This window comes from Calonectris borealis, chromosome 1 (genome assembly GCF_964195595.1).
Source record: "Calonectris borealis chromosome 1, bCalBor7.hap1.2, whole genome shotgun sequence".
NCBI classification, from domain to species: domain Eukaryota; kingdom Metazoa; phylum Chordata; class Aves; order Procellariiformes; family Procellariidae; genus Calonectris; species Calonectris borealis.
The window spans coordinates 160510648-160764387 of NC_134312.1; the positions used below are offsets into that span (position 1 = coordinate 160510648).

The following is a 253740-nucleotide window of genomic DNA, read 5'->3' on the forward strand; positions in this document are numbered from 1 at the left end:
TCCTCATTACTCCTCCCTCCGCGGCCGCGCATCTCCCGCCAGCTTCTCACACGTTGTCATTAAGACTTCAGTAAAACAATGAAGACGTTATTTTTTGAAACCCTCTTCTCCCCTTCTCCCCTCCCCCCCTCCCCCTCGGCGCGGTATTAAGGGAATAAAACAATCTACGCCACACGGGTCCTATTGAGATTAATGAAAAAATTATGCAAAAAAGCCAAAAAAAAAAAAAAAAAGCCCTATATCTCATAAATCTCATTTTCCGTTCCCTACGCCAGGCCTCTCCGCCGCCTTGCCTTGCACCTGATGATTTATTAAGGTAATCTGCGGGGATAACTACACATGTGCCCAGCTCCGGCTTGTCCCCGCTCATCTTCTAAGTAATTGTTTCTCATTAGGTCTGATAATGTTTTAATAGTGTTACCCATAATTTAGTCATCCAAGAATTAATAACGGAGGGTGCCCTGAATCGCGTGTGTGTGTGTGGGGGGGTGGGGGGTGGGGTGGGGTGGCTGCAATATAAACAGGTAGTCTTTAATTAATCAGATTAGCCCGGAGGTCCCCGCGCTGTAAGGCATCACCCGGCGCAGCGCCCTCGGACGGGACACGGGTGGACGGCGTGGGGGGAGTGTCGGCCCGCGCTGCTCATCCCCAAACTCCGCGGAGGGGCCGCGGGGGGGCTCGGCCGCCGGTCCGTGCCCGCGGTGCCGCCCCGGAGCGCTGCCGGGGGGGCCGGCCCCCGTCCCGCCCCCCGTCCCGCTCCTCCGCCGCTCCCCGGGCCGAGCCCCCCCGTGTCGCCGCCGTTCCCGGGGAGGGGCCGCCCCCCGTCCCGCTCCTCCCCGGGCCGAGCCCCGCCGTGTCCCCGCCGTTCCCGGGGGGGCCGCGGCGAGGCGCTCCCGCCGCCCCCGCGCTCCCTTTCCCCGCTGCTTCCACGCGGGTTTGTCGGTGGTGGTTCCCCCTCTCGCCTTCCTCTCGCCTTAATTAAACCAAAAATAACCCAAAATGTTTAAAATCGCTGCTCGGAGACGGAGGGGAAGCATACTAAGCGAGCAGATGGGAGGAATAAGCCGCTGTGACTCCATACGTAAAATGGCCATGGAGGCGGTGAAAAATGAAACTAAAAAACAACTGTTTTCTATTTACAAATTTAAATAAACAGAACAGCCTTCCCCGCGGTGTTTGTCTAAGTGCAGCAGCATTGCTGCTGTGTAGGTCATGAAAAGGTTGGTGCATAGTTTAAAACTTCCCATTCTGTTAATTTCTTAAAGAACAGTCGTTCATAGTCTGAGCACAAAAGCTCATGATTTAATGAGGAACAGAAACAAAATCTCTGATTGTTGGTGTTTCAAACTTCATTGGAGTCCTCTGGCAACCACAAGTTGATCCTCTGCAGCTTCAATACCCTTTAGCCCTCCATATAAGAGTACATGCTGAATAGAGGACAATGCCTGGTTGTTATGTTTATTTACCCTTACTACAAGCTGGGTTAACCTCTTCAAAACAGCTTTACTAAGCCCGTTAACCACACGGCCCACATGACCTGTAGCCGTATCCCTAATGTGATGTAAATCTGACTCGAGACCATATGCACAAGTTCTGCTGCATTGTGTCTCTGAAAACTACAAGTTTATTGCCGTCCAACCCTTCCGGGGCTGGACGCTTCCAGGAGGAAACGCTCTGAATAGCCACCGCTTCAAAAAAGAGAAGAAAGTCAAGAGTTCCGCATTGTCAGAGCAATATTTTTAATGGCTGTTGCACATTTACAGAAGGACGGGGCGGGGGGGGATACGAAGCCTGCGCAGGGTAATGATTTTCATCGCAATTACTTCAACTGGTGTGTAATTATTTGAGGCTTTGCCCTTTCTGACGGGCGTTCTGCACCGGCGCAGGAAGACGCATAGATACAAATAGAAGCGATTGACCCGGTTTTCATCTGCTCTTTTAACAGAGCTCACAGTTTACGTTTTGCCTTTCACCTTTAGTGAAGTCATAATCCTGCATTCGTAGTAATTATCGTGATGTCACACAGTTGGTGATGTAACTTAGTTGCAGGCTATGAGTAGTACACGGGCCGTGCAGGAGCAAGCAGTGGTTTGAGTTGGGAATAGTTTTAGTAATTAGCAATGCTGGCAAGCAAATTATGACAGATCTGCAAAATGGAAATGAATTTCTGCTTAAGCTTGACGTCTTTAATTTCCCCCCCTCCCCAAGTATTATAGTCATCTTTTAAAACAGCTACTGGGGCCCCATGGGGAGAGCTTCATTTACCAGCTCATTTTTTCTTGATGGCTGTGGCAAGCGTAACAATGTTCTGTGCCTGCTTCAGTAATGGCATGTCGATCATGCTCCCGTGGAAAGTAAACGCTCCCTGGAAAAGAGAGAATACAAACTTCCTGAGAGGACCTCTGGAAATCATAGTTGGCTTGTCTTTTTCTTCAAAAACACATCCGTTCGGCAAGAAACATTAGCTCCCACAGGAATCCTGGACGAGTTTTAGGAGACAAACTAACCGAGACGGGGCAAATGCAGTTAAAGAAATGCGGTGGGTGCCGAGCGCTCCAAAGAGGAGGCAGAAAGAGAGAGAAAAGAGAAGCCCAGTGTGTGGCCTGCCTGTTTCAGCCTCTCTATCTGGCAAACATCGAGGGCCAAGAGCGGCGAGGCCGTGCGTGCCAGCCGGGGGGGCTGGCGGACACCACGCCTGGGGGACAGCTCTGCTCCCCACCTCCAGCATCACCCGCCAGCGCCGGGGCTGTGCCACGGGGCCGGCGCGAAACCGCCTGCGGACGGAGGGCAAAGCCAGAAGCGTTCTCTTTGTCAGGAAACAGCAATAGGCATTGGGGGGGGTGGAGGGAAGTTCTCCTGACTTGGGGGTGCGTGGAGGTTGTGCTGCTGCACCTCTCCATCAGGTCTCTGGTGCTAAAGATAGGCTGGGCCTGTGCTTGGAGCCAGCGCTGGGATGAAAGCTGAAAAAACAAGTGGCTGGCGCGATAACGTTGCCCAAATCTGCTCTGGAGCCCAGGTGAAGCCCACCTGGGCACTGCATATGGGGAACATCCCTGAGCGGCTGCAGAACTAGCCAGTGTGCCTCAGCGGTGGCGATCTGAGAGCCAGGGCAGGTTTCAGAAGTCTCTTTGTATTTCTAGGAATTTTGTGTTGGTACCATGGTGACAAGTTTAAAATAATTAACTATGAATCGTAGTTAAATCTTAAACAGAAGACACATATTTTAAATAGGGCCAAACCTGACTTGTTCCTTTGGATGCTTTAATCCACACATGTGTTGCCGAGGTAGGATTTTGAAGATAAAACACTGTGCATCAAGACATGCCAAAGTTCAGTAGAAAAAAAAAAAAATCTTATTTGCAATTCTGACAGTACTTTGAACATGTTCTTGAAAAAAACAAATACAAAGATGCGATCCCTTCCCTGAAGAATTCAGAATGGAAGGCCTGGCCCCAGCGCTGGGTAGGGCGTCTCTGTAAGCCCTGCGCACCCTTTTAATGCCCTGCTGCAATCGATACGGGATCACAGGCGGGTCTCGGATTTGACAGCGAGCGAGGCTAACCAAGAACAGGGTAGGAAGGATAGCGGCATGTGTGGCTGTGCATGCATAGGGAGAGCAGTGCAGAGGAGAGCAAGCCGTTTATTGTTTTCTGGTTTCGTTTAAGGCTTGATAATCATTAAATAGAGGACTCTAATAACTAAAGGGAAAATATAGCCCATTTAGAAAAATGTTTAGGAAATGTGTTGCTCCAGTGACATATCTAGCGTGACTGAAGCAGTATTAATTAAATACTAAATCACATTCTAGAACAATTAAGACAAAAATCCACCTTAAACAGTGATCTAATACAAACCAATATTGTGTGAGAACAGGCTGTATTAAAGCCATTAAAAACCTGATAATTAAAACTATTATTTTCTTCTAAGTAGGATTTCCTACTATAGCTTGCAGTATTTTAGGTGGATTTGGAGAATAATGGGACTGACAGATACTCAATGGTAGACGCTTCAAATCGAATTTCTTGTTTACAGAGCAACCTACATTACTCCAACAACAAAAACAACATTAATATTATTATTATTACTATTATTATTATTAATAATAATCCACCACTTTTAATCTTAGCTACCTCTCAGCCATTTTCACTTATACTTTTAAACCTTTACAGAAAATGCAGCCTCAAACTATTCCATTTATTAACTGTTGTGAAAATAAATCGGGAACAAAGTAAACATTTTATGACACAGGACTTCTTCAGAATAATTCAGGCTTACACAATCATCTCAAACTGCAAGATACATTTTTTTCACTGTCAGAAAAACATGTTTTAATTGTGCCTATTTTTCTATAGGCATTCAGTCAAATAATAGCTATTGCTTAAAAGAGAATTTTGCATGTGGGATGACAGTGATAAGCAGAGATTTGTTAAGGTCTGGAATCATCCTTCCTAGTTCTGTGAAATGGCTGACTTAGGAGCACAGTTATCCTAAGGACCTGCAATAGTTTGCAGAAAGAGATGGGCGCCTAGCAATGGCAGTTCTGATCTCTGGTGGTCCGAATCATGATCGGGAAGGTCTTATCCCCTCCACTGGCAGTACACAGGATGCTCTGAAATCAGGTACCTCTGCGGGTGCCCAAGTTGGAGCGTGATGAATCTGGGTCAGAATGTCTTTTTTGAAAGCAGGAGTTAATTAAACGGCACGCCTGTCCTCTCTTCATTAAAATAACCTGTTTAGAAAGGAAACCAGGATAATAGCGTGTGTGTGGACACATGCACACTGAACCACTTGAGATCTGCCGTACGTTCTCTTCTTGTCAGCGTGCAGCTGTAGCTTGGGTTGCTAGGAATTTGAATTCTTGAGGGAAAAAAATGCTTTTTTTTTTCTAACAGCAAAGAGCAACACGAAGAAGTTGGCTTCTTTGCCTGTTCACTCTGAGGCTTATTTTGTCCCCGCTAATTTGCAGCGTTGAGCTAAAGTCCAGAAAAAGAAACCGATTTTAATGCCATTGAATATACTCTATTCACTGCCTCTCTTTCCACCCACAGGTTTCAACAGATAGGAAATACCAGTAATTATAGCTTTGTCCCCATGCTCTCTTTTCCAATTCTGCTAGATGAAATTTGCCTTTAGTATTCTTTTGATTTTCTCTCGCATGAATATAAAGAAAACAAGACTTTCTATAAACACCATTTGCTTTGATAGCGTTAATCTGAGGATTAATTTAGTCATAGATCTAAATTTTCTTGTTGGCTAATTTTCTCAATAATCTCACTCTTCCAGCCTGTACTTAGACTTCCAGTAGTTCAACTGTGGGACCAAGGGTCTGTTCTTAAGGAAGCTTGCAGCGTGAATGGGAGCCTCGGCAGGTGCGTGGTGCGAGGCTGGGGTTTGCATCCATCATGTTCGGTGGCTGTGGTTCTCGCTCGCCACGTGGCCATATACATCATTCAGTGGGAGCCTTTTCAGAAAGCTGCAAAAGGGTCCTGCCATCAGGCGAGTCAGACGTGTCAGACCTGCCCTGGGAAGAGACAGGTCCTCCAGGTAGAGGCTGACGGAGGAGCTGGGAGAAGGAGCAGCGGAGAGGCAGAGCCGCAGCCGGTGGGTGCAGCCTTTGGGTGACGATGCACGGGTGCAAGTAACTCGGTCGGGATGAGAAGTGGGGGAACGGAGGACAACCGCGGCACCCACCGTACCGCTGGCCCTTCCGAGGAGCGAGTGGCTCTGTGGGCCAAAGACACTGCCCCTGTTTTCAGCAATGCAGCGCATATTCTGCTGTCCTTATCCAGAGCCATCCTTCATGCAGCCACACAGTGCACGTGCTAAGGGCGAAGCCCTGTGAGAAACAGGGTGACTTTGGCACTCACCAGCCTGTAGCGTATGGGAGCCGTAAGAGTGCTTGGCTGGCCTAGGCTGTGCGGCTGTGAAGGCAGCACAACACAGCAGGGGGTTGTGCAACAGTATTTGCACAGCCTTTGGCTTCCCTCAGCCTGATCGCTGTGTGCCTCTGTCCGGGCAGACTACCAGGGAGAAAGCAAGGAAGAAAGGTGAACAGGCAACGTTTCCCGTTTGGATCATCATGCAGACTACCTAAGAGTCCTTCCCAGTCCTGACAAGCGAGGAAGGACTCGAATTCCTTCTGGACAGCTCTGTGAGAGCCGAGCAACAAGAAGGCAGCGGACCCATCTAGCTCCTCTTTTCTCTGCCTGGTCATTGGAGCTGCTGACAGAGCCCACCAAGTCGTCATTTCCCCATCTCCATCTCTTGTATCAGGCCACCTTCTCCAGGCTGAATGATGCAGGACCAGTACTGCGCAATTTGCTGCATTCCCCGGGAACCATGTAGTATCTGAACGCAATAAATTCACAATGACATTTAATGCTCTGTTAAAACAGTAGTAACATCTTTAAAAACATAACAGCTATTTATGCAAGATGCAGGCCATGCTGAGTAAGGCCTTAACAGCTCTACTTTGAATTTCAATATGTCCTAAACTGCTTTGAGAATGAAACGGAGAAGGCTTTTGGCAAATACAGAGAACAGCTGGCAGGGAATTAAAATTATAGAAAGCCGCTAGGTTTTTTTTCAGAAGGAAACAGCGAAAAATGATAGGCTTGGAAAAAAGAGAATTGAGCATAGTCAGCCCCAAGTGATACAAAGATCCAGCCTACAGACAAGGGAAGCGATAAGGCAGAGTTGACAAAGAACACTCATTTTCACAGGTCAGGAGCTGAAGATACAGGCTTATGAAAAAAGGGGACAAATCAAGTTATGCATTGGGAATATGTAATGCAATAAGTTTCCAGGTGACCGTGGAGAGACCGAAGAGATTCAGAACCAAACTTTGTAAGACATCAGTTTGGCAAAGCTTATGCTTGTATCTTATGAACCTCCTTTTGGTTAAACGTAGCCACTACCAAACCCAACTCACATCTAACGAAGTTCAACATATAATTGAGGGCTCTTCTTTGACTTAGAAGAAAACTCTGGCCATGTGTTGCCATGGATCTTGGACATGGCTGTTGTCAAATCTGTATGTCATCCTTAAAGATTTTCTTTACCTATAAGAAATGACATGTATCAAGCAGCAGAAAGAGTTTCAGCATTGGTCTGTTATTTGCCACGGCCAGAAGATGAACACGTTAATCCAGTGGTTCCTGGAACATGAAGACCTCCTCTTTTTGTGTATGTCTATATGTGGCAGCATCTAGAAACATCTGATCTGTGAAACTTTTGGGAGTAGTTAAGAGCTTGGTAAATTTATACGGCCATCTCATAAACAGAGCGTATTTTTTTTACGGCAAGAAGCATTTTACCTTTCTAGAAGGTAAATGGAGGAGATTCAGAGTCAATGATTTCTGTGTTGGCTGGGGATCAATATGTTCTGGGGGAACCAGGAAAGGGGAAGAAATGATACAGCCAGCTCTCTTGCCAGCATTTATCATGGGTGGTAGAATTGCACTGACTGGCTACAACAGGGGATGGGCAGGATCACAAGTGAGGCACCTTTCACATTTTTCCAGAAGATCAGGGAAAGTAAAGTTTCATACTTCTTCATCTCTCCTGAAACCTTTTTATATAATATGCACTGTTACACGGGGTTTTACTCCCACCATCTTTTGTTTCCTTATGTACCACTGGGTTAACAAGAGAAACAAGCTGGCTAAAACTATTATGATACAGAATGCTTAAGGCACCTCGTAGTTATGTGACACACTTCTCTCTGAGCTGTGGCTTGGATTAAAGTACATGAGTTAATTAAAGTAAAGTAATAATTGTTCTGGGACATGTGGGACAGTGATCAGACGAGCTAGTCCCCTTTGGTTGACAAGATGGAAGAATTAGAGGTACCCTGGCACCTGGGAATGCTTGTGGCTTTTTCCTCAGCATTTGCTCTGTCTGTGGTTATCTGTGCCTCTATCCACGTCCGTCCTGACGACTGCAATGAACTCACTAAGAGGGCTACTGCAGACCCTTGGTTCTTAGACCACTGGAAACTATTAATAACCTGCATCAGTACTGAATGTGAGGATCGGCTTTCCTAATGCATAGCAAGTATATAAATTTCAAAGTACCAAATAAGTCCTATAAGTTGCAAAAAGTCAACCATCTTCCTGATCGATTGCAGATGGGACTCCAAACATGAACACTGGTTGTGAGAACTCCGCGCTCTGTTTTGGGAACCACTGCTGTTGTTATTAATTACCTTGACTATTGGTAAACCTTTGCTAATAAGGCTTTGATTTGATGCCCCGTTCTACCAGATCTCATCATACATGTAGCCAACAACTTTAACTCCCACGTGACAGTGGCCAGGCCTTTCTTAAAGACATTTATAAAGACTACATTAAGCCTGTAGAAAAAAACCCTCAATTGTCTTGCATCACATGAAAGAATATAGCCAATAGTGCTATATTCATTTATTCTGTGTGTCAAGGTATGGGTTGCCCTGGGCCACTATGTAGAGACAGCCAACTTTTTCAAAAGCAGTTTACTTTGCGGATTTAGTCAGGTGATTTAGATGGCAGGGTTGGAGGTGCTAGGGGATCCTGCTGAGTAGGTAGGCTTTGGCATGGGGTGGACTCTGGGTACCCGGCCAGTGGAAGAAAAGGAAAAGCAAGCCAAGGTCACATTCCATGAAATTGCAATACGGACAAGAAAGCACCTGCTGCTGAATTTTGAATTAAGTATAGGTCTAAGATATATCTAATGCTTGTGGAATTGCCCAAAAAATCTCTGCCACTAGTTAGGTGACTGTTGCTCAGAAGACAAGCAACTCATGACTGAGGGGAAGTCCTTTGATGGCACTCTGCTGTCACAGGGTTGGAAATACTGTCCTACTGATGAAGATTTTTTTTTCTTCAATCACTTTTCTTAACGGTTTAGCTAGCAATACTCTCCTTTGCAGACCAAATCCCTGCAGTGAATGTGTGGCAGTCGAGTTATCTCCTTGCCCTACTTGGCTGCCTTCTGAGAGGACGTGCAAGTAGAACCTAGGGGAAATGGGCGTAGGGGGACCAGTGAGCCAGCCACCCTCCTCTCCTCCACCCCCTTCATCATTAGGAGATGTCGTGAATCAAGCAGAGCTCCCACACCACTCTGGTAGCGCGGGCCGGAGGCTGTGTGTGAATACAGCCATTGTCTAAATAAGTAATTATGTAAGTCCCCTCCCAACCCCTGCGACCTGTAGCAGCGCTTGCGGGCAGATGCCAGGGTAAATGGAAACGAGCAGAACGGGCGATGCCAGCTGGCCAGTGCAAACCTTGCGTACCTCCCACAAGGGGAAATGGAGAACGTGTATAGATAAGCATCCTCAAGTCCATAAATGCAAGAAATCTTTGATCCACTGTTACCTGAGAAACATTACTTCTTTCCATGGTAATTCAGTGGCTCGCCCACTTCTAAATCCCAAAGGTCTAGTTATGACTTTTTGGAGACCACAAAAATACATGGAATAAACCCACTAAAATCTGCTTGGGTCTGAGAACGTTATCTCTAATCCTGCACGATGTTAAACTGCTACAAGGAAATAAGAGTGTTGTGCTCTGGAAGAAGGGCAGATTTGCTTTTCTGAGGTGGATGGCAAAGGGTTCCCCTAAAAAGCACGGCATTCAGGAAGATAATTCCCCTGGGATTAAATGAAAGCAGACATTCTTTAGGCAACCCCCTGCAGAGGAAATTTGGAAATCTTTGCTTTGGGGCTTAAAAAGAACGCTTGGATTTGCTTACAGGTAATGAACAAAAGAGAAGAGAGTCCTGGTCGCAGCAAATGGAGTTGGGTCTGTGCCTGGGGGAGGAGTGATTATGCTGACTACAAAGGAATGACTTTCCCTTGAAACAGAAGGTTGAAACCATATTTTCGGGGAAGTCAAGAGTAGGAAAAAAGCTAACAGCTGTGATGGTACTGAATGCAGGTTTAATTAATTTTTTCTTCTGCAAGCTGTAGCCAAAGAGCCATCATAAAGAGCTGGGTCACGATTCCACCCTTTAGTGATGAACTTCCAAAGGTTAGTGAGCTGCTAGGAGGTGTTCAAAGGTATCTGGGTCAACTGCACTATACATTCAGGCTATAACAAGATAATGTCTCGCACTCCTCTCTGCTCAGGCCTGTCCTGCCTCCAGATCCGGCTGACACACAACTCTTGGCCTTCTTTTAGCATCTTTGCAGGAGGTAGGAAATGCCCAAATAACTGGTGTGGTCACATATGACAAACTGAAAACTCCACGCACAGCAAGTTATACAAACTTGTTTCTGTATCCTCTCCTTTGAACCCTTTGATGTTTGTCCCTTTTCTGTAGCAAGATTATGGGAGGAAAGACACTTATACACAAAATCTTTGGGGAAAATAAATGATCCCTGAAAAGGTTTTGCAAAAATGTCTTTTTGGCAAGAGGAGATGCTCAGTGGGTCTCTGTGATCTGTTGAAGGAAGGGATGGATGGGGAGGGAATTCTGCAAAGTATCAACATCAGCAAGTTTCTGTGGCCATTTTATTGATATGAAGAAAACACTAAATATCACTGCCTTTTGTTTCTTTTCACCGGTGTAAACTTCCACCAGGGCAGAAGCAGTTAGTGAGTTCGGAGGATAAATCAGTTTTTAATGCCAGAAGTAGGCCTGTTTGTATGAGATAGGCTTCTACCTCTAGGAGCAGATGGAAGGACACAAAAGGTCGAGAAAGAAAGAGCAACAACAACATGAAATAGAGATGAATTTTTACCTCAAGTAACTCCCTAGCAGCAGTACAAGAACTCCTACAGAAAAAGCCCTTTCTAAAGCTCAAAGGTAGGGAGGACTTTGTGATCCTTCAAGTCCAGAGTGGGGCAGGAAAGATGAAGAACAAGGACCTACAAGGTCCTTTACTTCTCCTCCACCTGACGTTATCATTCCTAGCCCATGGATAAGGGTCTTGCCCTGCTGTGTGAGCCAGACAAGCTGTTTTTCCCTCTTGCAGCCTCCCAAGCTGCCTGAACCACTGGGGACAGGCATTTAGGCTGGGATCGGCCAGGGGATCCTGCTTGGTCCACCTCCAGAAAACTCCTTCAAGCCACCGAAGTCTCTACCTCTCAATGAGCAAACAGCCTGTTTAAGATCCCTGAATGAAAGGCAAACATGAGGGTTTTTCTTGCTGTCTTTACGTTTTCTTTCATTTCCTTTTCATCATGGTTGTTGCCTTTTTGTGTGCTCCTCTAGAGTAGGAAAGCATAAAATTAAAGAAACAGAAGAAAGTCCTAGAAATCAGGAATATTCTCCACTGGTTTCCATCCTCGGTCTTGCAATGTATCTGGAACGGAAGAATCCTAGAGAGCACACTTGCTGCTGCCAAACAAATCTTTATTTTATAGCACAAAAGCAGCTTCCTGGACAAACATCCTATCCAACATGCATTTTTTTCCCCTAGTGAGCATCACGGTTATTATATGGAAAAACAAAAAGTAACTAATATTAAGACTTCAGTATCCTCAGATGCCCTTAATTAAGTCATTTAGAATTAACTTGAGGTTTATAGACATGGAAGCAATTTATTAAATATAGACCAGAAAATTTCATCTGGAAGTAAAGGACACAAAAAAGGCATTTGATACTGAAGGGGAAAGTAGCTATAAAATACAATGCAGGCAAGAGAAGTAAAAACAGTGAAGCTCGTTCTGTGAACAAGAATGGAATCACCATTATTTTTGTAGTCTATATTTTTTCTAATTTCAGATTCGTTTTCTGAATAGGATTGAACAGCCATTTTTTACTGCCATTCTCTATTTCAGCTGATGGAGCTTTTGCAGAGAGCTTCTCTGACTCCCTGAAAATGCCAGCTAGCACAGAGAGGAGTGAAGAGGCAGCAAGACTGCTGCTACTTAAATTAACTGAAACAATATTTTGGCTGGATAGGCTTCTGAATTCCCTCAGTAAGCCTTAAAAAGAGCCATCTGGTCAGAACATTACATCTCTGGTTAGATCCTGCTTTGGAAATTGAAACGAGGCTCGAGAGCGCTTGTTAATGCTTTTTAAAGAGGGATTTGGGAGGTGGGTAGTTGCCTCGGTGGGTTGTTTGGTGCACAGCAGGTTTTGGTACAGCAGCGGGCAGGTGTCTGCAGTGATGGGTGTCTCCCCAGACCATGCCTGCAAAAAAGCATCGCCTGCATTGGGAGCGTGCCGGCACGGCCAGGGCACTCACCCTGTCTCACCGAGACCCCGCGTGCACCTCCTTGAGGCGACAAGGACAGAGGGGTCGTGCCTTGCTGAGGAGGAACCCGGAGGGGTGCCATCCCGTGCCCTCTGCAGGGCCCGCGTCCCCCGGGACAGCAGCCGCCTCCTCCAGGAGCTACCTCCGGGTGGAAAGGCTACGGAGGGGCACAGCATCCGTCCTTCTGCTCCCGGCTTGTGGAGAAACTTCTCCCTGCGGGAAATGTCAAAGCGCCATCCGAGTCCCTCTCCCCCCACGTTTTGGACATAGGTCTTTAATGAGTGGAGGAAAACAGATTAAGAGCCACCAAATGCCTGCTGGGGAGTGTGAGGGGGGAGTTGGCAAGAAAATGTTTTGTATTAGTTTCTGCCCTGCTTAGGAGCTTTTGCAGCCCCGCGTAGTAAAATCTGTCTCCTTCTCTCCCCACCTGGCATAACTCCCTCAGGACTGATTGCGCCAGTGTAGGAACCAGTATAGCACAAGCAATTAGCTAATATAGCCCCTTCTGCTCTATTGTAAAGGTTCGAAATTTGCCCCCAGATGGATCTTTCTAAGAGAAAAGCCCTCAACTGTGACACAAAACACATTTCTAAAATCTTTTTCCATAATAAAACTGTATAGAGAAACTTTAAGTACTAATATGAGCTCTCTCTCGATCTCTATTTATTCTCAGTTTTCACATGAAAATTTCACTTGGCCACTTTTTAAAAAGATAAACAACGTAACAGTGGCCCATGCTAAATCCCACCATCTTTGCACAGAGATGCACCTGAGCCTCTACTTCTTAAGGCCGAAGCTCATAAAAGGTGGCAATTTATCACAAATCCCTGAATCCCTCACTCTGCAGCGTGAGGAATATACATTGCCTAATTAACATAAACGACAGCAAATGCCCGGCATCCTCAGAGCGAGGGCTGACAGCGCTGCAGCCCAGCGTGCACTCCGTGCTGCCGGCGTCGCCCCGGGATGGGATCCAGCTTAGTTGGTGGCACCTCAAAGCTCTGCCTGCCGTCTGTCCTGGGCGAGGGGAGCGGGGAGCCGGGCTCCTTCCTCACCCACAGCTTCGCGTAAAGCCCCAAGATATAATGCCCCATAAAGTGCGATATAATCCCCGTGGGTTGATGGGGTCCCACGCCACCCCATGCCAGAGGGATGCTCCAGCGCGTCCCTCCCAGGAGGCAGCCTGGAGGAGCCTGCCACCCCCGGGGCACGATCCAGCTCTCCCAGCACCCACGGGCTGGATTGGGACAGGATGGATCCCTCGTGGCTGGGGCCGTACACGGAGAGCCCTCCCGGGGGCCGCGGCACTGCCGGGAGAGGGAGGGCAGCGGGGAGAGACCTCCCCGGGCGGCGGTGGGAGCTGGATCTGGCCCAAGCACGAGGGCGCATCGTCTCCAAGATACAGTAGCTTGGGGTAGCTTTTCCTAAACAAAGAGCATTATAAGGGAGCCACTGCTGGAAATTTCCATTCCTTTGTTGGGTAGATGCTGTGTAAATAAATGCATTCCTAAGATTTTTCATAATCCTGGAAGGGTCCATAAAAGAAACTGTATAGTTTGTCAAATTGCTGGAGTTCATATAGATTATTCCTCAGTTGCCGGGAACATGATATACAATGGCACAGAATATAATGCAAGAAACATATGTTAAAGGTCTTCTTAGAAGCACTCTGTGCATTCGTATGTGGCACGTACAGATATTTCTTCTGTTTTGCCCCATGGGATCTAAAATATTCAACCCATATTACAGTTTGGGTTTGTGAATTTTGTGAATTTACCTCAACTCTAAATAATCCTTACCTGACAGGTGACTTCGGCAGCAGCATTTAGCTATTCCCTGGTTTAATGTGCAGGTGCTTTGAAAGCATTTGTAAATGAGTACATGAGAGAAATGTGTAAGCAACCTCTTACTTTACTTTTCTGCTTTTCTTTCTGTCTGAATTTTATTTAAAAACCAGATGATTTGGGAAGATCCTGTTACGATAATGATATTACGCCTGACGTATTTACAAGTCAAATGGCTCAAAAACACATTTTCAATGTCTTTCTTGTCATATATAAAACACTAACTACATATAGAAGAGACTGTATCCAGTGTATTGGTAATGTAAACGCAGGAGGGAGTTACATAGTAAAGACTATTGTAGCTTCATTCATAGAATTCAGATCTTTTTCTTGAAATAAATTAGTAACTTCTCCCACTAATTCTACCCTCTTGGACTCAGTTAACCTGGATTTATAAGATCACTTCCCTGTACAAATACTTCAGAAATTTAGAACAGAGACTGTCCTTTCTGTTCTGGTAGTCTGGTTGTACCAGTACCAGAACAATGTTTATTACCCTTCTTTTTTCATTTTTGAACACACTCTGACATTTATCTTATATTTAGACTTTCCCAACAGCTACGCCTGCTTTCTTTAGGATGGATTTTTTAATTTTGAAAATCATATCCCCTAGTAATGAAATTCTACTGGAAAAATATTGAAATGATATGGAAATAATACTTTTCTTTTTAAGCACTTTTCATTTTTAGATCTCGAAGATCTAGACAAAAGAGAGCACTTAATAAATAGTTGTATAAAATACAAAATATACTTTTTCAACATTTGTCTTCTAATTGTCCAAAATACAACGTTACCATTTATTTCCTAGTTATGCTATTTTTCAGTTAGATTAGAAATGTAAAAAAAAAACAACCCACAACCAAACCAACCTAGAAGCCAAACCAAAACAACCCCTCAAACAGGACTATCTCCGTAAGGTAAGCCCAAATACTTTTGGCTAGCTGGTTAGCTCTCTAATTTCCTTCTGTTTGGACACTGCCACAGCATCTTCAATTCTGCAGTGCTCATCCGAGATCCTAATTTTTCCTGACCTCAGTACTGACATTTGGGGGCTACTATCTCAAAGTATTTCAGCCTCCAGGATGAACCAGCCTGGTTCAGCCTTCTCTCAAAGAAAGATTATTAAGGCAATTGTAGCTCTCAAACTGGAATAGATTATAAAAGCTTATTACTGTATTTTAATATAAAATAATGTTGACCAAGGGCATCAAACTTTAAACCCAATTAATAACAAACTATGATCCCAGAGACTGCAGACCAGCAACTTATCTAACACACAAACAGCTGCACAAATCCCTCACATTTATTTTTTCCAGGCTTTCAACTTTGATTAATAACATGGCAAAACCATGCAAGTCTCAACCGTATTAACCACAGCTATATTTTTAGTCTTACTGACATGAACACTTTAATATAATAAAAGGAAAAGGAAAACAGAAGAGGTGTTTCATTAGGACACAAGGATTACTAAAACCACTGTGTGGAGTATTTGTCAGGAGGTGGTAGGGGAAGAGTTATTACTTACATTTTAGCATGTCACTAGGACGCGGAGCAAGAGGCTCCCTCAGTGAGATATGTTTGCTTTGGAAAAAAATTAAGAAGTCAGACCGTCCAAGCTCTTCTTACTGACACATTTTATAATACTAAATTGCAAACTTGATTAAGAAGTTTGCAGCACTACATGGAAAACTATTCTTCCAATTTTGTTATGAAGCCTGGCAATACAGCAGTGATACAAGATCCAGAAGTTCGCATATTAACCTGCCAGTCCTTTTTTATTGATAGATGGCTACATGCAAAAATATATGAAGCACACAACCTGGTTGGTTAAAAAAATAGCCCAAACCACAAACCCTCAGCAAATCTGTTCTTGCAGCTGATTATAGAAACTTATAACCTATTTTAAAAGCATTTATTAAAAAAAAAAAAAAAAAAGCCCCAAACCCAAACAGTCCCCCCCGAATGGCTGATATAAGAAAGAAACCAGCATTATGTCAGTAAAATAACAGCTTCAAAACAAATCCAAAGACTGATGCTTGCCTAATACCGAATTCTTCAATATTAAACATGTTTGGCTTCATGATTGTGTGATACTGGGACTAGAGTTAAATTTAGTCTAGTCTCCTCATCGATTGATGACGGTAGACGGGGGTATTCCTTAGATAAGTTTCTGAAACTAAATTCAGCTGAATGAATAGTATTATACACATCATAAACATAAACAATATTTGGCTGAGTATGTCGTTTGACTTTTTTCTTTCTGCATCTACCTGCCTACTCATTTTCACCAGCAGTATGTTTATAACGATGCCTTTTGTAAGAGAGCCAAGCTTTGTAAATCGGAAAATTGGGCAAAACCAGTCATACATTTTCTATTTCTAAATCGTTTGGCTGAAGACAGCTACATTTCAAAATCAAGGGAACAGAACAAAGAGATACAGGCATACAGCATTCTAATAGTGACCCTGAAATAACTGCTCAGCACAGCACCCAAATATCGTAGTCACGGACGTATTGGAAACCCCAGATACCACAGAGGGGATGCGATAGCCTAGCAAAGAAAGGGGCAGAGCAATAGCAAATACCTTGTCACACTTTTACCCTGAGATGAAAGCATCATTTCTGCTTTGACCTTTTTAGCATTTCTCATGCACAACGTCTGCAGTATCAGAAATGCAGGGGAACGGGGAAGGCACGCACCCCAGTCTATTTCTACCCACCAGAAAGCGAAGAAATGTACAGAAAACCTTTATACGGCACCGGAGAAAGTGAGACCCTATGCACAGTGTTATATATGAACTTCACTACCGAAGAGATTGGTCTCCCACTTGAATGCCACACAAGCACACGCGAACCGTTCCCGCTCATCTGCACTCCCCGTTCTGACATCGGGACTTTGCTTTTTAACTAGTCCGGGCTTGGCTGCAGCTAAGATAAACATATTTAGCTGCAACTTTTTTTTCTTTCAAAAAGAGGCAAACTGGATTATAGCAAATAACCTTTAAGATAATTAACTGACAATGCCGCAACTAGCATAAAATCTTCCTTCAGGCGACCCCTAATTTAAGTATTACTGGCACAAAGTGGAGACAGATTGTGCATCACCACCGCAATATTTACATAGCAGAAACCCACAGAGCAGGAAACGTGAGACTCAATGATGCACTAAATTAGGAACAATCATATTCTAGTGTTAATTTGCTTTCTCCTCTATCCAAATTTCAGGTCCAGCAATTGGTACAAATGCACATAAAACATTCCCATTTTTAATGATTAAGAACCACAATCAGCAAACAGTTCTGCTCAAAAGTAAATTCACTCACTACCAGGGATGTTTGCAGGATCAAACCCCCAAAAGTGAAACAGGTTTACCAACATAGAGATTTTTTAGAAAACCAAGACTTCCTAATCTGTTTATTTCTTTCCATAAATGATGTCTGCACAAGCAGTCTGAGTCGTCTGCCAGGCTACCTGCCTTTTCATTGCAAATATTTTCCTATGACAGTAGCACCGTGATTCTGCGGCATAATGGAGAAGCGGTTTTAATTCACCGATGCTGTAGATATATGCAGGTACTCCAAAGGCTGTGTAATCAAAGAATCAAAGTTAAATCAGCGGGGGCAGAAAAAGATAGCCGGTCGATTTGTAAATATATTGGGAAGTGACTCATTTATAATAAATATACACTCTAGTCTATCCAGACACAGATTTCACAAGCACTACTCTCAGTTACAGCACACTTCATAAGATAAATGCAAAGAGCCATCACCAATCTTTATAAATCTTAAATATTATTCAAATTTGGTTTCCACTATGGCATATTAACAAAATATTTACCTTGCCTAATCGCTGATGTTCTTCAAAAGCAGAAATCAGTTCTTGTGCCCACTTTATTTTTTCAGGGCTCGGAGAGAACTGTTCCTGGACAACAGCAATTTGGTTGGGGTGAATCACCTGCTTACCTACAAAGAAGATTAATAACACCAGAATCATGCATCGACAAACAGATGTTCAAGCAAAATGTTCCAACCACTTGAGGCTCTCATATGCCTCGCAGACTTTCTTGCTCTTTAACTAATTATTTTACTTGGTTTCTTTTATTTTTTAAACTGGACAACAGGCAGAGAGCCTTTTGCCAGATTTTTTTAAGAATAAAAATATCTGGAGCTGTGCTTGCATTCAGTACAGTTTGAAAGAACCCACGATTCTTTCTCCTCCCTCCCCATTTCAATCCATACATCTTCTCTCAGTCGTTTCAGGTGCAATTGTTTGTCCGGGGCAGTCAACAACACTGAAGTATAACGCATCGCTGAATTTAACTATATAAATAACAGCTCCAGCCACTCCTTAATAAGTTTTATTAAAATGCCTTCAGAAAATGAGATCTGAAGAAGATGGCCAGAGATTTGTAGGACTGAAAAGTTACCAGTCACCTAAGGATCATGCCCTAAATTCTCAGTGTTGGCTTAGCATCGTAAAATCCTCAATGTTTTTTAAATTGTTGCTGTTGCAATAGTTAGCAGTTGCAGGTAGGTTGCAATATTTATTTGGTCACCGGTATATTAAACAACTACCAGTGGTGCCCTGAGCTTTTATGAAGCACTTTTTTTTTTAATCCTTTCTTGTATAAACGTACGTTAAGAAAATAAAAATAGTTGGTGCCTTTTTTTACTAGAGATTTTCAACATGAATAGACAGCCACATAATCCGTTCTAATCTGTTATTGTATTTAGCTACCTTAAAACAAAGACATATCTAATTTGTTTGACAGTTTTAAAAGTGTAACGTTTGACTTTATTAGTTCATTTCTGAGGGAATTTCACAGACCGGTGTGATGTCTGCACTTCGGTTTCGGTGTGTTTTAATAAAGAGCGGCTACCGTAATTCCCAGCTTCCCGCGGAATAAATGGCTCTCCTCCGCGCCAGATAACAAACCTAGTCAGAGGGATGGGCCTGATCCTGCAAACCTGCCCCCAAGTGAGCAGCAGTCTCCCGCGCACGGAGGGTCCCACGGCCGCGCCGTCCCGCCGCACGCTGCAGCCTCTCGCGGGAGCGGGATTTTTGCACGCGAGGAAAATTTGAAGCGTCAGGACCTGAGGAGGTTTCCTGAGCACAAGGGGGTCTGCTCCCATGTTCTCACTGACGTCCAGCCAGCCGTACGTTAGAAATCAGCCCATCACTCGGTTTAAGAAGTCTCATGCGTGACGGCAGAGATACACCTATTTTAAATGAAATTACCACTGCAAAAAAACCCTGGGATTACTTTTATCAGACTGCAGTGGGTCTGAGTGATAACCTGGAGTACAAACAAAATCTGGGGACGCAGCAGCACAATCTACCTAATTTAATGAGCAAAGAAATAGCAATTTTTTAGTGTTGCTACCTTTTTTTGCTAAAAAGCCATAAGTAGCTCAATTTTATTTTATTTCCTATTAAACAACCTTTAGTTTAAGGGCATCCAAACAGTCAGTTTGAAATTTGAATGTTGTAACTATTTAAAAAAAGAGCTTAAAAATAGGTGAAAGCTTAAAACTCAGTAAGAACTACATTTTTTGAAAGAAATTACGTGGAGACAAATTTTCTTAACTAATGTGTTTTACATTAGGTGTAATCAAAGTCTTTTTAGTCAATTTAATCAAATGTCACCATTAATAAGATTATGATGTTCCTTATTTGTAATACAACAAATTCTCCCTAGCTAGACTACTAATTCTAAAATTGAAGGGTGTACAAGTAATTCCTGCAAAATCCTAAGGAGCTTAACTTTCTGAGAAAAATGTAGAATATATTTTAAATTATATTTAAAGTCAGTCTATAATTATAACACAAATAAAAATAGTTATACATGATTTTTTAAAGTGTAAAACATTCCTGCAAAAAGATTTGCTTTTGATAAAGATATCTGTAGCAGTAAGCTATACATTTTATCATTAAAACGCTACTGAACAATTTACAGAGAATATAATCTAACTTTTGATTTACAGCACTCAGCTGATTTTTGTCACAGATTATGTACCCAAATAACTGTATAATAGACGTAATGCCATGCAGGAATGAAGCAAATATTTTAAACAGAATTGTTGTTATTGACAAGTTACTGAGAGAGTGCAAAATTGGAAGACATTAAAATTTATGACCATGAAATCCTTTTTACAGTACCACTTGATATATCGTGCTTTAAATCAATACCTGTCAAGTCTTTTAGGTAACTGTATGATGGTGTCATTTTAGTCTTCTACAAAAGACTGCAAAAAGAGAGGAAACCTATAGTGTTTCGTATTTATATCTGGCTTCTCAGCATGTAGCACAGGACTTTCTATAATGACTAAGTCAGCTGTTAAAGCTTATGGCAAGGTTTACTTAATTTTTCACATAAACATTCCAAAAACTGATGACCATTTATATAGGCAACACACTGACTTTAAGTCCACGGGTTCTGGTATTGTAAAACATCTTGCCGTGTGTGTGTGTGTGTGTGTGTGTGTATCTCCCCACCCCCATTTATATACATTAAAAAAAACCCCAAACATATAAAAGATCTATTAATTTGGCTAAATGACATTTGAAAACATTTGATTTTATGTAAACACACTCACTGAAGGAAAAACAGGCTGCTTTTAAGATAACTGGAAAAGAAAACTTGGCTACAATAAGCAATGAAGGTTACAATAGTAACTAAAGAGCTGGTAAATTCTTCGTTATATTATTTCGCTTGTTTAATCTTGAGTGAACATATTTGATTACATTAAGGCCAATTCTGCCGGTCTAACTGTGAATATGGGAAAATCTAAGGACATGTAACTTTGCTGAGTACTTTGGATTTGCATTAGTTTTGAGGGTGCTGAATTTGGCCCTATGCGTGCAAATAGGTGTGTGTTCTCCAGCTAAGAGAGCAATTTGGAAGCCTCAGCTCATTTTAGTCCCGTTGATTTCAATGATTTTGATTCTTTGTGAAAAAGTAACAAGAAGGGATCTTAAATGTTTAAAAAGAACTTGTTTTGAACTTGTTATTAAGGTGACATTTCAGTATTTTACTCTCACGTTATCAGAGGACTGTCAGTGGCAAATATGATCTGCAGACTTCTGCTTTATACAAGGTCATGGATTAGGCTAAGACCTGTTTGTAATTTTCTGTGATGAATATTAAATTGGAAATGTTAAAATGTTTCATTGATATAGTTTTGGAACAAAATGTTTTTGCTTTCAGTTTTGAAATGACATTTTATTTTAATCAAAACAAGCGAGAAATATTATAAAAACATTAGATAAACTGAAAGCAAAAGAAACAAAAGAACAAGTGAAACATTTTGCATTGACCTCAAATACTTTTTTTCTTTTTTACCAAAAATATGAAAAACACTGGTTTGTTTTGACTTAAACAGATTTTTAATTTTTTTTGCTTTTTTGGCCACCAAATCAGAAAAGTCAGTATTGCCCCGTCTCTAATTATGATTGGACTGGTTCTCAGGCTGTTTGCTGGATTTTGGAAATGTGTTGATGATAGTTGCGGAAAGGCAGGAGGCAAAGAGCAGGAGCTGCGAGTTCACCTTAATGAAGTCTGTCCCTTTTACAGATCTTTACTCCTTGTACGGAAAGGCAGGACACCTCTATGGCTGAGTTAGAAATTCACTTTACGCCCTAAATTGCCACATGTGACCTTTTTATTTGTCTCCTATCTGGACCCTATCCTGATGTCAGACAACTGCCACCTAAAGTCAGTGGAGTCCAAACCATCATTAACGTTGTTTATGCTGAGCATTTCTAAATTTCCTAAATTGGCAGCCCGAGTTACGTATTTAAATACACATTAAGTGTTCAAAAAGAGTGCTCTCAAAGGTGCTAGGCATCTGCAACTCCATCTTCTGTCAACAGGAGGTTCAGACGCTTAAGTTTTTTCAAAAATCAAGCCTTTCCTTAAGCTAGGAAATATTGGTCCAGATCAGGTAGCCATCAGCAGGTGCTACCATTCAGGAGCTCTTTTATTTTCCCAACTGCGATCGCAGACGAATGAAGGGTGGAAGCCCACGTGGAGGTGGATAATGTAGCCGTGAGGAGCTAACCGTTTTGCCTCTGAAACAGGATCTGGTTTTGCAAACGTTGAAGCTCAGCAGACAGTAAGGCAGAGTGTGCGCTGAAGAGCATCGATTGCGGTTCTTTCACTGGCACGTTGAGATCACTTAAAAGAACTTGGTGCTTTAAGATATCATATACCGCTAACTGTAAAAATATAGTTTGCTAGATGGCATCACCAGGACCCGTGCCTTTGGTAACAAAAACCGAAGAGATGTACTATTACCATATGTATATCCTGAATGATGGTCGGAGACAAATAAATGTTCGTCCTATATGCTAGAATTCTCTAATGCGTGTGTCAAATGGCTGATTCCTACTGCAAAACCCCAATCTTCGGTGGCTGCACTGTCCCACCAGGGTGTCCGAGTGATCTGGTACACCAATCACAAGGTGACAGGCTGCCTTACAGGACTCTGGGGCAAGGAGCCTGCTGCTCTTGCTGTCTGCCAATACCCGTAGGTGTCACCAGCACTTACGGGGAGGGGAGCCAGGAGATGAAAAACAAATCAAAGAAAATAATAAGAAAATAATTTTCTCCTAGCAATTAGCATACGAGATTTGCTTCTCAACTCCTTCACCTAAAAAGTATTTATTAATAACTGCCGTTTGAAAAAAAAATAGGAGAAAGGGAACCATGTATTTTAAGAAGCAATTGTAGAGTGGTCATCACAGAGTGCAATATCGCCTTTCCCGTGCTCCGTGATGGGAGTAATCACTGCACAGCCTCTACCCCATCTCCTCTTCAAAAACAGTCATGCGCTTCATGGGATGTGGTTTTAAAAAGCAGCCTGTGACTTTTCAGGCAAAATTTCCAGCCCCAATTTTAAAGGTGCTAATAAACATAGAAGACCTTGGTATTACTGAGTTTTTTGATAAATGACCTGAAATAAAAACCAAGTTATTTGTCTAAGTGACAGTAAATGTAGCAATATATTTAAATTGAAGAAGCTATGCATTACTTGGAGACATCAGCAGAAAGCCATACCAGTGAATCCCATTGAGGCACCTTCTCTTGATTGCCTGCGGAGCCCATCTTCATCTCGGAAATCGATGTAAACAAGGTCTATTGCTTGAAGGCCAAATGCCTTTGCTGTGACTATTATTTTTTGCCTGGCATATAGAATGTCGTGAGTTTCCTTACTGCTTGTTGCACCTACGAAAATAATGAAAACAAAGAAAAGCTGACAGGAGTCTTTTAAACCTTTCTATTTTAAATATTTCCTATGTAAAAAAAAGAAAGTTCGAGATTTCATTTAACCAATATAGAAAACAAAAGAGGGGTGCAAGGCTATATTGTCAAAATAATACTCTTATGAGGAAAAAAAAAAAGCTTCTTTAGCAAAAAATAAATAAATCTCTCTTTAAACACTAGCTTATAAAATTCAGATTTTGATTCAGTTCAAATCAGAAATTGTAAGCCTGAAGTCAGTGGAAGTTTTGGCTGGTAAGGACTGTGGAGTTGGGACTTACATGAAGTAATTATTTGATTATATTATTTACTGTATGTACAGTGAGAAGCATTACAGCAAGAGAAGCTTTACATAAATTGATGTACTGGGTAGAACTAAATGGTTAAAAAATTCACACTGAGAATAGAATTGCACTTTCCTTGGTTGTGATTCTTGTCACAACTGATGTCCTAAGCTGAATATTCAAGCTTTAGTATTTGGATGAAAAAATGATGGTAGATGACTTCTGAGAAGAAGCAAAAGCATTCATGAGAATTCATGTGCTCAGAGGGCACCAGCTAAGTAACGTGCTCACGTGAAGGCTGGTGTGAAAAAATAATAATAATATGTTCCCTTTCCTTAGGGTCACTACTGAGAGACAGATTTCCAGTTTGTAAGGATAGTTTAGTAAAACAGTGCTAGTTTTTCATTAACATACTTATTTTTAATTTAAGTATTGATAGCTCTGAGCTATTATCTTTAAACTGAATCAGATTAATAAGAAGCTAAGCGGCCTCTCATAGAAGAAATTTTGAAATTCTTTTTATTTTTGAGGAAGACTAATAGTGCTTTCATATGAATACATGGCTGCATCGACATGGGAAACATTTAAAGTAAATTTATGAAAGCAAAATGTAACAGGAGAGTGTGCATGATGTCAAAAGCTTGAATGATAATTGTCTGTAAAACAGTGATGAAGCAGACACCAGAATTTTAGGACTTTAAATGTAGTTCTTAGAAGCATGTGCATGTTTCTTATGGATATCACATTTTTAAATAATTTCAGTGTCTCAACAGGTTTTTTTTTTTTACTAATTTTTGGTACTGCATGGCAAGAAGCACAAGAATGTGTCAGTGCCCTGTAACACACAGGGACCACGCTTTAATGTCCCAGTGATGCATTCTGCATTGAAAAAAATAAAGGGGAAAAGTGGAAATGTAAAATGCAGAATCAAGTGTTGTCATTACTTTAATTATTGCTGTCGGAAAAGCAACGGTCATAAATCACATTGGGCTTCTCCAGTGCGAATGCCATACATTAACATTTATAGAAAACAGAGAAGCAACAACCTATGCTGGCACGGAAATCCTCTCCTCCAAAGACAACTGCGTCCAAATGAAAGCCAGCCTGGGATCCTGTTCTCAGTGCTTCTTCACAGACAGCCTTCAAATGAGAACAGAGTATTAATTTCTACAGAAATGCAGGATGCAGAGAGACTAAGAGGATATTACAGCAACTCAGCATTACCAAAATCCTTCAGCTAAAATTGCTCCTATTACGCAAAGCCATTGTAGGTGCTCGACTATGCACAGTGCCTTAAAATGACTCAGCAAAAGAGAAAACATTATCTTTCCCTAAGCACCTATATGCCTAGGCTGTGTAAATACAGGACGCCGTAGCAGATTCCCTACCTTTCGGTTGACATAATGCCCTGGGTATTACTGTGATCGGTGCCTCAGATATTTGTGTAACAATATGAAACAAAACATTTGTCAGATATTGCTTAAAAGCAAACTAAAAGTATTAAATTTGATTAGTTTGACAGGTAGTATATCTGCGTGAGAAACAGAAATAAAGATCAGAATCTCTTTTATTAAATAAATAATATGAACGGTTTAAAACGCTTGTGGATTCCTTAGGTATAAGGATTCCTTACAGGATCGTCAATTTAAGGTCTTCTGCTACATATAACTAAAAAGTAGCTAAGGAAGTTAAAAATGCAACAAGTGCTGCAGAAAAGTATTAAAACAAAAGCAGGAAAAATTTTGCTGCTGTAGCTATTCTATGAAGAAGTGCATTTCCAAAATATTACTATTTTCTTTCGATGTTTGGGTAATATTAATATTTTTTAAGGCTAAGGTACGCCGAGAGAGACAGATGTAATCACAAGCTCTACTAGTGGGTGTTCTTCTATGGCAGCTTATTCGTAACCAGAGTGCTTTAAAAGGCAACTCTCCTGCCAACATCAGGCACTGCAATATTAAAAATTCCACTATAAAATACCGTATGTGAAGAAAAACCTCATCCGGTTTAAAATATGATTTAATTCTGTGTATGCACACCGGACAGGAGCGCGTCAATTTGGTTACTGCTTTATTATGTTCCCAGATACGTTAGCGTGTGTAAGATAAATGGCTGTATCAAACGAGCAGGCTGCCTGTGAGGCCTGCCGGTACTTCTGGAGGTACTTCTGATGTGCATGTCCTCAGCTGGTCTGAAACTTTTCCCTTAGAGCTTGGGAGGGGAACGCTGAATTCCTGATGCACGCACAAGATCTTCCGTTTCATTACCACTCTGCCTTGCCTTTCTGAAAAACCTGGACTTGATAGTAAAGGCTGGGGAGTGATTTATATTAAAATGCACTATTAAAAATAAGATTTGATCGAAAATTACCCTAAAAAGGAGCAAGTTCTTCAGATATTTCTTATTTTCAAAGTTAATTTTACTTCTAACCTTAGCATTAAACACCCCATCATACACACAAAAAAATTATAACGTGAAATTTGGTTGTAATGTTATCGGTAGAAACCATTATAAAGATACCAGTTTAGCAATAGCGAAATGATGGTAATTCTTTCTTCTAATTAAACGTTATACAAAAGTCCAGTTCGATAGCTACTAAGTAGCCAAGTGTATTGCAACACTGTGAGTATTTCAAACCTTTGGAGAAGCCCGTTTCCACTCCAAGCGTGTTAAAAACGATAACAGTAATGCAGAGAGGTTTTCTTATTTGGCATGGGCTATCTGGAACTGTTCTGTCACTGAAATATTTTGAATTTATGAAGGACTTTACAATACAAACATGAGAGTTAAACATACAAATGTTTTGGGGGATTGAAGAATACGTTTAGTATTTTTTAACCTCTCTTCCTTGATGAAATTAGGGGAAGAGTGGGGAGTATTCTGCTCATCCTAGTTTGCTGAGATGGCAACAAAATATGAACACTTCAAGACCTGCTTACCTTAAAATTGAGCAAGCCCACTGCAGTTTCCACAAAAGGGATAAAATTCATTGGTTCTACAAGTGTTCGGCCTTTTAGGTGATGTAAGAATTTGTCTGAAAACTAAAACTAGACAGTATGAGCTATCAGAGAGAAAAGAAAAAAGAGCACTCTGCATGTATATCTAACACGTTAAATTTCCACCTGGCTGTAACAACACCCCTCCCCACCCCAAAACCTTATCATTAAAAAAATTAAACCAGCTTTTAACGAGGCCTGCGATTCGAAACCGCAGCATTCCCATGCATTTCTAAGTTTCCAGGCTGGTTTGCAAAAAAAAAATCTAGGCTTAGCACCTCTCACCCTGGCTTAGTGAAATGCAAATCCGCGGGCCCTGGAAAACAATGAAGTGCTGCTGTACCTGAGGTCCGGTTTTGTTTCAGGTCCAGCACTGCCATCACTGGAAGTGCTCCCCAGCCTTCTAAGTGGCATCCGTATTATTCATTACGGCACCGTTACCCTTTTGTTCGATAGGCTTTTCTTCATAATTTTTTAGCTTACCTAGGAAGGCCTTAAAAAGGAAGTTTAATTCTTTGAAGACCAAAGCTTGCCAATTTTTTCCATGAGACCAGTTCACAGCTAGCTCTGAGCTGCCAGTGGGGTAGCCCAAATTCCAAAATCTATCATCTGGAAACATACAAAAGCTCTTGCACAGATTTTTCCCCTTTCAAAAGGGGGGAAAAAAAAAAAAAGAGGGGAAAAAACCCTCAGCTCTATATTGTAAATCTATTATGTCTGTCCAGATCGAGTAATTTGCGCAGAGATAAACATATCGCAGGTATGGCGAAAATATGTTAGTAAATAAAGACAAAAATAACATATGCATATATTTTAAATTTAAGGAATATTCGACTATTAATGCATATCAAAGGAAAGGGAATTTTAATCATCTCTCCATTCAGTCTCAGTTGGGTAAATCATATCTAAGAGATTTGCATAAATATAAACCATCAAAGACTTTTCATCTTCAAAGGGGGTTTCAAGACCCTATAAGCTTTGTACTGTAATCATCGCAGGTCACAACCCTGCAGGAATAAGGCTGCTATGGCAACATAAAAAACTAATGCTTAAGGCTTAGCATAATATTCTGACTAATAGAAAGGAAACTCATTTTAAAAGCTGGCAGCCTATTTACCAGAAGCTGGATTAGAGGTGTTATTTCCCCTTTTAGCTTCCCCCCACCGCCCCTCCCCAAAAGAAGGAAAATCTAATCAACCAGATCTTGAAAAAAAGCTTTCCAGCAATTTGCAGTAACTTTACAATTAGGCCAAAATAAATCACAGCTTTCTTCGATGAAGAATTCTGCCCTTCCCATCCCTTTGCATCGTCACCGTGGCCCTCGCGGTAACTTTTCTTTGGAGAAGAGAATTCCACCCAAAAATGTGGAAGGAGAAAAAAAATAATAATCAATGCAATTCACACGTGCGAGTGTACAGTATGGCAGGTACTAAAGTGACAGAAACCAGTAAACTTCATCCAGGCAAATGCAGAAAATGAGGTAATATAATGGCATCAGCATATATTCTTAAGACTCCTATCTGATTTTTATTTTTTAAACGAAAAAAAAAAGTAAAAAGAGCTACTGTGTTTACATTTTAGGTGCAAATTAAAGCAGCAGAGCTCTTCTTTTATTTTAAAATGTTTTAAAAGTCACCCTCCCGGGATTTTTGCTATCTTTTGTTTTGAAGGTAAACAAACAAAAAAAAGCACTTTTAATTAAATATTGTCCCCCTTCCTCACCCTTTTAAAAAATTTGCAATAAGCACCAATACAAAAGGTAACGAGTGGAGAAGTTTCAATTAATTTTTTTTTTTTCCCCAAAAGGAGACGATTAAATGTTTCCGGCCCGGTAAAGTGTTCATTTCAGGGAGAAAGGGGGAAAAAAAAAAAAGAAGGCGGAGGGAAAAAAAAACCCACAAAGCTTGGGGAGGGGATGGAGTAGCAAGGCCTCAGCAATTCTTTCAATTCCAGTGCACACCCAATAGTGTGTCGGGAAGAATGCACACTGGTTGGGATTTGTGGGAGAATTGTCCCGCCACAAAGGAGGGAGAGTTACGCTTGTTATAGTCCAATAAGCCATGCCAGTCAAACAAGTACCCACACTAGGGACAAAAGGAAAGCAAGAGATTCTCACACAAAAGAAAACAAGTAAGCCCATCTTTTAGTTGTGCATCAGCCTCCAGGTTTTCTGCTGCACATAAATAAAAATGAAGGGGGGGGGGGGTATGGGTAGGGGGAAATAAACAGCTTCTGGGAGGCAGAAAAATCACGCCGGAGTGAGTTTTGGGAGGATTGGGAAAAGAAGGCAGCGGCGTTGAGCAGAGCGCGCTCTTTGTGTGCAAAGGTTGGGCAAAGTGAGAGGGAAGCAAAAGGCGGACAATGAGGCAGAAGGTGTTGGGGCTGGCTTGTTTTCCATGACGGAAATCAAAGTTAGCGAGAGGGAAGGTGGAAGGGGATGAGGGGACAAAGAGCCCCTGCGTCCCACCTCCCCGCAAAACCTACTTGGTGGCAGCAAGGGCCCTGCCATTTTGGAGGCATGAATATTCATTACTGCCAAGTTACGTCTAACACTTACATGGCTGTAAACCCTGAGAGGTATACTCTGGTTAATTTAATTAAATGTTGGTGGAAGGGGACGGTGTACTTTCCATCATGAGTGGCGGAGGCCGAAGGGGCAGTGCCACGGAACTGAGGGGGCTCATCACATACCCAACTTATTTGCTCCGCTGTACGCTCACGCCTGATCTTAACGTGAAGGTTAGATGCTGAGATTAAAATAGATCCTAATACGTCTGCCTGCCTTTCATCACAGCTTGCATGCGTGCTAGTTGCTCGGCCAGCCGTTCGCAAAAATACAGAAGTGAATAATTAAGCATTATTCCTTTACTGGCACATTACAGAAATAATGGTATATCTAAACAAATGTCCCCCTTTTCTTGACAATTAAAACAATTATAGCATAATTAGGCCTATTTCAAAGTTTTCTTAAGTAATTTGACATGCCAACCATTTACATTTCAGGTTTTTATTGGCTGAAAAGTCAGTCGTGAAACACAAACACACCTGTCAGCAATTAAAAAGGAAGAAATAGAGAACTGTTCAGGAAATAATATCTGTGCTAATTAAAAACACTAGTTAAAAGCTTCCTGTTTGTTCCTCCAGTTGCCCCAAGGAGTGACCTTCCCCCCAACCCATTTCTTCATATGTCGCTAACATGGTTTCCCCATCTCCTGCTTACAATGCATGTAACTAAGGCACACGGACGCAGTCATTTTGCATGTTAGGGAATTTAGAAAAGAGGCAGATATTTACGCCTCTGTTTTTGATAAGATGATACTCTGACATCAATATTGGTTCTTTGTTGACGGCAGGAGAAATAAATCTGACTTTCTTTATAAATGCAAGGTGTTTCACGTATGCTTTTTGTATAGCACGTCTTACACACATTTAAACGGCTGCATTTCCCGATTACCTTAGCCAAGCCATGCCATCATATGGTATCTGCAGCCTTCCTCATAACTTAGAGCCATTCATCTCCACGCCTGTGTGAACTTGGCCCAACGGCTTCGTCAAAAGCTACTGTGTTGTTGGTAAACAGGTAGCTACTCACCCATCTTATTTCTTCAACATTTTCAACCTTTGGCAGCATCATGCTTGAAGGAAGGGTCTTGGACTGCAAAAGCACCTCTAGATCTTCTTCTGCAAGACCGCTGGACACGGAATTTATCCTAACACACTTTTCAGCATGGCCAAAGTCAAACTCTTCAAGGGTTTTCACAACTGTCAGTCTTGCTTCTCTCTACAATATATATGTATTTAAAGGCACACAAAAAGAAAAAGAAAGCTTATTTTCTATTGACAGAAAAGTGCACTGAGTGGAGAACTTGTTGAAACAATATGGGGAAAAAGCTAGACAGCCAGTATATTGGTGTCCCCAAAATGTCCGTCACTCCTGGACTTTTATTGAAGTGGTCATCACCAGCACCTTGCAATTTTACCTTCCTCGTTTCTTTATAACTGGTAAACAAAATGCTTGGGTTTTCTGTCTAAGTATTTCTACACCATCACTTGTAGAAAACATGGCTTTTGTGTCCACTATTGCTGAACATGTCCAACAAACACAAATCTTTATACTAACCATAATGTGTTGCACTAACCGTCTGCACTCACAAAACCAGCATGTTAATAAATTTGCATAAAACAATTCATTTTTGTAATTAACCTCTATATTGCCTGTGCTAAAATAGCATGGACGTCAGAAAGCACTGATGTACATATACTTCTTTGGTTTTGCCATATAAATCTTCCTTTTCTCCATGTATCCAAAGCGTATTAAAGGCCGTAGTAGAGTTCGTAACTCGCATGTGAAAACACCACCAAAATAACTTGTAGATTTTTCTTGAACCATGTAAAAAGCTATTCTCCGGCACAAAATGAAATCTCGAAGACACGCGCTTCCCGTGGCCGTTCGCTATTTTTGTGAATGTAGATTTACAAACCTGTTTAATATTTGATTTGCATGAAGAATACTTGCATGCTTTTCTGAAACAAAACGCGTTTCTTGGCCTGGAGAAGAAGAGGGGAGGGAGACGGAGGGTGCTGGGCTCCCTGCTTCCTGCCAACTGCAGTTTCAACCCCAAATTCCTTCCAGTCGCCAACAGCCCCTAACAAATTCGCATTGTCAAAATGCACACTTATCAAAAGTAATTTCATTTGTGAAGAGTTTTTATGGGGCTAATAAAACTTTAAAGCTCCTGACTCACGGAGGTTCAGGAACAACTTTAACAATATGCAGTCGCTGAATAGAGATGCTTTTCAAGAAAACAGGCAAACTCAAGGGGAAAAAATAAAAAAAAGTCATCAAAGTTAATATCCAGGCTAATACCAATCAGCAAGACAGCACATGACAGTAGATTTAAACCAGACGGATGCAAATCTCTGCCGGCGAGAGGGGCAGAGGCGGTTTCCCAATGTGGTCTGAGTTAAACCGTGTGAGGGAACAGTAGCTTACAGTTGTCAGGTCCGATCAGAACAGGGTCTCCCAGGCCAGTTTAAGACAGCTCTGCAGTGTACTGATTTACAGGGCTGGGACCCCCGATAATTAGGGTAAGTTTAGAGAAAAGCAAGTGATGGCTCTAACTGGTTAAAAGGAAGGAATAATGAAGCAGAAAGTTAATGAAATCTGAAGCAAGCAGCCTTCAGCTTGGGGCTACTAGTTGTGCTTCTCCAAAGGCTGCGAGCATATGCCCCTTAATCGGACAGACGGGAACGAGGCGCACATGTACGCATCCCTGTGCTGCGATCAAGGGGCACGTTCAGAGGTAATCTCTGGAAAATACAACCCGAAACGTTCGAACTGCTGTGAATGGACTCTGACTGGGGCCATTAGGAAAGCCACACAAAGATGCATGCAGTTTACTACAAACACTCCAGCTGGAAGACAGCTCCGGCGTACAGCCGTCTGAAATGGTTCTTCTGAATTAGGTAAACCAAACCATATGATGCCATTACCGAGTAATACAAATCCCCTACGTTTTCCTTCTCCGACCAGGGGTAACAGGTTTCTAGGGCTGGGCCGAAAGTTTCTGGATATGATGCAGAAGGGTAGCTTAAAAACACGCTCCAAACCAATTTATGCTTTTAATTAAAGTCAGATTATTACCGTTTCAGCACACACTGATCCAATTTGCAAAAGAAAGATCTCCCCAAATTACCCACTAAGGCAGCATCCAATTCCAACTGAAGGCACATCTCGAGCAAACTTACAGCCTAATTCATTATGATTTTTTTCAGATTATAATAATGAGCAGTAGACTGTCTCATTAGCTATTTCCCTCCTCGGGCTGCAAACTCCCTTCCCAAAAAAGACAGATCGTGTCTTTCTAGGTATATTTCCATACAAAACACTTATTAACAGGCTGTTGCTGTTATCAATTTACATAAACTAAATGTGCAGCCCTCTGGTACGTATCCCAAAAATAACCAACAACTTCACTGAATTTATACCAACCAACAAACATGGGGAGGGGGTTGTTGTTTTTTCCCATATTTTAATAGAAAATATGTTGCTATGTTAGTTAACACACCCATGCCATCTGTTGGGTTGAGAACTGATGCATTTTCTTAGAGCCACTACGTTTTAGATCTGTCTGCCTAGATACCCCAGGAATGGAAATGTTTCCCTTCCACGACAAAATACTTCTAGCCACTACAGTTTCCACATCAGGATTTAATTTATGTTTTTAATTGTGGGACAAACTGAGAGGACCTCGTTGCCAAAGTCAGAGCTCGTGAGGGGTTTGACTCCGTGCCTATCCTTCCTACAACGGAGAAAATCTGTGGGGCATATCAGGTCCCCACCCAGGCTTCCAATAAAACATTTCATGGGTAAATAAAAAAATGTACTAAAACGTCTGACTAAATGTACTAAAAACATGGAGGAAAGGGAAAGCCCTTTCTGCCTCATTACGCAGTGAAATGCAGATGTTATTCTTCTTGTAGGATCCATGTGAAAAGCTAAAATTTTAAGCTAGGTAAAGTACTTCAACATTGTAATAGTAGAGAAAAAAGTAGTCCTTGACAGAATAAGGTTTTTATAGCAGTAGACGCAAGAATAAACACATTTTCCAAACTGTATGTAAAGTGCCTGCCAAGAACGGTCAAACTGGAATTTTTAAGGAAAGGTGAAAAAAATTATTTACCCTGTTCTTCACACGAGAACTACAACGTCAGATACTCTGTCATGACTGAATAGCTGATAAAGAAATAAACCTGCTTGTTAAGTAAACGATTCCATCCCCAGGTAGCTTGGGACGGTGGTATTCCCATTGGGTCCCACGTGGGCTGGGATCTTTATCAAACCGAACAGGAAAGACAACAGAGAGCTTCCATGGTAAACAGTGATATTATTAAAATATGCTAAATTTGCAACTCGTGCTGGAAAACCCACTGGAAAAGAAAATGTTGGTCAGGGTGGCTACTTTAGCATCCCTTCTGTTTGACTTGGAGGAGGACACGGGAAGATGTTCATTACCAGGCGCTGCTACGCCAACTGGAGAAGATAAAGGTTTCAGTGATGCGGCATCGCCGACAAATCCACCGCCACCCAGACACTGAAATTAAAGACGGGAATACGGGTGTTGCCGGCTCAATTGGCACCCATTAAACCTAATAACTAACCATCCTCACGAGTTCCTAGCTCTGAATTATCAAATCTGCAAAGAAAACAACATCCGTCCACTTTTACACTCCAGTGGAAGAGGTGGTCCCTCGCGGCGGGGCTGCGCAGTCTCGCCATCTGGAGAATAAATCGAGTGTGAAGTACAGTATAGTTTGGGACCAAGCTCCGTGGCGGCAGCCCAGCAGTTAGTTCATTAGTCCCAAACTTGCGGGGATTAGTGCGGTATCAGCTCTACTGTCGGATGGGATCAGGCAGGCAGAGCGCAAGACTCGGGGAAGGGGGTGGCGGAGAAGAAGGAGCCCCTCGGGCTTATTTATAAAACTGCAGAGTATAAGCACACCTAAATAGGTGCCTTTGGTAACAGTATTATCATAGTCCTCTACCAGCTGAATCAGTACTTCTCCTTCTTTCCTTCTTTTCTTTTTTTTTTTTTTTTTCCTTTTTTTCTTTAAGTTACATGTCAAGACATAGAAATTTCCACTTTGAAACAGAAGGAATGCCACAGAGCTGGAAGCTCAGCCACCCACTCATCCTGGACACAGTGTTAATACAGCAATAACGAAACAAAGATGGTCAGACTAACAGAATTTTGGGGACTGCAAGAGGAGACAGAAAAATGACATTTTCTTCTTTCTTTTCAAACTGGTACGATACCCCACAAACCAGTTTTCCAGCACTGTGATTTCCAGACTTGCCTGATTTTGGGGACAAAATCTCTGGTTTGCTTTATCTTTCTTGCCTAGTCTTACACCCTTGTTTTTCTCAGGTCTTCATGTAAAGATAGTGGGTACACTTAAAGATATGTTTATGTGTAGATCTCATCCTGTTAACATCTTTTGGTAATAATTCTTCACATGGAAATGTAAATATACGATGCGCTAAAATGGCAGGCCAGGATCTATCATCCTCATTGCCATAATAAGTTTGCATGTTTCAAATGGCAGAGGAAAAATTAATTACTATAATCACAATCCAAGTTATTTTTTGTGACAGGTCTGACATGGTAAAAACATACAATTATGTGTTAATGTTACTTCCCTGGAGTGGTTTGTTTACAGGACTTGACATTGCGGAATCTTTTGTCACTTATATTTGTGCATACTCTACAAATGCATCTCTCAAATAAGATTTTGCAGAAGCGCACATATATATTATATACCCACAGCGTTTTTGGGCAAAATTGAGTTTCTGCAGAGGGAAAGCCTGACATTTTTTAAATGCTTAATTCTCCACCAGTGAAGTGATGCCATACAGAATGATACTTCATTTAGTTTCGAATTCACAGATGAGATTGGCAAGAGAAAAGACAAATTAGGTTTGTTTTCAAGGGAACAAAGAGAACCGTAACCGTGGAGCAGAGTGTTCCTGAGAACAGGAGGCGCTTGGTTCACGAGACCTGCCTTCTACCTTACATGCATCAGGTACTTGTGAGAATAAATCTTTGAAACGGCAAACACTTATTTCTAGTTAGTCTTGTCAGATGGAAAAACTGCTGTAAAATATGCATACACTGCAAAGCCTTCAGGAAGCTGTTATTAAATAATTTCTTTTAGTTACCTTTGAGGAAATAATCAGCTGAGGAATTTTTAAAGACCTATGAAGTTTTAAAACACATTTTCTTTTGGTCCAACAGGGAACACGCCAAACCCACCATCTAATCCTAAGGGAAAGAAGGGGCAGGAGTGGGGAGGAGGAGGGAGAGTAAGGCCTCCGTCGTGTATGTCGGTGTTTCTCCTCTGCAGTTCAGGCAAACGCACGTTTTGGAGCACTGCAAGATTCCGATTTTTCTGCTACTCTTTCCTGAAATCTTCGAATTCTTTCTCTAATAATTATTTGGTCCATTCGAGCCTTTTCTTTTTTTACACCAACCTTTTCACTTTTCTGAAAGAGAGATTCTTCATGACATAATGAGTCATCTAACTCTGTGCATCTCTAGCATCTGCTGCTTTTCTCTCTGCTCTGCTAATTGTCTTTACATGCAGTACATCGTCTAGCAACACTAAAATGAAGCAAACTTCGGTGGCTAGCATTATGAACTAAGCTGCAATTTAATTATGCTCTGCTGAGGAATCTTGCTTTCTTTGCCCATTTTCCAAGAAGTTTCATTTAAGGCCTAGGAATGCATCAGTGCGCCTATCAACAATATTTATCCTGTATTTTTAAAGGACAAGATCTCTTAAAGCTGTTTATGAATAGCTGGGAGCTGCTTGCTGCCATGTAAGCTTAGCAAGCCTCTCCCTCCCTCTAACAGCGTGGACAATGTGGATCCTGAAGATATTAGGTGGGGTCTGTCCAACATCATCAGAGTTGGACAATTTCCGTATATGATGATCGGGTGATGGCCTGGCTTGAGATGCTGTGAACGTGGGGAACCAGAGGAGAAGAACCCGAGGCCCACCCAGCCGGCAGTCCAGGACTCAGGGCCCGTGCATCCCCATAAAGCTTTACGGGTGCTCAGCTATGTGAACACCATGCTTCTGCTGAGCCGGGGTATCCAAGGATGTGTATATTGGTGTAAGAGCAGAACATTTTCACAAGTTGTGTTTAAGATATTTTTCTGACTTGCATGTATCTCATAGAAATTCAAACAGAGGCCAGTAGGCTGCTAGAATGAATTGGCATATGGAAATAGTCATGTAGTATGAGGACTTAGCATAAATATCTCTGTAGCAAAAACAATACATACACAGGTGTGTGTGTATACATAAACACAGAAACAGGCTTATACCTTAAGACTATGTGTACAGAAATATTTCAAAAGGTTTTCTAATGACAGTACTATATGCAACAGCTTCAATAAAAGAAAATTTTGTTCATGTACGTAGGCAGCTATTCTTCTGTCTGCCAACTTTTATAAACACTTACAAAAGAGATGTAAACAACCTTTCAATTAAGACAAATCAAGCTAACGCTAATTTAAGCTGGCTGCAAGATGTAGTCTCTACTTTTTTCCCTGGCTTTCTGAGGATGCTTTTGGTTTTGTGACAAATTAGCATCACAAATGAAAATTCTTTAGAAGCATTAGTGTTAATTAGTCTTCCTGGACAGTCCGAATGAGCTGCTGCACGATGAAACGAGACCACAAAATACTCAATCTGATGTATCAATTAAAAAAAAAGGCTATACATTTCTTTCATCAGACACATGAATTTAACTGTATGTTACGGTTATTTTTTATTTAAAAATATTCTAGTTTAAGATGTATTTTCTTGGCATGATGTAAAAAATTATGGAAAATGTGTACATTTAGGCATCAATTTTTTATTTTTATAAACGTAACTTTTTGTTAATGCTGATAATGAAATACATTGCTGTCTGTCAAAAGTACATCGGCTTTAACAAATCATCAATCCCTGTTCAGCAGGTGTGGTGATTCTAAGTGAGATATGGATCAAACGTTTTGAAGATCGGCAAATGGGTACCATCAGAAGCGCTGTTTAATTACTGCCTCAATTTTTTAATAAATTATTTGAAAAAAAAATTAAAGCCAAACGAGGTAAACATTAAACAGTGTGGAAAGTTAAAGGCAAGCTAAAGGCAAATAAAAGTTTATCAGAAAGAAAACAACTGGCCAGAGGCTTACGCCTGCTTGTACCGAAGGAGCCAGCATCTGCCAAGCTGCTCCGAAGCCCCTAGGAACGAAGAAGGCATTAAGAAAAATCAGGTCAGCTGTGCCATGGCTTCCTTCATCCTTCCTCTTTTCTGGAAGAAACTTTTCCCAGTCTACCCACAGTCTCAATAAAACCAGGTGTTTCAAAGAGAAAACTTGGAACAACTGTGCATGTTTTTTTAGTATTGTGCAAATACTGATTAACAGCTCTTATCTCAGTTTTCATAAAGTGCTTTATCTGCATTGGTAAATAAGCAAATTAATATTCTGTAATGTGATCAAAATCCCACAGAATTCCCCGAGTCCAAGTGTTTACAGGTCACGCCCGCAGTAAAATCGTACTTGTGCAAAAAAGCTCTCATCTTGTCCTTTTCAATTTACATTTTAAAGTTAAGCGGTGTCACCTTGTAGATGCATGTGTTTCCACGCAATGGGTTTAGCACGGGATTCATGACACCAGCTGGTCACTCGGGTGTCATACGCTGAGCGAGGCACCCCCAGGAAGTCCTCCCACCAGGTGGGTTCTTGCGCCGTCTAGAGAGGACTTAAACCTTCTCATCTCATGGGCAGCTTTTTAAAGCAGAGGTTATCTCATGCAGTCCTGCGCTCCCTTGTGAGATCATGTCATTTGTCTCAGTTTCTATTTATGGACCTTCTGAGAAAATCTATACCATCAGATACCTTAGCTCCCGACTTCACCTGAAGATCTGTGGCCCCAACTGCTCACAAGGCACAACTGCTACTTTACATCCAGCCTCTCCTTTGGGGTAGTGAATCATCTATTTTCCTCCAAACCAAACCAAAGGTGTGGTTTTAGAGATGGGTCTCTGCAGGCATCATGCCCAAAGAGCAGTATGGGCAGGACTGCACCAAGTTCAGCTGCCTCCACCCTGCTCAGTCCTGTGACGCTGCTCCAGCAAGGCCTGTGTACCTTCAAACACTCACACGTGCCATCTTGCCATGCCCAGGGCATGCAACGCATATCCTCAGCTAAAGGTTAAAAACCCCCATGTTGATATGGCACACCGCTCATATTATTTCAGCTGCTGGAACTGAAGAAAAACCACCCAGAAAAACAATTGCACTGTAGGTCCATCAAAGCCCCACTCTGTGTCATGGGGAGATCCAGACCCACGTGCTATGTATCCGTCAGCGCAGTCAGTCTGCTCTAGAGGTTCGCCCCTATGCAATATGGACATGAGCCCCTCTGCCCCACTGGGCGAGGGCACCATCCTTGGATCAGATGCATTTAGCATTGTAGAAGTAGCCTATAATTGCAGTAATTACTTCCATGGGAGAATAATGTTAGGAGAGCATGAACGTAATTTTAGATGTTTTTAAGTTTAGAAGCTTGAAAGAAGTAGATGCCAGGAGCACTGAATAGATAGCTCTCCATGGGGATGTTCTACACAGGAAACTTTGATCTAACAAGCTTCGTACTAAATTGACACAACTCTTGCCCTCCTGCACAGCAAACTTGTTTTATACATGTATTTCTCAGCCAGTGCTTACCTTAACAAAGACCCACCTTACTACGCTGGATTCTGCCAGAAATCCTTCTTCTTTCTCTACCAGAAGGGCTTCCTTCAGAGAGAGATCCCACTTGGATGGGTGCCTGGGGTGAGGCAAGGAACTCAAACATCCCACTCCACCCCAAATGCAGGTTTTAGCACCTCCTGTAGGCAACATTGTCTCAGATGCTGCTAATGATGTGATGAAGCCCGTTGCAGCTAGCTGTTCCCTCTTGGCAGAGTCCCTGAAGGATGGGCAGCAGTACAAAAGCAACTGCACCCCCTTCTTTCCACCCCCACAGCCCTGAAGTGGGAGGGGGGAACAGCACCAGAATGCCATGTCCTGCTTGTCCCCGCATCGGCAGTGACTAGCTGAGGCAGAGACTGAGCCCTCATATAAAATAAGATTAACTCCGTGACTCATGTATTCATGGCAAGGAGTAAAAGGACCTTTTAGAAATGACTTCACTCGTTTTCTGTGGTCTAAACCAAAACTGACAATGTGAATTTTTCCCTGCCTAGACCTATGATTGGTGTTAAAGAAACTGAGATTTTTCTCCAGTGTGAAAGTGGGACCTGAGGAGGTGGTTATCTTCTAGGTCAAATCTCCCCTGCATCAATCCGATGGTTGTAGTATGGTATTTGTACATCATCGATAGATGTATTGTACTGGTACAATACAATACACATCTTTATAGACACGTAGAGAAGAAATCTTAACTGTTTATTGGTGTTCTTCAAAACCTTTTTAAGTTCCTCATTTAGATATTCCTGATTGCAGTGGAACAAATTACTGGAACTTGTGACATTTCTTTCCCTAAGCTTTTCTTCAACTGTATATTTTTTCTGAAGAAGTCAATATGCCCCATTTTTTCCCCATGCAAGCATTTCCAATGCAACTGTTTCTTGAGCCAAGATGCAAACTGGATCACTGAAGCAATCACATTAGAAAAACTCAGGTTTATTTTATTTCTGGATGGGAGAGTAGGATTTTTTTTTTCCCCTAGACCACTGCATCACTGCAAGCAAGGGGGTTGCAAAGGATGACAATAAGCAGCTAGGAAGGGCAACATGGAAGGAGGAACTTCTTGAGCTGTTTTTGTTTCTTCCACCAGAACCAACCAGCTAAGCACCCATCATTTTACTTGTTTTGTGCTAATGAGGAGAGTAGCAGGTAGGGTTCAAGCAAATGACTGCACCCCATAACAACCATCACTACAAGCCTCCATTCTTAAATCCGTATGTATTTACCCATAACGTTACCTCAGCCGGGGGCATAACCTGCCTCAGCAGGGCACCTTGTTAAATCATCGATTACTTGACTAACTCAACTTTTGCCCTCACTTAGGTTGCTCCCTTCATAACATTTTTCCAGGCCTGAGCATGCGGACTTCTTCACCTGTATTTCCATTACCTACTCTTAGATCTGTCCAAGTCCAAATTCGACATAGATTTCATCTGCTTCAAGCAGTTTGTCAGGCTTCAAGCTCAAATTCTTTATGTCTGGCTTATCAGGTAGTTTCTCTCACTGTTTGGACAATGACTCTGCCAAATGCAATGTCAATAAAAGACTAATAAGATGGGTGAAGCTTTGGACCACTTCTTAACACATATAGTAAATGCTGGGGCCAGCTTGAACCCTCCCTTTGTGCCGATTTAACTACTTTGAATTTAGTTGACACCGGTAACATTAAGTTGATGCAAAGCTTTGGCATGCATCTGTTTGCCAAAATGCTGCTAGCAGTATAATTTATTTTCCTGTGTGAATGAACTTCATGGACAATCAGGATTTTACAGCAGTATAATTGCATTCATACAGTACTGCTGCTTTGTTTTTATTATATCAAGTTTAAAACAACAGCGATAAAATGGAATTCAGTATTTACAAGTTTGACACCCATTAAATTGCCATTTTTGCTCACATTTTTTTTTCTCACATTTTTGCCCAACTTGCTTTATTGTTGTGTAACTGTCTGGACTAAATATGTATATAGCAATTTTTTTGTCCCTTTGACTTGATACGAATCTCCTTCTTGATCTGAATGAAAGACTGCCAAAAGAGATTCATGAAAACTTGTCCTACTTACCTAACGAACACTTTTTAAGGGAAACTGTTCTGCTTTACTTACTCGCTAAACCTATTTACACCTTTTGATTGCCCCAGTAATAACATGTTTTGTATTGAGACCAGAAGGTAGTTTTTCCCCCAAAGTGCTCAGAGACATCTTCTCCAGCCAGAATCCCCACTCCCATCACCTGCATCAGGTGCAGGTTGACCCTGGTGGGACTCGGGTGATGCTCCCTTCCCTTTCCTTGGCAGCGGCTGCTCCCTCCGCTGCCAGCCTGCCACCGAGCATTGTGACAGTCTGGCAGCTGCCCCTCCGGAAGCTCCCTGGCTCCATTTTCTCATTCCAGCTGGGCACCGAGGCACCGTCCCCACCAGCATGTTTGCGGCGCTTGCGCTGGTGCGTGGTTATGCTGCTGGATACAGCAGGTCCTTCAGGTCCTTTCCTAGTTAAGGTGTCTTTGCTTTCACTTGGGATGGGGCCGTGGCCAGTGCAGTCCAAGGTGGTCCTCACACCACTTGTCAAGGGTTTGCTCTACATCTACAGAACTTAACTTATTTTCTGAGGGCAAAATATACAGTGACATCAGTGCTGTTCGGCTTTATCTGTCGGCAAGTTCCCTGCCCATTTCTCTCCCCACCCTTTCATTTGGCATGCAATCGTCAAACTTCCTAGGAAGTCTCCGCTTTAGAGGCAGTCGGATTCCGCAGCACAGGTGCAGAAACAAGTCTGTTGTCCCTCTTGAGCCCACTGGACTACTCCAATATCTGAGGGTGCTGTACCAGACACAACAGTACCAGAAAACTGTTGTAAAGTGTGTATCTTACCAAAGTCTCTTTCTTTTCTGGTTCCTCATTCGATCTATCACCTTCCCCAGTGGGCTTCAGAGTCACAGAATCACAGAATGGCTGCGGTTGGAAGGGACCTCTGGAGGTCAGCTGGTCCAACCCCTGCTGCTCAAGCAGGGCCACCTAGAGCTGGTTGCCCAGGACCATGTCCAGACAACTTTCGAATATCTCCAAGGATGGAGACCCCACAACCTCTCTGGGCAACCTGTGCCAGTGCTCGGTCACCCTCACAGTGACAAAGTGTTTCTTGGTGTTCAGAGGGCACCTCCCGTGTTTCCGTTTGTGCCCATTGCCCCTGGTACTGTCACTGGGCACCACTGAGCAGAGCCTGGCTCCGTCCTCTTTGCGCCCTCCCTTCAGGTATTTAGATACATTGATGAGATCCCCCCCCGAGCCTTCTCTTCTCCAGGCTGAACAGTGCCAGCTCTCTCAGCCTTTCCTCATACGAGTCCCTTCATCATCTTTGCAGCCCCTCGCTGGAGTCTCTCCAATATGTCCACGGCTCTCGTTTACTGAGACCTCTGGCATTCTCTTCCAAATGATTCGCAAGGTTTAGAAGTCCTTTCTACTATTCGTCAGAAGTCAGAAGATTAAAATTATCTACTTCTTTTTTTATTTTTGCAAAATATTAAGGTCCGTTTTTAAAAAAATACTGGTATTCAGCACTCCAGTTTATGTATTAATATTATTTAAAAAAAAATTCCGATGTCCCTTCATGCTCTCAGCATCACCTTTCCCAATACAATTCTCATTTCCAACTGAGTGATTTGATCTTTGCTTTAAGATGATTTTTCATCTGTTGCTTATTTGGCTTTATTTCTTCTTGACCAGGTTTCACAGCTTCAGATTCTGTGTTGGCAGTTTCTTGGCCAGTTTTCCTTTCCTGTTGACCAGATATAATCTCTGCCAGTATGGAAGCTAAGTCCTCTATTGCTGGCCAAGCAAGAATCAATCATGCTGGATCTTACTAATGTAAATCTACACTTAACACAAATGTAATCCTCTTGGGAATTACCATCCGCCCTAACATAAACTTTGTCACACTTTATGAATGCTTATGATTATTAGTTAATTATTCTAGCCCACTTACATGCATGTTTGTAAATAGACAGCTATCAGGATAACTAAAATAGCAAGGCAAGAGTAGCAAAATGGCTTCAGTCTAACAGCTATATAAAGATATATATTTAAGAACACTGCTTCTGCCCGTTTCTCAGGACAGGTCGCTCCATACGCATGTGGACCTACTTTCTGGCTATTCTAGTTTCACATCTATATTGCAGAAGCGCTGTAGAGCCACAGGCAGGTTGAACCCCATTGTCCTCTAGACCATTCAGGCTTAGCACAAATGCACGATCTAGCGACGAGAGCTTTCACTCAGCCAATTCTGTGTGCCCAGAAGTTCAGCTCAGCTTTTTCATCCTGAACAATGGGGAAGCAAGGGGGACAGCCTAATATTTTATCCTCTGTTTTGCCTACGTAGTCTTTGTCCACCAGCGGTTTGCGGCATGAAAGGCAAACCTCTTGTATGTAACAGCTTTCAAAAAGCCTTCCTCCTGTAGACAAGGCGATGATGAGTTACAGTCACTGTTTGCTCTTATCCTAATCTGTTTTTCAAATGATGCCTTTTCTATCGTCTATATATATTGTTCTGCTCCTTCTCTCTGTGTCTTCCCACACTACGGAACGCTCTCCCGGCTGAATACAGGACAAAATGCAGAAAATTTGTTCTTCTGCTGTCCTATCTCCCAAGGATCACCTCCTCCCTTCGAGCTTTGCTTGTACTTTTTTCACTGCTCCTAGTCAAACAAGTTATTGAAATGTTTTTGTTTGTTTTTTGCTGTTTCCCTCCCTCGCCTTCAGTCGATGTTTGTAAAGCATTTAACACTACACCAGGCGGGTTAATTTACTGCACTGGTAAAACAGGCTATTTGGAGTGTCTTGCAACACTGACATGTTTTCAGCTTGAAAATCAGATGTCTCCATCCCAAAGGAAAGAATTCTTGCCAAAGCTTTGTTTATGTCGATGCCAGGTGCAATCTGGCCCAACAGTGGTAATGACATATGAACACTAAACAGTTTGTAAAAAGCATGCTTCAAAATGAAATCTGAATCCTATCTATAAAGACCCAGGTAAGAGTCTTACTAGGCATTTGCCTGGTGTAGGAAAGTATTTCTTTGTAGAAACATTAATTTGGCTTCTGGGCTCCCTTTAGTGTTATTAGTGGCTTCTGATTTCAATTTTTTCATTACAGATTGTTTTTCTTTTGCTTCTGGTAGAGTTTTCAAAGCCACAGGTTTATTGTGTAGAAATATTTTAACAAAAATTACTGTAATTACTGTATTTAATACTTTATTTTGTACATGGCTCTTGCACGTACGATTAACAAAAGAAACCTTCCCTCTTTTTGTCTCGCAGAGAGCAACCCTGATTTGGTGAAAATTAGAAATACTGCGATGCAATGCATACTGCAGCACCTCTTGAAAGGGAATTGCCAGAATTGAATTGCATCGTCGTCTTCTTGGACATGTTAAAAATAGGCTCTCATCCCTAAAGGAGATTTTTTGGTTATTGCTGGCTACACAAAAGGAAAAAAAATGTTAAACCTGTATGAGAGTCCTGACCCTTAGATTAAGCAACTCCCTGCCCATAATGTGAAAGCATCAGAAACCCTGGTAGGCTGCAACTTGCATATGTTTGTCTGAGCTCTGTGAGGGTCACATCCTCAGCATCACTTTGCAAACTTACGGTCAGATAAAACCGTGGGAAACAACAGTGGGTTGACACACTGAGGGGTTTTTAAAATGTGCCCAGATTTTGTTTGCAAATCTGTATTAAATTGACACTCCTACTGAATCAGCGGCCGTTTACAAGAAGATCTGGCCCTTAAAAATCAATGACATTTATGTAGTGATCAGATTCTTATCTCTTCGGAGGGGCAATGTTAAAACCAAACACCCACTGCTGCTGTTGAGTATGTGTTCCGCAGTAAGGAAGGTGCTCAGTGTGATCTACGTATCATACAGGCATAGAGCAAATCATTTGCCCATAGAGTAAACCAAACAAAAGCCGGGAGAACAATAGCAATGAGAGACTATTTGACAAAAAGCTATTCATGTGTGCAACCCATTACCTCACCACATACCTAAGTGTGAGCCAGTGGCTTTGGGTTTTGTCTTAAGGAGAAATCCGAAGAAATTTTCAGGATGCCTTTCCCATGTGTTTGAAGTAAAACCATGAGATCAGTATGCCTTTAAAATGAGAGATAAACCACTTAACACTTTAACTCAAACTTCAGAAATCATGATTCTTGAATCAGTGCCTCAGCAGAAAAGGAAAGACTCAGATTTGCAGATGGCAAGTTGCTTGCTGCAATCTGAAGGGGTCTATACTATAATGGCAAAAAATATGACTATATACACTTTCTTCCTCTGTCCATCTGCCACTGTTATAGTCTAGCGTGGGGGTGATTTTATTTAAATTTGGACTGTTTGCAGGCTGATTTCTCATTTCTGCAATCATTAGGTTTGTCACAAAAAGAGTAAATAGATTTTTAAAAAAAAAAACAACTGCTGCCTTGGTGCTGTGTGACTTAAATAGTGAAATCATTGCAACAGACTCCCACTGAAGAAATCTACATGCATCTGCTGCTGATCTGCATGGTATCTCATCCAGTGACTGTCTATCTATGTCTATACATGGAGGGTCTGGGAATCTTTACAATGGTTGTAAGTATTTTCTGAAATGGAAGATGAAGAATAGTGGTAATGACCAGACAGACCAAGAATAAAAGAAGAGAAATACATTAATAATAGAAAATGAGTCATGCAAATGGATATTTTATTTATTAATATATAAAGGTCATAGGAAGAGTCATCTTGTTTTACTCACTTATTATTCACCTTCATCCAGGAAAATTATACACTAGCTTGCCACGGTTTCCCCCGCACTCATTTTGTAAGGAAAAATGTCAGCGGACAGAGGTATGTATTTATCAAGACACAGAGACATTGAAAAGCTGTCAGGAACCATGACTGCAAACATTGTATCATTCACCTTTCCCCTCGCTCAAGACTTGCCAAGAATAGGACATATAGATGGATTTTTTTTTTTTTCCAGAGGGACTGGATTTGCCTAGAAGAAGCTTTTGTGCCTTCTGCCATCAGACCCTCACCCTTGCAGGGATCGCTTGGTGAACCTGCCTCCTGGAGCGGTGGTCCTCATGGACAAATCCCCCCGGCCCCTGCGTATCCTCATGCCTTTGGGCTCCCAGCAGCACTGATGCACCAAGGAGTTGTTCCCACTGCTCTGCAGAGTCACCCCCCAGTACGCTCCGCTCCCCAGAAGGCAAGCTGACGGCTGCAGGGAATGGGAGCAGCTGGCCAAAGCTGCCAGCTCGCCCAGGCTGACGGCAAAGGAATTGCAGCAAATAATGGAAATCGGCTCCTTAACATGTTACGTTTTTGAAATGGCCTATGATGTTACAGGATGCATACAGTGGTTTTAGGGCTTGTAGATCATTAGCTCAGGGGCTCTGAAAAATTAATATCTCAAGGCAGACTTTGAAAGGGTTCACTTTAAATAGCTTATTCTGTGAAAATGAGAAAACATCAAACTAAAATTATTCGAGAACATTGATTCCCCTCTCTTTTGCGCTGCGGAAGGCGTGTCAGTGCACAAGCCGGAAACTCAAGCCCATCAAGAGAGTAAAGATTTTGGATCTGTGTTTCGTGCAAGCTGGAAGAAAATGAGGCAGCTGTCAATAAGGTTTCATCCTGCTTTGAGTCCCATGGCAACTCCACTAGTGAAGGGGGAAGGCGAGTTTGGCCCATTGCTTGGCAGCACCTTGCAAGGTATACATCTGCGTATAAGTCATCTTCCCGGTCCAAATACTGACCCACCTTAAATATTTTTGGCTTTTTTTCTTCTTTTTCCTTTAAAATTTCAAAGGAACTTTGATTTTGTTATATCTTGCCTTCAATATTTACCCTCCATCAAAATGTTATTGATATAATACAGCATACATGTTATTCTAAGGTCAAGGAAAACAGCGTTAAAGAGCATCGAAGAGCATTATTTGCTGTGGATCTGAGAATGTATAAACACTAATGTATTTCTTTAACTGAAGAAAATGAATAGGCAGGAGATATTTTGTTACACGGTTCTGAAATGAGGATCTTTGTCTAAAGCTGATGTAAAAAATAAATGGGTTTTAAGCTATGTAATATTTAAACTATCTAGCATCTTTGTCCCTTATTCCGTGTCAAGTGGGTACAGACTGCAGCGATTCTGATAAGGAGGCTTTTCACATTCACTTCAACCAGGAGTAACCCAAGATGCAGAGGGGGGTGAAGAACAAAGGTCATATTTATAATCTGAAATGCTGCAAAATGTATCTCTTCAAGTTTTCAGCTGAACTGAGATATTTATCTTAACAAGATCTAATTAGACCTAATTTCCATAGCATATCAATTATTTTCCTCATTAGAGTAGCTAATGCCATGTTCAGATATCATGGCAATCAAGCTTGCGATTTCTGGAAAAACTGGTTAGAGGGCTTAGTATTAAGTGTGTTTCCAACTGTGAAATTTATCCTTCTGAGCAATGCCTCCCAGTTTACTCACTTTGTTCCAGGATTCTCCGCAGCATATGGCCACTGGAACCCATTAAATAACAAGAAGTAAGACAAAGTCAGCGATGAGTCAAAAATAGCTGCACTAGTGAATCGCCTTTCAAAATTCTGTCTCTAACAAGAAAAATAATGAAGAATAAGACATGCAATTAGAAGAAATTAAGGTCAATTTTCAAGCCGGGTTGCCTACGTGGTGGTTTCGAAATCCACGTTAGGCACCTCAAATAAAAGCAGTCTGATTGAACACCTGCAGCTCTTGGCAATGCACTCGCGCATATAAGGCAGCCAGGCAATTCTTGTACACAAAGTCTCTACCTCTCGGTTTTATTTTCCCCATTACCTAAAACTCTTAAAACTCCAGGTCCTAATCGCTAGGTTTGACACGTTCCTTTCTCCTCCTAAGGAAGATACCCAGTGTTTCCAGTGCGTGGCCATATGTGTGCCATATACTTGTTGGACAAGTCCCATTTGCTCAGCAGGAAAGTGAAGGCACTTTTTTTAGTACAGGAGTTTGTCACAATGTATTTTGCCAAATATATTGTCACAACGTATTTGGATTCCTAGCATCCAGCCTGAGTCATCTAAAAGTTAGGTGTCTGCTTTTTTTCCTAGGATCTTTTTACAGTCAATAGTGAGAGGTTGGTATATCTGGAAGGAGATTTATCTTCTCCTAGACGAGCTGCCTCAGGCACAGAGATGATTTGTTCTTTGGAGGCACCCAGCTCCCTCGGCTGAATACGCAGGGAGCCTCGGCAGCTGGTTGAGACGAAGCACCTTCTTCCTAGGGAGCTACAGCAGGCAAGATCAGTCTCACCTCAGTGTTTTTGGGGCTGGTGGCTCCTATCCCAGATGAGACACGCAACGTTTTGCTAATATGAAAGGTCTAACTACAGACCTTTGCTGCTACAAGGATATCCCACTAACAGTGGATCTTCAGGATGAGCTCAATGTATGGTTACGCCGACACGTTGCATGGCTGAAAGCAGGGAGGTGTTTTCATTCACAGCTATACTTTAACAAATGCTAGCCAACTACGTTCATCCCCTCTCATTTAAAATACACTCAGTGCTGTGGATGGGTGCGTGTCAAACGAGGCATAGGAAACATGCAAGTTTCGGAATAAACTGAATTCTTTATTTACTGCATTTCGAAGCTTTGTGGTTATTATTATTTGGTTAGTTTTGTATCCAACTCCCTTCATTTGCAAGTAAAAAGATGCTTCATCTGGCCGTCCAAATAGTATATTCAAACAAAATATCCTAGGAAATAAACAACTCTGCTCTTCTGGCCTGTGTTATGAACAATAAAAAGTTATCTGGAGTCCACAGACTGTATCTACTGTGTCTGTCCCCTTACACCTAAGCATATCTATGGATTTAATGGGCGTATTCAGGTATAACGCAGATCGGAATCTGGCCACGTAACTCCTAATTGATTTAAAATTATATGGATGGTAACAGTGCCAGAAGACAATTTAGTTTGCTCTCTTTCATATTGAACTGAAGTTGTTTGGTTTTCTTAAGAGAAATAAAACTGATAATTGTCACCACAGTAAGTAAATATGTCTGAATACACGCAGAAAGCAGATCTATTGGGTAAGAAGGTTACAGAATCTCATTTTGTGGTCCATCTGCTCCCTCTTTGCTTCCCAAGCCAACAGACACTAATCTGGGATGAAGAAACTGACAGGACATGGGGGAGGAGTAGACGGTCACGATTCCAACTCGTTTCAGCTTTTTGATATATGTGCTCATGCCATTGTGATATAATCGAAGGAAAATAATGCAGTGGAGTCAGGAGGACAATTCAAATAATTATGTATTACAGCAGCATTTTACTGTTTGAGACTCTCTCATAATTTCAGTGCAATTTATGTATTTTACCTCTAAGACCCGAGCGCTCAAAATTAATGTTCAAGGGGAAAAAGGTGCATTGCTGGAAAAGATTGTTAAGCAGATCATAAGCTGAAATAAACAGTAAAATAATCAGATCGAGCTAAGAAAAGTGTCCAGGGTACTCCTGTTGGAATTTTTTTTTTGTTCTAATTTGCGTCTATGCTGATGGTCTTGAAGAAAATGTGAACATCACCCCAATAAAAATTTTCTAGCGACCCTAACATGAAAAAAATCAAAAGCAGTGCAAGAGAATGAGAACTAAATACAAAAGAGCTAAGGATAAAAACAAAATTCAAAGCCACGGACTGTCACTGAGAAAGACAAAGCCGAAGCGGCAGTGTGGCTAACCAGGGATGGCAAATGGGAAAGGGATGTGCTGTGTGACAGCGCAGTAGTAAAAAACCAGCCAATGGAGCTGTACCGTGTCACCTCCATCTCCGTGCAGCTCTGCAACAACAGTACTGCCAGTCTTTAGCTATTTTTAATTCTGGGCACTTTGTCATCAGAAAGACCGTAATAAATAGAAATATGTTTGTATGGAAGCAAGAAGGAGCAAGGTAAAAAAGAGAGATGAAAAGAGATAAATACGTATTGTTTGGCTTAACTGTGATTAAGACGCAAGGCATGTACAAATAATTTAAGCGTGTTAACACTCTGCTGACAGTGGTAAGTTCTTGAACGCAGTAAAAGAGAAGTATCACTAGCATTTGGGGTATGTACCATGAAGAAGTTACCAAAATAAAGCCATTGTCAGTGGGAGAGTGTGTCTCATGGTTAAAGCACCTAATCCAAGACTTTAAAATCATTTTGACCACACGATGTGAAGCGCTGACGCGGTGTAAGGTCCCTCTGCCAGGTGAAGGCTGTTTACACTTTCTGGAAGGATAACTTCAGCCCAGATCAGAGGCTGTGGACCTGCATAAAAATGGCTGGACTTCCCTCAGCTAACCATGGACTTTTCACGGGTCCCTGCTTATCCCCTTTCCACTCCCAGTCCTCCAAAGCTACCTGGTTGTCCCTTGGATGCGGTTGCCCTCCCCTACGTGCAGAGCCATGATGATTCGTGAGGAAGCTGGCGTAACTTTGACCTTTTTTTGCCCACTGCGAAACACCTGAAGTGACTCAATTGCTCCCAAGACACCACGGCCCAAGTCAACCACACCAAACAGCAGCACAGTGCTACCGATCACCAGTGTCGGGGCTGAGCTGGTGGCCCCAGCCAAACACGATGGAGGCTATGTGCTGATAGTGTTATTCCCGGGGAACACCAGCATTTGGTCAGGGCACCGAACGCGCTTGGGTTGTGAAGGCAGCAGCCACGCAGGGGCAACCAGGGGGGAGCTCAGGACATTGCCACGCACGTGCCATGTGGATACTTTAGGACACTGGAGCAGTAGACAGTCAAGGGAAAGCTCTGAGCTAAGCCTATGAAATGGTCAAGGGCAACAACAGAAATTCAAGGTCAGCACTACGAGGAGCTTGCCTGCATCCAAAGAAGGACACAGACACAACTACAAATGCAACAAGAGGTTCCCTGGAGAAGCAGTCATCCTTTGACTGAGGACAACTTAGTTCTTTCCAGAAGAGGTTAATGACCACACCATAGATGGAGAAGAGATGACTGTCGGGAACCTCTTTGAAGCATCGGTTTCCCAAGATATCCAGCAATTGGCTTGACTTCCATGTCCCTCAATGTGAAAGCAATGTTTGGAGGCCTTTTGTTTCATGTTTTTTCTGGGCATGCTGAAAAGTACCGGGCAAAATGGTAACTTTTTGCAGCTCCGTTCTCTCACACAGACATATACACACACCTACATAGCTGTCTCAGCCTTGCATACTCCCAAACAGCCCTGGCCCTGGCACAGGGTCTAAACTTTCCAGGGTCTAAGGCCTTTCTCCTTATGGGCTTGCCCTCCCTAGGATTAGTGGTCATGAATCACATGGTATTGATTTTGTGAGAGCCAAGAATTTCATACAGCAAAGCCCATACCATAATTACAGATCATCCTCTGAACTTCATCTAACGCATCAGGATTTATAAAAATCAAACCTGAACTTGAGATAAAAAAGGGATTCCCAGCACAGCAAGCTTTTCCAGAGAAACATGCACAGATCTCTGCTTTTATGGTTTAATGCACTACAGGCACAGTACGCAATCACAGAGTAAGGGTATGCTTGGCGTGAGCAAAGATGCTCATTCATCAGCCTAGAAGAGCATGGATCCAAGCCACATCCTCCGACCTATGTGGTGCCTTCAAATGGTCAGAGTGATCACCAAAAAGTCTGTCTAAGCTCTCTCTCCTCACTGTCTTGTATTTTGGAAGCTGGTCTTGATCCATTCATCTTCCACCGAAGCTGTAAAAAATTCTTTGTTCCCAGGAGTATGAAGAAAGAAACTTTCCCCTTCTACCTACACTGGATCAGGGATCCCTGGAAAGAGAGGCAGTGTCTTTGTGTTTAATAGTCCTTGATTGGATTCTTTCACGAATATGCTCTGTTGCTTTTTGGACTGATGTTCATTTCCACACTATTGAGAGGGAAAAAAGCCTAACTATGCATTGTGTGAAACAGAGCTGCTTTTCGATTTGCTTGGAACGTGCCACTTGATAATTTTTCTTGTTTGAAGCATCTTGGCATCTGCAGCCAAAGCCAGACAACTCAAGGACACAGCTGGTCCTACAGGCTCTAGAGAAAGCCTGGGAACAAAACCAGGGCTGCAGTGGTGAGAGAAGACTCAACAGAATGAATGTGCAAAATCAGACTTGGCAGAGAAAGCCACCATAAGCGTGGAGCACAGCCAGGCTTCAGTGGGTGCCTCAGTGGAAAACGTAAGGGCCTTTGTCCAGGACATGATTAGCAGAGGTCAGCTAATGAATAATACAGGAACAACACTTTCTCCTCCTTGAAATCCCATGTCCAGCCTCTACGTCCCATCTCTTGATGCAGCTGGAAAGCCCAATGCAAGCAAAGGCTGCTTTGACAACCCATGTGTCCATCACCTGCAGGAAGTGAGGGCTGAGAGCTTTGCTGGCTTTTACTTTACAGCCCTGAATGTTTGGTAGCGTAGCAGAAGAAAGCTGAGCAATCACCAGCTTCCAGGTGGCCATGGCAGTGTTTTTGTCCCCCCTTTGCAAGGGGGTTCATCAGCCATGAACATAGTCCTTCTCATCCTGCAGCTCTCGCTCTGTTGCTGAGCCCTCACTGCGCTGCTGCTGGACCTCCTGTCCTTGTCCCCTCCTGCAGGACAGACACCGGCGTGCTCTGTAAACCCAGCTCCACCTGCAGCCTCTCCCTGTGCATGGTCTGGACGGCACAGGAGACGGGCTGGTACTTGAGGCTGGGGATTCCGAGCAGAGCCCTGCTCCCGCTCGTAGGGTCTTTGATGTCCCCTGGCACGTGCTTCTGCGGCTTGTGAGCTGCTGGAAAGCAAACGGCATCCTGAAAATGGCACAGAGTTTCTCTGGCAGGCTATCCGACGTGGTGGCCAGTGCCCCACACTGCAGTGGGTGGGCAAGCCAACGCAACGGGGCAGGGGATGCCGTGCACCAGACCCATGTCCCAGGCTGGCAAAAACACTGTCCCACGTGCCCTGCCCTGCTCAGCGGAGGTGCCTGATCTGGAGCCGCCTCCACCGACTCAGCAGTGCATTAGATCCTGCAGCGCCGGCCTGGGACTGATTGGTTTGGGAAGGAGTTGGCTAGAGGAATGGTGAAACCTGACAGGTGGCACGCAGATGGAAAGGAATTAAACCTCTATCGTTTGCTGCTCTTTGATTCACTGCAAATTCCTTTCTGGGGAAGGAAAAAAAAATCATGTCTTGTTCTAGACCAAAGATTTGGGTTTGGAAGATCATGAAATACTTCAGTGCTCATAGGGACTTAAAGACTAAACAAAACCAAAAGCTCTGGAAAAATTCAAGTTCTACTTCTCTGCGTGGGTCCATCATGGGACCCACCTTTTGATACAGCCAAGCATTAGAACTATTAGGTGATTTCTCTTAACTTGTGGCTCTTCCTTTTCTTTTACCTTCACACAGCCACTTACTACTGCATATCTTGGTTCAAGTCCAAGTATCTATCCTGAAAACAGGATGCGTGACTTTTAAAATCCAGGCAAGTCAAAGCATTGGAAGGATTTGCTGCTCATGGAAAATTACCAGATGCAGTAACTTCTCAAGAAAGAAGCAACGCCAGCCAAAATAACATAGGTGGGTAGGTTGAGCTAAGTAATCCATACTGACTGGGCAGACCGAGAAGTAATTGCTGCGAACCACACATGTAAGAGAAACTACTTGTTGTAAAACGCACCCTGACCGCAGTTATAAACAGAACTAAAATGAAAATGTGGATGTTCAGATTAATGAATTAAAAGCAATGACAATTTCGATTGGTTCCTAAAAATACAATTAAATTTTTTTTTTCCTGCAGATACAGGAAAAACAATTTGTAAAGGAGAACCCAAATAACCCTATTTGCTTTAGGTCCAATATATTTAGCAACAGCCTAATTTAAGAGATTTAAATGGAGCTTTACACAAGTGCTGGAGAAGAACCCAGCCCCCTTGGTTCCAGGCCCCACGGGGGTTAGTGCCGACCTCTGCCCAGCACCGGACTCCCACCCTTCCCACCAAAATAACGTTTGCTTACTAATGGCTCTTTCTCCAAAAGGTGTAAATGGGCCCTCCTTTGAGCTCGTCACAGATTCAGCTTTATTCTTTTATCTTCAGTAATTTGGAGGGTTTTTTTCCCCTGCAGATAGTTTCTATGTTCCACTCGCTGCTATTCGCTAGAGAAAGTCTCTTGGGCTTTTTGCCCTTTGTATTTCCTCTCTTCTTTCATGTGGAGAAGACTGCCAACGTGGGATTTGCAAACTGCTGCCAATATGGGATTTGTGCTGCTGCGGCTGCCAATCTTTAATTTAGCATATGTATAAAGCTAATTTTTGGACACGATGCTAGTGCCTGGCATCTCTGCAGGAGTCAGCCAGGTTGTAATGTTTGTATTGTACTGCACTATAAAAAACAATAAAAAGAAAATATAAAGGAAAAAGCCTTTTATCTCTAGCTTTATAGCTACAGATATGGTCTAAATACTTGTATTCTCCCTCTGCATCTAAAATTCGCTTCCTCCTTTCTGTGCCGTAGCCCTTTCTTTTAGATTTGCAGTTTGTGTTGCCTGCAGTAGGAGCCAATGATAGGCTCCTGCTCCCTACTGAGCATATCTTCATATTAAAATGTATAAATGCAACTCTTTAGCAGAAGAAAAAAAGACTAGTTTCCCTTTAATTATATTTAAACTACACAGCCCCATGCGCGAAGTAATACTTTCTACTTTTTTCAAAATATTTTAATACAGAGAGTTGGAGAAAAAAATCTAATCATTCAGGAAACATCTTTCTTACAGAAAACATAAGCTTGACTACCCTTCTTTGGCAAGGACATCTGCAGTTCAGGAGGGGGTTCCTGCAGCGAACCCTCTAAAATACGACAGTGCTGTTCTGGCCTCCGCTCGGGAGCGGGAGCAAGCCGAACTCTGGCTCCGGGAGGACCCCGTACGGAGGACCCCGCGCAGCCCCAGGGAGCTCCTCCTTGCCTGGGAGCGGGCAAAGGGGAAAGCCGCTGGGGAAGCCGGGGCCGCAGGGCGGGCAGAGGGGAGCAGCTTTACACTGCCCCGTGATGGTGGCTATAGCAGGACAAAGGCTGTAATAGGGTGGTACGGCTCCCAGTGGTCCTAGACGGATTTATAGATGGATTTATAGGAAGAGATGGATTTATAGGAAGAGCCTCCAACGACAGTTCGCAGCTCTTCCTTACGGAGGGGATTTACTAAACCTTTACCTATACCTGTTCCAGCCCTTATACTTGAAGGGTGGATGTTCACCAGAAGAAGCGCAGGCATGAAGGAAACTCCAGAGAACAGGCTGTGGTTTGGAAGAGCATGGCAGACCACGACAGTGGCAAACCGAGCTAGTGACTTAAAGTAGGGCCCACTGAATGTATCCAATTTGAGCATCTTTCCCCAAATGCAGGGGAAAAAATCATCGGACAAATGCAGAGAAATATGAGGGTTTTGCACATTTGCTTTTCACAAATATTTAATCTTGCCCCAGGCTGCAGAATCTGTTTTGATTTTATTTTCTTTATCAACAGAGATTTTTGTAATTTCTTTTCTCACGATGGATACTAGATGAAGGAAAACGGTATTGCACTGTCCTGGCATCACTTTTTCATTTTAATTACTGTGTTTTAAATTACCCCATCTACAGAAGTCCACAATATAACGTTGGCTACCCAGTAATAGAAGGTAGTTTTTCCGCACGGCTAGACTGGTATTTTCTAAGAAGGAGAACTGCTAGCTTGCCTACTTTCACAGCGGCAGTGCCATGTGCCGTAATGAGACAGGATTATTGTTGCAACTGCTCTTGAAGGCCTCTCTCCCCAGGCAGCCGAAGAATGACTGAGTCATGCAGGTGATGCATTTGCTGTAATGAGACGGACAAAACCCCCAAACCCACATCCAGGCCTCCGCTCCGCGCAGAACAATCCCCCGCGTACCCACGCCTCTGCCGGGGGGGGGATGACGGGGACGAGGGGGCGAGAACAAAACCACCGATGCTGGGAAAAACCAAATAGAAAATATTTATTAAAAAAAAAAAAGGGGGGGGGGGTTTAATGCTAATACGCCCTGCACAGTCATGCAGAAAACCCGGAGTTTGATTTCTAATCCCAGCCTCTTGTTTCCCCCGGCTGGCGGGGAGCGAGCGCGGGGTGGAAGGAGGTGCCGTGCATCACTCAGCGGCAGCCCCTCCGGCTGCCTAATGAAAGGGGCTGACAGGGTCTTACGGGAGACCTATCCAGCCCGCCTTGGCTGGAAGGATGATGGCCTTGGCACGGAGCATCGCGCCACAGGAGGGGACTTTTTCCCGGCTTTATAAACTCCATCCTTGAGGCCCTGTGTGGCTGCCAACTTCTTCTGCCCAGCACAGGACTGTCTAGGACTCCCTCCGGGGCTCATCCGCCGGTTGGAGTGGCTGTTATTGAGAAACACAGGATACACTCTCGCAGAGCGTGCCGAGCCTGGACCACCCTCGCTGAGCTTCCCGCACCTGCTGGCCGGGAGACCGAGCACCGGGGCCGGGAATGGTCACAAGAATAGTACCATTGATAGGAAGCAGAAGTGCAAAACAATTATTTATCTTGTGCTAGGAGTCGTAAGGGGGGTATTGTGGGGAGCCCTCTGTAAGTTAGGAATCGGCTCTATTCCCAGAGCATTGGTCCATCAGAAAACCCTACTGACAGGCACCTCAGAAATACGGAAAGGATTAGCACTCTGAATGCCAAGATGCTGTTGCCAATGTTGTGCTCCCGTTAGCATTCGTGCTCCAAGCCCCCCACCCTCTCCCATCGTGGGGGCGGCAGGAGGAAGTGCTGTTATCTTTTCGGTGTCAAGTGTAACCAGACAAACATGGGACAGACTCCATTTCATAGACAACTTTAGGATTACAACACAAACATTAATTTCCAATCTGTAACGGAGAAAAGGGAAGGATTTCTGCACCGTTGCTTTGCTTTGCAAACTCCTCTCCTGGGCCCCAGTGCATGAGCACTGGTGACTGCACCGGGGAGCCGTCCCGGCAACTAAGGTCTCATTTCCCCTGTGAGTGCCTGCTGTGGTTTGGATCAGTCGTTTGATTTCATAGCACACAGGACTGCCCTCTGCTATGAGCCAGTGGCATCTGAAGCTACTGGAGAAGCAAATCAAGCAGTTAAGGACATTTCAGGCCTGTCTACCAGGATAAAACCTACCACAGGTTTTGTTTCACCTGTGTCTGGCCCTACCCTTCTGATTAAATCCCATGATTTATTAGGTTTGCCTGATGCAGGCAGAGCCCAGGCGCCCTGTTTTCCCTAACAAGGTATCACACAAGCTCATGCAAGCACTGTTCAGACCCAAGACAAAGATATTCTCTCCGGGCTGAAAGCACAGGCCAGTGTCCGTGTCCGATCAACCACTGGCAACTCTGCTAAACCTGCCAGAAAAGGGTCTGCCACCGAGTATCGTTGCTGTCAGAGAGTTAAAATCTTTGACAGCGCCAACCAGGAATAAATCTGAACCGAGGGACACGTCCTGAAACTGCATGCTGCGTCACGAAACCTATTGAGAAGCCTACACAAAACGCAAGCCAACCACAACAACAACAAAGAGCTTTTCGGGAGGTCTTGGTATGACCTCATCATTGACCTGCTGATTCACCATTCAGTTGGGCAAAGGATTCATATGACACTAGTCTTTCCCAATCATGTGAGGAGGGTACCAAATAAAATGGAGTCACTGGTGTGAAACATGAAATTATCCTCTCACATTTCATCTGTCAATTATTTCACATCAGCAGTCAAGGAAAACAGATGTAATGAACAGCTCATCATTCAAAACAATCACCCACTAAACCCAATTCCCTTGCTAAATATATTCAAGGGAAGAGCAGCAATGGTTGAATCTACACACGATGTGAATCGAGTTCAGTGGCCTGTCTTCTACGCTGGGCCACGCCACCCAGCTGTACGCCACACCTCCGAGGGTCCAGGCAGCTGCCCGCTCCCACCCCGTGCCCCTCACAGCCACGTCCAAAGGCAACCCCGGTTAGAAGCGCAGTGCCTTAACGTCACTTAATCGATATCCTGGGCATCTATACCTCTCCCGGTATACCAGTGCTCAAGAAAAACTATCTGTGCAGGACAATAAAATAGCCAGGGCAAGAGATAATCACAGTACCGTGATTACGTCCAAGGTAGATCACGATCAACAGTGAAAGCAAGAGCACATCAAACAGGAGTGATACAGCTTCATTTCAAAAACGACTGACGTTCCTAAAAACAATCCATATTTAAGAGGCAGACAGACACCCCAAATTTTTTCCATCTATTTTCTTCAAGTCTTAGCTCTTTACAACCTTTAGCATCCTACCCACGTCTGACTTTAGGACTACTAAAGCCTTAATGCTGCTGACTGTATCTCAGAGTAAGAAATACCTTAGAAATCGCACAGATGAGATAATTATCACTGCAGACTGCTATTTAAAAATGTGTTACTATGACTAATGGGGGAAGAAAAAAGGGTATTTTTTATTTCTCAAAATATGGCACACAACTCTATGACACAACAATTAAATGCAGAGTTTTTATATATAGTCCTTTGCTGATGTGAATATTAGAAATGGATGCTATATTGTCAGTGGAGCACTGCTTGAGCACGGGCAGCCACACAAGAGTGACGTTTCCCATCTAATCGCACAAACACGCCAACAAACAGCAGCACCTCGGTGGTCTGGTTCCTCACTGATATTTCAGTTGTTCGGCTGCCGCAGCCACAGATGCAGCGAATTTTGAATTAAACACTAGCACTCGGCGACGCTGACGCTCGCAGTCAAGCATATCTTGATGAAATTAGAGATGCAGAAAATATTTTTTGACAGAGTGCACAAGCAAAACAGCCAGAAGTGCAGCCAGTTCGGTGTGAACGGCTCGTGCAGAGAGAGAGACCAGGGAGATGTCGAAAATTGGACTCTCTGATTTTGGCAGGAAGAGGCGAATTTTATTAGCAATCTATGCCACAAACGTAACTTTCCAACTCTTAACAGTTTTTAGTTGCCAAAAGAAAATCACCATTTCTAATTGCTTCTCAGCTCTTACATTATATAAGGGCAAAAAAAGAGGAAGGCAAGCAAACTTACATCTCCATTATGTAAAATTTTAGATAAGCGGAGAATACAGTAGCATTCCAGTTTAACAAAATCTTCACAAATGTAAACACTTTACAACCTTCTGCCCAAACCCAGCACCCGTAATTCCACAACAGTTTTGCACACACATATTAGAAATGTGCAAGAAAATTTTGCAAAGCGTCGTAATTTAAATAGGAATTGGTAAAAATAAGACTGGTTATTCTTACTGGAGATATTTATTACCTAGTGTGCGGGGTCTTAAAAATCTAAGGATGTTTCATTTCCTTGAAGAAACATGTTATGTTCTGATTTTCCTTTGAAGTCAACAGAATGCAAATTTTAAATTAGTAGTGCAAAAGACAGCAGGATTAGTTCCAACCTGTAAAGCACCAAACCCCACCTGTTCTACTGTATTTCTTCCTATCCCAGAAGGAAAATACAGCCTTTCCGGCTCTGCGAGTACCACTGTGATCGCTGAGCAGAGGAAATTGCTACGAAACAATACTTTAAGTGTCTCTGACTTAGAGGTTTGGATGGGCTAAATAGGACTCTTAAAGCAGTGCGTCTAAACTCCATTGAAAACATTCTCAGCTTTTTAGAAGGTCCCCAAAGGTTCGCTAAGACACAGCATGTAAAAGTAGCTAGCTGCTTTGCAGGGAAAGGCTGGCAAGCTCAATGGGGAAATACCCTTTAGTCGTAGCAGGGAGACTGGCCCTTGGGGAAGGGCCCAGATGGACTTGGCTCCCACGGTCAGCCACATCGCCCAGCCAGAAATACGCTGCTTGCCACTAAAACCAAACCAGCTGTTCTCAACCACACGGTTATATATCTATCAGTTGCAAAAGTGTCTTTATCCAGTGCTCTGGTTATGCTAGCTAAGACCACACATGTAAGCTTTCCAGTTGCGTTAAAAAAGCAGATTAGTTGCTCCATGAGGTGAGTGGGGACATTTCCCACCCCGGCTTGCCAGAACATGGCTAGCATATGTACCAGCTTGCAGAGGACGGGGTCTTGAAAATGAAATACCAGTTCTTCTACATGTCCTATTGGAGCCATGGATGTTGGAGAGAAGATAATGGAGAGCTGAGCAGTGGCAGATGCGCAATAGTTTGAAACTCGTGCTGCTGATAAAGCTAAAGGAGCAACACGGTGTATGGGCACAAGACAGGACGGAAGGGCTCGACTACGAGCTCCCTGGGCTACAAAGTTCCAGTTAGAGCACACAGCTGCAGATGGTTGTCTCTGTGGCTGGGCACAGCCACGCATGTGTGTCAACGGAGGCTCCCCCTGACCTTTCGAGGCCCTGGAGCCTGCCTGCAGCATTGCTATGCAGCAGCCTTGAGTCACGGTGCTCTCTTTCCCCTCCTCAAAATACACCCAAACCAGAAGGGAAACGCAGTTCAGGCGAAACAGATGAGCGGGAACTGCCCCGTCCTCATACGGAGAAGCACCAGGCTCCAGCCCCGGGTAGGACCCAGCCACAAGGGCAGACCTGACGTTCCTCTGACTGGGAACGCTCAGGTCCAGCTCAGCTCCCGCATGAAACCAGGGTCCCCGGAGAACGTGCAGAAGAGCAGGGGAGCAATGAACCCCAACCTTTCTTTCTTCCTTCTGCGAGGCGGCGGAGCGAACCCTGCACGTGCGTGAGTGCATTTTGAAGCCAGCCCCCGGGAGATGCAGCAACCATGACAGCCTTTGCATGATGTGCCCCGTCGGGCGCCCGCTGGGCCGGCGTGGCTCTGCACCCACCCCTACTGCTAGCCCCCTCGCAGTGCAACAATTTACCCTTGAATAAATTAGCAATAATTGGAAATCCACTTCACTGGACCTTACGCAGCATGACTAATGTGACTCACTTTTTAGCTCTGTTCCTTTTGTGTGACTACTCAGCAAAGAGGGTGACTTAGAAAAGAGAAGAACCAGTAAACTTTATGCTGTGGAAAAAGAAATGACAGTCTCTGAAGAGTGATATAAAGGTTTAATGGGTGCTTTGGATGCACAAGAAGCAAGTGTTTTAAGAGTACTGTGGGGCACAATGCTTCTACTGATGGCTTTTTTGCCTTTGTATCCTTGTCTTTACCTTTTAGATGGTGCATGTTAATTTTGGTGGCACAGGGACAAGGCTCAGAAAAGTACATCGCTGCAACAAAGGGAATACAAATCTGCAGAGCACAAATAATTTTGAAAAAAACAACAGACGTGCTATTTACTAGAAACATTGCAGGGGTTGGGTGGGCTGAGAGTCATCTGAATCTCAGCCTTTGTCTTTACCTAGATCTCTTACGAGAATGCAGTTAAGCCATTTAAACCCCTCCTTCGTGGAAAAAAATTAATATGAAAGGATATTTAGAACGGTAAATACTTACAGTGAAATACAGCATAAAAAGCTAACACACCAGAAATGCAATTTCTAAAAAGTGAGAGTGTAAACATTGTTAATTCTGAAGCGTCACATACATCAGTTCTCTTTCATGACCCTATTCAAGATCATTGTATCGAGCTAATTGCCAGGCCATTTTTTTTCCAAAAAATAAAAAGACGAATATTCAGCATATAAATGCCTGTGTAAGCCCTGTAATATGGCACAGCTACAATATTCAAACAATTTGGCAAACTCTGTGCACTCATGGTAACTTTCAACCCGGTATATGAAGTAAGGACCATGAATTACAATACAGAATTTGTGACATAATCAGTGTGGGTTTATTAATGTCATATGCAAGTGCCATGTTTAAATATTTATCTTTTGGTACCTGCCAACAGGTATTTTCCATTCCAGGGGGAGTACTTTTCTCTTGATTTATGCACCTAATTCCTACAACATGAAGCCCAGATATGCCTGCAGAAGGAGAGAAAAATACATCCCTGTAGCTATGATTTTTTCTAAGACATTAGTAAGACAAGTGTTTCACAATTTCTGTGCAGGATCCTTAAGCAGAAATTGTGGTGCACGAAACAATCCCTATTTCCAAGGAAAAAATTATAGCCTTTCATTCTCATAGCAGCATGTAACTAAGGTTTAGATGAGTGAACAGATGCATGCAAAAATCAGCCATGAGAATGGAAAACATTCATTTTCACAATCTGCTAAATCTGCTAGGTATGCATGAAACAGAGCCAAAGAGATCTCCAGCAGAACACAATGTCACAGTCTTGGCACAACGGGGAACTTTCTCAGATGCTCCTCGTGCCAGCACTGGCACTTGTACTGTACAGCTGTGTTTAGAGATCACTGAAATATACTGGAATCTCAAAGAGTTAATAATATGACTGCTATTAAAATATATTCTCTCCACTTTCCACTTTTCCAGGAAATTAGATGTGATTTTTTTCTTATTATTGCAGCTACCACTTCACATGAAGTAACAAGTTCAATAGAGAGATTTTCCGAGTGCGTTTCCCTCTGCAACAATGTAAGTCCCTTATCAAGCCCTTTCAATGAAAACTCCATGCTGTTGCCTTCACAGCACTTACATGACCCAAGCTTAGTGACCTCATGCAATGCTGAAAAAGATCCCAAATTTTGTATGGTTTTTTATATTACTGTTCTTCTAAACTAGAGTAGAAATGAGCATATAATTAGACTGGGTAGATTAGATTGAATTAAAGAGTATAGTCAAATCTTCTCTTAAGTAGTAGTTTCTCAGAAATAAGGCTTCTGAATTTTCAAGGGTGAATTATATGTCTTATTCTGTTGAAATGTAGATCTTATCAATTTAATTTCACAGCTGGTGCCCGGCCTCCAAAAGCCTGACTCTCTAAAGCCCAAAGAAAGCAACTGGATTGCGCACCACCCTGTCTCATTTTAGCACGTTGAAAACAAGGGCATTGGGCAAGAAAGGATATATGGAAAAGCAGGAAGGGAGGAAACGGTTCCCTTGAGCGGCAGGCTTCGTCTGACAGCTCCTTTGTGCCTGCTCTTGGCGTGGGAGGCTCGGGCCCTCCCGCTCCTAAAGAAGGCACCTTTCATCTCTTTCCCCCTAAACACGATTGCTCGGAAGCGCTTGGTTTTAGCAGCACCTTCAGGATGAAGACCTTTTTCCGAAGTGATAGGAGAGGTTTTCTGCAGAGGTAGCATTGTTTTCTGGTCTCCTGAGCAGAGTCTTTCCCTTTGGAAATTCGGCAGCTTCACACATAAGGGGAATTTCATAGCTTATCTTTTGGGATCTTGGATCAATTTTAATGGGAAAAAGCATTAAAGGAACTTGTCACATGGCTCCTGGAAACACATGGAGAGTCAAGGATGTCTCTGTGCTCCAAGGCTGCCGCTCAAGCACTTGCATTTATGTTTCTTGGCAAAAACCGCATTTATGTACTCACTCGATTTCCAGAACAGGGTGAAAACCAGATGCCCTTCTTTGTACCACGCAGCTTACTCCCTGGGATGTCTACATGAAAGATACTGTGATGATGGGGTTTATTTTAAGGAGGTGGTTGATTGGTAGCCTACAGTGTTGCCCTTTTCATGCCACACTCTGGAAGGAAAAAAAAAAAACCTATGAAAGGAGGTGTGCTAGCGCCAAGGCGCTCTATGAAGTATACCTTCCCTCTGATCTATGACCTGGAATCGGTCCCCAGAGGCAGGGAGGTAGATGCTGCCAGGACGGCCCTCGGACTGCTTACAAAACTCTGCTGGAGTCCTGACATGAGGAGGAGGAAAATGAAAGGAGTAGTTTAGAAAAAAATACTTTTGTTTAGGCCAGATCTATGACCTGTAAAGCTGTCTCAAAAAGGGTACACAGCCTCTATCCTTCCTTCAGAGGCTCCATCAAAAGGAATGCCTGGAATCTGCAGCTCCATGCAGTGTAATGTTTCACTGCGTACTCTTTCCTCTTTGTTAAGCTCCAGAAGTGTGCATTACAATTTTGTATCTTCTTCAATGATTTATTTGTCCTTTACTGGGGTATCTCTCTTTCTTCCCATTTAAGAAATTTCCAGGGTAACTACTCGGCGCTAGAAGAACAGCCAATTTATTTGTGTAAGTCAGATGCAACACCAGCATCCACTTCTCTAGCTTGTCCTATAATTGGCAATAATGATTTTTAACAGTGCTTTGGGGAACGAGTACTCTGCATTTAGGGAATCCCAGCAAAGTTTGCAAGTTTTTCAATATTGTAATGAAAGGATAGTGCCTTATCTGGTTTTTCTTCTGTGGTGAATGGGATGCAAACCCTGCTTTGGGGGTTTTGGGATGCTATGTCATGGGTTACGGAGATGCCTCACATAAGTGAAAAACATGTCATTCCCATTCTGTGACAGCTTACTGCAGCCACATGAAAAAAAAGCAACAAAAAAATCGAACTAGTTCACTGCGGTTACTGCAAAGCAAGCTCTTTACTGTACGTGCTGTGAGGCTACCTTGGCATGCCTATAGGTTGCTTCCACGAGACTGACAAATGCTGGGGAACCCATTTGCATGGTTCGGTGAGTCCATAGGAGACAATATGGTGAGCAACCTCGGCAAGCGTTGAGAGCGTGAGTCAAGGAAACGTGTAAAGTGCCAAAAGGGAACCGGCAGAACATTACACTTGTATGAAATGGGAGTAATCTCATTACCAGAGGTGATAACCATTGCACCCCTGATGGAAATGCATAATTACTGAAAACAGCTAATCAACTGCAAGAGCAGCAGGGTAGCCAGAAGCTCCTATCTATACCATCTACTGTGCTTAACCCAGTTGAGCTGCTCCTCCTCCTCCACCTTCTACAAAAGGATCAGTAAAACATGCTGCACGTACAGACCCTCACATGTGGGTCAGCGCAGCTAAGTGACACAGTGCTTTGCATTTTTAATCGCAAATAAAACATATATCAGTTCTGTGAAGTCTCCTTCCTAATTCTATAGGATGCTCAAGCACGCCACGCTTACAGCTCTTGATTTCATAGCTACATCTGTAGATAAACAGGGTTTGGACAACAGTTTAACACCCAGCTCCTATTGAAAAAAACAGTGACAGCAAATTTCTTATCATTAATCTCCGACTTTGAGAAACCTCGCCTTTAATTTACTAACAATATATACAGCTATGGGCAATAAGAAGCAGTAATTCTCAGGCTAATGGTAAGGTAAGTTGAACTGTTAATGGGATCAGGGGCCAGCTACGGGATGGATTGTGTAAGGCCAGCTGCTGGAGTGCTCCAGCGTGTGCGTGTGCGCGCATGTGCCTGTGCACGTGTGCGTGCGCCTGTGCACGTGTGCGTGCGTGTGTTTAACGAAAAGAAGTCTGACTAACAGCAGCTGCAGTGGGGCCATGAACCTCCATGCTTCATAAGTCCAGGTGACACAAACTGAGGAGATCAGGGGATCTGGGGCCAACTACAGGACATACTGACTGTCTAAGGCCAGATATAGGAGGTCTGTGTTATGTGTGTATAGAGGGATATAGATATGCGTACTACTATATAGAGGGAGCGTATGCAGGACTGGGAACAGGATTTGCCCATCATGCTGTCCACGTGTGTATGAGCGCTGTGTTTACGTGAGTGCTGGTAAAGTCACTGCTTTCTGATTGTGCTGAACTGAGTGGCTGTCTGCTCAGTTTATTTAGCGCAGTCAGAAAATATATACACACATACATATATATGTAAATATGTGGACACGTGCCTATTGGGAACACTTGCTCAGCCTCATTGATGGTGGAACTGGCTCTAACGGGCTGCTGGATTCAGCAGCCTCTAACACATTGGTTTTTTCTTGGCCTGACCTTTGCAGTCTCTATCCAGGCACTTCCAACAAAAGGAGGAACTGTCTTGATTTGGTTTTCAAACTGCAACAGGTAAGGAAAGAGTACAGAGGGAGGGGGAAAAATAGCTGTCAGCAGTTGTAAGTAAAATACATAATTTTCCACTTACAACTAGAAAAGCAGTAAAAACTAAAAGTGAATTGTTTCAAGGTTTTTAAACAGAAAGAGCTGGTCATGGAGGTGGCAGGCTGCTAAAAAAAAGCATAAATGAAAATTTCCCTGGTAGTATAGCAGTACTTTCAGTTTCATGCCTGTCGAGGATCTGATTTCTTGATTAGATTAGTAAACTAGGACTAGAACCACACAGGGACACACACACATTGTGATGTTTGAAAAAAAAGCCATAGGCTAAAATGTATAAGCTCTCCCTGGAGCACAGAAAGAAATCCAGGTCTCTCTTCTCTTAGGTTCATGCCCTAATCACTGAGCTAGAAAGTCAGCTTCAGGCCTAGATTTGCTCTCTGGCCCAGTTAATATCTACTTATTTAAACCAAGGTGGAGGATGTTTCTACCACAGAGGTGCGCGCAGACAGATGGCATATCAGAGTTTTGTTTAGCAAGCAGGGTGCTGTCGTCACTCCAGCTAAGGACAAATAAGACCTCTGCTCCCTGCTTCCTGGACAAGTTTTCTTACTACTAGGAAAATCATGCAATCACACAGCCTAATTCAGGTTGGAAGGGACCTCAGAAGACCACCTCATCCAACCGCCTCCTCAAAGCAGGGCTAGCTACTGCTCTACACCAGATTGCTCACAGCTTCATCTAGCCAAGGCTTGAATACCCCCACGGAGGGAGGATGCACCACTGCTCTGGACAACCTCTGCCAGTGTCCGACCACCTGCATGGGGAAGATTTTTTTCCATTGTCTCCAGTCAGCATTTCCCCTCAGGCAGCTTGCGTCCATTGCTCTTGTCCTGTTGCTGAGCTCCTCTGAGAAGAGCCTGGCTCTGCCACCCATCCAGCTCTCCTCAGGCAGAAAAGCCTTCACCGAGGCCCAGCTCAGCCGTCTCTTCTCCAGGATGAACAAACCCAGCTCCTCAGCCTCTTCTCCTGCACCAGGACCACCTTGGTGGCCCTTCCTGGGCTCCCTTCTATTGGTCAGTCTCTCCCCCGTCCCGGGGCCCACAGCTTTTGAGAGACCCTCAAAAGCCAAGTGGAAGGGAGGGACCGCTTCCCTGGACCCTCTGGCTGCACCCGTGCCAGCACAGCCCTGGAGGCGGTTGGCCACCTTTGCTGCCAGGGCGCACTGCTGACCCCATTCACCTCCTTGTAAAACAGCACCCAGGGCCTTTTGGCAGAGCTGCCCCCAGGCAGTCGCTCCCCAGCCTGTACTGGTGCATGGGGTTATCCCAGCTTGGTGCTAGGACTTTGCTTTTGTTCTTACCTGCCCCTTCCTCCAGATTGCAGAAGTCCCTCTAAGGGGCAGTCCTGCTGTCCAGTCATGCCCCTGCAAAATGTTATCACCTGCAAACCTGCTGAGCGTGCGCTCCATGCAGTCACCAGGTTGCTGATTAAAATGTTACACAGTATCTGTAAAATGCCACTTTCAACCAAGCACCAGGCTCTGATCTGCTGAGCACTATTCTTTGAGCTCTACAGTCCAGGCAATCTGCCTACAGGGTCCATTTCTCCTCCAGCTGGCTACCGGGATATCATGGGACACTATGTCAAAAGCCTTACTAATTTAAAGGTAAAAGATGTCCACTGCTCTCCCCTCATCCAAACTGCCAGTCATCTCAAAACAGAAGGCCAATCAGGTATGTCAGGTGTGCTTTGCTCCTGATCAGTCCATTCTGGCTAGGTGCCTTGAAATACCTTCCATGAGAACGAGCACCATCACTTTCTTGGAGACTAGCGTGAGGTTGATGGGCCTGCAGTTCCTCACTCTTACCCTCTCTGATGACGGCTGTAACATTTGCCTTTCTCCAGGCATCAGGAACCGCCTCCAGCCGCCACAACCTTTCAATGGTGATAGACAGCAGCTTCAGGATGACACTAGTCAGCTCGCTCAGCGGCCTCCGGCATGTCCTGTCTGGTCCCACGGACTAGCTTATTTAAATAGACCCTAACTCCATCCTCTACTGTGTGTAACACCTCTCTCCCCCAGGTTTTGCTTCTAGACACAAGGAGATGACCAGGAGGCCTGAAAGCAGACTCTGACTGTAAAGACTGAGGCAAAGAAAGTATTGAACATCTCAGCCTTATCCATGTCCTGCAAGCCAAGGCCACCACTCAGTAGTAGACCCGCATTTTCCCTGGTCTTTCTTATGTTGCTGATGTAAGTGTTGAAACCTTTCTGGTTGCTCTCCAGATCCCTCACCACCTTTGACTTTCCTCATTCTGTCCTTACATGCCCAGGTAATACTTCTCTATTCCTCCTCGGTAGCCCATTCCTGTTTCCATTTCTTGTATGCTTCCTTTTTGCATTTGAGTTAAATCAAGAGTTTCCTGTTCAGCAAGCTGGCTTCCTGCCATGCCTGCCTGTTCTTCTGCCTTTCAGATTATTTTCTTGCATTTTGAGCAGGTTGTAACTGAAGTCTGACCACACCTTAAGAGCTCCCTTACCTTCAGGGGCAGCCTAACATGGGATCAGTCCTGCCTACCAGCTGAAGTCTTGTGTCCTTGCCTTCCTCACTGCCTTCAGGATCGTAAACTCCAGCATCTGACAGCTCCTGCAGTCAAGACTGCGATTGACTGACAGTTCATTCTCATTCAGGAGTCCAGCAAAGCATCTCCCCTAGTCAGCTTGTTCAGCACTTGCATCAAAAAATTGTCTTCCATGCACTCCAGAAACCTGGATTGCTTGTGTCCCATCACAGTGTCCTCTCAGTAGATACTGGCATGGTTAAAGTCCTCCATGAGAGTCAGAAAGAATTTGAGATACTTTCAGTTGTTTAAAGAAATGTTTGAGTCCCTCCTTGATCAGGCACCACCATGACATTCCCCCGTTCTGGCTTCCCCTCTGACCCTGATCCATCAGATCACAGGAAGCCTGTTACCCATGCCACCATGGACATGACCATTATTTCTTCTTTCCTATCCTAGTCATTTTTAAATAAAAAGGCCATGGCTTCTGTGCTTTGCATGTGTCCAAGTTTTGGTCCCATCTGCTCAAGGGCCTTAGAAGATATCTTTCTGATAGCCTTGGCATGAGAGAGACAACAAGCTGCCAGAAGAGGACAGAAGCATTTCTGAGAATGCACAAAAGCAGACTTTCAAGCACGTAAAAGCACATGCAGGGATTAGCAGTGTGGCTGGGAATCACGTTCTCAGATGCAGGTGTCTAAAGTTAATTCAAGGCAACTAAAATTTTAACGCTCAGAAAGTATAATATGCTCCAGTGTTAAGGACACTTCAAATTACCTGACACTGTGAAGCTGTATGATGAAGTAAGAATAAAGTCTCTTGTTCATTAAGTCTATTGATTCTATCCAGGTAAAGAAGAAAAGAGGACAGAACAGGTTGCAATCATGGTATCACGGTAACCACAGACAACCAAATGAGTGAAGAAAATGGATAAGTCTGTGTGGGTTGGAGACAGGAGGAGGACATCTCTGCCTGACCAATCTGATGGCCTTTTATTGCAAAATGACTGGCTACATGGACAAAGAGAGAGCAGCAGATGTAATACACCCTGACTTTAGAGGACATGGCATTTTCATCTGGAAGCTGGAAAAATATGGGCTAGAAGAACTGACTATTGGATGGGTTGAAAACTGGCTGGACAGCTGAGTTTGCAGGATAGTTATCCATGGCTCAATGCCTAGTTGGCAGCTGATAATAAGTGGACAACCCCAGGCTTTGATGCTGGGGCCAATTTTATCCAGTGTCTTCCGCATGAACCTCCGTGACGACACAGAATGAACCCTCAGCATATTTTCCAGATACACCAAACCAGAGGGACATGAGCTTCAGTCCAGAGGCACCATGAGAAACTCGAGGACTGGACCAACAGGAGCCCCATAAAGTTCAGCAAGAAGTTGTACAGCGGGGGCAGGATAACCCTACATGTCTGCCTGGCCAGAGGTGACAGGCTACAGAGTGCAACTGCTGAAAGGGGCCTGGGGCTTTGGTGGATGGCAACCTGAATGAGGGCCAGCAAAGGAACGGTGTGCTCTCAAACAAGGCAAACTGGACTACATTAGGACTGGACTACATTAGGAGGAGCATGGCCAGAAGACTAAGGAGGTTATTATCCCTTTTTACTCAGCACTGGTGAAGCTGCACCTGGAGTACAATGTCCAGCTTTGGCCACCTACTTCGAGAGAGGTGTTGAGAAACTGTGGAGGGTGGTCAAGATGTGAGAAAGCTTTTGACACTGCTGCACATAACAACCTCAAAGGAAACGTACTAATGTGGAACACTACATTCAAAAAGTAGCAACCAGTATTCAACTGAGCACCTCTCCTGGAGGGTGAAGGGGCATAATTTCAATATTTTCATTAACAACGTGAGTAGTGCAAGAGAGGTTAGATTTTCAGTATCTTCAGAGATGTGTAGTTTGGATGGAGATGCAAAGACATTCTCAGACTGGATAGACAGTAAAAAGTGAAAAAGATACAACAATACCACATACGAGACAGAGACATAGAGGCAGAAACAAAGATGAAAATGCACTAAGAGCAGTAGGTTGAAGTGAATGAGTGCCACCAATGCAGTGTTATTACAAAAAAGACAAAGCCAATTCTGGAAATATATTCAGGAACATCATATATAATAAAATAGGAAGTAATTGCACTGTTTTATGTTGCATTTATAAGAGCTCAGTTGAAACATCCAGTTTTGGGGACCAGAAATGAAAAAACATTGGAGAGAGTCCACAAGCTTACAAGAAGATTGATAAGGTGTTCAGGTACCTCCTGTTAGAAAAATCTGAAGGATATGCAGTCACTTTCACTAAAAAGAGAAAACCTATAGGAGACATTAATAACAATTCCATACACAGAATAATGTTTTATTGGAGACGGTTACAGGTTTCTGCTTTTCTTTCTGTAAGTGCACATGGACAACAAAATCCATCTCATTATTTGCTGAAAATAACATTTAAGTTAAATTATTAGAAAATCCTGAGTAGACGTTAGGGGGACCAGAGACATCTGTGGCCACTCTCTACAACTGGTTACAGAAACATCCATTGGGATGCTTTGGAAAGGCTTCATCCTGCTTCAGATCAGAGGACTGAACTAGATGACGACAGCTCCTCCAGCTCAATACTTCTGTCACCCCAGAAAACCCTCCAACAAATGATCCTAAATGGAGGTCCTAGTTTCCCCTGCCAGATACGCTTCTATCGGTAGAACAAAAAAAGACACAATTCAGTAAATGCTCTGCTTCACTCAAGGCATCAGGCTTGATAGTCACGGCAGATTTACTATACATACCAACTTTACTAAGCACTTGCAGAGTTCTGGGTGTGAAAAAGTGCTACCTTTTAAATGGGCAAGTTACACGCAGGAAGCTCCCGACTTGTCAGCGTGTAACTTGCCTGTTTAAAAGGTAGCACAAGTCCTCTTCTCTTGAACAGCAAGAGTCAGCCCTGTGTGAAACCCACGACCCGCCATCACATTTCTGGGCGTTTCTTTTTCTTCTCGGCACTTCCATTGTACCTCACCCATGATAAGCAAATTTGACAACATAAAGCCAAATTCTGAGATCAGGTGCCCTGGCTGGCAATGCTCAGGCACTGCTGCTGCTGTTATCCACATGCTGGCCCTGAATGAGCTTCTACAAAGTACCTACTCTGGAAAAACACATACACAGATGCAAGAGCCCTGGGTGGCAGAGCCAAGCATCCCTCATCCCTCCCTCCCCATTCAGCGAGCTCTTTCACAGTCAAGCAGCAGTCGGCCATAGCAGGCGCAGGGTGACCTGGAGGATGAAAGGTGCTCTGCTCAGCACATCGCCTCCTCCATCTCTCTCTTCCAGAGACGGGAGGCAGATGATGAGTGTCCAGCCAGGAGATGTGGATGCAACTCTCTGGTCATATAATGCTTTCTTCCCACATAACCTTTCTTTAATTCTCAGTTGAGAGCCGCTTCATCTGCTGTCACCATATGAAAAATGAAGAGCTAAACCTATTTACACAAACTGAGGAGCTAGCCAAATGTTTTAAAAACAACCCAAGTCTTATTGGCCAAATCTTACATTTTCCAACCCAGATAGGAAAACTGGAAACAAACTTTAAAATGCTATAGGATTGCTCATTACTTAAAGGGGAAGGAAAGATAGGTCCTTTATCTAAGGACCATGCACTTCTGGGAGACATCAAATTCATGTCCTTCCTGATGTGAGAAATCACAAGCACATTCTACTCCCATTTCTCCAAAGGAGCCCAGCACTTCAGAGGGCTGTGGCAATGGTAAAAGATACCTCTGTGCTTTAAAGCACCAGCCTTATGGGCTGTTGCATACTTCTACATACAGAAAAATAATTTTAAAAAAGCATTTGGGGGACAGATTTTTGAAAAAGAGCCACAACAGAGGGCAAGCAACTATTTCCAATTCCCACTAGGATTCATTATCGTTGGTGCAACAGGGAATAAATCTTGGTCCTGTTGATGCCAAATGGCGTGAGTTCTCACACTGACAAGGTGCCAAGGTTCTTCCTCACGGCACTAACTTCAGAAGAGGAGAGTTTGGCAGTTTAGAAATTTCACACTATTTCCACAGCTTAGATGTTGTTATATGCTTTGCAAGGTAAAGCCTATGCTACACAACCATGACTTAAGAAAGCCCTTAAGGCAGTCACAGCCACACCTCTGGTAATGGATTTAACCACAGCAATCATTGATATACACATGCTCTGGCAGAAAAGATGCTCGGTAAAAATGTAACCCAGTAAGTAATAGTGGTTAAAGTAGCAACCCACAAGGAGCAAAAATGCAGCATTTCAAAAGCACCAAACCAAAAAGAATCAACCTGTGAAGCCAGGTATTAGGTTTGCAAAGCCACAGTTAAATCTCTGATAATAAAACCCTAGTCTGACAGTGACTCAGATCTAGTTCTGCTTTACTTGAACCAAGAAATTGGGAGGTTGGAAGGCAAAGTTAGAACAAATTGTTTCAGTTTAGCTCTCATTAGTACTTAATGAAATTCTCTATTTGATAAGAAGGAAGAAATTTGTGAGACAAGATGGCAGCTAACAGATTTTTACTGTTACGGGGTCAAAACACTGAATATGGTGTTGCAAAGTCTGGAAGAAATTTTCGGCATGTTTTTGTGACTGGTAAGTTTATCAAGTGAATTCCTCTTAAACCTCCACACAACAAAATACTACTGTCATCATTTCAATGCTGCAGCTGTGAATAAGGGCTCAGATTATAAACACGGAGCTTTTAAAATAATTTACAGGAGATGTATACTTCACAATTTTAAGTAATAAAAGGTTTGCTCTGCAACGTGATGGGGACAAAGATTTTTTAATTGAAATATGATATGGCATATACCCTTATACCTATTCAGTCTATCAATGCCTAGAATAAGATATTGAAAGACAAGCAACTTCAGTGACCCACTCATCCCCTGTACCACTGCCTACAGCAGTTGTCCCATAACTGTCCCTCAAAGTACATAAGGAGAACTTCATCAGGGTCTTTGTGGAACAGCTTTATGGGCCTGTTCAGTAAAGGGATGAATGTTTCTTCTACAGTGCTGCCAGTCCTTGGCTCCTATAGCATCTAGCTGGAATGCAAAGACCTCAGCCCTCAGGGCAGGAGGCGGCCGTTGTGGCTATCCCACGCTCATGTTGGATAACTCTGAATTAGTCACAAGGCACATATAAATCAGTACATGGGCTAATATACGAACTACCAATTGTGGAGCCTTTTCCTACCCAGTGTATTTCTTTTGTATTTGAGGCAGAACATGGCCACTCCCAGATTTCATTTCTCATGCATATTTCACTCCATTTTTCCTTCCTGCAGTATTTGTGCCATTTATCTTGTCCTATATTCACTTTCCTTTTTTTCCTACTTTTGGGAAAAGCATCTAATATCCCTGTAGCATTAGTTTTTCTTTGTTAATGTCAAAAAATGTTAATCCGTGAAGACTTGCTTCCTAGAGAATGTTAATTCAGCTGCCAGTTTTATAATAGGATTATGCTTTCCAGGATTTAAAAATCCCACTTGTTAGCTACAAAACAGACTTCTACTAACAGCTATAAAATCTAATTTAATCCCTATTGGCATTAACTAAATAGCTGAGGTATAATTTCTGTCTAGCTACACTTAACACCCTGCTATTGCCATAAATATATAAAATTCCCTTTGAAGTTATAAAAGAAACTGTTCAGTAGGATAAACAGGGTCTCATGAGTCCAATCATATGCTATCTCCAAGGCATAACAAATGTTGTTTACATATTGTAAGGATTTTGTGGACAGTTTATTTAAATAGATTCACCCATGTTTACATGTATTAATTTGCCCTTTTTCTCAAGAAAATGCATACTAAATTATGATCTATAATTATTCTATTTAAAAATAATTGGTTAACGAGTGGAAGATTGGGTCTGTGTGGAATCAAAGTTTAAAATGTAACCAAATAGCCTGACTAAGCTGGAAGAAAATACCAATTTGTTCAACATATCCCCTTTTAACACACAATTGTATTGTGAAACCTCAGAAGATGAAGTTATCTCAAGCCTGGCATAGGAGAAGCTATTTTGAGGCAATCTGGTAAGAGACTATAACACGTAAGGAGGAAAGAATGAGCAAGCCATGGTTTATAATGATCCTAAAATGAACCGCCAGGATCTTTACAACCATTTGCTCCCAAATGAGGAACAACACAAGGACTTATGGTCTTCTGGAGCCCAATGATCAGAAATGAAGAAAAATATTTACAATTCTTTTCTCCCAATCTTGAAATAACTGGCAAGTACATTGTTCTGGAGAGGGTAGCCCTAACGCTCTGCAGTGAAAGAAGGCTAGCAAAAAGAGCTATTACAGTGATCCACAGTAGACAGCACTATGTTATGCAGCCATTCAGGAGTCGAAGCAGCAATCTCAGAGCGACCAAGCTGCTTTAAAGATAGAAATTGTAGTCAAACTCAGAAAACACTAAGATTTTATTTATCCTTTCAGAAAAGATGCAAAGTGCTGATCTGACTCCACAGTCAGCTTATCACTTTCCTTATTGATAAACAAGAAGACAGATCATAATCTTCCTCGTGATATTTGCTGCTTTAAAGATAGAAATTGTAGTCAAACTCAGAAAACACTAAGATTTTATTTATCCTTTCAGAAAAGATGCAAAGTGCTGATCAGACCCCACAGTCAGCTTATCACTTTCCTTATTGATAAACAAGAAGACAGATCATAATCTTCCTCGTGATATTTGTAGCTAAAAGGAAAGATGGGCAATCTCAGCAGAGCAGCTTACATTAACATCCAAATCTGTAGTATGCTGGATTTGCAGATGTGTGCATTTGTCTTGGGAGACAGATATACAATATAGTTTGGTCAATGCATTTAGATGTGCTAACAACTGCACATGCTCCATGCATACATAAAAAACACTGCCAAAACAGCAACTTTCAAATGCAGCTAGGTGTTTTGACTTACCCGAAACGAAGAAAAAAAGTTGGCATGTTTTTCGCTTCTTTGCAAAAGAATTCCTTGGTTGGAAACCCAAACTCTGGCAATGTGTAACCTGGGCACATTAAGACACATTAAGAGCTTTTGTGCCCCTGGAGCCCGCTGCGTACTAGATAGCCAGCAGAGCTATGCAGGGTTAGATGTGAGTAAACAAATGCATGTACCGCCTAATGCTCTGTCCCCATTTATTATGGTTTGTATAACAGGGACTAGAAAAATCACAAGAGTTGCGTATTGTGTTCTGTTCTGGTATGTGAGTGCACAATGAATTCATGGCTCTGGATGCTCTCCATTTTCAGTAATGGAGATGTGTTTTTGTAGCTATTTTAGGTACCAGTCTGTTCCATGAAAGTGTATTCTTTTGGTATATAAAGCACTGTTTAACATACAGTCTTTTCATAATTCAGAGCAGAAAGTCATTCACGGAATATGTAAAAACCAGGGCTTTAGGCAATCATAATCTATGTGTTTTGTCTTCTGTTGAACAGAGATAAATTACTCCACTCTAAGTTGAAGGGATGTCATGGCATGGGCTTAGTTCCTGGTGGAAATAAAAGGCTGGTTTTAGATGGTTCTATGCTTATTTTGGGAATGGTGTGTCCTGCAACTAGCACAGCACACATGCCTTCAATTCAATATACGGTGGTGTATAGGAGGAAGAAGCTCAAACTCGTAAAGGGTTTAATCCTGAATTACTCATTTAGATACAAATGTCCTTAATTAATTGTGAAACGTTATCTGAATAAGGACTGCAGAATCTGCAGCTTCATAAGTATTGTGGACTCCTGCTAACTGGACATATAGTGGAAGGAAATGAGGCTTCCGCATGGGTACTGAGTGCTAGGATCCTTTTCTCTGGTCTCCAGAAGAATAATAGATGAAACCAAATACAGAGGTTAAATATCATTCTTTCAGCTGACACCTGCCAAGGTTCCCAAGCCTAGCCATGACCACACACATCCTCACCCTCATCTGCAACTTCCATGTGTACGGCTCTGCTGCTCCTCCATCTGACATTAAAAATTCTTTTCTCTTACCCAGCATCCTGCCACACTTCCCTGATTTGCTTCCTAATAATACTACTAAACCCCAGGTAAACAGGTAATGTTTAAACAGTTTGGTAAAATAAACCAATTGGCTTGATTTGTATTGGCTTGATTTTCTGTAGCACACTTGACACTCAATGGCTCCCTTCAAACTAAGATGCTCAATGGCTGTGCAGCCAGGTCCTTCCTGCTACGAAAACAGACAAAATATGGAAAACTGGTCCGGAAATGAGTAGTAATACATGACTTCTAGTCCTGCAATTAGCCTTCAGTACCCAGGTGTGCTGATGTGCCTGCAGACAGTGGACTACACAAGAAGAGTTGAAGTACTGTGAATTCCAAGTCCATACAAACATTAACTCATAGAATCATAGAATCATTAAGGTTGGAAAAGACCTCCAAGATCATCGAGTCCAACCATCAACCCAACACCACCATGCCCACTAAACCATGTCCCTAAGCGCCACATCTACACGTCTTTTAAATACTTCCAGGGATGGTGACTCAACCACTTCCCTGGGCAGCCTGTTCCAAGGCCTGACCACTCTTTCAGTAAAGAAATTTCTCCTAATGTCCAGTCTAAACCTCCCTTGGTGCAACTTGAGGCCATTTCCTCTCGTCCTATCGCTAGTTCCTTGGGAGAAGAGACCAACACCCACCTCGCTACAACCTCCTTTCAGGTAGTTGTAGAGCGCGATGAGGTCTCCCCTCAGCCTCCTCTTCTCCAGGCTAAACAACCCCAGTTCCCTCAGCCGTTCCTCATGGGACTTGTTCTCCAGACCCTTCACCAGCTTCGTTGCCCTTCTCTGGACATGCTCCAGCACCTCAATGTCCTTCTTGTAGTGAGGGGCCCAAAACTGAACACAGTATTCGAGGTGCGGCCTAACTGTATGTTTTAAAATATTTTCCCAGGTCTATTCATGTATTTCTGCCTGAAATCCCTATTAATACTGAGCCAAGACGTTCTCCCTAAGTTTCTAGACACCATTCTGTCAGCAGTAATAGTTATATCAGAACATGTCCAAGTCAAACTTAATTGGATACATCAGTGGAAAAGAAATAACTGGCAATTCAAAGGCTCTGCTCGAAGAGACACAGGCATTACTGAGCTCATTAAGAAGAAAATTGCTGAATATTGCGATCATCCTTATGAATCCTTAAATCTTTCTGTAAGGAAGATGATTGGCTTGTAGAGTAAAACAATGGGAACAAAAACTTTTATTGTCAGAGTTACCACTCAGGAGTGGCAGTTCTTCCAGGACCATGGTGGGATTAATAAGGAAATGAAAACACTTTACAACTTTCATAAAAATGTATATTCATCAGAACTCTTCAAGGATCAAAAAGGCCTTGCAGAGTTTCACTGTACAGTTCAGCTTCCCTACAATAAACCAGAGAGACTTTTGGACTCCCCAATTCCTACAGAAGAAATTTCCCATGCTACTGAGACTTTTAATAACGGCAAGCCACCGGGGAAAGCAGCATTCCCATTTTAATTTTGTGCATCTTTTGAAGAGAAATCACCCTACTATGCGCCTGTGTACATTTAATCATTCTCTACACACTTTATCAGCAAGCCTTCTCCCTGTAGGAGGAATACAATTAGGTACAGTACTAATTTATTATAAATAAAGCAAAGACCTGGTAAAATAACCTAGTTATCAATGTTTCATGCAACTGTGCCTATGAAGTACTAGCTAACATTCTCACTATGAGCCTAGAGAAATACCCGCGGCATTGATAAATCCTAACCAACTTGGCTTTATTTAAAAAAAAAGATTATCATCACATAATACAGGAAAACTGTTGATTTTAATTGAAGTAGCTAGAGATTTATGGAAACCAACTGCAGCTTTTTTCCACTGATACTGTAAAAGCCTTCAATAAGATCAATAAAGAAATGCATTTCAATAAGGAAAGCCTAGGATTTTTTTTTGTATACCATGCTGACCCATTTTATGTATTTATCTCCACCCCCAAATTTAGTTGAAGTGTTATTTTATACGCAAGGGCCTCTTCTCATTGGTGATAAGGAATAAAAAGGTCAGAAGGCCTCAGGTTAGGGGAAAAATGGTAGGCAAGGGCGCTCTGTCGCTGGCGTGCTGTTTGTTCTGACCCCAGGATCAGATCACTAGAGAGATGGAGGAGGCATTCTCATGGGGAGAAATCTCCATAAAATCAGCATGTATGCGGATGATCTGCTCTTAACTGTAATGAACCCAGAGTCATCTCTTACGTATGCGTTATTCATAATGGAACAGTTTGAAAAGTGGTCAGGCTTTAATCCTATTTTTAAAAACAGACGATCCAAAAGAATTAATTGAATTTTTTTTCGTCTGTGGCACAGCACAGCGATGATCTTTTAAGTGACTGCTACAAGATATTAAGTAGGAACAAATTTATGCTATGACCCTAAGAGGCTGTGCTGCGGATAAGCAAAATAGGTTCTTGCCTATCCATCCTCTTAGCCAAACCGAACTTCCCCTCGCTGCTGAGGGGAGCAGGGAGAACAGAAGAGGCTCAGGGGCTGCCCTTTCCCCTCTTGAGGAAGAGATGTGAGGGAAGGACAGAGCTGAGGTTTCCTCTTCCCCAGCTTCTGTTGCCCAAGTGCTGGAGGAGAGAGCAACTTCTTTCTAAGAGACACAAAGCGATACAATCACGATTCACAGCAAAAAGGGCTTAGGAACTTAAACACTGTTTTACAGTGCTGCCCTGAATATTAATAAATTTTATTGGATGAATGAGACCTATTTAGTTCTAGAGGAACAAGAATAAAATTTCATATTTTCAAGTGTTTCATGTCAGAGGACCCCACAGATGTTTCCCAGCCACTCCAAGGGATTGCTTTTAGACCTCTGATACAAAAAATGTTGGGGGCAGGGAGGGAAGATAGGGTTTTGTTTTGATTTCTAATTATAACATTGGCATTCCCCGTGGAAAGAAAAGACCGAACCCTAGCCCCTTCAAAATTTGCCTGAGATAACTTTCAAAGCTTATCTTTGGCAGAAGGGACTGTGCCCTGGCTAGCCTGATGGCACACTACAGAGAGCTACAGAGTAAGGCGCTGTATATCGTAATTATTCAAAACCATCCTACTAACCTCAGTGAAAATAAAGCCACTAATAGCACCGGACTGGAGTCATCAAAATGCTCTGAAACTCTTGTCATGGATGCAGAAAGAGGCAGAATGCTACAGTAGCAGCTCCAACTGGTCTCTTGCTAGGCTGACCTGGCAGCTAACATCTCCTGGATGCTCTGAAGAATAGCAGCACTGAAGACAGGATCCTGCTGAAAAAAAATGCTGTTCTAGAAAACTCTCTTGTAAGGGTGGTAACCTTACAAGACCCATGAGAACTAACAACGAAATCTCAGCCCACCCTGCCCTTGGAAAATGAAAGCACTGGCATGGAAATCTTCTTTTCTCCAACAGGAGGAAACTTTTCCACTGATAATAGGTTCGTCTGGCATGGAAGACAGTGAGTAATACAGCTCTACAGAGAAAGCTACACCAGGGAGTGCTGGCTCGGCTGAGAGCCCTCGAGATATCTTCAGACAGCTCAGCTCCTACACAGAGACCTCTCAATGGCATAACGTGCAATTCAGTTTACTGGTTTATATGACTTGGTCAAGCATGTTGATGCACCCATCTTTTTTATCTTTTTCTTTTTTACAATTAAAATGAAAGAATATTCAGGTCTTCTCCTGCAAAGAGCTAAAATAGATATAGGCTATTTTTGTACCGTTTCACAAAAAGTCTCTACGGTGTGATGCATTTGCAACATACCAACACTGCAATCTGTATTATTTCTAATTTTATAGTTTTATAATTTCTATTTGAACTGTTCACTTAATAATATCACCAAGCGAGCCATTCTCAGTCATTTCTTTAAAATGTATAGCAACACTGGAGAAACTTTACAAGTACATCAGTGGGGAAGAGCTCCTATCTTCACCTGTGAATAGTAGCTCAGAGAAGTTATTTCCCTTCAGCAGTATTCAATTTTCCCCCCAACCAAAACCTAAATTTCTGTTCTAGAAACTCCCAATGTCTTACAGAGTCAGACACCTGGAGAGGCAGCTGACAGTCTACACTGTGTGACATTATGCATTTGAACCTCTAAAAACAGCGTGTGGAGCCCCAACCAGGATTTGAGGTCAGCATGACTAGTAGGCTATGTTCAGCAAGACTAAAGCTAACTTTGTAAAAGGCGGCTGAAATTTTTAGCAACACTGGGATATCTTCCTATCATCTTCCCTGTTTTGATTTTTTGAAGACCTCCTACAGCTCTGTCCAGTCCCAAAGTGGTTGCAAAAGCCCCACGTGTCCTACCCACACCAGGATCAGCTCTCACTCTACTTGCAGGCTTAGTATTCAGCATACTATAACTTTACTTTTTAGCCATTTCTTCCCACAGGTTCCCCTCAGAAAATTCGCTGAGAAATTTTTTCCTTGTGAACTTCTTGCTGCAAGTTTTTTTTTTTTGTGATTTAGTCAAAATACCAACTAGAAAAAAAGATTGAAAAGGAGGAGAAGTCAACAGATGATACCTGAAGTCATGGTCAGTGTTGTAGCTCTTGAAGGTAAGAAATGCAGGCACCAAAATGGTATGCAGATTAGGGTATAGGTATGGGCTCTCCTTTCTGGTGCTCTCTGTGAGCCATTGCAAAACAATTGTGGGGAGAGCGTGCAGGGGAGGAAATCTTCCAAAATTCCTTTGAGAGAAAATATTGTATGGAAAATAGTTAAAGATTTTTAATTTACAACTGCTGCTTCAAAAGCAGCTACTGCAACCAGATGCAGTTTTGCAAGTGTTACCAGCTTTGGTTATAGGAAGCTCATCTTCCTCGTTTCCCTCTAAATGAGCATCCAAACGGAGCTGCTGACATTCCAGATTCTTGATCTCTCCAAATCTAACTTAATCCTAATACAAACCACACAGCATCTTGTTAAAATAGACTTGTTAAGGTGTGGTTCAAACTTGCTGCTCGGACTTGATGCAAATGAAGGCCTTCTGTAGACAGGTAAGTTTGGCCCAAGGCACTGTGAACCTTCAACCAGGTCCTGATTTTCCCCAAACCCAACACTTTGGCAGCAGCTTCAAGAAAATCCATAAGCAGCATTTTTACTGATACAAAACATGGCAATAAATAGTCAAGTTCATCAGCACTATTTGTTTTAAGAATAATGATTAAAGGACAGACTCAATGTTGCTGTGTTTCCCAGTGGTCTTTTTTCTCAGTTTCAGATGACCTGTTTGCGATGGGCCACTGAATACTGTACTTCAGTGCATGTTCTTGACATGTATTTCACACAAAGTCTCCAAAAACCTCAGAAACAATAAGAAATTAAGCTGCAAGAGCAATAATAATTTCAGTTTCACATTCACAGACTCTAAGTCTCAAAGTCTTCCTGAGTATCTGTGGCAGATTTAAAAATGAAATTCAATCTTCCAATCACTTTGAATTACGCTTTGCTACTAGATCATGCAATCACACAGTCAGGTTGGAAGGGACCTCAGGAGACCACCTCATCCAACCGCCTCCTCAAAGCAGGGCTAGCTACTGCTCTACACCAGGTTGCTCACGGCTTCATCTAGCCAAGGCTTGAATACCCCCACGGAGGGAGGATGCACCACTGCTCTGGACAACCTCTGCCAGTGTCCGACCACCTGCATGGGGAAGATTTTTTTCCATTGTCTCCAGTCAGCATTTCCCCTCAGGCAGCTTGCGTCCATTGCTCTTGTCCTGTTGCTGAGCTCCTCTGAGAAGAGCCTGGCTCTGCCACCCATCCAGCTCTCCTCAGGCAGCAAAGCCTTCACCGAGGCCCAGCTCAGCCGTCTCTTCTCCAGGATGAACAAACCCAGCTCCTCAGCCTCTTCTGTGCCATGACCACCTTGGTGGCCCTTCCCGGGCTCCCACCTGTTGGTCAGTCTCTCTCTCGTCCCGGGGCCCACAGCTGGGCACAGGCATACCCTCAGAGAGACCCTCAAAAGCCAAGTGGAAGGGAGGGACCGCTTCCCTGGACCCTCTGGCTGCACCCGTGCCAGCACCTTTGCTGCCAGGGCGCACTGCTGACCCCATTCACCTCCTTGTAAAACAGCACCCAGGGCCTTTTGGCAGAGCTGCCCCCAGGCAGTCGCTCCCCAGCCTGTTACTCCAGCAGGCTGGTTATCCCAGCCCAGTGTCGGGAGTTTGCTTTTACTTTTGTTGGACTTCATTACCTTTCTGACAGGTTGTTCCTCCAACTGTAAAGCACCACCAGAAGAGCAGCAGTGCCCTCCAGCATAACACCCCAGTTTGGTTTCATCATGAACCTGGTGAGAGTGCACTTCATCCCATTAACCAGGTTACTAGTGAAGAAGTTAAACAGTATTGGCCCCAGCAGAGGTAAGTGCAAAATAGCACAGAGCATAAACCACCCGATTCCTGCTAAACTGTCTCCTGCCCTATAGTCTATCCATCCAGTCCATTTTTTCTCAGGCTGATGACCAGGATACTATGAGAGACCATGTCAAAAGCCTTGCTAAAGTCAAGGTAGACAACATCTATTCAGCTCTCATACTCAAGGACAGTAATTTGTTCAGAGAAGGCGATCAGGTATGTCAGGTGTGATTTGCTCCTGATCAGTCCATTCTGGCTAGGTCCTTAGGTGCCTTGAAATACCTTCCATGAGAACGAGCACCATCACTTTCCTGGAGACTAGCGTGAGGTTGATGGGCCTGCAGTTTCTCACTCTGATGACGGCTATGACATTTACCTTTCTCCAGGCATCAGGAATGTCTCCCAGCCACCATTGATCTTTCAGTCACGACCGACAGAAGCTTCAGGATGACATTAGTCAGCTCCCTCAGTGGCCTCCAGTGTGTCCTGTCCGGTCCCATGGACCAGCTTATTTAAACAGACCCTAAGTCCATCCTCCCCTACTGTGGCTACTACCTCCCTTCTCCAAGTTTTGCTTCTAGCAGATGACCTAGCAGGCCTGAGAGCAGACTCTGACAGTAAAGCCTGAGGCTTCATGGAGCAGTGGTCCACACTTGCCCTGGTCTTCCTTCTCATTTTTGCTGCTGATGCAGTCATAGTAGCCATTCTTGTCCTGCTCATCCCTCACCAGTTTTGATTCTGTCCCTACGTGCCTGGACAACACTTCTGTGTTGCTCCTTGGTCGCCTGTCCCCACTTCTACCTCCTGTCTGCTTCCTTTTTGCATTTAAGCTCAGTCAGGGGCTCATCTGTCATCTCCAGTTCCTATTACAGATTTTCCCCCTAATTTCTTTGAAATCTTATACCCAGTGGCATAACTCCCCTTCACTTCAACAGAGCTAGAATTTTACCACCCTTTAGAAATTACTACTATCAACTTTGTCACCTTGATCATAAAATTTTGTTTTGCTGTCGTCCTCTATTACAAATAGATGCTTCCGCTATAAATAATTTGTTTGATGTAATTAAGCTGCACCTAAAAATACTACAGTTTAATACAAAATTGCATCTTGTGTCATCTTACAGCAGCAGCCTCCCAAATATGACCTAAACAATACTAATTCATGGTGACAACAGATATAATCTTAGTCTTCCACACAGAATTTTAGCAACTGGAAAATGTTTTCCAACTGCCTTCAGCAGTACACATGAACATTCAGCAATGCTGTTTTCTCTTTTCAGAACTAAAATAGTGTAACTAAATAGCGAACTAAAACTCTGTAAACTTTTTTCTTTCCAACATAGCTGTAGAGACCTGAAGATTAAAGAGAGCACTATCAGAGAGAGTCCTTCTGGAAAGCATTAACTCCCGAGAAACAGAAAAGAATAACATTGCATCCACATTTTTGAGATGACATGGGAAAATTTTCAAGCCTATTTTCATAACTTCCTGGACAACACATTCATACTCAAAACCTAAACAGTGTTTGCTGTAGTTTGACGCACTGTAAAATGGACAGAAGAACTGACAAATATGGAAATGATGTGATGGCAAACTTATGTTCCTGTTCAGAAATACCTTTCACTAGAAAACACTTATACCAGTTTCTCATACGCTTCTCATGCTTAAGATGTGAAACATTTTAAAATGCTTATTTTCAGATATTTAAAAAATTTGTGTGCAAGCAAAACTGAATGTATGTTAGATCATTCTCTTCTTTCACAATTCAATGTCAACAAAAACTTGGCACTGTTACTTAACACATCTACATCTCTTTCCCACGCTGCTCTCCGTGCCTGCTTTCTTGCAGCTCCTCCAATCTAAACCGCCCTCCAAACCTTGGTGCTCTCATGTTCTAACTTCTCCTTCCTTCAGAAACACCCCTAACAGCACTTCTTCCAAAAAGCTCAGTAAGTAAATCTTTCTAAACACCCCAAACCCATGCTGTTTTGCTCCAATCTGAAGATGCTTTCATTTGAAAAACAAACCCCCCACCTGGTGATTCTGAACTAACTCTTCCTTTCCTGTTTCTCTTCTCAGAGTCCATTTCCTCCTCTTCTATGAGAAATATGAAGCAATAATAACAGTATCTCCCACTCTTCTGTGATGAGAGCTTACGCCCGGCTCTGTATTCCTTCAAAACTCCCTCCCCACTTACTCACACAGGAGCTCTTTCAGTTCTGGGTAAGCAGATTTTCCCCAACGCCTTCACAAAGCCTATCACTGTTACATTACTTTGTATATCTTAAGATTTATCTTTGTCTCTCTGGTTGTCACTTCCCCAAGGCAAAGGCAACGTTTTTCCACACGTTCTCTTTAGCACTGATTGTATCACATAGATAATTTTTAATTACCTTTCTGTTCAGAGCCACGCCATCTTCACAGTCCAGCACCGCACAATCTACATTTAGTGACGGGATTTTTCGTATCTTCTTTTCATCATCCGCAGGTACATATAGCACAGCTCGCCTGGGAATGTACTTGTGAGATGATGCAAAGCGATAACTAAGCTTAGGAACACCAGCTGGCAGAGGAGAATCCACCCTGTAAAGGATATTGTTGAAATTAGACTCTTGGCTACAATGCTGTAAAGAATACTTGACTACATTTTAAAAGGGAAACATTCCTACCTAGATAGTGGCTGGTTTTGGGTTATTTATAATTTTTTTTTTTCCGTAGGAAGAGCCAAGGTAGGGAGATATCAGTATTACAGGTAATTACAATATAAAACTTCAAAACTACAATGTTGAACAGAAGTTGCAAATTTAAACACTCAGAACTGAAGAACTGCCAGGGCTGAGGTTATCCATGCAGCCTGAATTACGCTGCCCGTTCTGTGCGCTATGGCAAGTATTAAATACAGAAGGGTGGTGGCTGGTTTTTCCCTCCCTGACTGTAGGCTCTGCTGGGAACGGATTGGGACTGCTTTAGGGAGGAGGCTGCTAACTGCCACGTTTGTTCCAGGAGCTGGACGGCATGCTGTGAATGAAGGAGGGGTGTTGGTTAAAACAAACATGGGTTTGCAACGTTGATTTTGCAACCTTAGCATTATATCAACAAACGTATTTGCATGCAAATTTTAAATAAGCAAAATGGATGGAGAGGAAAATGAGGAAAACAGGAACAAAAACCCCATGTAATATGGAACCTCACTAATCCCAACATGTCCTTTCAGAAGCCTGCAGACCTTCAGATCCACAGCGCAGACTTCCATTCACAGAGCTCATAAACCCACCAGCATCATCAGCAGGTTGTTGGCTGTGGTGCCTTTTAAAACTTATAAGTGCTTTGTGCACCGCACTTCAGTGCAGGTGTGAGCCTGGGGTGCCACATGGCTTGAGTGGGTGGCATCCGTATGGCCTCTAGGCATCAGGTTTGTGGCGGTCTCCACCCCGTGCCAGTATTCCCGGTGAGGGACCCGCTAACCCACCCCAGGCACGAGCCGGGTTGGTGCACTTGGAGGCAGTGGAGCTGCTGGGGGAGGCTGCCCTCGAGTGCGGTAGGGAGCTTGCTTTGCTCCATAATTACAAGCACAGAGAAATAAATTGCAGAGGGTGCCACTGTGTTTCTTGTCCTTCCAAAAAAAACCCCTTGCCTGCTCCTGTTCCTCCCCATTTCACACTGTACCCCCCAGGCCTATTCTGCTACATCAAAAATGAGGACAAAATAATACAATTTGCCTTCATACTCAGAGCACAAGTTACTTATGCCACAAAATAATCCTACCATATAACACCATTATGCATTATCATGTATATTATTCAGCACTTTGAATAATGCAAAGCTTTTCTAGCACCATGCTGAACATGTCATTATCACATCATGTCAGGGACCCATGCATTTTCCTATGCCCCTCTTAATAATGCTTCCCAAGTTGCTACACTTGGATGACACATGGCTACACGCGCACGTGGGTTTTCTTCAAAGTGAACATGACTAACCCCCTCAAACGCTTGGAAATGAGTTCAGTCAACCTAAATCAGAGCCAACGTGATGTGTCACTGACAGACCACTACAATACTTGCCTTTCTAAGCTAACCCCATTGAAGAACCCTCTCTTCCCCTAGAGTGAGCACCCTAGAAGCTGAACATAGGTCTTGGGTTAAAAATATGAAGAAAGCTTTTATCACATTTTATCTCAGTAAACTAAGTTGAAAAGGACAACTATTCCACCACCTCCTTTGCTGGGTCTCTACGTGTCCTGGGTGGACCCACTTTACGAGCCCACAAAAACCCGCCACCAATCTCTTCTCTGTAATATGCCTGGTAATGCTTAATTCAGCCTACGCAATGGGGCAGCTTTGCTGTTAAACATAAACAATGCATTATTTTAATATAAGTGCCAGTGCTACCCTTGTTAATAAATCTTCTTCATCTCTAACTGTAACAGCTTCAAGACTTAGGTGGTGGAGGTCCTGACAATACCTGGAGACGTGCAACTGAGATCCACTGAGTCTCTCCTAAGTATCCTTTGCCCCTCTCCCACAAACCACTTCATGTCCCCTGCCTTGTGTTGAAGTGGGGATGGTAACACAACTTGTGGCAACTCAAGTGGCTGCTAGTTAAATCCACTTAATCCCATTTTCTTGCAGTAGTACACTTCAGGAGAGTAAGGAGGAGGTGGGAGAGTGGTTTATCTCAAACGGAAAGAGAAGGGTCTTTTTTCAGTGTGACACAGAGGTCAGTAAGGAATTCTGCAGTCCTCCACTAAACATACATGAAGGGACAAAGGTGATTAGTTTCTGTTCTTTTTCTCTGATGGCTTCAACCCTATAGTTCCCAAAGGCACAAAGGAGTCAAAGAGCTCAGCCCATTAATAGTTAACCCCAGCCTAGAGCCAAGCAGCCCCTGAAGCACCCTTAATGACTGCCTCCCACCAACACTCCAACCCACCTGAAACTCGATAGGTGTGGCTAACACCATAATCTCAGAGCACGCCCAGATGAGATGTATCTCCTATCACACGTTTCCCGAGATTTCTTCTGGGCTGTCATCGAAACAAGGGCTGTTTGACCAGCTGTTTTCCCTCTCACTGCTGCAAGCCCCACGAAGGCAGCTCTGCTCTGCATACCGCGCACAAAGGCACGTAGTATCATGTAGGTAAAACCGTCGCTAACCTGCAGACCAGATTTAGTCAGGTGTCACCATTGAGGTTTATGAACTGCTGCTCAGATGGAGGAGCAGTATGGCTTCCCCAGCAGACCAGCTGACTCTGAAGAAGCAGTAGATTGAATCCATTAAAATACCATCACCTAATAGGCTTAGTGTTAGAAATACTATCACCTGGTGACTGTTGGTGTCTCCTCTTCAGCTAACCAACTTTGTAGCCACATGGGCCCAAACCACAGGTTTCTCAGGACACAGATTATGATAAAAATATTGTCAAAATTGTCAAATTATTAGTCTTATGGAACATCTTAGCAAGTTGAAGAAGTAATAATTTTTTCAAGAGGTATGGCCAGAAAAAAAAAATGTACAGGAGGAACTGGTGTCAGCAGACCAACACAGCACCCTTCTCTTTTCAAAACACAGAGCTCTAGAAATGTATGTGTAAAATAAGAGTTTTTAACAAGTATGCTTAGGTGTGACTGCAATAAATGTTTTCATATGCTATTATTTTGACATATATTCTGAAAAAATTGTCTTCTGTTCTCTTCTGTGCATTTTCCTTGCATCGTCATATTTTATGTTCTACAACAAAATGAAATGTAGAGGAAGAAGAGGATTTATTAAGAAATCCATTTGCCTATAGACCTTTTTAAAACAGTGGCAAGGCCTAGGGTGCTATGCATATGAGCAGTTAGCTACTGTGGTAGGAAACACTGTCCTGATTATCTCAACTTCTGTTATTTTGATAGAATAAAAACATTCCCAGCAGTTACTTTTTTAGGACAAAAAAACCCACACAGCACTGCAATCTCAATTATATTGTTAACCCCATGCCATAAAGAGGAAGAAAATGTTACATATGTTTCCTGACTGCAAGTATTTTAATGATTCAAACTAAGCTTGACTATGCCTTAAACTAAACACATGGACATAAGCCAAGTGAATTTGCTAAGACAATGTTTCTTCCTTTAAGCACTGTAAGTTAAAACAAGGACTAGGCTATTGGGTAATGCTCATTAAATTGTTCTACAGCAGCATATTTTCATTCAGAGCACCTAGCAGCACGATGAATGTTCCTGGGTCTTGGAAATGAAGCTAAATTTCTTCAGCAAACATAACACTCTACAAAGCCTTTATCAAACATGTAAAAATAGCTGGCAAGTTAAAGTTACTCGTGATCCTCTGAGAACCGTTTCACCTAAGAGCAAATAGTTCATCTTCAGGAAGGAGAAAACAAAACCTTTTTGATTACTAAGAGATATTGCACTTTGCAATGGCAGCCATACAGTGTGACTGCAAACCCGTGAAACTACCTCAAATGATACATATTTCCCTGCTGTAAACTGGATTTTCACATTCCAGCACTGCTCATAACTCACACGTATGCTTAACTGCACACACCTGTGCAGTCTCATCAGCACCAACAACGTATAGCTCACAAAGTAAAGTACTCCCACACGTGATTTTCAGGATTAGCACTGTAACCTGCACCTCTGTTCCCTGTTTATTTGCTAGATCAAATCATCCCTGGAAGAGACACTACACCGTGATCTGCCTAACGCATGGAAAAACACCCATTGCCCGATAGGCCAAATCTCTCCTTCTACAATCTTTGGCACAGTGTTGGCAAAGCCTTTCCAAAGAACAGGTTTAGGCATTTGACTAAAACCGTTAAAAAAGCTGGATAACTTCCACAATGTTTATTTCTGACCTGTATGCACGTAACTGCATACCAACCACAATCCTGGATATCTTGTGGTGCTGTGGCCGAAGGACAGAAGTGACCCAAGACCTAAGACCCCACTGAACACGACCCAGCTAATGCAGCAAAATCTCCTACAAATTATTTCTCCGATATGTGCAAAAAAAACCCCAAAGTAAATATAATGGTTTTCCTATGTTGAATTTACTAGGGAGTAGCTCACAACCGCACACAAATAATCCGCCAAAGACAAAGGAAACTTCTACAAAATTACAAAGCCCCGCAATTTGCATAGTAATTCTTTCTAATTAAGAAAAGAAGATATAAGTTGTTTGTTATAAACATCAGCAGGCCCTGTGCAAATACGAAGGGCTCGCAGCCGAGCTGAGTATTTGTCGAATCAAAGCGACTCACCGGAGAGTTTTATTGGTACAGCTGCGGTGCATGCATTTTATCACACATGCTAATAATCCTGGTTATGGCACTAACATTTTAATCATTTGTTCTGTGGGCTTGTTTCTCAAACAATTAGCACTAATGAATGGCCAAAATACCTCGGATCATATATGTCTAATTGCAGTCAAGAGCGGTTATTGTCCGCATGTACATTTCAATTCACCTCTGGGGATAATGTTTGTTAATTGTATTTCTTTATATAGCAAGTGAAAAAAGGCTGTTCACTCAAAAAGGGACTAAGTGTTCTCTTCTTTCCCTTTGTTCCCACAAGAAGCTAAAGTCACTTCAAGAGGCACTTAATCCCATCATCCATGGTTACAATTGCCTTACAGCATCAATCAAAAAGAATCTGAAGTAAAATGATGCAGCTATATTGTGTAATTAAAAGCAATTCAGGTAGTTATTGCTTGGGGCATTTTCCAGGTCCAAATACTTAAAATGGCACTGCGGGGATGCTAAATACTGTAGTGTTTTAAATTTGGTCAACTACAATATCTCACAGAGAAAGGGGAGGAATATGCAAAAAAAAAATCTCCTAGTGTGTATTGTAAAGCGAAAGAAAAGAGGAGGAACAGCTAACGTTTGAAGTGACAAAATCTACAAGTCTCCATATAAAAGGGAAATAAAAATATCAAGAAGAGAGAAAAGGGGAGGAAAAAGAAAAGGAGGCAGTTTTCAAGGAAAAGAATTTCCCCACGATTGTTAAAAAGTTAACATGTGAAAAAATGCTAACGTTTCCTCGCATGGAAAACAAAAGCTTATGTCACAAGCTTTACCATCAGAATACAGGTCCCCGAAATCTTAGCGCTTTCCTAGTGGAAATAAATCCGAGGTAAACTGAGCAGTTCTTCTTTGGGGAAAAGAAAAGAAAAAGGCTTAGGTTAAAAGAGAAGAGCGATGATGTTTACTTTTGAATAAAGCCAGAACTTTGGGAAGGTACTTTACCTAACAACTGCCACTAACCCTGATCCAATTATGCTAAAATTAAAACTGGGGGGTTATCAACATATCAAACGCTCAGCTTTACATTTTGATTTCTTCCTTTGTTCCAGACCCACTACGGTCATTTCCCTGACCCTCCAAACACTAATTAAGAAACCCCCCAAACCTAACCCCTCGCCAGGGCAGGCAGAAGCCACCAGCTCTCGTGGTTTGAGATCTCTTGACAAGCAGCTTCCCTTCCCAGTCAAAGCACCCTGGAAGAGGCTTTCTCTGATTCTGAACTCCCCCAATAAGGCTGATACGATCTCGCACCGATGTAACGCGGAGATTAATTCCCCCGAAGCTGATGGGACATATACAGATCTAAAATCAGTCCCTGTCCCTCAAGGTTGAAGAAGGTGAAAGAATAAACTCTAACATTTTCACAGCATCCTTAGGGAGACAGGCGGGCTGCGCTGCACCCAGCCGCGGGGACCGAGCGCGGTGGGCTGAAGAAGCGCTCACAAAAACCCAGCGAATTAAGAAATTTAACCCCCGTAACAACCAGCTTTGGATATCAAAAGGGACAGATTGGAGGGGGTCGCTCCCCAGAGAGCGGTTGCCTGCTGGAAAAACTGCAGTGGGGAGAAATGAAAAGGGGGCTTCCAAGTGACCTTTAGCAAGTGCCTGCTCCAACTGATAGGACACATCACATTATAGCCAAAAAATAGAGCGGGGAAGCAAATGGGGAAGGAGAGCCCTGCTGATAAAAAAACATCACAATGCAGAGAAGCGTGAGTGGAAGAAAGTAGTTTAGGGTTTAAATGGAAACTGAGTACCAAATCCAAAGTTGCTGGCAAGTCATTTTAGGAAAAATATGTATCTTTGGCTGCTATTTATAATTTTTTCCTATCATCTCCAGTAAATCGATGTAAGTCATACAACTGGACACCAGAGCCTTTCTGTGGAAAAGATCGAATACAAACCAGGAACTTACTGGCAAAAGCTTAAAATCACGGAGCCCTAAGCCATAAAATGATAAAAGGCTATCATAGGTTAAATAGTTAACCAAACTTTCTCCTCCCACCAGCAATAAATGTAAAAAAAAAAAGACCTTTTATTTACCCCACCATGTTCTTTCAACTACATTTGACCCGCTGTTTTGATTCACGCCGAGCTCCACCATGCCTTGAATTGCTTTGACTGAAGATCAGGTTTTTTTTCTTCTCAGTTCAAAATGGCCAAATTAGACAGCGAGGATAAAAATAAAACGACCACTGGCTTCTCATATCACTGATGTCTCCGATTTTCACGGCAGCAAAAATAGTCCATTGGTGAGGAAGAGGAGAGTGCTATAGTTCTTTGACTTAATAAGGGAATTTTTAAAGAGATTTAAATAATGGCTCAGGGTGACAAGGGCTGCTGCTTCCTACTAATGGCAACAGGCTGCTTCTCTCGGGCAACCTGTGTGTATGTGTTTGCTATCATCCAAGGTTAATTGGTGTCCTGTCTTGGGGAGCTTTAACATACGTCACATACAGTCGAGGGTTCACTCTCTTCCTTGCGGCGTAGATAACTCTGAATAACTCGTCATGCCCGTAAAGTATTCCCAAGCTGAGCTGCGCCTTGCTTTGCTTTTCCCATTAGCAAAGTTTCTAGCTCCTTGGGATGCTTACTGCTGCTCAATCAAACCCACACCACTGCAGGGCAATGGAAAAGCACTGTTTGTTTGTGACACATTCACTTTGCGACACTAACCAAAGGAAGGCGTAGTTAAGATAACAATTAATTTCCCTGTTTTCCTAAATATAAAGATATATAAATAAACATAAACACAATATAAACAGATTTGAAGTTTTAATTTCTATAAGTAAATTTTAAGCGCTTTTGTGTATTTAACTAAAGTTGTTTTTACGTTGCATTTTTAAAATCTATAATACTGTAAAATTTTGTTTAGCTATACCCTTCCTGAACAGAAGCTTTTGCGTTACATATTTTTTACAGAATTGCAACTAGCAGCTGCGACAGAAAATTACAACACATTTTAAATAACAAAAACATCCCACAATAAACATGAAGATTCAATACCATATCGAGAGGTTTAGAAAGGACTACACATAAAATTAAGACGTGCATTGAGAAGTAACAAGAGATTACTTTGGATGTATGACATCGATGTGTGATTCGTTTTTTGTTTATCACTGTTGTGTACAAACCAATATGCACCAAATGTGCTCAGGGCTGTGCAACACAAAGGAAAAAACATGGCTTCCGGGGTGAAGCACCTTCCAGTTCAGGAGGAGGATCAGGCACATATCACCAACAAGCTGCCCTGGAGCTCCCATGCCAAATTCTGCCTTAGGAAGTGAATATATAAAACCCTCAGATACATAATGGTTGCACTTTTGTAGAGTCAGACCCACGTTGGCGGCCTTTGCAGAGAAGAGGAACTTTGAGGAGATCCTTTATGTCACTGCAAACCCACTCTTGCCTCTTCCAGCTCCCCCCTCTGGCTCACCATCAGGCACCTCCCTTCCTACGAATTCTGCCCCAACGTTTTCACACACACCGACTCGGCACCCGCCCACGTCTCTATGTACACATACACAAAAATTGATAACAATGTTTGGACAGAACTTCTTTTCTCACTGAACATGCTTTCCCCCTCTTTTCTTCCCCGCTCCCCTCTCTTCCCTCCGCGCCGGTGCCCACACCAGGATAGAGGGAGCATCCCCACCACTGAGCTCTTGCAGCTCCTGCCACCAGTCCAGCTGTGTGCGCGTTGGCTAAATGCTGCAAGGTCAAGATCGAGACCAGGATTTGAAAATTCAGCGCTAATTACTGTGATTACAGCCTGAGTCCCAAACAGCCAAAGCCTCCCGAGCAGTTTAGAAGTGGGCTGCTAACGAGTTATATGTAAAGTAAGAAACTGGCACTTGATAAAGTCAGAATCAATAAAGTGCCATTCCTGCCTGTTAAATGACCTTGCTGTAACACAGAGCCATTACGTTCACCAGAGCTTACGCAGGCTAGATAGCCATATCTGCACAGCATGAGAGAAAAGGAAAACAGTACAGTCCTTAAAATTAGTTCTGATTTACATCTGAGTTAAAATAAAATTACACTAAAGATGTGCCTGAGAATATTTAGCAGAAGGAAATGAATCGAGTGTCAATATACTGGTGCTGCAGAAGTCATAAGAAAGAAGAAATTTGCCACCCACTTTGGGTCTTTCAGAATTTCTGATTTTTTATGACAAATTGTCTTCTTTGTAATTTTGGTTGTGGTGGGGGTATTTTACAAACTGAGGTTCCCTTCACACTTCTGAGAACTTTTCACTAAATAGGCCATATTTTATCTTGATTTGCAATTTACGGCAGCCTACACTTAGCCAAAGCACAAACAGCTTGACGATTCCTGTACTTAGAAATGTATGTAAATTATGCTACTAAATAAAGCACAGACATTTTTACTACTTAGGAAAAACAAAACAATATTGCAGTCTTCTCTGCACTTTGAGATTGCTCCTGTAAACCCACTCAAGCATGTGCTTAGCCCAAAGAAATCAAAAGGACTAGTCAAACACTTAAAATTAACCATGTGCTTAAGTGCCTGCAGGACTGGGGATTAATTTTGGATTATGAAACTGTTCCATTTCCATGTGTTCTTAGGCTATACGCAGGCCAACCTGCTATTTTCAGGTTTTGGCACAGAGGCTTGTGCAAAATTGAGACTTAGATGCATGCAGATGCAATCCAGCTGGTGAATATCTTTTGAACAATATAAAGATGCTCGATCTCAGCTGGGAAAAACAAAACCTGCATGATATTTTCAGAATACGATTAAAAGCAAAAATATGATTTGTGTTTAGCCAAGCATTGTTTTGTAGAAGAATTATTACGTAGAATTATTTTGTATTAAACTGAACTTACTCAGAATGGTTTCTGTGCCAAATAACTGAGCAGTGAAGAACAAGTTAGCAAGCAATTAGTAAATACGAAACGGCTGGAGTACGGAACTATAAAACTAAAATGCACTGCAATTGCATAAAAAAAATAAAATGTTGTAATTACATCAAAGCTGATGCAATACGACAGAAAAAAGAACGAATGCACAATGCTGTTAGTTCAACAGCAAGTGTAGCTACACTAATTGAAAACCAACCACTCTCTGCTTTTGTATACCAGCCTGGTGGAAATTTTAAAATATTTCCTAAACGGACGATAAAGAAGAACGCTTGCAAATCCCGCAGTGCTCCAGGCAACACTTAACTTTAGAAATGTCTACAGGCAGAAATACTACCCTGCAGTATGGCTCAGGATGGCACAAACAAGCATCTGTGTTTATTTTTTAACTAGTCAGATTTATAAGAGCAATGAAATCCCTACATAAGCATTTTATATTGACCTGATATGGACTTACTGTTTTAACCAGCTTTTTAACTAACTCCACAAGTTAATAAAGGCAACTACATGAATCCTTACTGCCTATACATTAAGATAAGAAAAACATTCATTAAGCAATATCCAGACTGTTTTAATTACAGGAATATCACTCTTATTTGTAGTATAATGTTCGTTAAGTACAGTATAACATTTTCTTAAAATGCCCCAGAGGCAGTTAAACTCTTGATTAGCTATAAAAAAAAAAATCTCCCTTAACTTCAATCACAGGAGTTAATGCCTACTGCAATGAAATTCCAGTACTTTTAATCATACAAAAATGTCATATGTAAATCTTATTAACCATGAAAACATTATATAAGATCAAATGAATTTTCTATGCCGCTATCACTACTCAATGTTAGCAAAATGTAGGAATCTTTCTATGACAGTTGTGGTAGTAACAATAATAAGCCCAGCCCTATTTCCTTTGAGAATGAAATCAGCTGAAAACCATATCTTATTTATTTTATTAATTTCAAAAGATAGCAGGGAATGCCCCAAAAATCTGACTTCTATATTTTCATTTCTTTAACTATGTCCCTGTTCAATTATCCAAAGTGAAAACATACAAAACCAGTAGCAGTGGTGGGATTAAAAAACCTTACGGAGACTGCAGAACTTTCTCGATCTCCAGTAAATAAACACCTGGCAAAGCTTTATTATCCAATAATAAAATTTCCTTTTTCTTCTGCCTTTTTCAGTATGTTACAAGAATTAACATTATCACTGCTTTTGGACAGATGACCATCAAACATCTACATTTTCTTCAGAATTTATCCTGCATCTGCCCATTATTCCATACATCTCTTGAAAAAAACTATTCATTTTTTGTTTGCTAACAACACCAAGAATTCAAAAAATCATGAACAATGTGATGCATTAAAAATTGCAACATTTTTAAAGTGCACAATGAAATATTATTTTCTGGTTCTTGTGTCCCTGGCTTCCTATTTTCAAGCTTTTCCTTGCAACAGTCAAAGTCAAAAATTTTCTTTAAAAATAAAAAAAAAAATAAAGGTGAGATTTTAGGAAGCCGGGCTTAAAGGAGATACCAAATATTGTGAAACTAATAATAAAAAGGTGACAGTTGTCAACTCATTTTGATCTTCCAGAGAGGCAGCTGAAGGATATTTTTATTGCATGGAAACAGGCACGCCAATCCCTAACTCAGCAGCAGCCCTAAAAATCATCTCCTTGCTAAGGTCAGTAAACTAAAAATGGCAATTTTAGTGCCCACCAGCCTTTTCAGGCTCAGCACCCTCTAGCCACCGAGTTCCCCTTAGCGAGGGATAAGCCTTTGCACGGTGCTACCCTGAAAGGGACAAACCCCTCACCCTACTGAGCCGGTGGGTCAGGTCCTGCTGCCCCCAAGGGTGCATATTCGGGGGGTGTGGTCAAAGTCCCAGGTGCACCCTCCAAGGGGGGGATTCAGCCATAACCCTCCTCCCGACTCAGGCAGTTCGTTAAGCGCCTTGGAGGAGAGCACGCTTGGAGGAGATGAACCCCACCCTGGGGTGTCCACAGTGGGGAACTAATTTGGAGGGACACATGGGTCATATCATCACAGCCCCTCTTACTGAGGATGAACTTCACTGTGTAGGCGAGCTCAAAGACCATAAAGCTGCTGGACCTGCCAGGACAGATAATATGAACGTGTGATGGAGGAAAAACGTTGGCCAAGGGACATATTTTAATACTAAATGCAGAAGCCTGCTATAGAAAAACCCATTTCTAAGCTACTTTTATCATTCAATTATCTCTAAACATTTTCACAGAACTCTTCAGATCGGCTTTGCCACATCCCAGGAGACTCAGAAACCGGTCATAAAACCATGACTCCCACATCCCCATTGCAGACCCCCCAGGTCGTAAGTCCCATCCCACTTGATGGTCAGTCAGTCACCGATGTGGGCACCTTACACAGACCGGAGTTTAGAAAATCATCATCATCAAGAGTGGCAGAGAGACGGGGTGAAAATCAACTTCTCTGCAAAAGAATACGATTTTATTTTCACAAAAAAAGTCGAATTATCAGCTAGCAGCCCCTCTTGGGGCACTGAGAGCACCTGACAGGCCTTGCTCTGTGCAAGTGCGAGTGCAAGCGCTCTTATTACACGCTCTGTGGGAGGTTCTTATCTGTATTTCCCAGGTGAGATTACTTGTGCGGTTACGGTTGCTACAGCATAGATTTGCCGTGGCCGGTGAATGCACGAAAAAGCCAACTGAAACTTAGCTAAAGCTCAAGAGTCAAAGTTGCTCTCCTCCCCGATGGCCTTGTTTCACAGGATGTCCCTTTCCCCCCAAACACCTCAATTTCGTTAAACGTGGATTTCCTACCTCCCTGCATCGCAACACACATCAACATCTTCGGTTCCACTCCCTTAAAACAAATTTTAGAAAACAGTCCTGTCCCCGATGGCTGCCTAGTGGGGAGGGAAGAGTTGGACGTGGCTGAGAGGGAAGGGAAGAGAAAGGCAGGAGAAGGGGTCGCCGAGCACACAGCTCGCTCGGGAGCGCTGCGAAGAAGAAATTCTTCCAGACTGCCCCAGTTTAAGAGTGAGGATTATTTTTCTCTAAATCCTTGACACAGGCTGTTCAACATTTATTTAAAAATAAGTGAAGACGAAACATACACTGCCTCCCTTGCAATCTGCACAAATAAAGAAAATGGCTTTTAGTTCATAACGATGATATATAATAGATAAGCAAAAGTCCTGGATTACATGAAAATAAAAACTATAAGGAGAAATAGGATTAGGTCTACTTCCATACAACAGTTTTTATGACATTTAAATGAGCAGCTGTGTTTCTCTAAGTGTTACAGCACTCCACATCTGTACAAAAACTGAACAACATACAGACTCTTTGAACTCACTGATATATAACCTTGTGGAAGAAAAACTTCCTGTGAAAATACGTAAAGGCATCACTTGGTTTTCCTTTAAAAGTCTTCTTTAACAACCTCTGTCATGAATACAGGTTCAGACTTAAGGAAATGAGATAATTAGATGACATATCTCTTTTATACTGTACTGGATAAAGAGAAAAAATATTCCATTACTGTATCTGCCTACATTTTTGTTTGCATATCATTTTAGATATACTTTAGTACAAAGGTGAAATAATATCATTGAGATACATTTTAATTCTGCAGAGCATGTCAGTAATCTGTGCTAATATTAAGAAACAAAGTACCTCTCAAAGTTGAGATTATATAAATGGAATTTGGCTGGTTCAAAGCATCAGTTTTAGTCTCACATCTTGTTCATCATCATGCGTTTTCCTGCTGATAGGAAGAATGTCATGGATGTTTCAATTTTTATGTTCCTGAATAACAATTTAGTTGAGCTAGTGTCTCAGTAATGGCAAGATTTGCTGTCAGAGACTAGCATCAGATGCGCTGGGAAAAAAATGTGGCGTATCCACTCTCTTCTCCAGAACACATCCAGTAAGCAAAGTCTTTCTTCCTTTTTTGGGTCATTTGACTTTAAAGGAGAAAATGCAAAATAATGACCTCACTAGCTCTGGGTGCAAGTAAGAACAAAATGTGAGACACTAGACAGACAGTACAATATCCCCACTCTTAAGGTAAGGTTTTCTTTCGGCTTGCAACCACGATAGTCAGAGGTGAACATTTATTTATGTGTGCATGCTTATATTTATTTATATGTGTGCACGCTTACATTTATATATTTATGTGCCTGTATATATATCTACATATACAATTTATTTATTTATTTATTTATTTATGCACATATAAATGTGCATATAAAAAGACCCAGTGTGGCAGAGCACAACAGTAGCATGTAACGATGGAAAGCGGCAAAAAGAATTATCTTCCATAAATCCAAGAAATAATAAACTCTTTTTTTCTCAGAACTTTTAGTCTCAAATATTCCTCATACTTTCCTGGAATAAACTGCCTTTTCCTGCATCTTTTGTGGTCTTTGCATCCCGCTTTTCATCCACACACTGTGGGCATCCTGCGTATCTGGCAAGTACAGCTGAAGACATGTCTCAGTGAGCCAAAGCAGCTCTGCCCCTAACATTACTGCTTCCTATCTTTGCCAAATCCCTGCCAGAACAAAGCAAGCAACCAGGTATTTCACACACTCCTTCCATTTCATCTCTTGGAGCTCAACATTTTTAGCCGTAAAAAAGTAAGAGAACAATCTCATATCCTCTTTTCCTTGTCCCTGCTCAGATTATTTCGGAGGGCAAGGAGGGAATGTAGGGGCTGTTTCACCAATACTTTACCACTGTACGTTAACAGGTGGGAAGAAAGACGACTTCTTGGCTAAAACAGCCATTTACAGTGGTAGCCAGAGACACTAAACTACACTGCAAAAGGGGGGGAAATAACAACTCGTTTCTTTCTTCCCTTTTGAGGAGCAGCAGGACAAGGGTGGGCACTCCCTTGCCGTGATGGTCTTAAGGATCCCGAGGCTGCATGGTTCCTGTGCCCAGGCTGGGCTGTGAAAATCACAGCTTTGCAAAACAGCTCAAGTCCCCTGTGGAAACAGTGGAGAGAGGCACGTCTCTGTCCCTGGGAAGACTTTCACGCCCATCTTAGATACCTGAACCTGAATGGATATGTATTTAGGCTGTTTTGTATAGCTTTGGAATTACTGAAAGGTAATTATCACCATTGCCAATGCTAGAGTTGTGTTTAAATAATTTCTTTCACTATATATTACAGCAACTACTTCTTCAGAGGAAATGTTGTTCCATTGCTGGACATTCCTGATGCTCTACAAGATAAGGCCTGGCATTCAGCATGCTCAAAGAAAAAAAAAATGGTGTAATCTGGCCTGAAATATTGCTTTTCCTTTCAACAAATACAGTTATGTTTTGGGGTCTTTTAAAGATATGTTGCCTCTGTTCCTGTTCTAAGCAGATATAATGTAAATTGTTTCCCACCATGATAACAGTCGTGCCTGCTAACTTGAGCATTTCAAGGATGTTGCTAGATTTTGATCCACAAAAAGGATATTATAAATATTAGTAGGTACATCTATTCATGCCTCAGGAGCTTATATTAGTTTGAAAAATAAGTAACCAGTAGTTAAGTTTTATGTGATTTTAGATATACTAGTCTTAAAATATTCTGTTTTATTATTTTCTGACCCCTGTGAAAATGCTGCCTTTTATAAAGAAAGCGAACAAAAGACAGGTTCTAGACAGGATGGATTGAATGATGGAGAAGTGAAGATACAAGAGCCTGGAGAGACAAATAAGGCTTCAGGCAGCTGCAGTATGTTGATTACTCTGTTACCCAACTAGACGTGTGTGTCTTGATTAAAAATACACTTTTACTACTCTATATACCCTTTCTATTGCTTGGAAACCAGCAACTAAGGAACCAATGTTTAACCCAGCACAAGGATATTAAAGCGACTTTGAATGCAGGGAAGATGGAGGACTTTTGTAAGACTGCTCGTGTTTGAGGGCCGGTACGGAAGAAGATTAAAAAGCACCTACAGGAGGAAGAGAACAAAAGGGTGATTGTAGGCTGCAAGAAGCCAGGTCTGGCAGAGGGATGAGGTGAGGAAAACCCAGGACCTGAGCAGTGCAGACACAAAATCTGAAGCCATGCAACAGGCAGCTCTAGAGGCAAGTCAAAGCAAGAGAGGCGATCCTGGACAGCCAGCACCCAGCAAGGCAGGGTGGCCTGATGGGCCAGGAGAGGGGTGACAAATGCATAGGGTCTTGGTGAGGTGGCCCCCGGGCCCCAAAGAGAGGGATGGGGTTTGTGCAAGTGGTGAGGCAGATGTGACCAGGGTGTGACCATAACCGAGCCACCACTGGAGAAGACCAGGGAGGACTGGGGAGGACTGCGGGAGAGATGCAGCAGGACAGGAGATGAGACTGTGAAACAGAAACCAAACCATCAACAACCAGGGATGTAAAAAGGGAGCCAGGGCAGGTATTCACTTAGAAAGCCAGAAGAAAACAAGGACAAAAGCAAGATTAAGAGGGTAAGGTGAGGATGTAATTTAAAAAAAAAACAAAGAAAAGGACAAGGTCAGTGAAGATTTTGGTGAGCATCAATGAAAAGCAAGGACTAAAGAATCTCTTGACATGGCATCAGAGACAGATAAAATGTATTAACTTACAGTTGCATCCTTAAGGAAAACAGGGGCAGCCTGGCATACGTCTTTGGGGATGAAGCAGCGGAAGGGGGAGGCAAGGATGGAGAGTACAGGGGAGGAGGAGGAAGCAAAAAAAGGACAGCAAGATCTTGATTCAGCCAGGTAGCTGAGCACAATGTGGAGGGTCTGAGCGCTCTAATAATATCACTTGATTAAGCACCTTCCTGAACCAGGGCCTGGTTCAGGAGCTCTCCAGTCCAAGACTGGGGAAGAAGCTGTGTAAACCACGCAGAACAAATGGCGGTTCAGCACACAGAATGGAAATGAAATGGGAACTTCGATGCTGACCCCAGAAGAAGTTCTTCTGAAACCCTCTAACTGTGACCAGTTACCTCACTTTGCAGAGAAAGCAGAAAAATGTTTTTACTTGCCCTACACACTGATTTCCCGCACACAAGTGATCATTTTAATTTAGGCCTCTACATTGTTTTGCCAGCACTTAACGTTGCATAAAAATACAGTAACTTCAGCTCCCTGCGATGCAGTGTGAGTGGCTGAACTCCCCTTCAGTAGCCAGAACTGCATCCATTAAATGTGTGAAATGCTAAAGGTAACGGTGTCCAACAATAGAAAATGAGGCAAAAGGAATTTAGACCAACCTCGGGAACCAGTTTGCCAAAATTATGGGTGGATGCTAGGGGAAAAGGACAATTAATACAGGGACAGATGGCTAAGCAAAAACAAAAGCCATTCTCTAAAACCTGGCTAAGGAAAGCTTAGCAACTGATTGTTTAACAGGAGCAATTAAAGAACTCGATTGAATATAGTACTATCCATAGTTTGGATTCTAGGCAATAAGACAACGGAGGACTTGCCGCCATTTGCGGCAGTATTAAATACTTGCTGTGCTCATGTTAAATATTAAGATGCACACATTTTATACATAATGGGCATTTCTTATCCCTGTTTGAAGGTGGATTAAAAAATGCAAACAAACTCTAGACCAATAATAAAAGCTTTAGTGACTTGTCAAGTCTTAGAAAACAGGGCTCTGCAAGCAGTCTGCTGCTCAGGAGATCCTGATGAAGTATGACAGTCTTTCCCTCTCCTCTTGATTCTCCCCCACCAACACAAGCATACGTATAGTGCTGGAAAACCAGACTTGGACGAGAAGGCCAGCGCTTTGGCCGTGTCCCCATGGGGGTGAAGGGTTACCTCAGAACATTTTCTGGAGATGCCCCACCTGCGCCACCTCGGCTGATGGCCACCATGGAGCAAGGCTTGGAAGAAAACCATGGGAAGCGGCCGAAGTGGCACAAGGGAGATACGTCTTACACGTGCTTAGCGTCATGCCAGGATAAGGACCTGCAACCTCTGGCAACTCTTAGCAGAGGGAGGGGGGTGTAGCACAGGCTAGCGTGGCTCTGAGAGCCCGGTGGCATCGGGTCGAGTCCCGGGCGTCCTGCAGTGCTCTCTGCCGTGAAGCCCATGTAAAACTGCATCCGTGGGAGATGCACCGCTCTCTGTGCTGAGAGCAGGCATGTGTATCGCACAGTTAAATCACTCTGCCCTGTACGCCAGAGAATTAACTGCAAATAAATGTCTGAATCTCTGCCTGCAGCCTCAGTAAAAACATTGCTCTCTCGAGGCAGCACGGCATGAAAAGTCGCACAAGTCATGAAAACGTAGCCTTCCATCAGCTTTACGCAGCACAGATGATGGCTAAACCTGTCTGCCATCACTGGCTCGCAGGAACAGTTTCAACCAATAGGCCTTATTCATACAAGCAAGTGATGTTTAATTCTTTTTCCATACTTTCCCAGTACTTTAATTATTTTAGTAACTAACTGGCACACATTGTTTCAATGTATCGCATCTCTTTGGTGGCACCATCAGTTTGCAATAAAGGTTTCTTTAAGAAAAGAAACAGCTTCTTAATTTTTTTATTAAAAAAAAGTTAATAATTACAGGAACACTGACAGTGTTGCTATAGTTACGCCTATATCAGCCTTTCACTTACAACTCCCCGTTTTCAAGGGTCAATAACTCAGTTGTCAAAAATCCCACTGGGCAGAAGCCTGACACACATTTTAGACATACATTAAACGAATGCATAAATAAAAATCATCTGTTTCACACTTGTGAACATTTTGATTCAAACCAGTCTTTCCAGATGATATTTTGAGCATCCGACAGTAGTGTTGTTTTTTTTTTAAATATATATATATATATATACTTTTTGGCAGGCTGATAGCCTTTTAGGTGCCCCAGTGTTTTTGGCTGCTGCCAGAGGGAAAGGAAGAAGAGCCATCGCTTTTTCCTCCAGCCATTTCATCCCTCCCACCAGAAAGGAAGCAATTCTGGATGTTCCCGCTACGCTCCCAACAAAACTTCCTGAGGATTTTTGGCACAAAAGCTTCACGCGCATGTGCAGCAGCTGGATTACCACAATAGACCATAACGGCCCTAAGAGCCGTTACGGTATATCAAGTGAGTAAACCGAAAACTAAGAAGGATTTACACAATGACCATAGTGGCTCCCTGGGAGCCGTTACGGTCTATCAGGTCAAAAATCCACTTTTTAAAGAGCGCCTAAATATGTGTATACCCAACAGGGCCTTGAGTCTCCGGAGCGACTATCACACACGTTTTCAAAATGAGCCAGGGAAAAGAAGAGAGATTACACCAACCAACGTAAAGAGAGAAATTTTTTACAATGAATAAAAGATATTATGCAAATTCTAAAGACCTATATTTAAAGGGAGAAAAGTGCATGTTTAGTTGAGAAACAGGATGTAACGCGATTTCTTCATTGTCAAAACAGGTCCTTTTAGGTTTTTTTTCTTTTTTTTTTAAATGAGAATTAAATGAAAAAGGAAATTTCCCATCAAAACCAATCACTTTTTAAAATAAAAGTTAGGTTTCACGAGGTATAGAAATAATGCAATTGCAGCTGGGTTCTGAGTTGCAGTTCTGCTGCATTTCAAGTCTCCAGCCACGGCGCAAGTTAGTAACACAGCTCAGCTTTGCCTTTCTTTACTTCTCTCCCATTGTGTCAGAAAACGAACAAGTTATTTGAGACAGTGATTTTCTCCGTAAAAGTCACCTCTATTTTTTCCTAAAAGAAATCCGCAATAAATCATCAGCCTACTTACTTTTTCTTCTTCCCCTTCCTTTACATGCCATATTTGTTCCTGCAGCAAACCTGTAAGAGAACACTTTCTCTCTATGACCTGAGATAACGGTAATGTTGAAAGAATGGCCTCACTTGTCAAAGATTAGAGGGCTGTCTGCAGCCTACACTCCTCTTTACTAGAGCCAAATAGGCCCAATAAATGCTAATACTCAGCATGACGCACCGAGAACGTTAAGCCTCAACACCGACTAAGAAGAAAGTATCACAAATTTACTGAAATTATCTATAGCACAATAGAGAAGAGAAGGAATTAATCAAAGTCTCTCTCTTAATGCAATGCTTGATTGAACTATCCCAATCCCTTTTTAAATAGGATAACCTAGTGGCAAGTGACCCCGATGACACATCCTAGAGAGGTACACAAGTACCACTTGTTCGATTTTTTTTCTTTTATGACCTCATTAAGAAGGATTTTGAAGATTGTTCCTGAATATGAGAACAAAGTGTCTGAAGATATCTCTAGCTTTTTATGTCTTTAGCCTTTTGCCGTTGAAATGGCTTTTGAGCGAGTGTTTATAAACTAAGTAGGTGCACAAGCAAAAAAAACAAAAGTCCTTAAAATGAAATCAACTACAGCTACGTTTTCTTACATGCAAAGACTAGACTCCGAGAAACAAGAAAGTTTTGCCAAGACGAACTGATGATCGCATCTCCCCTCCGCCCCATTCTCTCTCTCTCTCCTTCCCTGTTATAGACTCCCATTAATTAGACTTGGCGGCAGTTTTCCTTTCCTTATCAGGGAAGAGAGTCTGCCAAATCTGCGAGTGTGAAAATACTCCATCGCCAGTAACATTTTTTCCTAAGTGTTTGTTGATTCCACGCTTGGATTTAATAGCGAGGATTATATTTTATAACCAGAAACAAACAAACAGATTTATAACTGAAGACTGAAAGGCAAACAGCAAAAAAAAGCAAGCCAAGTACTGAACCTAAACGTAGCATTTTTATTGACTTCTTAGAAACCAAATAACCTGGCATATTAGTGTGTGCATTCTGCAACAGACATTCAGCCCCATTGTACTACTTAGAAGAGAATAAAAAGAAACCCTACTGTTTGAAATCCAGCGGAACATCCCCACAACAGAGCACAACTGTTCCCTCATGCATGAATGGGAAGGAGATGAAAGAAAAGATGGACTTCTGAGGTACAGCAAAAAACAAAGACAACAAAAGTGCTGATCATGAGGGAATGACACAACTCATTGCTGCAAAAAGGATGAGAGAAAGGAGCTCAAACAATGGTGCAGACAGCTAAGTGACATGTAGAAGAATTGAAAAATCTACAGAAGTGTCTTTTCTTTCCACACTTGACGAGAAACAATTAAATGTTGGTACATCTGTCATAAAAAAGATAATTGAAACCTGTTACCATCATTATAGACGGTAACTTAACTACCAAAACTGTAACTGCCCAATTAAATGTTGCCCCCTCTGTTATCTACACCACTTGCTAAAATGAAAAAAAACCTTTAATGCTTGTGATGATTTACCGCCAGTATAGCTGTTACAAGCCATAGAGCTGAACTGGCATGTTTTGTAAGGTGGATATTTAGACTATAGGGTACCTACGTCTATCTGTACACACACAGATGGGGGAAGGCAGGCACACATGGGTGCATGCAGGCTCACATGCGTGAGCGCACGCATTCATGCACATGTTCTCGCACACCCATCAGTGAGGATGAATTTTGCAAACAGATGAGGTTTTTGACAAGGAGTCCAAAAACCCCAAGTAATTGCCAGAAGCCTCACTAGGTGTTTACTCCCCTGAACATCCACCAGCCTGCGAAAATAACGCTGTGCTAAACTCATCCACTGACTGTTGCTACTTGCTCGATAACGCGCAACATCCCACAAAACTGCAAAGCAGTTATTGACCCTGTCAGAATACCTGATTAATGGATAAACGCTGTAATTGATTAGCAGAGAAGTGTGGATTAAAACAGAATACAGCATCAATAATGAGCCGCTGACAAAAGGTAGCCGACATAAAATGTAAAACGGTAGCCTGCAGCCATATCTCATCAAAGACACGCATTTCTTAAAAACAGAAGAAGACACCACCCCCAAAAAAAAACCCCACAAGCGCAGTGTCCTGTTCACTGCATTCTTTAGGCTTTTCTCTTGGTAATGATTAAACCACCAGCAAAATGTTATGGGAACTACTCGTGAATCCACCTTCATACATCAAGCCAGGCAAGGCAGTTAAATGACTCCATTATCCTCTGGGCTTCTCTACCCTTAAAGAAATGCGCTGCTCTCCATTTTATCCCGGTGAGCTGTGATTTCGGAGCGGCGCCGGTGCCGGGCACACCCAAGGCTGCCTTCGGCAGGGTGCGCAGGCAAATCCCCGGCTCGTTGTGGGAGCCCCACAACGGTGTCACGCCGAGGAGACAACTTGGAGCTACAATCATTGCATTGTTAAACTCATTTTCCGTTCCCTTAAGGGCCTTAGGAGGCCAAACGATCCCACTTTTGTTCCTTTTTCTTTCTGATTTAATCCTACTCCAAGGCCCTACTTTATGCCTGACATATGAGATAGATTATATGGATTTTATATAGCACCTGCAAAAACACACGTGATGTTTCTCTGCTGTAGGAAAGCAAGTTTAATTATGCAGTGTTGGAAGCACGAAGTTACTTCTTTTCATGGCACCTGTGCTGGTCTTCCTGTTATTTAGGCACTGCGCATTACTCTGTCCATTAGGCAAGTTGACACACCTAATGTAATGCCATCAGACATATCAAAGCTGTCCTGGTACAGGCAGAAGGAAACATCAGCTTGAGTAGAGCACTTAATGCAATTACGTTGCTCCGACTTCCTGAGCTAGCTCACGCAGAAGTAATTTAAGCATTTCTACATGACATTGCATTGTATTCAGCAAACATAGCCTCTGCTCAAAAAGGTTGTTGCTACAGGGTAAGTCTCTTGGAATTCTCTATGTGTCCTTTTCCCCCTTGAAGCTAAAAACCAGAAGCTGTTAAACTGAAGATACCTGCTTGTCATTTCGATATGGAAAATACAAATAATGAAAAGCAAGAATGGCATTACTATCTTGAAATAATTCTCTCCAAATTGTCTTTAATCTGATTTTGTCAATTTGATGCCTGTTTTACATTCCTCTGCAAAACATAATGTATTTTTGCAATAGTTCTACAAGCTCATAGATACGTATTCAGAGATATAGTCCTTTGGAAATCCACATCTTTTGGGATCATTCTTTCTTTTTTCCATCAGCTAACCATGAGACTTATTTTGGCTGCAGAATGATTTTTCTGCTTCCCCAGCTGCTTTGGGACTGCTCCAGGTACCATGACCTTTTTAGTGGCATCATGATTTTTTCAGTTTAAATAATTTCCCGATTCAGGAGTAGATTTCATCTCACCTTGCATTGGTAGTCTAAGACATTACTTGTGTAGGTGATCCCTACTATCAACCAAGAGAATCAGATATTTCCAAAGAACAAGTCATCTAGCAAGCAAGTCTGGTACCTTTGGGTTGGAGGACCTGCCCTCCAGATGTGCCTCTCTCCCGTTACTGACTGTAGAAGTCACCCAAACAACTTGCACTTTAAAAGCTACAGCCACATCACAAGGATTCTGTCTTAGCAATTTAAGATAATTGCAATTAAGGAGGCTTTTAACCCTCATTGTATTGCAGCGTCCACATTAAAAGATAATCTTCTTGCTCTTCCAAAAGCACCACAAATATAACTCGATTTCTGTGAAGTATCAGCTGCACTGTAATACTTGATTTTCAGCTGAGATTCACAGAAACACGCTCTTTCCTTATACGCCTGCTTTCCCTTCTGCCCTGGGGAACTCCTTCGTCCTCAGCAGCTCTTTGTGAGGACCAGGGATGGAGAAACAAAGTGTGCTCTGATGGGGCCCCATCCTACTGCAGAACATCTCAAGTCTGGGATAACCCCCCTCACAGCCACTTCTTTCTCCTAAAACATGGCTGGACAAAAGGAGGGGCAGGTTGCCATCCATATGAGCGTGTCCCAGGGAAGGGGAGCCTGGGTCCCCCTCTATTGCCCACGCTGTTTGAGAGATCCTGCTCTCCAGGCTACCAGCTGTTTTGGGGGAGGCTGAGGTACATTTTGGCCATATAAACAGCCATTGACATTTTTTCCTTGCTCTGCTTCAAGTTGGAAGAAAGGATCCTCCACTAACAGAACAGCAAATGGCTGGGCGACTCGGGCATTTTTGGAGTGGCGCGTTTGAACCTGCTCAGGCTGGCAGTGGGACTGAGCCCAGCTCTCACTGCCCGGCAGGTGGGGTGGCACTGGAATATCAGAAAGATGTGGGCACCAAAGCACTCCTTTGTGAAGAAATAAACAAGGAGATCTGCTGACAACTCAGCTATTTCTTGGAATAACAGTTTTACTTACCTGTCTCCAGAGAGCCTGCTGGTGCCAGATCCTGAGTGCTGGGGGACGGCTGCCCATAGCCCCAATACAGAAGCTTGCAAACAAGAGTGGGAGAGTTCACACCATCTGCAACCGCATAGAAAACACCAACTTCCTACTGCTTATTATCAAACCGGAACTGTTTTTCAGAAATGAAATCTCTTCTCCTTTCCTTAGATGTTTTTGTATTGTACTGTAAAATATGAAACCTGGTTTTAACTTAAAAGCATAAAACATACTTCCAGCAGCCCAAAAGAGGAGCCTACCAAAAAAAATACTGAAAAGAGACCAAGTTACATTGATTTCAATGGAAGCAGGATTAGGCCCTTTAACATACTTTTTTTTTGTGGGGGGAGGGAAGAGGAGAGCCGAAACTCGAGCAGCTGAAGGTTCAGCTTGATCCCTAGAACTTTTAAAGAAGACATTCTTCTCCACGGCTATTGTCAGAGCTGGAGACAAAACAAGTAGAGGCCCTTTCAGCTGCTGAACTTAGCCAAAAAGCCATTTGTAACTCCTGCAGAGCAGTGCTTTTATAGGTCAGGGCAAACTCCATAAAGATTTTCTCTCTTTTTCACTCTCTTTTGGGATATCTGGTTAGAATCCACAAGCTTAGCTCAGAAATAAGAAAAAAACTACTTCAGCACCTTACAAAACAGTAGCAGAAAGATCTCTAAGCATATTGTTTTAACCACAGTTTTCTGATTTGGAGTTATATTTTACTCGTCAGCATACACATCTACAGTGGTCTTTGCTTCCTCAGACACTGTTCTCCATGAATTTTTGGTTGTTTGAGACTTCAGATATCTCAATGTATGGGTCAAAAAAGAGTTTTGGAATCTAGTTTTGCTTCTAGTCCCTTAACATCATTACCAAAAACATTTTAATACCCATTAGTAGGTGCTAAATTTTTCTTCCTAATAAAATTCAATTGAATTGACCCAGATGAGAGGCGTGCAGGGATCTACAAAGGGAACGTCAAGGTAACAGCCTTGCTCCGTTTTTGCATCTGACTACTGGGGCAAAATCAGTTTCCTGGAATATATATGTCTGACTTCACTCTAAGGGCTGCTTGAGTATGCAGGCTTTAACTAAAATATGCACCATGAATGGTTATTATGGTGATCTCAGGACCTGGGGGACCAGTTCCTCACCTGAAAATATTTGCCCTCCCCCAACAAATGCAACTGCAGCTATTTACTATGAACAAGCAAACAAGAAAGGAGTAAATCCTACAGAATAAAAGAGTATAAAAGGAAATACAGCCAAGTAGACAGAAAAAAGGAGGTTTGAAAAGATTGATGGAAGGGCACCACAGCTGTATAGTTAATATCAGAGCAGAAAACAACAATGAACATTTTATCAAAGGAGAACATTTTAGAAACCCACATACCCACTATTCCTGGTAAAATAATGCTCTGATAAAAAATGTTGGTTTCCATGACCAAATAGGAAAAAAAAAATATTATTAGCTAACTTTTGGTACACATTTAAAGAGAAGCATTTTTAAATACATTTTCTACCTATGAGAACACATGGCAAAATCAATGATAACCACAGGGCTTTCGGATAATGGTATATCCAAAGCCTGCTAAAACCAAAGAAAAATCTCTAATGTGCAGGCTTTGAACTGTTCTGTTGGTAAGCAGAAGGATTGGCTGGCCTATGTTCCTATTTACGGTGATGGTGTATGAGTGATATTTGAGTGGGTTAGAAAGTTTTCTTGACAGTTTTGCAAGGTTAAACTATGTGCTTTGTTTCACCCCAAGAAGCATTCCAGCTTTTTAGCTTATTATTTTCTGTCAGTCCAAACCATAATAGGTTGCCCTACATTTGATATATGCCATAATTTTTTTAAAACATTTTGAATACTACCTAAAGACATTGCCTAACATTAATTTACACTGACAACTGAGGACATGAAAGAAAAGCTCCAGAGATAACGACAAGTCACACCATGTACAGCAGAAGGATACTTCACAAACAATTTTGGGGTTGGTGGTTGTGGGTTTTTTTTTTTTACATGGGTAAATTAGGGTAGATAAATCCTGCAAAATGAGGTCTGCTTCTTTTGAAACATCCAAAGCTCTCAATTCACCAACTGAAGTCACGTAGAAGTGAAGACAACCTTTTGGAAACAGGATTTTCTTTTTCTGGAAGGTTACTGTGGATGAAAACTTGTCCTCACTGAAGTTGGCAACAAAACTCTCACTGGACCAAGGCAACCATCAACCAGTTTAAGAAGTCAATGGTGTGCATGCAGGAGTTAATCTGAAGTCATGCAAGGATGTTTTCTATGTAATAGTAAGAAAATACATTTCAAAGTAATATATATATCCTGAATTAAACTAAACTGTTGGTACGGCTACCTATAATGTTTAGCCTTTATATTTTAAACATTTCATGTAGTATGGACCTTCTCAGCTTACCACAGCAGTTCTGTCTTACAAATCTATACAGTTTTTCAAAGCAAAGCATTGCTAACACTGAACTCAGCCAGTCACACATAAAGGTGAACAGAACGTGCAGTTTCTTAAATGAAATTATTACAGATCTCAGTTCTTACCAAATCAATACCATGCAATCTTAATAACATCACTGACCTTATCAAACATTATTCTGGCATCCTTATGCAATGTGGCCCAGCTGGAGTATGCACCTAGCTAATGAGACAATACTAACTTTTTTGAAACCAGTAAAATGTATTTCTTTTCTACACTCAGGTCCCCCTCTGATTTCAGAGCGAGTAAGTTGGTTCAAGAAAAAAAATTTCTCCGGTACATGCACACACAAAGAATCAACACCGCTGTTTCCAAAAACACTGAAAATTTAGACATAACCCACAATAACGACCAGTATCTTTACAGATTTTGTACTATACACATTTCGCATAGTACAGATTTTATACAAATGAGATGAAATTCTGCCCGGTGGAGTTTATGGCAAACTCCCGTGTTGTAATTCCACCCTGGCAAATCTCTTTAGCATGTAGTTAGCAGTCACATGAGATGCACTAAGATAAGAGGCTTGTCCAGGGTTATTTTTTGTTTGTTTTTTTTAAACATGGTGGGTCTTTTTACTTTCGTGCCATAAGATTTATATCTGTATAAAGTCTACTCCAAAAACAAGTAAGTAGGAAACTTGATGACTCTGTTCTAACAGGCCCCCCCCCCCCCCGGAAAAAAAAAAAAAGAGCTGCTAGATGAAGAGTCTTTCTCATTGCGTTACTTAGTTCACTGGTGTCAAACTCAATTCATTTTTAATTACTCGCCTCTGAAGAAATGCTAAAGTAGGAAAAACAGTTCAAGAAGTCTTTATAATAAATTCCCTGTTATTATTAAATTCTGCATTAAGTGGAATTTAAATCACTTTCATATTCTGCTTGCAAATTAGACACTGAGGTCTCCGGGTGAACGGCAACTGTTCAGTCTTCATGCAAACTCTTCCGCAGCCACAGAGCTAAGACTAGATGGGTACACTCAACGGGTGCCAAATATTCCTTAACTTTTACCCAATGATATTGGCTTTGTGGCATAATAAAGTGAGTTGCTCTTAGCGGCAAACTAATAGTCTTTTTTATCTCGCATCTTCAGGTCAATGTGCTCACATTTTTTGATAACTTGTGGTGATCTATTTACTTTTCATATTTAATGTGGAAAGACTAAGTGTCTTCCACATGAGCAACATAAACCTTTTTTATGTTTCTGTAGAGAAAATGAATCGTGCAGCACTCCAAATAAAATTTTGCTTTTTTTAAGTCTTCTACTTTTTATGATAAGACATAAAAATATCACGTTGAAAAGAAGTGCAAAGACCTTAGTAAAAACCACAGGGATGGCAGACTGTTTCCCCTAAAAAGATGTGAAATTAGGGTCCCTTCACCCCTCTAAAAATGTCATATAATAACTTGCGGTGCAGCAGCTAGGGTTTTTTTTCCTAATGTTCCTATCTGCTTCTACCCTGAGCCTGCCAGATTACTATTATATACCACGTTCTTCTGATTTGTACCAGACAGTTCTTAATTACTTCCAAATAGTTTTAGGCACACGTACCCCGAACCCTGCCACTCGTTTCCGATATTCCTGCAGGACCCGTGCAGGCTCCCGAGTCCCGGAGCTGCGCTCAGGGCAAGGAGGGAGCTGCGGCGGCTGGGAGCAGGCACAACCTGCCGTCCCGAGGGACGCCGCTCGCTGTTAACCTTTCCTCCCCGTTCAACTCCCTGGGTGACAGCCCGAGGCCGCGGGCCGACCCGTGCCAAGGCAGAGCCCCAGGGACCCCGGGCCGGCATCTCCCCCGGCCGGCTGTCGGAGAGGGGAGCCGAGGGCAGACAGGCCCGGCGCCCCGGCACGCTTATTTTCTTCCGCCCGCGTGTGCGGATGCCAACTCCGGCGTCCATAAAACCGGGTTACATCAAACGGACCAACCGCCGTCATCTCCCCGTTATTACCCCCGACACAAGCCCTGACAAAAGGCCGCTGCCAAGGCCTCCGCTGACAGGCCGAACAATAGCGGCGACAAAGGCCTTTTCTGCCTCTGCAGATGACATAAATCTGATGCTATAACGCCGGCGCGACTTCAGCTTGCTCCTTATTTATTTATTTAATAAGCCACTGTCATCCATCTCGGGAAGGTGGCTTCCAAACTCCAAATTAATCAAGCCACTGAATGCGAATTTCCATATTGCTCTGCCAAAGGTCTTCTCCACATCAATTGCTGGGAGAAGGCCCCCGTTGTGCTTTGGTGTATTGTGTGCGGCGCTACTGCTGCTGCTAAAAGCCACTCTGTTTTTAATAAACATGCATTGTTCTTTTCGTAGTAAATCCAGGAAATAATACCCAACTGGGAGTTTGGGTGCAGGCTTTTTTGTAGTGTAAGTAAGTGGAGTGATGGATGCATTTTCATGTCGGCTAGCGCCGTGATGGCTCCATTTGTTAGTGCTCAGAAGGTATTTCAGTTTTCAAAAATATAAATTAAGCAAATACTGAGGTAATGCTTTCTTGTTTATCTTGGAAAACCCCAAGCTGAGGCCATCAATCCAGCATTTCTGTGTCGCTCGTGTCGCTTCACCAAACGGGAGGTTCAGCTCCAGGGGCCCTGTGCTCGGCCATTTACCCGACTGCCAGAGTGCGATTTTCTGGAGCACTCTGGGTGAATTACCTCGGCACTAATGAATTCCATGAAATAAAAAAGTCACCGGCTTAACGGAGCCAGGATTTCGCTTGTCTGCCTTTTAAAATTCTTCAGTCAACTAAATACCAGGTCTCGAGCCTACGCGAGTTATCTGTTTCCTTTAGGCAGTCTGTGGAGAAAGAGGCAGCTCCCCACAGGACGGTTCATCCCCGCTGTCTCAGGGATGGCCTGAACTACCTTCCTGAGGAAAACCATGATTCCTCTCTCTTTAATACACACCTACCACCCTGTGTTGCGTGAGCTGTATCAGCTTTCTCGCTGGCAGAGAGGACAAGCAGAAGGGTGGCAGCCCCACGAGGGCAGGAGCAAAACAAGGCGGGTGCTCCTGGGTGAGGTGGTGGCCAGAGGGACTTGCTGCACGTGTGACTGCACCACGGCCCCACGGACGGGTTTGTTTCACAGCCCAGCCACTAGAAAAGTGCTCCTCGGTGGCGTGACAGGGAAGGAAAACAAGAGGTGGGACAACATCACCACAAAAGCAGAAGTGAGATGATAGGACTCTCTCATCTGCTCTACTTGAGCATATATTCGATGCTTTCCAGGTCTTACAGCTGTGGGAAGAGATCATATCTCCCCCACAAAAGATTATTTCAATTCCTAAAGGCGGGAGGATGTCTCCTTTCAAAAATTTTTTATTTAAAAATGTTTATAGAGAGTTTTCACTAGAAACTGAAGTTGAAGCCCCACCTTTTTTCCGTGATGAATGATCTTTTGGAAACAAAGCATGTGAAATAGTGCAATTAAAAATTCCTCCTCCACTCAGCTAGTCAGCTTCCTCATTTGCACAAAATTTTAGTAGTGTTTTCCAGAATAAAAATATCTCTGAATAGTTGTATTGTAAGACAAGGAAACAGAATACAGATGGCACTTACAATATGAGTAGAGTTTGATGGACAGTAATAGGTGCAATAAAATCTACCAGTGAACCAAGAGATGAGATAATTAAAGATATGTTCACTGTGTTTCAAACATTCCTATCCCACGAAATAGCAAGGTAATTTGTCAACCAGATATTCTTACTTGACTAAACTTTTCACTCCAGAAATACTACGGCTCCATTCACAACAGGCTGGAGTGGCAAACACTGAGAAAGAGCACTGATAGATGGCATGTTTCGTATTTCAGTAATGCCTTCTCTCAAAAAAAACAAAGAAAAAACCCCAGTAGAAAATAGTAAGTTGAGCTTCACAGCATATCTCCAATGAAAAGCCGTGTTTTTCTCATGAGGGTTAATTATTCTCTTTCGAAGGATAGGCGCTGAAGAAGCTACCCAGCAGCTGCTGCCCAGAGCGAGAGCTGGGGTTCTCGTGCCAGGCTCAGGTTCAGAAGGCTCAAACACACGACGACCCACAGGAGAGACTTTTACAGGCCAAGCAATACCAGGGTTATCCCTGCGAACGAGCTGCTTGGTTTCCAAGAACTGAAAATAGATGGGGGCAGAAACTACAGAGAAGCCTGAATTTGCGAAAGTGAGCAGGACTGGGAGAGGAAACACCTGGGTCCCAACCTGTGCTTTCAGGACTGGTTTTGCTTTTTATCCTATGACTCTTCTGTGGGAAGAAGCAGCCCTTCTGTGAAAGCAGCGGGAATAGGAACTGCCCGGCAACCTGCGAGACCAGGCAATAAAAAGCCGTGGAGCAAGCCTGAACGGTGGGCCCAGGTGGAGCTCGCCCACTTTCAGGCAACTCCATGCGGGAGAAAACATCTGAGGTGGCAGATCAGACTGCAGGACTTGGAACAAAGTCATGAGTGAAATCTCCAAAATAATGAGAGCATCTCCAACCTTGAAATTACAGATGCATTGACCTGTACATTTTAATATCATCCGATGGTCTCAAGACAGACAAATCAAAGTGTTAACAATGAGGAAAAGCAAAAAAACCTCCAAACCGAAAAACACCTCCACAAAATCCTACATGAGAAAGATGATTTTTTTCCCCGTTTCAGTGCCTAAGTATCTTTCCGAGTAACTATTTAACATTCAATTTTTAAACCATATTGAAGTCAACCATAAAAATATGTGCCTGAAAATATATTATAAATAGCTCTGTTCTTAAAATAGTAATATGTACCAAATTTTTTTTAAAAAAATTGTTAATTAATACTGCTCACTGTGCTACAGCCTAACTGATGAAGGGAAATGCATTCAGACTCCTAAAATGCCTGTCTCCAAGACCATCAGGGTTAGTTTCTGAGTGGCACGTTTTTAAAACATTTAATCAGTGATCTGAATATGTGTCAACACTTTCTGGTAGTGTGCTATAAAACGTGAACCTTGTCAACAGAAACATAAAAAGGCGACACACTTGGGACACAGAGCTTTTATGCTGACACACTGTAATAATATAATTTTAAAATTTATCATCTGTTTAGCCACAAGCAACAATCAATCTTTTTGACTAATCGTACAATGTTTTAAATAACACCTCCAAAAGAAGAAAAAAACATGTTCCAGTTTTACTTTCATTGCCTTCCCAATCGCGCTGCTTTCAAATACTTACGAAGCAACACGCAATAAATTTTGCAACGAGGATAAAAATGTTAGCGAATAATATGTTTCCCCCTCCTCAGTTAATAAAATTACTTAACACTGAGCCTGCAAGCGCAAAGAAAACCCCAGGAGTAACGCAAGCATCAGCGGGTTCAGTTCTGTCGCGTTTCTGTCGCATTAAGTGACATTTTATTCCCAAATCACTTAACCTTTGACTTTTATAACTAAACATACAAACCTTGAATTGTTACCGCGAAGGGGACCAGCGAGCGACACTGCTGTCAGGCACTGAAACCAAGCGCCCCGCGGTAGCGGACGGCTACGGGATGGAAATAATTGGGCTCACAAGAACCCAAGTTTCTGTACAAAACTTGTGGCCTGGGAAAGGAGGCAGAAAGGGAAATGGGCGGAGGGGAGATGGGGCCTCGTTTCTGCTAAAAACCCCTCTGCTCTACAGCACCAGGGGCGTCTCCCCAGGGACGCCGGGTAGGCATTTTCACAGCGTTCCCACCGGTGGTGCACGTGCCAGGCAAAGAAGGCATTAATAATCAGGCAGAGGTGGGAAAAGGCACTTTATAATTAAAGGCTAAATCCCACTGAACCCAGCTGGAGCTGCACGGGGGGAGCTGGCGGCTGCACCCCTCCACCCGCCCCGCACGAGGCCGTGCTGGGGACGGAGAGGGAAACCCAAAGGTTCTTGAGAACAAAAGCGACGGTGACAAATGTTGGATGAGGTGACCGACTGTGGCCCTGTCAAAACTTTCTGGGTGAAAATGGACAGCAATTTTGTAATGTGGGCCAAGAGGGGCTTTTTGGGCAACAGCTTTAGAAGTAACGAGGTGAAACCGAGATCGGCAAATGCCAACTGCACCTCGGCATGGAGGGAGGGAAGGAGGGAGCCCTGCAGGGAGCTGCAGCATGGTTTTCTGCAGGAGTTTCTAGAAGCTTCATTATTTAACACTTTAACTGTTGACAAGGCACCCACAGGTGAGCCCTAGAGATCAACCCTGCGTCAGACTTTTGCATTTGGAACTTCCATGTTTTTTTCAAAAAAATGCAGGACAATGTAGTTGCATGGAACGATGTCAAACCATATAGATAACTTTGGGGTTTTTTTGTGCAATAAAAGTATCACAGATCGTCATACATGTTTGTCCACGTAAGCACACTCCACACTCACACTAATAACCAGCAAAGGGGAAGGCATCTCTTGCTTCATCTCCGAGACCCTGACTGCCTGCTCCTGGGTGCTGAGGAGCAGGGAGACATCAACCATCTCACTGAACATGACCCCATGGCTGGATGAATACAGTTGCATCTGAGAGGTGCATTTTTCTTTATAAAACTGTCATGATGGCAGAGTCCTGTAAGTTGTATGTATAGCAACTAAGAAAGTTTCTGATTAAAATACGCAATTGCATAAATCACTTTCTTCTTCCTTGCCCACTGGCTGAGGGCTTTCTCCTCTGCAGCTCTTGTCCATGTGAGAGACTTTGCTGGTGTGACGTGTGCGGTCACGAGAAGGCAAGGCTGGGAACCTGACTGCCAAATTCAATAAGGTACTGAGCCACTCATGGCAGGATTTAGTTTCCAAGCATGGTCCTTGTAAACTTACTGTTAATGATTTTGATTAAAATGATGGAAAAAGTGAAAATCTTCTGTGCTAAATATGGACCAGTTCCCACCTTACTTTAATTTTAAAGGACAGTTTCATTTGCTTCTCCTAAGAGTGTAATTGTAGGTATCCATCAACCATAGAATAGTGGACTCCAAAGAGCCGATGAAAATCATCCCAAACAAAAGGTAAGAAAATGACATATTAATTGCTTATGACTGATGTCTTTTTAGAGGATGGATCATCTTCCCAAATAGTAAATATCTGGTCTAACACAAAGGGGCTTGCTCTGTGATTGGAGATTCTTTACACTCTGGCAAAAAGCATGTTAAAGTCGTATCTTGAATTAATGCCTAGTTTGGAAGTCCAAGAACTGGCAAAACAATCCTCAGATGTACCCATCAGTAGAAACGGTAATGATGGTCAACCACAGGAACTAACTCTTAAAATCTGTTTAATGAGCGGGAACTTTTCATGGCATGGAACAGGGACACAGGCTTCTTGCAAAGCACTTTTCAGTTTACAGAATGCTCTTAATTAATTGCAACATCAACCACAGGAGCTGCATTTTAAAAGGCAGACATATAGGTAAGGGCATCAGAAAATGGAAATGGAACAGAAAACATGGCAAATATAGATGCGATGAATGACACGTTAACAGAAAGGTTGTGAGATGGATGGATGGATGGATGGATGGATGGATGGATGGATGGAGAACGACATTTTGCCCCCTCATTTCATGGCTGAAGCATCAAAATACTACTGCCATCTGTTGTGCTTGCAGATACCCTCAACTCTCACTGCTAGAAAAGATAGTGTTCAGCTGCAGCTGCGAAGACTGTGCAGGGGAAGTTGACCATTTGCAACAAATAACTTCAAGAGCATTGGCCCCAGACCACAGGAAGTAATTTGTTCCTCATGCCAGACGACATTTTCCAGTTTACTTTACAAATTGCAGAAGCACTGTAAGACTTCTGCAGAGCAGTGACTAATGTTAAAACAAATATAATTCTACTATGACAAGGAAGGTGTTCACAAACTGCAGGAAGCAGTTTAAAATAAATTGATGTAGGTTTTGAATTGTCCACAAGTTGGGTTTAGCTTCCTTCCATTTACCTTTTACTGCATTAACATTTCTTTTGTGATGGCTGCTGCTGGGAACCTATTGTAAGTTTGGGCAATTAGGATTTTTGTTCCATCTGTCCCTCCCCTCAGTCAATACTGTAGCATCAAAAGAGGCCAATTCAGTGTAGGCTGGCTCCGGCTCTAAAGCCAGCTAAAAGAGATGTTAGAATTCACTACTGCTCTGGGTGGAAAGGATGGGGGGGAAAAAAGCTATAATCATAAAAATGCTGTTTCAGGCTTGTTGAGTTCTTAAAATAATCTGACTTAAACCTCCTACACAATGCTCACAAGTCAGAGCATGGTAATATACTTCAATGTAGGTTGGCGCTCTCTCTCTAAATCCAAACTAAAATAGATGTTAGAAATCATTACTGCACTATGTCAAATACAGACTAGGACTGTAATCAGAGGGCTGCGGCTTCAGGTTTCAACGGTTCTTAAAATAATCAGCCTTAAACCTTCTGCAGGAATCAAAGCCCGGTCATTTATATTTTTGTAAGGCTGAGGATTCCACCGCCTCAGGCTTCTCCCTGATAAAAAAGCAGCTTTTTTTTTTTTCCGACTGGAATAACTTTTGCGTGGCAGATTTTGGCAGGTAGAAAGACAGTGGCAACTAGGTACTTCATTTTTATCAGGAGGTTAACTCCATGCGGAGTCGGGGTATGACCTCAGAACAAAACCCAAGTGCCTCGTCTTCACTGTGTTTTTACCTGAGCGCAGCAGATGTATATTAGCTACCTGAACTCAAAACTGCTTTGCAAAGTGAAAACAATCCTTATATCCCACTACGGAGCACAGTGTTAAAGCAGGAAGCTTTGCTCCTTTCCCGAAGTGTGAATTCCTAGTCTTCTGTTTTCATGCACACAATTCACGGGTTAGCTCTTCAAATACAAACTAAAACAAAATAGGGAGAATGCATGTGATGGGGATCTTACTCTTCTTCCACCTGCCCAAGAGCTCCTTCTGTGTGACCAATTAGTTCTTCCTCTCTCTAATCCCACCCTGCTTCTGCCTCTTTATTTAGTACAGGTTTTCTTCGGGTGCAGATTAACCACAGCCTTATTTTCAAGTATAAGTACTTCTAACAGCACAAGTTTTCTGTGATGCAGGCTATAGACATGAAAATAAGGTAATCTTCCTATTCTTTTGCAAATGTCCAGGAAAGAATATGCTTAACATTGTGTAATAACATCCGGACCGGGGGTGGGAGGGGTGGGAAGAGGCAGGGAGCGCCTCTGATGCTCCTGGCACACTGACACGTTCATTGAAGCTAAATCCAGCCCACGAAAAGAAAACGGGCACAAACAGTTATACTCATAGGGGCATTTGCCTCTTCTCGTTTTTGTCAACATTTGGTATGCTAACTGTGCCCTTGGGATTTATCAGCATTATAAAACATGGTATGCTGTCTTTTGTTCACGCTTCCTTTCTGAGAGGCATAGACCTACATGACGATTTTTAAAAGAGGGTAAATCTCAAGACCCGCTGATCGCAGAGAAAAGCTTGGAAATGTGGGAACCCCACAGTTCAAAACCAGAATACTCTTAGCATTATTATTACACATGTTAAAACCTTGTGGGTTTTAATGTTTCAGGTGGGGATTCATTAAAACCTCATTCAAGAAGGAAATTAGAGACTCAGGTGCTCCAGCAGGCACAACACTGAAGCAGGGTAACTAAGCAGGGCTACAGCACCAGGTAGGACTAATGGTCAGTGCCACGCACAGGTAACACGGTTCCAAGCAAACTTGCTCCTCAGCCAGGCTCGGTTTGTCACGGGGCAGGTCCGGCCTGCCTGTGGCAAGGTCTTCTTCCACAGCCAAACACCAACCCTGAAGGCATGGCAAGTCCCAAGAGGCTGCGGGCTGGGGCAAGACCAGCCTCCCCAGAGGTGGAGATGGCCAGGACAGCCCCAGCACCTCCTGCAGTCAGAAAGGACTCAGAAAAAATTCACATCGCACCTTCTTTGCCCTTAGCAAAGCCACCCACTCAGGACTAATATACGCTTGCACTCTTTCCCCCGATCCCTTCAGTTTATCCCAACCATTCTCAGCTTTTGCATGCTCCCGGCTGAGTTAACAATCAGTATTTATGCAGAGCGGAAGAAGGCACCAGGATAATGCTATTTATGGGGCTGAAATACAGTGGCTCCCGGGAAGTCACTGAAATTGGAGAAGTGACCACAGTAGTAGCGCGAGAGGCTCCAGAGGATGTGTTTGAGATATTCAGGTTTGTCAACACCTTAGAAAGAGCTGCAGGTTTTCCCCCAGCTTCTTGTGCCCCTTTGACGACAGGCAGTTGGATGGAGGTGGTACAAAGCCTTGCGATGGTCACAGGCTCACGAGGAAATAAAGGGCTTGCGGTTTACCCCAACCAGAGATGGGGTTGTGTTAATGCAGCAGGAAAACGGGAGCCACAGACCCAGGGTTGGGTGTAAAACACATGAAACCATAAATTCAGCTTTGGAGAAAGTATCAGAAGAGGCCCACCCCATGGCAAGTGTGGTCGCTGGATAAAAGGGAAAGATGGTCTTGAGCCAGTTTGCACTGGCATCATCTCCTGGATCAAGCCTTAGGCTGTCTGTTTGAATGGGAAAAGAAGCAAGCTACTAAAGAGTTAATCCTAAACAAAAGGTTTCAAGTGCTAGGGAAAAGTGGCCACTGGTTACCCAAGTGATTTAAAGTACTTCAGGATATCTACGTCATATTAATCTTGCATGTATACGTGTCAGCTACTTTCAAAATAACTTCCTTACGAAAAGACAGTAGGTTTGTCTCAGTAAGATAAAAGGTTTTAAACTTTTAGAAACTTGGAGTTTTTCTGTGTGAGAGAGGCACGGAAAAGGATCACGCAGAGTTAAGTAGCATCCACCCACATAAACCAAACAGGTCTGCACTGAAGGAATCGTGCTATAAACCTTGGTATTTTACAAGCAAGTTTTATATTAATTCTTTAGAAACCCTTTGTGCTTATGGTTTCAGACAGAATATAAAAGTACCATATAAATATCAGCACAATATAGCGGGCAGCTGTTAGGTACTTTAACCATTCCCAATCAATTATAATAAACAGAACATGCACACTGAATCGCATCAGAGCGCCATGCAGTAACCCTCCACCTCTGTCTTCTCCTTCCTGCCATGTAGAATTAAACTTGCAATAAATTACTTGTAAAATGACAGAATATGGAACATTCTGGAAGGTTTTTGGTAGGCTGGGATGGATAGAGAGATTAAAAACACTCTTTTTGAATAACAAACAACATTAATGACAATAAGAGTCTCTCCTTTTTTTTTAAACCAACTGTGAAAGAGCAGCAGAATAAACCCAACTATTCCATTCAAAGCAGAAGGGAACCCAAAATGTTGACCCTACAGAAATGCCAGGAAGCAGCGCAATCATGCCTAGCAGACAAGATTTGCTTATTTGGCTTACAACAGCCACAACAAAAAGAAATGCAGCACTCGGGAGACTTGGGAGATGTCACGGGGTGGCAGCAAAGCCATCCCTTTCAGCAGGGAAGGGGGCACCGCTGCCCGGAGCCCGCAGTGCAGGCACACAGAGAAGGAAGGAAAGGTGGGAGCCTCCTGGAAAACATGCACGTGACTTCTCAAATGGAAAGTCACTTCTGGAACTGATAAACAGGCAACCAATTTCTTACATGCAGATGACAACTGCCTGTCTCCTTTGCTTTCCGTTTTCACACCTTTAACTCCATCCACTTGGATGTGCTGGTTGCTTCGGATGGGTGTAAAGCTGAGTGTGTGGAAAACTCCTCACGATCGGGATTAAGAAGCACAATCTCTTTTATGTGTTTGCTAAACTGCTCTTATCCAAATGTGCAGTGCTACTGCAGCACCCACAAAATTGTCTAAATTATGTGAGGGCCACGGGGAATTCTCACCATGATGGCTCTCACTCGTGCACTGGATCTGGCTGTAGACGTGGACTCTGGTCAGTGGGGTCTGCGTCCGGACCACTCCTGGGTGGCACGTGAATCCCACAGGCCTTGCCGAAGTTACACTTTTATTTACAGTATGCTTTGATGTGTCAGGTGGGGAGGACAAAATCTGCTATGTTTATTCACTATTTCCCCCCACACACACTTACAGCTGGTACTTTTTTGCTACTTCAGCAGTCACATATCTCCTAAAGCTATATTAATTTGAATTTAAATACTGCCAACCAGAGCTATTCTTAGCAACTTACATTATTTTCTACATAATTTCTAATAGTTTTAAAACTCTCCTAAAAAATGTGAAGTAGTTTTACAAACTTTGTTTTCATGCTTCAAAACTCTTAATTAAAAAAAAAATATCTGGCAGCTCAAACCAATATCAGTCTGAGGAACAATTTATGGATGTATTGTATTATAACAATGTCAGATTAACCTACAACAAAGTGACAACAAACACTATTTTTTAATTACACTTCATATTAATACTACCATCTAATATTATCTGTATCATCAAACAAGGCGTTACAAGTGTATTCAAAGTCTTGGAAATATTTTTACTTACTGCAATAAGACTTACAGACATAGAAGTGATAACCCAATATAGGTATCATTCTATGCATTGGAGTACCTTCCACTTGGACGAAAGAAAATAAAAAAAATTGTGGAAAAAATATTTTTCCCTGTAGCTTCCCTCTCAGTAGGCTGGCTTTCCTTTAGCACTGGTTTTTGGTTCCTTGTAAGAAGAAGATGCTCCAGCAGAAGAGAAACCAGGAATGCACTGATATTTAAAGATCTAGAAACTTGACCTTTTGATGATCCCAATTCAGCCAACGAGAAGCTGAGGAAAATGCATGTAGAAACAGAGGACAATACGTAACATAAGGTGGAGGTTAACATAGGCAATGGAGATCAGAGCACTTTTGGGCCCTGGCAATACGGTGACTACTGTATTTCCATTTCAATGTGACAGGGTCAGAACGATTTCCTAAGGGACAGAATATGAGACAGAATTAAGTATTTTAGAGGACAAGATGATAATCTTTCTGGAGTACCTTCCCTACTTTGTCAGCAAGTCTGTCCACTCCCCCAGCAACAAAACACAGTCTGGAAGGTACACCTCTGTTTTGGAGAATTATTTCTGAGATGGTGAATCAGACATAAGCTTCAGGCAGGCAGGCCATCCCAACAGATTTTACTGCTAAATACTTGTCACAGGCTTGCATTCAACACTTGAATTCAAGTCGAGATTTCATGTCCAAAACATTAATACTTGATATGCACCTACCTGTGATATGTCTCTACCTTTGTATCTATCTACCTTTTCTCTGAAATTATGATATGTGCTTGAGTCACATCACTCTCAGGTACAGAGTTTACCGAATTTACAAAATTAGTAGTAGTGGATTTACCCGTAAGTTTTCTCTTTTCCCCCTAATATCCTCCCAGAAGCTAGCAATATGGATGTCCCTTCCCCACTGGCATTTTTCTCACAACACAGCAAATACAATCAACATAAAAACTCGTTTCATAAGGCAGCTGTAAAAGGAGAGCTACAATGGAAAGCCTTAAACGACCTGTGGTACTATTTCATTAGCATCTGAGCTGTAATATAAAGCAACAATATATTTCCAAATCGCAGTGTTTTAATAAAGTTATAAAGTTAAGTAGAGAAATAAAAGTCTGAGCTTTATGAAACCCCCAAAAGGCAATGAAATTCTCAAAAACAGTGACAAATCTTTCTTAGAAGCAAGCAAATCCTCATCCAGTAGAGTTTACAGTTGACTTCTGGTAATAGATATGCTTTACAACATACCAATATCTATATCTGGTGCTTCTCATACAACTTACAACCCAAAATACTGCCACAACATACACAGCCAACCTGTCACTCATATTTTGAAGACAACATGAGATGAAAAGGTTCCACAGAGAATTTAAAACAGGGAGAAGCAGAATCAGTGGTTTCTAGTTACCAGTTACAAATAAAATTTTCTGGGAAAATTTACTTTAAAGCAGCCTTAAATGAAAATCTATATAATTAAGGGAAAGACCATTGCTTCAAACAGATTGACTGTCTTCAACAAATTTCTCTCTTTCTAGCTACTCAGATATGCTATATTTCCTAATTATCACCTTTTAAGGGCCATCTGGGCCCCATTCCTCACCATCAGGGGGCAATTCCATTTGCATTGTTCATAGGCTTAGTCATGATCAAGTAGTCTGGTGGTAAAGTTCATTAGAAATTAGAAGAAAAGCATTAAACCTCACACAGTAAACCAAGTAGCTGATACCTACATACCCACAGGAGAGATAAGCATTTAATGCATATTCTCACATGACTTAACAAGTCTTCAATGAGCATTTTTTTTCCAAACTGCTTAAAGAATCATTTAGCCTGGTCCCTGACCAGGTACGTAATGAAAATTCGATTCAGTCTCTGCACACTTCCAAATATTTCTCAATTAAAGAGAAATAAATAATAAAATCATAATCTATTAAATAAAATCGTAATCTATTTACATCTTTAAATCTGAAAAGTCTAATAAAGCTACTGTAATGATACTATTATTTCTTCTGTTATTCAGACGTGTTTGCTACATATCACAAATCAAGGGCAAGAATTTTCTAGTAATTTAATTAAATATGCAAATACAGATGAACACACATACAGTGTGTTGTTAAAAATTACAGAAACGTCATTTTGGATTAACCGTATGAGAAAAGTTACTCTCTATTGTCATATAGCAATAAATATCACTATACGTTTCCCAACAGGTCAGTATAAACATGCATGGGATAGCAGAGGAGGAAAACTGAGCAAGTCCTTGTCCTTGTGCCTGGATCCTATAGTATAGGTCAGTATTTCATAAATATAGCCTTCTCAAAAGGTTTGAAAATGGTACTTAAAAAAATACCAAAGCAGCTCAGGAAATCTAATTCATATAAATAATGGACTCAAGGAAGTCAACGCTATGACTTCCAAATGCAGCGTACTGTTTCGAAACAGAAGTGCAGCAAAACTCCTCTTTGGTATGGATTCTTTATTTCTGCAATCTGTGCTTTGGGTCATTTTATATGCTGAAGCCTGTACCTTCTGGGAGCTATATGCCCATATTAAAGATGAATTACCATTCCTTTTCTCTGAAAATCCTGTGTAGCACTTGAGCTCCTGGCAAACTGCACTGGAGCTCACGTAATAAAAATTTGGGGATTAAGGATAGATTAGTCCATGGACACTCCCTGTTATCTTTCCATGTTATTTAATTCTGGAAATTTCTCAGTCAGCTTGAGAAAAACTGAAATGATCATGTTAATGACAGAACACTTGATGCTATAAAATGTGATACTCTGCAACTTGAACACTATAAATATACTTTCCTAGCTGCATAAAAGTTGCAGCATTATTGAGGTAACATGATGCATTATGCGCATTTCACAATTTTGGGGTGAAAATGTGAATGTCAGCATATCATTGGCCATATCAAGAAGCTGTAGTCAGATATTAAGGGCTAGATTTATCTTTTGAGTATTGTAGGCTTCTTAGCATGTCATGTCAGTTAGAGATGAACTCAGGCCCCAAAATTCTGGAGTGATTGATTTTGATTTTTCAGTGCTGCCTATGAAACAGATAGGATAGCTGTAAGTTTATTTCCTCAACAACCTTTTGTGACAATACTCCTCATCAGGTATTCTACCCATCTCTTGCAACTTGGAGGACTCCTCTCAGAAGCTACATCTGTGAGCTAATACTGCACCGAGGAGCACGTCCCAGCCAGCGGCGCTGGTAGACAGCTCCGGTCCTCGCTCGGGAGGGCATGGCAGACCCGGGTAGGGATGCCACTAGAAGGCTGTCCAGCTCGTGAGATGGCTACTGGACGTTGTTACGAAATGCAAGATTTGGAAGCTTTAAATCCTTCTTTCTGATTTTAGGCAAGATGAATAGAACAGCTGACTTCTTATCTCACATTGGTATAAATTAAACTTCATAGATGCTTAACAACTTGATTGTGTTGTGGCTTTTTTAGCGGATGTTTTGGTTTGCGGCAGAAGGATGCAAAGGAGATGTGCTGGTTCCAAAGGTACTTCAAACTGGACAAAGGCCAGCATGGACAAAGCCCAAGTTTGAGGAGATGAATGGAGCTCTGATTGCCAGCTCCTCTCAATGCTTGCTCTTCTTGTGAAGTAGTGGACAAAGAAAAGATGACCTTGGCAGGAAAACTCGGAATTGAGTTTTGCTTAAAGATTGTGATGGTCTCGATTCTCAAGCATCATTAATACTGCAGTGTATTATCAATTATTTCTAACTGGTCCCCGGTGTATGACAACCCTACGGATTTCTGCATGCAGCTCCAGAGCCAAAAAAACCCATAAGCATGGGCTTTTCTTTTGGAAAAGGGCAATTGGGTTTTATAATTTAAGATCAAGCCTCTGTGTAATTGTACCTTAGGACATGACTGGATGGAGATAACATTGCATTTTCTCCTCCCTCAGTATCATAAATCAGACTTCCCACACTCTTTCAAAAAACCTGATACAGAAACTTATCTGTCATTCAAAAAGAAATTAATTAGCTGTCTGCAGAAGACACTATCTTTTCACATTCCAGGCTACTTACTTGGTGTAAATTTGGCCGGAGCAGAGGTTTTCTGTAAAAAACAGCTGCTCTCAGTCAGACAGACACTACAACGAGAAAGTACCAAGAGCAACAAATCCAAAAGAGCTGAAAGGTAGTTAATGAGGATGACTTCTGATTTTATGGGTTGCCTTTGCTAGAAAAGATGTAGGGCAGATTATCATGGTCAACACAGAAGAATATATATAGGTAGGTTTTGTACAGAGTAAAACTTATTGCAGCAGAGTTTGGAGTATGATCAGAAGGTCATATAAAATACAATTACGGAGATCTTTGACAGACGAAACTAAAAATCTTACTGCCATGAGCTGAAAGTAAAGGCACGCTACTGAAGCTGGTGACAATGTTTGATTAAGATGTGGTGACAGATTTCTTTGAGACCTATCCAGTACAAATCCTCAGGGCAATCCCTAAATACAAATGGCTGGAACTCCTATTGGAAGTCTTGTCTTCCTGGTCCATTACAACACCACATAAAAACATTTTGCCCTCTTAGAGGTTCCCACAACCCTGATATTAAAAAAAAAAGCACCAAAAAACCCCAAGCCCTCTTGCCTTTGCTGAGGTTCAGAAACTGAATGCCCATTCTGTAGATACATTTGCCAAATGTAGAGGTATTTCAGATTGAAAGAAACTGTATTGATTAGATCAGGCTCCTCTTCTGGATGGCTGATTTGCCTGTCAGTACCTCTGGGAAGCCCTGGCTCATCTTCCTCTTTGGACAGGAGCATGGCTGAGCTGAGAAATTCCCATCGCCTGCCAGCGCCGTTGGTCACCGAGGGCTGATTTTGGCCCTGGGCTGAGAGTACGCAAAGTATTTTCAGGCACCTGGAACAAATGCTTACAGTATGACCAGCACGCGGGTGATGAGCTCGGAGTTTGCAAAACGGATTTTGGCATTTTGCATTAAAAATGTATGTAAGCCGCCAGCTTTTCCCAACAGCTGTGCCTTTTACTAGAATAGCTTACACCTGCTTTTGAATATTCTTTTATTATTTTCACTGAACAGTAAAACTCCAGTAAAAATACAAGCCTTGAGTGGATCTATAAAGCCAGCAAATGCAGTAAAATGTCATTGCCATGTCACAGAATTGCTTTACTACTTAACACTGCACAAGGAGTATGTTTTCATAGTTGTGTTGAGTTTTAGCTACCTGGCTCCTACTGACTTTAATGGGAATCACACAGCTAAAACTCCATGCACCACTTTGACACTTCAAAGTAATTTTTCAGTCCCCTGGAGAAGGTCATAGAAATATTAAAAACTAAAGCATTCTCCAGGGATCTCAGATTAAAGACTTGCATCAGACTTTATAAAAGTGATTGGTCAAATATATAATGTACTCTTAATGTTCTAGCTCCTGGTTTGTTTTCTTTAGAAAGAACCTTTGTGATGCTTTTCACAAAAGGCAGTATAAAGCGTAAAGAACAGCACAGCAAGGCGTAACATGAACAAGAAGTCATACAGAAGAGTTACTTGATACATTTTTACAGTGGTAAAGAATTACTTAGGTTTTTGAATATTATGAGCAAATTCAGGGCAATTCTTAATTAAGACCTTGTTAAGCTCTATACTGTTTGATTGCAAGCAATACTGTAACACAAATATTTCTATTCCCTTTGACATATACCCTGTCCTCTTTTGTCCCCATAATATACAACTTGGCCATAAAATTCCATTCCCGTATTACTTTCCTAAAGTGGGTTGACATAACCGCTCTTTCAGACCCAAGCACGCACCTCCTTTCCCCTGTAACTGGTTACCAGAAATATGCAACCTTCTTGCTGTTCAGAGCTCTGACATCTTCATAACCCCATTAGTCTTGCCACATGGAAGGCAAACCATATCTACGCTATCAGCTGTACAGATAGTAAAAGCTGTACAGTGAGTAAAAGAGTTAAAAAAGATGATAACATAAACATGAATTCAGGAAATCTGTATTAAATTTATTTTCAGGTTATTGAAGCAGCAACCAACGTCATAAACTAATTGTTCATTTGGTAGTGTTACCAAAAATGGTACTTAGATATAAAATCATCCAGTAATATGATAACCTCAATAAAGATAAAGTGCTTAACAGAATGTAAACAGCATAGTCTTGCCTGGGTCCTTTCTTTATACTGAACTAGACATCTCATGTTTAAATTTTAAACCTGCAAAAGCCAAATTAGAAAAAAAGCAAATGCACATTAAAAAAATAAAGAACATTTTAAACTTGCAGCAAGTGCCTACCATTCAGCGATGAAGTATCTTCAGCCTTCCACCTGGAAACAAACTGAGAAGCTCACTAGCCACACCAGTTCTCCTGAAATATTATATCCTGCATAAAAGCACAGTCAAGGCACGTGGAATAAAACCGTATTTATTACCAGATAATCTCAAATATAATCTCAAAAAAGATGTGAATCAAAATAAATATAAGCATGTGTAAATACACACACACACACTTAAAAGTGGCCAGGCATACCCCTCTAACACCTCCAAACTATTAGATACATACATTTAAGGAGATGAAGCATATATATACACACAATATGTTCCTGTAAAACCTGCATTTTTATTTGCATTTCCATCACCCCTACATACAGCTGCCAAGTTACAGACCAATTAAGCTGAAATAACCTTCCACTAAAATCCTGAGCACAAACCAAAGCACTGGGATGACATGAAGTAAGTGTTACCATCTTAGCCAATTCGCATGAAAAATGACTGTGGCAATATCATCACACTATAGGTATCCTAAAACAAAACGGGTCACGTTTTGCTTTTTTTGTCACAGGAAAGGCGAATTGATGCATAATTAACAATTGGCCGATGCAAATTCTTTTACATCTTTTAATTGGTGTTAATTAGATTAGAAGTAAATTTTCTTTTATCTCGCCATTCTAATGCGAACTAATCTTCTCAGCAGCATGTCAAAGTTTCCCTTTTAATTAAACTTTTCAGCTGGGAACTTCGGCAGCTCTCAGGCAGCAAAAGATATAATTTAAGGCACATGAGTTGTGCTGGGTTTTATGAATGGAACATCAAAAATTTAAAGCAATGATTATAAAGGCTCAGCAGAAGGTCAGAAATCTGAATTCTGCGGAGGCAACAGCGAGCTTTTAAAGCTGCTCCGAGAATGTGACTACGGCACTTTCCAGCCACCCCTTCCACATCCAAATCCATCCTTTTACAAAAGAAAACTACCCCAAATGTAAAACATCTTCTGTGAATTAACTTCCCCTTTCATACTGCTTCCCCCAAAATATTGCAGCTCCTCTAAAATTGTTAACGTGCAGAATAAACCACAAAATACATTTAATATCTTTTATGGGAAGTTGACCTGAAATAAAATTTTATGTAGTTAAGGACTTTTGATAGTTCTTCGTCCAACTTTTTTCTCTCTCTATGGGGCAACAGTGATTGAAACCTGATGTCTGCTGCACAAAAAGGCCATAAAATGTTTTTACGCAGAAGTAAAACAGTAGCCATTAAGTTTTGCTATGATGTTTGAGTAGATATGCAGCATGAAAACATGATAAAAGAGCCATAAACTGATTGTGATCAAATGCAATTACAATGACTTCTCTCCAATGAATGACATGTACTAAATGCAGTTACAGTTCCTTGCAAAATTACTTTGGGCAAAGGACCAAGAAAACACTATATCCTCTTTACGAACGGCAGCTTGCCAGGGAAATCGCAAACACACAAGCTTTAGCATCTATGGCCAAAAAGCACTTGGGAACTCATTAGGAAAAGGTTAAAAAGACTCACTTGTGAAAGACAGCTTTTTTGCGATTCGAGCAGCATCCCGAAGAGTCCAACATTTGGGGTATTGGGAAGAAGTGCTCCCGGAGGAAGGAGAGAGGCACCCTAGCGAGGGTGGTTACCCTTTTCTCCTCGTCGCATTTTGACCGCGCGACAAAGGTAAGCTGCGGAAAAACAGCAACTTGTTTCGCAGTCTCTCGTATTGACGTTTCATATCCTGCGTGACAGAGGACCGGGGAAAATGGGAACCCTGGCCTAACACCACAGATTTCGCTAGGAAGAAAGTCCTTCAGCGCTGGAAACAGTTAAGATAAAAGCCGATAGATTTGAAATCAGATGAAGTGGGCTCTTTTTTAAAGGTGGATAGGAACCGGGATCTTGGGAGTTTCATCCTTTTCATTGTGTTTTGGGTTTTTGATTTGATAACCTGGTTTAACTTTTACTCATCGAAAGGATTTCTATATTCTGAGTAGTCAGATCAAACCCCTGGATTTCCCGAGGGGTAGACTCCAAGGAGAAGACACCCTCAGGCGTTTTAAGTGTCAAAAGGCGGTGAGCAGTGCCAGGTCATTCTCTGGCTGACAAGATTTAAGGAAGATGGCATAGAGATATTCCAAGCAATTTCTGTGCCAAAACCAAACATACAATAATAAAGGGTCAACAGCAGTAATTTCCTCCCGGGTGAAACTGCCCTGAAGTATCGTGAAAAGAGCAAAACTGGTAGCATCATTTTCTGTCTCTACCTGGAAATAAAAGGAATTGGAACCGGGACCTTCCCGTGGAATATAAGGTATTTTGCTTTATATAAGAAGGACAAAACAGAGTTGAAGCTACAAATGTAGATTTCCCTGTATATTTATTTACAAAAAAAGAACGAAAAAAACCCACCAAACTTGCACTTTCACTGTCCAAGGAACTCCGATTACTACATTTTAGGGGCACCTAGGAGGTGCAGAAGTAACTGCTGATGCTTAGTACAGTCGCTTAATGGGCTACCAAAACTTAGGTATTATTATACCCAGGAGCAAGCTGAGGAGAGACCTGAATCTCTTTAGTGAAGGGATCAACTCCCACCACACCACCGGGATTCACCTGAATGGAAACTTATGCTTGTTATTAACAGCTTATAGAGTTGCTACCAAGCTGAATTATTTATCAAAGAAAAAAAAATAGAAAAAAAAAAAGAAGTACTAACCAGGATTATTCTAATTTAATACTAACAATGTTAAATGGTTATTTTTTATAGTAGGGCTCAGGTTAAGGGCTTATCAGTTCTTTTTAAATAAACTTCAGGTTTATAACTTACATAAAAATTAACTGAACACTGCAACGCTATAGAAGGTGTCATCGTACACTGCTCTTAATATATGGTAGAGTACAAACCAGAAAGGACAGAAAAAACCCTTCCCAACTATAGCACTCTTAGCCTGTCCAAAAAAGGTTGTGCTGGATACAAATATCACCAGGAGGAGAGTGAGGAAGCACACAGTAACTCGAACTCCCTGCCCCAGAAAGCCAATAAATCTCTCCTCCTAAAAACCAGAACCCGTTCAGCCTTCTCCTGCCTTATTAAATAACAAATGAAAAGCAAACGTCAAAGCACTGCCGCAACTTCATAGAATTACTGTAAGACCTCCTAGACGGTGTTATAAGCAGGGAGGAAAATTTGGATGTGAAAGAGGGGATGATCACTGCTGCCAGAAGCAGTGCTGGGACGCAGCACTGGGCTTTGGTGCCGAGGCACCTCCCTCCTCAAAAGAGCATTTTTTTTAATCCTGTACATTAGTTGTTTAATATTAATTATCAATTTTGCAACAGTGACCGCCAGCCAGTAATTACTAACAGTAATTAAATTCAACTGACATTTAACAAGGGAAATGTCTATACTGAGATGTAGTGCTCTCGGAGTAAAAGCCTTCTACAGCAGTGTGTTAAATAATGGAACCTACAATATATTTCAAAATGGGAACATTCAGACTGATTATACACTCACACACACACACGTTTATCAATGTGAATATAACACATTCACTTTATTACAGATGCAAATTCACTTTATACGTGCGTTTGTCTAAACTTGGTTTATAAATACCTCTAAATATATTAGCACAATTTCCAAGCGTGTGCTGTGCTGGAGCTAGCAAGATGCTTATTTTCAAGGGAACAAAAAAATCTACATAAGTCTTACCACTGTAGAATGCACTCCTTTGAACATTACACTTTGGCTATTTGAGTCGTTGAATGGCACATTTTCATTTTAGTAGAAGGTATTCCTTAAAACCTTATACCATACATTTAGCCACTGGTGTCTGGTCATCTGATTACTTATTACTTATCTGATTCCATGCAGATTCCAGGAAAATGGGGGGGAAAAAAAATCTCATTTTGCTTTTCCAGAACTAGATTTTCCTTTAAAGTGTGTTAATATGGCAAGAAATGGTTCTTTCTCAAGGTTTTTAAGAAGAGCTGAAATTCATGGCTGCTAAACTGCTACTCCTCAGATAAGTGCAAATCAGTGTCTAGTTAAACTTGGTTTTTTTCTTTCCCGTGAACTGGTCCTCAGTGGTGGCATGCGTGGTGGGTGAGACACGAAACAGTGGTGCCAACAACTAAGACTGTTCAAGGTATAAAGACCGTACAAAGGAGTGACACAGCCTGATGCTACCCAGTGTCCCCCAGTAATGGAAAGAGTTAGACATTTGCTTTGCTGGTGTTTAAGATAGCACGAGCACTTCAACTCCTTCACAAGGGGGAGGAAAGCCCTAGAAACCCTGGTTGACTCCAGGCACACTGGAGGAACCTCCCACTTCTCTGGGTTTTTTGAAAGCTGCAGTTCCACCTGCACCAAACCTACGTCACCCAACAAACAATATGCAGTAACATCCAAAAATAACCTTCAGGGGGTTGTCTAACAGTGCTTGGTCAAAGGGAACACCGGCAGCCGTTCAAGGATTTTGATGGGCTATATTGATGTCTGCAGCAAAGCTAGAGCTGCACGGATCATGCAGCATCACCTCTTCCCTCATTTCCAAAAATCGAGGAATTGATAGCAGCCTGCTGCAAACATGCGAATTAATGCAAGTGTTGGACTTGCAAATAATATTTAAACTCTTCCAGAAGAATGAGCACTTTAAAATAAAAATTGAGGAGAAGCCACCAGAGAAGCATCTGATCCTGAAGAATTGGTAATTTGATCATTTCATTCCTGAAACCTCTGGAACAAGCTCTGCTTCTTGAAGAAAACCCTTCAGCTTTCTCTTACTAAATACTTGGCCATTATAATCTTGGCCATGTCACTAGTGTCCAGATATAAAATCCTGAAAAGATAATGTTGGTATTTGTCAGGCATCAAAAAATTCCCTTTTGATGGGAAATGGAAGATTTGGTGAGACTGAAACTTATACGGCAATAGTGGAAATCCCCCATGGAAGCTGTAGAATATCCACGTGCACCAAAATTCTGTTTTACTTATGGAAACTTTTTGCCAGGCCACTGCTTTGGGAGAAGGACGATACAAGCAGCACCGCGCTGCTACCTCCAACGTAAAGTATCTGCTGGTGAGTCTCTCGCCACCCGCTCAGCCCTCACCCAACTACCTACTCCAAAACGAAATGATCTTTGGCACACGCGAGTGAATTCTGCAGCACAGACATATCTGGACAGTAATTAATCACTTCGAATGCTCAATGTGTTTGGATATAAAATTAAGAAAGTCGGGTTGTTAAAAAATGACAGATTTAAGCACCATCTGGGCTCTGTGGCCACAGTGGCGCAAATTCCAAAGGAAGGCTTAACAGTGCATGATCCGAGAATCCCATCTGTCTCAGCTGAAATGAAACAAATAAATAAATAAACCGGCAGCCTCATTTACAAGGTTTTCCCAAGTTTCCCAATTTAAAAATCAGCTTGCAATAGGAAAGCGTATAGAATTAAAGGCGCTACATCTTCAGAATGCTTCTCGTGTCTTTTACATAAATTATTATTGTATTATACCTCTGTGGAAGAATCTATATATAGGTATACCTATATAGATCAAACATTTTGAGACGGCATTTAGTAGTATGAAAATGTGTTCATAAATAGTGCTAGTAAAGAATCGGTGTGATATGACTCTTCAGTTGATTTGGGGAAGCCAAAGTCCCTCTCTGGCACCCACAGTCTCCCGTAGCTTCTTCCCCAAGCCACCGCTCACCTGCACCCGCCCCAGGGCAGCTCTGCCTGGGGATGAAATGCAGCCTCCTTGGCTCCCAACAGACCTCCCTCCGGCCCCCTCGCTGCACCTCCCTCCGGGGGCAGAAGCCACTCAGACTAAAGTCACCTGCAACCAGTTAACCTGCAGGATGTCTTCAACAAAACTTGCCCGGCACGGAAAAGGTAAATAAATAAATCTTCCAAGACAGAAGAACACAGAATATGAACACAACTATTTGCCTCGGAAAAGCTTAGCCAGGTGGGTTTTAAGTTTAGGGGTGAACCCCAGGAATACTCTGGCGAAGCCCCCAGGAGTCTTAAAGTTTGGTCCGAGTGCCTCCCTCCACCCGGCTGAGCACCAGGCGGGCGGACGCGCGGACGACGTCTGGTGCTCAAATGCCTTTGTGCCCCGCTGCTCAGGGCGGTGCTTTCTGTGTCAAGGTGCCTCTTTTTGCTCTGCAGGAAAGACAGGACTTTCCGTCCTCGGCAACTTCTGCCCTGGGCACATACCCCGACCCCCATGCTGGCCCAGCCCGTACGCAGCTCACCCGCAGGAACAGAAGACCCAAAATCGGCATCCGTCAAAGCCACACTCTCTCCTCCTGCCCCAAAGCCAGGTGCTCGCTTTTCCTGCAGATGAGGGCAATGGAAAGATTGTCATGGACATCTGTGGGCCTTTTCTGAGGTCTTGGGGAAGGGGGTTCTCCAAGGGGTTTGAATCTGCCCCATCCTCTGCTCCAGCCAACGAGTGACCACAGCCTCTCTCGCATAGCCACTCTTCACTAAAACTGAGTCCTCCTTCCCATCCTACCTACCTCCAACAGCTGGAAGAAGCCCCCCAGACATATCAGCAGGAAATATGTCCAAAAAGTACAAGTTACTAGTGTTAGACTTAAATAAAAGACAGTATCATGCTGCATAATATCATAGCTTCTTTCAAATAGAGACATTTGTATCAAGGCCTAATCCCAGAAAGATTTTTTGCAGTATCTTGATTTTACTTTCAATAGATCTCTTTGCATTTGTAATATGGAATATGTGGGTACATTTTTCTGGATTCATAATGTAATACTCCTTTGGCTCTGCTCTTACGCTTCAATTTCCGCTTACGGTCCAATGTACATTTTTGTAGAATTATTTGAACCCAAATGGATGAGCAAATGGGTAATATATTCTCTCACTTAAAATTGCTTTTAAATCAATTGGCACTAAGCTTGCTTATTCTTTCCCTTTTTTTAATTTGTTGTGTAGTTTGTGGGGCTCTCCTTTCGGGAAACTCGTGCAACTCCTGTGGGCCTTACCGAGAGCTCACCAAGAAGATAATACATATAATGAACTTCCACATAGCTCCACACCCAAAACTGCCAGACGTTAAAAGTAAACAGACCGCACTATTTTCCACGAAATACAAATTTGCTACAAATTATAAAGAATAGAAATAAAAAGGGGAAAATGAGATTATTCTTAAATCTTCTTTCAGTAGATGCAGTAGATGTCTAGCAGGAACATGAACTCTGCGTAACCACAGAAATGAAAGCGTAGGTCAAGGAGTCTGGAAAACAAGCACACGAGAGCAAGCCTCTGTAAAACAAAACCACGTCAGGGCCTGAAGCTGGCAAGCGGCTGGCAGCCACTGCTCTGCCGAAGCCGCTCCGCCAGGAAGGTCTCAGCACCTCCGATGGCTGGGCTCTGGGGCCCCGTAAAGGTAAGCCGGCAAGGACTGCCCCGCTACTCGGCGCTCCTCAGACACTGCGCACGGGCTCCTCCATTGCCGTCGATCCGCTACTAAAATAAACGAGATTTACAGGAATAGTGACAGAAGCACTGTATATATAATTGATGGGCGGGCTATATCCCAGCTGATGGGGATTGCCAATGGTGAGCGCAGCACCGGAGCGCGGAAGGCGGCCGGCGGAGCTCGCCTCGGCATCCCTACGCACCCCTCCTGGGAGGACTGCTTATCTGAGGCACTTTGAGATGCCCTCTTTCGGGAAGATGATAACAAATGCAAAGTATTGACATAATTATTGTCATCCACAATTTCCATCAACAAAAAATATTTTCTCAGCAAACACTACATCTATTTATGGATTTCCTAGTAGTCAGACAAAAGATGTGTTTGTTCTCTCAGCAGATGTTGCATAAAAATGAATACACTTCCCAAAAATGGGCATTTATTTTTTTCTCTATAAATAAACCAGCATCTGGTTACAAATTTTTCTTTGTTCATCACTTTCACAAGCTTTAAAAAAAGATGAAAATATATCTTTTTATCTGTAGAGTTTCAAAGTGATGCAAAACCTTTGTAGTGTAAAAATAGGCACAGAGCATTTAAAATAAGCTGAATTACTAGAATATCATTGGATGGCCTATTAAACATAATATTTTCACAACACGGTAAAGTGAGCTATACTATAAATAACATACATTTTATCCCTCTACAATTTAGTCTTTATCACCCTGGTTCTTTTATTATTAAGCCTAGATGCTGTTTTTTATATGTGCAAAACTGGTACAAGTTTCCCTGTGAGAGAGTTTTTGTACCAGTTAGGTAAGGAAATTATGAATTGTACTTAATCCTCATCACTACACACTTCTTGGGGACACGATCCTCAGAAAGGGTAAACATTTTCATGTTGCGGCGAGGGCGAGCCATGCTTGGCGTGCACCGGAATGGAGTCAAACGGCCTACGGGCTGCTGATCAGTTTGCATTGCATTTGGTATCATCTCCCCTTACAGAACAGCTGTGTAAACGGAAGGGAAGGGAGAGCGGCAGGGTTTTAGGCTGGGCTTTGAGAGATGTGCTCAAATCGGAGGGGATGGAGGGAAGCAGGGCCAGGCGGTCCGGCTGCGGCTTCGACGCTGGAAACCAAACATCCCTCTGCTACCCCCACGGAAAGCAAAAGCAAAGCACCGTGGGCTGCAGGACGCACGGGGAGACGCAGCGGGAGCCAACACTGGGGAGCACGAGGGAGGCGGGGGAAGAGCGTAGCCCAGCTCGGCCAAATTATTTCGGAGAGGGCACGGCATGTGGGGCTGCCAGAGACAAAACTATTGCTCCGGATAGCAGCTTTCGGACACGGAGATTGCCTGTTTTGGAGCATCATCGTGGGCAGGCGCATCTCCAGCGGGCACTCTCCGTGTCCAGTGGGTGGCTGCGGGGCCAGGGAGCCGGAGCGGGGTGGGACGGGGGCGCCGGGGCAGTGTGCGGGGCCGGCCGGGAGCGCGCGGGGCCTGCGTTCCCCCAAAAAGGGACGGCTTTCTCTATTTTGGGCTTGCAACTGTTTTGCAGTCCTTGGGCGAACTGCAACCTGCCTGTGTCTTGCAGGTTTTTGACCGATAAAAGGGCTTGAAACGTGTGTCTGCCCAGTAGTGCTGTGCACTTCTAGGAGGAACTGTAAATACTTGGAGATTGTTGGATGAAAGGAGTAAAAATATAATTACCATAAAGCAAAACATAGAAGCATTTTCCTTATGGGGAATGCCTCTCGTTTTACATAAATTTTCTATGCAAATTAACCTGGGGTGATTCTAGCCACATGAAAAAAATTGGATCTCATTACATGTTCGTTTTGCGTTTAATACTGAACTCGGCTGGGTGACGTTTCTGAAGAGTTTGACTGCAAGAAGTGGACTTGAGGGAGCAGAAAGTAAAATAAAAGTCTTTCCTTAGCACAGAACCCAAATCATGATGAAATCGAGAGGAACAGCACCACCCATGTGTGGGTGCTAACTTCCACTCTCGGAGGCAAATAATTTCTGAAATACCCCAAACTCGCTGTAATTACGCTGCCGATGTTGGCTGCTTAAGACCAGGCGCGGCACCATTTCGGCGACGAACCTTTACGGAAGCGGCGAAGCCACCGAAGTTGTATGAAGATTAATAGAAATCTGAACGGCTCTACATCTTAAATAAACAAAAGCTTTTGTAGCCGCGCTGAAAGGCCCATAAAAGTAAACTACAACCTCGGCAAAGCCTTTTAAACTGACAAACCAGCACGGCAGAGGTCAGGGAGGCAGGGGGGTCAGCAAAGCCCTGCCTGCAGATTTGGGGGTCGGTCCCTCTCCCCGCTCGTGCGGGGGCCTCGCCAGGGCCGAGGAGAAACCCCGCCGCCGCTCCTCCCTCCGCTGGAGCAGGAACACTTGAACTGCCCTTCTGCCTCAACAAAACTTTAGTTTGCTGATTGGGCACGAAACAAAAGAAAGACAGCGGGACGCGATTTATAAGGGGGCAGGGTAGGCTGACATGCTATTGTACTCCAGAGGTATCCACAAGCTGTTAATTCCATTTTAACATTGTTAATAAGACTGTTAACACATCTGACTTTGTTTAGAGACTTTGAAAACATCAACAAACTAAAGAAAAAACAACAAAACCCTCAAAAAAACCCCATCCCTCGCCAGAAGTAAAATATGATCTTTTCAAATAGTATCAAACGTCCAAACGTGACGCTTCTGCCTGTCCGGACCTGGCAGCGAGGAGGAGGGACGGCAGGGAGGCTCAGGGACGTGCGTCCACGTATGCTTCATCCTCTCGTTAGACTATTTAGCGAATCACATTTTCCAGGTTAAATTTACAGGACTCGTTTCTAACACCGCCGCCGTTTTGAGAAGGAGAGGGAGTAAACCTGGACTCCCCCCTCCGCGCACACCTCCTCTCCCTCGCTCGCTCGCACTCGCACGCAGGCAAATGTGCAGATTTAATCAGTGTGGAATGTTTTAAATGAATAATTGGGTCTGACAGATTTATTGCAGTTAATTTTGCAATAGAATGGAAAAATGTTTGGATCTCAGCCTTTAAAGTATTAGGAAAACAATTAATCCATCACATAACGGAAATTCCTGTATTACACCCTCATGTCCAATTAAATAATGTCAAGTAATCTTACATTGTAAAATGCTGAAAATTGAAGCTTGAAACGTTGGGGGAATATGTTTTAATTTTTTCAGGAACCTCAAAACAAAAATCACATCAAATTAAAATCAGATGCTTCGATAAAAGGTGGTTTTTTTTTTATTTGGAGGAGGAGTTTTTTAGTAAAAAACACAAATCTAACAAAGAAAAAAACCAGCCTTACTCAAAAAACATTGATTTCCCTTATTCTCTCCAGCTTTTGCATCAAGAACACTGTCTTAGCAAGGCAATTTCAAAGCAAATCAAAAGCGTTACAATGAAGTGTGTGACCGCAGAAAAGATCTTTAAAAGGAGATAACCAGCACTTCTCTTTTTCAGCAGGCAGAGGGGCTGATTCCAGGGTACTTACTCAGGCACAACTCTCCGAGACTTCAAGCCGTGTTTTGCTTGAATAACGTCCCGTAGGATCGAGTCCCCACTTTAGGACCAACTGACAGCAAACTTCTGAGACTGAAAGTAAGTGGGATTCATTTGTCTTTGTTTACAGCCCAAAGCCGCTAATGCTGTAAAATTGCTTAATGTCACACTCCATCTCCTTTTTACTAAAGGTAAGGCAAAAAAAAAAAAAAAAAAAAAGCCTGCAAATCAAAGAACTTTTCCAGAATAACAAAAACACCGACTTACAAATGTCTTGCCTGCCCCTGAAATTTGAAACTTGGCAAATTCATCCCGTTCGGCTGCTGTACAAAAGGTCCCTGAAGCGTGTTACAGTAGGGACCCGCGAGCTTCCCAAATACTTTGGCTGTTTCTAAAGTAGGGGAGATGGGGCTGCGGTTTCAGGGCTCCCTCAAGCAGAGCGAAATGAAAGCGGCGGCAAAATTGTAATATCGCAGAGGTTTAAGAGAAGCACGTTCGGCTGTTTTTACAGGGGGATTGCCGATGGTCCTGCGGCAGGCGAGGTAGGGAGCGCAGGGACAAAAAGGGATTGGAGCACGTGTCGCTAAAGAAAGGCAGCCAAAAAAAGAGTTGGAGGCACTGAAGAAGGAGTAAATATGAAACATAAGGAAACATCCTTCTTCCAGTATGTCAACGGCAAAAATAACAAACCGAAATCTCATGTCGCATTTAGGAGCAATAAACATTGCAATGCCTTGCTGGCACCTTCGTTAAGGCACCGGCAGCATGACTGGACAGATGAAAATGGGGATTGCACTGAATGAAACAAGTATAAGACTTGGCCACCACCATTCAATTAGTTTTTCCAAATACGACACGGTGCTTATTTTGCTGGTTTCCTACAATCTTGATGTTCTGGATACCCCCGTTGCCACCCAACTATTTCTGTTGCCATAACAACGTCAGAAATTTGGTCCTCGATGTCCTTTTTAAAAAAATCATTTTGGGACTTGGGAGCTTTCAACGGCGGGACGGTTTCTCAATTTAGGCAGCTCACACCTTCTCACAAGGAGCCTATTTGTTTCTGTTTCCCTAAAAACAAATAATCTCCGAATTTGAAAACGATACGCCCCCCCCCCCCCCCCCGACCCCCCTGGCTCCTTCTTGACATTGGAAATAGGCCTGTTGCTATAAACAGCTTTTCTGCGGGACTTGGGGTAGGATTTTCAAGAAATAGGCAACCTACAGCAGCCGGGGGACCATCTCCTAAGGCTTACAAAAAGGAGAGAAATACTGTACTTGCAGCCCAGCATCTGAAATAATGGGCAAGTTTTCTCCATCTGTCCACTGGATGGGTTTTAAGATCTTCAAAAATTAAATATACAACCAAAAATGACTTAGAAAGTGTAATAGCGCTGTATATTTTGTATCTGGTCACTTGGGAGATCCTCATCCCTCCCACAAGGCGACTGGAGTTCTCTTTGGGAGCTGCCCCTTGGCATGGCTAATATTTTTTCTGCTTTCTCAGATCAGCTCAGAATGAGTGGAATAACAAAAACCCAAACCAACCCCTGGTTCTTTACCATTAAATAAATTGGATTCCCAGCACAAACAGTAAAACAATGGCCAAGAGGATGTGACTAACAAACGCCGAGGGAAGAGTCGAGCTGCCCTCTCTTTGCATATGCAGCGAAACAGAAGTCATTGGGGTTGGTTCCCCCCCCCCTCCTATTTAACATATCTGTGCATTTCAATAAGTTGAGAGAAACAATGCCCGGCTTTCAAAAGTTGCAAATTACTGGGGATACATTGCAAAATGTGGATAGCTCATAACATTGGAAGATGTTTAAAAGTATTTATCTTTGTTTTGTTTTGTTTTGTTTTGTTTTATTTTGTTTTGTTTTTTCTTAAGGAAAAGGAGAGGGAGAAATCATAATCCTCTAGGAAAATAATCCTGGACAGGGAAGAAACTGTACCCGTGAGATATGCAAGAAACTTCGTGGGGAAAAAAATAGTTCAAGTGTATATTTTTTAAAAGAACAAATACCCATTTATAGCCTTCTCACTCGCTGGTCAAAGCCGGGCAAGGAGTTCTCTTGCTCATGTTCATTGATGATCTTCAGCCAAATGTAAATATTTCGCTGCCGGTGGCAGGCACCTACACACCTACGCACCTGCACACCTAGACACCTATGCACCTACACACCCGCACTTCGGGGGGGGGGGGGGGGGAAATCCCTTTTTCGCTGTTACCGGTGGCATTTCTATAGTTGCTAAAGGAGCACGATGGGAATCGCGCCCTTTCCAAGCAGTCAGTTTTGTAGCCCAAGTTGGAGGGCGCCCGCCACACCCGAGAAAAGGGGGGGTATCCGCCCCACGTGGGGAAAAAACTCGACAACCCCCTCGGTAAAAAAATCCAAACCCCTTTAAAACCCTCTCTCACGCTTGATGTGTTTGTACAGAAACGTCTCTTTTTTGGACACTACGTGGAGTGGGGGGTCTTCACCCCTCGAGGGTAACACCCCCCAACCCCCCCCCCCCCCCCGGGGCGGCCGTGCCCACGCCACGCGAGGGGCGACCGAGCCCGCCGCCGGGCGGGGAAACCAGGGGCTCTAGTGACACCCACCGACCCCGCCGCAAAATGCAGCCCCGGGCTGGCCGCCCCAAACACCCCCACCCCGCCGGGCAGGGCTGCGGGCAGGGGCAGGCAGGGGTGCGGGCAGGGATGCAGGCAAGGGGAGGCGAGGGGGGCCGGCAGGGACGTGGGCAGCGGCAGGCAGGGATGTGGATGGGGCAGGCAGGGATTTGGGCAGGGGCAGGCAGGGGTGCGGGCAGCCGGCTTGCAGGGGGTAGGGAAGGGGCAGGCAGGGATGTGGATGGGGCAGGTAGGGATTTGGGCAGGGGCAGGCAGGGGTGCGGACGGTCGGCTTGCAGGGGGTAGGGAAGGGGCAGGGAGGGTGCAGGCAGGGTGCAGGCAGGGGCAGGGAGGAATGTGTGCAAGGGTGCGGGCAGGGATTCAGGCAGGGGTGCGGGGGCAGGTAGGGGCGGGCAGGGATATGGGCAGGCAGGGGTGCGGGCAGGGGGCAGGCAGGAAAGCCATCAGCTCAGCATTCCTGGCTGCCTTTAGATCTCGACAATTGTTCCCCCTTCCCTCCCGGCGGGCGAGGAGGGAAGCAACCACTTCAAAGAGGAAACTTTCTGCATGAGGCAGAGACGAGAGTTGCTGTCTCTCCGTTACCCGGTCTATTATTATTATTAATATTTCAATACTCTAGTTCCTTTTTTTTTTTTTTTTTGTCAGCTTGCTAATGAAGCTGTTGTTATCCCTGGGAAAAGGAGGAGGCAACGCGCGGCGAGGGGAGGCGCGCGCACCGATAACTCCCTTTCCAATTTGTTTTCCCCTGAAGAAAACGGGAAATATCGCTGGCAAAGGAATTGGCCAGCAGCTCCCTGCGTCCGCAGCTTGTGTCCTTGCCCCGTGGGGCTCCGAGGGCAGCCGGGCCCCAGGGTGAGCCTCTTCAGCCCCAGGCCAACCCACAGCACCTTCTAGCACCTTCTGTCTGAGGATTTTCAAAGTGCTGCACAAACACTAATTAATTACCCGTGCTCCATACCCATGCAAACAGAGACCCAGGGATCCATTTTACAGATGGGGAACTGCTTGCACGAGGAGACCCAGTGAGTCACCTCTACCTGCGGTTGAGCCAGAAATTAAAATATTAATTTTCTTGACTTTAAATATAAGCTCCATTGATCACTTCGCTCCATTCCAGGAGACGGGGAGAGACAGGCTGATCGGGAAATTAATTCCCCGTCTCCTTGCATTCAGCCTAGAGACACATAAAACCTAACAGAGAGACACAACACGGCGCTCCCCGCACATTCACACCATTTGCACAGTCTTTTATCCCCAAATGCTTTACACAGTCAAAACAATCCCAAGAAAGAATTAAAAAACATTAGGAGGAGAGGGAAACTAATTTGAAAAATATGGGCACGCTCATAGCTGCTCAACTGAGCCTTTAACCAGCTGAAGAGCCAGCTTGGTAGAGAGAAAGGAGAGGGATGTCCTTGGTGTTCGGAACTACAAAGGAGGAGGCTCCGGCATCAATACAGGCCAGAGTGCGGGAGACAGAGACGGGAGACAAACGCTGATGGGTCACGGGGATAGATGGGGACCAGATTTTCCAGGGCAACTGAAGATGCAGACAGGCACCTGGCAGGATTTTCAAAAGCAACTGAGCAAGACAGGTACCTAAATCCCACCGATTTCAATGGACGGCAGGATGTCTAACCTGCTTATGCTCTTTTGAAAATCCCATTAAGCGCCAGCTGCATGTTTAGGAACCCAAAAGCGTTTGAAAATTTATTGTGAGGCTCCAGGACGGATAAATTTTAAGAGCAAAGCACTGTTGTGCCAATGTCAAGAATTAAAAGACGGAGTCAGATTCCCTCCTGCCCAAAAAGGAATCGAGTGATTAAGAAATAAGAGAATATTTCTTTCTATTTAAAGAAATAATTCTGCATTTGCACATTTAGCCTTCCTCATTTCTAGCACCTCTCTTCGTCTTTCGAAATAAACCAAATGGAGCAAGTAGGGATTTAAGGCGGAAAACGAATACCACTGCCAGGCTCCTGACACAAGTGAGCGAGTGGCAGTGCTGGGGGGGGACAGGTAGGCGCTGGGGGGGGGGACAGGTAGGTGCTGGGTGGGGACAGATAGGCGCTGGGCTACGCAGTGAGGCAGCGGGGCTGCTGGGGAGACTGCTGGGATGGTGATGTGTCACTGCCAATGCGGGGAGGCAGGAGACAACAGGCAGGCATCGGAGAGCAGCTTTGCCATCACGATGCTCAGATGTGACCGGGACACTGGGTGACATCCCTTTACTTTCAGGGGGCAACTCCGGAAAGGCTGTATTTTACTATGAAATAGCTGTGTATTGCACGTATACCATTAAGAATTACAGCATTAATGATATATGGATTATTTTTTCTCTGAATCAAGGTTATTTTGCCAGCGTGGATTTTCCTCTAAATTTTGATGCTTTCCTTTATATCTTTTTAGAAAACTCTTAAAATACGATTGTTGAGGGAACGTGAGATTTTCCCATGAGTTTGCTTTAAATATTTAGGTAGCAGCTGTCTCTTGATCACCAACTAACTTTAAAATCCACAGAGTAAAATCTCAACAAACAATAGTGTACAGACAGAGACTTTCTGAAAGGTTTGTCGAAAAAACCACTATTTCTAAAGCATTTTAACGCCAACAGCTAAACTGACACAGCAAAACCATTGTGTTTTGCACCAGTTTTGTTTTGCTCTATACAGCTGTGTTTTCACAGATGCAAAACCATGTGTCTTCAGCAAAAGGTCTACTCTTCCCTTCAGATGTGAACGAAGATCAAAGGTTCAAACACAGAAATACAAGCTCCTTTTCCCTTTGGAACATGTTTTTATTTTTTTGCAGTGGCTCTAAACCAGAATTTCCATCTGTTGTCCTTATGCAGTGTACAGGTTAACCTTAACAGCCGGGTTTGCGATGCTGTTATCTCAAGTAAGAAGCGCAGCGATGAATCACTCTTGCACGTAGGCTCTGAACATCTCACCAAGCAGCAGAAGCAGGGCTGCCTCAGACAACCAGCCGTCACTTCACGGAGATGATGGTTGAAACGGACTCGTTCCTTCTTTCCTTTCCAACAGAAAATTAGGAATTTCCTGAATATTATGTGACTATAGTCACATTTAAAATTCTCCAGCCTAATTCTGTGTTGTAAGAAACTGGTGTAATTCCTTTGGATTAAATGGCAGTGTTTCAATTTACAGCATGAGAGACTTAGGCCTACGGTTTTCAGACAATATCACTTGACATTTTGTCTCTGCTTCTTCATCAAGCAGGCTGGGAACAGTCTCGGTATTAATGTTTGCCTAGCCGGTTGTAAAAGCGCGGCTATCTGGATCGAGGTACTAAATTGTTGCTATTTATATGGCTAGCTGGGAACACTTTATGTTTATCAACAAAGGCTCTATAAAAAGTAAAGTATTTGCGGCAGTTATGTCCTAGAAAATAGCATTAAAGTGATGGAAAAAGCTTCTGGGATCAAAAAAGAAATTAGCTGTGCAGTTATCTATCTTAAAGGATAATATAATATACAAATATATATATATACGACGGTATCTTTTACATATATTTGCATATTCCGTTTGGTGTAAGGGCAGTAGGAAGCGCAGCCTAGGGCTGCCTCCGGGGACGGGGGCAGTTCCCGCGGGGTGAGCGCCGGGGAGCACCGGCGGGCCCCCGCAGAGCTCTGTGGAGGAAGAGGCGAGGGCAGGGTACCCCGCCAGGGCGGCCCCCCTGGCCAGGACAGCCCTCCGGCCAGGGCAGCCCCCCAGGCCAGGGCAGCCCCTCGGCCAGGGCAGCCCCCCCGCCAGGGCAGCCCCTCGGCCAGGGCAGCCCCCCCCGCCAGGGCAGCCCCCCCGCCAGGGCAGCCCCCCCCGCCAGGGCAGCCCCCCCCTGCCAGGGCAGCCCCACCCTGCCAGGGCAGCCCCCCCCGGCCAGGGCAGCCCTCCCGGCCAGGGCAGCCCCCCCGGCCAGGGCAGCCCCCCGGCCAGGGCAGCCCTCCCGGCCAGGGCAGCCCCCCCCTGCCAGGGCAGCCCCCCGGCCAGGGCAGCCCCCCCGGCCAGGGCAGCCCTCCCGGCCAGGGCAGCCCCCGCCAGCACCGCCGCGGCTGCAGGTGCGCGGCGCCACCCGGGCGCGGGACGGGGCGGGGGGGAGGCGGGCGCTCGCGCTGCCCCCCTGCGCCCCGCGGGCCACCCAGCCGGCACCCCTGCCCCGCCCCTCGCCCCGCCCCCTCTTAGCCCCGCCCATCCGCCCCGCGCCGCTCCGCTGGGGCAGCACTGCCATCTAGCGGCGCCCCCGCCCGGCCGCGCGGGGAGCGGGGGCGGCCCTGCCAGCTCCGCGCCCGGGGGCTGCGGCGGCCGTTGGGCCGGGCCGGGCCCGGGTAGGCCGCGGCCGCGCTGGGCTTTGGACGTCCGCGCTCCTGTCGCTGGCCGGGTTTCCCCTCCGGGCTGGCGGGAGCCGGCGGGGGCACGTCGGATTTGGGGAAGGACGCGACTGGCCTCTTTCCGTGGGGCTCTGCGCGAGGAGGCCCGGGCCCACGCGGGAGGCCCGTGGGAGCGGCGGGACGTCACCGGTTTACCTCCCCTGCGTACACCGCAGGGCCGCTTGCCCCTGGCCGGGGGGGGACTGGACCTCGCCTGTCCCCCCACAGAGACCCCCAGGCTCTCCTCCTCCTCCTCCTCCTCCCCCCAGCCCGCACCCCACGGTGCCATGAGGGGCTCGGCCTCCGCAGCTGCGACACCCATCGAAACGCCACCCCGACTGCCCCCACGCGCACTGGGGGAATGGGACGGATCCGGATCGGAAACCTTGTTCCACGATCACTCACCAGTTGTCTACATATGTGGATGGACGGACAGACGGACAACATACTCCCCCTGGCAAGAGCAGCTGCTTGTGAGAGCCACTTCACGGAGGAGGAAAGCAAAGCAGTGCCAGGGTTGGCTGCCAGCACTGGAGAGATGGGGCAGCCAGACTGGGCACTGTCACCAACAGGGCGAAGGGCCAAGCCCATCCAGCATGTCCGCTAGCAGACCGCTGTGGCCACCCCCTTTTCTCAGCCCAGAAAACAACCAGCAGGACACAAGTTGGAAGAAGACAACCTTGAAGGTGCAGGCGGGGTGCAGGACAAGGTACGTGCCCTGCGGGAGTGAGCCTGCCGCCACTGGGAATCTGGAGCAGCAGGAGCCAGGAGGAACAGCCGCTGGCCACCTCTTGCCCCCGCGCAGCTGCGCAGGCATTTATAGTGCTGCCATGTCCTATTTCACACTTCTCCAGGTGTGGGGTGCATACACGAGCCAAAAGAGGGACCGGCTTTGCAGCTGCCAGCAGGGAGCTCACTGGAGTAGGCGATGGCAGTCGCGGCCCCTCCATACCCCCGGCAGCGCTCACCCCAAGTGGCTCCGCGCTGGTGGGAGAAGGCACAGCTGGCATCACCCAGGTGCCACCTCCTGACTTATGCTGGCAGAGGGTCACCTGAACCCCGGTGTCAGTGCGGGCAGCTGGGCTGCTTGGCACCTACAACAGGCTGGGTAAAACCTCGGCCCTGCAGAAAGCAGTGGCAGCGACATGATTTCACCCGTTGCAGAGAGACTCCACACAAGATGGAAATGGGGGCAAGTGAGCATTGGGCCCCCCTCCGAGAAGCAGGGCTGGTGGGTGGCACAGCTCAGCAGCCCAGTGCCTCTGTGGGCACAGGGCATAGGGCAGCCGGGGAGCCACACCAGCCCACGCCAGCTGTCCTTCACAGCTGGCCAGGACCAGTCGCATGGCTCGGGCAGCCCCCTGGGATGGGATAGTCATTATCAGAGCTGCCCCTCGCTCCGTTCGCTGCTGCGGCAGTTAGGATTGCTACAAAAGGATATATGCCTCTGCCCACGGTGATGGGAATCTTCTCCAAACTTTCCCCCAATGCGGCTGCAGCTCTGTGATAGCAGGATGCACACCAACCCCCTCTTCCCACAGCACGCTTCCCCTGGAGCTGCCCGGCAAGTGCAAATCTGCACATTTTATGGGCTTGCATTGAAGGCCCATAAGGCTTTGGATTAGACTTGCTCAGTACTTTAATGAGTATTAAATTAGCTTCGGCGGCAGCAGAAACCCCCAAAAGCATGCTAGGCAAATTACACTCACTTTGAGAAAAAACACACGGCGATGTTGTTATTTGTAGAAGCCAGCAGAGTCATAGAAGAATAGCTCATCAGTAACTCTTCCTTTGGAAAAAGTCTCCAATGGGCACAGTAGGATTTAATTTCTACTTTTTCTTGAAAAAAAAATTTAAAATCTACGGTTAGTAGACTTTAGCTTTGCCAAAGATAATCACCAAGTGTAGCTTTTGCCAAGTTCAGCCTTTCTTGTTTTCTCCTGCCTAAGTCCCTCTAAATATGCAGGGCAAAGACAGTGCCACAGTTCCAGAGCAGAACGAGAGAGGAAATGAGTGTGTGCTGAAGAATCAGATGGGCACCTGTATTTTTGCCATCAGATTTACAAGTTTTTTAAGTACTTTAAAATTTTTTTGGTAAAAATCAGCATTTACCACCATTTGCCAATTCAAATAAAATCCTTACAAGTCTATCAGAAAAGAGGTTGCAAAAGGCATTATCTTTTCTTGCTCTGTACTGCTTCAGTTGCGGTCGCTTTTGCTCCTTACAGAAACAGCCGAAGTTGGCAATAACAGTAATTCCACATGGCGCAGGGATACAAGTTCAGCACCATGTTTCCCCATGACCTCTATGCAAACCAGAAGGACAGAAGCCTATCTACTGCCGCTACAGAATTCCATCGCCACTTACTGCTGCTTAGGAACAACCACCAAGAGTACTGTGAAGATGGTACTCACTAGAGCTGGTTGAATTTTTTTTGTATCAAGAAAGACTTAATAAAAAAACCACTGTCAACACTTTGACATTTCGCTATTTCAGTTAAAATTGTGTCGTGGTTTAACCTGGCAGGCAGCCAAATACCACGCAGCCGCTCACTCACTCCCCCCGCCCCCCAATGGGACGGGGAGAGAATCGGAAGGGTAAGAGTGAGAAAAACTCGTGGGTTGAGATAAAGACAGTTTAATAGAACAGAAAAGGGAGAATAATGATAATAAATAATGATAGAATATACAAAATGAGTGATGCACAATGCAATTGCTCACCACCCGCGCTGACCGATAACCAAGTAGCGATCGGTACTTCCTGGATCACGCCTACCATTCATATACTGAGCATGACGTCACATGGTATGGAATACTCCATTGGCCAGCTGGGCTGGCCGTCCTGATTATGTTCCCTCCCATCTTGTGTACCTAGCTCAGTCAGTAGGCACGGGAGCTGTCCTTGGACTAGGAGGGCACTTAGCAACAACTGAAAACATCAGTGTGTTATCAACATTCTCCTCATACTAAATCCAAAACACAGCACTAGGAAGAAATTTAACCCTATCCCAGCCGAAACCAGGACAAATTGGAAGGCAAAGAATATGGGCACAGACTGGTCTAGGGTTTTCATTTTACTGGCCCTCTATTTTCACAAAAGCAAACTAGAAGAAGGAAAAGAAGGGTAACAGGAAGACAGAGTGAGGAAAGAAAGAAAAACAAAAGAAAACAGAACATTGTTAATTTTTCTTTAAACAACAGAAATACCAAGAGGAAAAAAGTGTCTTTTTCCAAAACTCCAGATATTTTGCTTTATGTTTTTCAACCAGCTCTAACGTTACCTGAACAGGAGCTTAGTAGAGACACAGCACATCAGCCAGTGGATGAATTTACTCTTCACGGAGAATATGGAAAAAAGCCCACTTTTATTAAATTGATTAGATATCTGCTGCCATTGAGGGAGGACCCATGTGGGAAGAAAGCCTATGCAGTTCAGCTAGGGAGAGGGAAAAGAGGAACATGAAATGCTTTCTAGGGAGCACTGTGCTAAGCAGCAGCCATAAAACCTCTGCCAGCAGGACACCTACTGCTTTCGGTGATTGAAGGCTGCAGGCAGATGTCCTCTTCTGAACCTAACCTGAGATGACATCAATCTGGGGTGCTTGGAATCCCCCACTGGCCGGATGCGATTGCCTCTGCAAGTGTGCTGGTGGGAAGGGGTTGCATGAGTGCCCCCAGCCCCGCTCCAGCCACAGTGAGCCCCATTAGTGCGTATCGAACTTCTCTGAGGCAGACCTACGGGAGCAATTGCCTTTCCCGAAGCGGCAGTGAGACGGGGAGTGGTGCCATTCTCAACCAGCATGGCTGGCTACAAAATGCAGAGCTACGACCTTCCTCTAGCATTCAGCTGCTGGTAAGAGCAAACACACAGCTGTTTCAGGACATCAGTCCCAGTTAACAAGCCCGAGCTGAGCATTTCACTCCTATGCCATGCTTTTGCGCAGCCCAAGCTGAGTTTTCCTTACTTTCTCTGCAATAATTAGAATTCAGCTGTGAATTCCCTTCCCTCGCGCTGATTAATTTTCATTTCAGTACCAATTAGTAAAGGCTAAACTTTAGGGCTTACACAAGGGAAACTGTTGCATGGCTTCACACCAAAAGAAATTCTTCAATTTCTTCTATTTCAAACAGAAAGCTTTACTGCCTCTTTGTTGTGAGAGCAACCTAGATCAGAGAAGTGACAACTCATCTTCACAAAGACAATAATGTGAGCGCTCACTATCTGAACACAAGCTTGTAATGTAACACGATTAAACAGCCTTTTTGCTGTAGAAAGATGTAAACAATTGCATGAGACCCGAGTTTTTTGCAATTGCAGATTTCCTGTGTGCTAATTTGTTAGTCCAACACTTTTGGTGTTCCAATAGCAGGGGGTCTGCAATAGCAACATTGGTCTTTTTGTTAACAAAAAACCTCAACCTCCACATTTACTTAGATCTGCACCACAGCACTGGAGAGGGATGTCTGCTTGTCTACAGCTTGGGTTCCTTCTTTCCTTCTAAATTTCTGGAATTTGCAGCCTAAGCAGACTGGAAAAGTACACATTCTTCCCAATTAACCCTGCAGAAAGTTTTGTCTCTCCGTTAACCCAAAACCATCAGTGTCCACATTCTGCTTCCCTCATCGAAGTAGAGTATCTACAGTAGGACCATGTTGTGGTCTATTACTAAGTTGCCAGACACTCCTGATTTTCATCTGCACGTAATTTTGCTGACAGCAGGAACAAGAATTGTCTGTGCTACGCGTCCGCTTCAGGCTGAAGTTCTGGGACCTTTACAGTAGTTAACAGGTGATTTCAAAGAGTGAGGTTCTTCTGAGGCATATTAAAATTACCAAGACCTTTAAAAATGTTCCTTTTCAAATTACTTCCAACTTAGCAAGGAGGACTGGGAGTCTTTTGTATTTTCTGTATGTCTTTGTCATGGTCATTAGAAATCACCCAAATTTAGCCAAGTTAAAAACCTCTGAAAAACTGCAATTCAACATAGGCCGGGAAGATTTGTTTCATTTAAGATGGTAATAATCTAAATGTTTTGCTGTGCTCCTTCCACTTGTGGCCCTTGGTCAGACCAGACTATGCAGTACCCTGTCCCCTCGAGGGAGCTCCATGGCATGGCTCAGGTACAGACCCCAAACCTCTTGCCCCGTAACGGTGGCTATCAGTAGTTCTGGGAAGATGTGGGAAGAAGGCGTTTTGCTTACGCATTCCCCAAAACCTTCCCCTAAATGCTGAGCCCTAAGAGGAAAGCCAGTCCTGGCCAGGCAAGAGGGCTAAAGTAAATGAGAAGCCTCAGAAGAGGAATGGGATTGAAACAACGCACTGAGGAAAAGAAAGGACAAGACAAAGAGCTGCAGCAGAAAGCATCACATAACTTGCAATGGCCCCCTGTGCACCTGAGCATCTTTAGTTGCAAACATTCCCCCCCAAACCAGAAAAAGTATCATAGTACCACCAACTATAATTCAATTGTTAGACAATAAATCAGTGGGACTTTGGCAGGCTGCAGCTCCTGTGATCTGCTTGTACTGGGGGCTCATACTCACTCGTGACGAAAGCCTGTGGCAGAAAGTGGCCCTAAGACCACTATGATCCCTGTTTTCCTTCCACCCCCTGCAGTCCTGTTTTCTGCCCCCCGCCTTACGAGGACAAGGCTCCTGTCTGACTGCCCCGGCTCTGTGCCAAGGAAGCAGCATGGCCCCCTCCCTCTCCATGGACGGCACCAGGCTCCGACCGTGCTCCGGGGACAGAGGTGGCAAGGGCAGCGGCTCAGTGACACCAGGCCACACCGAGCAGGCGTAACGCCTAATACCTTGGTGCCATATGCATATAGATAAGTGCAATATTGCAGTACTACCTGCATGTTGCCCACTGGAGAGCGGCTCGGTGCTCTCCAGCTAACAAGCCATGCTGACAAACCACGTGGGGTCCAGTATCACTTCAGGCTGAAACACCCTCTTAGCAACCTGCGAAAATCACATTAAAATACTACTGCTAAGACAAACTAACAGAAAGTTAGGAAATAGCCAAGTTCACGTTTGTGTGTAATCCAAATTCAGCCCTCAGGGCACACAGTTTATGAAACTGTCTTCAATAATACATTCCCGCAGAGATGTTTTATGGGACAGACCTGAGTCATGACTGGATGAGGAAGATTATTGTCTGTAGGAACCTGGGAGGGTTTTTGTTTGTTTGTTTGTGTGTTCATTTTAAGGTTTTTTAAGGTATTCCCCTTACCTGGAGACACACCGCAGAAGCAGTGCTAAGTTGGCATACAGTCACATATTCACTGGATCTGAGGGAGATGATACAAACAAGCCCAAGCATGAGCTTTGAGGCCAGTCTATGAAGACTCATCTAAAAACTACTTTCTTACTTTAACCAATACTTGATTAATACCAATTACTTGGATAACTAACTGGAGCAAGGACAGGAACTGAGTCTGCCCGCTACCAAGTGAATGCCTCTACCTGTTCATCTAGAAAGTCATAGTTTAACCCATTACTAGTTAAAGCGGTGTTTTGGAAATATAGGCTTGAATCATCTCAAAAATAAGGAAGAACTGATGCCATTGCTTCTTATCACAGAGCAATTTCTACAGTAAGAGGACACTCCTGTCAACATTTTTGTTTCTGTACTCCTCTGGAAGGGTCCTATGTAATGAAATCAAATTCTAAAATACTTTTGGAAGCAAGAACTTAGATAAGTGACTCTAAAAAAGGGCTAAGAGCTCTGAATCTCGAGTGGAAGAAAGCACTTTCCTGAAACCCACAGTAAGGATACCAAATCTATGAAAAGGCTGTGATTTAAGGAATGATATTTCTGCAGTGTTCCCCCTCGTCTGGGTTTAGGTGATTCGCTGCTCACTGTGTCTTCTAAGTAATTCTACCTCTTCTCCAGTGTAGTGAAGTCGCAGCCATGATGCTCTACGGGTCTCTTTAGAAGGTTCTACTTGGCACAGAATTAAAATTATTCTGATATTCAAAAGTAAAATAGTGCAGGTGAAGAGGATTTGCATGCCCAAAGCTTCTGTTTTTTTCTCCACATAAAAGCTATTAGTGCAATAAATGGTATTAGCGCTCCCTACGCAGCTCAGCTCACTAGCTCTTCCAATAATAGTAGAGGAAGCCTATTTATCTAACCTAGCGCTGCGTTTCTGCTCTGATGGCAAGGTGCCTCGAAACTAAATGCTGAAATACAGATCTCTACCTCCTTAACTGTAAGCTGACAACGGAGCCCCCAAATTTATGGGACATTCATGACCCTCATCTCCCTATGCCTCAGCTCCCTATTTGTAAAACAGTAGTAATACCAGTCCTTTTCATTGTGAGGGTTTTTTGAAGATAAATTAATTAATGTTTGTTAAGCATTCAGATATTTATAGCAATAAGTGCCATAGAAAAGCTCATGAGGAAATTAACAATTCTGTCTTCACAGCAGGGTTTCAATAGTGTGCAGTAAATAAGGCCTAGGGCTACACATTGAAAAATTAGGAGAAAACAAAATATTGAATAACTGCTCATTAACTCAGCATCATCCATCCTGTTCACTAACTGAGGCAGGGGTCCTGTGGAAAAACCCGTGTATGATCCTAAAATTAAAGACTATGCTATCATGTGAACATATAAGGGGGCTGAACTTCGTTTGCATCAGCTATCTTAATGCTGACATTTTCTAACTCCTGAATATTTTACTTTCCAGGCTTAATGAGGCTGTCTTGAGCTGTTGCATGTCTTTGCAGTCTCCCCTTATGAGAAGAGACTTGTAAGAATGCAGTGTGCATGGAGCTACAGAGGCTGAATGAATGCCAGTATCATAAAATAAAACAAGGTTAATAATAATAACAATAAAATTATCAAAAGGGAACTTCAGCAAAATTTTGCTCCAGTCTTTTAAAAGGCAAGAACATACTAGTGAATCAATTTACATCTCACAGCAATATGCAACTATTTGGAATTTCCAGTGGAAATGGGGTCACAGAGAGTATTTACCCACTTAAACAAGATTTGGTCATCAACACGCAACAATGCAGCCTTCCATGCAGTTGCTCTCTCTGTCTCAACATTTGGATGTGAAAGCTGGAAATCAAGTGCCTTCAAAAGCACTAGATGTTAAAAATCAAGTTGTTTTTAAACAAACACTGAGAGTATTTAGAGCTTAAGAATTCCTTATCTGCAAAACTACATGGAAAAGGAGAGTGCAATATTAAGGATGTGTTAAGAGCGGAGCAGTAACATTTGCTTTGGGAAGCGCGCCTCTGGGCAGCGGGAGGAGGACTGCACAAAACGGGCCGTCTGGAAGTATCCCTCCACACAATCTTTCTCAGAGAGGGAATTTATGAGGGTATACAACAGCAAAGATACCTGTCTGTTGGGACAAACAGGTATCACTGAGCCTTAGCTGTGATTGTAGGAGCATCTAACATGGCAATGGATTTATATGTGACATCATCATAGCTGAAATTAAAAAAAAAAAAAATTTTAATAAATCATATAGCCTGAAAAAATGAGGCAATAAAATGGCAAAAGTAATGTATATTCACCTGTTGGGAAAGTCCTATATGTTTTTGTCAGATATTTAATCCCACAATGAGTTATTTGTTCAAAAAAGAAAAGGGGTAGTTTAGAGGGTGGGGGGTGGGGGGAAGCCCAAACCCAGAAATATCCATCAAAGTGTTACGTGCTGAGCTGCAGAAAAAAGGTTAGGTAGGAACACAATGTATCTTGTTAAAAGTGAACAAACTCTAAAAATAAAGTTTGTAGTAACAAATTTAAAGATATGAAAAGAAGGGCCAATGGGAAAATGGCATTTTTCATTTCTTAGCCAGTGAGCATCTACATTCATCTACAAGATTTTGTATTTTTAGGCTATTTTTTTCTTCCACTATAAAACAAAAGGAAAATGGCGGGGGAACCAAAACATACTTGACGTGACTATAAAATTTAATTCTGCCAGAAACACTTGCTTATTCTTTGAACGGTAGCTATCTAGCTTGAATATATAAACCTGAGGGGAAAAATCTCGAGGATATTTTTAAACTGTGCAGCATCAGAAACTTTTTAACACTTGCCTTGAGGAAGTTTTTTCAGTGAAAAGTTTCTCTAGAAAGATTATTTACAGTACTAATTTAAGGCCTTACTTTGTAATTCCTCCACAAAGAAGAAAAAAAAAATCCCGTTGACTTCAGAGCAAGCAAATGGATTGCTAATGATGAGATGACTGTAAAGAAGATTCACATGATACACTTTTGCCAGGTATTTTGCTTCTTTTATACTACCTCTCCAGAATTATACTAATTAAGTACTTAATAAAATGCCTACTTTCAATTAATTAACATATTTGTTCATATTCCTCATTTAAGAGCAGTTTTTAACAATAACTAAGTATTAAATTCAAGATCCCAGGCACCCGATTCAGCAGTCAGGTTGCATTGTGCTGAGCCACGCAATTCCTTGTATACGCTAACAGTCTCACGCTCGCCGTACGAGCAGTGAGAGAGTTGTGTTGTCCTTAGCTTTTCAGGGTTTTTTTTTGGTCATATGTACTTTTTGTGGTGCAGCAGACAACCACATTTTTCTTACTTACCAGCCTTTAACTGGGCTTTGAAACCCAAGGGGGAAATCCCAGACGGCCTGAAGCCAGGGGGAATTTTGCATTGCCTTCAGCCAGCCTGCGATTTCATTTCCCTCGAAGGCTTTTTGCTTCAGACTACATTGCTTTTAGCAGCATCGGACACCGTTTCACAACCACCAGACCGCCACAAAAGACAATGCAGCGAAAACAATGTTAAAGATTTGTTTGACTCGGCTGCAATCTTAACCGGTGTGACCGTCCGGCTTTTATCTGTCCTCGCGCTGGTTTGTACAAGCAGCTCAATGCTTCGCAAAACTGCACCTGGAAGCAAACGTTTGCCGGCGCAGGAGAGACTGCTAGGCGAGACTTTCACAGCCACAGCCGCTTCCAGCACACCATTGTCTTGGGCTGGTGGTAAACCAGCAGCAGTGGCAAATAAATGCTGTTAACAGTACAGCATGCAAGGGGAAAACTTGACTTGCGTCGCATTAAAACGCATGCACACGCATCCGCGCACGCAGCCTGCTCGGCGCTCAGAAAATGGACAGACTGAGTAGCATCTGTGCTGGGGGGGGACATGGAACAAATAAGTAATTGCTGTTTTTACTAAGTAAAGCAGAAAATTACAGCATATCAACAGCCAAGCGTGTTTGTTGCCTGGGAAGAACCATTTGTGTTCCAGTTTGGGCTTTTTTACTCATTTGAAGTCTGTGCCTCAAAGCACAATAAAAGCATTTTAATTATTACTATGAGTTTCTCTCCTTGTATAGATTTAAAGTCTATAAATATAATGGGGGGGGAGGGGAGAGAAGAAGGCAAAATAAATAAATCCAAGCAAATTTTCCGTATTTTTAACGGTGCAATCTGGAGGAAGATGCAGCTCTGAATTAACACCTTAGAAAACGTGTAATTCTTTTCAGAGAGCACATATTGTATTAAAAATCTGTCTTGATTTATCAGAAAAGTGTGTGGCTATACGTATGTTTTCTTAGCTACACTCAACTCTCTTCAAAAAGACATCCACCAGAATAGCACTCTTTATGGACAGTGTTTCAGGGTTGACAAGAACATTAAACCATATTATAATTATCTCTTCAATGAAAACACGGCTTTGTAGTGGAGGCAATGCACGGTTCTCAAGGCGAGTGTTATTAGGCTGTATGTGTTTTCTTGGAAGGAGATTCATGGAAAGAAAAAAGCTTTATAATTTACTGCAAGGAAAAAAATACAGAGTACATGTCATGCATAGCAAAAGGGATTTTACAAAGAAGGCACTAAGTTGAGTGCCTCACTTATCTTCAAGAATGCTTCTACATAATAAGTGTGGGGATCGGTTTAACACAAGCTACAATATAGATATAACACAGGCATACAATTCTCTGTGACCAATCATATAGCTAACTGCAAAAAAATTGTCTGTAAAGTAAGGTAAATATAAAGCAATTGCCTCCTATGCCATAAATGGTTTCTGCCTCATTCTTTGAGAGGTCACTGCTGAACAGCACACATTCTTATTGCAGTTCAGATAATAAAATCTGTTATTCTTAATGTGACTAGAAAGATTTCCTAATCCATCTTCCACATTTGAAATACTGTTTTCTCAAATTAATCTAGCAACTAGAAAATATCAGTTCTGACACGGCGAGCAAAGTTACAAACTACACCAAGAAGATTCTAACACATTCATAAATGACTGTATTTAATGTGGATATTTGGATTTATTTATTCGGATTTAAAAAAAAAAGAATACTATGGATTTTTAATACTTTTGCAAACGCCTGAATTAATTTAAAACAGGAATTTTCTTCTTGTTTGCAAAAATAAGGTTACAACTTTGTTTTCTTTAGTATGTTGGCAAATGAATAGATTTAAATTCCCTAAAACGGAACGAACTATAGGAAAGAAACAAATTATGTTAACCAAGAGTTTATGTATGCCCTGAACACGGCAAACACTGACAATATTATGAAAATCATGCGCACAACATGCTAATGGAGAATTGTAAATCTGTGGCATTTCAGTTGTGCGCAGGCAAGTCCAGGCACACACAGGCGTAAGCACAAAAGACAACAGCCCCACTAAACAGCTACCAAAAATATACCCAATTGGCCTAATACTAGACACAACAGCTTGAGCATTCTTAGAAAAAAAAAGTCAGAAACTCACCAAATCTTGGTTTTAAAAGCATGCTAGGTATCCAGAGAGGGAGCATTCTGAACAGTCAATTACTTTCACATTTTGTCCCAGGACTTTAAAAGTTAAAGGCATAGTTCTGCCAATTGTGAGATGCCCCATCCAGCACAGACCACCCACAACTACTGATTTTCCATCTGGTGAACAAAACAGACATCTCCCTAATTATTTTTAAAAAGGTTTTTTTTCCTAACATACTTCCTTTATTTGTCTGTGACCTGGAACTTAATGGAAAACCTGGTAGATGCCAACCTCATTTCTTGTAATGAAGCATCTTATTTTCCCTACTTTAAGCATGCTTATTTAAAGGCTGTTTAATAGAAAGTTATTACCTAAGCCGATCTTTGATAGGACCTAAATTACTAAATAGTTTGAAATTAGAACAACTTTATATCGAACCCTAAACGTTCTAGTTAAATATTAACCGTTAAAAGTTCTTCCCTTAAACTAGTATATTAAAACAGAAAGCAATGAGGTTTACAGTCTCATATGCTGGGTTCCCATATTGCCAGTGTCAAAATTTATGCCTTTTTTCAGCAATATGGTTGCCATTGCCAGCACCACGCTTATAAATGCCAACTGTAATTAAAATCTGGCACCTTATACAAGCATTAAACACACTTAAGGATTCAAAAAAAAAAAAAAAAATCTTTATTTTAAGATACTCCTTGCAGCGTATGCAGGCTTAAAAAAAAGTTCTTCTTCTGCCAGTTTTAGAAACATCACAGAGAAAAAAGGTCCAAGTTGTCCTGAAAATCAGTCTGGAAAAACCTATATACTGTGCTAACCTTTCGCGGTGGATACACATGAGGGAGAGATGGCAAAACCTGGATTTTTGCTTGAAAAGGACTACAAAGAAATAGCATATTTAAAAATCTGGGCCCCGGGCAGACACACAGGGCAGGTAACACGCAGCCTTTACCTCAGCATCCTTTACACTGGCTGTTATAGTTCAATGAACGCATAAAGCCCCATCGCTCTCACGGTGAACGCCCAAGCAGGGTTGCGGACCCCGGACCCGACGAGGGAGACAGCAGATCACGCAGAGAGGAACGGAGGCCCGGGTGCACCTGTAGCCTGTTCACGTTAAAAGGCGAATGCCATCATCTAGGTTTTTCATCCGTTACGCACCCCTCACTGCTACATCCCCGTGCCTCCGGCAGTGAGCAGCGGGCCAGGCGGCCGGTTAAGAAAATCCTCTTCTGGGCTCGTCAACGAGAGAAGTGATTAGCAGGAGGCTCCTGGAGGCTCAGGACGTATAGACAAAACATTCAGGGCTACCTTGGGAAATAACCGTGGGGGAAAGGGGGAGCTGGGGACACAGGCCATTATAGCCAGCAAAATTTCCAGCCATAAATCCCTTTTCTACTTACTAATAAGCTACTTCTAAGTTACACAGCTGGCTTACGGAGCTGCTGAAGATGAGGAACGCACGTTCATGAGAGGTTAAAACCTAAAGAAGCTATGCAGCAAGGTCGAGCCGGGCACACAGCAGTGGCTGCACAAACAGCACAGCGCTGGAGCACCCCGAAATTTGCTTCTTGGTCTGGCAGCACTGCACCAAGCACTTGTCTCTATTGCCCCAGTCATTTATCCCGGCTAGGAGGTGAAGAAGAGCCAGCCAGCCATGCTATCAATTAAGCTATTGGAGAAGGATCACCTCTCGGAAGCTCGGCACCGTTCATGGACTCCGCTTGTGGGGGAACGGATATAAAAACCAGGCAGCCTAACCATTGCCAAATCGATCTTTTAAATAGCCAGCAACAGAAAGCGGTGTTTTTTCAAAGCAATTTGATGAAAGATTGTGAATTAGCATTTACAGGAACTGCTTCCGATGCGACCAGCAGATGGAGAGGAACCATGATGGTGTCTGTCTCAAAGTTTGAGACACCAAGGACGAACGGCAGCAGGACTCGGCGTCTTTGTAGCAAAGGCGCGATGACCGAGACACTCTCCATCCTGTCCTCCGTATCTCATTCTGCTGGTGCCTGAAGCAACGTTTTTCTCATGATCCTATCAGCAGAAGAGGTAATTAAATTTCATTGTGGGGTGTCCCATATACCAAATGTTTATGGACACGACTGAAAATTTTATCCTCACATTTTCTTGACATCACATTCTTGGCTGGATTTCTGGATCCTTATGTCAAGTTTGCACTTATGTTTATGTTCACTCGTAGGTACGTCAGTTATCGATGACTTTCAGCAGGATGAAATCTTTTAAGCCACTTATTTTAAAATGAGTTAAACTACCAAGCGGGAAACCTTGAGTTAAATAATTAATGTGAATCTTGTTTTCCCATTTAAACGTTTTAGTTATTTTCTTGGAAAAAGGTTAATTCTCAGTTTGTAACCACTAAAGTATGTTGCTTTGTAACTAAATATAGCTTTTACACTAAATTTGGCACTTCTTACTGCTAGCCAGAAGGACAGAGTGGCTCCGCTGATATATATTTAAGCTTTTCTATACCTCATTATAGATTTTTTTCAGATTAATTTTACATTTTTGTTAGAAAATCATGTGTGGCACAATTCTAATATACTAGCTGATCCCTTTGTGTTTACTTATGATTTATGTTTCTTTGGATGGAAACTGGAATGCAAGTTAAAATGTAGCGAGACGGTTTATCAGTTGCATAGCACTGTCTTAAAGAGGCTAGACTTCTAAAGAAAATTGTGATTTGATTTAAAAATTGATCTATTAAAATAACTCGGTATTAGCTAGAATTAGCACCAATCTAGTATTTGGTCATAATTTCCTTCAAATTGTAGTATTAGCAAATCTAATCCTCTCATAATTAGCTTTTATTCAGAGATTGGTAAAGAAGAACAAGCTTTTCTGCTTCTTTCAACTCCCAATTGGTCAAGTTTGAATAAATTAGTCATTTAACTGAGCTAATTGAATATATTGAAGAAAATATTCTCTTGGTACTTGCAGAAGAGACTACTGATCTCAAAAGCCAACTCAGTACTTCAAACACTTCGGGTTTCCAGAGTTTAGGCAGTGACTTTCATCAGTTGAATGGTCTGACCCACAACCTGGAAGCATTGTTTCTGTTTTGTGTGTTATTTTTTATGATTTAAGCAGATTACAGTAAGATTAGGCCTTGGCATAATTTTAATAGATACATTTTTAGGAAGAAATACACTCAGCATAAATTTTGAAAACTGTTTTTGTTATTTATTTCTTGATCACTAAGTTTTTACCATCTCATTGACTCAGGGTTCAGTTCTGCTTATCATTTAGTTCCAGGTTTTTTTTTTTTAAAGGAGGAATGTGCGAGCATTACCATTACTAGTGGCAGAAAGCAGCAAGACCTACATCTCAAATATTTTATATAAAAATGTCAGAAAATAAATATTTTTATCAGTTGTGGAACAGGCTGAAAGTGGTTTGAAAAAGAAACTGGAAGTGTCTAAAGTGTTAAAAATCTTCAATGTCTTTCTCTTCTAAACTAAGTCTCTCCATGGTTGTGGAGCCAAGACATCCTGCAGCCATCCCTCTCCACACAGCAGGTCCTGTCATGCATTGCAACAGATGAATCAGGGAGGGGATGAATATTTCAGTCTCTGAAGTCAAGGCCTCCAAACATCTTTGAGGTCTACAGTACCAGAAAGGCCCAAACTGTTGCTGGTTTCCGCCAACAAGTTTACAATTGGTTCGAAACAATTTAATTTTGCCATTACCATTGCATAATGAATATGTGATTTTATACAGTCACAGGTTACAATAACAAACCTAAACCATCATGTCTTAATTTTTCTTTTTTAGATGCTGCCATTTGTTGGTTGTGTTTTAAGGTTAATAGATCATTTTCCAGGCAAAAGTCGTCAAAGAAGCTGATTAAAAAAACCCCACAGCTGCCCAAGAAATGCAGCCCTTTGATAGCATATTCATTTTCTGGTTTATCTTGTTGAGGAACATTGGTGCTGAGTTCCTGCGGGACGACAACCTGCTGATAGCATGTGCCTTAGATGATGATACTGACCTTAAAGACAAAGTTAACTTAACTGAACTCTGTATCATTTCAGGTATACTCAAAGGAAATCTATCTCGACTGCATAGAGACAACAGTGGACTTCAATTTTGTTTTAGAAATTCAAAATCTGGAAATGCCAAGTCAACTTTCTCACTCCGAACATGCCTTTGTGCAAGCACTGGGTTTTCCTTCTTTCTTTTTTTTTTTTTTATTTCTAGTGTATAAGACAGGTTTTTATCCATTCCAAATATTTCAAATTACTGAATCTAGACAAGCTTCTCCCTATTTTAAGATTCCATATTGGAATGAAAAAAATTAGGAAATGCCACATCATTTTTTGGTAAGTAATTTTAATTTCTTTCCAACGTTCCTCTGAGTACAGATGAATGTGAAGTGGGAGCTTCAGGCTTGAGAATGCTACGTGGGAAGGAAGGAGCACTGCTCAGGCTGTATTTGTCAGAAAAGGTAAAGTATGTGGGTGGAAAGGAGCCCCTTTGATTTTTAGCCTTAGAAAGCTCTATAGCATCAAAAGCTCCGACACTAGGGTTTTGTACCTTCAGACAGAAGTGATCCAATGCAACCAAACTTCTGGAGAGCTGAAGAGTTTACGTGGACCCACCCTTGCTGGAAAGAAAGAAACTTTTCCTCCTAAAATGAGACTCTTCCTCCTCAGTAGGGAAAAGGGGAAAAAGACCAATTCAACCTGTAACCTCTCTATAGAGCACCACAGCCTTCACTCTAAGATGGGCACTGTTTAGCACCCCTGTGCTTCCTGTGCTGTGAAAGTATGGAAGTAACTAGTGTAAACTGGTGAGCAGACAGCACACAAGTCAAATTTTCATCCATACTGAAAGATGTGGATGTACTTAAGGCATGACAAAAGCAAAGAAACACAGGGCAAGAGAGGGACTCTCAGACTGAAAGAATATACCATGGGTGACAAAACGCAGTTAACCAACAGCAAAAACAAAAGGAGAGGGGAAAAAAACCCAGAAGAGCAGAGACCAACATCCTGCAGCAAGACACTGAAAGAGACGGAGATTTTTGGCATCGGTCTGCCTTTTGCAGAGCAGTGACTGGCTCCACCAAAATTTGGCTGACTGGCTTCCATGGGGCATGTGAACGTCCCTTGCACAACAGCCCTGCTGGGCTGACAGGTATATAAAAGCATACAAAAGAGGTTAAGAGAAGAAAAGTCCAGAAAGAGATGACTATCCCCTTGGAAGACGAGCTTTGCTGACCCAACACCATTAACTTTCAGAACCTCATTCAAAAAATAACTACATAAGATTCCTGCAAAGACAAAACTGCAATCCAAGGAAAGGACCAACATAAGAGGAAATCCCAGAATTATGCTTTCTGGTAGGTGTGATACCTGAACAGGTCAGGCTAAACTAGCTTCAGTGTTCTCACTTCATCTTGAGATAACCTCTCTTGCAACAGGCCACCACAGGAGGTTATCCTGAAGCACTAGAAACACCAGAGTCACAATGTGTAAGAAAACAAAACCTCTCATTAAAAATGTCATTGTATATTTTCATTATTTATGGGTACTATGAGACATCTATCTCAAGAAGCAAGTCAAAGTACGGCACACAAGGAACACGTTCTTTTGGAAAATCATGTACTACCTCTTCTGCACTGAGCCTCTGGTGAAGCATTGGAAAAGCTCTGCTGCGTGGGTCTTGGGCAAAGCTAGCACGTCAGGCGGAGAGAACACTGTCCAACGCTGAATTGTTTAATATGATGTTGTGTCTCTTTTCCTGTGAATTAAGTTAGAATAATATTTACTTCATGTTTTGAAACCTGGCTGGAGGAGAGAGGGACTCCAGAGCAGCAGTCCAGGCTCAGAGCTCCCTGTTTCATTTGATTGTGGCAGGTAAGTAGCAACTGTGATTTTTTTATTATTCAACAGATGTTTGCTGGTTATGGTGAAACCACCAGAAAGGTCAAAAACCTGAATGTGCTTGCAAATTAAACTGCTTTCTCATACGCATGATTATTATTCATCTGCTCTCTAGGTTGAGACAGGGCTATGTGGAAAAAATCTTGAATTTCCATTGTCACAGAAGGAGCTGTGCCATGAGCAGAAAACCTCAGGTTGCAGAAGGGGTGCCCATCTGTAACCTTTTACAGGCCCTAAAAACTCACACTGTACATAAAGTTTTCAAAAACTGAAGATGAATTACATGTTTTACTTTGCACAATGCCTGTTTGAATTATATTCTACTTCTACCACTACTTTAAAGCTCTTTTCATAAGGTTACTGTTGTTCTCACAACACAGCACACCAAGAATGATTAAAATCTGAATAAATCCTGTTTGTTATTTTCCATAATTTACCTAATTATGGAAATTATGGAATTTACCTACCGTAATTTATCTAAACCCATGTGTTCCTTAGGAGAAGTGGCAACATGTTAGTTCCCTCCTGCCCAAGCGAAATAGAAACACTACGTATTATATTACATTATATCATAAACTTTGGTAACCGGTATCTCCCTTCAGGAAAAACCGCACGTGTTGCCCTCTGCCTTTAACAGGAACACATGGGTTCCAACTGGCTGCCATTAAATTTCAGGTTTTAAAACCTGCAAACAAACATACGGTAGAAGTTAAATTATGCACTGCTGCTAAATTTGCTGTGTGTATTGTAGGAGGATGGTCTGAAACAACAGTGTTAACGGTTCAACATTTAAACAAAAAATAAACAAATAAATAACATTCAAAAAAAGACAAAAGGGGGGCATCATTTTGAGATTGTATATTCTATCTGCTGCATCTCACTTCTCCTTGTTTAACTATCTGTCCATGCTGAGAACATTGCAACCAGCCAAGAATTTAAGTGAATCATATTAGTGAGATAAATTTTGGGACACAAACCAACGGGAGCCTTTTCTTTATGTTCTGAGCAGTAAAGCTGCTGTGGGGCGAGGCGGGAGCAGGCAGCAAAGCGAGGGGGTGAGAAGGGAACCGGCCATTAACTTATCAATTCCAGGCCTTGGCTTTCTAATTGACAACCTCAGGGCTACTTTCATCACTTGTCGACTTCAAACCCACACTCAATTTTTCCTTTAGATAATGATGCAACTGTAACATAACGGTGTTTCTGACATATTGCAGCGTGTAGCAGTAGGAAGATTTCCTCAGTAGCTTAGTTTAACAGGAAAGGAAAAAAACAACTGTTAAATGGTTTTCACATCAACTTCTCAAAGAAACAGTTAGTAAGAAAACAGATTTTATACTTCCACTATGCTGAAGTCACTATTTGATACTAACCCAACCCAAAGCACCTTCAGTGCTTTAGTACTGCTACAGATTTAACAAAAAATAAGTGAATGTTTAACGCAATAAGCCCGCAAAGCATGCGTTCATATATAAAGCCTAAATAAATGAACCCACAAAAACTAGAAATGCATTACAAATTAGAGAACTTAAATGAAAAATACCACAAAAAATGTCATTAAAAATACATGGATGACATGCCATCTAGAAATTGTATGTCCTTCACAAAGAAAATATAGGAGTAACAGGAATGCTGCCATGAGTACATCCCTACACAGAGCTGGAAAACCCTAACTCCCGTCCTCCCGCAGAAAGCCGAGTGGTTGCTGAAGGCATCCAGACCATTTGTGAGGAGTAAAGTACTCCGGTAAGTATGTTTATCACATTTTGACTATAAAGAAAAAAAAAAAAAAAGAAAAAAATTTTGTCAAGTAACAGCATGTCCACAGGCAACAAAGCACCTGGCTCTAACATAAACAGTCACATAACTGCCTTTTAATAGTGGATATAAAGGTTTGAGTCCTGCAGTCGACTCTGCAAAGGCCCTGGGGTCATACTAAACTCAGTGCAGTGTTTGGGGCCCCGAGCACGTCAATCTAGGCAACAAAAGCAGCGTCAGAAAATGGAATAATACCGATACATTTCTGACGCGCAGCTGCTTCTCTGGCTCCTACGTGATCGACGTACGGAGGGACGACAATTTGGATACCACGCCATATCGCCAGTTGCTGCCGAAATCAGTGTGTATAAACACGCAGGTATTGAATTAATACAAACTAATAAAGCAAAGACGCTGCAGGCAGACTTGACGTGCAGTCGGCTCTTGTCTTCACTGGAATTTAGGCTCCGATGGTGCAAATTGGCACCCAAGGAACTTCAGTCACGGGACGTTAATGAGGCCATGAATAGTTGGCTTATGTTGGCTGGACTAGAAGAGTTCAGCCCCCGCCATTTAAGATTACAGATACGGACGCCTCATTTATAGGCAGCAATTGCTACATTTTGGTCATAAACTTAAAAATGATTGCTCCAACTCTCATGTGAGGAGTAACAGGGGAGCACGTAGGGAAAGCAGTACCTGCTCTGAGCATAAACACTAGACTCAACGTTTCCTTGGGCTGCCGCCCTAGTGCCTTTCAGGCTTTCTAGGTCCATAAACCTCCACCATATTCTGTATTTAGCAGACCACATTGCCTGTTTAGAGCCATAACAATCAGTTTTATGACGACTGGGTATGCTGGCCTATCTCCCACTTTACTGAAGATCTCTCTTCATTGCAAGTGTTGTGCACGCTGCTGCTCCTTCTCAAGCGCAATAAGGAGGCGAGAGCTCTCCCTACAAAATGCCTGGCCCACATAATGGGCAAAGGTCACTGGTTGCAAAATATTATTAAAAAGTCAGGGAAAATGTATTTTATAGCCAAATTAGCAGCTCAGCAAAACAGTGGGCTATAGTAGGAAAGGTAATAACCCAACAGCTGGGCACTACAACTGATAAGGTTTTTACTGGGATCATTGCCCGGGACATTTTGGAGGGTTTTTTGGACAAAAGAGATATCAACACAAGAAGTGTGAAAAACTGGGCTATTACATCAACTTTTAGAGGCAGGTGTTTTTCCATTTTTTTAAACCCAGTCCCCACTACCTTTGCAATTTTGCCACTCCAAGGGTGCAGCCAGCAGTACAAACCGGTTCCCTTTCAGCGTTTGGAGTGCGGGTTTTACAAGCCTGTTTTGCCTTCCTGCAGGCACTTTGAGCTTATAAATGGCACCTTTCAGTGTCCTGAATTATAAAGGGCAGCTAGTCCTGAATTCTCCTGTCGCTTAATGATCTCACATAAAATGAGGTCCACAAAACTTTTATTACCACTGCAGTTCAAATTCGCAGGTGAAGAACCACCAGGGAAAGGATGCGGACATGTCTCTTGCTTTTGCTCTCCTAATTTTCCAGGTGCAAGAAAGTTTCCCACTTGGGCTTGAACAATTAGTTAACTCTCAAAGCAAAGCCTGATCTAAATAAAAAGACTGCAGTATGTTACCCTGATAAGCACTGGGAAAATCTGAGGGGAAACCACTTGAGAGCAACACACACTAACATCAAAATGAGGTTCAAAAAATATAGGTAAAAACCCCTTATCTAAGCATTTATTTATTGTCTTTTGTTTTCCACCTGATTTTATTCACTTATCACCACTAAGTATATCTGACACTCAAGAATTATACATGGTATTTAATTAAAACATGAATTGGTTCCTCCCCGATTCTGGTAATAAGATCTGACGTTTGGAAAACGTACTGTACCTCAGCAGTCCGAACAAAAATTCAAAAGAAAGTCTCTCCAAAAAAAATAAAGGATTTTGTTTGTTACAAATTACTTCTGCATTTATATAAAGATTTAACGATTCATGGCATGCCAAATACAGTGCTAATGAACTTTGGGTTGTGTTTTTCATTTTTGTTTGAATTTTTTTTTCTGCTAAAAACAATTACTAGAGGCCATTCAAATGCCACTGCATAAACCAGGAAACCTAGTAAAACTGTAGGTAAAATTGGCATTTTGTTTCAAGCATGGCTCAGGAGTCCAATTCACTTGTTGGCGAGCTGCATATTTCAAATAGCACTTGCATCTCCTCCAAAAAGGAAGCCGGGTGAGATGCTTTCAAAAAAACACATTTACAACATTCATTAATGAAAAACAAAAATTAAATGTGCTACCATTTAATTCCTGCCTTCCAAGGATGAAGCATCTTAGCCTTTCTGCTTTATTCTCCACTTTCCAGTAAAAGGTAGATAAATTAGCAGAAATATAAGCTCTTCATTCTCAGTACCTCTTTAGGGGATACATGTGCCCACAGGAGCTTAAAAACCTTCCTGGAGAGCATTATTAATCTTGCTCCTAACAGCCCAGAATTTTTAAAGCCTATTAAAACACTGTCTAGTCATAGCCATGCAAGTCTTGCTTTTTCGTGACCTGGTTTCAAGAAACAAACAAAAATCAGTGGAAATTATGCCCAATTATCTTTCATCGTGCAGTTACGCAGATCACCGCCCACCTCAACTACTAACTAAATACCAGACATCGTCCTTCTACAACAAACCTTGCCATCTGCCACGTAGAATCATAGAATGGTTTGGGTTGGAAGGGACCTTTAAAGGTCATCTAGTCCAACCTGCCCTGCAATGAGCAGGGACATCTTCAACTTGATCAACTACATCACATGTTGATGCTTCAGTCTAATGGAAGTCCCACCTTGACCCTGCTTTGTCCAGCCCCTCCACCCCTGCCTCTGGGCCTAAGAATACTTTCAGAAACCTAAAAATAATTCAAACTGCCTTTCGCATGAGGTGTAGCACTCCTGCCCAGCTGCAGCCGAGCTGCTGCCCATTTACACCACTGCAAGTCAAGTCATTATCAAGCCCCTGGACTTCAGTCTTCCAAGTAAGACGCGCGTTACTCCACAGGCTTTCAGATGACTTTTTAACCGAAAACAGCCAGGATGTTGGGGGTTTTAACAAATCATCATAGCTATCACCTAGCAGCTGATAAGACTAAAGTTAATTAACGTTGCCAGGAAATAGAAATATGTCTGCGATGAGCTGCTCTCGTTATGCCCATATTCAATATTTCCCCTCCTTTCTTTGAAAATTATTTCACCAACTTAAACATAAAAACAAACACAACACCCCCCCCCAGCAGATTGAGTGAATGAAAGATATTCGCACTAACTAATCCCGGTCTCCTGTTCACTCCCCCCAAAAATCCCACTGACAATATCAAGAGTGGGGAATCAAACCCCTTTTCTACTGAGTCCGCAGCAGATAAAGCAGCAATTGTGGTTATACAGTACTGGAAGTGTAGCTACAACATAGCGTGACAGCTTGTTAGTGTTGAAAATATATAAGCTCTTTGTAATTGTGCCTTTGGAATGCCATCTGTCTTGAATTAACGTCCACCTGGGATCATGTTTCGATGACCAATATGGACAGATTACTGGAACTTTAAAACCTCGCTTTCTTTGTAATTGACATTTAAACTGTTTGAAGTTTCTCATTAAGTCCTTTTTTACAAATTAGGTGCAGATGTATAAAGCTAAATGTACAGTACTAAGGGAAATTAGGTCACCTGAAAGCTCAATAATAAAATGTATCAACTGTTTAAGTGCAATGAGTACATTAAAATTTAGAGATCGACTTTATGCCCCAAATTCTTCAAAGTTTCATCATTTCCCTTTCATCGCTGCAGAGCCCCTGATGCCAACCATTTTTAATTAAAATGGCAGAGAAGAAAGCGGGTTTGGCTGCTCAGCCCGCGACAACAGGTCAACCCCAGCCCACAAAGGGCTGGAGAAGGCAAGGCAGGCAGCCGCCCCGATGCCCGTTTCATGGGGACAGGCAAATCCTATTTACGCCAGCGACGCTCGGAGATTTAAAGGGCACAGGGAGACTTGAGAGGTAAATATAGCACTGACGAGAAAATAAGGGAAAAATTACGAAGGGGACTTGTTCAACACCCGCGGGGCTCAGTAACCACACAGCTGACCTCCAGACCCACTTGCAGTCGAAGTTCTGCAGACCTGCTGTGCTCCACGGCCTCGCCGGGCGGGAGAGGGAAGCATGAAAAGGGCAGCGGCTGGAGAAACGCCTCCATGCACAGCCCGGCTGACAAAAGAAGAAGGGCGAATCCAGTATTTCCCCTTTCCAAATGAGGAGGCTTGGAGCTCAGGGAGGCATGAGAAAGGGGTCCGGGAGAGACCACCACTGGGAGCCCACCAGCCGTGCAGAGGATGGGAGCAAACACCACACTGGGGGTTCAAAAGACAACCAGTTCATCAGCAGTAACCCTACAAAGCTCTTAGCATCAAAGGGCTTTTCCCTGCCAGAATGTCTCTTAAGGCTTCAAGTACAGCAGCCTGATCTCCCCAAAAGGCATGAAAACCCCGGAGAGCCCACTCACCCAGCCTTTACGAGTAGCCGAGAAAGACTGTACAAGCCTGTGAAGGCTCAATGCTAGAAGGCACCGAGCATTCCCCAAGGGAACAGGTACGCTCCTTCCCGGAGCAGGGGCATGGAGCAGGGGTGGCGTTGGGCCTCAGAGACGGCATCCCGCAGTTGGCGGCATTTAAACTCAATGCGATCAAGCAGGTTTGGTGGAAGGTCCGTTAACAATCTCTCCCGGAGAAAGGTCTCCCGGGATAAATTAGGACACCGCCTACATAAAATGCACAACTGCAAATCCTTTTGGCACCAGAGCTAGCATGTCGGTTCTTGAAATGATGCCAGGAGGCGTACCCTGGCTCCTGCTCGTAAGCATGGAGGTGCAATGGAAGAAACGGTCTTCTCTTAGAAGCTGGTAAACGAGACGAATACACGGTCAACCAGATCTTTTTTCATGTGCTTAGACTAAATTATCTCCTCTTAAGCAGACTGTCTTCAGTACCGCTAGTTATTACAATGATCTTAAAAGGTTTTCTGCTCACATCCCCTTATGACCCTATTCCGGTAAGCTATTAAAATTCTTTGCAAAAGAAGTGTAAACTTTCAGCTGGCTACGTTTCTGCTCCTTCCAAAAAAGAGCGAAGCAACCTCGATGTGAAACTGGCCATTTGTGAGGTGAGCATCAAATGATGCCAGAACAGGATGACAACGGGTTCTGGTTTCCTTATCCACAGGGTCTTTCTCCATGCTCATCCACATCTTCTGTTCGAGGGGGAATATGGAGAAAAATGATGCGTATTTTTAAAAGAAAGAAAAACTAAACCAGCCATATGTAAGCAAATTGCAACACCTGGGAGAGAACAAAACCTGACCAACACAGCACAGTAACAATGTTTTCCAGGAGGGGACAGCCCAATTCATTTGCAAAGGGGAACGAGACAGAGGAGTAACTCATTTGCCACTCGTACCGAACGAGAAAGACTTCTAAGGAAAGTGTATTTGTACCCATTTCTGGTTTGCTCACACATTTTATGAATACTGGCTTTCATTTGGCTAACGGGTCTGCAAAGGCAGGTACAGGACTGGGCAGGACTGTCCAGAACTGCGTTAGCTTTAAGCAGACTAGTTGGGGTGCCAGCAGTGATTAGCTGGACACGCTCAGCTTTGCACCCTGCTTCTCATTAGCATTAATTAGCCGGCATCATACCTCTGCTGCTGCCAGGATGAGAACTGGCTCAGGCAGTAGTTTCACAGTCCTTAATGCCGAGTACGGAGTTGCCAGACCGCACAACAGGGAGCTTATGTCGGCCCCGTGTCTTTCTGCCAAGGGCAGAGGAGAGCGGAGACCCGGTTCAGCGGAAAGCTGGAGCAGCGTGGACAGGTAATGCCTCCTTTAGCTTAAGACGTCCCAACGTAACTTTAACCTCCCAAAAATGTTCGAGTGAATTTGAAACGCCAGAGCCAAGGCTCAGCCTCATAACGTGCTTCGCCTGACCCAGCAATGATGGCTGACGGAGGGCCCTGTCCTGCACACTCCCTCGCACGTGGCCCGGTGACGCTGGCTGCAAGGTAAACTGAGGCTTCACCTGGTCCATCCCCAGAGAGAGGATTGCAATTGCAATGCCGGGAACTCGATTAGCGGTGCTCAAAGTGTCCCCTCCCTCCCCGATGTGAGCCGCCATCAGGTTCTCACCTCGCCAGCAAAATGACAACATTGGTTTAGGTGAACCAAAGTGACCTTGTAGAAAAGCAGATTCTGCAGATACGGCTCAACAGTTCTGCCAGGTAAAGTGTTTTTATCACTAGAAAGTCACACTTTCAAATAAATTTCAGCCCGAGGGCATAACCTCGAAAGACACAGTTAAAAATGTGTAGAACATAAAATGAGTGATTTTTTGGATAGAGGTTCAGGAAAGAAATCCCTCACAGACTTAACACTTTATTGATATTCTTGGTTATAGCTCTACACATGCCGAGCAGGATCAGCTACTGGTAAGGACCATGATTCATGTCTTTCCATTTAAATGTTGCAACAAAGAATAAAAGTATTTCACAACTAACAAAGGGGAACCCTTTAATTTGCTAGAACAATCTCAGCTCTCATTGCATTAGCACCCTCCAGTGTCCAATCCATGAAAAACATCATCACCGCTAATTTGCCAAGTAGACACAAACTTGGAAGTGTGAAACACAAGACAGAGCAGTGGTGGATTCCTGGCAATCGGAGATGAGAGAAGAAACTCCCAAGGCTCGAAATTTTAGGTGACATAAGCGCAGTCCCTGAACAAGATCTGACACGGGGTTATTATTACTCTTCTCAGGCTCCTTTGTTCCTAGCAGGCGTGCTAGGCAACTTTGGCACGACACACTCTACATGCCCACATGATATATTCCATACTCTGCAGCGCTCCACCGAGATGCGAGCTTAACGATGCCGCTTTTGATTGATTTAGTACAGGCATGTGGGTATAGATCTGCCTGGAATACGCCATGTAAATAAACACACGTGAAAAACAGGTGAAGCAGACATGCACTTGGCTAGCTAAGGGCAAACAGGTGATCGTGCTTACATGTGCAATGCTCTTCTCTTACAGTGTCATCATCAAGCAAAGAGAGAACCCTTCACAAAGATCTGTCAGCAAGGTTTTCATAGTCAATGCTTTACTGCAACGTTGTCTTTAAAAGCACATTTGAAGCTCTTGACAAGAACAACAGAAAGAACAGCTGCATTTGTTATTAGAAAACAGCTGGAAGGAGTTTTTTTGATTTTTTTTCCAACAAGACAAAAATCTTTCACAGGCAGGGAAAGCCCAGAAGGCTCTGGAACATTGGAAGTAAGCAAAACCAGCTCTGGGTACCGTAGGTTTCACCTGCCTGCTAACGATACAAATACTCCATCCGCATTCTCATGGCAGCACCACGCAGTGGCTTCGCAGGGGCAGCAACATCCGCGTGAAGGGAGGATGGCGGCAGCTGGAAAGGCAGTCGCACCGCATCGGAGGTACCTGCTGTAATTAGGGTCCCAGCCCGACAGCGTGGCAATGAGCGCCGTGGGACCGCGGCACCAGCGTCTGGACCCAGCGGGACCTGCCAACTCCTGCTAAAGACCAGGGAGCTGCTAATTAAATCCAACCAACTTACGCATCGATTGCCGACATTTTAAGTTGTCCCTGTATTTTCTCTCCATGCGCGTGGCTACATGGCGGCCCAGCTCAAAGGTGAGCAAGGACTCCTCATGCCTCATCCTGCTCTGGTATCTGACCGCTTGGATGTCCCAAATTCCGTGGCCTCCACCTGCGTGGTGGCCTCTCAGGCTCCACAGCAGAACTGATGACAAGGGGCAGGCAGTTCCCACTGCAGGGAGGCCGTCACGTCTCCTGGGAGTCAAGCGAGGGGGCTGCGGTGCTCTGCGGCCACATCCCATCCCGTGGCAGCACCAGCCAAGGAAGCCATTTCTGACTACGGCTGGAAGAGAGCAGCCTGACCGCGGGCATGTGGTCAGCCTCCTCTCCCAGCCCTGAACAGCTGCCATGCACATATAAATGTGATAATTTGATTGCCCTCACACTGTCTGGACTCCTCTTCTCCCCACAGTACAAATATTCAAAATTCCTCATGACCAGAAATAGCAAGGCACAGCATTTATGATTCTGCACCAATATGGGGGGTGGAAGGCATGTACATACATGCACCTTCTCCATACATAGGCTGAAGGAGGTAGGCTGGAAAAATGACCCTGGGTGCTATGCAGGACAGTGTTACTGTGGGCGAGAAAGACTGATGTTGATTTTATGGGCTCTTCACACTGCCTCTAGCGCAGCACAAACCAGTCCAGCTGTCCCCAAGGTTCCCCACGAACACCAGCATCAATATTGCACACCAGCATCAATATTGCGTGTTCATGGTAACATCTCTGTTACAGTTATTACAGACTGCATACTCTTTTGTCAGTCATCTATAAAATATTTACAGTATCATGGTCTCAGCAGACTGCAAGAATTTAAAGCTTTAAATATTAAAATGAATTAACACTTGATTGCCTGCCTAATATCAGTACTAAAAAATCTGTTCTCCCTCTAGAAGTGCTGTGGAAAACCTCCCTTAAATCAGCACAGACCCAACAGTCAATCACTCTGGCAGAAGTCATTCTCTGTCCGCAGGTAACATGCGGGCACGCACCTGCGGGCAGAAAGCTGGGCATCAAAGCCACGCAGACCTCCAGCAGAAAGGTGCGGTGCAGCCCTCATCTTACATAGCGTATGTCACTCAGAGCCCGATTCTGCAAACTGACCTGCATGGGGATCGAGCATTGCCAGCGGAGATTTTCCTACCGTCCTGCCCCAAGCCCATGCCCTGGCAGCTATTTGGCCACCTGTGGGAAAGCGCCTGGTGACCTCGGACCCTTTACAAGCGGCCGTACGTTGCCTGCATAACCCTGCCTGGCCCCGGCAGGGGCACGGGGACGCACCACCCCGCCGGGCCCATAAGGGCCTCCCCAAGCCGGGGACGGGGGATGCTGACGGCGCTGCTGCCCACATGGCGACCTACGCTCAGCTCCATCTGGGGTGGTTTATCAACGGAGGAGGCAATGCGGTATTCTCTCTTTCAACAGAGGAAAGCCCACGGTGCGAACCCAGCCCCTCTTGCCGCCCCGCTTTCCCCTGCAGGACACCGGGCACAGCGGCCCTGAGGGGCCCGCCAGGTGGGAGCCTCAGCGCGGGAATGGGAAGGACCCAGGTCACTCCCCGCGTGGGAGCGGCTGTGGCAGCCGGGCAAGGGCAAGTTTGTGCTAATTGGAAGAAACTAATTTCTGTTTTCACGTTCCTTGTGCCCGAGCGTGGTGTGTTACCAGCGCCCCCCGCGGGGAGGCACAGGGCGGGAAGCAAAGCCCGGGGCTCGCCCATGAGGCTCCCCGGGCTGCTGCCCGGCTAAGCCAGGCAAGGAAGCGGCAGAGCCCGGGAGCCGCCGTTTCTCCCCCGCTGGCGCACGGCGGAGGCGCCCCGGCCCTGCCCGGCCCCCCTGCAGCCTCTACCGCAGGCAGCCCGGGGCTCGCCGCCCGCCGGGCGAACACCAGCTCCGCCACGACGCGGCGGCCTGCCCCCAGCCGCTCCGGCTGCGGGGGTCCCCGCCGCTCCCCCCAGCCCGGCCTGCCACCGGAGACCCGCCGCCCGGGCCCCGCTGCCCCTCCTCCCGCCGGCCCGGGCCCCGCTGCCCCTCCTCCCGCCAGCCCGGCCGCCACGGCCTGGGGGGGGGACGGGGAGGAGGACGGAGACCCCCGAGCGCGGTTTCCAGCGGGGAGGGGGAGGGGCGGCGCCGGTGGTCCGTTGGTCCCGCCCCCCGCGCGCAGCGCCCGCGTCACTCACAGTCTCCGCCTCCCCAGGCGCAGCCCAGCCCGCGAGAAGACCCACACCGCCGCCGCCGCCATCATCACCGCCTCGGCCCCGCCCCCCCGCGGCCCATTGGCTGGCGCCGTGGCGTTCCCTGCCGCGGCGCCCCTCCTCCCCGCGGTGCTGATTGGTCGGAAGGGGGGAGGAGGTGTGTCCCGCGCCACGCCCCCCACGTGCCCGAGCCGGCCGGGCGCCGCGGGCCGGGGCGGGGGAGGAGCATTGCGTCATGACGGGGGCGGGGCGTGCCCCGCGGCTGTTACCGGCCGTTAGGCGGGGCGCGGTGCCCGGACCCGGCCGTCAGGCATCGGTAGCTCCAGGGGGCAGCCCCGGGTCTGCGCGCCCCGGGGCGGGGACGTCTCCGCGTTTCCGGGTGGAGGTTCCGTTCCCTCTCTCCCCGCTGCTCCAGGGCAGGCCGCTGCCCGCCGGGCGGGCGCAGCTCCTTCGCCAGCCAGGCCCCTCCGAGCCAGCGGGCCTGAGGGGGAGCCGAACTCAGCTGCCTCGGCCTGGCTGAAACTGGTCCTGGACGGTGCGTGTGAGGAGGTCAGCCGCTCCTCGGCCAAAATCACACCCCTGGCGTCACCTGTTCTCCATTCCGGGCAGCGGTAGCTGTACCGGTACAGCCGGTGGTAGCGCAACTTCAGCCAGGTGCGGGTGTACAGCTTCGTATACACACTGGCATGGCAAAACTGACAGAGTTGGGGTGTATTTGCGGTGAGGCTGCTAGAGTCAGCACGTGCTTGGGGAAATGCTGACTGAACCGTAGCGGTGGGCCAGGCCCGCTGCTGCAGCTGAGGTTTTTGGCACAGGTGCCTCCAACTTCAGGGGTAAATTCTGGCTGGGATGCTTCTGCTCTGCACACCTCTGCATGGAAATAACTGCCATGAATGGAAATGATTCATTCTTGCAGAGGATAAAGAGCCGAGACCAAAGGTAACATATGAAGTAGCAGGGGAGGGGGCAGGAAGGAAATGAAGTCGAGAAGGAAAGGATCCTGAAAATGGAGCAGGGATTCTGCTGATCTTCTATTTTCCATCAGTCCAAAGTTAGACTGAGAGCATATTTTTCCTTGCCATGCTGCTTGAATGTGCTGGAGTGGCTGCAAAGCATAATCCCAGCAAGCTCCTCCAATAGTGTGGATATTTCAGCCAGGTTTCCTAAGGACAGGAGCTTAGATCATGCCATTTATCTGTCCCGTCATCTCCCACCCCTATCCTCCCACAATTGCTGAACATGTTGCCCATTTTGGACCAAGTCTGGCCATCAGAGAGACATCCCCAAGACACTCAGTTTCAACAGCTTTTATAAAAACAGGATAATGGAACGACACCCCAAAACAGTGCCCACGCTTCTTGGAAGGCCCAGGTTCATGTCCATGCAGGTCAAGCTCACATCCTCATGGAAGAGCTTTTTTATTTTCTAGTGTCGTTGAGTTTTGCCATATAACTTTGTTCTTTCCCTGACACACAATTTGCTTTTCTTTGTCAGTTGGCTGCGTAGAAATTTTCCAGTCTGGTTTAGCATCACTTTACTGGGGAAGCGGTGTCAGCAAGTGTGTTTCCCCTCCTAGCAAAATGAAATACGCTGTTTTGAAGAGCTGTGCTGAAGCATGAAAGTGACCTGCGCTCAACTTCCCTCTCTAATCTTGCGTGCTAGTCATGGGTGACACCACTTGAATCTGACATAACGTGATAACAAAGAAACATTTCCTGGTATCACCAGTAGCATGATAGCGTTAACCCTTTTCAGTGTAGGTCCAGTGAGCTGAGCATGGCAGAGACTCTTCCTTCTCCCTCCCATCACTAACGCCTCCCTCCCTTTGCCCTCTCCTCTCGCCTCCCCGCTCCTTGAACTCTTCCTCGTGAGGGATGAAACGGCAGGAGGTGCTGGAGGAGAGCCTTGCCTCCTGCCCCTCTCTTACCTCCATAGGGACAGGGGATTTCCTTCCTGGCACCTCTCTTGTCTTTTCCCTTTCTGACTCCAAGACTCCCAGGTACACAAAATGCTCTCCTTCCCCACTTTGCTGTGATGAGGCCATCCAGCAGTGGGGAAGAAAAGAGATGCGTGGCCGCTGCCGGACCCTCTTGGCTGTTGTCTGTCAGTGGCTCCCCGTGCCAGCTTGGAGAGGATGATGCAGGCGCCCCAAAATGTGGATCTCCCTTGCAGCAACGGCATTTAGTCCTTCAACATCGGTGTGGTGACAGCAGATCAGCGTGCAGGGCAGCTTGCAGGTTTTGTCAGAAGTCCAAACACTCTTCTGTCAGCACCAGTAGCTGAGTGTAGGTTTTGCATAAACCAGTGTTGGAAAGCCTGGGGTAGCCTGGCCTGCTCATTTCCAAATGACATATGCCCCTGTGACTTGTAAATGGTCATAGGAACACAGGGAGGTCAATTAAATCTTATTACTGCCTTTTCCCTTCTATATTCTGGGAAAAATACTGTTCATCTGTCTCGCCCTTTTAAAATTGGAAGCCTTTTAAAGATGCTCTGTTTTCCATGAATTGGATTAAGCCAATTGTAACATTTTCCAGGATGCTCTGAAGGTATTTGTGAGCCTAACTCCCACTGACAGGCTCAAGAGTTAGGCACCCAGGTCCTTATGAGGATGTGAGTAGTATAGCGGCAGTATCTTTGAGGCTAAGATGCTGGGGCCATATGTACATGAAGAGAAAAAGGAGAAACGGGTCCCTGAGCTCAGCTGGGGCTGGTAGTGCTATTGGGTTTTGTGTCTCCTTGCAAAACCTCATCTGCACAAATGTTTCGGCTGAACATGTGATAACTACACACAGAAATTAATCTGAGAGAGCAATCCTGCCACTTCTCAGATAGAAAACAAATTATGAAGTTCAAACGACTCATAGACTATGCTGTTGAAAATCATTTTGCAATTTTAAGGGACTAGGCAAAATAGTCTGAAAAAAGATGACTGTCTACCAGTCTTCCTTCTCTTATTTCAATAAAGCATCACAGCAACCACAGTGCTACAACGTACATTTCATGTATGCTGTTTTTCAACTGTTGTATTTCAAACACCTTTCTAGTATCTTCTGAGATGTTGAAAGCATAAGGTTGCTATGAAATAGCAAACCAAATATTCTGGAAGAAGAAATTATTGTCATTTTTCTATGCTCATTTTCTAATTCTTTAATAATCTCTTAATGGTATGATTAGTGACTAAAGCAGGTATTTTTGCACGAGAAAGGTAATGGCTTTCATGCAGAACAGAAGTACTGTAGAACTATTAATAAGCCATGCTGATAAAAATAAATAATCTTCTATTGGAGTCTGTGTGGAGTCTGAGTAGAAAAAAGACCTGTGTTGCTGCCTGAAGCTATTGCACGTCAGTGTCCTCTTGACATTCATTTACTTTGATTTTCAAGAGAGAAATGAGCATCGTAACAGTCAAGGAACGATGTGCCTTCCGCTTGGTGTTGTGAACACAAAGGGATGTCCTCCTCAGCTCGTTGTGCAAAAATGGGAAATAAATAACTGTCGGCACCAATCTCACTGAGATTTCTGTGCCTCTTTCCAACAGGCACTCGTTTTTGCTGGCCAGCCCTGTTAAAGCACCTCTGTGGTGCAGGTAGTGCTTTGGGCCTGGTCTCCTACCTGGCCAAGCGTGGGTGGGGGTCTCTGAGCACGTCTGCTGCCACCCAGCTCCCCGGCGAGGGGAGCGCTCGGCGCCTGGTGGGAGCCTCCTGCGCCACCAAACAGCTCCTAGCGTTCCCTCAAGTTACACATCTTCGCCCCGTACTTTCCAGCTCTAGCACAGGGGAAGCGAAGGGGCACTGTCAGTCTTTTGTTCAGACTCTGGCTGCTAGCAATGGCCGGTGTTTGGTCTCCCCTACAAACAGCGCTTGTGCTTCCAGGCTTGCAGAACGGAGGCGCGAACGGGAGCACCCCAGGAAGCCCATGCTGGCCTCCTGCCGGCCTCCTGCCACACGCGCCAGCAGAGCTCTGCCCACACCGACACCGGCCACGTGAGGCCTCTCGCACCTTCTGGCTCCTGCAGGTGCCAGCCCTGCAAACACAGAGAACAGCCCTGGCCCCAGCCCCTTCTGCAGGGCACACCGAGCCCCTTTGCAGGCTGCGGTGCGAGCCGCCCCTCCCCGGGTCTCCTGCAAGAGCAGGGTGGGAGGACGTGCTCCCCTCCAGACACTGCCACATGGCCATCCCTGGGACTGGTGGGACACGCATGTCAGAAGATCTCTTCAAGCTCCTGCAACAGGGGCATGCCTGCCAGGCCACCTCTCGCACTCTAACCCAGCTGGTGTCTTGACTCTTGAAGAACGCTGCCTTCAGTTTTATGTGGCCCTCTCGCACCCAGCAGCAGCTGGCAGGTTAACACCTCCACAGCACCGCCGTGGATCATCTGGCCATTGAGAAAGCGCCTTCGGCCTCACAGCACAGTGACATCTCCTAAGGGACCTTGGTTGGGCCTCACTGGCTTTTCTGGAAGAGTGATGGTGTTGACTTGGCCTGGACAGTGGGTTAAGGAGATAATAGAAAAGGTGATAAAAATACAAGTGGTTAAGCAAGGGCAAGGAAAGGAAGAGAAAGGATTTTGAGCCAGAGGAAAGGTGGATGGGTGGGGAAGGAGTAGCGAAGTCACAAAGTGCTGAGGACAGGCAGTCAAAGGCTAACAGGGAGGCACACTTGCCCCATGTATAGTGCAAGAACTATTTCAGGATGCTCCAGGAGTTCTTGATGATGCAAGAGCCATGTCCTGTTGGCACATATGTGTTAGGAGACCTCATGATGGTGCAGCTCACCCCTGCCCTAGACCCTGGACCCTGGTGTCCCCAGCAGGCACTGGAGCACAGCTTCTAGCTTGGTTTCCTTCAAAAGGGATTCAATTCCTGAACTTCACAGATGCTTTGAGAACCAACTGAGGGCACAATAAGTGCAGTAGTGGATTTCACTTTGAAACCACACTACTGCTTTGGACCTACTGGTAGTGTAGACACAGCCCGAGACAGCAAACTCTTCCTTGGGTCCAGGCTACCATAAATAATGCCTGGACCTCACACAAGGTGTGATGTCCATGGAGAGCTCAATCCAGCCACTTAAATATAAGCCCTTAAGTCCCATGTGAGACATCTGTACCAGGCAGCAGATACGTCACAGGACTCAGAGCCTTCTCGAGCCCCATCATCTGTTCAAGATGCACCAAGAGCATCTCAGGTGCCACTGGACATCTATGGGCAGGCCACTGAATGGAGCCCATGGTACTGCCAGCCTCCTTGCCTGAGACCTTGTATTTCTTAGCAGTAGTCTGGAAAGCTGAGCTCGACTCTGTGTTCCCGTGCCAGGCAAGACCCCCGACCTTCACTGCCACTGAGGCTGTGAGGTGTGTGGTAGCACCTGGCTCCCTGGTGGAGCAGGTGCCAGGGTCACATGCGCTCAGCCTAACGTTGCCCGCAGCTTCTGGCTGTCTTGGGTGCACCCATCTCCTGGAAGAACTGTCCTGGCCCGCTGCTCCACACAGAGCCAACAGTGTGCCCACATGCAGGGACGCAGCTGAGCCTGGGGAGCTGCTGGGACAATTTGGCTCCTCCTGTATGAGGAGGAGAGCCCAAGGAAAAACCTGCTTTCCAGCAACAGGAAAATCTAGGGGAACCTCCCCCAAAACTGTATTGATATAAGAATAGAAATAAGCCAGCAAACACTGAAGAGCTTTCATGGGTGACAAATGAATTTTCCAGTGTCTATTCATTGCACCGTTACGTTTAACAGAATTGCAGTGCATGTCATACCCCATCAGTGCATAGCGTTTTAATCCACCATAAATCCATGTAAAGTACGTCATCTGGAGCCTATGCATTTAGCGTGATGGAAAGTGGATTTTGGTGAAAATGGATTGAATAGCCCCGGTATAGTGAGACAGGATCATTTTGCCAAGAAAAGCTCTCTCTGCAGTCTTGAAGGGCCTGAAGCACCCCAGCTTCCCTTTCTCAACCACCTCCCGGAGAGGGCAGAGAGCCCCTGCTACCACCATCCTGTTGAACCAGGGGAAATCCACAGCCTTATGCAGGTGGATCCTCCCCAGATCATGGGAGGCTCCTCAGGAAAGGTAAATGTCCCTTGCCCATCCCAACCTCCTCACCAGAGATGATCTTTAGAGGTTGGTTGTCCAAGTCCCGTTCTCCTCCTTTGAAATCAAACCCTTCCCTTCCCCCGGTGAGCTGTTGGCGGGCATCACCAACAGATGGAACAGGAAAGTCAAAAAAAGGAGAAACATCTGGAAAAAATGAAGGGCCAGTAGCTGAGGTGAAACTGCAGGGAGTAGAAACCATGAGACAGGTCCAGCCATAAATCAAAGAATATGCTCGGTAGGTGATATCAAGTTCGGGAGGCCTGTTTTCAGACATCAGGAGGACATTACACTGAATGCTTGTTGCCATCCAATTCGGATGCTGTTACGTACGGCGCAGCTCTGGGAGGAGATTACTGAGAAGCGTCTGCGTGGAGTCACTGGAATTCAGGAAAGTCAAAATATTTTCACGCTGGGAAGCAGCACACACCCCGTGTGCTCTATACACTGGCTGGGAAAAATTAGAGGGGAAAAAAGGGGGAACCAACTGGGAGACAGAGTCTGTAAGAAGGTTTGAAGCGGAGAGATGTGCTTGCCAGCCCTCCCGATGGGAGCAGGTGATCTATTACAAAAAGTGGGGTGGTTTCAGGTTTGGTTTTCTTCTTCACTCCCTATACATCCCCACCTTTTATTTGGTGCTGTACACGGAGCAGACGTTTTCACTGGACTGGAGCGGGGCCGTTACCTGAGCGTTAGCCGGTCACTTAGTGATGAAGGACGCACAGGAATGGTTCAAGATGCTCTCCCCTATGTGCGTTACTTTGGGCTTGCTAACGCGGTGCCCACTTTGCCGCTGGGGCCTGCGAGCGGTGCCGATGCCGCTCCCGGGGGATGCGGTGCTGTGTATGGGCACTGACTCCAGCCTGCCGGGGCTCGTCCCGCTAGACTCCTTCTATGCCCAAGGAGAAGAGGGCAACTCAGAGCGACGACGACTCCTTCCTGAACTGTCATCTGCAGGAGCGTGTCCTTTCCCTGACTACAGGCAGAGCTCGGGAAAAATAACCTTAAACAGTTAGCGTGGGTGCCAGGTGAAGGTGGGTGGTGGGGACACTTCCCTACCTCATGTGGTGCTGGAGAGCCTCTGCTGCCAGCACGGCGGCCGTTTTACTTAACGAGAGGCAGGCGAAGCTGTAGTTCAGAAGCAGGAATATAACAGACGTGGAGCTATTTGGAGCAAATTTGTTTAAAAAAAAAGTAAAGTCCATCATGATGGGTTTCCTACATGAAATCCTGTCACGCTGTGAGAGGGAAATGAGGCTGCTAGGAGAAAAGTGTGATGGACCTGCAGATGAGGAGGGGGCCAAGAAAGCAGACTCCCCTTCTTAACATTGTTATTTTGACAGATTTCAAAACTCGAAACATTCTGTGTATCTTATAGCTGATCATATATAAACGCTTGTTGGTATTTATATACTCTACGCTTTTATTTCAAAGTCCTCTCTCCCCATACGTTTGATAGTGTTTTCACCTTTACGGAGGTTCATTAAACTCGCTTTGCTGCAGGATGCTTTGAAAGCCAGTAGATAATCTGCAGGCTGTTGACACCATAATACTGTGATGGTTTGTATGCCATTAAAATGGATCACAGAAATGTTCATCTATAGAACCTGAACTCAATACATTGTGTCAGTATACAGTATAGATCCCTTAATCCATAGACTATTATGAAAATAGTGGATTAAGGAGCTGTTTGGGATCAGAGCATGCTGTATATGTAACAAAACAGTTTAGCTGAGATTATTTATTACTCAACGCAAAAATTGATTTAAGGATTCGTAGATGCTGAAAGTATCACAGTTTGCATTTGATTACTAAATTACTGCCTTTTTGCCATACAAGTTCTTGTTAAGACCTGAGAATAAAATAATCACTTTGTGTGAAAAGGCAAAAGATGAATAACTGAAGTAAATCTGTTATTAACGAAAGTATTTTTTAACTTCATACTAACATAAAATATGGCATTTAGATGGTTTAAAATGCATTACAGGAGAACATGCATGGAAAGGACATTCAGACTTCCGAAATAGTAACTTGTAAAAGATTTTTTAAAAAAAGAGTTCGCAAGCTGTTATACAGATCAGTGTCAATTTAATCTAACCCAAAGCGAACTGGAAACCAGAAATATTTTGCCATACAATTTTCTTCTGTCAACAGTCTTTCTGAATTTTTCAGAAGGGGAGGTTTTATTCAACTGTCTGGTAAAGTTGAACTGAATAAGACAGTGGCAGTTTTACAGGCTTATCTTTAATGCAACAGAAGGTTGTCAACAAGCCTTTTCGGTGACATCTCCACATGAGCATGGCGAGCAGATGATTTGAGGATTAGCAGGCTGCTGGACAGGTCAGCTGGCATCTTAAAAATCTCTTCTATGAAGGACCAAATCTGCAGCCAGAAGCTGTTTACTGGGTGGAAGGGGGAGGGAAATGGGGTTTGTTTAAAAGGCAGAGACCCTTGGGTTTGTTTGTGTGCCTGCCACAGATCGCTGTCTCTAAAGCTCGCTCTGTATACTGGAGAGCTGAACCCTGGTTGACACTTGTTTTCAAGCGAACTAGTAGGCAAAATAAAATTTCAGTAGCAAAGTGCCGACATGAAAAGAAAAAAGTGTTTATAAAAATTTTATTATATTTACTGTAACAGAGCCATTTTTTTCCAAGGTGGAATGTGTTAGTACCAAACTTCAGTTATATTGCAGGTCATATTTTAAAAATTGTTTATAATCCTAGTTTTAGGGGTTTTTTTTGAAAATCCCGTTGTTGATAGTCCAGGTCCCTGTTGTACTTTACAGATGAGTTTGGATATTTCTGAATGGAGGTTCAGACACTTCCATATCAAGCAAATAAAATTCCTGCAAGTGTGCCTGTGCTGGAGATTTCTCTTCCAGGGATTATCCGTCAGCTGATCGTGTCTGTTAGTTTTCAGGTCCACCTCCTACATCTATACAGCCCCTGGCCACGATGCTGTGGTTTGTAAGCAGCTTATGAAACCCCGCGCAGAAGGGTGCGGCAAATGGAGTCGGCCCAAGGCATCCACAAAGGCATCGCTTTGGGAGCGCGCGAGTGGCGTGCAGGGAAGACTATTGTACTTGCAGGCAATGATGCTCGTGCCCAGGGTAGTGCAGCGGGGACCAGGAAACCTTCATATTCTAAAAAGTGTCACCTGAATCAGCGTGAAAGAAAAGAAGGACCTTTGGCAGCCTTTCAGTGCAGCTCTGAAAGAGCTGCTGCAGTTGTGGCCAAAGAAAGTTGTGGCACCGGGAAACTGGAGGGGAAAATATCTAGAAAAACGCTGGTGAGCTTTGATGAGTTGATTTCCTCGCTCAGCTCTCTGTCAGGCAATGTTTAAGGAGCATCCAATTTTCATCTCACCCTAAACTAAAGGTTTGTACAACTTAGCTTTTACTTCTCATTAGTTAAAAAGTCTTTTATAACTTAGCCCTGTGGTACTAGCAGTTTGGATTAGGTTGCTGCTAGCTTCAGAAGTTACACTCGGCATTGACATGAAAATAAATGAAAGAAACGTTTAAAGACGTCTTTAGAGAAGCTAAGTCTAGCCTGCCGACCTACCACTCTAACAGACTTCCCATCATTTTTTACATTTCTACATTCCTTATGTAAAAGACAGTAGTCCATTATCTTTTAATGCTGAAAGGAAAAAAAATAGAAAACCAGAAAACAGAGCTTTGACTCATTTCTAGTAAGAGTTTTTGTATCCAGTAAATTTGCCAAGATCAAAAAGGTAAGAATACATGTTCTGAATATAGTGGATACTCAGAATATATTATTCTGTTTATAGTCTCTGAAACATCATTTAGATGCTACTGCTTTCCGTCATGTCAGAAAGCAGCGTATCTCAAAAGAAAGTAGTTTTCCAAAGACCATTAAGCATACAAAGGCTCCCGTCACTTCAGCGAGGGCATTTTCTTATTTTTATAAAGGGAACAGAAGGATTTGGCAAGTATGGTAAGATTTTGTGAATGTTTTCGGTGTGAGAAACATCAAGTGAAATGATTTTGCTTTCCTCAAATAACCCGGCTGCCCGTGCGTCCCAGCAAGAAACAGACTTTTCATCAGATGAATAGTGGGACACAATCACGTTATACCCCCCTCCTCAAGCTGTGCACAGGCTGTTACCGCTGGCAGCAGAACTCCCTCAGGCCCCACGCTGGAGTGGGCTCCAGCCCCTGGGGAAGCCTGCAGTACCTTGCAAATGAGCAGAAGCGCTTTGCATGCCGTCTTCTGTCTTGGCTAGGATTTTAAAGACTAAATTTTCCTTTCCCCTCTTTGCATGAATTAGAATTGTTTGAATTGGTTTTTTTTGTGTGTGTGTGTGTGTTCGTTTCGTTGGGCTGGAGAGGTAAAAATGGGAGGTAGCCCCCTCACTGACTCATCTCTGCTCAGTGCCACTCGCCACAGCAGAACCAAGCCGAGAGCTCTCCAAAGGCCTCCGTGTGGACAAGGCAGACGTAAATTTATTGCTGGTCCCAGATCCTGAACTGAAGGGTCTGCTGACTTTGTCATCCGCATTCCTCACGCCCAACAGGTACACACAGCCCCCGCATCTCCGTAGCCTCACAGTGACCAATGTTAGAGGAGTGTATTGGAAATACTCTTTCCATTTACCCTTCAGTTTTGTGACTGATGGGGCATGAAAAGTAGCAGTTGTCACAATGATTTTAATGACATGGGAAGATTTTCTGCCACCAACTAGACCAGAATCATCAATTGTTTCACGGAGATCGCCATATGACTATCACATGGCAGGAAATTTATTCTCTGACCATTTGGGCTACTTTTGGATCAGCCGAGGACTGAAAAACTTCCCACCTTAGAGTCCAGCCGTGGAGAGCAACCTACAACCTAGTGGGATGCTAGCAGATGAAGAAACGTGCCAGCTAGCCACCTCCCGTATCTCACATCTTCTTTACAGGGAAAAGAGAGCTGTGCTTTAACTAAAGCAACGCAGAGACTTGGTTTCAGGTGGCTTTGCACCAGTTGTGGTTATAAATGACCTACTGCTACCTGCAGCACCTCCTGAACTGCCTGGTGACTTGAGAGAAGGGATCATACGATTGCTCCCAAAGGTCTTCAGTTGAAATCAGCTGGTTTAAGTAGGAGATCTTGGCTAACCTACTCTGCTTGAACTGAAATGATTTCAGGATGGTCTCATGAACATTTCAGCCTGCAGATCTAACAGGAATATAGTCTCTGACATACCACCTTTGGGAGTGCCGCCCCACAGGACACAGCCACAACTGGAAGAGGACCCAGGTTTCAGTATCCAGGCAAAGCAACATTGGTTTTACCAATTTAACAAATAGTTAAACGGTCTCAAAGGGAGAATATTTACCAATATACCTATTGCACTAAAAAACTGGATCGGCAGACCCATATTTCCCCCTGTGCTAATAATCCAACCGACTATAAAGGAAACTTGGCTAACAAAGTACACCACACTCACAGAATAAGCCCACTGCCCAGTTAGACTTGACAAAAATTCTTTTGACAAGGAGGTGTAATTCATTGTTTAGAATCACTGAAATGTATTTTGTAACTGTTATTCTCTGGCATTCACCCCAGAGGAGTAGCTGTGCTGCTTATCCAGCATAGCTGAAGGTGTAGAGAATCTGCTGTAGACGCAGAAGGGCTGAACATAAGACAAAAAATTTTGTGAAATTTTTGAATATGTTTATATCATGCAGGAGTTTCCTATATATATGTCACATTAGCCTGGTATTTCCTATTTATGTTTTTAGTTTCACTTTCCTAATGTCAATCCATTCACATAATTCCGTCTCAGACCTTGTTTTTTCCTTCGAAAACTCACTGCCATATGGAGGAAACATTAAAATTATTGGATCCAAAGTAAAAACAAAAGCAGCTTAGTGTTAGCGCAAGAGGCTTAAATCGAGACAATTAAACCTAAGTTAAACTGAAAGTAAAAATTACAAATAATTTTGGCCAGTAGATATATACCATATACCACACGGAAAGTCATTATCATCCATAGTGGAAGCACAGAGTCTTCAAAAAAAATCATCATCTTCAGAAATACTGAAATAAACTTCCAAGAGCAATCTGTGCGCTAAGCATACAAGAAAAATCTCCAGCAGGAGTATTTTTGAGAAGAGCCTGCCTTGCCTTCCAGAGTTTCACCAGGGGACTGCACACCGCTACACAACCAAGTGATTTTCTTTGACTACCATTTCGTGAAGAAGGTCATGTGGTGTTTTCAGTACGGACGGGACCCAGGCTAATCCTTCTGCAGCCCAGCTTTCCTCTTCTGTTTGTTATTTTAATGCTGTGATTTACAAATCCAACAAAAACATTCAATAAATCCTTTGCACCAATAAAATTATTTTAATACAATTTAAACTTTGCATCATCTTAAGTTTTGAAATTATCCTAGTTCCTTTTCCCTTTCATTCCAGCCAACTCAGATTTTCCTTTTGAGCTTAGAGCTCTTCTATTGACTCCTGTAAACTTTCAAAGAGGATATTTGTTTGTTTCTCCATGAACAACTTCTGGTGTGACTTAGACCCATTTCTGCTATATACTGTATATGAACTAGTAGCGTTGCAGCTTTCCCTATAGTTGCTCAGGCCGTGAGATTCAAAGTTGATTAAAAGTCCAAGAGGGAGTATTTGTCTTTGCTGTCATCTATTTGCAGCCCTAGAACTCTAACGTTTTTCACGCAATTTCTGTTTCCCATTTATCCCCTTTATCTTTGGCAGTGTTTTCATTGATGACTCCACGGCTACAATTTTCTCTTCCCGGTCCTGCACAGAGACGGCCCATCAGACTGTCTCTGGCTGTAGGGGCTCCTGCTGGATATTTGTTTCTTTGGACATTGTGCACTGGGACTCGTCTTACAGCACGCAGAAGTGCATTTCTGCATCAAATTACGTGGCAGATGGCTTGCTGAGGTTATTTTACCAGCAATCATCTGAAGTGTCAGGGATGAGTGGGACAGGAGTCGGTGTCCCATCCAACAAAACACTGAGATTGCAAGTTCTGTCCTGTTCTGTGCAGCAACTGTCTTCACAAACCTCTGTCTGTAAAGCAGTTTTGAAAGACAGAAAGATAGACATATTAAACCTAAAATAATTACTGGTCAAGAAAATCTCTAGGGATTTAGAATCACGTTCCTAATCTGCCTAAATTTGTCTGCCTGTCTTGCTCTCTTCAGAAATTCTGTTCTGGATCTAAGATGTCTCTTCCAGCAAAAACCCTTGCTTGAAATTGGTAACAGACTGACAGAGAAGACTTGGGTTTAATAAACCAGCATTTTCCTGGTACATTAATCAATTCTTTGTTTGGGCTTTGCCCCCCTGGGTCTGGATATTGTCCTTCTTGAAGGGATGGAAGCCTCCTTCTTCTTCCTCTCTGCAATTTTTGTCCAGAGTTACTACAGTCACTGCTTTCTGGGATAAACAGTAAATTTAAGGCCACCCGCTGCTTCCCTTTGCCTTGCCCTCCACCTGCCTCGGGGCTGCACTGATCCGACATTATGCAGCAGGAGAACACGCATAATTGTGTGATTTAGCTCTGTTGCTGTCACTACAGCCTGCAGACAGCAGGAAAAGGGCAACAGAACAAAACATCCATTTCTTCTCAGCCATCTCGCTAGCCTTGCTGCAATGGGCAGAGATGGGCAGTTTCCAGGTGAAGAGCAGTTAGGACTCCTTGTGAGAACCTGCAGAAAGAAGTAGGAAACAGGTCTGACCTTCCAATTGCTCCATTTTGTAGCTCCTAAGCAAGGCTGGAGAAGAAATGTCCCAACCCTACTGCTTCTTGTATCCTCGGGCCACAAAGGGAGAGCGCGGGTCTCCCCGCCAGCCCACCGACTTCCTCAGCAATATCCCAGAGCGACTCATTCCTACTGCACGCAATAGGCGGGAGCAGAACACGGCCCACCTGCCAGCTTCCAGGGAACGGGAAGCTTGCTCGACTTCAGAAACGCTGAGGGCAAGCAGAGGCCGGACTGTGTATGTGGGTGCACATGTCCTCTTGGGAGGCCACCACGTGCGCTTCCTCCTCACATAGAATAAACCGACTTGGCTACGACTATGATTTTACATACCTCAACTGAATAGTAGCTGTGAACAAATCAAAAGATAGTCATGGAAAGCTGGGAAAAATACCAGAAAGAATGTTTTCTTTACCTTAATAATTTCCCCAAAGTAGAGAAGAAAATTAAAAATAAATCAACAAATCTACCGTCTTCTTGACTTGATATGATCAAAGAAAATGAATAAACCCCCAAAAAACCAAACCCAAAACCCAAGCCAAAGTAAAGCTTGCACCAGCAGTAGCAAAGCAATGGTCGTGCCGTTCAAAAATGAGGACTTGACACTATTGCAAGTACGAAGCTGGGAAACGGCATTCGGCCCATCGCACCACACAGGCTGGCCAGCCTTTCAGGACACTCTGTGGGGCCCCCTCGGAAGCATCCCTTTTCTAGTGAACTTGGAAAAACTGTTTGAAGGTATCAGAGTGGGGGCCCGAGTGAGAACATTTCATCCTTATAAAGCAAGGCTGTCTATCTGAAATACAGTTAATTCTAAAGGACCCTTGCTAGCCGTGTGCCCATTCTGGACACGGGAGACACATTTTTAACATCTTCACAGATAAATTGTTTGTATGATTACTGTTACTGTTTTTCAGCTTTATTTTTGGCTGCCTACTTCCAGAAACTTTAAAATTAGCATACACATGTGAAGATATAATGTTAAGGATAAGCCCCCCAGCAGTGTGCTGTGGTAACTCTTCCTATCATCCCCTTAACTCTGCTCCTGCACTGTGTAAGTTCATATGTGCTGTGGCCAGCAGGTGATGCTAAAATACCTCTGGGGGAAGGAAGAATTTAAACTGCATTTTTATTGAAAGTGCTAGAATCTTGTGAAGCAGCAAGAATGTGCCATCACCCAAACGTGACAGGTTTCATTTGTAATCTTCTGGCATATCTGATTTACAAGCAGTTAACTACCCTCATCTCATCAACAGTGAGTTCCAGATGTTTCAAATAAGAAGAAAGAAAATGCATGATGGCAGCTATACAATAATCAACGATAAATTAAGTCTTTCAGTCCCTGAAGATTTATGCTGTAGTCTGAAGTGTCATACGCTTGTGTACGCGCATGTACCCAAAGTCAATATATGAGGTAATAGGAGCAACATTTCAGGAGTCAGCTTTATGAAGATACATAACTAAGTAGATTGCTATTAACTGTCTGGCATAAGGAGAAACAGCAGGATACTGAGAATAAAAAATGAAATTAGAGGTGAATTGTAGGAAACTATATTTGGGAGAAGACTAGAACATCTCTGCATCTTCTTTCTTATGAAAAAATACTTAATTGTGATGAGCTGCAAGAGCAAGAGTTGGGACTATTATCAGAAGTGACAGCTTTTGGAGGAACAGTAATTGAAAGGCAAAAAGGGATGTAAACACAGAGATGAAATTGTTCTTTGCAGAATATGCATCATTCTCTAAATGATGATTAGTAATTAATCCAAGGGAGCAAGCAGGGATGTGAGAGAGCTAACTTGGATGAACAGATCATTTCAGAAGCAGTATCTCTAAATAAAAATTATGAAGAGGCGATAAAGCTGCCTCCAGAAATGAAGCTGTTGCCCAAACTGGTAAGGCACAGAAAGAGGACAGCATGTAACTTCATGGCATAAAGTCATGGTCACGTGTATCCCACACCAGCTAAGCTTATCAAAGTTCTAGCTCATACAATTTGACGTTTGGGGTAGCTGGAGCAGGAAAACTAAATCCAACACTGCAGTAACATTCAATTACAACAACAACAACAACATCGGACAATGTTTATCAACCATCAAACACAAAAACTTCTCCCAGCTGTTAAGGATTTACTGTACTTTCATCCGACTTATTCCTTACCTGTAAAAGTCAAGATCTCTGTCAGCCCAGCAACAATAATTCACCAACCTCAGTTTTTATTTATTGTGCATGGCTAACGTAGTCAGGATTGGCTACAGCAACCCCCCCCCAGCAATCCCACAAAGCTTTGCAGAAATACTTGGCCACAATTTCAAACCTTACTGACCCACGTCAGATACACCAAAACCCCACCGTTCCCTTTCAAGGTCTCTCACTCCTCCCCTACCTTGGCTGAAGTATAGATGTTGTCCAGCCTACTTTTCTTATTTTAGACATTGGCATTTTTGCCTTTACTAGCATTAGTAAAATGGTGTTTCTCATCCACGTTTCACGTTTTTGATTGTATGTCAGTTCAAACAGGACGATTTGTGTTTCCTGTCCCTTCAAACTGGTTATTCACATCAGTGTAACTCTGAGGACCTCAGACGCCTGCCTGAATTCCATCCTGTTCCACCCTCTCTTCCTCACTTCTCTTCCAGACTTACTTTTCCTGAAGAAAATACAGGTACCATCCATGACAGGACTAAAGTATCCACTGAAAACGTTTTTCAGGCAATCGCAGAGAAACTCTAGTTACCTTCCTTTCACCTCAGCATCCAACAACTAGACAGCTCACCTAGTCCTTCTCACCACCCCACACAGGACAGGCTTTCTCCTCCACCCACAAATATTGATGGACCTATGTGCGATACCATCACTCTGAATGTCTCAAGACAGTAAGTGGCGTTACAGAAACACAGGAATACACCTACAGGTTCCACAATGTTGCCTACACCTTTGTGCTTGCTGCTACATCTGCACTATACCTGTAACCACACGTATTCTGGGTAGCTGAATGTTCAAACACAACAGGATTGTGCTATTTGCAAGAGCTAGGTAGGGTAATCGCTGCTCTTTGCACTCACGGGAAAGACAGAGGGTTGAAACATAAGGAAATCTGTTTTCAAGCAATCCTAATGCAAAACTGCACAATGGGAGAAAGGTAAGCAGCAAGCAGCAGAGTGCACGAATGACCTCAGCTGTTCTCAGTCATCCCTCACTGCCTTTTACCTGAAAATGGCACAAAAAGCATTAAGATATTGTCCATGACTAGCTCACAGTCAACTAATATTTGTGATATGGTTGCAAGACTCCAGCAAAGCAGCTGAGGGCACACGCGATGTGTATGACAGCAAAAATCTAAGAACTCTTACAGCCGTTCAAACACAGCTAAGCACTTCAGTAACAAGTGGGGCAACCAGGCTAAAGATGGACCCAGTAGCTTGCCATGAGATACAGTTTGCCATAAAGCTACTTTTTTATTTCTTCTTTCTTAGAGAAAGAAAACCAAACCAAAACACTAACTCCGATATCATGTTCTCAAAACATGATTTGGACTGAGGATAACTTTCAGACTAAATTTGGCAACGATGGTCACTTTTTTCCAGACTCTGAAGAACCAGTTTTAAAAGTATTTACCAGCCACCAAAAAACTGACACTGGCCTGAAGTGTTACATTTTTTCTAAATTTGCTGTCTTCATGCAGCTCAGCAATTTGTTCCTACCTCTTAACCCTCCTATTAATTTACATTTTCTCAGATATTCGTGCAGTAAGTGCATTTTAAGAAAATATCTGGTAGTATAGAAAGATTTGGGAAGAGGCCAGTATTTTGAAGTTTAGACAAAAACCCAGGCCTCCCAAGAGATCTGAAGAGCAGATACGGTACACAGTAGAACATCTGGATGCCCTAACACACACCAGAAGCCTAAATGCTAAAAAAACTTTTAAAATTATCTGAGGCAATAATGGGTTTCAAGGGAGGGGACAACTTCAGAATAGCTCTTCTGTAAAATCTGCGATGTATTGAACTTTCTGGATTGTCGCAAATACTGCACACTGAAACCTAACCATTTCAAATTCCAAAGCAGCTGCAGTTATTACAAGGCAAGGCTGCTTGGAAAATTGTGTATGCAGTAGGTTTAGATTCCAGAAGATAATGACACACTCCACAAACTGCCTTTAAAGGTGAAAATAAGATCCTTGAGAAGCTGTCATGACTTGTTAACTAGTCTGTAGGAAAAAAAAAAGGGAAATAGACCCATCAGTTTCAAACCCACATACATACCACGTGGCTACATTTCACATCTATTAATCTGATTTTTAAACAGCAGTTGTAAATACATCACAAAAATCTGTCTTCATATCACTACACTGAAATTCTTGAGCACCTATTATATTCATATTTCAGTAATAGACAACTGATTCATGTTCCCGAAACTAAGCATTCCCATGTGTGTAATAACCATTGATGAGCAGTGACTATACATACAGTAGGTCATCACAAAACCAGGGATATTAAGAACATTCAATTTTATACTTTTTAGATTTAAATCAAGAGTCACGCTACAGCTCACTGCATTAGTAAAGAACAAACGCTTACCACACTCACCCTTTTACTGTTTTGAACATAAAACATGGAAGATTTATCTGAAATCAGCATTTCCTAGTGACTGCATGTGGGGAGAGGCACAAGAACAAACCTGTCCACAACGTCTGAACAGAGCTGTGGTTGGGGACAGGCAGAGCATGAGAGTGGTGTGGCTCACCTGGGAGCGGCTGTGGAGCACAGCGATTGAGGAAGTGTCACCTGAAGCCTTTTTACATGTCAACTTTTAGGAGGTTAACAATGACAAGTTACCTTAACCTATTTTTAATTGGGCTCAATATTCAAGCATCATTAGGTTAAGGTCTTTTAGAAAAGTAAACCAATAAGAACAAAAAACCCCAACCTTATGAATGGCAATTGGTACATGAAGTTTGATTTTAAATAAAATTTTATCAGGCTTGTGAAAACATGCCAAAAGCCAAATTGTGTTACGAGTCTAAAAATTACCGAACAAGATATGAACAAAAGCAAATATAGGTTTAATGCTAGTCATCCAAAACTGACATTAGTGTCTTAATATAAGGCAAAAATGGTAATTTTATTTTTTAACCTACATTAAGTACAGTCAGCAATAATTGCTGTATAGAATATGCATCATTGAGATCTAAAAGCAAGATCAGCAGAGAATGCTGACTCACGCTTTATAAGATCTTCTCAACATACTGACAATTCCATAGCAATCTCTGAAAACGTATCTGGATTAAGGACTGGATTAATGCTGCAGAGTGGTTTTGTTAAATGTGTGTATAATTTAATTCTCATGCGCCACAATCACATTTCTGTGTTATAGCCATGTAGCACAAATAATATTTCTTGCAGATCTAAGGGTGTATCAACATACATTAAACCATAGAAAATGCCATAAAATATTCTATGCAATCTTTAAGCATCCATCTTCAATATAATTGTATTTACATATTTTTATGAACTTATAATATGTAATAAGCCACTGAAGACATTTTTACAATATTTATTAGATTATGAATTTATAAATTCAAGGACTCAGAGGCACATAGTTTAAAAGGCCAAGAACACCAAAACTAATGAAGTCACAGAAATCAGAATATTTATGGACGTAACACCAGTAAAAAATAAAAATCACATCCAAACTAAAAAGCAACACTTCTTTTAAGAGTCATCCTTCAAAGTTAGCGTAATAAAAAGTTCTCATTTCCCTCAAAGAAAAATAATTCATCCCACCTACCAAGCTAGAAAAACCTATTTACAGTTGTACTTTGATCAGAAGTATCATTAAGTTGTGTAATACAGCCACTTCTACTCTGCCATTAGAATTCAACATTTCTTTTAAAGTATAGTTGTATTTACAAATGCATAAATATCGTAACTCTGATCTTCATGAAGATCTGAATGAAAACAGGTTGTTAAGTCACAATAAAAACGTGTTAGTGGAAAAAGTAGCTGCATATTCAGTATCATTCTTAAAGAATAGGAAGCCAATACTTCTGATAAAGCTCAAGTTCATCAACTAGACAAGGTCTTTAAGTTACGTTAATGAAGATTAAACCTCTTCTGTGTTAATTCTTTACATTGGTTTCTTCAGTCAACTTTCACCACGCTGTATATTTTGGTTACAAACCAAAAGCATGCAAAGAATCCAATTGTACCTAAAAAAAAAAAAAGTTACACATTAGGAGAACTGACACAGGAGACACCACTTTCTACCTGTAGTTCATAAATCAGGACATATACATATGCAATCTGCTATCTTTAGTCTTCAGTACATCCATCAGATCAGATAATGGAAAGTTACAGACAGTACCTGGTCTTTATAGGCCTCAACTACCATATAAAGTATCTCATTATTTTCACAATCATAGAGCTGATCATCTGGAAGACACTCGTTTTAAGACGTTTCTGTGTTACTTCTCTTCCTACATATTTGTTCTGTGTTGTTTCGTTATTCCCCAGTCCAACTCCTTCACATTGCTCCACTTCACCCTTCTTCAGTGACTAGTCAGATACACACTTTACCTGATCTGCTCAGCTGGTCAGAATATTGTTGTTAAATTTAATAAACCAATTAGATTGACAGCATCAAAAGGAGTTCCCATTTCTTAGTTATACTTTAAGGTCTTGGAAAATTAAAGCACTACCTTTATTTCTGCGTAAATCAAGTTAACACAAATTTCAAAGCATAGCGTAGTTACTACGCAACTTGTACCTCCTATTGAAAACACGTGCTACATACCTTAAAAATAAACACTTCTGAAATACTAAAGGCAGTCAAAAGATATAAGCAAACTTGAACTGAAATTTAAGGATGAAGACTGTTTCCCTGATAACTTATAATCCTTTTAGCTCAACAAAAATAGCTGCATCCCTTCTCTTTGTGAAACTCCAACGGAAGTTTTTAACAAAAACATTCTTTTGAATGCAAAATAGTTAATATAGTTGGGCTTTGTTAATACAACTGGATTATTTCAAAATGCAGCCTCAATCAGAACGATAATGGACTAAACAGCAGCTCAGAACACCTGTTACAGGAACCTTCATTTCCCACAAAAACTAGGACAGGAAAAAAGCCCTGAAGATTATCTGATTTTTGCCTGAGTACTTCTTCTAAAATCATAGCCTTAACTTATGCAAGAGCCAAGTAAGTTCTTTAAAGAAAAAAAACAATCGCCTTTATTTTAGATCTGATAAGAGGCACAACAAAAGTTGTGTGCTAACTCATTCACTATACAGGCTTGGAAGGAACCATGAACGGTATCACGGTAATTTTTTTTTTTCCTTCACGCTTGCTAAACTACTGATGTTTAACTGACTCATTTACTATGATACGTAGCTGTGGTCCCAGCTGTGAATCAAAGATTTGTCATGTAGCTCCCGGTATTTTGCCTGCTGAGTCTGATCAATGACCTGGAATGCAGTATGCATGCAAGTGCCTGAAGCATGTGTTACACTGACATAGCAGCAGGGCACCGTCAAAACCCTTCCCGATACTGACGATTTTTAACAGATGAGTAAGCAGCAGCAGAATAGTTTTGATATGACAATTATGATTTTCTCTTTTTAGCTTCTTTATCATCCTGACACAAGAAGTCAGTTGCCTTTAGCAGCAGTTTTTGCTAAATTGCTAATATGCTTTTTCGTTTAAGAAACTGGAGAACTGCCTGTCCCTTTACCCTGCCTCTAACTTTTTCTGTAAAACCTTATCTCAAAGCACTTCAGTAAATCTCAGAGAACTGAGCATATCCACCTTTGAATGTTTATCAACCTAAATGGAAAAAAATATTCTTAAATCTTAAGAAATATGACTATTCCCTCAAATTAAAGGATAATTTGCACTTAATCTTGTGGGAAGTAGATAAAAAAATCATTAAGCATATGATGTTTCAAAGTTCTAACTGTTTGGTTAACTTCACGTGTATTCTCCCCTAATTTCAATATAGAAACTGAAAATTTCAAAAAACGAAAGCATACAAACTCTGAAAGCTTAGTTCAAGTTGCACAGCATAACTCACATGTCATTTGTATGTAATTAGGACAGTGGACTACCACAGAAAGCATCTCAAGGGGTCCGAGAGTAAACCACCTCTTCTTTCCATGCTTGTGAACCTACCCTGAAAAGGACTCCCCAGATTTGCTGGCAGGCGCTGAACTGGTCAATTGAAAGTGAACATGTGAGCAAAGGAAAAGGGAGATGCACTGGACACGTCTTAATGCCTCTAGACGATGTCATGCGACATGACTGACTTGAAAGAATAAGGGCAAAAGATGGAAATTATATGGGTACCTTATGCGCTGAAAGGCAGCTAAACCAAGTCTCAGCATAGAAAATTTACTGTAAATCCCCTTTATCTTGAATGTGTGCGCTCCAGAATTACTGTATGCATCCAAAGTAAACAGATTGAACAACAGAGACAGGGTAAACACAATTCTGGTTTTGGCCAAAACTGTTTACTGTTAAAGGCAGACGTGCTGAATATCTATTGGAAAAGCTAGTGAAACTAAATTAATTGACCTTACACTTATGCAAGGCCTAATTATTTTTTCATGCTATTTTATAAGTTTGCACCATATTTAAAATTAAAACTACATACAGCAGTACACATTCATTTCTAGTTGAACAACCATGCATTCTTAAATTCTTTAGTTCAATGACACTATTAGTAAACCCAAATCACAAATAAAGGTTAAGAGAAAGACAGGGCAAGAAATAAGACTGAGAGAGAAAGGGAGGCAGAATCTCTGATCTACACATTCAAAATTACTTCCTAACCAGTACACAAAATATAAATAAAAGTAGAGATGATGTGTAACTTACAAAACACCCGCAAGCAATGCCAAAACACATTAGACTGACTTAAAAAGGATGGAAGATAAAACTAACCACTTTTGGAACACAGCTTGATCACTTTTCAAAGAGATTATATAATGTACTCAAGTCCCATTCCCTCCTTTTAACAGGCAATGACCCAAGAAACTCCTTGCAGGCTCTTGCTCCTGTTCATCATCATCTGCATTCAGTCGTGGTGCACAAACTACTTCAATATTTCCTAAGCTGAAATGGCAATGTCTTTGAAATTAATATTTGGTTACGCTTAAAATGAACACCATTCTCAAACGTCAGTTCTTTTCCCACTAGATTTTTTTTGTTCTCCTACATTAAGTGGAAATGAAAATTTTACTTATAGTTCTAGTGAGATCTGTATTAAAAGCTCTGATGACAAGCCATTTGTGTTCTAGCAGGCCTCAAAATATAGCCTTTATAGCTGTATACATAAACCCATATCAAAGCCTCCGGGACAACCAGGGGATCAGGCCCAGCCAGCACGGGTTCATGGAAGGCAGGTCCTGCTTGACCAACCTGATCTCCTTCTATGAGCAGGTGACCCGCCTCGTGGATGAGGGAAAGGCTGTGGATGTGGTCTACCTGGACTTCAGTAAAGCCTTTGACACTGTCTCCCACAGCATTCTCATAGAGAAGCTGGCGGCTCACGGCCTAGACAGGTGCACTCTTCGCTGGGTAAAAAACTGGCTGGACGGCCGAGCCCAGAGAGCTGTGGTGAACGGAGTTAAATCCAGTTGGCGGCCAGTCACGAGCGGTGTTCCCCAGGGCTCAGTTTTGGGGCCGGTCTTGTTCAATGTCTTTATCAATGATCTGGACGAGGGGATCGAGTGCTCCCTCAGTAAGTTTGCAGAGGACACCAAGGTGGGGGGGAGTGTTGATCTGCTCGAGGGTAGGAAGGCTCTGCAGAGGAACCTGGACAGGCTGGATCGATGGGCTGAGGCCAACTGTATGAGGTTCAACAAGGCCAAGTGCCGGGTCCTGCACTTTGGCCACAACAACCCCAGGCAACGCTACAGGCTTGGGGAAGAGTGGCTGGAAAGCTGCCCAGCGGAAAAGGACCTGGGGGTGCTGGTTGACAGCCAGCTGAACATGAGCCGGCAGTGTGCTCAGGTGGCCAAAAAGGCCAATGGCATCCTGGCCTGTATCAGAAATAGAGTGGCCAGCAGGAGCAGGGAGGTCATCATGCCCCTGTACTTGGCACTAGTGAGGCCACACCTCAAATCCTGTGTTCAGTTTTGGGCCCCTCACTACAAGAAGGACATTGAGGTGCTGGAGCGTGTCCAGAGAAGGGCAACGAAGCTGGTGAAGGGCCTGGAGCACAAGTCTTATGAGGAGCGGCTGAGGGAACCGGGACTGTTTAGCCTGGAGAAGAGGAGGCTGAGGGGAGACCTTATCGTGCTCTACAACTACCTGAAAGGAGGTTGTAGGGAGGTGGATGTTGGTCTCTTCTGCCAAGTAACTAGTGATAGGACGAGAGGAAATGGCCTCAAGTTGCGCCAAGGGAGGATTAGATTGGACATTAGGAAAAATTTCTTTACTGAAAGAGTGGTCAAGCACTGGAACAGGCTGCCCAGGGAAGTGGTTGAGTCACCATCCCTGGAAGTATTTAAAAGACGTGTAGATGTGGCGCTTAGGGACATGGTTTAGTGAGCATGGTGGTGTTGGGTTGACGGTTGGACTCAATGATCTTAGAGGTCTTTTCCAAACTTAATGATTCTATGAATCATTAAACTTATTCATAAACATGAAGCTTGAATCATTTAAAGCATCGATCAGTTCAAAGTACTTTCAAAAATACTGCTTTGTAGGGTTAAGTCCACAAAGACTGATTACATTCTGTTGGAACAGAATTTAATATTTTTAAGATTTTTGGGGAGTTGGTGGTTGCTGCCTTCTTGCATGAGAGTTTGAAAGGAGACTTCTTGCATCTTTCACTGCCATTCCTCCACCCCAAACAAGGCATAAGTGTGTCTTACTGAAGATTCCTTTTCAGTACTGAACATGACAAAGGAAGGTTTTGTCACCTCATCTCACTTCCTGAAGAGGAAACTGAAGTGCAGCAGCTAAGACAGGTGCTTTTCCAAAAGCTCACAATGAAGATGACAAGGTTCTAACACCATCAGAAAAAGGTTAAGAAGTTCTGTCTGCTTCCCCTGCTACTTCAATGCAATTGGGAAAGAAGGTAAAGAAGTTCCGGAAGAGAGCAAATGAAAAAAAAAAAAGTAAAAAACCCCAAAAAAGTATTCTCTGTCAACTTTTACTCTTCCTTCCTCCTATTCCACAGAAGCTGCATTTTTTTCCTTAACTGACACTAACTTTAGACTTGATTGTGTGTGATTTGAAGTGTGCTTCTCCAAAGACAACTAATTTAAAAAATTGAGTTTGTCACATGACTAACATAGGAATGAAATCTGGAGAAGTATTTATCACATTTAAAGGCATGATATTTGAAGATCTAATTATAGGCCACACCTCAAATTAGCAGTAGTTTTGCCTCATCCTCACTTACTCTCTTTCACTAAAATTTGTGATCAGAGAGTTGCAAAATGCTACACAACTACCTGGAAAAAAATCAAAGACTTTATATATAAATTTATGATCCTGTATCAAGATAAGTTTTGCCAAGGATTCTGCTGTGCAAAGCTAAAGCTAGACTCAACATTTAAAATTAAGGTTCAATATACTTACCTGTGAAAAGGAAGAAGATCAAAACCATAATCATGGTATAACCGAAATATAAAATGGTGCTAGCTGTTCCTGTGATTTGCAGTTTAGAAAAAAAATAATGTATTGCATATATTAGGAAATAAACCGCAGTGAAACCACTAGTGAGAAATGAACGCCACTGCCAGTGATAGTCCTAGAAGGGGTGGGAAAAAGAAATACGTATGAGTAGTATTCCATATACCTCTAACGCACTAACCCTATTACTGAATGCAGAGCTACTACTTCTATTATTACTTTATCATAAATTAAGTTTTTATAGTTTTTATCTACAGAAAAAAACTATATATAATCAATACTGAGTTAACTACACCATTCACAATTAGAGATAAGAAACCTAAAGATCAGTATCAAATAGGCAAAAATCTAAAAACCCAAATAAGCCAGACCTACTACTGCCAGCCACAGAGATTTTCTTCCCCACCCTCCCTCACCCTAAGGTTGGGCATGTGCAAAAATGCACTTTGAACAGAGTTAATGGATTAGTTTAGCATCTTCAGAAAACAGGGAGTTAAGACTTTAAAGACGAGATATCTGACTTAGTAGTACTCGGTGCAGGGTTTTAGTATTTGTTACGAGTTTTGCCAAAAGTAGCCTGCTTCACTTCTGCTTCACTTTCTAAAGACGTGATTTAAGGACATACAGTAACTGTGTTTATGTTGAATTCTGGAATACTTATTTCCAATTACAAAAGCCTTAAAATTTTTTGGAAGCATCCTTAAAACAGTATCGAGTATGAATCCTGAAGAATATTTCTTACCTCTGCGCATAGATGGAAGTAGCAGAGCAATATTGTGGCCTCAGAACATGTAATAACCAAAATAATGAATACCAGAAACAGGAAGCCAAACATGTAATACATCTGGTGAGACCTATAAAAGGGAGTTTAAAAAAAAAAAATTAAAATGGACACTGTGCTAATATTATTTCTTCATATGCAATAATATCACCTTCATTTTAAGTATTCCCCTTCCTACTGAGGTACTGTCAGTTGTGTGGCCATACGATTGGGTAATTTGTCTTCTACCTGAAGAATAGGAGCCTCAGCAGCTCAGACTGAAAACAGCGAGAAAGCAAGCCCAAAGCGTGGTCCTGGTTGGGATTTTAGGGAAAGAACTGACTAGACATAATGAGTGAAATTACAGTTCCAGTGAAGTCAGCGTGACCTCTTCCACTGACTTCAGCAGAACTTGGATTTCAGCTCACATTTCAATCAAAGGGGCAGAGCTGCAAGATAACAAGAAATGTCAAATGCTGTAGCTGTCTACGTTGGGTAGAGGCACCTATTCAAGGTTCAGAAACAGTTTAACAAGATCCAATAACTAAATTGTGCCAGAAGGAAGACAAATTCCTCACAGTAGATTAGTTTGTCAGTATGCTATGAGTTCACATAAGAATTCACTTACACAGGACTAGTCTTTGGTGCTTTGATTTTTAAAAGAATTACTCTCTGGAGCCTTTATAAAGATTTCACAAAACTCGTTCTTGTTTCTTTTTTCTCCCAAGAGTAGTAGTACTTTTCTAGCTCAACAACAACTATAACAACAAAAAAACCTCAAGTCAATTTTAATACACTTACTACTCTCAAGTTATATGCCATATCTCAGCTTCAGAGCTGCTTCCACATATGAAGTCATAGGAGTAGCATGAGAAAACTAGCTATTTGAATATTGTAGGTCAGCTGTAAATTGCTAAGCATATCACAGCCACTTCTCCACATACCTCGACAAGCAAAACAGGCACTGAATATCTTCTAAACCACAAAACGTTAAAAAGATGTTAACATTTAAATTTTTATTGAACCAGTACGTGGTAACCCTGCATCACCAAAAATCAGTCAAAGCATCCTGAAGAAAAACTTTCACAAAAAAAATTATCACCTTTTATGACCGAGAAAATTCAAATAGATCATGGTTAACTTACCAAATACTATTGAGAATAAAGAACAACTGTATAAAGATACATCCAAAAGGCAGAATCCCTCCCATGATAATGCCAGGTAACGGCTTTGTATAGAATGATTGCTCAGGAATCTGACGAGGAATTTGATTTGTGCGAACAGGATGTTCAATAGCCTTTAAACGATAATAAGAAATTGCTAAATAAATACCATGTCAAACTAGAGCACCGCCTTTTTGCTTTCTTTTTGAAATGTGTGGTGGCAAAAGTCTACTATTTTTTTGAGCATGCGCATACCCAGCTATCACTACATCTGCTTTTGCTACCAGCCTACCTACCAACATTCGCTAGGCAAACAAGCTAAAAGACAGCTCTTATTGAAAACAAAGCCATAGATCTTTTGGACTTCCCTTTTTACGATTACCTATCTATGGTAATGGTTACAGAGCCTGAGCTGATTTCTCACTTTTTAGCTGGGGGATAGCGGTGGTGCAGACTCTTGCTTTCCCCTTCTAAAAATCCCTGTATGTTGTTTTTCAGGATTTACTCCAAGAATCACATTAGGGTAAACTTACAATCTGGCAATTAAATCCTAACTGAAGATGCATACATAGATCATCATGGTGGGAGAAAAAATTTAAGGCAGATAAATGCATACTTTGCCGTCTTTCCCCTTTTGTAAAGATTGCATCAAGAGCATCAATAGGTACTTGCTAGGTACTTGCTTTCTGGTTTGATTTTAACATATTTGTGACACCTGTCACATTGCCTTATAGTTTACCAAATCCTCCTTTCTTAAAGGAACTGCCTCTGTACAATGCAGGGCGGTTTGCTGGAATTTCAACCTGGTTATCAGAAAAAAACCACTGAATTCCAGTTAAGAAAAAATGGATAACTACAATCAACTTTAAACATGCCTTCTAAGATACTTAAATATTCTCTGAAGGTATTCTATGAGAGCTACAGAGAGCTGGAACTCTGGCTTCCTATACAGGAAAAAACACAAAAATATCTGAACACAAAAATATCTTTAAGATTGTGGGGCACAGTAAACTACTTTTTAAGCAAAAATGGAAGAACTGATTTCACTATTTAAGAAGGTTTGGTCACCAGTGTCACAAAAAGCCCTCATATAAATAAGTAAAATCGGTCAGTTTAGGACTAAATCCCAATTAATGTCTGCCAAGCAGCGATAACCATTTACAGAACACTTATGCAAAGAGATTTCACAAGATCTCTAGCAATTTGGTAAGAAAATATCCTTCTAAAGGATGTAGAGGGCGGATAGGAACAAAAAACATGGGGGAAAACCAGAAATGCTTAAGTTGCTTTCCCTTATGCTTGGCTGGGTCGACTAAATTTTTTAACAATGGAAGAGATGCTAATTAAAATAAAGAATGCCCAAATCACTGCTTTATTTGCTGCAGTCACTCAATCAAATACAATGATAACCCTAATCATTGCGGAGAATTATCACCACCACCAACCGAGTATCAAAGTCTTGGAATCCCAAGACTGGATATCTAATGCAGCTTCTAAAGAAACTGAACAGGACTGGAGCTGACAATGCAACTAGCTTAGGTGCTACCTCAGTCATAGTCTATACAGTGAAAAACATATATGTGTGTATGCATCTGCATATGTGTATACATACACTTACAAAACAATTTCTCAAAAACACTTACGTTTTTCTTAAAACCAAAATAGGCACCAATAAAAGTCAGCGGTACAGATATGCAAAACCAGAGTGCCAAAATAGCAACCAAAGTACCAAACGGAATAGCTGCTGAAGAGCCTTCTCCCCAGAGAATGAGGTTCATGATAAAAAAATCTGCAAATACAATTCTGAAAAATACATAACACACTTAAAGCATAGAAATACTCCTTAATATTTAATAACATTAACAAAACAATAGCACTGTATTAAGATTTTAGTGAAAATCTCTGTTAAAATGAAGTGACACACACAAAATATCAAAATGAAGAGGTCAAACAAACAATTCTTTATTAATCTAGTGGGATTGAACTCCAGCAGGAGCTGACGTTCCAACTAAGCAATTTCAAATACATGCTTGTCTTAACTACACTTCAGGGTAAGACTGCTTGCTGTGATTAAGTAGAAAAATTTATCACAGTGTTTATACAGTATATGACACTATATAAGGCCAACTACAGTGTGGTTAGAGAAACAGCCTAGACAGTAAAAGAAAGCAATGAAGAAGTGTGCCTGTCTAAAACGTACTAGTATCATAATGCTCTTTCTTAATCAACCTTTTCATGTGGTGAAAGTAAACAAATGCTTACTAAAAAAAATTGTATCTAAGGATAATATGCCATTAACATATTAATCTTTATCAAAAGCGCTGTGATATTCTTGTAGCTTCTGGAATAATAGGATTTACTTGTATAGCTGAAACTTAAAAATTAGCTATGCATATCAGAGAAGTGTAATTTAATTCTTTTAATCATGGCGATATTCTCAACTTACCCAGGACAAAGGAATGATGTCAGCAGGACATTTGTTTTCCATTTCTCACCTCCAAATGCTGTATTAAAACATTTTACAGTCATCAAAACATGCATTAAACTCACAACTATTAATTTTCTAGTCCATTTACCTGTTATACTTAGCTTGCAAATACTCAAATAATGTGCTATCATGCCCAAGTTTAAAACAGTAAACTAAATCTTTAGTAATAAAACTGAATTCCCTCATCATATTGATTAATCACAGAGCTTCAAAGCGAAGCATCAAAGCAAGGTCACGAAAAGTATCCCAACTAAATAAACTGGGTCTCTGACCACTTTATCTGTTAAAAGGAGGAAGCAGATTTGCAGTACTTTTTAAGTGATTAAAAACCAGTTTAAACCTGGAGTGATTAAGAAGTTTAAGCTTTCTAGCAGCATTTGACTGCAGGTTTCAGTAGGAAAAAAATATATAAATATGTGAAAAGCAAGCTTAACAGTCTTCTTGAAATAATTCTTGTCTAAGAATCTTAGAAGAAAGACAGGGCTAACACGCTTACAGGAAATAGTGATGGTCTCTTAATAGCATTAAGCAGTGGTGATACCAAAAGACCAAAGATAGCTTTATTAAGAAAATCTTTATGAATTTGCACTACGCTGATAAAAATTATAGTCAGTATACTTCCAAATGAAAATATCCTGCTGGAATTCAGTGAAGCTGACAATTTCATTTGAGCACTACCATAATGACATGCTTCTTTACTTCAAGAGTCAGAAGTGATTATGGTTAGAGTGATTTTAATTAGGTTTCTATTTCTTCAGAAAATCTTGGTAGAACATAGGCACAGGTTATTAAGATTAACCATTTAATTTCAACTCAGGTTTCACTTTTTAAACGCAATGCTGGAAAAAAAAAAACCCACTTTTAAAACGGGATATCCATTTCAGTTGCATTTTGGTTTATGTCTCACGTTACTTTATCTGTATACTATAAGGAGAAACACATTCATGTTTACATGCTCTATACAGGGTATAGACCACCTCGTGTTATAACAATAATATCTCTGGATTGGTCACTCACTGTCTTAGTAGTTAAAACCAATATTCAAGTATCAAATAAGTGATTCCCAATAAGTATAATATGAAATGTAATTATTATTAGCTACATCTACACTAAAGATACTGGATTCAATTTACCATCAATAGACTTCAAAATATCCTTCAAAACACATAACATAAAGCATGATATAAACAATTATTCTGTCCTCAATTATGCTCTTAGTCCAAAAGTCTTCTTCCATTTAAGTCTAATTGGCTTGAAGAGAAGGACAAGGAATAGTTCACTATGACATCACTACCACTGTGGAAGAACTCCCTACAAAATATAACACCAATGGTTGTCCCCACATGAAATTAATGCCCAAACACACTTAGATGCCCAAACACCACTGGGCTGATTTCTACCACTACAGAACAGCTAATAATCCTTCCCCCCCTACGCCCCTACCACAGTCTGATAAACACCATTCTCCCAAAGACCTAGAAACCAGCTAAAAAGAGGAGACAAATCTCAGGCATGCAAGAATAGAGGTTCATGATTTGGGGAAAAAAAATGTTATCAAGCAACATTGATGGCTAAAACTAAATGCAAGTTAACACCCCTCCCCCAACTGTAGGAAATAGAAATACAAAACTGTCTGGTGTAATGAGCTTAGTATTAGTAAAATGGAATTTGCTTTCCAATTCCATAAATACATAGTAGCAAGAGCAATTCAGGGTCTTCAGGCATGATTGCATCAAAACCAATGTAACCATGTCAGTGTTCTATATGTGTTTTCTGTTGTAACGGTAAGTACGTTTCTCCATCTTGCCCTGAGGGAAATTACAAACAGTACTGGAAAATAAAAATCAGTTCTGTGATGATAATTTACTTTAATGAACTTAAGCCCTGTCACTTTAAATAACTTTTACTCACATTTGTAGAATCTGGCAGCAACATAACCAGCTGGAGTTCCAAGCAGTACCCACAAAACTACAGCACAGGTCATTAGAGCTCCCCGGTTAGCAGGTGACAAAAATCCCAGGCAAGCAAAAACTATGAAGCAGAGATGCACAATTTTGGAAAGTAATTATACATTTGACAAAGCCAGTACATCAGTTATCTTAAAATCTGTGGATACTTAGTTGCATGTCTATTATATCAGTTCAGCTGTTTCTAATCTTAGACTTTTAAGAAATTTCTAGACAAAAACTATATTGCTATTTTTACTAGTACCTTGCGATTAGCAGTGAAAGATCATCTGTACTCAACTAACGCCTCCCCACTTTATTACTTACACAGGGTAACAAAAGTCATTATTAAGATCTGTGTGCCAGAGCCTAGAAAAACAGACAACAGCATTCCTTTTCTTGGGGGCCTGAAAATATCACCATGAACCAGTTTCCAGCCAAATTCTTCCTGAGCATCTTCCTGTAAAGGAAAATACACCTATTTTAATACAGTAGATTGCCATTTAAATAGCCTGTTACAGAAACAAATTTAGCTGAAAAAATTACATTCCAAATAAATTTTAGGAGGTACATTTCAGACTTACAGTGGAATCCATCTGATTGTATCTTGCAATGTCTTTATGCAGTGTCCTCAACATAATCATAGCTACCATTCCAGACAGAAAGAGGACAATCACCAAGGAATTCATAATACTGAAGTAAAAAAAAAAATTAAAAAATCATCATTCAAATTGCAATGTAAACACTTCAGTACAGTACAATTGAAGACAAACTTTCTTCTCACCTAAACCATTGAATGTGAGTGTGAGGCATGGATTCCAAAATATAATCCCATCTTGATGCCCACCTTATACTTTTTTCTTCCTGAAAGAGTAAACACATCAGTTTCAGATACAGTCAGTATCCAACTTAAATTTACAAGTTGATGTTCATGCAAAGAAATCTTAAATCTCATGACAAATTGAAAATTTAATTTTGCATGCCTTAAAGGGAATAGTTTAATAACAACTACCTAAAACAAACCTAAGATTTGACCATAGAATCTAAACGAAAATGTTTTCTGAATAGTATTGAGAACCCATGTCTTCTTAGGACATAAAGGCATATCAAATTAAATTTAATTGTGCTTCCTCCCTTCAAGGATTACATTAATTCATCTGGAATTCAAACAACAAGCAGAATAACAAAGAATATGCATTTTTTAGCTTAAGTCAACACCACGGACACTGAGAAACTAAGCTCTGCTATATAGTCTCCAGCATAATGTCCCACTTTTTAGATAGTGCTCTGTCCAAATTATCCTTTGCTTTGATACAACCTTGTTTCAGTACCAACTACCAAGTCAATTACATTCAGCTTATACTGCAGGACAGGTGGGGAGACAATACTACAAAACTTACATTGTTAGCAGAAGGAAACAAATTATTCCTTCATGCATTTCAGCTGATTACACTTATTCAGACTGAACATTCATTGATCAGAAGCACTTCAAAAAGAGCATTTCTTTATTTTATTTTGCAGAGTAAACATGAAAAAAGGAATAAACAGTGCTGATCAACCTAAAGACTGCCATTAAACAAACCAGAAACACTAGTATCAATTAATAAAAATGGCTAGGTGTTTTTCTGACAGGATGTTATTTTAGTAATTTATAACATACAAGAGCAAGAGTGCTTTCCAGTAAATCCAGTTTTTGAAAATATAAAAACTAGTGGGTTAACAAATTTAGCCAAGATCAAATATCTAGTTCACTGAGGTAATAAAACTAGGTCTCAATGCAAGCAACAAGTTTCTAAACCAGTGTCAACGATTCTAGGACAGAACTGCATTTTTCCCCATACCTACACTGCCTTCTTTCTGTCTTCCTGAGGTGACCTGATCTGCCAACCCAATGGAATTTCAGAAAACGACCTCCAAGTGATGTAACATTGTGCACATGACAGTAACACACACAGCTGGGCATGTCTTTTTTTTTTTTTTTTTGATAAACAATATGAAGCTTAGCATGAAGCTAAGGTCATTCTTAAATACTAACTTCTCACAGGTTTCCAGCAGTACTTGTTTTTCAGTATACAAATTAATTTCACTCATCAACTGATATAATTTCTCAAAATATAATTATTAATCATACATAATACAACCCCTTCTGAATATTTTTCCTTATATTATTTACTGTATTTTGAACTCTACCATGTAATTCAGTACATTACTAGAGTAAAGAATGATCATGGGTAATTCTTCAAACACTGCTATAACAGCCTGTAAGAGATAAAAAGCATTTATGCCTGAGACAGCATGGTGATATAATGATATTACAAGACCAGTGCTTTACTGCGTACTTCTTATGACAGTGGATCCCACACCCTAACTCAACACTACCCTCCAACTAACTTTAAAGATCAACTATCTAGTCTCCATTTCAGCACAGTTGAACTGAATCCTACAGCAGGCTATAAATCTAGAATTAAGATAGATATATGAACAGCTTTAATATGACAATGGCCTATCATTTTGAAAGACACCGCTGGCCTTGCAATCAGAACAAGAAAAAGGATAAATAAAAATTGCCCTATTGCTACTTTGAATCTATTACTTGCCAAGATTCTGATTAAAGTCCATGAAGCCAAAAAAAAAAAAAAAAGGAAGGCGTAGACTCCTTCATATCCAGAAGGACCACAGATCTGTTGAGGCTGACAATATGAAGTGCTGTGTGTGAGCTATCCCTTCATACACAGGGAGTCACATATTCCCTACATACACAGGGAGTCAAGAAACTCAGTTAGTTATAATCTGCTCTCTTTTTAGTGAGTCACTTGTATTTTGAGTAGACTAATAGGGAAACAGTTTGGGAAAGAGTGGGAAGCTTTGGGAAACAGTTTGTCCAGCAAACTCCATTTAAAAAAAAAACAACACATCTCTTGCTTGTCATCAGAATGAGACATATTCAAGTATCACTGCTCCCTACAGCTGCCTGATATACTGCTCCTCTGTCTTTAAATAGAGAGTAGCGGAACAAAGAATATCAGCTTCCTACTCTTTTGCAAATTTCCATGGGAAGAAGACCTTGAAGAAAAGAAAGCTTTTGCAGTAGGAGAGCAGAAAATGATCAGCTTCAACCTACCTACAACACTAATTTGCTGAAACACACCATTTCTCAAACTTAGCGCTTGGATTGAAAAATAATCTACCAGACAACCTAGGTAAACATGGAAAGTGTGATTCTTTTAACAAACACATACACATTTCACATTCAGTGTGGAGGGAGTGGTATGCAAAATCGTAAAGTATGTGGTTGAATCCCAAGCCATCTCTGACATTCCAGTTCAAATAAAGCTTTAAAACCACAAATTTACTATTCCGAGATAATTTTAATCGTCCATCTTTATAATTCAGAGTACTAATGCATGATTTTAAGAAGTTACTACCACAGAAAGCTTAGTACTCACTTGAAAAGAAACTGAGTATGTGTAAGCGATTTTGATTTCTCCATTAGCCTTATTACTTATATCCATAGGTACTCCTGAGCAATCAGGGTTGTCTGGATGAGTATGCTTGTAACTGCAAGATGAAAAAACACAGAATGAAAGCTGCTTCACTGACAACACTCTTAAGAAAGAATTCATTCATCTTAGATAAACATCAATTTCATCTGGGATTCTTCCCTGAAATATAAAAAGTGTTCTTAATGCCTCATAAATTTCAGAACTCATAAGAAATGTATCATAAGCACAGGACTCTGATACTTAAACTTTTTAAACAATAGTTGTCTCTTCTAAAAAGAAAACTATAGAGCGCACAGTCTCTAAAGCAGAGCACCAAAAATTAAGGAGGTCTGAGTACTGCTAAGAACCTCCAAAACACTCAAAAAGTTACAACAACAGAATTACTAACTTTTGTCAGAAAAAAATACTTTCATCATGATGCTGGACCAACAAGGCAACAAGCTCAGTTATACCAAGAATACAAAAGAAAGGAAAGACAAGATGCTGAGAAATAATAAAACAGACATCAGTTGTACAAAAGCCACATAGACACCAGAACAACTGACGAGTGTATTTGTGAAATCATTCCATTCAAATCCTGATTGCTGAAGACATCAAATGTTGCACTCTGATTACTCCTGCCTCAGGCACTGGTGGCCTATTCCGTCACAAGACAAAATGTTCTCCAGTAGGGAAATGAGGGTTGCTTCACTGAACACATGCTACTTCCAGGTTTTATTTTATCTTTTTTTTTGGCCCAAATAGGAAATAGTGCACAAAGATCTATCGAACTCAGAACAAAATTATGTTAGACTGTCCTACATTAGACTACATCAATCAACAGGAAAGCTGATCTACAGGTCACATATCTGAAAACATTTCTGACTAGCAACAGGTCCCCAAATCAAAGCAAGTACCCTGGGATGGACCACTGTTTGATGACAAGTTATTTCCGAGTACTAACCTTTTTGGTTCAAGTTTAGCAGCAACTAGTCTTGCTCCCAGAGCTTCATTTTCCACAACATGGTAATATATTTTTATGTCAACATGGTTGAAGATATAAAAAGTATCTTTTTCATGAAATTCTGACTGCAGTGATAAAAGATGGTGTTAAACAATCAAAAAGATAAAGACATCTAAAAGCCTTAGGCAGAAGCTTACATAACAGAATTTTAGACTGTGTACAGTTTTTCTGTCAAGAAGTTCTCCTACAAGATGAATGCGGGATTCTGGGAATACAAAGACGGTAAAGTCTTTGCATTAAAGCCTTGCATTAAAAAGGCAAACCAGAAAAGTTAATGCTAAGAACTGTCTACTACAGTTGAAAAGTAGAAATAATTTATTTATTAAATAAATATTATGTATTTAAATATAAAATGTATTTATAAATATATTTATTAAAATATTTCAGTAGCTGAAGATGTCCCATTTTATTTAATTGAAGTAGCAAACTGAATAGATAACTATGTGACAACTTTCATATCAGAAGCGTTTCATACACATCAGCTATTTTAAAACAATGTATATATTTTTCATAGATTAAACAGAACCTCCCAAGACAAACAATGCAAATAATGGCTCTCTGTGACAGAACCACCTTGACATTTGAAACCAAAGATGCACAGGGATGAACTGCAAGCAGCAGCCAAGAATGCTGAACACAAATCTCAGGTGAAGGGAAACATCAGCTTGGAATTTAGTCAGTTAAAGAGGTTGTTAAACAAGCATTATGTCTACTGAAGTTCCATTAGTACTTCTTCAGGATTCTATCCCCACCTCTTTCCACAAAACACCTTAATTATAAGAACAGTTCTGTAAACAATGTGTTCTTCTACAGTCCTTCAGTTACTCCTTCAAAGATTATTTTCCTTTTATTAAAAACAAGTATTTAAACAAGATTAAAAGAATATTGCCAGATTACAGATTTGATCATAAATGTGTTTCCAGCATCCATTCATATGGAGCCTCTGAAATCAATTCATTATGGAGAAAAGGAAACAAAATTAGAAACTGTAGAAACCGTCGTCTTTGGTAAGATCCATTAAGTAAAACTAACCATTTTGGTAAAACGAAAAACCTATTCCAGGTCCTCAGTGACCTCTCCATGGAAGAGGTCTGCGGTAATCTAAAGACATCTCGGATTTTCTATAGCGTTCTTATCTCCATAATACATACAGTGCATTTATCTGGACCTCCACAGTTAATCCAATAGATCTCTCTCTCACTGTAGAAGCTTTGTTCACTCAGAAATCTTAAATTCTGCCTTCTTCTGTTAGCCCTCACAGTTTTAGGGAAACCAATCCTTCAAGAAGTATTAATTTCCATGCAAAGGTACAAACATGTCTATGCAAACCTGCTTCCATGAAAACACTTCTATCTCACAAAAACGTAAAGTCCAAGCCTTCGAATGTTTAGACTTCGTAGGCAATGAAGGGTGACATGTTTTTCTTCTCTTTCACTCTTTACAGGTACTAAATGCTATGCATGTTTATCTCTTCCCTCTATCTTTTAGAGCCCTTCTGTATTATGCAACCGAAGAGACAAAGATCTTAGGCTCAGATGAGGCTTACAAATTGTGGTACTTGCAGAGATACCTTACCTAGTTTTAGGCAACACGGGTTCTTAAGATAGTGGGGACTCACCATAGAAACAGGACATAGGAGAAATGCCAGTCTTTAAATTAGTAAAAAGGGGATATTAAAAAAATAATTGCATAAACATACATTAATAACACAGGCATCTTTTGGACGGCCATCTTCTGTAATGTAACAACCAATAGGAAAACCAGGATTGCAGAACCTCTGGCCATCTTCAACATCATAACACCAGGTCACAGGCATGTTGTCCACAATCCTGTAAATGGCACAGTGACATTTCACAATCTTTCAAAATACACGGTGTAATGGAAACAAAACCAGATTAATATTAATCTAACTTTGCTACATTCATTATTGGAAGATTAACTACAAGAATAATACTTCTTTCAGATCTTAACCCATGGAATTGCACTGACTGCCAATGCAGTTTCCAAATGAGATATAAGCATCTAGCTTTCAACTGAAACTTTATTCTGTGTAGAAAAAAAAAAAAATTAAAAAAATCAGTCTATTTCTTCAGAAGGTGGCTTGGAAATAGGAGGCTTACACTCTGTGACCACCAAAACATTCTATTCACTGGACTGGTTTCTGAAGTCCCCTTACAAATATAGCCTAATACATAAAACTCTCCTACTCCAAAGTCATAACAATTTAACATTTCATTATTTTGTCCTTAAAAATGGCCAAAAAAATCCACTAAATTAGCTAAAATGAACTTGATAATTTCAAGTTTCTTTAAGACAAAACACAAAATAAAAAATTTTGCCTACACACACATACATATTATTAATTCTCCAGCTTCCTCATTGCTCTTCCATTGCAAAATACATGTTTCATGGCACTCTTTAAACTTTTATTTTGCATTAAAGCTAAAGTGCAAGTTTGTTGGGTTTGGTTTTTTTTTTTTTTGCTATTTAAGTGAATTCCTGACCATTGACCTCAGTTGCAGTTCCCTGAGAGTATGGGGTATTTTAGATGGTTTACATGAGCAAAAAATTCTAAGCCACATTTGGGAAAGTAATCACTTTCAAACCTCCTTCCATTGTTTACCTGCTGCCTTTACATTAATGCCTCACAAGATTTATATTCATATTACCTAAAAGTCCTGAGCCCAGTAGGTTTATAGTTCAGTTTCAGTGAAAAATTTTTAAAGGAATCCTACACCCCCATGAGGAGTTGTGGAAAATTGTAAGACAATAAGATACAAACAGTATCCAACATGCTACAAATAGTATTAATGTCAAAACCAAAAATATACTTTTAAACATAGAGAAACATACCAAACATGGTCACCTGTCCATGTAAAAGCAACTACTAAAAAAAACCAAACCTGTTTCTTTATGTTATGAAGTGTTTTATCTACCTGAAAGATAAATCCCAAAAGAAAGTCATTCAAAGAAGACTTAAAATTCAGTAGCTGCCCTTAGGGCAACATTAATTGCTCCAAGGTATGCTTTTAAAGGTCAACACATGAAGACATGAGACAACTGCCACTTTTTGTACATCACTAAACCAAAAAAAAAGGACATCCCACTGAAACTTAACAACATGCATTTTTGTAAAACTTATCAAGTTGAATATCCTTTACAACGAAATGTATCATCATTCCAACCACCAGGCTATTAATGTTAACAAATACCTCATACCTGATAATACGTCATCAGGTACTTTTTAATACCTAATAAAACACAGGAATTATGACTTCAGACAACAACAAAGCATTATTTAGTTTGTTGTGTATTGTAACAGTCTCTGAAGTAGTGCTATTTTTTAAAGCACATCAATAGATGGGGGTAAAAAAAGTGGTACGTGGTGCCTTGGTTTACAAAACGTAAGGAGATCTGCTTCATCCCTACCATTAGCTCCCAGACAGAAGTAAGTAGCAACGTTCATGACTCATACTGACACAGTGGAAGAGGTGAAGACAGGCCCTCCAAAAACACAGTTTCCAGGTTCCAAAGACTATCACAGAGCTGCAAACAGCAGCAGCACCCGCCAAATCCTACTCGTTTCACCATGCTACTATAAGGTACAATTAAGTTGCTGATTAGGAGCTATTCCAGATGCAGATTCATTATACTTGGACCATATTTGGAATTTTACCTCCATAATATATGCTACATATAGCTCTTGCTTTTGTTAGTATTTTCATTTCATAATCAAAACCAGGTATAGCACTAACCTACTACTAAAGAGTTTGGCTGGGATAAAGGCTTTCCCTTGCATCTTCTACAGCAAAGACATACTGAGCTGCCTTCAAGCAGCAATGCTGGAACAAATTGATAGTTTAAGCAGCAAATCATTTTTCACAGTTAATCTTCAAATTTAAAATGACTTGAAGAGATTATACATGTGGGGCAAATATGCTATACAACAGATGTTCTTGAGAGACATATAAGAACACTGGTGATGAACATTCTCAGCCAAGATATCAGCATAGCTGTTGAGCCCAATTCAGTATGTCAATTCCTAATCTTATTAAGTGGCTTTTAAAAACCTTAAAAGTACTTTGCACCATCTGTGTTCCCCAGGAATTTTATGATAAATTGAAGCTGGATAATAAACCTCTAATAAATTCTCACTTACGCTACCTTGCTGATCCCTGTACAATATACCCTTGGACCATACTCCTGGACCATGCATCATTCATCAAAAAATCCAGCCACTTCCACTTTTGAAGCTGTGGCTGAGGGGACTATCATTACTGTAACAGACATAAACAGAGATTCTTCATGCCACTGGTTCTGAAGTTTTAGGGCAGTGGGCCTAGCAAAAAACCAAATAGTAGAAGTGCTATTAGAAGAACTAAGAATATAAGAATATGTAAAAGAGTGCCCTAAATTCAAAGGGAAGTTTTCACACTGGAAAATAGAACTACATCTTACTAAAATCTGAGCAGTACTGTCAAGTTAGCTGTACGGCTAAAAAATATACTTGAATACACTAAGTGTATTTGTAAAATAATTTAATCTAAGGGGAAAAAAAATAGTCTAACACACTTTTCTGTGTGATTAGTTTTACATAGTTCTGTTTCAGTTTCTGTATCAATAGTCAGCTCAAGTTTTGGGCCTTCCTAAAAAAGCTGAATCTCTTTCAAAGAGTGACAGGGTCATAGCCTTGGGAAACTATTTTTCATTTATACACCAAAACATATACAAACTTTTAAAGCTGAAGCTTTATGCCACACCAACATGCATCAGTGAAATTCAAAGTGGTGTAAATATAATAAATATATTCAGTTTTTAATAGGAAAATAACTAAATCCAGCATGTTTGAAGCTCTGTTTATTTCAGCATTAGGCTGAAATATACACTCCGAATCCCTGCAAAAGTAGTTGTGCCTTTCAGGGTTTCTTTATTACTTCCTGGTTCACTTACATAAACATATGGCTATTGCCTATGAACCCTTCTGACCTAATCTATCAACTTCCAACGACACTAATTTTCAAGGTTTCCAGAAAGATTTACATCAGCGAGCCACAGTTTATCCCTAAAAAAGGATATCCCATATTGGTTCCCAAGAACAGTAGAAAAAGCACTCACTGCCCTTCCAGCACGGGTGGCTGTTTCAAAACTGAAGAAACAGAATGTGACATTACAGCAAAATATTTAATCACAATGGCAACATTCAACATTTCACCTACATTTTTACTAATATATCCAGAAAGTTTTCATCTAATTAGATGAAGACCGAAACCTTTGTTTCTGTGAAGCAGGGAGCACATATTTGGGATCATATGGGCAACACCGGTTAATTATGCTCATGTATTACTTGCAAAGACGTGCCACAGGAACTTGACAACTTCATACCCAAGTTGTTCCTTCTACCCTTGCACCCAAAGGCTGCCGTTAGCACAGCATACCAACATACAAAGCATTATGCAAATAGACAGTGTGGCTGGGTATTTCCAATGTCAAGATGGAACCTGCTGACAAACACTTCCCAGCCCTTGGATGTGGGTGCAGAGCATGGCTAAATCCTAACTGAAAAATAAGTGTGAGATTCAGCATACACGTTCAGCCTTACCTCGCCCTTAGTGCCCATTGGAAGAGGACCTCAATGTCCAAACAGAAACAGAGCCCCAGCATGCTCCAAGATGACTCAGATGGTTTAGAGGGACTCAGAGAATAAGAAAGGACTAAGTGTTTATGCGTTCCTCAAAATTATTTCATTAATTAATTTTCATTGGCCACCTTTCACTTGCATATCCTATAAGAGGAACAAATCTTGCATAAAACTCTCAGAACCATTGATCCTATCTCCTGGACACAACATTTGAAGGGGAGTGCAAAGGCTCTTGAAGAAAACAAAGTCAACATAGCAATAGAATGAAGGTCCCTTAAGACTTTTCCCAAGCTAGGGCAGGATTAACTTCTACATTTACAGGTGCAAAGAAATAGCAGTATTTCGTCATAAGCACAGAGGCAGCACAAAAACTACACAAAGCTTTATGTTTGGAAACAGGCTCATTTCCATTTTACTTGGAGCTTATCCTTCAAGTGACGGAAATTTTTTATGAAGACAACAAAAAATATAACATCTTTTTCAAGAACAGAAGGGTAATAGATTCAGTGCAAATACCTAGTGTTCAATCTGTATTAACTTGCAAATACAAAATGATAAACTAAATTAAATTATCACCAACATACCAGACTAACCAAACTATGAATTTTGATATCAGCTTACCAATGATGTTGATAATTCAGTAGCATACTTTTTTTCAAAAAGTCTAATTTCTGTTTATCTTCTGGCTTTGTGGTATCATACGTTTTTGTACAAACAGATTTACATGTCTCCTTCTTGTTGAATGTGAACTAAGAAAAATGAAAGACACATAAGCAAAAAGGTTGTAACAAACTGTCATTTCAGTATTTAACAAGTTCCCCCTATACATTTATAATTGCTTATACTATTATAATAAAAACACCTAACAAATTACCAAGACTACGTATATTAACCCTCCAGAGGAGGTTTTTGTATTGGTGTGTGCTATAAAACCCTCCTGTGCTCACTGCAGAAGCCTTAGACTAAGAGCTCCTTGTTACTGATTAAAAGCGGTTTTCTGCAATGATTTACCAGACAAGTCATTTGACCTCAGAGCAGCAATGCTGTCCCAGGCAGATTCAATTGATAACTTTGTCTCCTACAACATGTAGGAAAGGCAGCGAGAGCTTCAGTCACCAGAAGAGCCAAGCTGGCTAACACCATTTCTAATTCTTCCATTTTACAGCTGCGGTATTTTCAGATCTGGTTCCAAGAAATAAGACTACTCAATTCCCTCTAACAAGAGGACAGCTGAGGAGCAAGAATCGGGTTTTGGCAGGTTCTAAAGAGAGAAAACAACCTCCACAGCATTTCAGACTACAGCTTCATGATGCAAAGTGCATAGTTACAATTAGGTTAAATTGACAGATTTCTATTATGTGGAATTTCAGATTTTGAAGCTCTTTGAGATAGAAGTCCTTGTGAAGAGGATCTTCAAGATTCTGTCTCTTTTGGTTACATTTGAACGTATGTATTACTGAATACCCCTTTTCAGAGAACAAACCCTGTAAGGAGACGGTTCTATCCTCTCTCCAAACAATACTTGGCCAAGGTTTTCAGAGGGACGCTTCTTTCCTTCCGCTTGACAAAAATCAAACCTGAATTAGAGAAAAGATACAAAAGTTAATAAAAAATTCTCAGCTGCAAATATTAGACCTCAAACAGTGCTCCCAAATCAACACCTTCATCACAAGTAAAGGAACTATACAGCTTTCCCTCTAGACAACAGTTTCTTCCTCAAACCTGCAAAGTAAAGTGAGAAAATCACAGTCCCATTTACAAAAAACCCCCCAAAAAACAACAATCAAATCTCTTAATCAGCTATTTCAGAACTCAGTTTATATTAAACATGGTAGCATAAAAGTTTCCTTAAGTAATTAGAAGCTTCCTATTTGAACAGGGATTTTACCCAACAATTAAACCTTCACAGAGTTTCATGACAGCTCTGAGAGAAAAGCATGCAGGCCAGATTCTTGGGTCGGGGGGAATAATAAAAGCAAAAAAAAAAAGGCAAAAAACCCCCAAAAAACAAAAAACACACACAGAGAGCTCCTTTACAACAAGCACTAGTAAATAAAGAGGTTATTGCAGTTTTATTCACCAACACATTTAATAGCACATCCTCCAAGTTCTTCCAGACTAATTTCAAGTATATCACATTTGTGTTCATTAAAGTGTAGACATAACTAGTGCTTAACCTCTTCAACATTAACAGTCAAAATATTCTTTGAAGCAACAACTTTACATAGTTGTAACAGGCACTGATACATTTTGTGCACTCCTATGATGTGTACCAAGAAAACATTTAACACCTCATTAGGGTAATTGATGGGAAGTTCACACCTCATTACCACTTTAACTCATCTGGCTATAGGCTACTAAAGACAGCAGTGATACTTTGATCTCTAAAATGACAACTAATGCAGAAGAGTATTATATATATACACACATTTGAACCTTAAGTTACTCTAAAGCAGTGATTCGTCCTACGTGAGGGCCTATGAATCCATGCACAACTTCTAAAGTACGAGCAAAGACAACCAAGAAGAAGGAAGCAATGTATGCATCCATCTGCTCGTTGAAAATTCTGAATTTGTAAACTTATATTAGCAAAAAAAATAGATATTCCTCACTGGCAAACTGCTGTAGCAAGACGTAGATAATACTTTAAGATAAATTTCTGGAAGAACTGACAACTAAAATGACATAAACAGTGGAATATACTTACGCAGTATATTCGTAGGGAAGGACTGACTCTACAGAGTCAAGCCTGTTCACAAACAGCTCGATTCCAGACTGAAAGAGTGGAGATAATCAGCAGTTATATTAAAGCACTTCTTCAATTCTATATATAAAGAGATTTGTGTGAATAAGGTAAAGGAAAGCTGAAAATGTAAGATTTGTGTAATTATACATCTTGAAATGTAGAATCTTGTGTAATGAACTGTATCTGCTGAGAGCATAAGTAAAACACTATCTAACCATCACAGAAAGAGTGACCACATGACAAAACCACTTTAAGGCTAACATAACCATTCAAACTACAAGAGAGCAAGAAATCATACACAAGAATAATACAATTACCACAGCTGCCAATGTTTTAGTTTAAGGTACCAAGTTAGAGTCATATTAGTCATCACCACAGCTTTTGTGTAATAAAAATCTTAAAAGCACATGAATAAAAGTACGGATAAGATCAGTATTTCTCCCTATAATTAAGCTGCTCCACAATTTTATCTATGTAACAACTGAAAATTGAACTATGAGGATTTAAACAATGTATTCAGACTGATACACTATTTTAAGTTTGAACAGAAGCTCTTTTCAAGGAGAAGGCAAGGATATCCACATTTACCTTCTTATAAAAGTTTATCAATAACTCTAGCAACTCTTGAGTAAGAACCTGAAATTCAGTCTGCTGTGGTTTCAGACTAATTTGGTCTATACATATTAATTACAGATGGGGTAGCCTGCTGCTACGGAAAGGGAGAGGTCCCTCACTCTTCCCTCTTCATCTCAAAATCCCTTCCCTTATTCTAGTATCCCGGTCCCGATATATTTCAACTGTTTACTTTACACTGTTTTTGGCAGTTATCTGCTTGCACAGTAAACCAATTCAACTGGCTAAAACAGCAAAAGACTTACCCAAAAAATTTTTAAAGAGCAGTTTTTAGCAGCATAGCAAGTTGAACTGTCTTATTGTGCAATCAGACAAGAGCTAGAGACAGCAATAGGAAGGCGAGTGCTTTCAGGAACAAGACCTCCCCCTTTCAACAGCAAGCCATCTATTTTCTCACCAGCAATCAACAGGAGAGCTTCTCCTCCCTATGAAAATTCACTCAAGTTTAGCCAAATCAAGAAATTCTGGAGGGGGAAAAAAGATGGAATTGTTACATGTATGTGTAGTTCAGTTAGGTGCTGTGCTTTACTGATATACTGTAGCTGTCCATGTGCAAGTCAAGATGCAGTTCACGAGCCGTAGGCAACTGTAAGCTGCTAAATTGACTCATTAAGTGAAGACACCTTACTGCTCCTCTGTCCTCTGCCCTAAGCCATGCAGACCTGCTGCTTACCTCTGGGTAGTGCACACCTGTCATAATTCTGTAAGCCACTTCAACTCACTAACACAGCAAAAAACTAGTCTGGCAAAAAGTTGGATAGTTTCCTGCCGTATTAATAAGCTCAAAAAAGGATTTAACAAGTAACACAGCTGGGACGATGCAGAGGACAGGAACACATTGCCCCAAGGAAGACAGGAATGAAATCTCTCACTTCCAGCAGCAAGGAATTAGACTGCCTCAGTTGGTCACAGAACCAACTTAGATTAGCTATTTTTCATTGGAGGAGGAGATTGACTTGTATGCTTCAATTTTTCATAAGAAGTACATGCGTTACTGCAGATCAGCATCTTTGATAAACAATTTCCCATACAATGGCAAGTCCCCTTTGGAGCCATCAGTATTTTTTTAAACTGAATAAGGATTCTTAAGGTTCAGGCAAGAGTTAGTATTTAAGTCTGCACAGATCACATTCCATTTCTGATGATATTCCAACCAGAAACAGGAAAAGTAGCCAAGCTGAGTTTGCCCAAGCAGACTAGTAGACAGCTTAGAGGAAGGGGGAAAAGTCATGAGTTTTATCATTCTTGTGCTGCTACCTACATGCCCCACTAACAACATCCCATCCCATCTCACAAATAGAGGACAGGAGACCCACAGAGGTTATAACAGACAAATAGTACCATTTAGAGATCTGGTCTGTGGATCTAAATCCTCAAGGCAGAGGAAAACTCAATATTATTACCAACATCATAATCAACAGTGACAACTGTAAGAATTCAGCAAGAACATGTAAAACATTAAGGTTGTCCAGGGAAGCTTAGTTTTACCCACTCACATAAATATTATGATATAGCAATTATCCGATCACATATTGTTTCCCCTCACCAGGGACCAGACCACATTCAGTTGCAGACTACATGGAGAGACTTAGATGTGAAGAGTGATTTAGACTTCTCCATATGCCTATGTCTCACTTAGCACGTAAATGGCTGGCACGAGGTAGAAGAATATAAGAGGTGGCTAATTTCTGAAAGAGATTTTTGCAATAATACACCTGTTGAGGTTATCCTAAAATGTTCGTCTAGCCACTGGTGGTAGATTTACATTACTTAAGCACCTCACTTCACATTTACAAAATGATAAATTCTCAGGATAAGGAGACAAACATTTTGTACACATTATATGAGGAAAAAAAATACAGAGACATCTGAGAAAGATTACCCCATAAGTGTCTCGGGTTGGTTACAAAAGACAGTAGGCAACCTGGTTTACTCAACTTAAAAAAAAAAAAAAAAAAAAAAAAAAAAGAAAAAAATCTTTCTGCCACAATCCTAGCTTAAAACATGAATAACTCAAACATAGCAGTATTTTTCAGGGATGTTGTGAAAAACTACAGACTGCAGCTTGAAAGTCTTAGCCTGTACTTGAAGAAAAAAAATTCCTTAAGAGGGTGATACAGCACTGTAACAGGTCACCCAGGGAGGTGATGGATGCTCCATGCTTGGACGTTTTCAAGGCTTGCTTAAACAAAGGTACAGCTGATCTCATCTAGTGTTGGCAACAGTCTTGCTTCAAGCATGAGGCTGGACTATGTGACCTCTTGAGGTCACTTCCAAACACCGTTTCTATGATCCTATAAAAGAACGTCCACAGAATGTTTTACTACAACAGAAGCAGCACGGAAACAAGAGTGAAAAAAGCCACGGCTATGTGTTAAGTGCAAGTTTTGGCTGGTCTGAATGGAACAATACACTTAAAGAAGGGAAAAGACATTTACAGCAACTACGCTTTCATTACACATTTGGCTTATTACCTGCTCTACTGATTCATAAGAGCAAATGGATAAAGTCGGTGCAAGGTATTTACCAAAAGCACACAGTTTAAATAGACTCTTACTCTGAAGAATCATGGACCAGTGTTTCAGGTAATACTGAAGCTGAGAGATCAGAAAGTGTGAGACAGGCACTTTCAACAGCAAAAAGACCATAAAAGCTATCGGTCTTGAACTTTCTCATTCAAGTCTCAACGCACGCTTTGGTGTAATTTCCATCACAGCAGCAGCAAACAACTTCTAAAGCTCATCCAAAGGACCAAAGACTACTTTAAGTAGAGACTCTCTACCAGCCGACATTCTTACAAGTAAGTAATTTGGTTATGTGAACTTTGCTTATCACTTATGTAGGCATGAAAATGAGTTTAGGCTTCATTTGAGACTCTAGGGCCAAGAAGCCCGTACACTTCAGATTCTTGCGGCCAGGAAGACACAGCAAGGAAAGGGTTGCTATCTGCTTGCAGCCATCGGCTGCTCGCTCCTGCCAAGAATCACACAACCCCCGGCACGACCTGTCACTGCGATTACTTACTTTCTGCAGCCTTTCAACAAGCATTCAAAAGGGCCCGAGAGATAAGCGGCCGGGGCTTCCTATTTCCGCAACGTGACCGTAACTCACGAGATGAGCCGATCGCCCTTTCCCTCCCCGCGAGGGACCGCGGACACTTTACCATTAGCCATTACGGTGGAAACCGAAACACGCTCAAAGTCCCTCCCTGCCGCAGCAGCCCCCGGCCGCCGGGGACGCCTGCTGCGTTACGACGAGGCAGCAACAAACCCTCCGGAAAAAATCCAAACCACCCCACGCACAAACCCCACAGCAGAGGGATAAAACTCAGGCCGCGCAGCGACCCGGGCCCCAGGGGCGCAGGCGGCGCCGAGGCCTCCCCTCAGCGCGGCGGGCCCCGGCCCCCCTCCGGGTCCGCCGCGGCCGCGCTCACCTTGCACTCCGGCTTCTCCTTGTCAGACTCGCAGAAGTTGACGGGCGCCAGGCCCGGCAGGTAGAAGGCGGCGGCGGGGGGGGCGGCCGCCGCCAGCGCCGCGGCGACGAGGAGCCGCCACAGAGCCATGGCGGGGCGGGGGGGCCGGGCGCGTTGGAACGGCGGCGGCGGCGCGAGCCGGGGCGGGGGCGCGCGGCGGCCTGCGGAGGGGAGGGGGGGTGGTCCCTGGGCGCCTCTGGCGCGCGCCCGCGGCGGCAACGGTCGTGGCTTCGTCTCCCCCCACCCTGACGGCCACTACTTCCGGCTTCTCGCGCGCGCGACACGTCACCCCGCGCGGACCGCCTGAGGAGCGCGAGAGGGCGGGGCCGGCGCACGCGACGAGCCGGGCCGGGGCGGGCCGGGCCCTGCGCGTTCGCTTCCGGGGTAGCGGCCCGCCTGTCTCGGTTGCCATGGCAGCGCGGCGCCCTCCGCCGGCAGCGGCGCGGGAAGGAACAGCCACCCCGGCCGGCGCGGCCCGCCCCATCGGCCTCGGCCCTCCCCGGGAGCGCGAGGGGCCGCCCCGGCCGCCGAAGAACGGCGGGAGAACGTCCACGGGCGGTGGGAGCGGCGCCCAGCCGCCGTTTGGGACCCCCGGCTGGGCGTCCGAGCGAGGCCTGGCCCCGCTGCCGGTCAGGCTGCGCTGGCTTCGCGGCTGTTCAACATTCATTGCTCTTTTTTTAAAATATGTTTTGTCTTTTTTTGTAATTCTCAAGGGTTTCGCTATGGACAGCTCTCCCGGGTTTCAAACTGAACTTGGGGCAAGTGGAGCCGGGGAGCAGACAGAGAGACAGACCGGCAGATGGTGGACATCCGTTACAGCTCAACGTTCAGAACAACCCGTCTGCGTTCCCTCTGTGTCACTGATGGCTGCCGTCATGTGGCATGATCTACTGAAAAAAAATTCCCACCAGAAAAAAACCCTATAGAAGGTGCGGGCATAAAAGTCTGTTGTTTTGGTAATGTAGGAGAGGACATTGCTCAGATTCTCAATTTACCTTTCCCTACTTCCTAATGTCTTCCACCAGTTCAGGTTTGTGCAGCTTTAGAAACTCCAAACAACAGCTTCCAATGAAAAACTGTATTTATAAATGTTGCAGCGTTTCTGCTAGTTTCCTTGATTCACACTCTTTGATTTCCTGTCTTCTATTTATTACAGGATTCGGGGGATACATCTGTCGCTCACAAAATCCTATGTATAGTCAAAGTCTTTAGGCAGCTAAGGTATTGCCAGTGAAGTCAGTAAGGAACAAGCAGGGCTATCCAAAGGGATTTCTGGTCTGTGTCCTGTAATGCAACGTCCAGTGCCTGAGAAAGCGGTAAGTGAGATACCTGGCTACAGTGGCCGGCCTATCTATGGCAGGACGGAGCTCCAGGTGGGTTAATTCACACAGTGTCTGACTAGATGCAGTGTTGAGCATCTAAGCACCTAGGCCACATAATGTAATCCTTAGGTAAGGTTATTTTAATATATTTTTATATTATTTTCTACATTACATAAGCCATTCTTAGTTTTATAGAAAACCATGTTAATTTAGTTATAAAAGTATTATACACATTAGACATTTTTGAACTCTCTATATTTAAAATTTAAGCTGTTCATCTACATTTCTCACTCCTAGGTCTAATTCCTACTTGTCTCATCCTGTAGATATCCTAAGAGCACAATTATAAGATCAAGCCCTGTGACAAGCGCATCTGGGGAAGAATTCCCAGTTCCCTCTTTTTATTTAAAATTGCTCATGGTTAGGGTAATCAGGTTGTAAATGACCCAAGTTCAGTTTCTCTTCTGCCACAAGGGAGTTCAAACGTATCTCCCATTTCCCAGGTTAATATTCCAAGTAAATTACTTTTGTGGGCCTAATTCCATTCCTTCACATGAGAGAATATTTAAAAGCGTTTGCCCATTTAATCCTCATCTTCCTTGAGAACGCTCCAAAAGCTGCGCGATGAGTAGGAGTTGCGGTGTGCTTTGTGATCTCTTTAAATCCCTCATCTTAGTCTGCCTTCGTGACCACCAAACCTGCTGACTCAGAGCGATTTTAAGGGGTGCTCTGCCAGTTGGTGCAAAGAGCATTTCAGTGGATGTGATGCCAAATGCTATGATGCTCCCTCCTCTCTGCTCTCCAAAGATGACGTGGAAAAACATTTTTTAGGCTGTGTTATTAATTCAATATAGCAACTCTTTTGGAGCAACTATAACTGTGGGTTATAATCCCAGGAATGGGATGGTCCTTGAGATCCATTTTCAACCTGGGCAAAACCCATCTTCTCTAATTTAATGAGAACTTCAGTGGGAATTGCTTGATAATTTCTCATCTTAGATTCCCCCTCTACGGGTTTTACAGCCATAGGTTACAGTTCAGGGGTGTGGTTTTAGTACCAGAAGAACAAGTATCACAGGTTTTATCATCAGAAATTCCAAGGTTATGCAAGACTATGAAATCAAACACAGGAAAAATTACTGTTTCAGAGATTAATGAACCAACAGAAGCCAAAGTGCAGGAACAGCCTGGGGTTTTTCCTGAGAAATTCTTGTGATAAGAAAATACAAAGATAAGAATATAGAGTGGTCAGAAACTGCTGGGAAAATAAGTGTCACTCCTTGAAAAATGTTACCGTTCTTTTTATCAGAAACTGTTGTGAATAACTTTTGCTATTACTGTGGTGGTTCTCACCTTCTGCTGCTTATGTCTGGGCTGCGAGGGGTGCCTCCTTCATTTGAGGTTTCACAGCTCTCATAGTTTAGTTCTTCATTTCAGGAACAAACTCTTAAATGCTTCTTGTATCCTACAGCTCAATGGCTAGTGCCTTCTCCCAGCATATTCCCTCCTTTGCCTGGGGGCACTGAAACCCACTTTTCTCACTACAGTGCCTTAGCAGCCAAGCTGTGGGGCTGTTCCGCTTGCTGTGGAAGAGATGAATACTCCTTGCTGTGGAGGGTGCAAGCACACCGTTGTTTCCCCCGCTACAGGTTTTACAGCCACAGGTTACAATTCAGTGGGTGTGGTCTTAGTACCAGAAAAGCAGAATAATACTCTGCTGCACAATGTTTAGGGTGCTAACTGGATACAACTACCATCCACTTTACTGCTAATAGACATTTCAACCTCTTTTTTTTTTAATGTTTAGTATAAACTATATGTTTGCAGCCTGGAACCCAAATCTCCTTGCAGATGAGTTCCCCTAACAACTAAAATACAGAGTTTTGTAAATGAGCGCGCTCTTTTTCTCTCCCGAGACAATCGGCACTAGTAACTTAATGACAAATTTCATTTTGGGGGGAAATCCCATGCTGTTAAGTAGCCCCTAGATGGGTAGTTTGGTCATTTTTCTAGAAAGCAAGAAGTATGGGTGAGGACCTCATCAGGTGGAGGTGGACGTTCAATTGAAGTCCCAGGCGGCTGTACTAAGGATCATTGCTGGTAACAATTTCCCCCCAGCAGGTATATCAAGTGTGTCTGAGAACTCCTCGCAGATGAAACAGGTGAAGGATTATGGTTTGTGAAGATTGACGCTACTTTGGCCTGAGGAGGTTTGAGCAATGCAGTCCTGCTAAGCATGAGGTACTTCTACAAGCGATTGGAAGACAACCCTTAGGGAGCTTTGAGCCTGAAGACGGAGGGGACTGCATGCCTCTTCCGTGAGATGACAGCAGAGCAGGGTTACAGAAGGGTTACAGCTCTGTGCCTGAAGTGGAAGTCGAGCGTGTCAAGCCCTAGTCCTTTTGTGGATCCAAAGCTTCCTTGGCAATAGCAATGTGTCACTGACCACGTAACCTGTGGGACTGATGGGAGAGGAGGCATGGCATGAGCACCCCCCAGCCCACACAGATGGATGGCAGCATCATCTGTGTAGCACCAGGGCAGAGATCCTGCTGGTTTCCCTCCCTCTTTCCCAAGGCACAGTCCTCTGGGAGGGAGGTGTTGGCCTCCTGCAGCTCAGGACCATTGCAGGAGCGGTGCTGCAACCTGCGAATACTCTGCGGGGCTCGGTGGCATGTGAGGTGTGCTTCTCCTTTGGGTCAAAGTAGAGCCGCAGCGTTCCAGGAAGAGTATATCCTTTTGAACAGCAGCCAGTTCACTACCTAAGTAAACAGTGCAGCGTTCGGACTAGTCACACAGCGTGTAGAAACTCATCTGGTTGTGCCATCGCTGTCTTTGGTTTTATGACTTGCAAGTCTGTTTGGTTTTGGGGCTTTTTTTTAAAAAAAAAAAAATCTTTGTTCAGGCATTAGATCCAGCACCTCCCGTGACTTTATGACCAGCTTCAAATTAATGTTTAACACAAATCCTTTCAGGCTTTTGGTATACGATAGAGACCTATCTGTTTTTCCCCACTATTTCATATGGTGCTAGAAATACGCGGCCAGTCTGATACCTGACTTGCCAAATCAAGAAGAGAAAGGACTGACTGAATAAAACAGGCAAAGAAGAGCTCTGTAAGGTAAAAACCTCTACTGAATTACATCTCAAAATAAAATGCTGAGACAATTATACAGCCATCACTGTATATTTAAGGCTAAATTCAGCTCGGCTGACTCCTTTGCCTGGGCAATGGGGCAGAGCCTTCACAGAAATGAGTGTGCCAAGAGGGACGCGCTGATGCCTTGCAGCAAACACAAACCAGACTCCTCCAGGAAGGAGAGGGGGCACGTGGCACCAGCTAGTGCGGTCTGAGCACTAACGGCCGTGGGAGCAGCTGCATTTATGACTCTTTTCAGCAGTTGCTATAGGTAATGTTTCTGTGAGGTCCCTGGTGAATTTTAAACCAGCACAAAAGAAAGTGTGGGAAGATTGCTGCCTGCCTGGCCCACGTCTCCCGTGTTTGGAGCGGGTCTGGTTCAGGCTGCACCGATTAGTTTGTTCAGCCCTCAGTGTGTAATAATGTAATTGCTGTTCACGTTAGTACCAATTTTAGGGATTGGGAAGAAACAAACCTTTATACAGGAATATGTTTGTGGATAAAATAAAGGGGAATGCTTTCTTTTTATAGCTCTATGAGCCCCAAATCAATTGAGCTGGTTACCTGTTCAGCAGTGAGCGTGGTCAGTAATTAATTGTTTCACTGTAAGCTTAAATATCCAAGCTTATCCAAGTTTCCAAGCTTAAATATCACTCTTGGTGATCACTGTTTTCTATCAACTGGGAAAAGAAGCAGCTGTATTTTTTTTTCCTTCAAGAAGATACTGTTCAGGATCTTTTGACAAGAGTTAAACTAGATTTTAGTTTAGATTTTAGGGGGAAAAAAAAAAGAAAAATTTTGTGTAATAATCTATATCAAAATTATTCTAGCTCATAAGTGGGAACACACAGACACACACACACAGACACTATCTGGTTATTAGCAGTTAATCTGTGGTCACATTTCTCAAGTATTCTGTCCTCACCCTGTATCCTTCTGTGGCATGGCATATTAACACATGCGATCAGCCACGTTCATTGACAAAGAACTTTACCCAAGTCCAGTTCCTGGTGGTGAATTTTGCACCGTTGTAAAGCAAATCACATTTATGAAATTCAGGTTATGGGAAGCCTTCTGGAACAATGCGGTAAAGGCTGCAGAGCTGATTTGGGATGCGGCTGCTGGAAATTTAGACAAGAACCATGAAGGTATTGAGGCAGTTAAATCCTTTTGAGACTCCTATTTTTCCACTAATATCAATTAGGAATTATGTGCGTGCACGACTTTTGCTTTCTCTATTCAACCGTCTTTATCTCAACCCACGAGTTTTCTCACTTTTACCCTTCCGATTCTCTCCCTCATCCCACCGGGGTGAGTGAGCGAGCAGTTGTGTGGGGCTTAGTTGCCGGCTGGGGTTAAACCATGGCATGTGCCAAATTAGGAACCGAGTGTTCATATACATTGAGTTTGCACTGTGGTTCTTGGCTCTTAATTTCAGTCCTTGAATTTTGTAAATGGTGTGATGGTTATTTTTTGACTCACAGAAAGAGTATTTGTAACAATTTCCCCCCACCAGTACTGCAGGAATCGCTCTACTGACACTGCCTGGGATTCAAGTCTCTAATGAGGACTATAGAGTGCGCCATAAGAAGCACTGTTTAGAAAGGGAGTTTCTCAATAATCCCTTCAGTTCCTGGAATTTTGTGCCCTGAAGTATGAGAAAGGTTATCTGTCGTAACTTTTTATCCTGCTTTATCAATGTGATCTAACTGCAACCATGACTATTCCCCTTAGAGGCTTAAGCTTTTTTAGATTTCAAAATATTTTGGTCTCAGTTATGACACAGTATCTTCGCTTGACAAATAAATTATGAATTATGTAAGAAAAATCTTTGTTTCAAATCTGGAGCTTTTAAGTATTGAAGAAAGGGGGGTAGATGGCAGACCCCAGTTTCCCTCTTCTCTCGTGACTACTCCTTGTGCTAACCTGTCTGAGGGAAAAATCTCAGCCCCGTTGTCAATCAAGCCCTGAGGAATATTCCTATCAAAATAAAAAATCCTGAGCTGGTGAAAAGGTGTCCTCTAATACATAGGATTTTCAAATAGCAGAGGAGGCGGGACTGGGGCAAAGTGATGCTGGCGTTATAGCATCCCTACCCCTTGGGACCTAACCCGAGCTGAAATAGATCTGTGGGAGCCACCCGCTAAAATGATGTACAGGTTGTCCTAAATTACACCGAGTATCAGGCTGGTACCCTTGTCAGATGCTACAGAAACTGCTACAACGTTTGTCCCGTTAGGTGGTTGCAGCGGGCACAGCTCTATGGGACTGTTGTTACAGCCGGTGAGGGGGGTGGGACTGTGGGCATCCTCCCCGGGATGCCACCAGTGGGAAGGTGGCCTGAGGAAGGCCTCCAGCGGTCCCGTGGCCGGGCCACACTTCAGCTGAGCATTCAGCATTTGGAGCACTTACGTGGGCTCATCCTGCCGCTAGCAAACGCTAGTCTACATGGCTGATTCCTGTCTCTTGTGCCGGGGTCAGAGCAAGCAGTGCCTGGCAGGAGACGGGTGAAAAGATCATGAAAGAAGCAGCTATCAGCTGGTGACTTGTGCTGGGAGGCGGCGGGCGAGTAACCTTGCTCCATTTTATGGTACTGCTTCACCTGCGAGTGCCCGCTGTGAGTGAAATTGCCTGGGCTGGTGCTGTCCTTTATCAATTTTGCTCTCAGCAGGCTCCCCAGGTGAAGAATTTCATTGCGGGAGTTGGACTTTGCTCTCTCCTTGACAGCCTGAAATAGAAAGTGGGGAAAGGAAAGAAGGTAATAAATGGCCAGAGAAAAGCAAAAGCAGGACAGTGGCGAGAAGCAGGATGTGTGTTAAATGGTAATGGTAATTCAGTGCACCCAGCCCTCTAATTCTGGGGGAATTTGACACCGAAACGAGCTTCACTTAGCATTTTTAAGCTTTACACTTAAAAGTAAAAGGAGCAAAAGAACTTTACAATTAGAAGTGAAAAATTATGGTGAATAATTTTATGTTTAAAATACTATGTAAGATGATGTGGGTAAAACTAAAAGATAATTTTCTTGACCTTCAGCCTAACAGAATTATAGTGGCTGTTTCTGGGAGAAATCCAGGCAAAAATTCTTTTTTCCTGTTTTTCTAAAGTCTGCATTTCAGATTTATATGCCTTGATCACACTTTCCTTGCCTTCAGAGAAGGGGCAAGGGAGAAAGAGGGCGAATTTCAGCATCCAAGATGAGAACTGTGCAAAATCAGTAACTGCATCTGAACGTCTGACTGCCTATTACTGGCGAAAGAAGCCCGTTGATTCAGGGACGAGGATGTCGACGCAGCTTTAAAGGTCACGGACCCATCTCTTTCCAGCCAGTTACATCCTAGGGCTTACGGGAGTGGGGGCCAGCACAGAGCCAAAGTGTTTGAGCTGGTTCCCGGCTCCTAGGAATTGCTTGCATGGAGACTAGGAGGCTGATTGCAGAGCCGCAAGCATCCCGCTTCAGCTGGGGCGAGCTGATACCTTCAGCCAGGTCCCTGTGTGCAGCAGGGGAGATGGGGAGGTGATGCCTATACCTCCTGTAGGGTACATCCGACAGCAGCAGAAACTCTGTCCTAGATACGTGTTCGGGAGGCGACCACACCGTGTAGCCCATCCCTGAAGTTTTGGGGATAAAGAGCGGCTTTTTGTTTCAGTGACGTGAGCAGCTATACCTGGTGGCTTGTGGTTTGCTGCTGGTTAACATGGGAAAACTGGTTGAGAGGCTGCTGCTGGAGGAAGGCGATCTGGGTGGAAAAGATCACAAATCAGCAGAGCTCTCGAGTTTCAGGAGAGGAGGGAGTGAAAGCAATGGACTAATGAACTTAAACCAGAAGACTTCAACCCGCTCGAAGAATTGGTAAATGCAGTCTTGTGGAAAGGAATTTTAATGGAAAAGGGAGCCCGGGAGAACTGTCGGCTCCTAAAAGAGGCGCTGAAGATGCGATGAAAAATGGCCGTGATGCCCGCAGCGAGAACGGGGAGAGGCCAGTGTGGCCACCTAGGAAGATGACCTGACAGTCAAAAAGATGGTGAAAAAGGTGGCTTGCAGACAGTAGAAGGAAACCTTCTAATGCTGTCCCACATGACACTCTCATGGACAAACTAGGGACATGTAGTCTTCATTAAACTACTATAAAGTGGGGAAAAGGAGACAAGGGATGTGGAAAACAGAAGAGGAAGCAATAGGGATGGAGATGGAAGACAGCACAAAATGGGGTACCTCTTTTTCCTCTGAGAATAACTAAAAAAGGTCCAAAATAAAAAAAAACACAATATGACACATCTAGTGTTGTAGTTTCATGCAAATGCCTCTGTCTTCATAGCAGCGGTGTGTGACTGTAAATGGAACCTGATTTGCCAGATCAGTAAATACAAACCTGACTTATGCTGACAAAAATATTAAGATCCTTTGCATGAAGCTCTTTGTTTTCTCAAATGAGGGAGAAAAGCAAGCAAACCCACTGCAACTCCTCCCATAATAAAGTTCCCTTTTATATTCTAGAGGGTGGGGTCTCTAAGTACCCAAATTTGAATGATTAACAAAAAATTGAGGCACATTTTTCTAGTGGGGAGACTACAATAGGCAGTTTTGCCAGCTCCCACCCACAAACTGGTTTAATAATGTTATTTGCCCTCATTTGCAATTAAACTTCTTTCTTAGGTTGCCCTTCACAAAGTGACTTCTTAGGAGTGCTTAGATAATTCAGGGGAAGGAGTGCAGCAGGAGCAAGGGGTCCTCCTATTGATTTTTGTATGAGATCCCCTTTGAGAACCTGTCCCAGCCATACTCTAAAAATTTTTGTCAATATGTCCCAATCAGTAACAGGACGGAGGTTACTCTAAAATTTAATTAAAATAACAATCAATGGGATTAGGATGTCAAAAATTGATATAATCAAATCACATTCTGATTTATGTCTTCCACATCCCATAAAAGGTAATAAGATCATGCAGATTACAGATAAACACAAAATTGCCTCTTTGGTTTATGATTGGTGGGAGGAAGGTTGATGAGATATGAAAAAATCCGTGCATGTTATTTACATAGACAAGAGACAAAAATGCTTGGGAAGTTCTGGTGAAAAGATGATGGCTCTCACAGTGACCTTTTCTCTCTGTACATTTCCTGGGAGAATCACTTGCCATGCTAGACATGATCACTGTGCAGACATGCAGGAGCAGAAAATAGAGGCTGTAGCGAAAAGAATCTCACCTGACATGTTAGTTTGCTAACAAGGTGAATCTCAGGATACATACAATGAAAACAATCTGTAAACACTCCTACATGGTGGGTAGGTCTGCAAAGGTTACTTTGCACTGCTCGGAAAGAGGCGTTCGTTTGCTGCTCTGGGATTTGGATGAGCAGGAATACAGTGCAGTGCCACTGAAAACATGGAAAGGTAACACAACCCAAAATCTGCCAGGGCCAAGATTTTTGCAAGTGAGCTTTTTTTTTTTTCAGATTAGGTGGTCTCCTAAATAGTATGACTTTGTAATGTGCAGAACACTTGTTATCCTAAGCTAAAATAATAGAAAATTTAACTGTGGAAAGGGTGTTTATTATTCTGACATTACACGGTGCTGTGGCTGTACTCACAGATACTCAAACTGGGTGCACTGGCCAGTATATGGTATGTGGATGTCTGACAAGGTATGTGGATGAGTTTCTATACTGTTCCTCCTTCATATAGACGAGTGAGTGCAGAATGGTAGTCTGGCGGGCTGGCAATGCATATGACAGTGCAGTCTATGGATTCATATGGACCGTAGTGCCTTTTAGCGCTGTATTTGTGATTGGAGCACGTTGTGTGCTCCAGGACTTTTGCAAGCCAAAAAAAAGAGCAATCTGTGGTGGCTTGGCCTGCCAAGAATGGCGAATCTGGAAGCAATTACAGACAATCAACAGCTGAGTCTGCTAGTGCCTTGGCACCTCTGGTGCAGTGGGAAAGGCTTCATAAAGGACACTGTTATATATTTGTGTGATCTGGCTGAATAGAAAATACATGCAGCTGAATATGCAACGCATGCATTCATTGCTCTGGGTTGGGTGACGTGTTTGGATTGCAGCAAGTCATGTGTCTATTAATCTATGTAGTGTTGCATTGATTGTTTGCAACTTTTCTGAAATTTCATTCATACTAATGAAGTAGGCCAGTACCTAAATTGATAAGAGATCATAGAATCACAGAAATGTTGGTTGGAGGGGACCCTGGAGATCACCCCACTCGAAACAGGACTACCACTAACGTTATACCATTAGGTCAGCTGTGCCTTTATTTAGCCAAGTCCTAAAAAGCCTCCAAGGAAGGAGCCACCATCACCTCTCTGGAGCACCTGGTGGAGAAGGTTTTCCTAATGGCCAGCCTGAACCTCTCCATCTGCCATGTGTGGCCGTTGCCCCTTGTTACATTCTCTGGCACCACCAAGAAGAGTTTGTACCTGCTTTGTACCTGCTCTTCAGGCAGCCTCAGGCTGCTGTTCCATCACCCTTTGGGCTCCTCTTCACCAGGCAAAATGAGCTCAGATCCCTCCGCTTCTCTCACACCACACCTGTGCTCCAGATCCTGGACCATGGTGGCAGCCCTCAGCCCGACCTCTCCAGTTTTTCCACATCGCTCTTGAAGCAAGTGTCCCGAAAGAGGACACTGTATTCCAGGCGCAGACCTACCAATGCCATGCAGGAGTCCAGTTCAATCTGCTGGCCACCCTCCTTCCAGCACTGCTGAGCATGCAATTTGCAGTTATTTGCAATGGGATCCTCCTGTAGTCTCATGCTCCTCTTGTCATCCACCATAACCCCCAGGCTCTTCTCAGCAGAGCTCTTCCTTCCCAGCTTGGGGTCCCAGTCACAGAACTTTTCACGTCTCCTTGTTGAACTTCATGGGGTTTCTGCTGGTGCAGTCCTGAAGTTTTTGAGGTCTATTTATTGGCGCTCTACCATTCGGCTTGTCAGCCACTCCCTTAGTTTAGTACCATCCGAGATTTGTTTGAGGATGATGCATTTATGGATTTGCATTCTGCCTCCTCATTCAGGTCTTTGATGAGAATAAGGAATGATACTGGCACCAGTATCAACCCCTGGGGCACTCTGCTTGTTAGTAGCTGCCAACTGGGCATCAAGATGTTGATCACTGTCCTTCAAGCCCCGTGGTCCAAGTGATTGTCAAATCACCTAACAGGCATCGGACCATCCAACAGACTTTCAGCCCAGACTTCCTCAGCTCCCAAACGTAGGTGTCATGCAACGATCTGCCACTCACTCAAGGCTCTTTCTCATTTCAGCTTGCCTTCTGATACATGGGACAAGATGCAGAAAGAGACTGATTTTGCTGCTGTGATAAGGGTACGTGGTTCTTGGGCTTGCTCTTCTTGTAATTTTTCACATTTTTCACAGTATACTGGTGACACAGTAACATAGCTCCAGTAACTACCAACTCTTACAGTTGCTCACAGCCCCCAGTAGTCTCTCAGCCCGTATCTCTGTGACACCACATGCCCTTGGTCTTGCAGGGACACTGAAAAATCTCTCTTCTTGACTTTCTTGATTTCCCACACCCGCCTTTGTTTTTCGTAAGCCTCACATATCCGTCTTCATTCATTTCTCTTCTATCCAGATGTTTTTTCCTGAATGGTGCCCACCTCTGTTGGGAAGCCAGCCCTGGCCCTCCCTCTGTCACTAACGTGGAGCATTAGTGCTGGAGGTCCCAGGCAAGAGTCGCTTCTGTGGGTGGGGAAACGCCTGCGGGAGGGCATGGCCGTGGCCCACTGCCCTCTCTCCTGCTCTTTGCTCCCTCACCGAGCCAAATAACGAAACATTTGTTCCTGACAAGCAGATGGGGAGGAATTGGCAAGGAGCCCGGATTCCTTATAGCTTAATCTCTGTCTACTCAGCTGTAAGTAAAGAGAGTTTTGTCTCAAAAGAACATGATTCCTTTGGCTTTGCCACCAAATATTTGCTCACTTACATCTTTTTTTTCTAATACTGTTATCCCAAGAGAAGAAATGGAGAGTTGTATTTCCAGTTACCGAGAAAAATTGTCTGTGGGCAAGGGAGGATGGATGTGAGGCCATTCATTTAAAGGCGGATTACTTCTGATGAGGATATCGTGCCACTTTACAAGCTTTTATCTCTCTATAAGATGCTATGCTGCCTCAAGTACCCTAATAGAAGGAATTCAAGGTGTAGGGAAGTGTCATCCTCCATTTACTCCAAGCAAAACGCACTGAGACAGATGAGCTGAGGAATTCCCGGACAGAGATTACAAAGTCTCGTGGGAGGCTGCTCCTCCGAGGAGCTTTGGAGGCTATCTAGAGTTTTTACTGCATTGGAAAGCCTACTTTGTTATGAATGGACAAAATTGAAATCAATAATAAACTGTCAAGTGACATCATATTTCAACACGTGAGAGGTCACAACCGTATTTCTCTACCTAGAATATGGCAACAAACCTTTAAACATCCATAACCTTTTTCTTTGTCAGACAAAGTGCAAATGTACATTTAATTTTTCTCCCTTGACCATCTTTTTCAATTCTTACGCAACTGGGAAGAGGGATGGACAGATGTTAACCCCTGCAGAAGACACAGCTGGGATGTAGCCTAAAATCCACACAGGGACACGAGGTGCCTTCCCTCTTCTCCACTTGCCCACTATCTTGAATAAATTGCTGAGAGAAGGGAGAACTGTTGGCTGGGAGCGAGTGGTTGGTAGGTGTGGAGATACTGCTGCCTGGCATCAAGCCAAGGCCAAAGTCAGGAATAGAGACTCTGAACATATCAGATATTCCTGATACATCCTGAATGTTTCCCAGCCCCCAGCAAAGACAATAGTTTCCATTTTACCTCCCTGGTAAGATTAAATCTTCCTCTGTTGGGACTGGGGAGGTCCCGATGGACCCATCCTGGGTAATGACTGAGAACAACTCCTGCAAAAGGAGCCGGGCTTCGAATTCCTCAGTTTTACCTGTGTCGGCTGCACCAAGAGCCTGGTTTATCCGAACATCCAGACAGGAGCGATATCATCTGGTCAGGTGCCGGCACAGGGATGGAGGTGAGGACTGCATAGGACATGGCAGGCTGGCAGGAGCACAGGAGGACCATGCTGGCTCTGTTCCTGGGGTTGCATGCATTTCCTGCGTACGTGGCAGCAAACTGTAATGTAAATTATCCATCTGCCCCAGGTCTGAGAGCAGAGGGCACCTGACGTGGCACTGGCAAAGTGAAGGATCTGGTGCAGGTAGGCAAGCAGTGAAGATCCGACCACAGCGGGCACCCACCATCTCTTGCTAGTTCTAGTCGGGGCTATATTTAGACTATTTGGTTAATGAGTAAAAGATATATGAGAAAATAGCTGCTACTTCTATGTGCATAGTGACGGCGCTCGGTAGCGCTTGAGAGGCCAAGAAGCCATACCTAAGGCTCCCCTGAAAACACCCGGGGAGCGTGGACACCCCAAGTTGTGCCGGTTTCCCGCTCCTGCGCTGCTCTCCGCGGCCTCGGCAGCCCCGGCAGAAAGAAGAGGCTGCACCGGCCGGCGAGCCGTCCTCCCGCTTCAACTGCAGCGATGCCCACTCCGAGCGGAGCAGCCGCGCGTGTCCGCCCCGTGCCGCCGAACAAAAGGCTGCCAACCTGCTCCAGACCTTGGACCAGGCCCCCGAGGATGGCTGCTGAGCTCTCCCCCGCTGCCTGTTGATAGGCTTTAGTGCTTTGCAATTCCCCTTTCCAATTACCGGCCCCGCTCCCCGCGCTGGCAGGGCCCGGTGTGTGCCACCGGCTCGGCATCGACGCCGGGGCTGCAGGGCTCAGGGAGGGAGGAGACGGGAGAAGCGGTGGGGCAGAGCAGGGACGTGCATCAGTCACTGGGAGGGCGTCATCTCGCAGCTGCCTTTTGCAGAAGCCCTTGGAGGTGCCTGCACGGCTGAGGATGGGGTCGTCCAGATGAGCCACGCAGAAATGGCCCTTATGTGAGTTACATGTAGGAAAAATCTTTTTAAGTGTTAGGACAGGGACTCAGCCAGTACCTGGGTGAGGGATGTTTTGTCGTGTCCGTCACTGGAGGCCAGGTGAGAGAAATATCTTTCTGAAATGGCTTGGATATAACTGATTGGTTTGGGGGCATGGAAACGGGGTGGGTGAGCCCTGCTACCCCTTTTTCTTCGGCTGCATCGCTGTATTGCAAAAAGGAGCTTTGGGGGATTGTCCATATAAATCTAAAGATACGACAGTTAAACACCAACACCACTATTCTAGGTATTGTGGGCTTGATGCTATCCCTTATCATAGGCACATTCCCATTTCTATAACATCCACGTAAGGTTATTTGAAGCTCCAGAGCTGACCTCCTGTGACTCTGTGTCAAAAAGCAGCGATTCTGCAGTCATCGGCTAGTTGCTGGCTCACTTCGTGGCGGCACCAGCACGAGGCAGGGTGCCCAGTGGGGTGTCCGGTAGAAATCCCGGCTGCCATAAGGCTGGCACCCTCCTCTCACCTCCTCCTGATGCAGGCAGAGCACCGCTGAGTGCCAGGCATCCCTATGGCATGTTTTGTACCCGAGACTGCTTTGCAAGTAGGACAAGTTATGGCAGAGCTTGTGCAGCCGGAGTTGCTCATGAGGGATGGATGAGCAACCTGAGGACTGCAGAGGGCAAAAGGGGGGAGCTGGCATCTTCGTTTCCCCCCTTCCCTAAATTCCCTCTTCCTGGGAGCTGGGCTCCTAACCCAGGCTGGCACTGAGGTTTTATTGGTGTGAGACTGGAATCCAGCTCAGACTGCCGCTGCAGGGACTGTGCTCCGCAATTAGCTCGGAAAAGAGGTCTCCATAGGGACAAAGGGTTTCTCACCACGAGAAAGAGCTCTCTATTAAAGTGTCGGCTCAAAGGCAAATCTTATCTGAGTTGAGAACAAAGAGGCTGCTGGCTGGGTTATGATTTTTAATATTTTAAAGAGCTCCCTTTCTGAAAATACTTTTTTTTAAAATAAAAACATCAGAATGAATGTGAGCAAATTGTGAAGATCCAGTCTTGGCCTTGAAAGGAAAGAGGTAACAAGCATGGCCCAGCAACTATCCTAAAACCCCTGTGGCAAGCAATAATCTTGAAAAAGCCAGTGCAAGCTATGTTTTCAATTTATAAATTAAATGTATTTAAAATTTATGAACTTTGACTGCATGAGTAACTACTTCATTAGACTTTAAGGCTGCATGTTTCCTTGGCTTTTTTCACGGTAAAGTAAAACACATTTCTAATAAACATGGAAAGAGATTCCAAACTAGAGTCACTACTTTTATGTAAAGGACCCTCCAGACTCATTAAAAAAGTTTACCACCTAAATAAAGCAAGCACATTGTAATTCTTAAACTCATAAAGCTGGTAATATATACAGAATATTAGCCTACTCTTACATGTACACCACTTGGTATCGATGAACGACATACAGTAAGGGGTTTTCTATAAGGAAATTAGCATATAAAACTATGTTTTGGTAAGTCTTAGACTGAAACATGAACTCGAGGAACAAGAGGACGTAAGTTGGGTGCAGCTCTGATTTACTGAATAAGCATGGCTAATTATATGCAGATCCTGAGGAGAGGGCTCTCTGGTGCTTTGACACCAAAGCTTTAGCTGCCCCGTTTCTCCTAGTTTATATCAACCGTTAAGACCCCTTTGACAGCCAGCGGTGGGGACATGGGTGGTGGCATGGTAGTGCCTGCACCAAGCATTGGCCCACAGAATAAGGCTGTGGCTGAAAGAGCTGGCACCGTGCACTTCCCCTTCCCAGCACTGGTGCGTCCACAGCTGGAGTACAGCACCCTGTTCTGGGACCCCTGATTCAAGGAGAATGTGGAAAAACTGGAGAGGTCAGGGCTGTGGGCTGCCACCATGGTCCAGGGCCTAGAGTGCAGATACGGTGTGAGAGAGGTAGAAGGAGCTGGGCTTGTTTTGCCCTGTGAAGAGGAGCCCAAAGGGTGACGGAACAGTGGCCTGCGGCTGCCTGAAGAGCAGGTACAAAGATGACAGAGCCAAAGTCTTCTTGGTGGTGCCAGAGGACGTAACAAAAAGCAATGGCTACACATGGTGGATGGGGAGGTTCAGGCTGGCCATTAGGAAAACCTTCTCCACTAGGTGCTCCACAGAGGTGATGGTGGCTCCTTCCTTGGAGGCTTTTTATGACTTGTCTAGATAAAGGCTGACTTAATGGTATAATGTTGGTGGTAGTCCTGCTTTGACAGGAGATTGGACTAGGTGACCTCCAGCAGTCCCATGCAACCAACATTTCTGTGATTCTGCTGTCCTTTTCCCCAGAGCGAGGGAGAAGCATGTCCCAAACCATCAGTCAGTTCACCCGGTCAGAGAGAGAGAGGGCAGCTCTGCCAGATCCTGGCTCCCGAGGGCTGGTCCCAGCCTAGCTCTTACTCATAAGTGTGCTTTAGGCTATGCTGGGGTTCAGAAACAAGTTTGCAACAAAACCTGTCAGTCTTAGCTAGCCACCAATGTCTGACTTCCACATGGTTGTGCCTTGTAGTAGTCACGGCTCAATGTACTTGTGCATTGCAACGTAGTGTACTGGCAGGAACTCCCCCAATCTCATTGTAGACCAAGCCATAGGAGACTCCAAATGAGGCTGAAAGCTACACCTTCAATTTCAAATCTTTAACCTTTCCTCACAAATCCTTTGATGTTTCTCTCTGACTCTAGGAGTAGCCAATACAAGTTGGTCTTCTGAAGACAAAACCTGGTTTTGTGACAACCTGAACTAAGTTGGAGCCCAATGATGGAGCTCTTTGGTACAGTAAATCTTCTGTTTAATGGGCAGAAGTTATCCATACACTGTACTCAATCACCAAACCCATCTCTGAGAAACAACTTGAAACTTTCTTGAGTTTACCACCTTTGCCTTCCTTTTCCAGCCCTTTCTTCCCTTTTCTGCTCCCTATCTCCCTGCTCCATCTAACACTGCTTCCTCCTGACACCCATTGGACTCCCAGACCCTCTCATGGCCCACCTCACGGCTGATGATCCTTAGGGCTAAAAAAGTTCACGGGCTGCCCTTTGCACACCTTACACCACTTGGCCCTCAAGTGAGGCACGCCAGGTTCTTGTCCATTTACCATGCGCAGAGGTAGGAGAGGACCCAACTCAACCAGAAGGTCTATCAGGCCGCTCCAATGCAGCGAAGTACAACAGTCTCTGAAAGGACGTTGACAGAGCCAAATGCCTTGTTGGCTTGACCGCAGGGTGTTTCCACTAGGGTGAAAGAAAAGTAAGACCGTCGTGGGCGTGACTGCTTATATGCCATTGCATGGCATGGCGCAGGCAAGGCTGAGGTCCATCTCCCCAGCCTGGTGCAGCAGAAGGTCCCTTCTGGGCAAGCCTGAGGGAGCTGCAAGAGTCTTTGGTCTTCAAAACTCATCTTCCAGCAAGATGTCACCTTATTTTCAAGTGGCGACAAATCCCTTGTCAACTTTTACTCTGCCTTAGCAAAGCTGTCTGTCAGAGAATAATCTCCACTTTAGTCTTTATGTGAAGCCTTGTACGTATAATTTGCATTTGGTTCTTCTCCTGCATTGGAATTGGTCACATGAGAATCACAGGATTAGCTTTTTCTGGGGAAAACTCTCCTCTGCAGAAACCCTTTCCCAGCTGTCCTCAGAAAACTGTACCCAACCTTTCCACGGTCTCAAAGCTGACACAGACAGTCCTCTCCCTACCTCGCAGCTCCTTTTCTTTTTGGCCACAGGGGTGCTCAAAATAACACCGGAAATCTCACTTCACAGTTTCTTGTATGACAGCAAGCAACAGAAACCACCCAAAAGAGCATTTTTTCCTGAGCCAACTCTTGCATGTTTGCAAAAAGGACGGGGCTGCTGTGCAAACAGACCTGCTCCATCTCTGATTTCTTTGATAGTAAGACCATATGGGCCACCGAGCTGGTCCCCACTCCCTGGAGCTTTTGTTTGTGTATATTGCATGCTCCTTTTAAAAAAAAAACAAACCCCAAACCCCAATGAGTTCACTAAGTGAAACAAGCAGGTAAGGTAGTGCTGCATATGGTGCTAGTAAAATTGTAATAGTGAAAGTTGGCAAGAGCCAAGCAGCCTTTGTATTAATTCTCTGGAGCTTCAGGTAGAGCCTAATGTAATTACTTGCTCTACTTTGTAGCATTTTAAGAGAAAAGTGTGTGTTTTAAAAAAAGTTGTATTTCCAAATAAAACAGTCAGGTCTGGAGCAGACAAAGTGCCTGATTCTGGTCCCTCTGAAGTCAATAGCAAAACTCCCGTTGACTTAAATCAGAGCAGGATTATGTCCCAAATCTGAGAAATAACAGCAAACGGAGCTGTGCTCTTTTTAAATTCACTGTCCAGACTACCAGATTGTAACTTTTCCCTGCTTTTTTCTCCACCTGAAATTCCAGAGGTTTGTCTTTCCTCAGCTCTACTGGCTGGGTCTCAATATTAGAGTTAGAATATTTTCTCACGTGAAGACACCTGCTTTGCAGACATCTCAGTGTAGGTGGGTGAATCCAGAGATCCTGAATCTCACCCACACAAACACAACGATTTCTTTCAAGAAGTATTCATGTCGTACTTTTACATTCAAGATATCCACAGTCTGTCAAAATGTCATAAATTTAATTTTCCTGAGGAGATTCAAAAGCCCTAAATGCTGAGGCCGTTTACATCTCTGCAAGTAGAAGAATTTGAAGTGTTTGGGGGATTTCTGGGAGGGGCTTTTGTTTCTTTCTGATGTTTTATTTTTGAGATCGATTAAGGTGTTAACTAAGATTAACTTTCCTGTTAAAGGCAAGTCTGTGATCCTTCAAACCTGCCTCTAATTAATTGAATTCTATCAATCAATGTTGTTTGCTAACTCTTATCAAAAGTTAGGCAAGGCTGGAACAGATCTTACTAGCAGCCCTTTCCCAACATGCCTTTGGTAATATTAGTAAAGCCTGATCACTTGATCACCAAATTAAGAAAGAATATGGATCCATTGCTTTTGTTTCTTGGATTTGGTACATAATCTATAAAGACAGCATTTGTGGGAACCATTTTTTAGCTTGGATGTCCAGAATCATCTTACTATACATATTTTCTTTAACTAGCTTGTCATTTCAAAGTTTCTCGAAAGTACCTGCTTCCTGGGTACAAGTAGGTCTTCCAGATTTCCATTTAACGCCTGAATAACAAAAATGAGGATCTGGGCTGTTGTCTCTGCCTTGCTTTGATCTCACCACACTGGTTGTCAACAGAGCAGTCAGAAGAGATACAAAGCTGAAATGCATCGAGAGCCTTGCTTGTTCCTTAAGAACTAGTCCCCAGACCTCCCTCTGTATCCAGCGGTACCTGAAGGAGCCTGCTATGGCCATCTGGTGCCGGACGGAGCCTTGTATCAGTTGGCAGTTCACCTTCTCCTACGGCTCCTACCAGCCTTTTCCAGGGCTCGCCCTGTTATTTCTATTCAAGTGTTTATGGTCTCTAATCAGCACCTAACTTGCCTCTACTGGAGTTTGTCCCATACCTACGGTGGGTTTTTCATTCGGGCCTCTCCTGGCCTGCTTTCAATCACTGGGGTCACGTGCCCTCAGAGGGAGATGAAAAGCAGATTTTATTAAATGGACATAAACCGCAGTAAAGCCTGCACTGGCTTTTGGTAATTTCAGTCCGATGAACCGCAGTGTTTATTATCAAGATTTTCTTATTGATCCTCCGCAGCCTCCGTAGGAGATTTCCTTATCAGTGGAGGAAAGCGTGGTCCCACGCTTGAGGTGGCATTCGCTCCAGCTGAGACTAGTGGGACCTTCACCGCCCTTGGCTTTACGTTCCCCATCTGCCGAGAAGACCTCCTCTGTGCCTTGGGAAAGGCGTCAGCGTTGACTCTGTGTGCGAGGTCTGGGGTGCTCCCACACCATGCGGGCCCTCGTGCCAGATGACACCTTTAAATGCCCTAACACCCATGGGTGTCCTCCAGAAATCAGGGTCCCGCTGCCCTCAGGGTGGTGTGATTCCTCCTGTTGGCATCTTTCCTCCCTCCTCCTCCCAGCCCCACAGATATCCTCCTTGTGTAACGAGGACTATCTCTGACAAGAAATTAATCTGGAGCACGTACACCAGTGCCTTTTTGTTTACCAGGAAGCAATATTCACCCCCCCACCTCCCGCCACGACGCAGGAGGTGCCGGGCAGCCGGATGGCTGCAGAAGTCCTTGGGACTGCCTATAAAAACGCAGGTTGTTACGATGTGCCTGCAAAGCTTGTGATAATGCTTTGGGGACACGGAAACGCCTCCTGGTCCCTGGGGTTCAGGCTGGGAGAATGGGGGGACATAAGGGTCCAGAAATACTCTGTACAGCGGCATCCTCCTGGCCGAGTCTCCCCCACTGCAGGGCCCTGGACCTCCTCCTCCATCTCCTCCTGCAAGCCCTGGCAGCTGAGAGAGCGACTGCAAACCAAGAGCTCGGTGACTACCTGGTCCTGCAGGTGCATTAAACTTGCCCTGATGGAAGCGAGACTCATTTGTAAAATAAAACTGTTGGGGCCTTTGAGGTCTGATAAAAGAAGCGGCGCTGTTTTATGAGCTTCAAAGGGGAAGGATTTGCCTGTCCCGAACCTGCCCACCAGCGTTATGGTATCCACATGCGGTGACAGCATTGAGGCAAAACAGTGCTGCCAAGCATTTGCAGTAAAAGAAAAATGCATTTTTCTATAGGAAATTTCACGAGAAGAGGTCCTGAGTGCAACCCCCTCACAGCAGCAGCTTGGCTTTCACGGGGAAAGGCATTTTGGGTGCCAGCCTCGGTCATGCCACGCTGACCGGGTTTTGCTCCCTGGTGCCATACACCCATCGCCTTCCACCGGCCAAAACTACCCCCATCCTCCTCACCCTGCAGCATTTCCCAGTCTCACGCAGGGCTTTAGGTCCAGGTCTTCCCCAAAAACCTGCATCACGAGAGCGGCGGCTCGGCAGAGGATGCCGGCATGGAAAGTGAGAGTGGGTTTGCGCGATGTTGGTGGTGATTGCTACCGGCATTTCCGCCAGCTAAATATGGGGGTAGCCACTAACAACAAATCCTGTTCTCAGTTTCACTGCTGAAATCGAGGGTGTTTTTTCTGGTTTCTAATGGGACCGATAGCTGCCGGCATCGGCTCTGAATAATTTCACTCTAACAATAAGTAAAGATGTGCGATAGTCCGAGGTTTAAGATCATGAGAGTTAGCCCAAGGCTTTTTCTCAGTTTTGCTTTGAGGTAAGCCGGCGATTCAAAGCGAAACCTGGCTAAAACCATGATGGTTACTTACTTTTAAATTTTACCTTACCCAGAAACGTTTGAGGCATGTAAATGAGAGCCCTCCATCCCCAAAGGGGCTGAGACCTGAACTTTAGGCACGAGTGAAAGCATCCAACGAAGGAGATGGGGGATGCTCTGGGAGAAAGATAAACAACCGCCTGATTGTAGGTATTCCCCTCAGGCAAGTTTAACACCTCTCTTACTTAAATGTCTTTAATTCGTACACAATAAGGAGCAAAGATTTTAAAGGAAAGATGTCAACGCAGCGGCTCCCGTAAAGCCCTGCCGAGGCCGAGACCTCTCTTCTGCCCTCCCCCTTGCTGTCGGCTGGAGGTAAGGAAATGTGAAGGTGCGTTTGATGGAGGTACCAGTGTGGGAGACACTTGGCACTGAAGCCTTCTGAAAAAATCAGCTTCCAAGAGCTGTGACAGGGAAGGTTTTGCATAGGACGCTGTGGAATGTGCCCTTCAAAAGCCGCCTTGAGTTTCAGAAGCTCCAAAAAAAAGCATTTTCCATCTGAATGCTTTTGAATTCTCTAACCAGATAAATAGAATAAGATTTTATTAAAATATTTAATTATTGTACTAATCACTAGTAGTAGTATTTCAAGTATAGCAAAGTGATTCAAGAAGTCCTCAAAGCACAAACCTTTGATTTTTTTCCTCCCTCCTTTATATTAATAACTCCGTCCGCTTCAACAAACCTTTGCTGGAGAGTTTGCAAAGGCTGGACGTAGGTGCTTGCTCCTTAAAATGCACGGGTGTAAACACTAGTGAAAACCCATGTTCGTAAGGCATTGCCTGCACTCCCCGCGCTGCCGGTGCCCCCGCTGCCGGTGCCGGTACCGCTGCCGGTGCCCCCGGGCCGGTCCCTCGTTGAGACGGTGACCTCTAGTGGCACCAGGGAGCCGGCTCTCCCCGCCGGTCTGCTCCATTTCCAGGCATGAACCCCAAAGGCTGCTGAAGGCAGCTGCCGTTTGCCTCTGCGAGTTAAGAAAACGAGTTTTTAAGCAAGACGGGCTCTGGGTCTCAACTCCTCGCATCCAGGTGTGCAGGCACAAGGTACCTGTAATTTGTGGTAGGCATTTTGCGCGTATATTTTTCCCTATCTTTCCTATTAAAAAATCTAATTCTTTTAGTAAGTGGCAACTGATGCGGTACTTAATCACTACTAGTGCATAATCCAACTGACATCTCTCATGTGTATGGACGCTGCTTCCAAGGGATGGTAGGGAGCGGCAGATTTCACGTCTAGGTATCCTAAAAATAGCATCTGAGGATTCAAATCTATTTTTGCCGACTCTCCCTTTTCCTAATTTCTTGCTGTAAATCAACATTTCTTTGGCATCCCTGACTATGGAGAGGACGTGGGTTGCAGCCCAGCACCCCTGGCCCCCTCCGTGCCCCGTCCCTGCTCTGGATGGGCTCAGAAAGAGAAGGAAATCATCTCCTCCTCCTGCACTTCTACCTGCTTTCTTCCAGCACCCCGCTGGCCCTCTCACACGAGACCAGACCTCCGGGCAAAACCAAGTCCTTTGGTCAACATGGGCTGATGTACTCAGCCTCATCAGCCCATCTCCTATTTGGGCATCCTGGGGTGTGGAGCCAGCCCCGGCACACACCAGCCCCATATGCCCCTGTCCCATTAACATCTTCCCCATAGGGCACGGAGGCCTCCCGCCGCCCAGACCGGCTCCCCGTCACCTTGGCAGCCCCTTTGGTCCCAGGCCCAATGGCTGCTGTGTGGAGAAGTGCCTGAACTGGCCTTCACCGTGCTCGATCTGTACTGAGCAGGGCCGTGCCAGTTTGTCTCAAACTCACAGGTGATGTGGGATGCCTTTTTTGCCCCATTACAAAAATTGCTTTTCTTCCCTTAAATGTTTTTTTCCACTAACTCCCCATCCCTCCTTGCCTACGCAGAGCAAGCTCTGTCGTGGGCCTCGTACAAGGCTTTGCAATTGGTGTGCAGCAGCAGATCATCCGGAGATGAGAGCAACCACTTCCTCCCTCCACCACTTCTGTGAATCTGCACCAGGACCTGTTGACAGCTCTGCGCCACCCTCCTCAGCTCAAGCCTAGAGAAATGCCCGCCATCAGAAACTCAAAAGTTGCTCGACACTTCTTCCCTGCTGCACGATGTACACACAGAAGTGACAGCAAGGTGACTTTCCCCCATAGACACTGGAGCATCTTATAATGGGACCAGCATCACCATGGCTTTGGTGGGTCCATGGTCCCTTCCCGCTGCTCCAGAAAGCCCTGGAGGTGTTAACATGCCAGCCCCGCTGTGCCAGGGCTCGTCCCTGGCATCGCCTTGCTCAGGGCTGAGCACCAAAGCCCTGCAGACACCCTGCATGCTCAGGAGGGCAAAGAAAGTTCATTGCTGCCGGTGAGGGGTGGGTTTGCACCTTGGCACGCTCCCTTCCTCCGGTGGGGCTGTCCCACCCCGCTGTGGCATTGCCCCGTGCCACCCTGCTCCTCGCCAGCAGGCAGCACATCGCACCTGGCAGCACGGAGGCACATTAGCAAACGGTTCCTTGGAGAAAACGATCTTTAAGCAAACTTTTAGATTGGTCTAAGGATGTGCTTCGCCACCTCTTGAACTGGGTGGCTCGGGGGATGTCCATTTAACCCCGCTCTGTGGACCCGCTCACTGCTTGCCCTGTGGAGAGCGTGGTCTCTCTGCTCAGGGATATTTCTTCCCATAAAAGCCCACATCTCGTGCATGAATTTGAATCTAATTTGTATTTGCTCAGTGGACCTTACCAAAGGGCCCCAATGCAGTACCTTTCTTTTACCTCAGACTGGTTTCTGATGAAAAACTGGGTCATCCAAGTGGTAAGTACCTTTTCCCTGTCGAGCTTGGTACATTTTACAAGACCTTCTCCTTTCACAGGAGCCCCGTGTGACGGTGCCACAAGCCCTTGGACCCAGGCAGCCGTGAGGAGTCCACCCACAGATATGGTCTACCTCTGAGAGTAGGATGAAGATGTTCACATCTCAAGAAGAAAACATGCTTCTGAGTATGAAACCACCTTCACCCCCGTCCTCACCCCAGTCTGCACCCAATTACAAACATTAATCCCATCGTCAACACACATCGCACTAGAAGAAGTGTTTATGTTTTTTAACTGACAGATCAGCTGTGCAAAACAAGTATTGGGAACAGCTGCCTGCAAAATAAGAGCCATGCAAGCATTGAAATTAAGAACGATTTTGGTCCAGGAGCCTGACCCAGCAGCATGAAGCCAGCAGGCGAATGCCCACCCCTGTCGGTGGGTCTGGCTTCGGGTCCGGCCACAGAGGGTTTGCTGGGTTGCCCGTGCATACGGAGCCTGGAAGTGAAACATGGCTCCGGACTGGTGACATGTGGTGAGGCGGCAGGAGGTGGATGGCGGGAAGCAGCGGGAGGCTCCTGCTGTGAGCCCTGGGCGCCTTCGGGAGGGTGGTGGGACCGGCCACCCACGGGCACCCCGCTGGCGGCGGTGGCCGGGATGGCGTGGCAGTGGCCGGACCTTTTATTCCCTGTTCCCAGAAAGAGCTGAAGGCAGAAACTGCTTTTTCACAGCGAGAGGCATTCGGTCTGCCAGCCATAGCCAGGCTATTAATTTGTGAACCAAGTGTGGGTGGGGAGACGGTGTGTATCCTTATCTACACCTTCTGAGGAGTATCAAAATCTAGCTATTGAAACCACCCTGTCTTCATTTCTAGTAAATACTAATTTTACCCTTCTTAGGAGCCAGCATTTAAATCAGATTAGGATGATGACTTTATTGTCCCAGACTATTTGAATGCATTTTAAAAAAAAAAAAAAAAACTAATAAGGCCATGGCAAACAGGTCATCTCATGTGAAATTGTTTTATTTAGTAATCAATGGTCAAGGCCAAGTGAAGTCATCAGATGACTACAACACTGGAGAGATGGGAAATTACTGGCCTCCCTCAAATTTCCCTCAGCTCTTGAAAAAAAATACCCTTTGTTTCTTGTCCTTTTAGAAATATTCTTCGTTATTCCCATTTTCTATCAGCCAAGCTTTTGACTCATTCTGACACCGACCATTTGCAACCAGAGCGGTCACATCCCCTCCTAAGCAGGGACATTCACACAGTTACAGGGAGGCAGTGATTAAAGACACATTTAGCAACAGAGCTAAATTCCTGCTCCCTCGAGGGTCATCAGTGGTAGACGATGCGATACCCACGTGCGCTATATGTGACGGTACTAAAGAACCAGCAGCATGCTGTAATAGCTGTGTAAGGATGGAGACCTGTTCCTGCATTTGAAAGTGATTTCAAAGTAATCGGGATTTTAGACAACTTTGAGGTCAGACTTTGATCATGGGGTGTGAAGAACAAACCGTTTCTCTCTGACTGCACGTTTCGAGATTACACATTTTAACAGCTCCAAACTGCCTGGGTTGCTGCAGACAATTAACGCTGGCAGAGAGCCAAACCAAGAAAAAAAAAAAAACCGAAATCAGAAACTTGCTTCCATAACACGCTAACCTGCGTGGTATTTTGTCACAAGCAAAATACTCACTGAATAACAAATTCATGACTTCAACAGTCTCTAAGTTTCCAGCATGGCTCACAGGCAATGTCCCGCTTTAAGATTTCTGACTCCGTGGTGCTAAACCATACAACTGCGATTTGTAAAGAAAGTAAACTAGACCACCTCATTCCCTGCCTCTGATCCCTATCTGTGAGATGCAAATCATTCCTCCGTGACTCATGGCGGAGGTAAAATCCGTGCAGATGCTAGGGTGGCGAGCAGTGGGTGGCTATGGCGGCAGACGGAAGGGAACTATCCCTGCTTCCGCGAGTCACCGCGTCCGAAGTGCTGGCGCTTCCCACTTGTGCAAAGCCTTCCCAGTAGGAAGGGGCTTGGAGCAAGCCATGGCCAGCCCTCTTACTTGGGGTGTTAAAAGCTGATTTTCTCCCCCCCCTGCTGAAGTCGAGCAGGGGCATCTCTTGGCCTGGTTAAGATGTGGCCCGTGGCTTTTTGGGGTGGCTCAATGTGATGCTGAGCAGGCTCTATTTTTATGTGTATGGAGGGGTTTTGTTGTTCCTTGGAAGGGTCTTCCCTTACACTAACATCCAATTCTGCTTTTTCCAAAACAAGCTTCATTTTGAGGTCCGTTTTCTGTATCTACTGCGTACATAGAGAACTTCCCCGAAGATGCAAAAGCTTGTACCATTTTTTTTCTAGTTTTTATGGAGTGCTCAGAAGTCTTTCCACTCGCAATTACACTGTCAGATCAAACTCTTCATGATCACAAATCATTTAAAGCATTAAGCAACAAATGTAGCTACATTAGAGCCCCAAGACTCAAGTGTTTTCAATAAGCATTAGCAGCTAAAATGTTGCAGTTGCCATGAATACGTTAAAAGCGAGTGAAACCCCAGGAAGAAAAATTTCCACTATGAAG

At 43.2% G+C, this 253740-nt stretch overlaps 2 protein-coding genes and 1 long non-coding RNA gene across 11 annotated transcripts; 1 reads left to right on the plus strand and 2 right to left on the minus strand.

The window, feature by feature from the left end:
• Positions 1–1717: 1717 nt before the first annotated feature.
• CLYBL (citramalyl-CoA lyase) lies at positions 1718–177790 on the minus strand. Of its 3 annotated transcripts, XM_075137914.1 has the most exons (9): positions 177717–177790; positions 85169–85358; positions 30160–30348; positions 26511–26612; positions 24618–24711; positions 23084–23251; positions 17863–17987; positions 2266–2365; positions 1731–2146 (listed from the first exon to the last, which is right to left on the minus strand). In XM_075137914.1, exons 1-8 carry the CDS (start codon positions 177779–177781, stop codon positions 2270–2272), a joined length of 1029 nt encoding a protein of 342 aa, XP_074994015.1. In that variant the 5' UTR covers positions 177782–177790; the 3' UTR covers positions 1731–2146; positions 2266–2269. The 3 variants fall into 3 exon arrangements, with proteins under 3 accessions (XP_074994006.1, XP_074994015.1, XP_074994022.1); XM_075137905.1 differs by having other exon boundaries at positions 1718–2365; XM_075137921.1 differs by lacking the exons at positions 1731–2146; positions 2266–2365 and adding an exon at positions 17486–17609.
• Positions 177791–197117: 19327 nt separating this feature from the next.
• TM9SF2 (transmembrane 9 superfamily member 2) lies at positions 197118–226927 on the minus strand. Of its 5 annotated transcripts, none has more exons than XM_075137936.1 (18): positions 226534–226873; positions 222429–222496; positions 221205–221298; positions 220343–220470; positions 215783–215912; positions 214024–214148; positions 213024–213135; positions 210362–210441; positions 210162–210270; positions 209905–210037; positions 209543–209662; positions 207590–207647; positions 206787–206946; positions 205126–205277; positions 203963–204074; positions 203167–203338; positions 199649–199785; positions 197118–197788 (listed from the first exon to the last, which is right to left on the minus strand). In XM_075137936.1, exons 1-17 carry the CDS (start codon positions 226660–226662, stop codon positions 199679–199681), a joined length of 1989 nt encoding a protein of 662 aa, XP_074994037.1. In that variant the 5' UTR covers positions 226663–226873; the 3' UTR covers positions 197118–197788; positions 199649–199678. The 5 variants fall into 5 exon arrangements, with proteins under 5 accessions (XP_074994037.1, XP_074994046.1, XP_074994055.1 ...); XM_075137945.1 differs by having other exon boundaries at positions 199747–199785; positions 226534–226872; XM_075137954.1 differs by lacking the exon at positions 199649–199785 and having other exon boundaries at positions 226534–226927.
• LOC142075898 (uncharacterized) lies at positions 226508–232861 on the plus strand. 3 transcript variants are annotated; one of them, XR_012671052.1, is made up of 4 exons: positions 226508–226593; positions 227286–227501; positions 227729–227888; positions 230016–232861. It is a non-coding gene; the product is annotated as an uncharacterized LOC142075898 (long non-coding RNA). The 3 variants fall into 3 exon arrangements; XR_012671051.1 differs by lacking the exon at positions 226508–226593 and adding an exon at positions 227016–227130; XR_012671050.1 differs by lacking the exon at positions 226508–226593 and having other exon boundaries at positions 227016–227501.
• The last annotated feature ends 20879 nt before the right edge of the window (positions 232862–253740 follow it).

Coding starts and splice junctions, on each gene's coding strand:
- TM9SF2 (XM_075137936.1), bottom strand. CDS start 226,662: ATGGCTCTGTGGCGGCTCCTCGTCGCCGCGGCGCTGGCGGCGGCCGCC. Junction 215,913..220,342: donor CTGAATTATCAACATCATTG/GTAAGCTGATAT, acceptor TGCCATTTACAG/GATTGTGGACAACATGCCTG. Junction 207,648..209,542: donor TGCTGCCAGATTCTACAAAT/GTGAGTAAAAGT, acceptor GTTTTAATACAG/CATTTGGAGGTGAGAAATGG.
- CLYBL (XM_075137905.1), bottom strand. CDS start 177,781: ATGATGGCGGCGGCGGCGGTGTGGGTCTTCTCGCGGGCTGGGCTGCGC. Junction 85,359..177,716: donor CGCCTGGGGAGGCGGAGACT/GTGAGTGACGCG, acceptor TATCCTTTACAG/GGTGGATTCTCCTCTGCCAG. Junction 2,366..17,862: donor AACATCAGCGATTAGGCAAG/GTAAATATTTTG, acceptor TCTCTTTTCCAG/GGAGCGTTTACTTTCCACGG.